Genomic DNA, 259,510 nt, shown 5'->3' with positions numbered 1-259,510 from the left:
AAGACTACCAGAAGAGGAATCAGCAGACCGGTTTTAGTACTAGCTCTGTTACAAAAAATCTATGCAGTTTTGGACAAGTCACTGCATTTCTCTGAGTCTGTTTCCTCACCTGTAAAATGGGGACATTGAATCAGGTGACCTCTAAGGGCCCTTATAGTTCTAACATTCTATGTTGTCATTTGGTTGTTTCAGTCACGTCCGACTCTTCGTGACCCCATTTGGGATTTTCTTGGCAAAGACACTGAAGTGGTTTGCCATTTCCTTCTCCAGATCATTTTGCAGATGAGGAACCAGAGGCAAACAGGGTTAAATGACTTGCCCAGGGTCACACAGCTAGTAAGTGTTAAGTGTTTGGTCTGAAGTCCTCCTGACTTCAGAGCCGGTGCTCTATCCACTGCACCACCTAGCTGCCCTGAAAAACTATTTCTTATGCTATTCACTTTTTTGACCCACTCAGGTCCATTTCTCCTGGGTGTGCTTGTTTCTGTTCTGTGTTGTTTGTCCTCAGTTTCAGGTGCAGAGGTGATTACTACCAGACCCAAGAGTCTGAGCCATGGCTCCTTTGGAGCTAGAATTACAGGCAGGGTGGTGCAGCCAGAGAGCTGAGCATATTACAGATGCTTAATAAGTACCTGTTGAATTCAGGTCAATTCACTAAACATGTATTAAGTACCCACCATGCCCAGGCACTGCTGCTAAGAGCTGTGAGTACAAAAAGAGACAAAAGACAGTCCCTGCCCTCAAGGAGCTTACAGTCTAAAGGGGGAGGCAACATGCAAACAAATGTAGACAAAGCAAGCTATGTGCAGGGTAAATAGGAAATAAAGGAGGGAAAGAACTGGAATTAAGAGGGAAACATTAGGAAGGCTTGAATGAGTGAATTCCCCAAGGACTGTGTGAGGTGATGGGGATTCAAAACTTGAAACTGTCCTCTTGCTCATCATTCCTCCATGGCCTCCCTAGGCTTCCTTCATCTCCCAGCTAAAACCCTACCTTTTACATGAGGCTTTTCTCCATTCCCCATAATGGGAGTGTCTTCCCTCCGAGATTATTGCCAATTTGTCTTGTTTTGTACATAGTGTTCACGTGTTGTTGTCCCCATTAGATCGTGAGACTGTTCCTATTTTTCTTTGTATAGCTAGTACTTAGCACAATGCCTGGCATTCAGTAGGTACTTAATAAATTCTCAGTGACTTAAAACAGGGAACTCCTAATGCTTCCTTAAAATATCCATTTAAACTATTCATTAAACTGCCTCTGCCTAAACACAAAACAAATATTGCTCAGAGATGGACCCATGGAGTTCTTTCCTTGGGACCCATTATTGAAATACTGTCTGTTCTGTCCCTTGGCTGCCCCCTCATGGACATACACAGAAGCAGGGGAGTGTCCTAAAGCAGACCAGGACAAGCCAGCTGCAGGCAAAAAAAGTGAAGTAATGATAACCGTAACTCATGCTTATTGAGAACTTTAAAGTCAACAAAATACTTTCCCCAGGACAACCAGTGAGGAAGGGAATATAAGCAATTTCCATCTCTCTCCTCAATCTCATACATGAATAAACTGAGGCTTAAAAAATGTTATGTGTAACCTGGGCTGGGCTGGGCATGTCTGGTTTGGACAACGTGGAAGATTGTGTACCTTACCACGTGGGTGAGAGTGGCCTCCTTGATTGGCTGTCTGAATATTTGAAACCGGCCAGACCAAGGCCATTGCTTTTTTTTTTTCACATGCTTTTCTTTGGCCACTCTTTCTCTTGCATGTGTCTTCTTCTTCTTCTTCTTCTTCTTCTTCTTCTTCTTCTTCTTCTTCTTCTTCTTCTTCTTCTTCTTCTTCTTCTTCTTCTTCTTCTTCTTCTTCTTCTTCTTCTTCTTCTTCTTCTTCCTCTTCATTATGTCCCGAAGTCACCATGAAATGTCCAGAGATCACCATGAACTGCCCTTAAGAAACTTACAATCTAATGGGGGGAGATACCCACATCCCACACCTTTGCAAAAGTCGGAGAGTCACCAAAATTACATATTGCACATGTTTTCATGCTTTTTCAATCATTATTTAGCTATGTTGATTTTTCCCTCTTTTTTTTTAATTTGAAAAAATAGTATTTGTTGTATGCTTCAAATGACTCTTTCGGAGGGGGAGAGGAAGAAATGCTGGGAGAAACTATGGTGATGTTAAAAGAAAACCAGACTACATCAATAAAAACTTATTTAAAAAAAAAGAAATTAAAGCTATCAATTAGCTTAAGGAAAATGCCCCAAATTTACTAATATAAAAGAAATGCAAATTAAAACAACCCTGAGGTTCTGCCTCATACCTGTCAGACTGATAAAGATGACAGAAGAGGAAAATTATTATTGTCAGAAGGGATGTGGGAAGACAAATACACTAGTTTATTGTTGATAAATCTATGAAACGATTCAACGGTTTTGAAAAAAATTTGAAGTTATATCCAAAAAAAGTCATTAAACTGCATATGCACCTTTAACCATTACTAAGCATAAACTCCAAAGAGATCAGAAAGAAAGGGAAAAGACTTATATGTTCAAAAATATTTGTAACAGCTATTCCTCATAATTGGAGCACATAAGAAGAAGAGAATGCCATCATAGAGTGGGGGAGAAGACATCAAGTGATATCTGCTGAACCAGACAAAGGAAAGTTGAGCACACATACACTCAGAGAATTTAGTGTAGAAATACATCAAGTTCAACAGGAAAGCAAGTGGAGATAGGAAGAGGGCAATTAAGAGTGAGGATGATACTTGTCAAAAGCAAAAGACACTTCCTGATCCTGAATGGGAAATTGAAAGGAAAAAGAGAAAAGCTATGGAAGTTAAGTGAGGTGTCTATCACTAGAGGAATGATTGACCAAACTGTGATTTATGAATATAATGAAATATCATTTTACTCTAAGAAATGATGAAAGAGATGATTTCAGAGAATTCTGGGAAGAAGTATGAACTAATGCAAAATGAAGAGAGCAGAACCAAGGGAACAATTTGCACAATGACACAACATAGCAAATTAAAGCTATTTTGAAAGACTTAAGAACTCTGATCAAAGCAATGACCAACCATATCTTCAGAGCACTTATGATGAAGCATGTTTCCTACCTCCTGACAGACTCAAAGTATGGAAAGAGATACATTTTTGGTTAGGATCTTTATATGGATTTGTTTTGCTTGGTTAAAAGTGTGCTTTGTTTAGCTTTTGATTGCAAGTGAAATGGTAGTGGTAGAGAGGAGGGAGAAAAAGAAAGAGAAGAGGGAAGAGGAGGAGGAGGAGGAGGAGGAGGAGGAGGAGGAGAAGAGAAGAAGAAGAAGAGAAGAAGAAGAAGAAGAAGAAGAAGAAGAAGAAGAAGAAGAAGAAGAAGAAGAAGAGAAGAAGAAGAAGAAATGATTAAGAATAATTTCTAGTTATGTCTCTATGTTCTTTGGAGGGTTTACAGTCTGCTAACCTTCCCAATGCACTAAGCCATCTCCTGACCTACTGAAACTATTAATGTATTTTTTAAAAAGAGCACCAAGGATGAATTATAAAGTGGACACTTTTGACTAAAGAAAATTAAAAGATTTTGCCCAAGCAATATCAATGTAGTAAAAATTCACAGGGAAATGGTTAGTTGGGGGGAAATTTGCAACAACTTTCTCTGATGACGTTCTCATATCAAAGATATGTAAGGAACTAATTAAAATTCATAAGAACAAGAACCATTTCCTGATACATAGATGGTAAAAGGATATGAACAAATTTTCACAGGAAGAAATCCAAACTAATAACCATATAAAAATGTACCAAGTCATTAATAATTGGAGAAACTAAAGCAACTCTCAGATTGTTTCTATAATCATCTCTATTCCTTTACACACATCAGATTGGCAGAAATGATCAAGAAAAGAATGACAATTGTAGGGCTACGAGGAAACAGGCACATTGTTGGTAGAGCTGTGGACTGCTGCAGTGATTCTGGAAAGCAATTTGGAACCACAAAGCAAAAGTCATAAAACTCTTTGACCCAGTGACACCACTATCAGGTCTACTATACTCCCAAGGACATCAAAGAAAAAGGAAAGACACCTATATAGTGGGTCTTTTCGGAGTAGCAACGAACTGGAAACTAAGGTGATACCCATTGATTGGGAAATGGCTGAACAAATTATAATATATGAACAGAATGGAATGGAATCTTATTGTACTATAAGAAATAATGAAAGGGATGGAAAAATATGGGAAGACTTGTATGAACTGATGCAAGTGAAGTGAGAAGAATCAGGAGAACAATCTGTATAGTAACAACATTGTAAAGACAAACAACTTTGAAATACTTGAGAATACTGATCAATGCAATGACCAAACACAATTCCAGAGTACTGATGACAAAGAATGCTATTCACCTCCAAACAAATAGATGATGGACTATTTACTGTAGATGAGAATGATGATGCAGAATGAGAAACGTATTTTTGGACATGACCGTTTGAGGAATTTGTTTTGCTTGACCATGCAATTTTGTTATAAGGGTTTTCTTTCTTTTTTTCCCAGTACGGAGGGGTGGAGGAAGGAGATAGAGATGATAGGTATAGGATTACAGGACAGAGACAGAGACAGAGAAACAGAAAGAGAGAAAGACCAGAATGAATCACAAACAGGACAGCTTTGAAAGTTACATGTTGAAAGTATATACCTAGATGAATTATACTTTAAAATAAACTATAAAGAAACTAAACTTTAAAATAAAAGCAAGATCTACAAAATAGAAATTCATAGTTTCATGTTCAATCCTCTCCAGGTGCATAGTATATATGAAAATATTCATTTTATTTGATATTTCTTAAGTTCGAGGCTCACTGAGGAGACCAAATAGAGGTTACCATAATATTCCAGGTAAGAGGTGATGTGGGATTGCACTAGGAGGGGGCTGTATACGTGGAGATAAGGGGACAGATGTGAAGGAATCCATAAGACTTATTGGCTGATCGGACGTTGGAAGATGAGTACAAAGCTGCAAACCTGGGTGACGAGAGAATGGTGGTCCTTTGAACAGAAATTGAGGAAATTGGGAAGGAAGCTGTGTTGGAGGGAAAGATAATGAGTTTTCTTAAAATATGAGGCAAATTTTTAAATTTTAAATTTAAACACATGAGGCAAATTTTTAAATTTTAAATGTAAAAACATGAGGCAAATTTTTAAATTTTAAAATATGAGGAAAATTTTTAAATTTTAAATTTATATTTTAAAAAATATGAAGCAAAATTTTAAATTTTAAATTTTTCAATAATGTGTCTGATGCATAAAGTGGGTCACACCTGTCCTGAGAGCCCCCCTCCCCTCCCACAACTCCTCCAGACTCCTTAATCCCTTACTTCAACTAGCATGTTCTTATGTTTTCTATCCTTGAAGCCGAGGTTGTGTAATGTTTGAGAAACATCCATGCTTCCTACTTCCTCGTAGGGGACTAGAGCATGGCATGGTGGGCTTGATTTTTTCTTGTTAGAGGCTATTGAATTCCGAGGTTTTTACACCTGAATTGTAGTAGCCAGTAGATGGCGATGTCGCCTGGGATTTCAAAATTCAAGGGAATTTTGAAAGTTCAAGTGAACCGGGATTTCAAAAACTCATGGTAGGACCATAGATCCATCTAGAGTTAGGAGTCGCCTTTTTTTCCCTTTTTAAATAGTTTTTCTTTTTCCAATTACATATAAAGACAATTTTAACATTCATTTTTTTTATATAAAATTTTGAGTTCCAAATTTTCTCCCTCCCTCCACTTCCCATTCCCTAAAATAGTAAGCAATTTGATATAGGTTATATATATGCAATTATGTAAAACATACTTCCATATGAGTCATGTTGTAAGAGAAGAAACAGACCAAAAGGGAAAAAAACATGGAAAAGAAAACCAAAAATAGTATTCTTTATTCTTCATTCAGATCCCATCAATTCTTTCTCTGAACATAGATGGTATTTTCCATCATGAGTTCTTTGGAGTTGTCTTGGATCATTGTATTGCTGAGAAGAGCTAAGTCTATCATAGTTGATCATTGCACAATATTGCTATTACTGTGTACAATGTTCTCCTGGTTTTTCTTACTTCACTTTGTATCATTGCACATAAGTCTTTACAGGTTTTTCTGAAGTCTTCCCGCTCATCATTTCTTATAACACAATAATATTCCACTACATTCATATGGTACAACTTGTTTAGCCATTCCCAATTGATAGGCATTCCCTAGGAGGGTCCTTATAAGTTAATCTAGTCCAACCCTAGTATTCACTTTATAGTTGCTGAAATTAGGGCTCAGAGATGACCAGCCCATAGTCACACAGGTAATAAAAAAAGTGCTAGAACCAGGATTTGAACTGAATTTCTTCCCCAGCATTATCTTAAAAGATAGGAATTGAACCCTTAATATAATTGATTTTAGGGAACTTCCAGATGAGCAAACTTCCTCCACCAATACAGGTTGCTATCTTCTTTGCAACTTTTAATCTTAGTTGCCTAGAGCAGGGGTGTCAAATATTCATTCCACTCCTAAGTACTGCTGGAACCAGATTAAAATGTAATTGGGAAATATTTAGCTAATTAAATAAATAGAACAATAGTACAATGGAATATTGCACGTGTTTTTTGGACTTTTTTCAATGTGTCGCTCAATTGGACAGTTCTTTTTTTTCCTCTCTAAGAAAATACTGTTTGTCACATGGGATGGTTCTTTGCGAAGGGAGGGGGAGGGGGGAATGATATGTGGGATACTATGGTGATGTAAGGAATAGAAAATGTCAATAAAAATTTATTTTAAAAATATATAACTTTGATATATGGTTTTCTAAATCAATATGAGGCCCACAGGGATCCTTATGTATGCTTTACTGGCCCTGATTCTATTTGACCTTGACTCTACTGGCCTAGACTAGAGCACTGAAAAGTTGTGACTTGCCCAGTATCATACAACCAAGTATGCTTCTGAGGTAGGACTTGAACCCAGATCTTGCTAGCTCAGAGGACAGCCTTTATCCACTACACCATGGTGACTCTCCTCTTAAACAAACTTAGTTAGTTCTTCATCATTTTAAACACAATAAGCCTGGACCTGTTTCCTTTTATTTCTTTTCCCTTAATCTCTGAGTTCTGTCGCTTTGACATTTTTTTTCCGATCATTTTAACTGTGTAATTATAGCACACAGACGGTCTCATTGATTAGCCTTGTATAATACATGTCCTTGGGCAATGAGTGAATGACAATGTCATATTGGGATTTTATCTTAACAACAGTTCAGCTTTTTCTTTTGCAAAATGCTTTGCTTTGAGGGTGATTTAAAAAAGAACAATAACAAAATAAACTGAGCCCATTAAAAATCCAACATATGTACCTACTGAATTTTTTATTGTCAAATCTATTTAAGTTGAAAACTTCTTCAGGAAAGATAAGAAAATACATGCTTTTAGAGGGAACTTTCTATCCCTCATGGGCATTTATGAGTGTACCAGTTAATAATAAGGTCTGGCTAAATTTGTCATATCCATGACCAAAATGTTGATTATATTTTTGTATTTGATTATATAAATCTAAGTTATAGTTTAACAATAATTAAGAACCACAGTGCAAAAAGCAATACCAACAGTCAGTCCTGGGATTATTAACTATGGTATTATATACATTCTGTTACCTCAGAGCTGGCCATCCAAGAAAGCATAGAAATGCTTTTTGGTGTCATATATAAGTGAGTGAAAACAAAAACATTACTTGGACTTCTTTGTATATGTATGTATGTGTATGTGTAAATATGTGTGTGCATATACAAAGATATATACATACATACATGCACACACATATAATATATGTATATATATACATACCTACATGCACACATATATAATATGTGTGTGTGTATATGTATATATATGTGTGTGTGTATATATGTGTGTGTGTGTGTGTGTGTATATATATATATATATATATATATATATGTATGTATGTATGTATACATATATATATAGTGTATGGGGTGTTCAGGGAGAACTAGCACCTCTGGTGTGAGGGTTGCCAAGACTTTTTCAAGGCTGCTCAACCATGTTTGGGTCCACCGGGCACTCAACTCTCACCTGGGGCTCCAAGAAGCTCTGTAGCATGCAAGCAGCCTCACTCTGCTAAAACCATCTTGGCAGACAGGCTAAACCAGGTTGAGGGTAACCAATGGGACCCAAAACCATCAGTGATTTAGGGTGGTGTCTACCCCCAAGCATGTGAAGGCATCCCCCTGCAGAAGGGGCAGATGAGAACAATTTGTTCCAACAGCCACGAAGGCAGCTGAAGCAGGTGTTGGAGGGCACTTAGAACTTGATCAGACTTTGGGACACCAAGGTTGTCCACTGCATCCTAGGCCGTCATCAGTTGTCTTGACTTTTGTCTTTCCACTGGACTTAGATGACTCTAGAAGAGAGAGTGAAGCTGAAGACTTTGTTCAACTCTGCCTCACTTAGATACAATTCATTCATGAGTCAAGACATCATCCATGATGTTGTATACTAACCCTAAGCCAATGTTTCTGAGAACATAAGAAAGTTATGGAGACTAGAGTCACAAATCTCCTAGCTGATTGTGATTGCTAAGGTACTACCCTTGGCAAAATTATGAAGCAAGCAAAGTTTTATTTAACAGCCCTTTTACTCAGGGATTCCGCTATTGGAATTAAACCCCAGGGAAGTCATTGATAAGAAGAAAACCCCCACATACACCAAAATATTTATTCCAGCACTTTTTGTGATAGCAAAGAATTGGAAACAAATAGATGCCGATTGATTAGGAAACAGCTAAACAAATTCTTGGTACATGAGTGTAATGGAATATTACTATGATGTAAGAAACTGAATATATTGAATACAGAGAGGCACAGAAAGATTTACATGAACTGATACTTAATGAAGTGAGCATAGCCAAGAAATCAATATACATGGTGACTACAACAATTCAAATGGAAAAAAAAACACAAAAAAATAATCAAAAGTAATGTTGCAAAGATGGCGAAATAGAGATATGAACTCTCCCAACATTCCCTACAAATAACCTTAAAATAACACCTCAAATCAAATTCTGGAGCAGCAGAGCCAACAAAAGGTTAGAGTGAGACAATTTTCCAGCCCAAGACAACTTAGGAGGTTGGAAGGAAAGGTCTGTCACACAGGGATGGAGATGGAGTCTGGAGCGCAGTACAGGCCTTGCAGTGGCAACACTAGCTGCAGACCTTGGAGGTAGCCACAACAATGGTGGCAGCAGCTTTGGGAGCTCTCAGCCCATAAAAAGTGAAGGAGTCAGACGATTCGTGAGAAAGAGATGGCAGGGAACCCTTTACCGGCACTGGGTGCAGGATCCTGTTGCATTGCCCACATGGGTCACAGTTCCAGGGCAAAGAGAAGCATGAACACTTGCAACTTGCAGGGGAACAAGGCCCCTGGTCACAGTTCCTGGGTGGAGAAGAGTGCTTATGGTCACTCACAAGGGAGTAGGCTTCCACACCCTTTAAGATGTTGTTTTCTCTTCAACCCAGCTAAGAATAATGTTCCAACATTACCAGTCCCCTACCCCCACCTGCTTCCTCTGTATTAGTTCTTCCTTTCACATCCCATTTTTATAACATAATTGCTCCTTTTTATCTTTTCCTACCCAGTTTTGTTTTTTAGAGTCACCCCCATCATACACAACTCAGCCCCAACCTTTCTTTCAAACTATCTCAGTAATGATGACAATTTTAAGAATAATAATAATATTAAGTATACAATTTGACCTTAATGAATGCCTTATAATTAGTCTTTAATGTTTTCTTTAGATTTCTTTTGGATATTTTACACGAAATTTTCCACTGAGTTTTGGTCTTATTGTTACAAATATTTGAAAGTCTTTCACTTCATCAAATGTCTCTTTTTCTTTTTTTTCATTCGGGATCATACTGAACCTTGCTGGGTATGCAACCCCAGCTCTTTTGCTCTTTGAAATATAATGTTCCAAGACCTGTGGTCATTTAGAGTAAGCTGGTAAGGCTTGTGAAATCCTGACTATATTTCCACAGTATTTGAAGGGTTTTTTTTGTTGTTGTTGCTTGCAATATTTTCTCCTTAACCTGGGGATTTTGGAACTTGGCTATGACATTCCTGTAAGTTTTCCTTCTGGGTGGTGAATGGGAGGGTTTTTTTCTATTTCTACTTTACCCTCTTGTTCTAGAACTTCAGGGCAATTTTCCTTAATAATTTCTTGTAATATTGTATCCAGAGTCTTTTTTTGATGATAACTTTCAGGTAGTCCGACAATTCTTATACTGTCTCTCCTCAATCAGTTTCTCCAGATCAGTTGTTTTTCTAATGAGATGTTTCAGATTCCTTTCTATTTTTTTCTAGTTTTATTATTATTTATTAGAATTGACCAAATGGAAAAAGAGGTACAAAAGCTTACTGAAGAAAATAATTCTTTAAATAGTAGAAGTGGACAAGTAGAAGCTAATGATTCCATGAGACATCAAGAAATAATAAACGCAAGTTTCTCTGATAAAGGCCTCATTTCTCAATATGTAGAGAACTGAGTCAAATTTATAAGCATATGAGTTATTCCCCAATTGGTAAATAATGAAAGGATATGAACATGCAGTTTTCAGGGGAAGAAATCTAAGATGCCAATTGCTATATTTAAGAATGACTAAGAATAGAGCGCTAAAAATGCTCTAAATCACTGTTGGTTAGAGAAATGCAAAAGAAGAGAGGGAGAGAATTTGGAATTCAAAATTTTTAAAAAGGAACATTAAAAATTTTTACATGTAATTAAGAAATACTTAATGAAATTAATAAAAATGTATTGGGAGAAATTAATGTTGCAAAAATTACAAAGAACAAGCATGGCCCCAAAGGGGAGAATTAAGACAATCCTACTCCTACTCTTTTGCAAAGGGGAGAGGTCCACAAGTATGGCACACTACATATATTTTCAGACTTATTCATTGTTTTAATTGGTCTAGTTGATTTTTTTGTCTTCTTCCTTTTTTTATTTATCTTTTCTACCTAAAATGTTATTTTTATATGGGATGGCTCTCTGGGAAAGGAAAGATGGAGAAATGTTGGGAGAGATTCTGGTGATGTAAAGAAAACAAAAGATATCTGTAAAAAAAATTATTTTAAGGGGCTGTATTTCTTTCTACTTATATTTGTATTCCCAATACTTAGCACAATGACTGGTACACAGTAAACACTTATTAAATGCTTTTTGAGTCTGGTCTGTTCCTTGCTGTCAATCAATCAGTTGACGTAAAATAGCTCTTATAAAAGGGAATTTACTGAGAAGACAGCAAGAACAGTAATTACAAAACAATCTCCCCAAACTGATTTCCCTTTATGTGTCAAACAGAAGGTCCTTTGGAAGAGTAGGCTTAAACTTTAAAACTAGTGAGGCCTACATGTAGAGAACATGTGGGGCTAATGGGTACCTTGTGACTTCTGACCTTGGGAGTCCTTTTCTTCCTTCAAGGTGTCTCCAACAAGTTCACTTTAGGGAGTGGCAAAGACAATAGACACTCCCTTGGTCAGCCAGGCTAATTCATTCCAGGACACGATGCCTCACTGGATAGGTACAGTCCTCTGCTGGGCTGAGTTAAGCAGGTTGATTAGTTGCTGCATTGGTCTTCCAGTGAACCTGACTGCTGCTGCTACCAGCTCTAGGTTGTCTGTGAGACCTTGGTGGCTTTGATGGATCTCCTAGTCCCACTAGTCACCTCAGTGTTTCCATAGAAGGTACTCATTTACCTGTGATCAAGAAAAAATAAACACAAAAGAAACAAAGTCCCTATGTGTTTGTGGACACGTGGCAGCTGGCAGCTCACAGCAATCACCCTCACTTAAAAGTACCAGGTGTGAGACTGTCCACTCAGACTTTTTTTTATAAATGTAATTCTGGCTCCGTTTTACCTCTGTGCCATCAAGATCTGAGTCCTTCTGACTCCTCAGTCAGTCAGTCAGTCAATAAACATTTATTAAGTTTCTACTATGTGCCAAACACAATGTGCTAAGTACTGGACATATAAGGGCAAAATATAATGCTTGATTTCAAGAAGCTCACAGGGAAGATAATATGAAGCCAACTATGTATACAAACAAGATACATGATATACGTATATATGTGTGTGTATACACACACACACACACACACACACACATACACACACACATACACACACACAAAATAATCTGGAGATAGTCAGCAAAGGCAAGGCACTAGCATTAAGGAAGAAAAGGAAAGACTTCTTGTAGAGGTGAGATTTTAGCTGAGACTTCAAGAAGTCAAGAGGTAGAGATGAGGAAGGAGAATATTTCAGGCAGAAGGGGCAGCCAGTGAAAATTCCCAGAGTCTGCAAATGGAATGTCTAGTTTGAGGAACCATAAAGAGGCCAATGTCACTGGATTACAAAGGACATTAGGAGAGGGGATGGAGAGGGAAGAGTGAGGTGTAAGAAGACCCTTCATCATTCCCCAACACCAACCCCTCAGTTATTCATCACTGCAAGAAGGCTCGGCAAGTCTCTATGTGTGGAGACTGAAACCAAGCAAGAAATATTACACATACTATGAGGTGGAAGGAAGGGCTCCTTCTGATCGTACTCAGAAGCAAACCTAGCCCAAGTTTCCATGGACTTGCCAGAAAAGTCATTTCAACGCATTGTAAAGGGGATGGACAAAGGATGGTAGTGGTGGTGATGGTTCTGCATTGCTTTTAGGGCCAATGCCCCAACATAGATTTTTTGAAAGTCCTTTTGTCACTAGCATTCATCCACAACCTGAGCCTTCCTAAGCTTCAGCATGCCAGATCCTATTCTTGTAGGACCATGCCACTATTTTGATTTCTTTCTCTGTTACCAGCTCTTGGCTCCATCTTCTATACATTTTTTAAAAATCAAAGTTTGTCAATCAAGTCCCTGTGTATCCATGGCAGTTTCTTTAGGCAACACTCACTTTATTCCTCAACAGAATCACTTTCTTTCTTATCTGATTCATTCTTTATGTCATCATTCAAGGCAGCTTGGTGGTATGGTAGATAGAATGAGGAACTTGGGTAAAGAAGTTGCTGTTCAATCATTTCAGTTGTGTCTGGCTCTTCGTGATCCCATCTGGGATTTTCTTGGCAAAGATACTGGAATAGTTTGCCATTTCCTTCTCTAGCTCATTTTACAGATGAGGAAACTGAGGCAAACAGGATTAAGTGATTTGCCCCGGGTCACACAGCTAGGAATTGTCTGAGGCCAGATTTGAATTTAGGAAGATGAGTCCTCCTGACTCCAGGCCCAGTACTCTACTGTACCACCTAGCTGCCCCTGGAGTAAAAAGAAGACTTGAATTCAAATCCTGCTTTGTATGCCATCTATATGACTCTGGGCAAGTCACTTAATCTCTCTTAGTCTGTTTCTTCATCTGTAAAATGGAGATGATACTATCTACTGCACAGGGTTGTGGTGAGGATCAAATGAGATAATATTTATAAAGCCCTTTCATACTTTAAAGTATGAGTGTTAACTATTACTAATATTTTTGTTGCTATTCATAAGATCTTCCCAACTCTCCTGTGCCAGCTTCCCTTGAATAATTTAGGCTATGAGATACTAAATAATCTGTCTCTGAACTCTTTTTTTTCTTTCCAAACTCCATTCTTGATTCTCTGAATTTTCTCTACAATGCTATAGTAGCCTCCTGACCCTCAAAGTTCCTTGCCCTGGGGCCTTCTTACACTGGAAGTGTGTGGTCTCCACCCCTTTGGCCCTTTCCTTTGGTTAATGAATTCCTCTCAGAACCTCCATTTTAAGTAAAGTGCTCAGGCCAGCCAAATCTTCATCCCAGCTCTTCAGATTTTCACTACTTCTCCTCTAGTCCTAACCCCCATCCTCAGTTTTCAGCTTTCTTTTATGTGTTTTCTTCCCCCATTAGAATGTAAGCTCTTTGAGGGCAGGAACTATATTTCTTTCCACTTACATTTGTATTCCCACTACTTAGCACAGTGCCTGGCACATAATTATACTTGCTGGATGCTTACTCATTTTAAATCTCTCCCCAAAATCTAAATTGTGTACACTACGCTTGACTTCCCTCTCCTTGGTCATGAACTCAGTCTGAAATGGAGGAGTCACTTCCTCTCAAGGTTCCCACAACCAGTTCCTCTTTTTCAGTCAGAATCTGGTCCAGAATGGCTGTTCCTCTCATTGTTTCCTTCACATAGAAGTCACTTGATTTTTATTGAATTGAATTGAATGAAATTGTGATTAGGGAAAGTAAAGAAACTATCCCCTGCTTTCATCTAAGAGAAAGTTCCAGTAAAGGTTTCTACGGTTAACATTCACCATCACTACAATAGCATGCTTCTGGGCCAGGTTGTTGAATTATTTCCCAAATTCCTGAATACTTACTTTCTTCCAGCCAGGTAGTCTTTGCCTATAACAACATCATTTCTATTTCTCCCTCCCTTGATCCTTGCTCATATACTTTCCTTAATGGTCCCCAAGCCCCATTCCACTGACCCTATTCCCAAATTTCCCTACAACTTTATCTTCTTGATATACAAAAAGAAAAGAGAAAAAAAACACAATGTTATTCTACTGCCTATATTATCTCTTTGATGCCTTTTGAATAAGGCATTCTATTTTTTCCCACATTTATTTATTTTATTTTTTATTTATGGGACAAAACAAGCATTTCCATAACATAGTATAACAAAAAGATGCTTGCATTGAAACTGCAAATCTATTATGTACAACTTGCTACTCCTTTTACATTTATAATAAAGTTATCATATAAATTTCTTTTTTTCTTCCCCCACCCGGCCCTAGAGATGGCTAGCATTAGATACACACACACACACACACACACACACACACACATATGAAAAAGTATTCTATACAAACTTCTATTTATCAGTTCTTTCTCCATATGCAGATGATATATTAAACTTCCTATACCCTTTGACCCAGAAATGCCACTACTAGGTCTGTTTCCAAAGATGATTAGGGAAAAAGGAAAAGAACCTATTATATGTTCTCTAATGTTCATAGGACATGTCATTTCAGAGCCATATTCCAGGTACAAGATTCATTCTACCAATTCCCAGTTGTATCTTTGAGGTTGGAAGTAAGTCCTTTTATTAAGATCACTGATTTACCTTATTTATTACTCTTACTTTGGGCATTTAGAATTACAGGATCATAGATTTATATCTGGAAGGTGCCTTACAAGTCATATAGTCCAATTCTTTCATTTTACAGATAAACAAACTGAGACCTTAGAAAGGTTAAGTGACTCGCCCATGTTCTCACTGGTAATAAGACTGCTCATTTTACACTCAGTCTTTCTGAGAATTTCTCAAAGATTCACCCTACTCTTTTGTATTCATCTGTGATTATGTATTCCTCCTTCCAGAAATATTTTTGGGAGAGGGGGAGCGAGCTTTGCCCCAGGGTACCAACATCCAACAAGAGGAAGCATTTTCCAAGTGGCAACCACTGTGGTCCCCCTACTGGTGCAAGCTAATGCACAGAGCAATTACCCTCTGGACTGCCATCTCTAAGATTTGAACCCAGCTTCTTCACTCCATAGCCAGAAGTCTTTCCACTATGCCATGCTGCCTGCCTGACATTTGAATATTGACATCTGAGACAATGACTTTTATAGTTGATTCACTTCCTGGATATTATCTTCTGTGGATTTTTAGTACTCCCTAGTCATAATCTTCTTAGGTTGTACCTCTACTCTAATGTCAATCAGTGCCCCTGTGGTTCTCATTGATCATTCCTGTGACTTACTAAACCAAGACACATCTCTGTGGCCACCACACCCCTTATGTGTTGTCTCCTCTATTAGGATATAAGCTTTTTGAGGGCAAGAACTTTATTACCTTAGTATTTGTATTTCCAACATTTTGTGTGGTGCTTAGAACATAGTAAGTATTTAATAAATGCTTTTAAATTCACGCATGCATTCATTCATTTGTTCATAACCAGTAGTTGTTACTATCTACTAAAATTTGGAGATTTAAAAGAAAGCCAAAAGAGAAGGAAGCGGTAATCACTCTTCTGTGATTTCTCCCCACCTCCTTTAGGAATCTAGGTAGGATGAGTCATTCCCCAGTTGATAAATGGTGAAAGGATATGAGCAGTTTTTTGATGAAGAAATCAAATACCACATGTAAAATGCATATAAAATGCTCGAAATCATTATTGATTAGAGAAATGCAAATTAAAATGACTTTGAGATATCTCACACCTATGAGATTGGCTAAAAGTATAGAAGGGAAAAATAACAAATATTGGAGGGGATGTGGAAAAATTGGGACATTAATACCCTATTGGCAGAACTGTTAACTGATCCAATGATTTTGGAGAGCAATATGGAATTATACCCAAAGAGTTATAAAACTATATACCCTTTGACCTAGCAATACCCCAAGGGGATCAGGGAAAAAGGAAAAGGACCTATATGTTCTAAAATATTTATAGAAGCTCAATTTGTCACACCAAAAAACTGGAAATTGAGGGGATGCTCATCAATTGGAGAATGGCTAAACAAGTTGTAGTATATGACTGTGATGGAATGCTACTGTGCTATAAGAAATGATGAGCTGGCTGATTTTAGACAAACATGGAAAGCCTTGAATAAAATAATGAAAAGTGAAGTGAGTATAACTGAGATAATGTTGTATATGGTAACAGCAATATTGTTCAAGGAATAATTGTGAAAACCAAGTTATTCTGAGTACTCTAAATACTCAAATCAACTATAAAAAACCTATAAAGGAAAATGTTATCGACTTCCAGAGAAAGAACTGGTAAATAGAAGTATACATAGTATGGTGTTACATATATTTATAAATCTGTGTCAAATGGTGGTCTTCTCTAGTGTAGGGTGGGAAGAGAGGGAAGGAAACAGTTCAGAACTTAAAATGTAACAAAAAATAAATTAAATTGTAAAAAAAAAAAGAATCTAGACAGGACAATTATTTTCAGACCACACCTCCAAATCCTGTCCTCAATACACCTTGGAAAACAGACCTTCCTGGTGCTTGAGATACCCGAACCAGTGACTCCATTAACCTAAAGATACAACTGTCCTGAGACACATGGTTTGTCTACCTCTGCTATTCAGGAACTTATAAAAATTATTAATAGAATCAACTAATTCATTGCTTCCTCTTCACCCATCCATCCATCACCAACCTCAATCTTGTGGTCTTAATCATAGTTTACATTATGACCTACAGAACTTCAAATACCATTAAGTATTCTTTCTTGTCTTTGAGGCACTAGGTTTATACACTCATCTGTCTTGACAAACATGTTGGGTCATTTCCTGGGAAATAGACCCAAATAAATTAATTCAAAGAAGAAAATCTAGCCTAGGAGTTCTGAATCAACTCTAAAAGCCTTTAGTATTTTAATGTCTGGTTCAACTATCTGAGAGATCTGGTCATTTAATCACTGAGCAGCCTAACACTAAATATTCTACCCACAGCCCAATCCCCAGTAACCTGACCCACTTTTATTATTGTTGCCATTGAATGTGGATACCCCATTCCTAGCACCAAATCTCAATTTTCCTTCTCTACTCTGCCACACACTTTCAAAAGGCCAAGAATGCTTTTAGAATGTATTCACAAGAAAAGAGTAATTATGGAAATGGTGTTATGGGATTATGGATACTCAAAGGTACGTAAAAAGAAATCTATCCACTTTGAGCTGGACAGCTCTCCAGTTTACTAAATCTACCCAGTTATCTAGCCTTTCTCACAGTTATAGAGGGATCAGGTCCTATGCCATGTGATACATGTTAGGATGGAAATGATGAAGAGAATGGTCTAATGATATAGAGACAATGTTTGAGTGATTAATTAGGTTGCCATTGGTTATAGTGAAATTAACATTATTCATTTTAAAAGTTGACATAGTTTATATATGAGTGCATAAATTGTATCATTAGTGTTTCAAGCTACAGGAAATTGCAGATTCTATAGGAAAAAAAAAAAACAAAGAACAGCCAAGTGCTGATGTGATGAAGACCACTGCGGACTCATTTGGTCAAAAAGGGTCGTGAATCAAGGTAACAATACCCATTTGATTATTCTGAGGTGGTGTACAGGTGCTTATGAGATTTTAACTGTAATGAGTTAATTGTAAGTAGCTATTATGAGATATCTTGATGCTGAATTAAAGACAAGGGCTTCCTAGGATTGAGTGTATCATGGTAGAAATGCTTTAGAAGTTATGCAAAGTCTTTTTTTTAAATTAAATTAATTTTTTTTTTAGGCAGTTGGGGTTAAGTGACTCGCCCAGGGTCACACAGCTAGTAAGTGTCGAGTGTTTGGTCTGAGGCTGGATTTGAACTCAGGTCCTCCTGACTTCAGGGCCAGTGCTCTATTCACTGCACCACCTAGCTGTCCCTGTGCAAAGACTTCTGAGGTCTTGGGAGGGGAGAGGAACTGATTCAGTTCAATGTAAAGCCTACATAACATATTGCTCTTATAGAGTGCTATTCCTCATAGGCAATAAACCATTGTGATAACCAATTAGAAATTGAAGTCTCTAGGGATATTTGTGTGTGTGTGTGTGTTGTGTGTGTGTGTGTGTGTGTGTGTGTTGGGAGATGGAGAGATCAGCCAACAGTGATGAGGATGGCTGTCTAACTGTATAACTTTTGGGTAAGAAGGTCTCAAGACAAAGTACATTTGCCATTCTCCCAGTCTCCTTACATTAAATCCTCTTGGTTTTAAGGTTTCTTCTGCCTTGGATTGGCTATACTCAACTTCCTAAACTGATCTTATTGTCCATTTGTACAATTTGCACCAAGCTGTCAGTCAACCATAAGTCACTACCCCATGTGGCTGAGCTCCAGTCTGGATCCACAGAATGCTACATGAGCATTAACTAATTTCTTTCTCCTTTAGCTAAGGGGGGAGTATGGGATGAAGGAACAATTATTACATAGTTTCACAAACTACCAAGTATTAAATAGACACATGTTCCCATCATCTAAACCAAAATAATTGGTCCCAAATGTTTACAAAGATACACCCCATTGACTATGTATTTTTGTGAAATATTTATTTTTTATTGTTGATTTTTCCAATTAAAAAGCATTTTTCCTACCATACCCCTATATCCCAATGAAAAAAAGAAAGAAAAACAAAACTCTTGTAATAAATATGCATAGTCAAGCAAAAAAAATCCACAATAGCCATGTCCAAAAATGTTTCATTCAGCATCTTATGATCATTGCCTCTCTGTCAGGAGGTGGGGAACACACCCTGGTCCTGGGAATCATGACTGGTTCCTGTACTCATCAGAGTTCTTAAGTCTATCAAAGCTGTTTGTATTTATAACGTTGTTTTATACGCTCCATTCATTGTGCTGACAGAAACTGGAAAGGGGGAGATAATTAAATTCTTAACAAACATTTATTAAGCACCTACTACATCCAAGGCACAGTGCTGAGTGTTAAGGATAAAATCATCTCTGTCCTTAAAGAGCTTGTTTTCTTCTACTGGGGAAAAATAGGACATAATATGTATACAGTATAGGTAAATATGACAAGTGAGGAATCTTAGGGCAAAGTAGAGAGGCAGAGAAATTGCTCAAGAAATATTTGAAAGGAGAGAGAACATCCTCATCTAGGAAAATCAGGGAAGACTATATAGAGAATGTGGCAAAGAGCATTGGGAAACTAGTTCAATCTGGCTGGAATGCAAAATGCATGAAAAGGTACACTATGAAACAACTGGAAATGTAGGCTGAGGCCAGATTGCGGAAGGCCTTAAACACCAGTCTACTAAATTTGCATTTTATCTTAAAGAAATTGAGCAGCTACTCAAGGTTTCTGAGCAGGAGAATAACACAATTCAGGGCATACTGAGTTTGAAGTGATGACAGAACATCGCAGTAGAGATGTTGGGTACTTAAACACTCAAATGGACACAGGCCTACCTCGGAGATCTGGCGGGTTCAGTTCCAGACCACTGCAATAAAGCAAATATCACAAAAAAAGCAAGTCACGAATTTTTTGGTTTCGCCGTGAACATAAAAGTTATGTTGACACTACACTATACTGTAGTCTATTAAGTGTGCAAAAGTATTGTGCCTAAAAATGCAATATAATACCTTAATTAAAATATACTTTATTGCCAAAAAAATGCTATCACTCGAACTGTCAGCAAGTCATAATCTTTGTGCTGGTGGAGGGTCTTGCATCTATGTTGATGGTTCTTGACTGATCTGAGTGGTGGCTGCTGAAGATTGGGGTGACTATGGCAATTTCTTAAAATAAGACAACCATGAAGTTTGCCCCATTGATTGAGTCTTCCTTTCACTTGAACACTTAGAGGCCATTGTGGGATTATTAATTGGCTTAATTTCAATATTGTTATATCTCAGGGAATAGGGAGGCCCAAGAAAGGGAAGAGAGATGGAGGAATGGCAGGTCAGTGGAGCAGTCGGAACATATACAACTTTTATCACATAAATTCACTTTCTTATCTGGGAGTGGTTCATGGTGCCCCAAAGCAATTACAATAGTAACATCAAAAATCACTGATCACCAATCATTATAAAAATATAATAATAATGAAAAAGTTTGGAACACTGGCAGAGTTACCAAATGTGACACAGAGATACAATACAAGCACATGCTGTTGGAAAAATGTCATCAAAGACTTGCTCAACACAGGATTGTCACAAACCTTCAATTTGTAAAAAAACAGTTATCTACAAAGTACAATAAAGCAAAGCACAACAAAATGAAGTATGTCTGTATGTAATATTATTGATGTAGGCATTCCCTTTGCAGCAGGGACCATTTCTCCCTCTCCACTCTCCCCATAGAACATCTTCAGTCATCATTCCCAAAATCTGGGGGGTGGGGGGAGCTTTCAGTTATGTATGATAAATTACTGAGAGGTTTGCATTGGGAGATGATGGATCGTTCCCTGACCTCTAGCTGCTGAACTGGAGGAGTCAATAACTCAGGGGATGTCCAGATAGGATCAAGCTGTCTCTTTGCCTCTCCTTTTCTGGCTGAGAGCCTGTGGGGTATTTTGAGAGTTGGTCAGGGAAGGAGCAATTGCCCCTATTACCCATTGGCCTTTGTGTGGCCATGAGCATATGTCTTGCCTAGACAAGCTTTGTCCTGTGAACCTGGTTTCCTTTGCCCCTTTTGTGTTTGTTCTTTCCTTATCTTAGGTGAACAAATAGCCCATGGTAGAAGTGTCCAAGATTAGAAGTGACCTTATGAGTTCAGTATGTCTGGAGGCTTCAGGTCTCATCAGATTAGAGCTTGCTGGTAGCAGGGGAAGCATCTGCTTTAAAGAGGTTGGCCACTGACAGGAAGACTGGCCTAAATATAGCCATTTAACCAACAAAATTGTACAGGCAGTGCTAGTCCAGGGTAAAATGTGAAATGTTTATCAATTCTTAAAATTGTTTTATGTTCTGTAATTGGAGAAAAGATGAAATCCTCTTAAAAATAAAATAAAAAGAGAAGATGCCCCAATTCTTCCCCTTTTCTGGGTTGGACAGAGAAGTAGAGATTTGGCTGAGCTCTCCTTATTTTCTCTCACTTCTTATTTTCAGTATCTCTGCTAGAAAGTCAAAGTGGAAGTTTATCCCACTGGGCCAAGGACAGATAACACAGTGCAATTTTCTGCCAAAAAATAATCATGTGATTTATATTTCTAGTATTATCATTAAGGATTCTATTTTAATTACATAGGAGCCATATTTAATAAACTGGCATGCTCATTACTGAGCTATAATCCATCTAATGTGTATGTGTATGTACATACACTTATATACATATGTGTATATATGTGTGTATGTGTATTCATTATCCCTACTAAATAAATCTATCTCTAGAACCAAAAAAATTTGTTTTATGTTCTAGTGACATTTAAAGCCTTCCAGAAGATGCTAACAGTTGCCATAAGTTAAGTTACTGAATTCTGTTCTAATCATTTTCTTAATGCATGCATGTGAATCCTTTATACTTAGCATTGTTTGTTTATGGGGATAAATTACCTATCCCATACCCTGATTTATATTTTGTATTAAATATCACTTCTAGTTCTCCATTCTTGAACTGCTAGACTTGTGAACCATAATCTACTTTACTAAGATTAGAAGCGTCCTTGGGATCCCCAGGGTGGGAAATTTAATGACACAGTGTGTGTAGGAAAAGAGATTCCCCCTGTCACCAGAATCCAGCCTCCCTAGACTGAGCTCATTCCAGATCACATGGCTGAGTGTAGAGCAGGGATGGGCAAGTGTCCAGCTCCTGCAAGCCCAGCCTAAAAGTCTCTTAATGATAGAACTCCGACAATCAAAATTAAATCCTATCCATTCCTGACAATCTGGTGTCACTATTGTCCTCATCCTCTCATAAATTCACCATAGAACATGCATCTAACATGGGAGTCAAAGGATCTCTCCTTTGGACATCACAAGGATACCAGTAGAGCACATAGGCAGTCCATGGAAGCTGGAAATACAGGATTGGGGGAAAGGCCAGGGCTGGAGATGTAGATTTGGAAATCAGAGAATCAGAGTTGGAAGGGTCTTGACAGAATGCTTAGACCAACTACTTCATTTCAAAGAGGAGAAGACCAAGACCTCCAGAAATTAAATGTCTTGCCCAAAGTTACATAGCTACCCAAGGTAGCAGAGTTAGTGCTAGAACCTACTGTGATCTATTAATGGCCAGTCCTGTGATCTTTCCATTGCAATATATTGCCTCTCAGACCCCAGCAGAGGAGACATAACTGAAGCCAAGAGACTTTGCTAGCTTTCTGATGGAGGAGGAAGAGAGAGAAAAAGGAAAGAGGGAGAAAGTCAGGACAGAAATTTAAATGCAACTACAGTTAAGATCATGACACTATAAATTTAGAGCTTGGAAGAACTTTAGAATGTCATCTAAGGTGACAGGTAGGTGGCATAGTGGACAGAGAGCTGGACTTGGAGTCAGAAAGATCACAGTATGCCCCCTTCTCTCCTCTAACACTGCTACTATTCTGGTGCAGACCCTCATCACTCATACTTAGACTACTGTGATAGCCGGCTGGTGGGTCTGCCTGCCTCAGGTCTCTCCCTATTCCAGTCCAACCTCTCCTAAGCTTCCAAAGCAATCTTCCTATAGCACAAATCTGACCATATCCTTCCCTCTACTCAGAAAACTCCGATGGCTCCCTATTCCCTCCATGATCAAATATAAAATTATCGAGCTTTCAAATCCTTTCATAATCTCGCCTCCTCCTATCTTTCAAGTCTTCTTATGCCTTACACACTACCACATACTCCTTGATCCAGTGATACTTCCTTCCGTAAGACACTTCATCTCCAGATTCTGGGCATATTCATTGGCTGTATCCCATTTCTGGAATGCTTTTCCTCCTCATCTTCCCCTCCTGGCTTCCCAGGATTCCTTTAGGTCCTCAGTAAAATCTCATCTTCTACAGGAAAACTTCCCCAATCCCTGTTGATTCTCAAGCCTTCCCTCTGCTGATTATTTCCAATTTATCTTGTATATTTCTTGTTTGTACAGTTGTCTCCCCATTTGACTATAAATTCCTTGAGAGCAAGATTGTCTTTTGCCTTTCCTTGTATCTCCAGCACAGCAGGTACTTAATAAACCTCTCTGAAGCCTCAGTTTATCATCTGAAAAATGGGCATAAAAATTTCATCTATTTCACAGAGTTGTCATAAGACTCAAGTGAACCTAAGTGAGTATTTGCAAACTGCATAAATGCCAGCTATCTATTCCATCCTCCTTATTTGACAGATGAACAAATTCAGGCCCAGAGAAAGAAAATGACTTGCCCATGGTCACTAAGCCATGAGGCAGACCCAGTATTTTCTGACTCCAAATATGATATTCTTTCCACCACACTACGCAGTAGCATGAGGAGGAAGAGAAACCAGAAAAGAAGAAACCTGGGAGGGCGGAAGTAGAACAGTAGAGGATCTTGGAAATCATAGAACTAGAATGTTTTGATAAAGTGGAAATGGTTAATATTTCTGGATGCTATATGAGTCGAGAAGAACAAAGAAAACTAGCTGGCTTATCCAGGTGTCTCTACAAAACTTAGATTTGAAAAACACAAGTAGAAAATATGGAAGCAGACAGAGATATGATGAGAGGTCCCGAGCCTGGGGCAAAACCAACGAGGGGTGGAGTGCCTCACCTCTTAGAGAGCTCAAGTTGGGTTTAGGGGAGAAGGTGGACAAAACTAGAAAACACAGAAGAATCAGGAGAAAGGATGGAAGTCAAAACCCAGGAAACACACACTTTTCGCTGGATAGATTTTTGACAATTCTCTCCTGTTTACAACGTCCAAGAATCATAGCATGCAACATTGTGTAAATTTCAACTATGATAGACTTATCTCTTCTTAGAAATACAATGATCCAAGACAATTCCAAAAGACTAGTGATGGAAAATGCTATCCACATCCAGAGAAAGAACCATGGAATCTGAATGTAGACCAAAGTATACTATTTTCACTTTTTTTCTTTCTCATGGTTTTTCCCTTTTGTTCTGATTCTTGTTTCACAACGTGACTAATGCAGAAATATGTTTAATATGATTGTACATGTATAACCTATATCAGATTGCTTGCTGTCTTGGGGAGGCAGGAAAGGAGCAGGGAGGGAGAAAAATTTGGAATTCAAAATCTTATAAAAATGAATATTGGAAACTATCTTTACACATAATTGAGAAAAAAATACTATTAAGTGCAAAAAAAAAAAAGAATCATAGCATGTTAGACCTGGAAAGGATCTCCAAGATCATCTAGTCCAATTACTAACTTTAGAAATGAGAGAAGTGAGGTCTAGAGAAAGTAACCAGCCTAAGGTCACACGTGGAGAAGTGATACAACTGGGACTTGAATTCAGGTCTTTAGCTGGAGGCAGCTAGGTGATGCAGTGGAGAGAGCGCTAGACCTGGAATCAGGAATACCTGAGTTCAAATCCAGCTTCAGACAGTTAATAGCTGTGTAACCCTGGGTAAATTACTTAACCTCTCTGTTTGCCTCAGTTTCCTCATCTGTAAAATGGGGAGTATGAGTGTAACCCCCGTCCCAAAGCCCATTGGTATGAGAAACTCTCCTTTTTGGTGGAAATGAATGCCCTGACCTGTGTGAGGGGTGGGGTTGAGCTGGTGAGAGGAGAGAGAACTCCAACCTTCTCCAGTCCCTTTCAGGACTCTCCAAGCAATAGTCTCCTTTGAGCCCTACTCCAGGACTCTTCAGGGTCAGTGCCCCTTTGGGCCTGGTCAAGCTTCAAGTTTTCTTTGAGTGTCAGGTCACTTCAGGTGCTCCTGGTTTCCAGCTTCAGGAGAGAAGATGGAGAGGCCAACCACATTCCAGGGTGCTGAAGGGAAAGCCCCTGGGGAGACATGAAAGGAATAGGCAGTCTCTATCATGTCCCTGTCCCCAGCTTACTATTTTAGACACTTCAGGGAGCCTCCCCTGGAGTGGCAGCTAAGACTCTTGGCTGAACTGAATTCCTTCACTCTGTGTTTTCTGGTATATATTCTCCTCCTTATACCTTCTTTGATTTCTGTTTTGCTATGATTTTGACAAATGGGTTTCTTTGCTATTTCTGTGTGCGTTCATTGTAGAACTAGTATTAGGTAGGGGAAGGGTCAAGCCTTGGATATAGAGCTTGCCCCTCCACCCCCAAAAGACAAAGAGATCAAAAGTTAGAGAGAACTCAATTGTATCCCCTAGATGAACAATATTTAATGGAACAAATAGATATACTTCTAACCTGGTACCACCTTTTTTTTTTGTTTGTTTGTTTTTGGTGAGGCAATCGGGGTTAAGTGATTTCCCCAGGGTCACACAGCTAGTAAGTGTCAAGCGTCTGAGGTCAGGTTTGAACTCAGGTCCTACTGACTTCAGGGCTAGTGCTTTGTCCACAACACCACCTAGCTGCCCCTCCCCCCCCCTTTTTTTGTAAATAGTATTTCATTTTTTTTCTCCAGTTACATGTCAAGAACTTTTTTATCATTCATTTTTACAAATTTTGGGTTCCAAATTTTTCTCTCTCCCTCTATCTCCTCCCCTCTTCTGAAAATGGTAGGCAGCTTGATGTAGTTTATACGTGTGCTATCATGTAAAATATATTTCTATATTCATCACAGTTGTGGAAGAAGAAACAGATCAAAAGGCGGAAAAACCATGAGAAAGAATAAAATAAGTGAAAAAAATATGCTTCCCTCTGCATTCAGATTCCATCAGTTTTTTACCTGGCTGTGGAGAGCATTTTCCTTCATGAGTCCTTGGTACTTGTCTTGGATCATTGTGTTGCTGAAAAGAGCTGAGTCATTCCTAGTTGATCATCACACAGTGCTGCTGATACTGTGTGCGATGTTTTCTTGATTCTGCTCATTTCACTTTGGCATAGATTTGTGCAAGTCTTTCCAGGTTTTTCTGAAATCTTTCTGTTCATCATTTTTTACTGCACAATAGTATTCCATTATATTCACATACCACCACTTGTTCAGCCATTCCCCAATTGATGGGCATCCCCTCAGTTTCCAATTCTTGGCCACCACAAAAAGAGCTGCTATAAATATTTTTGCACATATAGGTCCTTTTCCCTTTTTTATGATCTCCTTGGGATACAGACCTAGTAGTAGTATAGCTGGATTAAAGAATATGTACAGTTTGGTTGCCCTTTGGGCATAGTGCCAAATTGCTCTCCAGAATGATTGGATTAGTTCACAACTCCACCAATAATGCATTGGCGTCCTAATTTTCTCACATCCTTTCCAATATTTATCATTTTCCTTTTCCGTCATATTAGCCTATCTGATAGGTATGAGGCAGCATCTCAGAGTTATTTTAATATGCATTTCTCTAATCAAAAATGACTTAGAGCACTTCTTCATATACCTATAGATAGCTTTGATTTCTTCATCAGAAAACTGCCTGTTCATATCCTTAATTGGGAAATGGTTCGTATTCTTATAAATCTGATTTCAGTTCTCTATACATTTAAGAAATAAAGCCTTTATCAGAGTCCCTTGCTATAAAGATTGTTTCTCAGCTTTCTGCTTTCCTTCTAATCTGGTTTGCATTAATTTCGTTTATGCAAAAGCTTTTTAATTTAATAAAATCAAAACTATTTATTTTACATTTTGTAATGCTCTCTATCTCTCATTTGGTCATGAATTCTTCCTCTTCCCATAGATCTGACAGGTAAACTATTCCTTGCTCTTCTAATTTGTTTATAGTGTCACCCTTTATGTCTAAATCATGCACCCATTTTGACCTTATGTTGGTACCCGATTTGAGATGTTGGTCTCTATGTAGTTTGTGTCCTATTGTTTTCCAGTTTTCCAAGCTTTTTTTTGTCAAATAGTGAGTTTTCATCCCAAAAGCTGTGGTCTTTGGGTTTATCAAACACTAGGTTATCTACTCTGCTAACTGCTTCCATTTTATGGGAGAGTTCATTCCACTTACATTCACAGTTATGATTACTACCTACGTATTTCTCTCCATCCTATCCTTCCTCCTGTCTGTCCTCTCTCTCTTTTCACTCTTTCCCTCCTCACCAATGTTTTGCTTGTCTACTACCTCCGCAGATCTGCTCTCCCTTCTTTCAATCCTCCCCCTCCTTTTTACTTGATCTCCTCCCCTCCTACTTCCCTATTGGGTAAGATCGATTTCTAAATTCAACTAATTATCTATATTATTCCCTCTTTCAGCCAATACTGATGAGAGTAAGGTTCAAGCAATGCTAATCGTCCACCCTCCCATCTTCCCCTCCACTGTAATAGGTTTTTTGCACCTCTTCATGTGAAATAATTTACTCCATTCTACCTCCCTCCTTTCTGCATTCATTGTACTTTTCTCTCTCATCCCTTAATTTTTTATGACATTCCCTCAAATTCACCTTATACCCTTATCATCTGTCTGTGTATATTCCTACTAGCTGTACTATTAGTGGTACAATTTATAAGAATTACAAGTATCATCTTCCCATAAACAGTTTAGCTCTATGGAATCCCTTATGTTTTCTTTTCCCTTTTTACCTGTTTATGCTTCTCTTGGGTCTTGATATTGGAGTTCAAATTTTAGGTTTAGTTCAGATCTCCTCCTTTTGAAAGTTTGAAATCCTTCTACTTTATTGAATTATCATTTTCTCCTTTGATGTATTATGCTTAATTTTGCCAGATAGGTGATTCTTGGTTGTAGTTCTAGCTCCTTGCCCTCCGGGATATCATGTTCTATGACCGCTGAACCTTTAATGTTGTATCTGCTCGGTCCTGTGTAATCCTGACTGTGGCTTCCCAATATTTGTATTATTTCTTTCTGGCCACTTGTAGTATCTTTTCCCTTGACCTGATAGTTCAGAAATTTGGCTCCATTTTTATTTTGGGATCTCTTTCCTGAGGTGATGGGTGGATTCTTTCAATGCCTCTTTTGCCCTCTGGTTCCAGAATATCAGGGCAGTTTTCCATGATAATTTCTTGAAAGATGCTATCCAGCTCTTTTTTTTTTTTGATTATGGCTTCCAGGTAGTCCAATGACTCTGATATTGTCTCTCCTAGATACATTTTCCAGGTCAGTTGTTTTTCCCATGAGGAATTTCCCATTTTCTTCCATTTTTTTTCATTCTTTTGAATTTGTTTGATTGATTCATGATGTCTTACAGAGTCATTAGCTTCTACTTGCCCAATTCTAACTTTTAAGGTATTGCTTTCCTCAATTAGCTTTTGTACCTTTTTTTTCCCCATTTGACCAATTGTACTCTTAAAGGAGTTGTTTTCTTCAGTGGATTTTTGTATTCTACTTTTTAAGCAGTTTTCCAAGCTGCTGGGTTTTTTTCATAATTCTCTTAGATCACTCTCATTTCTTTTTCCTATTTTTCTTTTATCTCTCTTATATGATTTTTATGCTCCTTTTTGAGCTCTTCCATGAGATCTTTCTGGGCTTGAGACCACTTCCCATTTTTCTTTGGGATTTTACCCATAGGTTTTGACATTGTGGTCCTCTTCTGAGTTTGTGTCTTGGTCTTCCCTGTCACCATAATAACTTTCTATGGTCAGATTCTTTTCATTGTTGTTTTTTGCTTATCCCTTTTTTTGTTTTTTCCTTTTTCCTTTGGGCTCTGCTCCCAGGGTGGAAGGGGGCACTGTCTCAGGCTTCTCGTGCCAGGGGCTGCAGGTCCCAGCTGTTTACCTGGTGCTGCACTGATGTTGCCCTGAGGCCCACCAGGGACCCTTGTGCCTGGTGGTGTGCTGAGGGGATGGGATGGGAGGGGTGACTGGAGCTACCAGATGCTGTAGGGGTCTGGCAGCTTACCTAGTGCTGAGCTGGGATCCTATGGTGGTATCTGGCATGTACTGAGGTCCAGTGGGGGTGTTTCTGTGTTTCCCTGGGCCTACACTGAAGCACATGGTGGTTCTTGGAGCTGCAGTCTGCCAGTTCCCCTGGCTATGCTAAGGCACGTGGGGGGTCCTGGTGTTGGCATTTGCCTGCTCCATCACACTGGGGCTCGAGATCTCCCGCTGGTTTGCTCAGATAGAGTTTGCTGTTGGCTTATTGGGACACTACCTGTTCTGGACTGTGTTCCCCTTTTACCCAAGAGAGACGGATCTTTCTTTCAAATCTTCCAAGTTTCTTGGGTTAAAAAATTGTTTCACTCCATCTTTTTGCTGGTTATACTGTTCTAGGATTTGTTTTGCGGCACCTTTTTGTGGTTGTTTAGAGGTGAATATGGTAGAGTTACAGCGATTTACTGCTTATTCATCCATCCTGGCTCTCTGCCTGGTACTCCCTCTTTCTGAGGAGAGCAGAGTAGAGGCCTCCAGCCTCAACTTCCTGCTTCCCCCTCCTTTCAGGAATGAAGGTCTCTCTTACAGAAGGGTAGGGGAAGAAGAGGCTAGATATATCTATTCTGCTTCCCTTTTAGCAACACATGAACCCTCTCTACTCATAAGACTCTATTTTGCTCCATAACAGTAACACCTACCTAGGATTATTTGGAGTATAATATTTATGCCTGATGTATAAGTAGGTATGGTTAACTGGGTGGCAGAGCGGATAGAGTGGCCATCTGGAATCAGGAAGACTCATCTCCTGAGTTCAAATCTGGCCTCAGACACTTACTAGTTATGTGACCCTTGGCAAGTTACTTAACCCCATTTGCCTCAGTTCCTCATCTGTAAAATGAGCTGGAGAAGGAAATGGCAAACCACTCCTGTGTCTCTGCCAAGAAAACCCCAAATGGAGTCATCAAGAGTCTGATACCACTGAAATGACTAAACAACAAAATATAAGTAGGTGCTTAATAAATGCTCATTTCCTTCTTTCCTTCCAATTTCAAGTCCACTTGATAACTTTGTATGATACCCGACCTCCTTTAATTACCCTAATATGCCTATATTTGATTCCTACAGGGAACCACTCACTGCAACCCAGCATAAATATCATATTCATTTGTGGGTGTCACATATTAAAACACATTAGCACAGTGCTTAATACAGTGTCTGGCACATAGTAAGCATCTAATAAATGTTTATTGACTGACATTGAAAAAATGGAGTGTATTTAGAATAGGGAAACAAAGAGAATGAATGACCAAGCAGGACCAGTCTCCTCCTTCCCTTTCCCTGCTCCACAGTCCATTCCTAGTATTTCAGTCAATGCCCTCTTCCCATTTTCTCCTCCTGGCTGGACACTAACTTCCCCCATCCCCAACTCAGTAGGAATAAGCCCAGAATTCCCTTCCATTCTGGTGCTTAGGTGTACTCATCCTCTTTCCTAGTGGTGCTGGGCCATTCTTGTGGAGCAGACACTCCAAAGCACTCTAAGAACACTGGGGCCTTTTCTGTCTACCCATCAGTGGAACTCTCCTGCATGTGTTGCCTCCTCCAATTAGAGTTTAATCTCCCCAAGAACAGGTCCGTCTTCATTTTCTATTTGCATCCCCAGCACTTAGCATAATGCTTGGCATCCAGTAAGTCCTTAATAAAGGCTTTGTCATTCATTCATTTCAAGAGACCAGGACAGTTTTTCTGAGCCTTTTTTTGTATGATGGACTCCTTTGGAAGTGAAGCCTATGATAAAGCTTATAAACCCTTCATAAAATATTTTTAAATAAATAAAATATAATACATAAGATCACCAAGAAAACCATTTATGGTAAACTATAGTTGTCACATATTTCAAAACAAAACAAAACAAAAACTGGGTTCCCAGACCTTAGATTAAGGATGCCTGGTCTATAGGAATGTTTCAAAGTAAGCATGAGTGGTTATATATTTCTGGGGTTTTCCTGGTTTTGGGTATCTGCCTTCTACTAGGTATTTCTGTCTCCTGTCATATATGATTTGAGTGGCTTCTTTTTTTTTTTGGCTAGGCAATGGAGTTAAGTAACTTGCCTAGGGTCACACAGCTAGTAAGTGTCAAGTGTCTGAGGCCAGATTTGAACTCAGGTGCTCCTGACTCCAGGGCTGGTAGTCTACTACACAACCTAGCTGCCCCTGACTGTCTTCTTTTGACTTCTGGTCTCATTTGCTCCACCTATATTCTTTTGGACAGCTAAGTGGAACAGTGAATGAAGTGCCAGACTTGGACTGAGGGACTCTCATCTTCCTGAATCCAAATATAACTTCAGACACTTACTAGCTGTGTGACCCTGGGCAAGTCACTGAACCCTTTTTGCCTTAATTTCCTCATCTGTAAAATTAGCTGGAGAAGGAAATGGCAAACCACTCCAGTATCTTTTGCCAGGAAAACCCCAAATGGGGTCACAAAGAGTAGGACATGACTGAACAACAACAACCAGTATTTTAGACCCTGGCAGAGACAGAAAGAAGAATTTGATGTAGTCCCAAACCTCAAAGAATTTAACAGTAGAATACTGCATTTAAAAATATTTTATGAAGGGTTTAAAATCTACTGCTTTTCTATGCCTTTTCTGGTCACTAGTTGTCCACAGTAGCAGCCTCCAGCTCAAGCTTAACGCTTCTTTAAAGTTTATGGTACTATTCTCTTTGTGATTTGATTTCAAAAAATGTATGTAGGAGGTGAAGTGGATAAAACACTCAACCTGGAGTCAAAAACACTTGAGGTCAATCCTGCCTCTGCCACTTCCTAGAAGTTTGATCCTGGGCAAGTCACTTATATTTTCTTATCTGTAAAATGGGGATAAAGATAGTACCTATCTTCCATGTATAAGTGTTATTGATTATTAAGCACCTATTACTTCTGCAACCAAAGCATTGGGGATGCAAAGATGAAGAATGATACAGCCACTACTGTGAAGGAGCTGGATTTACTTAGATACTCTAATAGACCAGGAATCTCATTGGTGTGGAAATTCCCGTTTCTTGTACAGACTGAGAAGCTTCTGTACCTTCCTATTCTGAGCAAATTTCTGTCCTTGCCCTTATGTTAATCTTCCCCAGATAGTCCACTAGCACTCTGTTTAGTAGCCCTCTCCTCATCTTTCACAGAAAACCATTCCATATAACAAATACTATTTTTAAAGGAAATAAAATGAAAAGAAATTAAAAAATAAGAAAACTGGTTGGTAAATATGTGCAGTGCATCGCACTCATGGACTTCCGACCTCTGCAGAACAAATGGGGTGAGGATGGCTTTCCATCTCTCTTCTTTGTTGTTCTGTCCTTTCAGTTGTGTCTGATTCTTCATGGCCCCATTTAGGATTTTCTTGGCAAAGATACTGGAGTGGTTTGCCATTTCTTTCTCCAGCTCATTTTACAGATGCGGAAACTGAGGTAAACAGGGTTAAGTGACTTGCCCAGGGTCATACAGTTAGTAGTTGTCTGAGTGTCAATTTGAACTTAGAAAGATGAGTCTTCCTAACTTCAGGCCTGGCACTCTATCCACTGCGCCACCTAGCGGCCCCTTGGAGCCATGCTAGTTCTTTGTAATTTTGCACTTTCCTTTTACGTTGTTTGTAGTCATTATTTATACAGTTTTCTTGCCTCTGTTTTTTCACTCTGCATCAGTTCATGTAAATCTAAACTTGTCAGTATTCACCATATGTATTATTTCTTACAGCTCGGTAATATTCCATTACATTTATGTTCCACAATTTGTTTAGCCACCCCCAATCAATGGGCATTTACTTTGTTACTGATTTTTTTGTATCAGAAAAAGTGCTGTTATATTTTGGTGTATATGGGGACTTTCTTTTTATCCTGTTCTTTGGGATAAAAACCTAGTACTGGAATCTCTGGGTAGAAGAATATCACCATTTTAATTACTTTATTTCCATAATTTCAAATTTCTTTCCAATCATAGCTCCAGCAACAAAGGCACCACTAATTCCATGTATTTTCACTCTCTATTTTCCATTCCTGGAGTCCTCTCTCCCTCCTTACACTGGCCTCCATGTATTCTTGATTCTCCTAATAGTTCCTTCCCTTTCATATTTTGTATATATTATATATATACATATATTTTCTATGTTACCTGTGCACATGCTATCTCCTTTTCCACCTCTATCTCAAAATGTAAGCTCTCTGAAGACAGGGACTGTTTTATCTTTGCTGTCATATTCACATTACAGTGTATGGCAGATAAGGTGCTTATTAAATTATTTATTGAATGAATGAATGTGAAGAGAAGTAACTTGAAGTAAGGTTGGAAAGGTAGGCTGGAGTACTATCATGGAGGACCTCAGATGACAAGCTGAGAAATGGATGTCTTATAGGCAATAGAGATATTTTTGAGATTGAGAGTGACTGGGTCATTTTTTAATTATCTTTGTAACCCCAGTGCCTTGCAGAGAGGAAGAAGGTTATTTTTGTATCTAGATGTGGGGAGGATTGGAGGTGAGAGAGATGAGAAAAAGGGAGACTAGTTAGGAGGGCCTGAATAATAACAACAATAAGGGCCTGAACCTGGGAAGGGGCATCAGGAGGGTAGGGACACAGGGCAGACACAAGAAAGAGAGTTGCAGAGGTAGGATTGAAAGTTATTTGACAAGTGATGATCTGAGGACTGTGGGATAAAGAAGAGTCAGTTAAGGATCCCTTAGTTGCAGAAAAAACTTGAAATCTGTACTCAAAATCTTCCAGAATCAGCCACCCAAAACCTTTCCTAACCAATGGCTCAGAATAAGTACTTAATAAAGGCTTTTTTCATTCATTCCTTTGTAATGGGGGATTAGCCAATGAGTGTCCACCCCTAAGAACTTACTTTGCTTGGTCTGATGACTCTTTCCAGAAATGCATGATAGAGAGGCTTTTTCCTTCCCCCATTCAGAGCACATGCAGCTATCCTAACTATTTCCAGTCAGCTTAATGTGCAGGCACCAAAGCCCTTTTAATTGACTGCTGAGCCAGAACTGAGTGTAAAAGGCTTTAACAGAGGAAATTTCTCTCTTTTCTAACGGCCACGGAGAGAACCTTCTGGTAGGGAGAGAGGGAATACCAGCTGCTGCTGCCTTATCTCCCTACCCAGGGCCTCCATGTGGCCATAAATGCATGGTCACCTCTGTTTCTTCTGTTGCTGTCTCTGTGTTTATTCTGCCTTGATCTTAAGTGAATGAGTATTAGAGATGGAACCAACTGGTTATGACCTTGCAAACTTCAAAATGTCTGAAGAGCCACCAAAGGCCCAACAATTAGAGCTTATGGTAGAACGTGCTGGTAAGCTAAGTCCAATAAGGGCCAACCCTTAACCAACTTGCTTGACTTGATGCCCAGCAATGAAACAAGTTGGCAGCCTACCTTATAGCCTTTAAGCAAGGGAGGGACTCATCCAGCTGCTCTGCCACACCCAGAAGGGAACTTGGTAGGTAGAATGTTGGTAGTCAGTCAGTATTTTAAATCTGAATCCATTCTCCCCACGGACTGAAGTGATAAAGAAAACTTCCTCGTTCTTACAGGAGCTGCTCTTATAGGACCTTCTCAGTAAATATCTCTTTGTAAAATTTAATTGATTAATTTTGAGGACAGAAGAAATTGATCAAATATATATTGGGGAAGATAACTAGTCAAATGATATCATTTGTCACCAGCACCTCTGCTTGGTTTAGACTCCATCATCATCATTCTCATGTCCCCTTTTTAGATTCCTTTTTTGTATTGTCTCCCTGAATTAGATTGTAGGACAGCTAGGTGGTAAAGCAGGCCTGGAGTCAGGAAGACTCATCTTCCTGAGTCCAAATCTGGCCTCAGACACTTAATAGCTTGGCAAGCCACTTTACCCTGTTTGCCTCAGTTTCCTCCTCTGTAAAATGAGCTGGAGAAGGAAATGGCAAACCACTTGAGGATCTTTGCCGAGAAAACCCCGAATGAAGTCATGAAGAGTCTGACACAATTGAAAATAAGATTGTAAGTTGCTTGAAGGCAGAAACTTTCTTTTTCTCATTTGTATCCCCAGTTTGCCTGGCACATAGCAGGTACTTAACAAATGTTTATCATATCATATATTGGGGCACCACACTAGACATGGGCTTGTGAGTGATGATACAAGAGAATTCCCAAATCTCTTGAATAATACCTGGAACACTGAGGCAGGAGAAGAAGTATCTTTGCTCTGGGGAGTGCCCTGTTATTTAAGCTGGGGTTTGTTTGGCGGATTGAGTTCAGAGCCTGTATGCTACACGTTAAATAATCATTCATTCAGTTCAGGAAGCCAAGAATTTAGAAAGACTAGAGCAGAGCTAAAAGGGATATGTCAGGGAAGTCTCAAGAAAAGTATGAAGAAGTCGATAGCTAACTGTCAGATATGGCAGGTTTGAGGATGAAGGCTGAGTAAAGGCCATAGCATTTAGTACTAGGTCATTAGTAACTATGAAAGCAATTTCAGTTAAGCAATGAGTCAGAAGCCAAGTTGTAAAGGGTCGTAGAGTCAGTGAGTTGAGAGGGAGTATAGAAAGTGAATGCAGACTTCCCTTTCTGAAAGTCTGAGTAAAATTCAATGACCACAAGCTTACTATGTGCAAGGAAGGCACTGTGCTAGGTGTTGGGGATTCAGAGGAAAAAATCTTTGCTCTCTCTCAAGAATCATATATTCCTATTGGTGTGAAGTATGGCATATATTCAGTTGTGTCCGATTCTTCATGCCCCCACTTGGGGTTTTCTTTGGCAAAGAAGGAGAGGATGGAGGTAAAGAGACAAATGAAGTCGAGGCACTCGTCATGCAGTGTTGAAGAACAGATGGCAAAATGAAAAAGTGGGACAATTATGGTCTTGGACTGACACCGCAAAGTAAGGAAACTGATTTCACAAGCCATTGAGAAAAAGTGTTCTTATTACTTAACCGTCATGCCTGAGGTCTCCTGGAGTACTGCAAAAGAGTCCCTCACTTGCTTTGAGCTCAGCGCTGAGATTTACTAACTAGTTGATGTCTCAATCTTACTTAGAACCTCATTGTCCTCTTCTGGAAAATGGGTCAGATAATACAGCCTTTTGTTGGCTTCAAGAATCAGGACTGAATTGTGCTCAGATGCTACAGTGGAATCACTATACCTGTCACTTAGCTGACCTTAAACAAATGCTTGTAGATTGATTGACCTAGTGATCTTATGAGTCCATGAAATTTACCCCAAGTTGTTACATGTGTTCAGGTGCAGAAACTCGATCTAACTGTAAACTATTGTGAATATCACTGCAGAGAAGCTCTTTGATCTGTAAGCATTGCCAAACCTTTGGTAAAAAGCAAAATAATCTGACTTCGTAAATGAGCTATACCCCTCCCTTATTGTAGCAATAAGGTTTTTGTGCAAACTAAGTTTGAATTCAACTCTGGGATTCCGAATATTCTCCTCGTTTGTTTAAAAGACATTCTATAATAAAAAAAAAAAGAAACTGCATACTGTATAATTATAATGACCAAACTTGGCCCTGGAGAAGAGTTAAGAAAACAAACCTTTCTTCTTTCATTGCAAAAGTAGGGGGCTGGGGGGCATGGGTGTGGTAATAGTGCGTGTACTCTCGGGTTGGTTTTGCACATTGCTCTCACCCCCACCTTCTTTCTCTTTAAATCTTTGTTACTTGGGATAGCTTGCTGAATGGGAGGGGGGAAAGGACATCTTCAGAAATTGATGTGATGTAAAAGCAAAAGGCGTCGGTTTTTAAATGTGTGTGAGTATGTAGGAGGTGGATCTCATTTGTGAGTGAGTTCCCGACCCGTGCTGCAGGACTAAGTCTGGCGGGTTGGGTTGCAGAGTTCGCCCCGCCCCATACTTAGCTGGCGGAGTGTCAGCTCAGGCGGGGCCAGAGGAGGGAAAAGTAGAGGAGGAGGGAGAGCGGAGGAGAAAGGGAGGGGAGGAAATCGGCCGAGGCTAGTTGGCTAGGGAGGCTGGCCGGCTGGCCGGCAGGGAGGGAGGAAGGAGAGGGAAGGGGAGGAGAGAATAGAAAAGAAGCCGAAGTAAAAAAGGGAAGAGTGTGCTGGCGCGCGAGGGAGCTGCAGTATAGAGCTGGTCCTGCAGCTTACAGAAGTTGGGTCCCGGGGTGCAGAGCCAGCCCACCCACCTCTACTCCCCGCGAGGTCCTTGCTCAGGGCCAGGCCAGGCCCGTCCGAGAAGACTGAGCCGTAATAGCCTGCGGCACTATAACTTAGCTCGGCTTGCCCCGCGGGTGCTGAGGGGTGGGCGGCGGCGGCTGAGACTGAGTGAGCGGTGCTGTAGCTCGTGCCCTCCATGCAACAGGGCAACCTTAGGAAGGGATGGTAGCAGCTGAGCCCAGGCCATTGCAATCACAGCAACAGCGGCGGCAGCACCCTTCCCCCTCCTCTGCCTTGGTCGGGGCTGCGAGTTTGCGGGGTCCCGTGCGGCGGGAATGAAGCTTCGTTTCCCTGGACTGGTCCTCCGCACTTCGGCTCTGGCAGCCCAGTCCCAACCCCCCAGTCCCAAGAGCAGGCGCAGCTCGGCTCTCCAGCTCCGGTGTTGAGAGCGCGTCTGGGTCTCAGTGTGGTCAGCGTCCCCCCACTGGAGCCGTCTCTAACCTAGCCCAACCGGGCCCCGGGAGCCGGGCACCCCGGGTCGTCCCCGACGCGCCCCTCACCATGTCCCGAAGACTGTGGCCTTTTTCCGCCTGCCTTCTGGTGTTTTGCACCGTCCTGCCCCAGAGTCCAGGTAAGCCCCAGCTGCAACCCAGGAGCTGCAAGCATAAACTTTGCAGGGCAAAGCTCGGGCCCTGGGACTCTGGGAGCCAGGTTAAGGAATAAGTGGGGTGGCAGAAAGAGGCTCTGGGACTAAGGGCATCTTGCTGTTGCCTTTAGGTGGGAGGGTGGGGGCGAGAAACTGGTTGCATTGCTTGCCACTTCTGTAGGGCGCAGAACTTGGTGGTTCTAGTCCAGCTGCGCAGTCCCAGCCAGAGTGCATGTTGTCCTGGCTTTCCTCTCCTCCTCTGGAAGAGCCTTCTCTTCCTGCGTAAACAGCGACTTCATCTGTTGACTGAGCCCGTGGTGTGTGCTCGGAGGTGCCCACAGAGGCGGAGGAGAGAGAGTGCGCGAGAGGGAGCTGGGCTTCTCCGTACCCTCGGGCACAAAAGAAGTCTCTGTGGATGGATGTGGGCAGAGCTTTTGGGGAGTGTGCGAGCCATGCGGACGATGTCCTTGGCCAGGGGAAAGCTTATTGCCAGAAGTCTGAGTTTTCCTTGTGCACCGGAGGGCGGAGCCTGTAAACTCAGGCAGGAGTTTGTCTCCCTTAGCAATATCCAAGAATCTTTGAATGTCAGATCTGGAAGGGACCTGGAGGTAGTTCGGCCCAACCCTCTTCAAGTAGAAGCTTAGAGCTTCTACTGTCAGGGAATAGGAACCAGGTCCCAGGCCATGCCCCCTATGCCCTGCTACCCAACCTTATATTCACATCAAGAAGAGAGAAGCCCCGGGTTTAAAGTAGCCACCCACCAGCTGTCTGCATACACTACTTATCTGTAATATCCCTATCGTGGGGACTACCCTCAGGGAATCCAGGGAAGCACCCATTTAGTCTGACTTTGGAAGGCATGTGTGTGTGTGTGTGTGTGTGTGTGTGTGTGTGTGTGTGTGTGTGTGTGGTGTTGTTGTTGTTTTTGGTGATTTCACTGTGATTTGTTTGGTGCCAGGAACTCCGGAAGACTGCTACCAAAGCAGATATACAGCTAACTGTTCTGAACCTTACAATCTTAGAAAGTTCTGCCTGAGGGCGCTGAGAATTTAAGTGACTTGTTCTGGGTCAGAGAAGAGGTTTGAACCAAGACTCTGCTGTTTCTCTTTCCACTACCCCCAAATGCTCCCATGAGAGTTTTAGGGCTCCGACTTTATGACCTTCTAGCTTGGGAAAGGGTTTGTACTTTTCATAAGCGAGGCCCCAGAATAAAGACTTTTTAGCGTTATTAAACTGATGGGCAAATCACCTTTTGCAATGAGGTGTTTCCCGCCGGCCCGCCCCCCTCCGCCATAATGAGATGGGAAAAGAGAGAATAATAAGTATCCACACACACGCAGAAACACACACCACTTCCCCAGGGATTTGGTGGAGTTAATTCACTGCGCATTGTTAGCAAGTTGTCACTTGTCCACCTCTTCATTCTTAGAAGCCTGGAGGGATGATTATCTCCTCCCCCACTCTCTTTTACTCCTGAACTTCACTTAAAAGAAGTACGCATTTTTTTGGGGGGGGAGGAGAGGGAATGGGGCGGGGAGAGAGAGAGAGAGAGAGTAGAGGAGGAGGAGGAGAGTGGAAGGTGGAGGAAGAGGGGGAGAAGGAAGAGGAGGAGGAGGAGAGAGAGAGAAGAAGGGAGGGAAGGGGAGCCACAGTTTTTAATACAGTAACAAGTTTGCTTATATTGAAGTAAATGTCCCAGAACTAGAACTAAATAACCTCTAATGTGCCCTCTGAGGTCTAACACAGCAGTTGTCTTTTGTTTTTTTGTTTTTGTTTATTTGCTTTTTTTAAATTGAATTTTCTCTTTCCCCGGGGGAAAAAACCCCCCATTGATTAGCCCTTCCTCTCACTTAATGCAGAGCTTAGTTAGGAAAAACAGGTAGAAAGTTCAGTATGTATGGGCTCCAATTACCTTTTTGTGGTTTTCCTCATTGCTGAGCTCCCCAGTTTTCTCTGTCATCTTTTGCCATCTCCTTCAAAAGTACTTAGCCAGCTTCTAGAAGGAGCAAAGTATGTGATAACAGGAAGTTTGTCATTCCCCAGAGCAGTCATCTTTCTCTTAGTGGATTGGAGCTTCCAGAAATTTAGAGCTGAAAAGGACTTTGAAAGATATCATTCATTTAATCCATTCACCAAATATTGAGTGACTACTCTGTATAATCTGTTGTAATAACTGTGAAGGGAGATGTGGGGTGTAAAGATAATAATATATGGGCGATTATAGAGCTAAATAGTTTAAGTGACTTGGTCCAAGGTAACTGAATTAGTGACTGCAGGAGAAACTAAAACCCAGATCTCAGTGTCCTGAGAGAAACTCTGGGTTATAATATCAATTCTCTCTAGCAGGCTGCACAGAGTACCATATGGAGTGTGCACCTTAGGTGGAGAAAAGTGATTCCTAGAGCCCAGAGATTTTAATTATAGTAAAAATTGGAATATGATATATTTTACCTTAGGAAAGTGTACTGTGATTTGAGATTTCCTAGGAGGGATTGAGGTTTGGCCATAGTTATACAGGTTACAGATTTTGAAATGTGAGGGAACTTTGAAGTCAATCCTCTCATCTTCCAAATGAGGAACTGAGATGAAAATAAGATAAGTGATTTACCCAAGGTCACAGAGGTGGTGACTGGCAGGGGGAAGAAGGGGGGGGACCCAGGCTTCCTGACACTTGATCTGACAGTTTTCTATTACTTGGGAGGGCTCCAATTTTATTTCTCCCCATTTCTCAATAATGTAAAAAAGCGGTTTTTTTTTCTGTGTCCTTCTCTACCAGTATCTCAGCCCCTCCCCCTTTGTAAAGCAGCACTAGTGCTTTCAAGGCCTTAATTGTTCTTGAAAGGGAAAATCTAATTATAGGGTAGGGAGAAGCAGTATTATAGGACCGTGCCCATTTTTCAATTTATAATATACTTTCCCCACCACAACCTTATATGGCAGATAATACAGGGATTATTAATCCCATTTTACAGATGAAGAAAACTGGGGCCTAGGGAGGACTTATGACTTGTGTAATATCAGGAACCCAGGTCTTCTGGCTCCAAAGCTTAGAGAAAGTCATGCTGCTGAAACCTTCATTCCATTCCCCCCTTTCCAGCCTTGGTTCTTAATGTCCAACTCAGGACCGTGGTATTTTACTTCAGTTGAAGATCAGGAACAAATTCTTAAAACTTTTTAAAGAACTTCACCTCCAGGAGCCACCTTAACATTTTGAGGACCTGACTTATCTAAGCCATTTCACAAAATGAAATTTCTTGGGAACAGAATGGGGGATGGTGAAATCCTCTTGTTGAGACATTTTTGGTTAGACTTAGAATCAAAAGACCTGGGTTCAAATCCCTCTGACCAGAGGTGTGCTTGCTGGCAAGATTAGACTTGGAGTCAGGAAGACCTGAGTTCAAATTCAGCCTTAGACACTTCCTAGCTGTATGACCTTAGCTGTGTCGCTTCATCCTGTTTGCCTCAGTTTCCTCACCTGTAAAATGAGCTGGAAAAAGAAATGTCACACTACAATACCTTTGCCAAGAAAACCCCCAATGGGGTCATGAAGAGTTGATATGATTCAACAACAATGTAAGAAATATACAGTGTAAATGGAAAGCAATCTCAGAGGAAAAGCACAAATAATGGGGTGTGGGGAAGGGGAGAAGATGGAGAAAGGTCTCCAAGGGAAGGTGAGACTTGGTAGAGGCAGACCTGACCACAAAGTCAAGAACAACTGGATTCAAGACCCACCTCTGACACATACGGGCTGTGTGACCCTGGGCAAGTCACTTAACCTCTCAATGTCCCAGGCAGCTCCTTGAAATCCTAAATTTAGTAGATGCTGATTTTTCATTGCTGGAAGGAGTTTCTTTACTGGGAGTTCATTAAGCTAATGAAGATCACCCTTCTGAGCCCCCCAAAATGGTTCCATAATAAGAAAATTAATTTCAAGTACTTTGAAAATTTTAAGTGCTCTATGACTTTCAATTATTTCATTTTAAAAAACAAAACTAATATGCCCATTTCCTTAATGAATACTCTAAGAATTAGATTTCACAGAGTCCAGGGAAAGCACATCCATTCCTCCAGGATACTGGACTCTCTTTTTTTTTTTTTGGGCTAGGCAATGGGGTTAAGTGACTTGCCCAGGGTCACACAGCCAGTAAGTGTTATGTGTCTGAGGCCGGATTTGAACTCGGGTCCTCCTGAATTACTGGACTCTTTTTGAGAGCTCCCTTCCCCCCCTCCACGTTTTCCATACACAGGGCATTGGTGGTGAGTCTGTATTCTCTCTTCAGCCAGCCTAGTGCTAGGATTAGACATGACTGACTTCTGTTTGCTCCTTGGGTTTACATTTTAACTCAGTTGTCCCTGAACCAAAGATTTCTATGAAGGATTTTGTGGCAGAAGAGGGAAGGGGCTAATTAATTCTGATTAGTATTCCTCTCTGGCTTGTCCTCCATGCTGATTTAGCTATTGAGGCAACTGGGAATAAAATATCTCCTGAACTTGGCAATGGGCCCTTTGTACTTGTTTGCCACAGGAGCTAATTTTTCTTCTTCAGACTGGTCATGGAAATATTCTCCTGAGGGCTCAAATATATTAATAACTCGGGACAGTCACACAGTTCACAGACAATACAAGCCCTTCAGAATGGGACTGTGTGTATTGGGGTAATAGGGGGGTAGATATTTGCAAAGATATTTATCTGTGGGCCGCGATTCAGTACTTTGGGAACTGGTGTCTTCGGATAGTTTGTTCCCTTCTCCCCCCACGCCTCCCCGGAATTGGATTAATGGCTTTTATAAATATAAAGGAGCCGTTTATTTATTGGCACTGTTTGTTTCAGTCCCCTCCTCCACTTTGGTCAAGACCCTGGGTTGTTGGGTTTTTTTTTAAATTTCCCCCAATATGCAACATGGGGGAAAGGTTTGATGTTATGCAGGCTGTGGGTATGCAGGGATGAAGGAGACATTGGTACATGTGATTAGGAAGCTGGGGATGCTGGTCCTACCTGTACCCATCACTCCTTACTCACTTGACCATCATCATAGCTATCTTATGGGTAATAAAGGGTGAGTTCAACTCAGCACTGATAGCAGGATTAGGAGATGTTACTGTTCAGTAGTCTGAAGTAGAGACTTTTGTGACTGTCCTCAAACTTACCTAGAGATGATGGATGCTGAATCTTTAAGGGAAGTGGGGTGGGGGTGGGCAGAGGAAATAAACTTGAGAGAAATAAAAAACACCTAGCTGTCCTCTGATTTCCTTCCAGGAGTTGGTGTAGAGAATGTTTTCTGTGACCATGTGCTCCAGTGTTTCTTATCGATCAAACGTTTGTTAAGAACCTACTTTGAGACAGGCATTGGAGATTTAAAAAAAAAAAGAAATTCAATTCATAATTCAATTCAATAAACAATTATTAAGTTCCTACTATGTGGCAGGCACTATGCTAAGCACTGAGGCTACAAAAAGAGTCAAAAGATTGTCCCTACCCTCAAAGAGCTTACAGTCTAATGGGGGTGACAGTGCACAAAGAAATGTATACAATGCAAGTTGTCTACAGGATAAATAGGAAATAATTAACAGTCCCTGTTCTCAAGGAGCTTGTAATCTAATGTAAAATGAGCTGGAGAAGGAAAAGGCAAAGCATTTGGGTATCTTTGCCAAGAAAACCCCAAATGGGGTCATGGAGAGTTGGACATGACAGAAATAACAAATTTGTCTCTAATCCCCATGAAGACAGGAATAAATCTGCCCCAGTGACGAGGACAGTGCTTTGTGCAATCTTTCAACAATATGTTTTGTTATTCATAGAATCTGAGATTGAGAGCTAAAAGAGACCACAGAGGTCAATCTAGTCCAGCTCCTTTATTTTACAGATTGTGAAGTGACCTATCCAGGGTCACACTGCTAGTGTATGGCTAGAATTCAAACCCAGGTCTTCCTGAATCCGAGTCCAACACTCTTGTCTTTACCCAAACTATTCCCTATACCAAACTACATCTCTTGATGATGAAGAAAGATTTTTTTTTAAAGTTGTTGAAATGAGGCACTGAATGTTTACTGAATGTTAAAGATCTACTTTGCTTGCAAGGATCTAAGACAGCTCCAAAACACTCATGATGGAAAATGCTATCCACATCCGGAGTCTGATTGCAGATGGAAGCAGACTATTTGCTCTCCTTTTCTTTGGTTGTTTTGTTTTGTTTCTTCTTTCTCGTGGTTCCTCCCGTTAGTTCCAATTCGTCTTTAGATAATGACTAACGTGAAAATATGTTTAACATGAATGTATAAGTAGAGACTATATCAGATTGGCCGCCGTCTTAGGGAGCGGGGAGGTGAGGGTGGGGAGAAAATTCAAAACTCAAAATCTTATGGAAGTGAATGTAGAAAAGTAAAAATAAATAAATTACTAATTTTTTTTTTAAAAAAAATCTACTTTGCTCCTTTGCAAAAGGAAAGCGATAGCACAGTTATAGTCACGATCACCACTCTCTTTCTGAACAAAAGTTTAGGACAGCCAAGGTGCTGAATCCAAGTCGCTATCTCCTGCTCCTCCTCATCCAATTTGCCGGATGGATGCCCCTGTCTTGGGAGATTTTAGATCCCGCATGTATTTTGAATACTCACTCCCTGATTGGTGCAAAGGAAATGTAAGACTCAGTGCTTACGGGAGAAATCATGGTGACCCCTCCTCCCACCTTCCTGTGGCTTAGTCAAGAGAGAGATACAGCCAAGGAAGCCATCGTGAATGCAGGAGACCTCTGGGGCTTGTGGAAGCATTAGTTTATAAAAATCCGCATAAACATGTTACATGTCACTATTAAGGCAGAATGACAAGCTCTAGTGATGTGTATAAAATTCTCCTGAGAATAAATTCCATTATTCCCAAGGGAAACGTGGATCGTCAAAGGAGACAGTAATGACATGGATCCAAAAAAGTAGAAAACTGCTCTGTTCATAGCTCTCTACAAATCTTTTCCTGGAGTAAAAAGCATTTTTTATGAAATGTAAAATTTATATGTCTAACATGTTGTAACTTCTCTTTTGGGTTTTAAGCTCTCTTAAGGCTGGAGCCACATTTATAATTCCAAGAATTTTCCCACAGTTGTTAATAAACTTAATAAAGTCAAGACCTGAATTCAAATCTGACTCAGATACTAGCTGTGTGACACTGGGCAAATCACTTACCCTTGTTTGCCTCAGTTTCCTCATTTGTAAAATAAACTGCAGAAGGAAATGGCAAACCGCTTTGGTATCTTTGCCAAGAAAACTCCAAATGGAGTCATGAAAAGTCAGGCACTGAAACAATTAAACAATAATGACAAAAAGTTAATAAAAGCTACTGCGTAGGATAGATGTTCACTAAAGGGAGCTACCTGTCTTATTCTTTGTATCTTCTCTGATGTTTATTACAAATTTGTCCCTTGCTTGGCTCTGACTCTCCTCTAATTGGAGAGACAGTATGTAAATATTTAAGTATATATAAGATATATGTAGATATAGATATAGATATATATATATAGATATATATATATCTATATATATATATATGTGGAGTATAAGGAAGGCAATCTGAAAATGCTTTGTATTTGTATCCTCAGCCCTTAGAACAGTGCTTGGCACATTGTAAGCACTAATATATGCTTTTTTATCCATTCATTCATTCATCCAACCATCCCTTCATCTATCCGTCCATCCATCTGCCCATCTATCCGAAGTCCAATCTATGACACATCCTGGCTTTAATTTCTTAATCTGTTAATGAACCAGGCAACTGTTTTAAGACTATAATTTGCAGGTCTGGATTGGTAGAAGAACTTTCTCCATAATGAGCTCTCTCCACCAACAGAATCACAGGTCTGCATCCCCATCATACCCCCACCCTCATGTGGTTAATGCTAAATTATTTGCAGATGCTGTAGGCATTAAGTGAAAAGTGAATTGGGGCTGGAGCAGTCAGGAAAGTCTTCAGAATGATGAGATCCCCTAAAAGGTTGGTAGGATTTAGATAGTCAGAGAGAAGAGGAAATAGCATTCTAGGTGGGGGGGCAGGGACCAAGCTTATAAGTTTATAGATACAGAGCCAGAAGGAATATTGGGAGATCATCTAATCCAGCTCTGAATTAACAGATGAGGAAACTGAGGCCCAGAAAGTTTAAGTGACTTACCCAATGTCATACTTCAAGTAAATAGCAGTGCCAAGATTTGAACCCACTTTCTCTAATTCCAAATCATTGTGAAGGCCAAGAAGCAGGAGTACTAAGTAAGGCTTGTTCCCGGGACTGGAGGATGAGCAGACTGGTCTGCCTAGACAGCAAAGAGCACATCGATAATATTGAGAAAAATAACTCACATGTAAGTAGAGCTTAAAAATCCCTGTGAGTATTATTATTCCCATTTTGTGGATAAGGAAACAAATGTTAAATGACTGTCTCATAATCAAAAAATAAAGTAAAAATAATAAGCCATATTATGGTATTTTATGTATATTAAAGAAAAAAAGAATTCAGAAAGTAGGTACTACATTACTTCCTTTCAGACCCTCTCTAATCTCATACAAATCGACCTACTATTCTGCAGTCTTTCATTCTTAGGGACTCTGTCCTCAGTTAAGGGCAGCAAAGTGGCGCTGTGGATATAGTGCTGGGCCTGGGAAGACCTCAGGGAAGACCCAAGTTCAAAATCTAGCCTTCGATGCTAGGTGTGTGACCCTGGACAGGTCATTTAACTCTGTTTGCCTTAGTTTCTTCATCTGTAAAATGAGTTGGAGAAAGAAATGGCAAACCACTCCAGTAATTTTGCCAAAAGGGGATCATAAAGAATCAGACATATCTGAAAAGACTGAACGATTTTTTAAAAAATTCCCTCTCAGTTAGCTGGAGAATTGATAGAATGTCCTTTTCCGATTTCCCTTCCCCTCTTCTTCCCTAGCCTTATGGTGAATTCTATTAAGTCTTACCTTTTCTTTATTTTAGGATCTTTGAGACCAAAGGCCCCGAGTTCACAGGGGTCTCCCATCTCCATCACAGAAACCACAAGCCTCTGGCTTGGCTCAAGACTCCCTGCCCTCTAAGCAGCCCTTGATCCCAGATTATCCCCCTCTTTATACCACATTTTTTTCCTCCTCAGCTTATGCCTAATAGCTTTGTATGTGTGTGTGTATACATATATACAACCACATGAGTATATCTCTATGTACATGTATATCTATCTATACACATATATATGTGGGAGGAAGCCCTTTGCATAAAGTACTTTACATTTTTATTTATTTCAACATAATTGATTTCCTTTGTAATCCTAAGAATTTTATTTTGTGCATTTAAAAATATTCTGAAAGGGGTCCATAGGTTTCACCCGACTACAAAGGGGTCCATGACACAAAAGAGGGTAAGAAACCCTGAGTTAAGGTCTGCAGTTTGGTTCACTGAGGACACAACCTGGTGGTGCAGTGGATAGTGTACTGGGCTTAGAATCAGGAAGACTCACGTTCATGAGTTCAGATCAGGCCTCAAACACTTAACTAGCTGTGTGACCCTGGGCAAGTCCCTTAACCTATTTCATCAGTTGGAAATATAGTGCTGTAAAAGGGCTTTTAGACAAACAATCTAATGAAAGCCGTAGGGATCTTAGGTCTAGAGCTGAAAGGAATCTCAGAAGCCACATACCCCAGCTCCTCATTTTTCATTTGAGGAAATTGAGGCCCATTCAGGTTAAGTGACTTGCTCAAGGTCACCCAGGCTGCCTGCCTCAGAAGATTTGAACTCAAGTCCTCTGACATCAGCACAAGCTAGCTCTTTTTCAATTTCACTGCTAATGGGGGGCAAAAGCAGGCTGGATTGGGGTTGAGACTGTTGCAATAATTGAGTTGTGAGGTGATCAGGATTTAACACCAGGAAAGGAATGATGGAGGTCAGAAACCTTTCAAAGGAAAATTCAGGGATTTGTAATTTGGCTTCAGTTGTGTCCGACTCTTCATGACCCCATTTGGAGTTCTCTTGGCGAAGATACTGGAGTGGTTTGCCATTTCCTTCTCTAGCTCATTTTACAGATGAGGAAACTGAGGCAAACAGGGTTAAGAGACTTGCCCAGGGTCACACAGTTAGGAAGTGTCTGAGGCCAAATGTGAACTCCTGACTGCCCCATACTCTATCCACTGTGCCACCTAGCTGCTAGATAGGTGAGTTACTGAAGAGAGAGAAATCCAACAAGGCATAGCTAATACACATACTCATCATAGATTTAAAGCTGGAAGAGGCCTTAGAAGTCACCTAATCCAGTATTCTTCAATTTGTAGGTGAGGAAACACAGGCCAAGAGAGGCAGAATGATTTGCCTGAGGTAGTAAGTACCAGAGCTGAGATGCAAATCCATCAGGTCCTCTGCACCGAGTATTTGGGGCTGATCATAGTATAAGGATAGCACCTTTTTTTTTCCTTAAAGATTATGGCTTGCAGTAAAGATGAGAGCCTTAGAGCACTGAAAAGAAGTGTTTAAGTTGAGTTAGAGATAGGAAGTCACGGTGTAATAGAAAAGTAAATGTGGTAATAGTCTGTTTTTACTACTTCCTATTTTGGTAACGCAGGATGACATTCGGGGGATCCACCTTTTATACCTTGTTTCCTTTCTTTGAATACATACATATAGGGCTTTGGGGTGACTTACCCAGCCATCCAAATGCCCCATTCTCTGAATATCAGTGTGTTTAGAGAGCAGAGAGTCCTCAAATGAGCAAAATGGCCTGGCAGAATTTCTAGAATGGAAACAGATTGGATGTATTGATGAGATTTGGGAGCAGTTTGGCGTGATCGTATATATTCTCAAATCTTCCGAGTCCATTTCAGCTCTAAGATTCTGTAATGCTAAATACAAGCATATACCCTCTACTTAATTTCGGGTCAGAATCTATAATTCTCCTCTTTCAGGAAGCCCTAACAGCAACATAGTCTTTGGAATACATTTCTGGATAGTTTAAAAAAACTGACTACTTTAGTATAGTAGGTGAGAATTTATTATAATTATAATTAGGGATAAGGACTAGAGTTTTGATTTAATTGATTTAGGAAACTCCTAAGTGAACTCCCTGTACCAATTCAGTTCACCGATGTCTCATCTTTCTTAGACAATTGTCTAGAACATGGAGAAGTTAAGTGACTGCCCAATGTTACCTGACCATTATATGTAGGGACAGTTAGGTGACTCAGTGGATAAAGTGCTGGGCCTGGAGTCAGGAAGTTGTTATTCAGTCATTTTTCAGTCATGTCTGATTCTGTGATTCTTGGCAGAGATACTGAAGTGGTTTGCCATTTCCTTCTCATTTTATAGATGAGGGAACTGAGGCAAATAGGGTTAAGTGACTTGTCCAGGGTCACACAGCTAATAAGTGTCTGAGGCCAAAGTTGAACTCAGGAAGATGATTATTCCTGACTCCGGGCCTGGTGTTCTATTCACTGCACCGCCTAGTTGCCTGAGTTCAAATTACAGCCCCAGACACTAGCTGTGTGACCTTGAGCAAATCATTTACCTCTGTTTGCCTGAGTTTCCTCATCTCCAAGATGAGATGGAGAAGGAAGTGACAACCCACTCCAGTATCTCTGACAAGAAAACCCCAAATGGGGTCACGAAGAATCAGACATGACCAGAACGACTGAAAAAAATTCGGGATATATGCAGAATAGATAGAAGCTAATCTGAATTGGAAAGCACAGTAGACCAAGAAAGGCCTCCTGCAGAAGCTTAGCTTTGAGCTGAATCTTGAAGGAAGAGAGAGAAACTAAGAGGCGAAGAAATGGTGAAGATGACAAAGTAAGAGGAGGCATGGGAGACAAACCCCTGTACAAAGCTGTGGAGGTGGGAGATGGGGTGTCTATCGTGAGGAACTGCAAGTAGGTCAGAGTGCCTAGATTGTAGAGTTCATGGAGGGAGTGAAGTATAGAAGACTAAAGGTTTTAAAAACTAATCAGAGGATTTTATATGGGATCCTGAAGGTGGCCGCTGGAACTCATTGAACTGGGGAAGGGCAGGGAGATGACATGGTCAGACCTACAGTTTTAGAAAACTCACTAACTCTTTGGGAGATCCCTTACTGAGTTCCCTTTGGCCTGATTCCCAGAACGGTTTATGTTCTCTATAGATGTAAAAATACATTTCTGTAAATGTATTATTGTAACAATGATGATACTGAATAGAGATTTCCCTCTCAGCTGTCCCAGGGATCTCTTGCATCTGTATAGATTTCTATTCCTAGCCTAGGTAGAGCTAGCCTGAATCACTGGCTACCTCAGTGTAGGTCCATTTAGCTCTTCGGCCTCTGCTAAAATCAAAATGCTATTTTTATCACCATTTAATTGTCCTCGTTTTGCACCTCTCCCTTCCATGTCGTGCCTGGATTCTTCTTTAATTTGTTCTATTAGAAGCATCTCTTTATTTTCTCATAAACAGCTCCAAGTCACTTCATACCCGGGGACTTCAGGTTTCCTGATCAATAAAGTGAGAGGATTGGTTGGACTTGGTGAGCAAAGAGATCCTTCCCAGCTCCCAATCCTTGATCCTTGTGATACACACACACACACACACACAATTTTCTACTCATAAATATTAACTAAAATATGTATTTATTAAAGAAATATTTATACAATGTTTATTTATCAAATACAAATATAGAAAAATTTTATAATTATTTATAAAATAAGCATTTTAGAATCAAATTAAAAGGCAAATGTTTGTCTTAAGCCAAATCCTCAACTCTAAAATTCACTTTATAAAATGTTTGTTTGTAAGTAATCTTCAGTGTTGAGTTGTTTTTCAGTCATGTCTGACTCTTTATGACCCCATTTAGGGTTTTCTTGGCAAGGGTACTGGAGTGGTTTGCTATTTCCTTCTCCAGCTTATTTTACAAATGAGGAAATTGAGGCAAACTGGGTTAAGTGACTTGCCCAGGGTCACACAGCTAGGAAGTCTCTGAGGTCAGATTTGAACTCAAGAAGATGAGTCTTCCAGGCCCAGCACTCTATCTACTGCACCACCTGGATCTTTCATCTTAGGACTTGCTAAGGCCCGCTTGGGACCACTCCCTTGAGAAAGCATCAGATATCTCCCCAGTGGTTCATGAGGTAACCCATAGTTTTTGCACTTTTTTGAGAGGAAGAGAAAGAGCAGGTGCTTGGAAACCCTGGTGTGTCCTGGCATCATATAAGTTTGTGCCGTCTGGTTGGCAGAGTTAGTCCAGCCATGTTCAAAATACATTATTAAAATGATGTCTTTAACAGAACTGGTGAGAGAAGTCGTTGGTAACGTTACCCTCATTACAAAGGTTTTGAAATTGGTCTATGAGAGCATTAAGCAACATGCCTGTGGTCACAAATAAATTGGTAAAACAGATGGGAAAGGAATGAAAGATGCCAGATTTTTTCTAAGTGGTATCATAAGCCACTTGTCTATCTTAACTCCAAATAGTCAAACCTTTCCGAATCTTTTCAGTACTATACATGTCATTTAGTAATGGACTTCTATAGACTATTCTGTGGTGTACTGGTTAGAGACTCATCTTCCTGCGTTAAAATCTGTCCTAAGACACTTACTAGCTGTGACCCTGGGCAAGTCACTTAACCCTGTTTGCCTCAGTTTCCTCATCTGTAAAATGAGCTGGAAAAGGAAATGGTAAACCACTCTAGTATCTTTGCCAAGAAAACCCCAAATGGGGTCATGAAGAATGGACACAACTGAAATGACTGAACAACAATAACAGAATATCTAGGTCAGAAAGGGTCCTTCACCCAAGGGTCCTGGCAGGCTGGCACAGAAATCAAACTAGTGGGGATCATAATGATGCTAGATTTCTGAAGCATGGGATGGTGGAAGGAGTACTGAGTTTTGGAGTCAGGGGACCTGAGTTTGAATTCTGGCTTTGTCACATACTACCTCTGTGATCTCCAGCCAAGTCACTTGACCCTTTTGGGCTTTTTCATTTATAAAGAAGTTGGACTAGGTCAAGGGTTCTTAATCGTGTGTGTGTGTGTGTGTGTGATGGATCCTTCTGGTAATTTGGTGAAGCCTATGGACCATTTCTCAGGATAATGTTTTTAACTGCACAAAATAAAATGCAAAGGAAATTAATCATATTGAAAGACAGTCATCCAAGTATTTTTAAAAATAAGTTCATAGATCCAAAGTTAAGAACCTTAGGACTGTCTAAAGTCCGTTCCAACTAATAAGTCTGTGATCCTGTATCCTATGATTAATGCAGGGACTTGAATGAAGTTGTCATTTGTCCTTTGTTTTCTAAGAGGACCATTGACAGTATGAGGAGAGTGTCTTGATTTTTGTGTGAATTGGATTTAAGTGAGGCAGAACTGCATAGCCATCAAGCTCACTCTGTCTTCCAGAGTCACTGAATTCAGTGGCAGGACAAAAGTCAGCAATAGATGACGTTTGCATCTTCGATGTCTGAACAAGCTCTCGGTGCTCCACAGCACCTGCTTCAGTCACCTTCATGGCTTTTGTAACAAATTGTTTTCATCCGCCCATTCCACTGCACAGATAGATGAAGTGGATGAAGAAGTGGGCAGGCCCTGAATGATCTGCTAAACAATATAATTTGGAACTACTTACAGACAGTGAATCATGATTTGGGAGGTTGCCTTTCCAGAAAGTCTGGTTTGACTATCAGGGGTGGGGAACCTGTGGCCTTGAGGCCACATGTGGCCCTCTAGGTCCTTAAGGGTGGCCCTTTGACTGAATCTGCACTTGAGGACCTAGCGGGCCACGTGTGGCTCCCCACCCCATGCAATGAATTCTTTCCAATCTTGTTGACAGTGGTTAACAAACATTTATTCAGCACCTACTACCAGCTTTTTCACCTGTGTTAGCTCATTTGATCCTTGCAACAAGCCTGTGAGGTTGCTGTATGGGGTAATATGAGGGATACTACAGATGACATGCTTTTTAATCTTGTCTCTACTCTGTCACCCTAAACAAATAATTAATTTCATGTCTTTAGAACTCTTATGCATCTGAAATAGTGAAGAGTTTAGGGTTTGGACTAGACCTTGAAGATCTTTCTAGTTAGGAAACTGTTTTATCTCTCTTTAACTGATAAAGAGACTTCATCTATTAAATAATTTCAAAAGAATAATAGAATTCAGTAGAATAAAGAGTTTCAAAGAGGTGAAGAGATACACTGTAGATCATATGACTAATAAACTAGCCTAGTCAGGACTTTTGATTCCTAGTTAAAATCTCAGATGAGATAACATTTGTAAAGTGCAGTGTCATACCTAGCATGTAGTAGACTTTATATAAATACTTATTCCTTTCCATTCTTTTTCTCTAGCCAAGTACTTAAAAATTCCTACTCCATTATCCTGCTTATACATCCTCTCAAATCAGTAATAAAGGCTTGCCTGCTGGTTGCAGTGTTAATGACCAAAATGCTCAGTATGGGTGGGATGCAGCCTCATGACATTGCCCGATATTGCCTCATCTCCAGTGTTAGCCTTCCTGGGGGGTCAGGACCCTTTCTGGCCTAGATATTCTAAAGAAGTGCACTAATGACTAACATTTTTGTAGTACTTAAAGGTTTTCAAAACTTTTTATATACGTTACCTCATTTGGGCCTCACAACTGTAAGGCCAGGCTATTAGAGGCATTGTTATTTCTTATAGATGAGGAGACTGAAGCTCAAAGCTTTAAGTGGCTTGTCCATGGTCTCATAGCTCATAATTGTCAGATGCAGGCAGGGTTTGAGCCAGGTTTTCTTTCTTTCTTTTTTTCCTTCCACTTAATAGTATTTTACTTTTTCCAATTACATGCAAATATAGTTTTCAACATTCACTTTTACAAGATTTTCAGTTCCCATTTTTTTCCTCCTTCCCTCCCCTCCTACCTCTCCAAGACAACATGCAATCTGGTATAGACTGTACTTGTACAATCATATTAAACATATTTCCACATTAGTCATTTTGTGAAAGAAAAATCAGAACAAAAGGGAAAAACCACGAGAAAGAAAAGACAACAGCAAAAAAGAGCAAATAGTATGCTTTGATCTGCATTCAGACTCCATAGTTCTTTCTCTGGATGTGGACAGCATTTTCCATCATGAGTCCTTTGGAAAAGTCTGTCAAAGTTAGTCATTGCACAATGTTGCTGTTACTGTGTATAGTGTTTTCCTGTGAACTAGGTTTTCTTGAGCGTGGCTCAGCACTCTCTCCAGTACAGAGAACTAAACTACTATTCCCTGAGAAAAGCAATGTAAGATGGCTTTTGAGATAATATTTGAAAAATGAAAGTAGGAAGAAACTGCTGATTTCAGAGCTGCTATTTTTGCTAATTTTTAAAGTGGATCGATTTGGGAATAGCTGGACAAATTTTGTTATATGAATGTGATGGGATAGTATTAATTCTAGTGCCTCCCCTGTGTTGATTATTTCCAACTTATCCTGTATAAAGCTTATTTGTACATAGTTATTTGCATATTGTTATTCCTACTAGATTATGGGCTCCTGGAGAGCACAGGCTGTCTTTTGCCTTTCTTTGTAATCCCAGTACTTAGCACAGTGCCTGGCACTTAATAAATGTTACCTGACTGACAGCTGTAAGAAATGAGGAAATAGATGACTTCAAAGACACATGGAAAACTTGTCTCAACTCATTTGTAGTGAATCGAGTAGATCTAAAAGAATTTCTAGTATAACGACAATATTATGAGAATGAACAATTTTAATGACTTTATAAACTGATGAAGAATGAAATGAGCAGAACCAGGAGAATAATTTATACAATAACAGCAACACTGTGTAGAACAAATAGCTTTGAAAGCTGTAAGAACTCTGATCAACACAGTGAGCATCCGTGATTCCAGAGAACCAGTGAAGGATCTTGAGGGCGAAGGTTAAGATATGTTTTTTTTGAACATGACCAATGAGGGAATTTGTTTTTCCTTGGCTATGCATATTTGGTACAATAAATTTCTTTTTTTTTCTTTTCCTATTGGGATGGAGGTAAGAGGAAAAGAAAATTGATTCTATATTAAAAAAAACTAACAAAAAAGAAACATGCACACAAATTTCAGTGTGGTAAAAAAGAAGTCATAGTTAATTTAAAAGACCAAATTTTCTCAGATTGTTTTCTTGACATGCTGTAGAATTTGGTCAGAAATGAGAGTGGCATTTTTCTTTTTCTTTCTCTTCACTGATTCTGTGTTTCAAAGGCTTGCCAGAGTGATGCAGTGAATAGAGAGCACAGGGCCTGGAGTTAGGAAGGCTCCTTTTTGTGAATTCAAATCTGGCCTTGGGCATTTAGTAGCTGTGTAACCCTGGGCAAGTCACTTAGCCCAATTTTCCTCAGTTGCCTCATCAAATGAACTGGAGAAGGAAATAGTAAAACATTCTGGTATCTTTGCCAAGAAAATCCCAAATGAGGTCAGAGAGTCAGATGTAACAGAAATGACTAAATAACAAAATATAAATATTTATATTAGGAGTGAGCGTGTGTGACGTGGAGATCTGTGGTGATAAGAATGGAATAATGATCTGATGAATGTTTTTGAAATTGTTGTTGAATGGCAAGGATGAAAAATATACAACTTTGAGTGTTTTCTACTGAACAAATGGTCCCTCAATGGCATATAGCTTCCAACTCAAAAGCTTCATCATTAAAGTGATAGCTTGGAAATCATTGACTATGTCTTTTTTTTTTTTTGTCTTTGAAGGTCTCAACATCTGTACAAGTGGGAGTGCTACCTCCTGTGAAGAGTGTCTGCTTATCAACCCAGAATGTGCTTGGTGTTCCAAGGAGGTAGGAGTGGGAAGACGGCTGCTGTTAATTAACAGAGTTAAAATTTATGTAGTGTTGTAGGGCTTACAAAATACTGTACATATATAACATTTAATCCTTACCACAACCCTGGGAAGTAAGTGCTATTGTTATTCTCATTTTACAGATGAGAAAACTGAGGCAGACAGAGGTGAAGTTAGTTGTTTAAGGTAACACAACTAGTAAGTGTCCAAGGTTGGATTTGTACTCATGAGTCCAGGCTCAATGCTTTATCCACCATTTCACCTGGTTACTTCTCCTAAAGGTACTTGGTTACAGACTACCAGCTCCTCTTTTCCTTTACTCCTACCCCGCCCACAACACACTGCAGATTTTTGTGCAAATCTGCAAGCTGATCACTCTCAAGTTAGAGACAAAGGAAGTGCTGCTGTTTTATGAAACCTTTTAAGCATCATTTCTAGTTGCTGTTTAGTTGTATTTTCTTTTCTTTTTTTTTTTGCTTTTAGGAATGTGCTTTAATTTCACTTCTGTTTAAGAACTTAAGGCCAGAACCCTTTGCTGAACCCCATAGACAGAGACTAGCAACTTTGAACTTGTGGGATTACCTCCTTGGCACGTAACATTCTAGGATCTACATGTGGAATGCTGGGGAATGTTAGTAACAGTTACATTGGCTTTTTATCAGAGCACAAATGTTATAAATTGACTCTTACTATATTTGGGTTTAAAGCAGCTGCTGTTTCTCAAAGTTCTGAAAGTTGTTCATTAGCATATTTACATAATAGTGGTCTTAAAATTGTCAGAACCCAGCAATCTAATCAGGAAAAGCATAATACCCAAACTTAACATCTCTATCAAATTTACTCTCTCTATCTATGACTTGGAGTCAGGAAGACCTAGGTTTGAATCCTGCCTTAAAAATTTGTGTATTTGTGTGATTCTGGTAAATCAGTTAATCTATCTGGGCCTGACTCTTCTCATTTGTAATATGAAGGGATTCTTTGCACAGACAAAATTAATGCAGATAGAATACAAGAGACTTGATAGAATAGGAAAAATCTTTTCATCAATATCACTGATAATATCATGTATTATAAAACATACCTAGCTATTATATTGTACATATGCAAATATGTGTGTATGTATACATATGTATGTATGCATATGTATACATATATACACACATATACACAAATATATAGATCCAAGAGACATATCAAAGAATATGAACAATTTCCAAAGGAATGGCAAAATGTCAATGTTCTTTTGAAAACATTCTCCAAATTGCTAATAATAAGAGGAGCAGAAATTAAAAAATATATATATATATATATAGTCTTACACCCTGCAGTTTTGCAAAGATGACAAAAAAAAAAAAAGAGAAAAAGAAAACAGTTATGTTGAAGGAGTTGGAGAGATTTTCTCATATACTATTGGTAAAATTGTGAGTAACTAATTGTTCTGGATAAGTTTAGAATTATTTAGAATTTAGAACTAGGCCAAATTCTTCCTACTTTTTGACTCATTCACACTAAGATACTAAGATACTTTTGACCTCAGAGAGATCAAAGACACAGAGTTTCAGTATATATTCAGTATATATGTACATTATTTACAGTAGACCTTTTCTGTTGTAAAGGACTAAAAAAAAGTCAGATACTCATCCTTTGTGGCATGACTGAATAAACTGTGGAAAGTAGGTTAAGTAGGTAACATAGTTATGGTCCTGGGGTAGGAAGATATGAGTTTTATTCCAACTTCTGTTACTTATTAGCGGTGTGATTCTAGGCCAAGTCACTTAACTACCCTGTGCCTCAGTTTCTTCCAGCTGCAAAATGTAGGTAATAGTAGCATCAACCTTAGAGGGTTGTTGTGTAATATTTGAAAAGTGCTTTGCAAACAAAGCATTATATAAATGCTAGCTATTGACGTTATTATATAAATAAAGCAGAATATTATTGTGCTGTAAGAAATGAAGAGTATGTATTGTACTGTAAGAAATGATGAGCAGGATGCTCTCAGAAAAATCTGCAAGGACTTTCATGGGTTGATGCAAAGTAAAATGTACTGTGTACAAAGTAACAGCAATATTGTAAGATGATCAGCTGTGAATGACTTAGCTATTCTCAGCAATAGAACGATCCAAGACAGTTCTGAAGGACTTATGAAGAAAAATGCTATCCATCCCCAGAGAAAGAATTGATAGTGTCTGAATACAGACTGAAGCATACTCTTTTTTCATCTTTCTTTATTTTTCTTGAGTTTTTTTTGTCTGTTTTCTTTCATGAACGATATGTTTTCTATGACTACACGTGTACAACCTGTATTGAATTGCTTGCCTTCTCAATGGGGTGGGGGGTTTGAGGAGGGAGAAGAGGGGAGAATTTGGAACTCAAAGTTTAAAAAAAATGAATATTAATAATTGTCTTTACATGTAACTGGGGGAAATAAAATACTAAATAGAAATGAAGAGTCTGAGGAATTCAGGGAATCATGGGGTAATCTCTATGAATTGATACAGAGTGAAACAAACAGAAACAGAAGAGAAATAGGTACAATGACTGCAACTATGTAACTAAAAATATTCCTGAAAGGAAGCCAAACTGAATAAGCAAAAAACCAGTAATGTTCCCTTACAACAGATAATGAAGTATCCTGTCCCATTTCTCCACAGAGAAATGATGGACTATGAGATCAGGAAGTTGCATAGATTGTCAGAAGAGTCAATTGTATCACTTGTTTTTTCTTTTTCTTTTTCTTTGTTACTGGGGAGGTTTCAATTTTGGTGGTGGTGGAGGTGGAGTGTATACCTAGTAATAATGTAACAACAATGAATCATTAGAACCTATTTTAAAAATAAAAATAATAAAATTGCCCAAAAGGGGTTAGACTCTGGCCCGTAGGGTCCCTTCAACTTGAAAGTTAAGATTTTATGAGGGTATGTGACATGAACTTCCTTAATGTTCTTTCTGTATTCCTCAGAACGTCTCAGCATCATCATCCCTTGTTTCTTCTACTAGTTATTTCATATGCATTTATTAAATGCCTTACTATATGCCAAGAACTGTGCTAGGATGGGAATACAAAAAAAAAAAGGCAAAAGCCAGTCCCTGATCATAAAGAACTCATAATCCAAGGGGAGAGATAACATGATAACCACTACATATAAATTATGTAAACAGGACAAATTGGAGATAATCAACAGAGAGACGACCCTAACATTAAGGGGCATCAGAGAAGGCTCCTTGTAGAAGGAGGGACCCTAGCTGGGATTTAAAGGTGGCCAAGGAAACCAGAAGATGGAGATGAAGAAGAAGAAAATTCAGCCAGTAAGAATGCCCAGAGTCTGGAGATGGAGTATTTAGGCCAGTGTTGCTGGATCACAGAGAATCTAGGGATGCATAAGATGTAAAACACTAGAAAGGTAGGAGAGGGTCTGGTTGTGAAGGAGTTTGGATGCCAAATAGAAGATTTTGTATTTGATCCTGGCAGTGTTGATCCTGGAGTTTGTTGAGTAGTAGAATGAGGGTAGGAGGGTAGGCAGTCACATGGTCAGAGCTGATCACAGAACTATCTGCATTCCTTACTGAGACTAATCCTTCTACTTTTACCTCTAATCCAATTCCCTCCTTTCTCCTCCTGGACTTTGCTCCAGTAATCATTCTGTCTCTCTCCTGTTTTTTCATTCTCTCCCTTACCACTGATTACTTCTCATCATCCTCTAAACATTCTCAATTCCCCCTAATCTTTTTTATCAGAGTACAAACCATGACCCTTACATCCTAATTAGCTACTCTGCCATATTTTTCCTTCTCTTTACTGCTAAGCTTCTTCAGAAAGTTATCTGTACCCAATGCCTCTATTTCTTCAATGTCCTATCTGTCTCTGTAACTCTTTGAAATTTAACTTCTGTTCCCACTACTCTACTGTGGAATCTCAAAGGTCACCAATGGCTCTCTAATCACTAAACTCTGTGTCCTTTTTTCATTTCTCCTTGACCTCAGCTTTAGACCTTTTTCTTGTCCTGTGGCTTTAGAGGCACCATATTTTCCAGATTCTTCTCCTATTTGTCCAACCTTTCTTATTATGTCTCTTCCACTGGCATTTTTTTTCTGACCCCTTCATGTAGGTGTTTTCCAAGACTATATCCTTGGCCGCCTTCTCCTTCTGTGCTTTGTAAATCTGCTTAATTCTTATGGCTTCAACTACCATTTTTATGCAGATAACTCCAATATCTATTGTTCTATCCTATTCTTTCTTATGAGCTTTATGCTAGCATCTCTATCTAAATGTCCTGTAGGTACCTCATACCCAACAGTTCTAAGCCAAATTTATCTTTCATATAAACCTGATCTTCCTGACTTCACTGTTTTTATGGATGGCATCACCATTCATGTACTCAGGAAAGTAGATGTTGCAACTTGGGGGATATCTTTTATGCTTCCCTCTTCCTCAACTTTCATACTCATTCAGTTGCTATTTCCTGTCTATTCCGTCTCTTGCAAATTTCTCACATATTTCTCCTCTTTTGTATACCCACTACTACCATCCTAGTACAAAAGTCCTCATTACTTGGGGTCATCTTTAGTTCTTCCTTCCTCCTCACCTTTCATACTCAATCAGTTGTGAATTGCTGTCAATTCTACCTCATTATTTCTCACATCTGTCCCCTCTTTCCTGTACCCATTGCTATCACTCAAGTACAGGTCCTTATTAGCACTTATAATAGCTTCCTTCCTGCTTCTACTCTCTTCTTCCAATCTATCCTTCTTACTACTGGCAAACTATTCTTTCTTATGTGAACATGTCTGCTCCTGCTATTATGTACATGTCAAAAATTTTCAGTGGCCCCTTATTGTATACCAAAGAAAATTCAAATTATTCTGGCATTTAAAGCTCTTCCTAATCTGGTGCCATCTGACCTTTCTAGCCTTCTCATATTAGTCTCTTTTATGCATTCTATGCTTCAGTTGCATCTGAAATTTTCTCTGTTCTCTAAACAAGCCCCGTCTTTGCTCTGTTTCTGTGCCTGGAGAAATGCCCCTCTCTCTCTCTCTCTCTCTCTCTCTCTCTCTCTCTCTCTCTCCTCTCTCTCTCTCTTCTCTCTCTCTCTCTCTCTCTCTCCTCCCCCTCTCCCTCTCTCCCCTCCCCCTCTCCCCTTTTTCCCCTCTCCCCCCACCCCACCCCTGTTGAATGCCTGTCCAACCTTTAAAGCAGAGATCCAGTCTTTTCTCTTCCAGGAACACTTCTCTGAACTCTACAATTCTTAATCACCGTCCACAGGCCTTTTTCTAGCATTTTGTTTTGTAACTCTTTCATGCACTTATTTTTTGGCTAGATATCAGAGATATCAGTATGAGTGTCTTGGTCCATTTCTAAATTGTAATGTCCATCATTAGGGTCTTTTCTAAACTTTGTGTTTCTTCAGCATCTAGTCGAGTACTCTGTTTTCTGTAAGTGTTTAATAAATGTTTGCTGAAGGAATGAATGCCAGTCAGTTTCAGCCACAGAATTTATGAAGGTGTGCTTTAGTAGCTGCACTTAAAGCCTACTGTCTAGGGAAATGAAGGAGAAGAAAAATAGACATCTAACATGTCTATTCAGTTTTTTTTTTAAAAAAGGGAACTGTATAAAAAGCAAGCATTAGCTAGAGAAGAATGGAAAGGAATGATTTAAAAAGTAACTCCCACAAATCCTTAAAATGACTTAACTTTTTTGAAGCCCATGAAAATTTGTGCAAAGGATCAAAAGGACCAGCCACTCCCACAGCTTCACAGACAGCCCTGGGAAGTTAGGAGGCCCACTTTTATTTTCCCAATTTTTTTTTTCCAGATGAGGGAGCTGAGGTTCCTGGAAGACTTACCCCAAAGACACACAGCTAGTGAGTCATAGGGACCCAGAGAAGAGTGAAAAAAGCGTCTAAGAAGGCCTAGTTAAAAGGAACTATGACTTAATTTGAACCCTTTTTATTTATTTTTGAGTGAGGCAGTTGGGGTTAAGTGACTTGCCCAGAGTCACACAGCTAGTAAGTATTATGTGTCTGAGACCAGATTTGAACACAGGTCTTCCTGACTCTAGGGCTGGTGCTGTATCCACTGAGCCAGCTAGCTGTGGGTAACCCTTTTTTTCTTAAAGATGCCTCTAGGAAGTTTAAATTTCCACCTTGTTATCCAGAATTTTCTGGAAAACACTTTCCCTTTTGAAACACTTTCCCTTTGGAAAGTAGAATCAGGTCCTTGGAGTCACTGTGTTTAAGAATGCTTCAGGAAAAGAAAAGTAGAAAGTGTGAGCTATAATGAACTATACATCACCGGGTGCCCCCAGGGCTTTAGGTACTTGGAGTTCAATTTTAATGAAGCGAAAGAGATTAAATCCAATGTGTTTTGCTTAATAACCAGCAAGAAGATGAAAGGGCTACTTTATGTGTTTTAACAGTCTGGGAGTGGAATATAGTGGAGTAAACATATTCAAGGAGCACAGTTCTCCATAGGGTATTGGGGTCTACCCTTTCAGTGGGCAGCCTGAATTTTGCTAAACCAGATTGCGGTGGAAGTGACAGCACTTAGTTTGTATGTATTTTTAGTAAGAAAAGAATGGAAAGGGGAAAGGGGAAGGTAATTAGCATTTATATGGCTTCTAATAGGTGTTAGGCACTATACTAGGTACTTTACAAACATCTCGCAACAACCCTTCCAGGTAGGTGCTATTATTTTACAGTTGAGGAAACTGAGGCAAGTAGAAGTCAAGTGACTTGCCCAGAGTCACATAGCTAGTAAGTTTCTGAGACTGGATCTGAACTGAGGTCTTCTTGACTCCAGGCCTAGTGCTCTATATATTACATCACCTAGCTGCCTCAAGATAAGAGAATTTTGGAGCCTGGAACTAACTGCCCTGCTTTCCGCTTTTACTTTATTTCCTCCAAAATATAGTTAATGTCATTGTCCTCTTCGAGAACAAAGGATGAAGAGCAACAATCCTGCTCCATTTGAAATTTGTCTTTTCAGCTTTTCATCCTGTGGTTTCTTTCCTACCATCTTTTGTAATGAGACAATGACTTGTTAAATTTGTCAGTTATCCTTGGATTATCAATATTCAGCATGTGTTGAATAAAATCCAATGAATATTTAAATTTTTTTTTTATTTTTTACTAGGCAATGGGGTTAAGTGACTCGCCTAGGGTCACACAACTAGCGAGAGTTATGTGTCAGAGGTCAGATTTGAACTCTGGTCCTCCTGACTTCAGGGCTAGTGGTCTATGCACGGCGCCACCTAGCTGCCCCAGTGCCTATTATTTTTACAGAGGCAGCTAGGTGTCAAAGTGGACAGAGCACTGAGCCTGGAGTCAGCAAGACTCATCTTCCTGAGTTCAAATCCAGCCTCAGATACTTAATTAAGTGACCCTGGGCAAGTCACTTATCCCTGTTTGCTTAAGTTCCTCATCTATAAAATGACCTGGAGAAGGAAATGGCAAACCACTCCACTATCTCTCCCAAGAAAACCCCAAATGGGATCTCGAAGAGTTGGGCATGACTGAAATGAATGAATGAACGACAACATCATAACCTCTATAGAGGCAGAATGGCATAGTGTATAGAGAGCAGACCTTGGAGGCAGGAAGACTTAGGTTTAAGATATGCCTCTGACAGCTATTGACAAGTCACCTAATCTGTCAGTGTCCTAGGCAACTCTCTAAGAGGATACATTTCTGAAGAGCTGTTAATTTACATTGATGGAGGGAGTTTTCGCACCGAGAGTTCACTACACTGCTGAAACTACAGATCCAGACACCTCCCCATCCCCTCCCCCACCCCTACCAAATATGCAATGTCCGCTAAAGTTTTCTTCTAACTTCAGTGAAGATGCCTGTAGACCTTTTGGTTCTGGCAGAACTGAATCTTGAAATCCCGAGGCTTTGAGGACGATATTCATTGAATCACAGAATCAAAGAATTTTAGAGTAGGAAGAGACCTCTGTGGCCATTGAGTCCAATCCATCAATGATGACAAGCATCCCCATTATGATATAATTGACAAGTAGTCAGCCAGCCTCTGTCTGAAGATCTCCAAAGAGGTAGTTTCTGAATCTCAGTTTCCTCATCTGTAAAATGGGGATAAGAATACCTGCCCTATAGTTTATGTGAAAATCAGATGAGATCATGTATTTCTAAGGGCTTTGGAAACTGTAAAATCCTTTATTAGCATCTGGTATTGTGGTTTCTGGGTTGTAACACAGAAGAATCTAAGCAGTAGTATCAAATTCTGATAGGCACAGGGGCTACTAAACATTGATAAGGCCCTGTGGGCCATACTGACTTAAGAAACCACATATTAACATTATTTGTGCTCCATTGTAGTTTTGTTTATTTTGTTAGCTGTTCCCCGCATTTGGGGCCAGGTGTTTGACACATCTGCTGTAAAGAATTCAGTGTGGATTGGGAATTGGAGTGTACATTGGACTTGGGTTCTAACCCCACATCGGATACTTTCTAGCTGTGTGACCCTGTGCAAGTCAACTTACTTAACTTCTTTAGGTCTCAGTTTCCTCATCTGTAAAATGTGGAGATTCGACTCAATGACCTCTAAAGTCATTTCCAGCACCAAATATATACACCTGTTGTCCTATCTTCAGTACAAATAGTACATACCTAAGCTCTTTTGTTATAGAGAGCCAGAACCTGAAAAAGACTGGTTTATGTTACATCAATATATTAGCTGTAGTCACATCAACAAAGCATCACCTCTGTGACCTGCACAAAAGTAGTTTCTTCACCCAAAACTCTGGAGTAGTGAGTTGTATTTGTGATAAGCTAATTTTTCTTATTGTCCTCTTTATGTGTATTCATATACAGAAATACATTGTTAGTTATGTGGGAAAAGGCAGTTGTTGAATGGTGCTGTTTATAGGACAGTTCCTTGCTTGGCTATAACTTTCTAGAAAGGAATGAAATGCCTGACCCTGGCTGAGGATTTTTTTGGGGTGCTGGGCGGGATGGAGAGGGGCTAGAGTGGGAGATTACAAATATTCAAAATACTTGTCTTTGTAAATCAAGGGACAAATTGATCAAATTAATTTCTTGCCATGGCTTATTAGAGAGTATAAATTGAAATACCCATCTGAATCTGATTGTCTTGATCTTTGTATTTTCTAATACCTACCCAGTGTGCATAAATATGTTCAGAATGGTTCCTGATTCAGTTCAGTTAAACAGTTAGCTCAGCCAAAAACCATTAGCCCCTTAGACCTAGATTTAGATCTAGGAAGGCCCTTAGAGGTGATCTTGTCCAACTCCTCTGTTTTTACAGATGAGAAAACTGAGGCTCAGAAGGGTTAAGTGGCTTACCCAGAATAATGATACTAATAAGTGTCAGTGGCCAAGTCTTTCTAGGCATCATCTTGTACTCTACCATTACTCCAAGCTGTCTCTCATAAAAGCTTCTAGACTTGGAAGGGGTGGTAGAGATCATCTAATTGAAAATTTTTATTTTACAGGTGAAGAAACCAAGGCCCCAGAGAGGTTTAGCAAATTTCCCACAATCTCATAGCTAGCGTGTGACAGAGATAGGAGTAGAAGAACCCAGGTCTCTCTTCTCCCTAACTAACCCTCAGCTTTTTCCACCTGAACATGTTATTAACCCTGAATACCAGTTAAGCCAAGTCATATGATTGAAGTTTGTTGGGTGTAATAATGAGGGAAAGGCAGAGGGAGTTGCTAGTTTAATTTTTAACATTTGGGGGACTCTTAATGGGCCACATTAGCCCACTTCTTAATTTATTTAGCCCACATCACAAATAGAAAGAGCAAGATGTACATCTATTGAAATATCCAATGAGATACATTTGTAAAGTACTTAGCACGGTGCCTGACACATAGTGGGTGCTTAATAAATGCTTGTTCCCTTCCCTTGTTCCCCTTGTTTATAGGTTTGAAAAAGAAGCATAACTTCTAAGTTCTTCAGTAAAAACCTAATAAAGTCTGAAAGGTGAAAGCTTAGTTTTTTCAGAGTGGACTCCCTTTCCTCCAATAACCTCTTTTTTTCCTAGGACAGGAAATAAAGGATTTTAAAAATTGAAAACTAGGAAAAGAGATGGTTTTTACTGATTCTTTCAAAATTTAGCTAGGATAGGGAAGTAAAATGTTTTTTGTAACATTCTGTAAATTTGCCACTGAGACAAATTTAAAGGATTAAAAATAGTCCTAGTAAATTAATTTGATGATTGCTTTTAAGGGTTTTTGCTCTTTCTATCTTCCTTTCTTTTTATCCTTCTTCCTTTCTGTCCTTTTATTTTCCCTCCCTCCTCCCTCCCCCTTTCTCTTTCTTTCTCAATTTCTCCTTCCTTCCTTCCTCCTTCCTTCCTTCCTTCCTTCCTTCCTTCCTTCCTTTCCTTCCTTCCTTCCTTCCTTCCTTCCTTCCTTCCTTCCTTCCTTCCTTCCTCTCTCTTTCTCTCCCATAAAGCAGAATGGCTCTGTGTGACCTTGGACAAAGCACTTTGTCTTCCCAAGCCTCAGTTTCCTCAGCTCTAAAATGAAAGTTTTGTATTAGATGGTCTCTGAGATTATTTCCAGCTTGGAATCAGTGAGAGTTTTCTTAATATTAGGTTATACTTGATGATTTTCCAGCTCCCATAAGTCAATAGCCTTTGGCAAAACAGTTCCTCACGACTAGTTTGAACTATTTCGACTTCAGAGCTTAGCAGTGGTTCTAGGGATCACAGATTTCCAGTTGTTCAACTTCTGGTAATTTCCATTTTCAGAGAGGCTGAAGGGAGGAGAAATAAAGACTCTGTAATAATTATCGTATTAGACGGGGCAAGGAGAGTTGTGCTGGTAAATGTTCAAAAATTGACTCTTCAGAAAAAATGCATGCAGGACAAACTTAAATTTCATTTGTATTAGTAATATTTTTCCCATCACTTTTGTTAGTTTAGACAATCAACAAAATAGTGTGAAAGCTTGGATTTATAGTGCTTGCCGATTTTGAAGGTGTAAATGCTCACTCTGAAAGTTTAACCATCTTGAAGGTAGGAACTACCTCCAGTAGCTTCTGGGTGGGGGCTCCATCTTGAGTTGAGTTAACGCTAGAATCCTGGAAAAAAGGTTCTGAGCCTTTCATGTGATCCATCATTGCACTGGAAGACTTAGATTGGGTTAGAAACTTCTTTGTGGGAGTTAATATGTGAACAGCTTAGGTCCTCTAGGATCCACAGTCATTTTTAAAACCTGGGTAGCAATGGAATGTGAACAGTGCCATCCTCTTTGTCTTCAAGTTGGGTTGTTGTTGAGTCATTTTTCAGTTGTGTCTGACTCTTTGTGGCCCCATTTGGGGTTTTCTTGGTAAAGATACTGGAGTGGTTTGCCATTTCCTTCTTCAGCTAATTTTGCAGATGAGAAAACTGAGGCAAACAGGATTAAGTGGCCTGCTCAGGGTCACACAGCTAGGAAGTATCTGAGGCCAAATTTGAACTCAAGTCTTACTGACTCCAGGTCTGGTACTTTATCCACAGTGCCACCCAGCTGCCCCCCTCTTCCTCCCCATAAGTTTTTAACCTGTAAGCGCTGCAGGCAGGTCTTTTGGACTCAAAAGTTGCAGAGAAGGAGATGACCTGTCTTGATTTAGAGGAAATTCTGAGGTCTCTGAGATCTCCCTAAAACAGCATGATCATAAGTCTAGACCCTATCCTTCATATGTATTATCTTAAAAAAAAAAGCTTGTTTTCTTGATATCTTCTGTTTTTGGACATGTTTGCATAGCACCTTCCATGTGAACATATTTTTATCTGCCCCCTCTTTTTTTTGGTGAGGCAGTTGGGGTTAAGTGACTTGCCCAGGGTCACACGGCTAGTAAGTGTCTGGTCTAGAGGCCAGATTTGAACTCAGGTCCTTCTGATCCCAGGACCGGTGCTCTATCCACCATGCCACCTAGCTGCCCCTTAACTCTCTTTTTCAAATGAGGAAAACCAGACTTAGAGAAGTTAGTAATATCGCTCTGGCTAGGTGGTCAGTAAATGTTGGAGCTGGTCTTCTATTCCTAGGCTTCTGCTTCCTAAGTCCCTGCACACCAGTGCCCCAGGAATTGTGCTGAGGTGGCGTCTCCATGCAGGCTGACTTGCGTGCTAAGTGACGAGAGAGGATGAGTAACTATTATGGGGAGTTTTCTGTTCTTGGATCCCATCTGGCTACACCTGTGTAGCATCTCCCACCCTGCCCTGGGGCTCTTTCTAAGCCTTTAAACAAAGCTGCCTGCCGGGAGAGTCTCTTAGCTTTGTAGTGATCGCCTGAACTGGGTGTTGTCTCTTAGGACAAATTGAAAAACTATTAGACGTCTTCTTGGTGGGTCAGTTTTCCCTGAGGGACAAGGGGGTAAAAAGCTGATCCCACAGGTGCAGCTATATTCTTTTCTCCTCTTTTGTGCCTAGACAGAAGACAAGTGATTGACAGGACAGATCTTAACCACTCATGCAGAAAAATAAAATAATTTATCGAAAGAATATTTTGTTGGATCAGGTACAGAGTGTGTAAAAAGAAAGGGAGAGGATCCTAATTATTTTGGACTTGTGAAAACTGATCTTGTTGTCTCTAGGCTATTTGAGCAGCTAGGTGGTACAGTAGATAGAGAGCCCAACCTAGAGTCAGGAAGACCTGAGTTCAAATCCTACTTCAAGCCCTTATTAGCTGTGTGAGCTTGGGCAAGTCATTTAACTCTGCCTTGGTTTCCTTACCCATGAGATGAGCTAGAGACAAAAAATGACAAACCACTCCAGTACCATTGCCAAGAAAACCCCAGATGGGGTCATGGAGAGTTGGACATGCCTGAAAATGACTAAACAACAATAAGACCCACAATTAGGCTATTTTCCCTTCAGTCCATCCTATGCACAGTCACCGGGTTAATCTTCCTGAATCATCACTTCCATTATCTTTTGTTCATGATAGAAATGCATAATGGTTTTAATTTTAAACATGATTTTTTTTTATAACATGGAAGGCAATGATGTGGTGCAAAAAGTTTTAGCTGGAACACTTGGGTTCTGGTTCCAGTTTTGCCACTAATCAGCTTTGTGATTTAGGGCAAATCACCCACCTCTTGGGCCTCAGTTTATTTATGTATTGTGATCGTGGTACAGTGAAAAGAACACTGCTTGTGGAATGCTAGGCCTGGGATTCAAATGCCAGCTCTGCCGTGTAGAACTTGTGTGATCTTTGCCAAGTTGCTGAACCTATCTGGGCCTCAGTTTCTATATTAAAAAAAAAGGAGGGGGTCGATCCCTCCCAGCTCTAAATCCATGATCCTAAGGGATCAGTCTACATAATCTTCAGGACTCCTTTCAGCTCTAACAGTCTATTTCTGTACTTAAAATATAAAGGTTGAAGTCTGAGCTTCTCATCTTGTCATTTAAGGCCCTTTGTACTCTCTCTCCACCTGTACTATCCCTCCCCACTCCTCCCACCCCCATACTCTTCCCCTGTGAGACTACACCTGGAGTTTTTTGTTCACTTCTAGACACTAGTCATTCGATCAGTTGTTGTTTGCCCTTCATTCTTGAAGAAGACTATGACATCAGGAAAATAATGCCATGACTTGCAGGTGAATTGGATTTAAGTGAGGGAGGGCTGTGCAAGATCACCAGCCTCACTTTTCTCCTCCGGAGCCATCTGGTCCAGTGGCCAGATATAGATCAAGATGACTAGAGACGGCGCAGTAGGGGACCGTGACCATCAGTTAATAAGAAGGGTGACCAAAAAGCATTTATTAAGCACCTACTGTGTGCCAGGCATGGGGATGCAAAAAGGCAAAAAACAGTCCCTGCTCTCAAGCAGCTTACAGTCTGATAAGCTGCATGACAACATGAGAGCAATTGCATACAAACAAAACCTATGCAAGGTTAAGCAGAGATAATCCAGAGAGGGAAGGCACTAGCTTTAAGGGGGAGCAGGAAAGGCTTCTCACAGAAGGTGGGATTTTAGGTGGGACTTGAGGAAAGCAAGAAAATCCAGGAGATGCTGATGAGGAGGGAGAGATTCCAGGCAGGTGCAACAGCTAGTGAGAGAAAAGACCTGGAGTTGGGAGATGGGACTTCAAGGAGGTCAAAGTCATTGGATCACTGAGTATAAGGAAAGGGGGGAGTTGGAAGAAACTGGAAAGATAGGAAGGGGCCAGGTTCTGAAGGGCTTGCACATTTAAAAAAGACATTGATAAACTGGAAAAGAGCCCAGAGAAGGGATGAGCAGAATGGTTACGGGCCTGGCATCCATATTCTGGGAGGATCAATTGACAGGAAAGAGAATGTTTTGCTTGGAGAAGAGAGGGCCAGAGAACAGCAGTGCTGTGATTCTGTCCACTTGCCAGGTGCTCCCAGGATTTTTGGCCTTTCTGCTCCAGCCAGAATCACATAGATCTGTGGGCTCCGTCATGGATGGTAATTTGACTGTGGATTTAAGTGAGGCAGAGCTGTACAAAGTCATCAGCCCCACTCTCTCTTCCTGAGTCATAAAGTCCAGTGGGAGGGCAAAAGTCAAGACAACTGGCCATGGCCCGGGATGCAGGGATGCAGGGGATGACCTTGGCATCCTCCATGTCTGACCAAACTCTCAGCACCTGCTTCAGCCACCTTCCTGGTCATCAGAACAAATTGTTCTCATCCCCTGTGCCTACGAATGCTGACCACTACCACCCAGCAGAACTTTTAAAAAGGGGCTGAAAACAAATATTACCTGCCTGGGATCAGAATCCATTTGGTATTTCTGCTTGATACACACGTTAGAATGCCTGACCTTTCAGGTACTGGATCCTTGCCTTGTCCTCTGGGACTTTTCCTTTATTTCTAAAACTGTTTTGGTAGGTGGGCTAAAGCAGGTTGAGGACCTCAAATCCATCTGTGAGTTAGGGGGATGTCTACCTCAAGCGTGTGAAGACTTCCCCTCAGAGACTTTTGCCCTCCCACTGGACTTTGATGACTCAGGAAGAGAGAGTGGGGCTGATGACTTTGTACAGCTCTGCCTCACTTAAATCCAAATCACTCACAAGTTAAGACATCAATTGTGATATCATTGGTCTTCTTTGAAAATGAAGGGCGAACAAGGTCAATATTACTTCTCTAGCTTTGACTCCCTATGCAGACTCATTGCTTCCTCAAACTCCTGATAATTGCCTGGTTTTTGAAATCTTGCCTGAGTATCTGGGCTCACAGTCCTGGCCCCGTCTACAAATCATTGTCCTATTGTTGACCATTCATGTCACAGTACAACACTAACAAAGTGCAGCTACCATATTAGTTACAGGGAGAGTGCTGAACTTGGGTCACAAGACCTGAGTTCAAATCCTAGACCTTGGTCAAGTCAATTACTCTGGGCCTCAGTTTCCCCATAGGTAAAATAGGGATTAGACTAGGTGACCTCTAAGGTGCCTTCAGACTATGTGATCCTTCAAGGTACACTGAAAGGCCTGCTTGATTTCTTGAAGTCTTCTTGAATTCCCAAGCTCTTCTCATTCCTTGGTATCTCTTGGAATCCAGAGCATCCTTTAAGAGTCAGCTTGTGTCAGTTCTGTTTGCATCCTCCCCCCAAGTTTGTGTATACTGTGTATTTACTTATCTTTATACATGCTGCCCACTTGAACACAGGGACTGTTGTCTTTTTTCATGTTGTTTTTATATCCCCAACATCTAGCACAGTGCTTGGTACACAGTAGGTGCCTAATAAATGCTATTAAATTGAATTGACTTGAACTCTAGCCAACATAGAGCTGTCTGAATCCTGATCATTTGTAACACTATTTAAAATCTTTATAAATTCCCAGATTGGCTATATATAATATATATAATTAATATATAATTATATACCATAGTATGTGCTATATTATGATTATATATAATATGGCTATTTGTGTGTGTGTATGTGTGTGTGTGTGTGTGTGTATATATGTGTGTGTATATACATATATATATATATATGTATATCTCCTTCTCCTGTCTCTCCTCTTTCTCTCTCTCCCTCTCCCCCTCCCTCCCTCTTTCCCTCACCTTTCTCTGTCTGTCTGTCTGTCTGTGTCTCTGCCTCTTGTCTTTCTCCTCCGTGTCCATCAGCTTGTCTGCCTGGAAGTGGGCAACATGCTTGCTCCATCGTTGGTCTTCTGGAATAGTGGTTGGTCACTGCCTCGATCAGAATTTTTACATTTTTCAAAATTGTTTGCCTTTATAGTATTGTTGTGGGGGCAGCTAGGTGGCACAGTGGAAACAGTGCTAGGCCTGGAGTCAGGAAGACTCATCTTCCTAAGTTCAAATCGGACCTCAGACACTTCCTAGCTGTGTGGCCCTGGGCAAGTCACTTAGCCCTGTTTGCCTTATCTGTAAAATGAGCTGGAGAAGGAAATGGCAAACTACTCCAGTATCTCTGTGAAGAATACCCCAAATGGGGTCACAAAGAGTTGGACGTGACTGAAACAACTGAACCACAACAATCACGTTGTTGTGTCACACTTGCTGTTACGTGTATTTTGTGTGGAATAAAAAGTTGTGTACCCTTTGGCATACACTATAGTCAGTTCATCACTTTGCCTCATATAGTTAAAGCTCACTTGTCTAGAATGGAAATGAAATGACCTTTGTCTTGTCAGTCATGGAAATTGCCCACTCTTATTGCAGTATGCTGTAAGTTGTGGTATTATGAAGCAGCAAGGTAGGATCCTAGCAAGGGACCATGTCCTTGAGTGGGGGAGTAGGAAGAGCTTATCGTCTTAAGGCATGGTAAAGGTACCTTAAAAAAACAAACAAGCAAACTCTTATCTAGTTTATTTTATGCTCTGGTGAAAAAATCCATACTGCCTTCCCTGATAAAAATTACTGTAAGGCCTTAGCCCTCCTTCTTGCCAGCACCAACATGTGCCTGTGCAGCACCCCTGACTTGCCTCATTCCATTCTTACATTCCTTTCACTGTTTTCTTGATTCTTATGCCTTGCAAGTCTGTGCTTTGGTTGATTTTTTCTTTGCATAGAAAAGGAGTCATAAATCATGCTCGAAACTGTTCTTTTGCCACACCAGAATAGTTTCCCACCCAGCTGTACTCCCTCATGTGGACTTTTCCATCATGCCAAAATCTCTTCATCCTATAGGATCACTTCAGTCCTGGGAGGCATCTCATCGGTACCCCCTGTCTCCAGGCCCCCTCCTTCTGACTGGTGAGTGGAGAGTTCCTCTCAGAGCCTCCATTTAAGGAAGGGCTCAGGCCAACCATCTCTTCATTTCCCACCCAGCATCGCTCCTCTGGGCTTTCCCATCATTCTCTCAAAGGTACCTTCCCCACTGCCTCACCCTCCTCATCCCTTTTTAGCTTCTTTTTGAATCTTGTCTATTGTAAGCTGTATATCATGTCTATATTTCTCTCCATATTCATATTCCCTGCACGTAGCATAGTGCCTGGCACATAGTAGGCACTTAATAAATATTAATTAAAAACACAAAAAGACCTATGTGAACTGATGCAAAGCAATGCTGAAGTGATGATCCAAAGTAAAAGACTTAGCTACTCTGATCAATACAATGATTCAAGACAATTCCAAAGGACTCATAATGAAAAAATGCTGTCCACCTCTAAAGAGAGAACTGATGAACTCTGAGTGCAAATTGAAGTGTAATTTTCTTACTTTCTTTATTTTTCTTGCTTTTTTTTGAAATATGGCTAATATGGAAAGACATTTTGCACGATTTCACATGTATGGTTGGTATCATATTGCTTGGCTTCTCAGTGGCTGGGGGAGGGAATTTGGAACTTAAAATTTAAAAAGAAAAGAATGTTAAATAATATTAATATATAATAATAAATAATAGATTAAAATGTTAAGATTTATTTATTGATTGAACCAAAGTTAAAATGACATCATCTCAATTTTTCCTTAAATTTCGGTCATAAACTGTGTGGCCTTTCCAAGATGAAGGGCATCTATAACCATCTGCTTATGTTGAAGAAGCCTGTTTGTCATGACCTTCTTGGTTGTGATGGTCATCTTATCATTGCTCATGGTGGCCTCTATCTTCTCAAGCAGCAGAAGAGGAAAAGAGAACCTTAATTCATTTCTTCCCCATTAAAATGTGTGCTCCTTGAGAGTATGGATGACTTCATTTTTGTGTTTTTATTCCAGGGCCTAACACAGTGCCTGGCACATAGTAGGTCAAACGTTTGTTAATGGATTGCTGAGAGGACACCTGTGATCCAGGATTTACTAATCAGTAAAGGACCACATGTGGGAACTTTTTGGGTGGTACAGCAGGTGTGGGCTTTGGTTCTGAGGGTTAGCTGGTGAACCACACAAGAAAGTCATGCTCCAGAGCATTAATATGTCCCAGGCCAGGGAGGATGGAGGGTGCTTATAATGAGCACAGAACTGGACCAGGAGTGTGACTACCCTAATGCATCAGAAGGGGGTGAATGATAAAGTACAGGCGTACCTCATTTTATTGCACTTTGGGGATACTGTTTTTTTTACAGATTGAAGGTTTGTGGCAACCCTGCATCAGGCAAGTTGTATTGAAGCCATTTTCCCAACAGCTTGTGCTCACGTGTGTCTCTATGTCTTTCTGTCACATTTTGGTAATTCTTGTAATATTTCAAACTTTTTCATTATTATATCTGTTATGGTGATCTGTGATCAGTAATAAACCTCGATGTTACTATTATAATTATTTTGGGGTGCCATGAATTGTGCCCATGTAAGACAGTGAACCTAATTGATATATGTGTGTGTTCTGACTGCTCCAGTTGATCACCCATTCCCCAGTCTTTCTTCTTCTCCTCAGGCTTCCCTGTTCCATGTGACACAACAATACTGAAATTAGGCCAGGAAATAACCCTACAATGGCCTCTTAAGTGTTTAAGTGAAAGGAAGAGTCAATCTGTGCAGCAAACTTCATGGTTGTCTTATTTTAAGAAATTGCCATAGCCATCCCAACCTTCAGCAGCCACCACCCTGATCAGTCAGAAGCCATTGACATGGATGTAAGACCCTCCACCAGCGCAAAGATTATGACTCGCTGAAGGCTCAGATGATAGATGATGGTTAGCATTTTTTTAGCGGCAAAGTATTTACATTTTTTTTTTAGACATAATACTATTGCATAGTTAATAGACTACAGCATAGTGTAAACATACCTTTTATATGCACCGGGAAACAAAAAAATGCATGTTACTCCCATTGTGATAATTGCTTTATTGCAGTGGTCTGGAACCAAACCCACAGTATCTCCAAGATACGTCTGCATCGTGACCTTTGCAACTTGACATTATTTTGTGTTTTTTCTTACTTCCTTAGCAACGTTTTTAACCTCAACCTTGTCTGGGTCAAATTAAAGGAAGGAATATCTGGCCCAGAGGATTAGGGGAAATTCACATTCCGAGGAGGTTGAGGTGAGATGGACCAATGTTGATCTGAAATAGGCTGATGAGAGAGAAAGAAGAAACTTTTTGGGGAAGAGATTTATTTGGGCAATTTAGTTGTGGAAATTGTTCCTAGCCTCCCAGGTAATTTTTTAAAAGGAACTCTTAGGGAATTAGTCATGTTCCACCTCCTATCTCTGTATGTTTACACTGGCTCTCTATCCCTATGTTGGATATTCCTTTATTGTCTGAGTCTTGGAATCCCTGATTTCCTTCAAGACTCAGTTCAAGCACTGCCTTTTACAGGAACCTCCCCCCCCCCGGTGCCATGCCCTTCCTTCCAAAACTACCATGTTTCATTTTGAAGATATTCTGTACATACTTACATATGTGCATATCATTTCCCCTATTAGAATGGAAGCTCCTTGAGGACAGGACTATTTAATTTTTATCTCTGTACCCTCAGTAATTAGCACAGTGTCCAGCATATAGTAGGAGTATAATAAATGCTTGTTGAATGACTGATATATTTAGAGCTGGAAAGGAGTTCAGCTCATCTTGTCTGACAGATTTTCCTCTCCCTCTGCTCCCCCCACCCAGGAAGATCATGAAATCTGCCATTTATGAACTAGTGAGCTCCAATTTCAGACAAAATAATGGAAGTTATTGTTAAGGGGATGGCTTGTGTGCATTTAGAAAGGGAGGCACAGTGATTACTAAGAGGCAGTATGGTGTAACGAATCAATTTATTAAGTAATTTATTAAGTTTTTCATTTATTAGGTGGGCTTTTATTCAGTGCTTACTGTGTGCCAAACATTTGTGCTAAGTGCTAGGGATAGCAATACAAAACAAAAAACCAAGACAGCCCCTTGCCCTCAAGCAACTCATTTTTAATGAGGAGATAAATTTTGTTGTTCATTTTCATCATGCCAAACTCTTTGTGACCCCATATGACATTTTCTTGGCAAAGATATTGGAGTGGTTTGCCATTTCTTTCTCCTGTTCATTTTACAGATGAGGATCTGAGGTCCACAGGGTTAAGTGACTTGCCCACAGTCATACAGCTAGTAAGTGTCTGAGGCCAGATTTGAACTCGGGAAGAGGAGTCTTCCTGACTCCAGGCCAGGCACCCTATCCAGTTTGCCACCCAGATGCCCCAGCGATGGCCAGGGAGGTTCAACTTGGTCTTAAAAGTTGACTTTCCCTATCCAGGAACTACTTTATAGTTGATTTGATTATGATTATGGTTCTGAACTAGAGGGAGCAGGGTAGAAAGGGTAACATGGCTGTGAGGAGAAGGCTTGAGTGTCTGGAATGAAGTGAAGCTTGGCTGGGGCTCTTTTTTGAAATACTAGTCTAGGAGATGCAGTCACTAGTTTTGAGGGAACAGGGAAGAGGCCAGGGTAGAAGTTTATTCAGGAGGAAAAGTGATTGGTAAAGAGGGTCAGAGTCCAGAATGGGAGTGTCAGGCCATGGGGAGGGACTAACCCTTTTCATTTTTCACAGGGTTATAAGATTAGGGGAATGCTGTAAATATAGGATACCTATATTTCAGCAAAGCATTTCACAGTCATTCATACTGTCAGTGTAGAAAAGATCGAGACATTTGGGCTGAAGAACAGCATAGGATTACTATATTAATAGCTGGTTTACTTATCTCAAATAGTAATTTGTTTCTTAAAAATGCTTAATAGTATTTTATTTTTTTCCAATTGTATGTAAAGACAATTTTCAACATTCATTCTTTGAAAGATTTTGAGTTTCAAATTTTTCTCCCTCCCTCCCTTTCCTTCCCCCTTCCCAAGACAGCAAACAATCTGATATAGGTTATACAGCTGCCATCATGTAACGCATTTCCACATTAGTCCTGTTGTGAAAGAAGAAATAGAACAAAAGGAAAAAAACCATACACACCAAAAAATACACAAATAAAATGAAAATAGTAAGCTTCAATATGAATTCAGACTCCCTCATTTCTTTTTCTGGATGTGGATAGCATTTTCCATCATGAGTCTTTTGCCATTGTCTTGGATCATTATATTGCTGAGAAGAGCTAGGTCAGTCATAGTTGATCATCACACAGTGTTAGAGTTATCGTGTGCAATGTTCTCCTGGCTCTGTTCCCTTCACGTTGCATCAGTGTATGTTAGTCTTTCCAGGTTTTTCTGAAGTCCACCTGTTTATCATTTCTTATAGCACAGCAGCATTCCTTTACATTCATATACCACAACTTGTTCAGCCATTCTCAAATAGTAGTTTGTAATGGCACCGTGTCAACTTGGCAAAAGGTCAGGCAGTCAACAAACGTTTACTGAATGTCTGCTATGTACTAAGCACTACGCTAAGTGTTGGGGATACAAATAAGAAAGACAGTCTTTTATGGCTGCTTGCAATCTAAACAGTAGAAAAAGCTGGTGTGTGTGTGTGTGTGTGTGTGTGTGTGTGTGTGTGTGTGTGTGAGTGTGAGAGAGACTGCTTGCAAGATGATGAGGTTTTTTATGAGTTTCGTAGGGGCATGATATAGAAGTCTTTCTTTAATGAAATGTTCCAGGGATCCATCCTTGGCCCAAGGTAGAGGAAGGCAGATGTGAAATGCCTATTACCTTTGTAGATGACATACAGTTAGAAGGAATAGTTAGCATGGGAGGTAACAGAATCAGGACCCAAAAGGATTTTAGATTAAATCTAATAAGATGAAACTTGATAGGGATGAATGTGAAGTGCTTCACTTGCTTCAAAAAACCTACTTCCTCAAGTGCAGGAGAGGGTAGGTATGGCTGGATAACTATTGTTGTGATAAAAAGATACGGAGCCTTTAGTGGACTACAACTTCCATGTAAGCTGACAGAATGACAATAAGCATAATGTGATTTTAGACTGGATTAAGAGAAGGTCAATGTCTAGAATGTAAGAGGCTGTAATAACAGTGGTAGGATGGCAAATGTTTAACAAACGTCTCTCTGAAGCATGACACACTTTTAAGTTTAAATTAACATTTTCTCCAACACCTTATTAAGTCTAGACAATCAGCAAAACAATAGATCAAGCTGTTATTCATAGTGTTTGTCAGTTTCCAAGGTGTCAATGCAATGTAAATGAAATTTAATAATCAGCTTGGGAGCCAGCTGGCCCCAGCACACCCCTATAGAGTTCCTCTGAACTCTATCCTGGTCAGGCCACATCTGGTCTATTGTATTATGTTCAGTTCTGAGCACCTCAGTTCAGGAAGGGTATTGGAATATGTCCAGAATAGTATTACCAGGATGACAAGGGAATTAAATACCAAGGATTACTTTTAGGAAAGTTTAGAGGCAATTAGGTAGAACTTTGGTTAGAATTCTGGGTCTGGTGTCAGGAAGACTCAAATTCAAATGTGGCCTCAGATACTTACTAACTGTGTGACCCTGGGCAAGTCACCTAATTTTTGTCAGTCTCATTTTCTTCATTTGTAAAAATGGGAATACTAATAGCACCCAAGTCCCAGGGCTGTTGGGGCAGCTAACTGGTGAAGTAGATAGAGTGCCAGGGTCTGACACAGGGTCAGGAAGACTCATCTCCTTGAGTTCAAATCTGGCCTCAGACACTTCCTAGCTGTGTGACCCTGGGCAAGTCACTTAACCCTATTTGCCTCAGTTTCCTCATCTGTAAAATGAGCTGGAGAAGGAAATGGCAAACCACGCCAGTATCTTTGCCAAGAAAACCCCACCCAAATGGGGTCACAAAGAATTGGACATGACTGAAAAATGACCAAACAACAACCCAGGGTTGTTGAAAGAAGAAAAGAGAGAATATTTGTGAAGTGTTTCCTGAACTTTAAAGTGCCACATAAATGCTAATTATCATTATCTCACCTTGGGCAGAGGGAGGTGGGTCATGATAACTGCCTTCAAGTATTTGAAGAGCCCTACTCTGAAAGAGGTTTGGTCTGCCTGGTGCCCCTGAAAGAAGAATTAGGAGCAAGGGAGAGAAGTTTCAGTGAGGCAGAGTTAAGCTTGTTGTAAGGAAAAATGTCAGACCCGGGGTTGGGAACCTGTGGCCTCGAGGCCATGTAACCACTGGAACTCTCTGAGAAGTGGAATCAACTGCTTCGGGAGGGTGTGGGCTCTCCATGACCAGTGGATTCCAAGTTGAAGATGGACTGCAGTAGAATGATTGCTATCAAACTCAAGTAGAAATGGATCCCTGCTGGCTGCGTATTGACTTAGAAAACCACACATAATATTATCTCTGTCATATTGTATTTTTATTTATTTTGTAAAATATTTCCCAATTCTGTTTTAATCTGATTCTGCTGTGCAGGATTTCGTGGGCCAAGTCTCTTGCTCTGCCTGGTTTCAAGTCCATGGAACAAGGCCTCCACTCTCTGGCTACCCCCTGGCCTCCCCCTACTCCTTTTGTTACTTCCTTTTGTGTGCGTCTCCCTCCATTGTATTGGAAGGTCCTTGAGGGGAAGGACTATTTCTTTATTAATCACTTAGCACAATGCTTTGCATGTAATAGTCACTTAATAAATATTTTTTGGACTGGATAGTTAATATCTCTGCTGTAGAGGGTTCCTGTTCAGTTTGGACCAGATGACTTTGGAAGTCCCTGAGAGTGTCTGATTCCACGGTTATATCTCAAGGCACAAAATCAAATACTCCTTTTGACAGCAGCCTCCTTATAGAGAAGGCTAGTTTAGCAGAAATGCTCGGAGGGCTTCTGCTGACCTCACATCAGAATTGCTCATCCTAGGAAAATCTGTTTAATTCTTCTTAGGGATAATCCGTTCTGTTTCTCCTGAATACACAGTTTGATTATCCAGCAAGTATGTGTGTTATATGTGTAGTGCAATGGCTAGGACCCTGACCCTGGATTCAGAAAGACCTGAGTTCAAATCAGACCTCAGACACTAGCTGTGTGACCTTGGACCAGTCACTTAACTGCTGCCTGCCTCAGTTTCCTCATTTGTAAAAATGGGGCTAATAATAGTACCTACCTTGCAGAGTTGTTGTGCAGATCAAATTAGATACTTTTAAAATGCTTTGAAAGCCTCAAAGTGCTACATGAACACTGGTATTACCACTATTTGGAACCCAACATCTTCATTAGGTAGGGAGTGCAAGTATCATTATTCATATTTTACAAAAGAGGAAACCAAAGCCTAGAGTGGTTAAATGACTTACCCAGGATCACATAGCTAGCAAGTACCAAGGTCTAGGAAAAGAAAAGGTGACATGTGTAAGAGTGGTCTGATTTCTTACCCTTATCTTTCCTTCCTTCTTAGGATTTTGGCAACCTGCGGTCAGTCACCTCCCGGTGTGATCTGAGGGCGAATCTCCTCCAAAATGGTTGCGAAGGGGAAATTGAGAGCCCAGACAGCAGCATCATTGTCCTGAGGAACCTTCCTTTGAGCACCAAGGGCTCCAGTCCTTCTCAGGCAGATGTCATTCAGATGACGCCCCAGAAGATTGCCATGAATCTTCGGCCTGGTGAGTTGCCCTGGACCAGAAGGACATGAAGGAATTAGTTGATTGGTGGTGTGGGCGGGGAGTCGGGAAGGGAGAGATTTTTCCTAATTTTCCTGTGGGAGGATATTGGTGTTCTCACTTCCAAGTTAATGAATTGGCTTTCATTTAAAGGGAAAATGATACTTCTACAGAAAACAAAGATTGTAATTACTCGAGTCAGCACATTCCATTCTGAGTTAGCAGCATTCTGAAGGGGACACATTCTCGTGCCCAGGGACTGGCATTTCAACACTTGAGTCTGGAGATACATGTTTTATTTGCCACTCCCCTCAGTGGAATGCCTGCTCTTTGAAATCAGGGACAGTTTTTCTTGTCTTTCCAGCCCTTTCGCATAGCAGGCTCTTGATTCATCTGTGTTGGATTGTGTTGGGTAGGATCCTCTTATCCTAATTTGATCAAGTCCTGTGGAACCTAGCGTAATATTCTAATAGTAATTGCTCATGCTTACATAAAACATTTCCAGTTTGCAAGATGTTTTTGAGGTAAGTGGTCCAAATGCTATTCCTCCCATTTTACAGTCAAGTCAGCAATCACTTAACAAGTGCCTACTGTGTGCCAGATATTGTGCTAAACAATGGGGAGACAAAGTGACAACAGTCTCTACCCTCAAGGAACTCACAGTCTATTTGGGGAGACAGTAGGCAAACAACCAGATATATACTGGATATATTGGAAATAATCAACAGAAGGCAGATACTAGCATTATGGGGGATCAGGAAAGGCACCCCGATGGTCCGGTGGATAGAGCACTGGGCCTGAAGTCAGGAAGGTCTGAGTTCAAATCTGGCCTCAGACACTTACTAGCTGTGTGACCTCTGGTAAGTCACTTAACCTCTGCTTCTCTTTAGTTACTGTATAATGGGGAAAATAATTGCACCTACCTCAGAAGTTATGTTGTGAGGGTAAAATGAGATTATATTTGTAAAGCGCTTAGCCTAGTGCCTAGAACATAGTAGGTGCTATGTAAATGTTTATTTATTTCCTTCCCTTCCCTAAAGGGTAGAGCTTTATCTGAGCCTTGAGGGAAGCCGGGAGGTCAGATGAGGAAACCGAGGCTCAGAGAGTTTAAATGACTTACCTAGGTCACAGAGGTGGCAAATATCAGTGTTTGGGCAGATCTTGAGAGGAGCAGGTAACATATGATGGAGTGGCATGTGGTGTGAGAGACTGAGCATTACTGTTCTAGAAGTTTATATTGAGATCAAGGGAGATATTCTTGCCTGAAAATCCTAGGATTTTGTGCTCAATCTCTACCCCCGCCCCTTGCCGCGTCCCATTGTCTAGGACATCACTTTTAAAACTGCCTCAGTTTCCTTATCCACAGAGATGAAAAAGTTGGACTCAGTTGCCTCAAAGGTCCCATGAAGTTCTGCATTCCCCGATGAGGCTATTACAAACTGCAACTTCCTTCTGAAGCCTCTATACGATCCCCCTTCCCCTTCTTCTCCCATACCCTTTCCCACCTCTCATCCATATTTCCTATCAGCAAAGAAACTCATCTGTTTTATTAATAACAGAGGCCATCTATTTTGAGCTCTCTCTTCTCTCCTCACTTATATCTCAGAACCCCTTGACATCACCCGCCATTCTTTCCTCTTTTGCTATCTTGTCTCTGATGGAGACAGAGAGTGGACCCTGCTTCCTATGGCTCAGCCCTTTACTCGGGCCCTTGATCCCATATCATCCCATTTACTTTGTCTTTTGCCTCTGTCAGTTATGCCCTTGCTCTCTGTTCTTCATTCTTCTTGTTTACTCCTCTCTCTGAAGGCAGCTTGTGTGTCCAGGTCTCACCCATCATGAAAAACCTATACATGACCTTGTTATTACTTCAAAAGAACATCTCTTTGCCCTTTTGTAGCCTGTAGGAGGTCTGGGTTCACTACGTGAATCCCCTCCCTCCCTTCCAATATGTTAAGCTCATTCTTTTCCTAAAAGCTGAGGAAGGTGTTTCCAAGTCTCTATTGGGCTTAGCTGTCTGTATAGCTTCTGGTGACCTCTGAACATGGCTTTCTGGTCACTTAAGGACAGAAAAAAGGCCTTCCTATGTGGAGTCTCCACCCTTCAAAATTAATAGATGTCTCAAGGCCTTCTGAGTCACCCCGCCCCTCCCTGCACACTATCCACCTGAGCTGAGTGCTGTATCTTTGAGTATCCTTTTGAAGATATAGTAGTTTTGATAGCAGTTGAATGACCTATGAGTGTCTCATTTTGTTCCAGTATTGGACCTGAACTAGGGGACTAGCATGTGTCAGGCCCAGCCTACCATGCAGCTAAAAAAGTCATCCCCCCAGAAACTGATTGTCTCCATTTCTTCTCCCACATTCTCCAATCCCTTGAAGCCTCATTCAAATGAAACTGCTTTCTACAGCATTGCCATGATCTCTTACTTGCTAAATCCAATGGCCTATTTTTAGACTTGATCCTTTTGATCTTTGCAGGTTTGACATCATTGACCAATTTCTTCTCCTGAATTCTCTTTCCTGCCTGGATTGCCTGACTCCTCTTGGCTGCTTCTCCTGCCTGTCTGACAGCTCCTTGTCCACTATGCTTCTTCTTCATCCATGCCCTGTCCCCTAAGAGTGGATTCCTTCCAGCACTCTGACCTGGGTTTTTTTTTTTCTCTGTCTATACCCTGTCCTCTTAGTGATCTGAGTGTTCAGAAAGGGCAGCTAGGTGATGGAGTAGATTGAGCACTGAAGTCAAGAAGACCTGAGTTCAAATTGGGCCTCAGACTCTTACTAGTTGTATGACCCTGGGCAAGTCACTTAACCCTGTTTATCTGTTTCCTCATCTGTAAAATGAACTAGAGAAGGAAATGGAAAGCTACTCCAGTATCTCTGCCAAGAAAACCCCAAATGGGGTCACAGAGAGTCAGACATGATTAAAACAGCTGAAACATGTTCAGATGACTTCCACATACATATATATGTGTGTGTATATATGTATACACACACACACACACATATTTGACTCTACTCTCACACATGCTCTGTTGGCTTGCATCACCATCTACCTATTGGCCATCTCTGACTGGATGTCTTGCAAGTGTCTCTTAGCCTCACGTCTAAAATAGATCCCACTCTCCTTCTTAAAGCCACTTTTCCTCCAGATGCCCCTATTTCTGTTGAGGGTATCACTGTCCTTCTAGTCACCCAGGTTCACAACCTCAGAACCTTAGTGCCTGTTAGTGCCCAGCATTTTCAGCCTCAGTTCAACCTTCTCCCTCAATCCCCATATCTGAACAGTTAAAAATTTTGATTCCATCCCAACATTTCTCACATATGTCCACTCCTTTTCATCCACATGACCCTTACTCTGTCTCTCATGTACTATCATAATAATGCCTTGCAATTGGACTTCACCTTCTGGTCTTTACCCTCTCCCATCCATTCTCCACATGATTGCCAGGATAGTCTTCCTAAACTCTGGTCTCACCATGTCACTCCCATGCTCAAGAAGCTTTAGTGGTTCCCTATTACCTCAAGGATAAAAATGTGAACTCCCCAGGTTGGAATTTAAAGTCCTTTACAATATGGCTATAGCCTACCTTTCCAGGCTTATCACATTTTACTTGACTTCCTGTATTCTTCCTATATTGCATCCAAAGTGGATTACTTACTGTTCCCCAAACTTGCTGCTTCGTCTCCTGCCTCTGTGGCGTGGCATAGGTTGTCCCATATACCTGAAACGTTCTTCTTCCTAGAATCCCTTACTTTCTTTAAGGAAGGCACTCAGGTGCCAACTCCTATGGGAGTCTTTCCTTGTCCTCTTACTTATTAGCATGTCCTCCTTTCACATCAAGTTATCACACATATGGCGAGGGTTGAGAGTGAAAGCTGAGTGACAGGTGGATGCCAAAGGTGAATGAGCACCTGTAGCATGTGCAGAGGCCACACCCCATTAACCATCTTGGCAGATGGGTTAACCAGGTTGAGGGTAACCAAGGGGCCTCAAACCCATTGGTGAGTTAGGGAGATGTTTACCTCAAGTATGTAAAGACTTCCCCTGGCAGAATGGGTGAATGAGAATACTTTGTTCCAAGGGCCATGAAGGCATGAAGCAGGCACTGTGGAGCACCTAGAACTTGTTTAGACATCAGAGATGCCAAGGTCATCCACTGCATCCTGGGCCATCTCCACTTGTTTTAACTTTTGCCTTGCCATTGGACTTCAGTGACTCAGGAAGAGAGAGTGAGGCTGATGACTCTGTACCACACTGCCTCACTTAAATCCAACTTATGTGCAAGTCAGTATCATTGGTCCTTTTTGAAAACAGAGGACAAACAATAATCCCAAATATACTTTACTTTTTTGGGTTATTTCTCCCAGCAGAATGTAAGCTCCATGAGGGCAAGGCCTGTGTTTCATTTTATCTTTATGTCTCAGTGCCTTGGACATAGTAAGAACTCAGTAAATGCTTGTCGATTGATTGTTGGATTGGGTAGGAAAGTATTCTGTTATTTCCCTTTACCAGTGTGGGAAACTGAGGCACTTGAAGGTTAATTGACTTGCACATTCACTCAGCTAGGAAATACCAGGGCTGGTTCCCAAACTTGGGTTTTTGAAATCTAAGCCCTGTCTTCTTTCTATTTTATATGGACTCTCTTTGGAATAATATTAATAATAGTGATAATAATAATAATAATGACTGACATTTTCTAGTGCTTACTATGTGCCAGGCACTGTGCTAAATGCTTTAAATAAGAGTACAACTAATAATTGGCATTTGCATAGTACCCTCAGGTTTGCAAAGCACATATTATCTCATTTCCACTCTGATCATATATCCCAGTGAGGTAAGTATTTCAGATATTGTTATTTCTATTTTACAGATGAGGAAATTAAAGCTTAGAGAAGTTGAGTTGCCCAGGGTCCCATAGCCAGTGTGAAAAGCTGGATTTGAGTTTAGGTCTTCCTAGTTCTGTTTCCGGAGGCTGAACTGCCCGTGCTATATGAATGTAATGGAAGATTAATTACTGTGACATAATGAAGCAAGAGACAATTTCAGACAATCCTGGACAGTATGAAGTGACACAGTAAAATGAGAACAATGAGAATAATTTATACAAAGGACAGTCACATTGTTACACATAAAGAAAAACAACTCTGAATAACTAGTTACCCTCAGTGAAGGAGGAAGGGAGGTATTTTAGAGTATGTTATGCAGGTAGGAAGCTCAATGGGTAGAACCTGGGATTTGGAGTGAGAAGCACCTGAGAATGAATCTTATTTCACACTTACTAGTGGCCAGTATTAGCCGTGTGAGCATGGCAAGTTTCTTAGTTTCTCTCATGATAAAATGGAAGTAACAATAACATATAGCAGCTACCTCACAGGCTTACTGAGGCTCAAATATATGTAAAGTGCTTTCTAAATCTTAAATCATGATATAAATATTAGTTATAACCATTATTAATAATAAATACTAGAACTAAATGGTACTCAAGGAAGCTGGAAAACGCTGGCTTTTGGGAAAAAAGGGAACGCAGTCACGACTAAGGCATCTGCTTGTTGGAGGAATGATGACTTCTATGAATGAATAAATAGTAAATAATATGATACAATAAAATTTATTAAGTGCCTACTATGTACTGGGGAGATAAGAAAAAGAAAGTGTCTGACCTCAAGCTGCTTATAATCTAATGGGGAATACAGTACACAAAAGGAAGCTGAAGGGTGTAGGGGAAAGGCCAGGGGCATGATAAAAATGAAGATGGACTTTAAACCAAGCAGAGCAGCTGGTGGCAAATGAAGGGATGGCTGGCATTTTGACCCTCTGGTTCTCCAATCAGAGGGGCAGAAGCATCTGAGGGTACTGATGACGATGACAGGTGTGAGCAGCAAGGCTGAAGCAAATCTCCATGATGATGAGTTTTCTGGTGATGAGTTTTTCCCAGACCTGGCATGGTGAGAATGATGATGAAGTTGAACCCAAGCAGAACAAACAGCTGCCGGCCAATGAAAGATTTTTAACATGGAACGTGAACATTTTAATATACAAAGAATAGAAAAAAGATTGCATGTGATACTCTGAATCTCTAGTGTGTACAGTTTTAAAAAATGTATATTAAGTTTAATATAAAAATAACAACATATCCTTCTTGTCATTGTCCGCTGATGAACTTCCTTCTCTATTCTGTGTTTTTTAAAAAAATATTTTCTTGATGCTTTTATCTTCATTTTCTTGCTTTTTTGTTTGTTTGTTTTTAAAGTGAGCTCATTTAGACAGTAGCACTCGTCAGAGCAATTTCTGCCCTTGATGAAGGGACTTGTCTCCGTAAGGATTCTGTCTAATGTTCACAGATGTACTGGATTAATTTTCAGTTCTTTTTTTTAAGAAGTGTTTCTTTTGGTTTCCTCAAGGTTTACCAAAAGTACTTACTGAAGAAACTGAACAGCTGCCAGTCAGAAAATCTGGGAACCAGACAACTAACCAACTGCATTGTCAGCAGCCTTTGAGAAAGGCTTTAAAAAAAAATGAAAAAACAAACATAAAGTTGAGGTTGTCTCAGAGTGAACCATAGAAGGAAACAGAAGCTTTTTCCTCAAACTTTAAGCAGGAAGAAGACAGAAAGTTTCGGAAGGCCTTGAGAAATTACATAATTTTAAATTAAATTTACATTAAAAAACTTTTAAAATCCAGAGGTAGTTCTAGAAGACAATTTAGAAAGTAATTTTAAAATCAGAACATTAGTTTTGAGGTCTCTGTTTTCTAATGGGTAGAAGAGAGTGGAAGGGCTGAGGTCCTGAAGAGCAGAGACAGTTAAGTCAGGAGAAAGAATGGAGTGGTGCAATCCAAGATCCAAGCTGTTAACAGACAGCTGAGCTGAAGTCTGTTGATCAGCTGGTAGGGCATGAAGTCAGGAAATGAATCTGAGATCAGAATGTCCTGAGGGTAGGGAGGAGGTAGACCAGGGTAGGAGAATACCCCATGGAGATGGTAATCACAAACTCCAGGGATTAGCAATACATCTCAAGTTAGGGGATCATCGTCAGGCCATAGCATCTCTGTATGGTGACCCAATGCTGGCCACACCCCCTTTCCCACCCGGGCTGTAGCTGTGCACCCATGAGCCCTTAGTGACAAAAATGTAAATGTCAGGCCATCTCTTACATAATGAAGTTCATAGAATTTGACTCTGCAAGAGAGCTTAGAGATCATCTTTTGTTTTATGATAGAAGGCAACTGAAGTTGAAATATGGGCAGGTAGGTGGTACACACACAGATCCACAGAGTGCTGGGCCTAGAGTCAGGAAAACTCATCTTCCTGAATTCAGATCCGGCCTCAGACACTTCCTATCTGTGTGACCCTGGGCAAGTCTTTTAACTCTGTTTGCCTCAGTTTCCTCATCTGTAAAATGAGCTGGAGAAGGAAATGGCGAACACTCCAGTATCTTTGCCAAGAAAATCCCAGAAGGGGGTCACAAAGAGTCAGACAGGACTGAAAAAACAACTAAACAACAAGGCTGAAAAGGGTTAAGTGATTTACTCAGAGTCACACAGATGGTAGGAAGTTGTAGGATTGGAGGTTTAGAGCTAGAAAACACCTTTGAGGTCTTCAATCCAATGTCCTTATTTTCTAGATGAGATTGAGTTGGAACTGAAAGGGGGCCTCTGGTTAGTGAGTGTGAAGTGGGATTCATTCTCAGGTGTTCCTCACTCCATATCCAGGTTCTATCCATTGAGCCTACTAGCTGCATAACTTACTTTAAAATACCTCCCTTCCTCCTTCATTGAGGGTAGAGCCATAACTAGTTATTCGGAGTTGTATTTCTTTTCATGTAATAATATAACGGGTCTTTGTTTTATAAATTGTTCTCCTGATTGTCCTCACTTTATTTACTGTGTCAATTCATACTATCCAGAATTGTCTGAAATTGTTTCTTGCCTCATTCTGTCACAGTAATAGTCCGTTATGTTCATATGGCACAGGTAATTCAGCCTATGGTCTGTTCTTTCTTCTAGAAGAGGACCATAACGTCAAGAAGATGATGCCATGACTTGCAAGTGACTTGGATTTAAGTGAGGGAGGGCTATGCAGACTCACCAGCCTCACTCTTTTCTCCAGAGCCATCTGGGTTCAGTGGCAAGATATAGATCAGGACAGCTGGAGATGGCCCAGGATGCAGTGACCTTGCCTTTTTAAGCTAAGGTCTTCAACAGGTCTCAGTTTGTCTGAGGCAACACCCATTCAGTGATTAAAGCTGTTTAATAAGTAAGCATTTTGAATGGACTGTTGGTGGGACCAGTGCTTTCTAGGGCCCGAGTTTATAAGTTTGAGCTCACTCAGTTCCCTGAGATTAAGGTGGGATAAAGAGGAGTGTGCCCCAAGCTATGGGAGAGAAGTGTTTGTACATTTTTTTTTGTTATGCCTTCAAAGTAAACAGCCCTTTATAAAAGCTAATTTATGTTAAGGGATTAAATGGAACCTGGTGGCTAACAGTGGGAGAACATAGCTGGTGGGAACTTTAGCCAGTGGCATTAGAGAAGAAACAACTTTCCCAGACTCTTCAGAATACCCCTTGAACCCTGAGGAGCAGAGGCCTGGTGCTGGGATAGTGAGCCAGAACATACCCAGTAGGAGGGTTTTAGAGATGAGGTGTCTTGTAATACCTACAAGTTGTTGTGAGGGAAACATTTTATAAACCATAAAGTTTCTATATAAATGTGAGTTGTTATTAGTAAGGGAAAATAGGAAGGCATATCCATGACCATTTTGAGGCAGATATTGTCTGAGTCGGAGAAAAACTATGACTTTCCATAATCTGCCTCAGAGACAAATTTTTTTGACAATTTAAAAAAAAATTATGAACTTACAACACCCCTAAAATTGCATTTCATATGTACAGCAGAACACACAAAAAAGAAACCTATATGAATCCATGAATCTCTATTTCGTACCACTTGCTTTAAAAAAAAAAGCACATGATAAATTCTCCATGTTATTTTCAAAACTGCCCTGCTTCTCTGTGCTTCCTTCTGAATGTCTTTTTTTCCTTCTGTTCATTTAAAAAAAGGTTTCAATGGCCTGATTTTTTTTCCTTTACGCAATCAGAGTTAAGTGACTTGACTTAACCAGGGTCACACAGCTAGTAAGTGTCTAAGGCCACATTTGAACTCAGGTCCTTCTGACTCCAGGACTGGTGCTCTAATGGCCTTCTTTTTTATGGTATCACTATTGCTAATTCCCCTTTCCACAACCTCCCCCTGTTAAATACTGAAAGAGAGGGAAAAGAAAAACCCTTGTGAAAAATAAGCATAAACAAGCAAAACTAATCCAAACAGTGGCCGTGTCAAAAAGTGTATGTCTACACCTTGTAACCATCACCCTCCCCACTCTGTAAGGAGGTCGATAACATTCTTCCTGAGTAGAAATGCTCAATTCTTGGGGCAGCTAGGTGGTGAAGTGGATAGAGCATTGGCCCTGAAGTGAGGAGGACCTGAGTCCAAATCTGGATTGGCACCAAACACTTGACACTTACTAGCTGTGTGACCCTGGGCAAGTCACTTAACCCCAATTGCCTTAAAAAAAATGTTCAACTGTAAAAGAAAAGTGGTTGGTCATTATATTCATTGGAGTTCTTAATTCTTTCAAAGTTATTTTTCTTTACAGTGTCACCATCCTCTTATGTAAATTGTTCTCTTGATTCTGCTCATTTTATTTTGTGTTGGTTCATACTACCCATGATTGTCTGAAATAATTTCTTTCATCATTTCTTAGAGTGCTGTAATATTTCCTATACCACATCCACATACCACAGTTTGTTCATTCATTAGGAACAGAATTCTGAATGGACCATTTATCTGACCCAGTCCAGCGATTCTTTTGTTCTGTGTTGGCAATAAAATCCTGAATATCATCAGCTTTCTTTATAGTGGGCCACACTAGATTCCACTAGACTGAAATCTAAACTTGGTTGAGTTGGGAGCCTAGCCCATCTCAGAATTTCTAGGTTCCTTCCTGTAACTCAGCCCAAGATCTACCTTTTGCATGGGGCAGTTCCTAGTTCTCTCCTTTCTTCTCTCCTCCCCCCTCTCCCCAGCTATTAGTGATTTTCCATCCAGGGTTACCTTGCGTTTGCCTTCTAGGTGCCCCATAGATGCCTATTTGTGTACATGTTGCCTCCATAGAATATAAGCTTCTGGAGGGCTGAGACCTTTGTATCCCCTGCTCTTAGCACAGAGCCATGTACTTAGTAAGTCCTTACTAAAGGCTTGGTTGATTGATTAGAATTCAGTAAACCTGAGATCTAGTCCCAGCTGTCCCACTCACTTGCTTGGTAAATCATTGCTAGACCTCAGATTTTTCTTCCGTAAATTGAAAAGGTTGGACCCGATGATCTCTAAGGTCCCTCCCACTAAAGATTTCTATGAGTCTGACTTCAGAATTCATAGCATGCTTAGCTGGATGGCATTTTGGAGATCATCTAGTTCCCAAACTTCACTTCAGAGGTGAGGAACCTGGGGATGAGGGAAGTGAAGTGATTTATCCAAGATCAAACAGCTGTTAAGCAGGAGAGTCAGAATCTAGCTTGGGACCTCTGAGTCCAGATTCAATGCCTCTTCTACTGTACCACACTATTCCTCCCACCCCCAGCTAGGTTAACTAGGACTTGATGATAGTTTTAGTTTTTTTTTTAAAGCAAAAAAAGGATTTTATTGCTGTCTTTTGTTACTTACATTATCATGGTTTTCCCCAGCATCTCTTCATCTCCCCTTCCCAGAAGGCATCCCATTTAATATTGCTTTCTTTTTTTCTGAAGCAGTCAGGATTAAGTGACTTGCCTAGGGTCACACAGTGTCTGAAGCTGGATTTGAACTCAGGTCCTCCTGACTCCTGGGCCAGTGCTCTTTCCACTGTATCACTTAGCCCCTTAATAGTGATTTTTAAAGGTGAAAAAGAGGGGAAAAAATCAACACAACCAATCAATACATTGAAAAAAATCCAGAAACATGAAATGTGCAACATTGATGGTTTTTATAAGGATCCCATTGATAACCAGAAATTCCATTTAATCTGTCTGCCTCAGTTTCCTTAACTGTAAAATGGGGATAATAATAGCATCCACCTCGCAGGGTTGTTGGGATGATAAAAATGTAATAATGTTCGTAAAGCTCTTAGCATGGTGCACAGCTCATGGTAGGCACTTAATAAATGCTTGTTTCTCCCCTACCTCCCATATATCCACAGTTCTGTTGTAATTAGGGATAACTCCCACATCTCCCCACTGATGTTTCTTAGTTCTGATCCCAGACAATTAAGTCTAGGGGTAAAAGACTGTTTGAATTTATCTTTAGATGAAAAGTGTTTTATCTGCAGAGGTATTTCCTTGTGATCTTTTGGGAAAAGCTGCCTTTCCTCAGTACCAGGAGTTCTCCAAGCAAAGATTCTCCAGTCATAGGGTCATATCCCTTTTTGTTTGATTACTGTCATTGATAGTTTTCCTCTTTAATTTTAAAATTGTTTTATTGATATTTTGTCTTTACATCACTTTCATTTCCCAATATCTCTCCCCGATCCAGCCACCCAGAGAACCACAAACCTCAAAGAGCAACAAAAAAGAAAAAAAAGTAGTTCACTAAAACTAACTAGCTTATGTCCAATAACAACAGCAGCTAGTCTTTATATATAGTGGCCACTGCGGGCCAGAAACTGTGCTAAGTGCTTTACAATTATTATCTCATTTGATCCTCACAACAACCCTGGGAAGTAAGAGCTGTTATTATCCCCATTTTACTGATAAAAGAAAACTGTGGCAAGCAGAGGTTAAGAAACTTGCCTAAAGTCATACAGAAAGTTTCTAAGAGGGGATTTGAACTCAGGTCTTTCTGATGTCAAGCTCTCTCCACTGTGCCACCTAGTTGCCAACAGTATATTTGCTCCCTATCTCTGTAAAAGAGGGACGTAAATGTTTAACAGCTAACTCTCAGAATAAAACACAAAAAATTTAATTTGCATTATTAACATTTTCTGTACCACCTCCTTTCATCTACACAATCAATAAACTAATAAACCAAGCCTGATTTGTAGTTTGAGATTTCCCGGATATAAATGTTCACGTTGAAAATTTAGCAATCAACCCTTGGTTTGAGTGGGCTTTGGTACACCCCCAGAGCAAGGTACATTCTCATACCTCTTCTTTAGGGCCAATCTTGGTCATTGTAATTACACAGCATTTGGTTGCAATGTTTTTGTGTTTTCCATTTACGTTGTTGTAGTTCTTTATGTGTATTATTTTCTTGTCTGTATTTGCTTCACTCTGCATCTCTTTATACAAGTTTTCCCATGCATCTCTTGTGTCTCTAGTACACTTAATATGTACTTATCAGTTGATAAGCTGGCTCGATATAGTCTTCATATTTGTTGTTTCTTATGGTGCATTAATATTTCATTACATTCATGTATCACAATTTGTTTAGCCATTCTCTGATCAGTGGGGTATCTACTTTGTTTCCAGTTCTTTGTTATTAAAAAAAAAAGTACAGTTATAAATATTTCAATGTGTGTTTTCCTCTTTAAGGGGAGAGCCAGGGAAAAGGGGGACTTTAAGAAATATATTTCTTAAAACAATATTGCTGTTACTGCATAATTGTATGCAGCTCTCTTGGTTCTGCTCATTTTGTGCAAATCTTTCCATGCCTTTCTAAGATCACTGAGTTCATCATTTCTTATAGCACAGTAGTATTCCATCACAACCATACACCACAACTTGTTGAACCGTTCCCTAGTTGATGGATATCCAAAGAGAGCTGCTGTAAACATCGTATTCACATTCAAAGTTTATAATGACTATTTGTGAATTTCCTTCCATCTTATTTTTACTCACTATTTTCTTTCTCAACCTCTTTTTAGCCGATCCCTGTTAGCTTATCTTCTCTCCCCACTTTCCCATTCCCCATCCTACCTACCCCTCCAAGAGTCCCCCTAACTTCTCCCCTCCATGCTCAATACATATTAATATACCTATATTTGAGTATGATGGGAAAATAAACCATTTTAGACTTGGAGTGGTAAGAATTCTGTGCAGAAGTTCAGATGTAGGGGGTGTTGAAACAGGGAAAAACCTGAAAGTGCCCCAAAGTTGTCCTTACCAGAAGGCTAAGATCTTAATGGGTGCAGCTGCTAAGTGAGCTTACTTCATCTTGGTTTTCTGATCTTCCCCTGCTCCGGAGGCTGGGATTACCTTAAAAGGCTATAGGGGAGGGGTGCAGGCTGAGCATTGGCAGCAAATTGCCGAAGGTTATAGCGACACAGGAGCTAAGAAGGTAGGAGGAAGGATGAGGACAAGTCTGGACAAAATGTGAGGTGAGCAAATGAAGAAATAGATGACAGAAGAGCGGCAGGTCACAGAACAAACCCTGAAAACAAAGACAGGAAGTACTCGCTGAGGGCTTAGCAGGCACTCAGCAAATACCTGTTGATGGATTGAACATACTAAGTTGTTGTAAGGGGGCTGGGATGCTGAGAAAAGAAGGTCATAATAAGGATGATACCTAACAAGGAGTACAAAGATATATATATGTCTTAGGAGCCTAGCTTTTTGGACCCCTGTTGACTGGAGTTTACATAAGATGAAGAGCACTGCTGGGGAATCTCCCTGGTAGAAATAACTCCAGAACGGTTGTTTTAAATTTTTAAAAAATCTGTTAAGGTTGGAGAGAGCTACATCTGATGAGGCATAAATACACCACTGACTTAACAAGTTTCCCTCCTACACAAAATAATTTCTCACTAAAACTCTTCCTAATTCAAGGTTTGCTAACAGCAAATCTCACTTTTTCCATAGTTCTCTGAAGAGTGTGGGGCTTCTTCTTTGAGGCAGTAATTATAGTGCCTTCTGGAGAGCTGGTACAAGCCACAGCAGAGCACTGTATTTTGTAGAGGATCTAGGTTCAAATTCTAGCTCTTTACTTGTATAGCTCTTCATCGTCATTCTCTTCTTCTTCCTCTATCTTATCCCCCTCTCCAACTCTACTGACTCCTTGCTGGGTGTCTGCTAACACGCTCAGATCACCCTCTTTCTTCGATAGACCTTACCACCCCCTCAAGCTATTGCCCCATAACTCAGCCAGAGTCCTAGAAAACAAGGGAATTGTACTAAATTTCTGGAAAAACTATGTGGCCCTGTGGATAGAGTGTTGGGCCTTGAGTCAGGAAGACCCTGCGCAAGTTACTTAACCCTATTTGCCTCAGTTTCCACATCTGTAAAATGAGTTGGAGAAGGAAATGTCAAACCACTCCAGTATCTTTGCCAGAAAATGGAACCACAAAGAGTTGCACCCAACTGAAAACAACTGAATAGCAACTGAATTTCCTACAATGTCTATACTCTATGCCTTCACTTCCTTTCCTTTCCTCTCCTCTCCTCTCACTTTTCCTCAGTTTGGCTTTCAACCTCATTACTCAATTAAAACTGTTCTCTCCAAAGTTACCACTGATCTCTTGATTGCCAAATCTGTCGATTTTTCCAATCTTCAATCTTTTTGACCTCTCTAAAGTATTTAATACAGTGGACCCCTTCTCCTCTGGGTTTTTATGACACTTTTTCTTTGTTCTTCTACAAGTCCAACTGCTTCTGTCTGTTGCTTCTGCATTCTACCTGTCTTACTGCTTCATCATTGTTGGATATACTGTGCTTAAGCAGGTATATTTATCTCCCATATTAGAATGTAAGCTCCTTGAGGCAAGAGTTGTTTCAATTTTGTCTTTATGTCTTTAGCATGTAGCACCATACTTGGCACACAGTAGAGTTCTTGACTGATTGGCCAGTGTTCCATAAAAGATTTAGAAAGGTTCCTTCCAGCGATCCTACATTTCTGTCAGAAATTTGAGGTCAATTTATGGGTTACCGTATGATAGCACATGGATGTATGTGTCAAGTTGTTGTACATACCCATCTTACTCTCAGAGAAACTGAAGAGTGGGAAAATTAAACTCTTTGTGAACTGGGCTGAAATTGGAAGCTATGCTTCCAGAATCCAAATCTAGTTTTCAGTTTTTGGGTCAGAATAACTTGTGACCAAGACTAAGACTGAAGTAGAATTTTGATAGAAAACAAAATTTTTTGATGAGTCTAAAAGCAGTGTTGAAAAGTTAGTTCATATATAAATGGTTAGCTACTAAGTGATTTGCATAGTGAGGAAGCTGGGAGAACTCAAAAAACTTTCCTTACTTCCCCAAAATTATTTCTAAACTGTGAAGAACAGAATGTATCCCAGGCATATTCTTTACTTACACAGTAATTTCTTTACAGAAGAAATATAGAGGGACCTTTCCAATCATTGTGTGTCATTTCTTAGATTATGGCATGAGATGGTCATGTTGATGTTTTATATACATTTAGATTTGCATATTTAAGATGTCATGAGTATGGTTAACTCGCCCATCAAAACTTGACCTTCCAATGAAGGTATGCTGACATTTTGTGACAGGGTAGTTATTGTGATTGTGTCATCTGATCTATAGGCATTATGGGTAATGGAGAAAGATGGTTGTGCTTTCCTGTTCATTCTGTTTTTTAACCAAAAAGATAAATTTTTCTAAAAATAGATGAAATTTTAAAAAAATTCTCAAATTAGACTTATAGAGTATACTTAAAGAGTAAACTTTTAAAGAAACAAAATTTAAGACATAATTTGCTACCTTTTTCAATGTTACTTAGCTATTTCAGAACTAATTCTGGTATTATCTCTAAACCTAGCTAGCAAGTTTCCTTCTAAATAAACCTGGTCTTTGTCTTAAGAGTCAGATTTCTTCAAGGCTAGCCTGTACCTCTTGAACTTTAGACCAACTTTGTGCAAAAGTCCTCTCACCTTATTACAACTGCCAGTTGCTTTCTCTGCCTTACTTTCGAATAATCTATTCATCTGCTGAGGCTGTTGTTCAGTCATTTTTCAGTCATATGCAACTCTTCATGACGATTTTTGGAATTTTCTTGGCAGAGATACTGAAGTGGTTTGCCATTTCCTTCTCCTCCTCATTTTACAGATGAGGAAACTGAGATAAACAGGGTGAGGTGACTTGCCCAGGGTCACACAGCTAGTATCTGAGACCAGATTTGAACTCATAGACTTGAGTCTCCTGATTCCACGCTCAGTGTTCTATCCACTATGCTGCCTTGCTGCCCCTAATTAAAGAGACAGCTAAAGTTTATTCTTCTGGTCTCTTTATCTGCTATTTATTTCTCCTGTTCAGTGATACCACATGTGTTTTCTCTCTACCCAGTGGAAGCAGGGAGAAATTATACTCACATAATTATGTCTTTATGTCAAAATCAGGAGAATTAAAAGACTATTTCCATTCCCCCATCCCAAGCTGTACGAAACTATTTTCTATTATTTTAAAGAAGAAAAAATCTTTCCTAATCTGACGTAAATCTAAAGCTAGATAGATGCTGGCATAGATGTGAACTGAAATTTCAGTACAATGGCCCTTCTCTGTAGCTGCTGAGTGTGGGTTGAAACTTTGGTTGCCCTTAAAGATGGGTAACTTTCACAAGCTGCTTTTTATGCCAGCTGCTTTAGTAAAAATTCCCCAGAGCTAATCATGAAAAAAATTGTAATACTCCTAAAATCAAACATTTTCAGTATTATTTAAGAGACAAGCAATTCACTACTCTTTTTCTGATCTAAGAAATACCATTTGGGGGTAGGCCGTTTTTGTGTTATGAAATCTTCTTGCTTTTCTGGGAAAGCATCTTATTTTTAAGTGATAGGTTTAAGAGGCAAGGCTGGCAGCGTTCTGCGTCTAACTTCAGTGTCGTGTTTAGAACACGAATCTCTGGTGTCTATCTTCAGGAAATAAATTACTGTATCTACTTCCTTTGATTAGAACTGAGATTAAAAATGAATGGCTAAATTATTGTTCTTAGACTTCCTGACCTTAACCTGGGAACCAGATATAAGTTGATTTAGCAGTCTTGCCCTGGTTGACAGTATTCTTCACCAGATCTGGTGGGTAGAGAAGTAAATGCTGGGGCAAGTATTTATAATGTTGTTATTGTTGTTGAATTGTTTCAGTCATATCTGACTCTGTGACCCCATTTTGAGTTTTCTTGGCAAAGGTACTACAGTGGTTTGCCATTTCCTTCTCCAGTTCATTTTACAGATGAGGAAACTGAGGCAAACAGGTGAAGTGATTTGTCCAGGGTCTCATAGTAAGAGTCTGAGACCAGATTTGAACTTGGGTCTTCTTGAACTGCAAGGCTGGTGCCTATCCATTGCACCACCTAGCTGCCCTATTTATAATAATATTAATAGCTATTAACATTTATAGAGGGCTGTAACGTTTGCAAAGTACTTTATAGAAATATTTTCTCACTTTATTCTCACAATAACCCTGTGACATAGGGTTTTTACCCATTTTACACATAAGGAAATTGAGGGTAAGAGAAATTCAGTGACTTGCTCAGGTTCCTTCAACTAGTAAGTGTAGCTTGGTCTTCCAGACTCTCCTTGGCACAGGTTCATTACCTAGGTGGAAATAGAAGAGAATGCCTCTCCCCAGATGTGATGTTGCACTATATATAGGCTGGGAATGGTATTATGACTTCCTGTGGGGAATCATGTGTAGACTTTAAGACTCATGATCTTATCAGCAATAAAAACACTGACATTTTTCTATTCTAGTCAGAATCTTGGTGCTTTAAAAAAAATAGCTTTGAGTTTACTGAGTGAAAACATGATAGATTAGAAAGAGATAAAATGTAGGTTTTAGAGGCAGGAAGAATTGCATTAAAATACCACCCCTGGGACCCAATAGATGGGTATGACCTTGGGCAAATTATTTAATTTCTAAGCCTTAATTTTCTCATTTGTAAAAAGGGAATAATAATAGCATATAAGTTGCACTTTATTTACAAAGTGTTTTATACATGTCATCTAATAACACTGGGAGGTAGGTACTTTTATTATACCTGTTTTACAGATGAGGAAACTGAGGCTCATGGAGGTGGCGACTTGCTTAGAGTCACAGAGGTAGTGAATAAATGTTTATTGGCTGACTGACTAAATGATTGGGGCAGAATTTGAACCCACGTTTTCCTGCCTTTTAGTCCAGTGCTGCAATACAGATCTCAAGTGGGATAACATATATAAAATGATACATGTGTCAGCTTTTATTATTTAGAGTCAGAGGACCCGAGTTTGAATTCAGTTCTCCTCCTTACAACTTGTATGACCTTGGACAAATCATTTCCCATCTCTTGAGGCAGTAGTACCTCTGGTGGGAGGGCTGCTGAGCTTTTTTTCAGGGCTGTTCATTTACCTTTAGTGTCTACCTTTCACCCTCACTCGTGGCTCCAAGAAGCTGTAGCATGGGGAGTGTCCGTACCCTGTAGTGTAAACCATATTGGGCCAGATGAGCCAAACCAGACTGAGGGTGACCAGTAGGCCTCAAACCCATGTGTGAGTTAGGGCAGTGTCTACCCCAACCATGTGAAGATTTCCCTTGGCAGAACGGGCAAATAAAAATAATTTGTTTTAATGACCATGCAGGCAGCTGAAGCAGGTGCTGTGGAACTCTTGACCTTGCCCCTCCTCTTAGGACTCAGTTTTCTAGTCTGTAAAAATGAAATGATTGGACTAAATGATCTTTAAGGTACTTTCTGCCTTCAAACCACATGCTGTTATCATTATTATTATTTTACAATACATATGAAGGCAGCTGTACATGAGTCTTCGTAGAACTACAACCTTTTATCCTACCAAAGGAACAGAGGGTCCTAGCACTTCTCCATGAAACATTAGGGAGCTGCTTGGTAGCCAGAGAGAGTCAAACTCCTTGTCTGTTCTGGAAGGAAAGAGAGGAAAGCTGTCGTTGCCCACTGGAGGGGAAAGGAACACTGCTACATGCGGTGTTGAGCCTTCTATGGTCATTTTGTCCTTGGACATTTAAGGCAAACCTCGTTTAAAATCTGGATGGAGGAGCCTTTTGCTATCAGCATGAGTAGAAAACTGCGTAGTTCTCAATCCTAAATGATTGCTTTCTAGAGCCATAAAAAGATTTTGTGTTAATTTTCCGGGCCATAGGTTGTCCTGATTTGGAACTCTGAGGCAAAGGTCATAAAATGAAATGCAGCCAGTTTCTCTCTGTTTTCTTTTTTTCTCTTTGGCTCATTTCCTTTCTGTTTGGCCTTTGGCCAGCAGGTGCCAAAGCCAGCTATGTTTTCCTTTTTGGAATCCAAAGGACAGTCTCAGGGGCCAGCTGGGTGGTACAGTGGATAGAGCACTGGCCCTGAAGTCAGGAGGACCTGAGTTCAAATTCGGCCTCAGACCAAACATTTGACACTTACTAGCTGTGTCACTTAACCCCAATTGCCTAAAAGCAAAACAAAACAAAAAAACCCAAAGGACAGTCTCAGAATCAGGGTTATTGGGTAGACTTGTTAAGAGGGTTAAAGTCATGTGTTGGCTTCTGATTGTAAGCTTCTTTGGAATGAGAACTGCTACTTTTTATCTTTGTCCACCAGGTTCCTAGAGAAGTGCCTAGGAGCGCTTGGGTGTTTACTGACTATTAATCAAATTAAATATACCTCATTTGTTCTGATTATCCAGTCCCACCTAGAGCTGGAGTCTACGGGTATGGAATGGAAAAGCATTTGTTTGGAAATAACTTGTGAATTGGGAGATTGGGATTGCCTATATTCTCATCTGGTTATTCCTGGGATGTCTGCCCTCCTCACCGTATGCAAATTACACTGTTACCCTTATGCTGTGGAGAAAATTTGGAGCTCTGTAGGGGCTTGAGGTCTAAGGACCAATGTGATGCTGGGTCAGAATTAATCAACTAACATCAGTTACTTGACTGGATGTTAGGGAGAAGTTATAGATTGTTAGCGCTTGAAGGGACCCCGACTTCATCAAGTCCAATGTCCTCATTTTACAGATAGGAAAGTTGAGATCTAGAGGTCACATTAAGTAGGTAGTCCAACACTACAGCTAAGTGGAACAGTAGATAGAGGGCTGGGCCTGGAGTCAGGAAGGCTCATCTTCATGAGTTCAAATCTCGCTTCAGACACTTACTAGCTATGTGACCCTGGGCGAGTCACTTAATCCTATCTGCCTCAGTTTCCTCATCCATAAACTGAGCTGGAGAAGGAAATGGCAAACCACCCAGTGTCTTTGCCAAGAAAACCCCACATGGGGTCACGAAGAATCAGGCATGACTGAACAACAACAACCAGACACCAAACTAGAATTCATGTTTTCTGGAACTCTTGGCACTTTGCCTCCTCTGTCTAGAAGTGCTTCCTATTAGTTTCTCAACACCTTTATTCTATTTTTTGCCATCTAGTGGCATTTTTCACAGATACTTTGACTTGACACATATACTCACTGAGGAAAATCTAGGGTAAATCAAGTTTGATGGAAATGATTTTTTTCTTCTGGTTATCATCTCCCTTTGAGGCTCTACATTTTTTTTTTGGCACAGGTGTCAAGACACCCTTCCGAGTCCAGGTGCGGCAGGTGGAGGATTACCCTGTGGACCTGTATTATTTGATGGACCTCTCTCTGTCCATGAAGGATGACTTGGACACGATCCGGAATCTGGGCACCAAGCTGGCTGAGGAGATGAGGAAACTCACCAGCAACTTCCGTTTGGGTTTTGGATCCTTTGTGGACAAGAACATCTCCCCCTTTTCCTATACTGCACCAAGATACCAAACCAACCCATGCATTGGGTAAGTAACCAGATTTTCTTGGGGTGGGCTTGTGAAGCCTGGGGGTGGGGGTGGGAATGGATGGTGAGGAATGAGGCAGCAGGACTCTTTCACCTTCAGTGAAGATGTGGAAGAAAAGATAGGAAGGAAATGTGTGACCTGGCTGTCAAGGCCGTGGCTGCTGATTTGATTAACAATGGCTGAGTTCCATCTTGCCATGGTACATGAAGAAGTGGGTTATTCCAAGCCTGGGTGAAGATCTCCCAGTTTTTTCTGAGGAGCAGTGGCCAGAGGTTTAGAGGGATCCTCTGTGGATCTTGGTTCTCTTCCTTCCCATGCCATAACCCCTCCTCAGAGCGATGTTTCCACTGCTGGAAAGGATTTAAGGGTTTGGAAGATGTCCCCCGGATGCTATTACCTTTAGTTGGCAGTGCCTCAGTTGAGTAATGTTGGGGTGGGGAAAGTGAAGTGACGGATGGCTTAGATTTTCCTAAACTTAACTCTGTTGCTCCTCCTGACACCATCTTTCTGTGGACCCAATTAAAGTTTTTAGGTGGGATCATAGGATCATGGATCTAGGCCTGGGAGGAACCTTAGAATCCTCTAGTCTAACCCTTTCATTTTATAGATGAGGAAACTGAGTCCCAGAGAGGTTGTGACTTGCCCAAGGTCTCACAGTAAGTAGCAGAGCTGATATTTGAAGTCAAAGCCATTATCCTAAATTTAGCAAAAAGTTCCCTATGCCCTCTGCTGTACCACATTGCCTCCTGTAGAAAACAGCTTTGAAGTCTAAGCTAAATAAAAGAATTCTTCACATTGCTATGTCCTATTAAAAGCAAAATTTTAGCCTGTGGCTTATTGTTTTGTCTGCGTGGGCCCAGGCTCCATTGTAGCAATAGCTCCTGTGGTTGGTTGCTTGGTGGGCAGAAGGCTGAGTATGCAAGCCTGACCAGTCACACTAATGGAGAACCTGTTACATGGGGCAGTAATCCATAGCTCTGCATGTGGTTCTCTGCTTTCACCCTTTGGGAAAGCTTCCCATAAATGTGAGATGCTTGTGCCATGGAAGTAGATGTAGGCTGTCTGAAATTGGCAGAGCATGAAGAGCCAGCCCAGAGCATGAACTGTTTAAACTGTTCAAGTGATTACGTGTCATTGAGTTAAAGCCTGTTTCTCTTAGCTGCATGCCCATCCATTTTTATAGATACCAGGAGGTGGGCAGTCTACCGCCGGTGTGAGATACTTGATCCCTGGCTCTCTGAGCATAAAAGAAGCCAGCAGGGAATGGGATTGTTTTCAAGGGGACATACGAGAGATAACATGGGATTCTTGCTGTTCAAAAGTGGCCGTACTCAAGCTGAGAGGCCTAGGATCTTAAAAATAATAACAGCATTTGTATAGGACTTTAAGGTTTACAACAATAATACTAATAACTAGCGTTTATATGTGTGTTTTTTCATTTGGTCCTCACAACAACCTTGTGAAGTAGGTACTGTTATTATCCCCATTTTACAGATGAGGAAACTGAAGCACAGATATATTTTTTCTTTCCAAAATGACTTGCTCAGAGTCACATAGCTAGTAAAGTGACTGAGGTAGGATTCTGAACCTGGCTCTTCCTGACTCCAAATCTAGCATTCAGTCGACTAAGTCCAAGGTGTCAAACTGGCCGCCAGCAGACACTCCTGCTGTCGTTGTTCAGTCATTTCAGTCTGACTCTCTGTGACCCCATTTGAGGTTTTCTTGGCAAAGATACTGGAGTGGTTTGCCATTTCCTTCTCCAGCTCATTTTACAGATGAGGAAACTGAGACAAACAGGGTTAAGTGACTTGCCCAGGGTCACACATCTAGTAAGTGTCTGAGGCCAGATTTGAACTCAAGAAGATGAGTCTTCCTGATTCAGGCCCAGCCCACCAGCTGCCCAGACACTCCTGTGTATGTACAATTAACAAAATAAATAAAAATACAATAGAACATAGATTGTGTTAATATGTTATTTTCTTTTTTTGGCTAGGCAAAAAGGTTAAGTGACTTGCCCAGAGTCACACAGCTAGTGAGTGTTATGTGTCTGAGGCCAGATTTGAACTCAGGTTCTCCTGACTCCAGGGCCAGTGCTCTATCCACTACACCACCTGGCTGCCCCTAATATGTTGTTTTCTAAGTCAGTGTGCAGCCCTCATGGATCCTTATTTACAGTTTAGTGGCTCTTGTTTCCATTTGAGCTTGACATGACTGCATGATACCATTCTTTTTTTTGGTAGAGGATTGGATTGTTTTAACAGATTGAGCACAATAAAATGCCCCATTGAAATTTGCAAGTACCTGAGCAAATAGGTTTGTTGAAGTTTCCTGTTATTGAGCTAGTTATACTCGGCTCTCATCCTTGGACATGCTTCCTCCAATAGTACAGATTGTCCTCTCTCCATGCCTTTTTACCCTTATCCATGTCGTACATAAATCTAACCCAACGAATTCGAAAGATTCTTCTCGATCTCGTGATATCATGTGATTACTGGTAGAGCACACATGCTGTCCATGGGTTATCCTTTGCTCTCACTCCATGACTGATCTACCTCCTTTTCCTGTCCAACACCCCTCTGATGCTGCTTTCCTTTAGCAGTTCTTCATTGCTGCAGTCTGCTGTCTCCTGTCGCTCACCTCTCCACTGTCCTTTGGATCACCCACAACTTGAGTTGTTTAGAGTCTGTGGTATTTCATGAATCATAGTCCTGAGAATATAAATGTGAAATAGATGGGCGTCTCCTTCCAAGAGAGGCACTGGGTCATTAAAAAGCACCCTGCAATTTTCTGAAGTGAATCCAATCCACTCTCCTTCTCTTCATTTCCGGGCCTGGCTCATTGTCCCTCTAGAATGTTTGTCCAAATTATATGCACTAATGGATTAGCTCTGTAGGTTTTACATCCAACTGGTTATCAGTTTGGATAAAAAACATTCTTCATCCACTTGGCTTTTCCTGTGTGGAGAATCTCTTAGAATCCCTCGTTTCCTCCAAGATTCTGTACAAGTGCTATCTTCATGAAGCCTTTTTTGGTTTCTCCCACCTTAGGTTGCTAATGTCTCTTCCTACCCAAATTTATATTGTATTTATATTGTATCTGTTTTTTGTATTTTACTTATATTTACATTGTCTCTTCTGACAGAATGGAAGCTCTTTCATTTTTGTCTTTGCTTCCCCAGAGGCATAGTGCCTCACACAGAGCAACCCTTAATAATTGCTTTTTCATTGACTTATTGGATAGAGCAAATTCTTTTGAGTAGCTTTATTTATTGTTATCTAGACCTACATTTTTATCCATGTAGGAAAGTCCTAGCTAGGAAACTCCCTCAAATCAACACAGCCTTTACTTTGTCGGTGTGTATCTTGTTTAAGAGACTACAGTGTTCTGGGTCTTGCTGCGGTCAGCACAATGTCTTCTGCAAAAAGGAGCCTCTGAAGAGTCTCACTGTCTATAAGAGGAATTTTGACTCTGTTGGACATTATCTATGACAGTAGTAAATATCTCTGGAGAATATGCAGTAGTTATCAGTAATCAGAGGGAGGTAGAACAAAGTTACCCCTGCTGTTTGATCTTTCAAGGAATCTCATATGATTTTGACACACACACGGGAGATTCCTTTTTGGAAGATTTGCTGTAGTTATCCCCCTCTTTTTTTGTGACTTTCTTCTTAGAGATCAAAAGTGTTGTTTTATAACATGATCGAATCATAATCCAAATATTACATGTTTCATCATTATGAGGTCTAGCAGTTTGAATGGTTGGTGAGGGTTAAATAGTGACTAGGAGATTTGTCAGATGTGACCATGTCCATTACCTAATTTTTTACAAGTGAAAGGTTGCATGAAGGAAATAAAATTCCCAGTAATTTCCCCCTAGTTGAAGGAAGGAATGTTTTGTGCAGTGACTGGTCTCTTGAATGATGTGATAGTCAAAGTCATTTTAAAATACAGTGAAACATCAGAGTGAGACTTTAGTATTAATAGATGTTATTATATGCACACCTGCAGAGGCAGTGTAGTGGTGTAGGTAAGAGAGAGCTAATCTTGGAGTCAAGAAGATGGGTTCAAGTATCACCTTTGACATATACTGGGTTGTAGAATCCTTAACAAGTCACTTAAACCCTCAGAGTCTAGGGTAATTAAGACTTGAAGACAATATTTGGCAGAGTAGGTGTGGATATGCATTGGTTGAGGGTATTTCCTTAAACAAAGGAAATCTAGGCATTCCCTAAATCTGTGAAATGCAGGTCCGGACCCCCAAAAAGCGTATCCATGAGAGTAATAATAATGTATTTATTAGAGAGCTTTGGACTTTACAAAGTAGTTAGCACATTGTAGCACTTGAAGACTATTGATGTGAAAAAGAAGTCTTTTTTTTTTTTGGCAGTGAGCAGCTTGGGATCATTGAAAACACTTTGCAATTTCTTATATGTTCAGCTTAGTTGCTTCCTCTTATTTAATTTTGGATCTAGCTCATGGTCCATAGACAGATTGTCCATACCCAAGATATTTATACAATGACCTTCTCATTGAACTATTCATCCAGTTTCATGTAATCTGGGTAATATATAATTTTCATTCACTTTATTTTTCTAATGAATATAGAATTATTCCAACTGAATGTAGATTTCATTTGTAGTTCTTGACAAAATTACTACAGTGTCATGAATAAGTAGAAACAGTTGGAGATTCTGACAAATGATAAGGAATCCTATTGAACTCCATACAGGACTTGCTTCATGTTCATAGTATATTTCTCCCTGTTTTATGCCTTGTTTGACTTACATCATTGAACAAAGTTACCTCTGAAGGCATATCTGACTTAGAGAACTTTATTTTTTTCATTTAATAGTATTCTATTTTTTCCAGTTGTAATATGTAAAGATAGTTTTCAACATTTACTTTTATAAGATTTTAAGTTCCAAATTTTTTCCTCCCTCCTTCCCTCCTGTCTCTTTCCTCCCTTCCCCTTTCCCCTTCCCAAGATGGCAAGCAATCTGATATATGCTGTAGAACTTTATATAATATTAATTTATATGTGAAAGATACCTTGTTTGGGGAGAACCTTTAAGGCTACCTTTTCTTTTTCTACCCAGTCAAATTTGTTTTTGAAAAAAAAAATGAGCAAATAAAAGTCAGTAGAGATTCATGTTCTCTTAAAACCCTATTAGAGAAATTAATCTCTTTGATGACATCAGTGTTTCTTTCCTGACTCCTTCAACTCCTTATTGTTTTCAGTATGTTTAGTGACTAATTGCCTGTCTCCTCCTTTTTTCATCAAGGATACCTTCAATGTATGCATAGACCGTTCTCATAAAGATTTTTATACATTTGAAAAAAATAGGCATATTGCTTAGTAGAGGTTGCCTTCTTGGTAATCTTTATTTATCTATTTATTCATCCATCCATCCATTTATTTATTAATTCATTTGTTCATTTATTGTGGGAAGGGGTTTGAGGGAAGTACCATATGTGATCATGTCCCCTACTCTGAAATATTGCCCTCTTTTAGATCTTAAAAGTTGGTATGAATTTCTTTTTTTGTTTGTTTCATTTACATTTTTCTGTTTTAAGAAATGAATCTGTTGTAATTTTGGTCCTCTCTGAGAAACCTTAGCATCTATTCAGAGAGTACCTGACGTAATGTGAATAAAGTGTTAGACTTGAGGCCAGCAAACCTGTGCCTGAGCCTTAATCCTGACCTTACTTAGCTGCAGGATAAACTTTGACAGGTTCCTTTAACTTTGAGCTTCACTTGCCTCCTCTGTGTAAAGCAGATGATACTACTTGCTAGGCAAGTGACGGAACCTCTCAGAACCTTAGGCTACTTAACCATGAAATAAGGATAACAACGCTTGTGCTATCAAACTCAAGGAGTTTTTGTGAAGAAAGTATTTTGTAAGCTAATGTAGTGAGCTACACTGGAAATTCTTGTTTTTTAACCTGCATATGAATTGCACTGTGTACTCTACAGAGCCCATGAGATGGGCATTAAACACAGTTATGTCCATGTCCCCATTGGTAAGCCACAGAATGGTGCTTTGTTCATCTGGTTACAGTAAACTATCTGCAGTGAATCTGGACATTGTTGAAATCTAGGTATATTGAACATTTGACAGAATCTCTTGTGTTCTGCTTCTGGACAGAATGCTTTGAGATGGGTTAGATTAGATCAGTGGTTCATGGACCCCTGAGACCCTACTAAGGGGACTGCAAGGTCAAAACTACTTTCTTTTTTAAAAGAATATCTTATTTTTTCCCTAATTACATATAATAGTAATTTTGACATTTGTTGTTGTTGTTTTTAAAGTTTTGAGTTCTAAATTCTGTCCTTCTCTCCCTGAGATGATAAGCAATGTGCCATAGGCTATATATGTGTGTGTGTGTGTGTGTGTAATACTGTAAAACTTTGCATATTAGTCATTTTGTAGGAGAAAATTTGAACTAAAAAAGAAAGTGAAAATGGTATGCTTTGATCTATATGCTATCAATGCTTTCTCTGGAGGGGGATAGCATTTTTCATCATATGGCCTTTGGAATTGTCTTGAGTCATTGTATTGCTGACAATAACTAAGTCATTCACAGTTGATCATTTCTACAGTATTGCCGTTACTGTGTACAATGTTCTACTGGTTCTACTCAGTTCAATTTGCATCAGTTCATGTGAGTCTTTGCAGGTTTATCTGCAAGTGTCCTGCCCATCCTTTCTTATAGCGCAGTAATATTTCATTACAATCGTTCAGCCATTCCTCAATTGATGGGCATCCTCCCAATTTCCAATTCTTTGCTACCACAGGAAGAGCTGCTATAAATATCTTAGAACATATAGGTCATTTTCTTTTTTCTTTGATCTCTTTGGGATACAGAGCTAGTAGTGGCATTGCTGGTCAAAAGGCATGCACAGTTTTATAGCCCATTGGGCATAGTTCCAAATTGCACTCCAGAATGGTTGGATCAGTTCACAATTCCACCAAAAGTGCCTTAGTGTCTCAATTTTTCCATATCCCTTCCAACATTTGTTGTTTTGCTTTTCTGTCATGTTAGCCAATCCATGAGGTAGTACCACAGAGTTGTTTTAATTTGCATTTCTGTAGTCAATAGTAATTTAGAGCATGTTTTCACATGACTAAAGATAACTTTACTTTCTTTGTCTGAAAACAGCCTGTTCATATCTTTTGACCATTTATCAGTTAGGGAATTGACTCATATTTTAATAAATTTGACTTAGTTCTCTGTATATTTGAGAAATCAGAGATACTTGTGGTGAAAATTTTTTCTCAGTTATGTTTTCCTTCTGATTTTAGTTGCATTGGTTTTGTTTGTGCAAAGCCTTTTAAATTTAATATAATCAAAATTATCCATTTTACATTTTGTAAGCTTTCTATATTAAGAATATTAATAACTATAATACACATAAACAAAAGTACTTCAGGGTCCTCTGCAATTTTTAAGAATGTTGGGTCCTAAGATTACTTTATGTTGAAAACTGAGTTTTTGGGTCTCTGAGAACCTTATCTGGACTCGGTGAAAACTAGGTGGTCTAGTTAGGTGAATTCAGATATGATTAAATGCCTGGACCCAAGGAGTTATCATTAAGTGATTGATGTCAAATGGAAGGGAGCATTTTAGTGCAATGCTCCAGGGATCTGTCGTTGCCCCTGTGCTGTTCAGAATTTTTTTAAATCAATGACTTAAGATTCTGAAAGCCAAGGGGCAGGCTGGTTAGTGTGTAGACTCAGGATGGCCAATACATTGCATGACAGAGTCAAAATCCAAGAAAACAGATCGGCTAAAAACAGTGGGGAAAATCAAATAAGGTGAATCTTAATAGGGCTAAATGTAATTTCTAAATTGAGAAAAAATCAGCTTCAGAAGTGCACCATAGGGAGGTGCTGGCTAGATTTCCATTCCTAACGGGCAGCCACAATGCTTAACGGTGTCCTATGCTACATTAACAGGGGTGATAATGTCCATGGGCAGTGAGGTGTACTGGATAGAGCTGACTTTGGAGCCAGGAAGACCTGGGTTCAAGTCTTACCTCTAGGACATACCAACTATGAGTTCCTAAGGAAGTCATTGAAACTCTCAGGGCTTTATTTAACCCAGTGGTATTAAGCTCAAATGAAAATGGGGCCACTAATCCCAACATAAGGATCTCTTGACTTAGTTTTAGAATGTTATATTTTCTGTGTTTTATTGCATTTTTGGTTATTTAATAAATATTTCCCAATTACATTTTAATCTGTTTAGGCTGCACCCCAAGTGCATGTTTGACACGTCTGCCTTGTTATTTGTCCTTCATTTTTGAAGAGGATCGATGATGTCACAGGGTGATAGACTTAAGCAACTCTTTATGACTCTGAGTAGCAGAGAAGGTGGTGAGCTGCACTGGTGGTAAAAAGGAGTTTCCTGACCAGAGAATATGAATGAAAAGTTCTTCACTACTCTGATCCCGTCTGAAGTTCTGGGCACTACATTTTAGGAAAGCTATAGAATTAGTGTATCTAGAAGAAAGTGACAGAAATGCTGAGAGGACTGGCAAACCTTCTATGGGAGGGTTGCTTGAAGGAATAAGGGGCATTTAGCCTGGAGAAGAGAAGACATGGTGGCAGAGAGGAGCCATGGTGACTGTCTTTCAAGTATCTAGAGGGGTAGCATGTGGAAGAAACATTTGGCTTGTGTATGTCACTAGAGGGAAGAATTAGGAGTAACTGGTTGTTGGAAGCTACAGAGAGGCAGATTAAGACTCAAAATAAGCAAACATTAGGTCTGTCCACAAGAGGAATGGGCTACTTGGGGGACAGTGACTTCCCTTGAATTGGAGGTCTTCAGGCAGAGACTGGGTGACCACTTGCTGGAGATGTTTTGGAAGAGATTCTTGGCAAAGTGTGGTTTGGACTAGATCAGCAGTTCTCAACCTTGGGTACACATACCCTCAGGGGGTATCAGAAACTTATTAAGAGGGTACATGGAATATTTGGGAAATAACTCTTGCCCTATTGCAATTAATCTCTTTTTTATGCAAACATGCACAGGAAAGTCTATAATATATTTACTTTTATATTGAATAGGGGTGTAGGAAGGTTTATTGAAAGCCAAAGAATATGGGGTCCATAGAAGGTTGGGAACTCTCCTGGGTGACATGGCCTCTGAAGTCCCTCCTGATGCTTAGATTCTGAACAAACTATGATGGAACGTTTTTTTCTCTAAGTTTTTTTTAAAAAATCACATAACACTAATTCTGCATACTGAGAAAACATTTCTTGCTTCCTGCATGAGGGGAAAATCAGACATGTCATCAACTGTAGCTGAGTGCCTCAAAACATCCTAACTAACCCGCATAGAAAAAAACCCAGTTAAGGTACTGGATTGACCAGTAGTGCAAAATACAAGTATATTGTCATAAATAATAATTATAATCGTACAATATAAGCAACATTCAAGAGCTTGGAAGAATCAATAAAGAGAACTCAAGATCACTTTTGAATTGTCTCTGCTGGATTGATAACACTTGTTTCCATTTGTCAGCTCTCTTTAGGTCGTGGGCATCAGCCATTTTTCCTCCTGCTGCTGTCAGCTGTGTACAGGCAGTGTGGCAGAGTAGAACACCTCCTACCTACCTAGAGTCCAAAGACCTGGGTTTGATCCATGTCTCTGTCACTTATTAGCTGTGTGACTTTGAGCATATCAATTAATTTGGGCCTTGATTTCCTCATCTAAAGTGAAGTGGTTGACCTAGATAATCTCTAAGGTCATCCCTTCTAGCTCTAAATCCTGTGATCCTTGGATTTCTGTTGTTGTTCCATCATTTCTGACTCTCCACAACCCCATTTGGGGCTTTCTTGGCAAAGATACTGGAGTGGTTTGCCATTTCTGTGCTGTCTTAAAAAAAAAGGAAATCTATGATAGTGAAACATTTGTACACTCACTGAGATAGATTCTCACTTATAAATGTATTCACATTTTGCATAAATATAAAGATAGGTGAAGATGGGGTAGGGGTGAGGGAGAGTGGAAAGAATGGGAAGAATGGGAGGACCAGGGGAGTCTTGGTAGAGGTGATCTATACCTGCAGACTTTCTAATCCTCCTCTGGACTACTTGATTCCAGACAGGATGAGGACTGAGAGAGCCACAACTTATATTTTGAAATTATGGCAGTATAACACAATGACAAGAGGCTATGCTTTTTCTCAACTGAGAGGTCCTGTGATCAGGATTAATACTAGACCTTTGAAATGTTACAGCTTACTTTTTACTTTTAACCAAACACAAAAGGTGACTCATTGATTAGAGTGCTGGGCCTGGAATCATAAACACCTGAGTTAAAAAATCTGGCCTCAGATACTTACTAGGTTTGTGACACTAGGCAAGTCACTTAACCTCTCTTTGTCTTATTCCACTGAAGAAGGAAATGGCAAACCACTCCAGTATCTTTGCCAAGAACACCCCATGGACAGTGGTCCATGGGGTCATGAAAAGTTAGACACAACTGAATGACTGAACAACAACAAACACAATTTCATAGTAAATGGAGTTTTTTAGCAAGGCTAACAACCACGGTGGATAATTGTTCCTTTAACCTCCCCAGATTACTCTCTTCTCTCTCTCCACCTCAAATCAAAAAACAGAGCCCATACAAATGGGAAAAGGACCCACATGTACAAAAATATTTACAGCAGCTCTTTTTGTGGTGGCAAAGAATTGGAAAGTGAGAGGATGCGCATCAATTGGCGAATGGATGGCTGAACAAGCTGTAGTATAGGAATGTAATGGAACACTATTGCACTGTAGGAAATGGTGAGCAGGCAGACTTTAGAAAAACCTGGAAAGACTTGTATGAAATGACACTGAGTGAAATGAGCAGAACCAGGAGAACATCTCCAAAGGTCTCATGATGGAAAATGTTATCCATGTCCAAAGAAAGAGCTATGGAGTTTGAATGTAGATTGAAGCATACTATTTGCTATTTTTTTTTCTGTTTTGTTTTCTCTTTCTTGTGATTCCTCCTATTGGTTCTAATTCTTCCTTACAACATCACCAGTGTGAAAATATGTTTACTAGGAATGCATATGTACAGTCTATATCAGATTGCACACCAGCTTGGGAAAGGAGGGGGAGAAAAATTTTGAACTCAAAAGCTTATGGAAATGATTGTTGATAAATCAAAATAAATTAATTTAAAAAACCAGCCCATCCTTATATGGCCCAAGTGATGTATTTTTTTCAACTCTACAGTAATTCATGAGGATCAACTACTAAAAGCCTGCAATTTGCACTAATCTGATCCTGGATCCTTAAAATACTAAAATATCTTACAGGGGATTGGGCCTAGCCCTGTGATTTCATTGGTACAGGAAACTCCCATCCAAAGAAACTCTGTTAATGCAAATTGTCAGCTTCTCTACAACTTCAAATCTTAGAGATTTACGTAGAATATTGAAGTTAAGTTACTTTTGCAGGAGATGCACAGCTAATATGTGTCAGAAGTGGGATCATCCTGGCTCCCAGGCCTCTTGCTAGCCACTGTGCAGAACTGCCTCTCACATTGCCTTCAAACACAATGTAGCACAAGGAAGGACAGTGGAGTATTTATCCTCAGATACATGGAGCCAGCAAGATATTCCCTGCCCAAATCTTTTAGTGCTTACTTGTTATAGTGTATACGGAGTATTTGCTTTTTGTTAACAATTTTCTTAAAAAAAAGTAAAACCGCCTTTCACCCTTTGTGGGCTTTAATTTTTTTTTAAATCCATACTATTTTTTCCCCTGTACTGTAGCAATAGGCTTCCATTTTAATGATATGATGTAGTTATTTTTCTGCCTTTTCAAGCTTATTTAAACAGAATTTAAACAGAGTTTGATGGGGATAATTGTGACACTGATAGGAAGAAAAGTGTCTGTAGTTCCTAAAGGAGAAGTGATTGCCAACCCCTCTTGGAAACCTGAAAAGTGCATCCTGTAGGTTGTGCCTGCCCAGGCCTGCACTAGTGTCCAGGTTGGATTCCTCCGAATTTTGATTAAGCCTTCATCTCTTCCTTAAGGGTGAAGGTATCTCTTAGCATCCTGTACCAAACGTCTTGCCCTGTTTTACATACACCCTGGCTTTGTTCTTGATGGTTTTTCATCTTTAATTACTGATCATTGCATTATGTACTAGGGTGTTAGCTCCTTGGGGACAGAAACCAGGTGTCTTAGCTTATCTTTGTAACTCAAGCACCTAGCACAGTAGGCACCTGATAAGCATTTGATGAAAAAGGTGAATTCAAATCAATTCATCTGGGAGACAGACTTGTCTTTCAGTGAGCATTTATTAAACATAGACTAGATGCCAGATCATGCTCAGTTCAAGTAATTATTAAGCACCCACTTTGTGCATGGCCAATATATTGTGTGCTAAGAATATATAGACAAAAAAGGAAAAGCAAGCCTGGCTGTGTTGTAGCTCTCAGTGAGGTCAGATAACTGTGTGGTTGTGGAATGTGTTCTGGCATCTCATTGTGGGGGATTATTCAAGAGAGATTTACATTTCTTAGCAGCAAGGGTGAGAGGCAGCTTGACGTGATGGAAATAGTGCCAGACATGGCATCAGGGTAGACCTGGGTTCAAATCCTGCCTCTGACACTTGTGATTTTTTTTTTAAATTTAGGAGAAGCACCCTTTCTGAGCCTTAGGTTTTTTTTCTGTGTGTGTCTACAAAATGGGGCTAACAAATACCCGTTGTACTTCCACAGGGTACAAATGAGATAATGTTGATAAAGTAAATGTCTGATGTCGTTCTTACATGGCGCATTTCCTCTTATAGCCTTCTTTAGAATGTTCCTACTTCTTCCTCACTTCTCTCTCTAATAATATCCTTACCCTTCTCTCTGTCTGAAGCTTATACCTCTTCAAAGACTAGTTCAAATCTGAACTCCTCCATAAAGCTTTCCCCATTCAGTGTGTTTCGCAGGAGCAGCCAGGTGGTGGGTGGGCATAGTGGATAGAGCATTGAGTCTGGAGTCAGGAAGACCTGAATTCAAATCCTGTCTGAGATACCTACTAGCTGTGTGACCCTGGGCAATTCATTTAACTTCTGACTCAGTTTCTTCATCTGCAAAATGGGGCAAATACTAGCACCTACCTCTCAGAATTGTTGCGTGAAGATCAGTGAGATATTTGCAAAATGCTTGGCACATGGGTGCTTAGTAAATGTTTGTTCACTTCTTTCTTTGATGCTCCCATAACCTTTCTCATATGTTCCACCCATATGGTCCATAGTGTCATGGGTATCTATCCTACCTTAGCTCAACTCCATGAGGACAGGGACCATGTCTTTATACCTCCAACGGGACCTAACAAGGTGCCACACGCATGTAATCATAACTGTTGAATGTCTCAGTGTTTTTGTACCCTCCCTTCTCGGTGAGAATGCACTGAGCATGTTTCTGCTTACAATATGGTAATGTGGGTGAAAAAGTGGCTCTGAGACTATTATTTCTCCCCAGTTACAAGTTGTTTCCACACTGCGTCCCGTCCTTTGGCTTCCGTCATCTGCTGTCTTTAACGGATAAAGTCGATAGCTTCAATGAAGAAGTTAAAAAACAGAGGGTGTCCAGAAACAGAGATGCTCCTGAAGGGGGCTTTGATGCAATACTCCAGGCAGCTGTATGCAAGGTAAGTTTTTTTCAGTGTGTGTGAGTAAAATTAAGCCCTGTGTGTGTGTGTGTGTATGTGTGTATGTCTGCACTTCTGTGGGGTTTTACTTTGTACATGCAGTGTTTCCACACAAATTCCGCAGGACTCCAGCCCATGGCTCTCTTCCACTGTTTACATCAGAGGGTGTGCCTTAGCAAGAACCTTGAGTAGGTCTACGGCAGCGCACATCTGTGGGGTGATAGATTTGTGTCTCTGTCTCTGGGTGGGGCCATGAGATACTTTTTGGCCAGGAAAGTACTACTCTGTTCATGTGCGCGAACGGCTTGTTTATTGTCATTCAAAGGGAAAGAATTGACTTCATTTATGCTGTGATGTTCTGGGAGCTTTCTGGGATGATTTTTGGGATACCACATTGTGACTGTAGCCTCCATGGAAATCTCCTGGAAGAGAAGGAAACAAATTTCATGTTTCCTTGTTCTTTTAACATGCTTGTCTCCTATTACTCTATAACATGAGGAGCTCATGGGGAGAGGAGGAAAATCCTAGGTGGGAAGTGACTGATAGTGTATTTTGAGAAATTGTAATGTTATAAATGGTATTTGAGGATCATGGCTTGTTGACTGCCCCAGGAAGACTGGGTAAGAAGAATTAATAAGGCAGTATTCTCCAATCTTTGTGAGTATGGAGATCCCTTTTTAACTTAAAAATATTTCTCAGACTCATGCAGGATAATAGTTATACTATGTACATTGACTGAGAAAATACATAATGACTAAAGCTTTGAAATGAATTTGTATCTTATTAATCAATAGCATCTATGCACATTTGAAATATAGTTATATGATTATGTATGACATTCAGTCTACCAAAAAAAGTCTATCTAGTTAGGAATTTACTCCTCTCTCCCTATAACTCTTTTTTTTTTCTCCTTCCCCTCTGGGTCTGTGGCCCATGAATTAGAATACTACTGATCTAAGAAATAACTATACTTGTAGAGAGTAAGTGGTGGAGACCAGATTTGGACAGGGAGGCTGAATGTTTATTGCTCTTTCTTGTTTACTAAATTTTAAACAAAATCACCTACTCTCAATTTATGGAGGTCTTGCCCTCGGGCAGCTTGCTGAGTAAGGCTGTACTAGCAGATTTTTCATGCCTTTTGCAAAGATGCCCTCTTTCTTTCCCTTATGGGTCCCTGACAAGGTGATACGACATCCATTGAATTTTTTAAATTAAAAAAACAACGTAAAATATTGCAAAGGACCTTGTGTACATTGGGGGAGGAGGATCATGGTGCTGGTAGAAGCAATCTTCAGAGACATTTTCCTGGTTTTTGGTTTTCTTTTTGGTCCCAAGGAGATCCTATTGTCCCAGCTTTATTTGGTACCAGTCTTTGCAGCCAGATGATGGATTCCTGTCTTTGTGGGGAATACCATAACACTGTAGATTCTGCCCCCCACACCCAACACACAGTCCTGGTTAGGAGGCCTGCAGTGCTTCGGTTAGGAATGGTAAAGGTGGTCTCTTCCACACTGTGACCCAAGCCTGACTTCACAGAACTCTTGAGGTTTTATGAACTTAATCAAACTGGGAACTAAGGGATATAAAGGGGGCACATACAAGAGGAAACTAACTTTACAGGTTTTGGAAAACAATGCAGGAAACAGTTTTAAGCACCCGTTGTGTGCAGAGCACTGTGCTAGGCACTAGGGGAGATGTAGACTTTAAAATATAGCCTTCAAACTCATGGAGCTCACAGTCTAGGCAGGGAATTTGTTCTATGCACAAGTAACTATAATGCATGGTAAGTTCATTAAGAGAGGCATAAGCAAACTGCTATGTGACATCTAGGACAGGTTGGGAGAGTATTGTTAGGTGTTCTAAGGACAGTTTTCTGAAGGGGATGCCATCTGTGTTGGATTTTAAAAGTTGGCTCATTCTTAGAAAGAGATCTTAATATTTTTGACTGGTAATCCGATGTTGGCTTACTTAGCCTTTGAAATATCTGTATATTTTAGAGTTTTGTTTTCAAGAATGCTCTTTCCTCAGTGCAGTTCCAGGCCCTGGTAGGGAACATGTAGTTCAGGAAGGACATGAGATTTCAATGGATTCTTTGTTCATTGTTGAAGGTTAGACCAACAATGGCTTGTTCTCTTAATTAAAATGATTAATTCCTGGCACTAGAAACATCTTTTTGGTTCAGTCTATTCAAAGGCCTTCAGGAGTGCACCTGATCAGTCCTAGGTAGGTGAGCATATGTCTTGTCTTCAAAGGTCACAAGAGAAAGAGATGTTACAAGTTCCATGATGAGCAGTTATGGCTTAGTGACGTGGTGACATCACTGATTGGGAAGGTGTTGTATTTTCATATGTCCGTCTCAAATCTGTTGAAATTAAATTTTGCTCTCCTTCGTGGATGTTGTAGAATTGGATAGTTTGTTATGCCATATCCTCTCTCCTGTGGACAAGGATCAATGAATATGGAACAGACTGGTTTTGTTTGTTAGTTTTGGTGCATAACTTCCCCTCTCCCCCTTTTAAAATTCTTTGTCATAAGGTATTGCTTATGGGATAGGGAAGAGTGGAGGGAAGGTTTTGGAAATGAAAGTGATGTAAAAAGAAAAGCTATCCATTTTTTAAAAGCTAGCAGTTACTCAGAATGGGGCAGTCAGTAGTCAAGGAATTTCTCTAGTTTTTCAGCTTTCCTTTCAAATACGATAATGCGTGTAAAGCACTTTGCAAACATTATATAAATGCTAGCTGTTGTTATTGCCATTATTATTGCTGTCACTTTGTTTTTGAGAGCCTGTGAGTAAATGGTTTTCTTTCCTATACTTTGGTCCACTGTCCGTTTTATTCCTAGCTACTTGTTTCAGAAGCTGCTGATAGCTTGTTGAACAGAATTTTTCAGTCTTCTGATTTGCCCAGAATAAAAGACCCTCCATTTCTCATTCATTTAGCTAAACTGAATGCTCCCAGGTGATAAAGGCCTGCCAGCCCCCACCCCCTGTGGGAGCCTGGCAAGGGCTTCAGTGTCTGTAGGCAGGCAGTCTTCCCCTTTACAATGCACAATGTTTCATTAGGACCATATGCCCTTGAGATGGAAATGATAACTATTCCTATCTCATGCTGCTACAGCAAGCTCTTTGTTTGGGTTCTATGCTGATGCTGGTTTAACCAGGAGACATTTTTAGCTACTTGGCATTTAAGGGTGAGGAATGTTCATGTCTGGGGACTTACATCCCATCTATATAGCCCTGCATTGATGGAGACTTCATTTATAAAGAAGAAAACCACCTGTTTTTATGGGATTTCCTTAAAGGTCAGTTTTAATTTTGCTTTGAGTTGAATTATTCTTTCTCTCCCTCCCCCCATCTCCCAGAGCAGCCACTTTGCTGGGTTAGGCATTATAGTAAGTGTCCAAAGCTGGGAATCCCTCTCTAGCCAGTGCAGGAATTTATCCTCATGGAATTGGACTATGTTGGGTTGGGAATAGCTGGTATGTATCAAATTTAGACCTCGTACCTAGTCTTCCTGGCTTCAAGACTGGCTCTCTAAGCAAGACTGCCTCGCTGTTTCTGAGTCAGGCACTGCAAATAGAGCCAGGCTCAGCGTTGAATAGGAGCAGGAAATTGGGCTGCATTGCCTTTGGGGAACTGGGCCATCTGTTCAGCGATCTCCAACTGCAAGGCGCTACAAAAGCTAATCCCTTTTATATCAGTCGCTACTCCTCCAGTGATGCAGAATGGCTGTAAGTCTCTCAGCGGAATCCAAATTATGCCAGAGGGCAACGGGAAGACCCAAGATGGACATAAGCAGGCTGCAAGTCGTTGCCACTGGCGACTCGTGTGTTTTAACCTCTATTATCAAGGCCAAGTATGACTAGGTAATAGAAATGCTTGTTTTATCCCATCAATTAAAAATTAAATAAAGAAAAATTAAAAAAAACATGACTTATGTAATGAGAATAAGAGTTTTCTCAGAGCTCAAGTACTTTGTTAGTACTGCTGAAATATTAGTCGGATCACAGATTTAGAATAGGAAGGGACCTTGGGAGCCATTTAATCCAGTTCATTTCACAGACAAGGAAGCTGTGGCCCGGAGAGTTTAGGTAGCCTGCCCAGAGTTGTACAGGCAGTAAGTGACACAGGTGGTGTTTGAATGCAGTTGTTGTTCAGTTGTTTCAATCTGTCCGACTCTTTGTGACCCCTTGTGGGGTTTTCTTGGCAAAGATACTGGAGTGGTTTGCTATTTTCTTCTCCACATCATTTTACAGATTAGGAAACTGAGGCAAACAGGGGCAAGTGACTTGCCCTGGGTCACACAACCAGTAAGTGTCTGAGGCCAGATTTGAACTCAGGAAGATGAGTCTTCTTAACTGCAGGCCCAGCACTCTGTGCACTATGGCGTCACCTAGCTGCCGTAAAATAACACTGTGGCTGTTAGCTCTGTTCAACAGTCATCCTTAGTCAATCGAGAGCATTTATTAAGCACCTACTATGTGCTAGGCACTAGAGATAGGCAAAAAATGAACTAGTCCCTCAACCATGTAGGGCCTTGCTTTTGTGTTCCGCGTTTGGATGGTTTCATTTGTTCTTTCAGTCACAGCTCTAGAGCTGGAAGGGGTGATTTGGTTCAACCCCTTCACTTTGCAGATGAGGGCATTAAGGCCCAGTGAGGTCAAGTAACTTCTCCGAGGTCATACAGGTCATAAGAATCAGAGGTCAGATTTGAACCCAGATGATGGTATTCATGTTAACAATAACAGTGATAATAGTTACCACTTACATAGCACCTGTTATGTGCCAGGCCCTGTGCTAACTGCTTTACAATTATCTCATTGGATCCTCATGACAATGCTTGGAGGTGGGTGCTATTATTATTCCCCTTTTATTGTTGTTGTTCAGTTGTTTCAGTTGTGTCTGACTCTTTGTGACCTTTGGGGTGTTCTTGCAAAGATACTAGAGTGATTTGTCATTTCCTTCTCCAGTGGAGTAAGGCAAACAGGGTTAAATGACTTGCCCAGGGTCACATAGCTAAGTTTCTGAATGCTCTATCTACTGAATGCCCCAATTTACAGATGAGGAAACTGAGGCAAAGAGCAGTGACCACTCTGTATGGTACTCTGCTTCCTCAATCAACAAATATCGAGCACTTAATACTGCGTACAAGTCAGTCAGTCAAGCGTTTCTTAAGTGCCTGCTATGGGGATACAAAGAATGGCGAAAGACAGTCCCAGCCCTCAAGGAACTCACACAATCTAGTGGGGAAAGATGACACCTAGAAAGAAGTTGAAGGGGTAGGGAATGATAAAGTCTAGAGAAATGGGAAATGAAAATATGGCTGGTCTGGGCATCCTCTGTAAATGGAGGATCTGAAAGGAGCCTTCCAAGTTCTACTCTCTCCAATCAGAAAGAAAGAGGCTCTGCAAGGCAGGCGTTACTAAAGAAATGTGAATTCCAGGGTTAATGTGACCCTTCTGGAAGATGAGGTTGTTGGGGGCATGATGAAGCCCAGAGGAGTTCAGTCAGGTGGGAAATAACGGAGCACTGTGTTAGTCACAGATAACAGAGCTTGGATGAGACAGCCAGGTGGCACAGAGTGCAGAACTTGGAGTCAGGGCAACTCTTAGTTCAAATCAGTCTTGCCTGAGATACTCACTAGCTGTGTGGTCCTGGGCAAGTCACTTAATGGTTCACAGCCTCAGTTTCTTCATCTGTAAAATGGGAATAATAATAGCACCAACTCATGGGGTTGTTGTGAGGATAAAATGAGATAATATTTGTAAAGCATCTCACAAACCTTAAAGTGCTATATAAATCTCTCTATTACTACCATTGTTATATTATTATTAATATTGTTATTAAGACTTCCCCTCAGGGAGCTTATGGTTTATGGTTTATAAACTTGTATCAATAGTGCCTAGCTCAATGCCTGGCCCACAGTAGCTGCTTAATAAATACTCATTGATTGATTATGAGAGGCTAAACTATAAGGGGAGGCAAAGTGTTATGTGAGGTCAGGGGAAAGTCATTACTGATAATGAGGATCAGGAAGTCTTTTTGGAGAATGTAACACTTGAGTTATGCCCCTCCTCTCTTCTGACACTGCCACCCCTCTGGTGCAGGTCCTCATCACCTCACGCCTAGATTATTGCAGTAGCTTGCAGGTGAGTCTTCCTGCCTCAAGCCTCTTCCCACTCCAGTCCTTTCTCTATTCAGCCACTAAAGCCATTTTTCCTAAAACGTGGGTCTGATTGCATCACCCCACTCTTCGGTAAACTCCAGTGATTCCCTATTGTTTCCTGGTGAAAATGCAAAATCTTCTGTTTGGCATTCAAAGCCCTTAATAACCTATCCCACTCTTACCTTTCCTGTCTTCTTACACCTTACTCCCTGATACCTACTTTTCCAGCCAGTGATACTGGCCTCTTGGCTGTTTCCAAAAACAACACACTCCATCTCTTGGCTCCAGGCATTTTCTCGTGCCAGAAATGCCCTTTCTCTGCTTTGACTACTGACCTCCCTGGCTTCCTTTAAAACTCAACTAAAATCTCACCTTCCATAGGAAGCCTTCCTCAAACCCCTCAATTCCAATGCCTTCCCTCTGTTAATTATTTTCTATTTATCCTATATATGGCTTGCTTTGGACATATTTATTCGTATGTTTCTCCCCCGTTAGACTATTAGCTACTTGAGAGCACAGAGTGTCTTTTGCATCTTTTTGTATCCCAACACTTAATGCAGTAGGTGGCACGTAGTAGGCACTTAATACAAGTTTATTGTTTGACTGAGTTGGTTTTTAAAGTATGATTAGAAATTCAGTAAGGGATGGAGGGAGAAGCAGGGCATTCCACAAACATCAGCAACAGCGTCTGCAAGTATGCTGAGGCAGGAAAGCTCGGTAGATCCGCTTAGAAACAAAAAGAAGTCCAGTTTGTCTTAAGTATAAGTTAAGACTGGAAAGGTTGGATGGATCCAGTCTTCAGAAGACCTCAAATGCCAGGCAAAAGAATCTGAACTTTATACAATATGCATTTAGAGAGCCCTTGAAAAATTTTTGAGCAGGGGAATAAAGTAACCAGACCTCCTATGCATAAGGGGAGACAAGGGAATGGAGCATGGATTATAAGGAAGAGAGAATAAGGAGTGAAAACCCTGTTAGGAGGCCACTGTAGTTATCTGTAGGCAGATGATAACAAGGCTTATTCCGGGGTGGTGGGATAAATGCCAGAAACATTGCAGAGGTGACTGGTTGCAAATGAGCAGTGAAAGAATCAGATAACTGTATAATGTGTAGTATCTGTCCCTTTTGACTCAGTATTAGGATAAGATGAACATAATAATGAGTTAGCTTGTCCATTGTGATTATTAAAGGAGATGCTGGGAGGTGGTGGTGGTTGTTTTAACATTAGCCTAAATACAAGGTGTCCCAAAAGTCTTAGTACAATTTTAATGCTTACAATTTTTGGGACACCTGGTATTTATCAGTTAAGTAGGGTAATTTTTTTTTCTCTATTCAACACTGGGAGCAACCTCCTTAAAAAACAACAACACCTTTCGTTTGGTCAAATAAAGGGAGAAAAGAAAGGTGAGGTAGGTTTTCATCAGTTTTATCCTTCCTCTTGGCTTTATATTGATTTAATAGAGTAAATAAAGCCTTATTGATTCCAACCCTGATAATTGAAAAAATTTTCAAACTCAGCAGGGCTGATATCATGCAGTCTAATGGAAAGAAGCGAAAAGGAGTCCAGTTTGGCTTAAGCATAGGTAAGATTGGAAAGGTAGAATGGAGCTAGTATACAGAACATGAGCTGTAGAAGTAAATAGTAGACCACTCCAGCGTCTTTGCTGAGAAAACCCCAAATGGAGTCATGAAGAGTCAGGGTACAGCTGAAACAACTCCACAACAGTGGAAAGAACACAGGACTAAGAATCAAAAATCCTGGGTGCTAGCCCTAGCTCTGGCACCAATTATTTGTGTGGCTTTGAGCAAATTCCTTAACATTGTTGGGCCTCACTTCCATTATCTGTTAAAGCCAAGGAGGTGTATTAAATTGGGAAGGCAGTTTCCATCTTGAAATTTTATAATTCTAAGTCAATCTTTAGAGTATTTTACTATGGCTTGGGGGTGGGAAATATTTTTGTCAAGTAAATTAATAGAAAATTGATTAATAGATGTTAAGGTGATGCTTAACATACTTAAAAGAACAAACTTTTAAAATGTTCTGGCAACAAAATCTTCATATTAATAACTCCCCCTTCTGGGACCTTGGCTCAGGATTGGTGAGCATTCTTTGTCTGGTCTTGCTCAGGATTCAGACCCACCAGGCCATTTGCTGGTCATGTACTGCCCCTCTCTTTCCCCCTCTCTCCCCTTCCTTTTTTAACTCTTGGCTCTGAGAATAGTATCAAATAAAAACCACTATTTCTGGAAAGGACATGCCAGTCAATTACCTGATGGTTCCAATCCCACCTGTAAAGATTTCCCTGTCCGAAATACTCCTCCCTGACTATGACTTCCTTATATGTGTTACCTATACCTGTTAGAATGTAATCTCCTTGAGGGCAGGTACTGTCTCGCTAGCTTATATGAGTATCCCTAGCATTTAGCATTGTGCCTGGCACACAAGTTCATAATAAATGCTTTTTCATTCATTCATTGGAAATTATTCTTGCATGATTATTAAGTAGAATAAGGTAATCCTATATCTTGTAATATTTGTCTTTGTATCTCCCTTCATTGCCCAGGAATCCCCTCCATCCTGCAGCTCTGTAACTTGGAGCCTTAAGAAGTTTTCTGGGGGCACAGAGAGGTTAAGTGATTTGCCAGTGGTTAACACAGCTAGTTTGTGTCTGAGGCCAGACTTGAACCCAGGTCTTCCTTTCTCCAAGGCTGGGTCTATCTCTTCATACTGTCTCTCCTTACATACGTATTTGCTTTAATGTTTCTGTTGGATAAAGAAATCAAACAGCATTTATGAAGCACCAAGTGAGTATTAGTTTATAGCTACAAAGACAAAAATCGAAGACAGTGGTTGCCCTCAAGGAATTTATAGTCTATTAATGAATACTTTTCAGTTAAATGAATATTGGTTACTTATTATGTGCAGGTACTCTATTGGGTTAGTAAAGAAATGATAAAGCACAGTACCCCTCCCCCCCATCCTCCTCCTGAACAACTGGTTAAAATTAGTGTTTATTCTGGAGAATAGGAAAGAATCATTTATTTAAATATTTTATAAAATTCGGACTGTTTGGGGCAGCTAGGTGGCGCAGTGGATAGAGCTCTGGCCCTGGAGTCAGGAATACCTGAGTTCAAATGTGACCTCAGACACTTGACACTTAACTAGCTGTGTGACGCTGGGCAAGTCACTTAATCCCCATTGCCTCACCAAAAAAAAAAATTGAGCTGTTTGCCCTTTTCAAGGGTAACCTGCATTAGTGAGATTTTTCACTCTGCTAAATAAATGTATGGTGTTCTGTGTTGTGGTAGAAGACAGTGTTTTGGGGTTCACATCACCATGATTTATTTTCCCCAAGAAAATACATGTTTCGTTTGTTCTATTATTAAGAGTCTAGCCACCAAAACCATTCCTTAAGAAGCTTAGGTGCAGAGTGCAGATGGAAGTGAAAACATCCAGAGGCTGATGAGGACATGTTTATTGTTATAAGCAGACTTGGATGTGCTTCTGTGTCAGGGAAGTGGAAACTAATCACAGAAGGAATTCCAGGGATTCTTAGAGCCTTCTGATTGTTCTCCCTTGAGTGGCTTGGGAATAGTACATGTTCAGACATCTGGAGTGGGATCCTTGGCACACTCCCCTGCCTCATCTCTTCCCTACCAGCCCATCTTCTTTTCATGCCTTGAATGAATGACTGGTGTAGGATTTTGCATCTGTCTGGCCTCCAAAGAGCCCTTTTTGTTTGTTTGGTTTTTTAAAAATCAGTTCAACAGCTATTTATTGAGTGTCTGTGAAAGATTTACTTAAAAATTTTTATGGAATTTCCTAAGCCCTTCCAAAATACAAGGAAACTTTTTCAATCTCATCCCTTTTCCTCCAAGACAAAATGAGACCTTGCTCAGCATTTACCCATGAGGCTCTGAATGTTGGGTATTTTCTGGTGCCAGGAATAAACAGAGGAGGAGACGACTTACAACACAGGCAAAGTCTCTATCCAAGAAATTGATTTTGGTCACATGTGACACTCAGTGGCTACTTACAGGAGGGTTGAAAAATTCTATCCCCAGTACAGCAGAATGGCCATTTTTCTGTCTGCATTCCCTGGAGTAGAGTGGAGAGAGGTATAGGCTGACTATGGCTTCCCTTGAATATCCCAGGGTGGATAGTAGATAGATCCTGAGGCCAGTGCAATGGTGAGCAGCCCAGATTAACTGTTGGATAACTGGAGTCATGGACCATTTGAGGAAGAAGGGATCTTTGAGTTCATCTAAGCCAAACCTTTCATTTTATACATGAGGAGTCTGGGGCTGAAAGAGAGAACATCTGATCACAGATCTTGAGCTGGAAGGGGCTTTTGAGGTTACTTGTCCAACCCTCTCATTTTATAGATGTGGAAATTAAGGCCTAACGGAGTCTAAGTATTTTGCCCAAGGTCACTTAGTAACTAAGTAATAGAGCTGGGATTTGAACCTACATCCTCTGACTTCAAATCCAGCACATTTTTGATGTGCTGCACCTTTGCTGAAGTCATTTGTCCAAGGTCATACTAGCTTGAAGAAACGAAAACCAAAAAACTCTGGCAATAACAAATCAAGATAGTTTAGGGACTGTGTGACTTATGACTTTTTACAGTGACACCTGGTGGTTTGCAGGTATTGTTGCACAAGGACCCTCTGAATTAGGTAATAATGAGGGTTTTTTTAAAAAAATTTATTTTCTATTCAGTTATGTAATTTTAAAAAGTCATTGATTTTGTTATTTTACATTTCCCGGAGTTTCTGAAGCAGATCTTCCTCAAGTTAAAATCTTTATAATTAATCTGAAGTTAGGGGTCTTAGTTTCACTGACATTTCTGGAGAAGCACAGGTATCATGGGGAAAGAGTGGGGCCAGGATTTGGGAGATCCCAGTAATCGTCCCCTTTGTGGCACTGCCTGTCTCTGTGACCTTAGACAAGTCAGTCTCTCTGGGCACCAGTTTTCCTTATCCATATAGAGAGAGCTAGACCAGGTTTCCCTGTACTATAAAGTTTGATTCCATGAAGTAAAGTTTCTTGGTTCTAGTACCAGCTCGTATTCCATCTCATTTTCCCCATGTGAACTTTTCTAAGTACACTGATGATCCTACGGTTCTCCATCCAGCTTCATCTCCACACAGCTATTCACTTCTACCTATGCCATTTAAGACAAAGAGATAGCTTTGTTCTTCTTAAAGACTTAAAAATGTGAATGGATATCCCAGACCTTCTCTCTTTTTTTTTTTTGATGAGTAAATCAGGATTAAGTGACTTGCCCAGGCTATGAGTTTCAAGTGTCTGAGGCTGGATTTGAGCTCAGGTCTTCCTGACTCCAAGGCTGGAGCTCTGTCTACCTAGCTGCCCCCGTGCCGCCCCACCCTTCTCTTGATTTCTGCTATGGGAACTCTCATCCAGGAGTCACAGAATCAAGTCAAATCAACTAGCATTTTAATATATTTATTTAATATTTTAATTTTTCTCCCAATTATATGTAAAAACAATTTTTAACATTTGTTTTTTATAGTTTTGAGTTCCAAATTCTCTCCCTCTCGTCAAGAAGGCAAGCAGTTTGATATAGATTATACATGTGCAAACAGCAAGCATTTTAAATACCTACTGTGTTCCAGGAGGCTCTGCGCTAAGAGCTGGGGATACAAAGAAGGTAAAAGACAGTCCCCGTGCCCCAGGAGCTCACTATCTAATATAGGAGACAACATGCAAACAGTTATGTGCAAACAAGACAGACAGGATAAATTGGAATAATCTCAGAGGAAGGCACTGGCATTAAGACAGATTGGGAAAAACTCCTTGCAGAATTAAACTTGGAAAGGACCTTCGAGGCCATCCGGTTGAACCTGAGCTCAGACAGGATCATGCTACAGTTCTCACATCTCGGCCTTTGACTGAAGATCCCAAGTGATGAGGGGGACTCGCTGCTTCCTAAGGCACCCTTTCCACTTTCTTCAGATACCTTCTATTAGGTCATTTTTTTTTCTCATAGCAAGTTTAAATCTGCATCTTTACAACTTCTCCCCATTGTTCCTCCATTTGCTCTTTGGGGCCAAGCAGAATTAGTCTGATCTCTTTTCTACATGGGAATCCTTCAGATATCAAAGACAGCTTCATGGTCCCTCCCCTCTGCCCTCTTCCTCTTTGGTCTTTTCTTCTCCAGACTAAACACTGCTGTCTTCAGCTGATCCTCATATGACATGCTGTCAAGGTCCTTCATCATCCTGATTGCCATCGTCAGAGTCGTCTCTAGCTGTCCTTGACTTTTGTATGGTACTTGGCACTATTAAGCACCCTTTTTTTAAAAAGGTTGATGCTCTTGTTTTTGTGATATTATAGACATTTTTAAAAATTGAACTTCCTCCTGTTTCTACTTGCCCATGATGAGAATTGAGATCAAAGGATCATAGATCCATAGTTGGAAGGGAGCTCTGACATCATCTGGTCCAACCCTTTCATTTTATGGATGGGGAAACTGAGAGTCAGAGATCCATTGTCTTAACAAGGTAGTAGTAAGCAGCTGAGTTGGGATTTGAACTCAATTGACTACAAATCCAGTGTCCTTCCTATTGACCATAATAAGTCTGGTCAGTCCAAGTTCTACTTTTATTTTTCTAAAAAGTGATATGTTTTAATAAAAGCACAATATTAAACATGAATGTAACCCACTTAAGTTACCTAGAATTATTTATGGGTAAATCAATTTTAGTACATAAAATGACTTTTTAATCATTCCCTCCAAATACCTACCAGGATTCTTTGTCCATTCATTCTTCCCTCATGTAGGGTTTTAATTGGTGTGCATTCCGTTGTTCTAGTTCTTTTTAATTTGTGTTGTTTTATCAAGGTCTTTCCATATTTCTTTGTATTATTCATCCTTGTCTTTCTTAATGACATTATAGTACTATATTCTGTTCCTTTAATGAATTGATTTATTTGACTATTTCATTTTTGTTGAATATTTATGTAAATGTGCAGGTTTTTGTGATTGTGTATAATGATACAATGAAAATATTTGAACAGAAAACATTTTTGTTGCCCTTGATAACACTTAGAAGGCATATAGGAATATGACCTCAAATAGTAATATACTGAAATTATTGAGTCAAAGGCTGTAGTTATTTTTGTAACTTTTACTCCATACTGCCATTTTGTATTTTAATCATCAATAAAGCATGTTTGTTTCTCCACAACTGATACTGAGTTTCCTTCCTTTTAGTTATTTTTGACAATTGGTTGGATGTCAGGTGATACCTCAGAGTTGCTTCAGTTTTCCATTTTTTGATTGTTAGTGAAATTAAGCATTTTTTCAAGTGACTGTTAACCTGTTTCCTTTTCTGAAAATTGTCTTTATTTGCTTTGACCTCTTATGTATTGTGGACTGAATTAGCATTGTGTCTTTTTAATGGTTCCATATATTTATCAAGTTTATCATCTCTCATTTGATATAAATCTCAGGTTTTTAATCTGTCATACACAAATATGTATTTCCCTAAGTATCATTTTCCCACTAATATTTCCCTAGTCTACTTTCTTTTTTGTTTTAATTAAATTTCTTTTTTTTTTTGTGGCACAGAAACTTGTTTTATGTGGTCAAGCACATATATCTTGTTTTCACAATAATGCTTTGTTACCTTGAAAAACATTCATCTTCCTTCCTCATTTGAGACAAATAGATTATTCCATTTTTTGCCATATTTTAAAGGTCTTTTTATGTTATCATATAGTTGCAAAACACTGAGGCATACAGTAGGGGCCTAAATCCCGTTTCCATGAAACTGCTAACTTATTTCCCAGATATATTAGTTAAACAGTGAACTTTTCCCCTTTTTGTTTTCTGTAGGTTTATCAAATGCTCATATTTTATGTACTTATGGTTATATTCCTAGAGTACCTATTATGTGCTATTGATCTGTTTCCCTAATTTTCCCCAGTGTATTTTTTTCTTTATTCTTTCCTCTGAAGGAGAGCTTATCCATTTTGATAGTTTCAGTTGTCACCTCTATCCAGATGATTCCCAGATCTGTGTCTCTGGTTCTTAACCTTTTTATTCATCTTCAAGTTTCTTTCTTTATCCATTACCATCCAGCCATTATATGGTGGCCCTGTTTGTTGCCTCAGATTTGGCAAGTCCAGAACAGAACCCATCTTTTTATCTTTTTCCATCCTCAATAGCTGCCTTTCCTAAATTTAGAGGACTAATTTCCCTGCATCTTATGCTTTGTACTCTCTTTTTCTTTCTCTTTTTTCTCCTCTTTTTTTTAGCACCTTGTGATGTGAAGCTCAATAAATATTTCTTTGTAATTTGTGTAAATCTGGAATTTCATACTTTGTTTTTTTAAACAAGGAATATTTGTGTGTAGTGTTTCTTAAAAACTTAGACTAAAACCAGCTTTGAACCTTGACATGTAGTAGGAGATGTAGAGGCTACTGGGGGCTCCTGTCCATGGACAGTTTCTTTGCTCACTTGACTGCAGAATGTCATGCATTGCTTGTGCTGGATTTTGCAGGCCTAGGTGAAATGGTTTGCCTTCATTCAGTTCCTGTGTCCTGCGTGCCTCCGGTGATATTGAAATTGGTCTTGGAAATACTGTGGTCATCTGACTAGATGGGGGAGATAGGAGTCAAGGACAGTTCCAAAGCTTTGAACTTGGAAGGCTGATGGCACCACTGAGAGGATTTGCAAGTCTCTAAGGGGAGTGAGTTGGGGTTATGTAGGGAAACGATGAATCTGGGATAGTAGATAAAGGGTTAGACTTGGAATATGAAAGTCCTAGGGTAAGATCCTGCCTCTAGCGCTGGCTCTGGGCAAGTCCCTCAGGCAACTTCCTAAACTCATCTACTACTAAGTAATAAACTATATAGGTTGGTGAAGGTAGTTCTCATAACTGAAGATTTCTTAATAACTGAGTAAATCAAAATTCTTCCTATTTTCACATAGATAGTGCTAAGTAATGTGAGGAGAGAACTCAGGTCTGCAGATGCATATTGGGGGTGGGGCATCTGAGTAAAATAATAGAATCATAAATTTGGAACTGGAAGGTACATTGAAGAACTGGCCCAACTTTTTTCATTTTGCAGTTGAGGAAACTGAGGTCCAGAGAGGTGAACTCATTGCCAGGGTTCATGTCAGTAAGGAGCAGAGCATGAATCTGAACCTGCCTTCTGTTTCCAAATAGAATGATCATCCCATTACACCATGATGTCTCCTCATAATAGAAATCATTGGAGTATGTAAGTTCTCTAAGGGAGAGAGAAATTAGAATGAGAAGCAGGGAACTGTAGACTGAACCTTAAGTTTGCCTTTGTCTTAATGAAAGAAGGCTCGGAATACTTACAATTCAATATAAGGAGACACTTAAAATATGGAGGGCAGTCAGGGAACATGGTACAACCATGTCTAGTCCACTGGGATCAGAATAGAATTGAGTACACCTTGCTGGGGTCCCAGGGGAATGGAGCACCTTCCCGAACTGGTCAAGTCTGATGGGTTTTAGTAGCATTCTTATCTGGGACTAGCAGGACCAGGTCTTGGCTAAAGGGATGGAAGATGCTGAACTTAGGGACTGCTAGTGGATTCCTACTAGTGAGAAGGGAAGACTCCTGGGGGACTGAAGGCTAGTTTAGATTCAGATTCCCGTCTGGTGGAAAGGGTTTTGGGGCCCTTCCTGCTGGTTTTACTCTGACAGTGACTTGGATTTCTGAGCATCCCTGGGACTTGTTCATTTTTTGGGTTGGGAAGGCTGTTGCTACTGGCGTTATTGCAGCCTTGACTTAGGGGACAGGAGGAGGAAGACTCATGAGTAGGCTACGTCTAGGCCGAGGTCTCTGACTCACCCCATCCCTGGGAGCTGGAGAGGTAATTAAGTGTTTTGAGTTAAAAGACCTTTCCTTCCAGCTCTTGTTTAGCTACAGGCTACAAACAGTGCCAATGTCAACATGATGCTGAAAGCGACCATTTCCTGAATTTAAGACTTGGTAGGAAGAGTCTGCTCCCAAAGAATGACTGATTAGAGATGTGGTGGCTACACCACACCAGACAACAGAAATGAAATACTGTCAGCCAGGCACCTGGGACGGCTGAATCACTGTGTCAGCCGGCACATAGTCTGAAACCAAACCAAACACAACCACAAAATCCAAGGTTACAAGCCTCGATTCTTTGTTGTTATTCTGATTAATTAAAACCTTCCCCCTAATTATCTTTCATTTTCTTCCCTAAGTTTAAATCTCAATTTTATTTGAAAAATGTGGACAAACTTTCCATTTCACCATTTGATTATTCAAATGCAGTGGTACCATTTTACAGCACCTTTTTGTTCATTTGTTTCCGACCTTTCATGACCTCATGTGGAATTTTCTTGGCAAAGATACTAAAAGTGGTTTTCCATTTCCAGCTCATTTTACAGATGAGGAAACTGAGGCAAACAGGGTTACATGATTAGCCCAGGGTCAAGCATCTCTTAAGTATCTGAGGCCAGATTTGAATTCAGGTCCTCTTGACTCCAGGGCTAGCACTCTGTCCCCTGAACCACCTTGCTGTCCATTTAGAGATCCCTTAGGAGACATAAAATAGTAAAATCTCAGAATAGCCGTCCAGGCCAACTCCTGCCTGAACAGGAATACCCTCAATTAGTCTCTTATTATTCCCCTACTAAACCACATGTTCTGAGGTCAAGGTCCATGTCCCATCCCAACTTTGTATCTTTTCCAGTTCTCCCTATAGAACCCTGCAAACAGGAGATAACAAATGTTTGCTGAAAATGAAGTCCCACAATGAAATAGATTTTATTTCTTAACCTTTTTTTTTTTTTTGCTCTTTGGCAGTCTGATGAAGCTGATGACTTAAGTTTTGGGTTTTTTTTTTTCTGTTTTTGCTTTTTGGTGAGGCAATCGGGGTTAAGTGACTTGCCCAGGGTCACACAGCTAGTAAGCGTCAAGTGTCTGAGGCCAGATTTGAACTCAGGTCCTCCTGACTCCAAGGCTGGAGCTCTCCCCACTCTGCTACCTAGCTGCCCCTGGACTTAAGTTTTAAGGTTTAAGTTTTCTTATCTGTAAAATGAAAGATTAAGTTGATATTTAAGGTTCCAGTTCTAGATTCTATAAGCCCATGGTCCTGTAAGTGATTTGTCCAAGACAAATATCTGGTTCTTAGGGAGGCCAGGCCTGAGACCCAAGTTTCCTAACTCTTTGTGCCTGTGTCCTTAGGAAGGAAAGAAGCATTTGTTGAGCACCTGTTATCCACTAGGCATGGGCAGCTAGGTGGTTCCATAGTGCGTAGAGTGCTGGACTGGAGTCAGGAAGACTCATCTTTCCAAGTTCAAATCCAGCCTTAGACACTTAATAGTTGTGTGACCCTGGGAAAGTCACTTAACTTTGTTTACCTCAGTTTTCTCATCTGTAAAAATGAATTGGAGAGGAAAATAGCAAACAACTCCAGTATCTTTGCCAAGAAAATGGGGTCACAAAGGGACTGAAAAACAACAAAAATGTGTTGGGGATTGTGCTAAGCATTTACAGATATTATCTCCTTTAGTCCTTGCAACAGCCACCTTGAGAGGTGGGTGCTACTATCATCCCCATTTTGCAATTGAGGAAACTGAGGCAGACAGAGGTTAAATGACTTGCCAGTTGTCCAGGGTCACACAGCTAGTATCTGAAGTTGGATTTGAACTCACATCTTCCTGACTCCAGGCCTGGAGCTCTATCTACTGCGCCAACTCACTGCCCATATCTCCTCCTTATCACTATCCCAATGCTTCTTTCCTCAGATATGGGATCTAAACCCTATAGGCTTCAGTGTCCATAGTCATGATGCAGTCCAAGCTGTCAGAAGGGAAGGCTGATTCTAATTGAAATACACGAACGAGCCATCACTTGTAAAATTCTTAGCCCTTGCTCTCAGCTAATTTTGTGCTGAAAAACTCATCCGCAGCTGCCTATACTGTTGCCATTACAGAACTAGAACCTATGTTTCAGCCTAAGAAAATGGAGGCTAATGATGGAGAGAGGGTATGGGAGATTCTGCTGAGGTGCCCACTGTCTGCCTAATCACCTGCCCCCAAGCAGTCTACCCTAGTGTATCCTTTGGGTTTTCCTTTGTCTTGTTTTCCTTTCTCCTTTGGGTTCTTCACTCATGCTTTTCTCTAAATCCTCCCATATTCAGCTTTGGTCTAATGTTAGTGTAGGCCTCTCCTGTCTTACCTTTTATTTTTCTTTTCCTAGCTGGGGGAAAAAGATTGAGGAAACAATAAGCTTCTTCTATGCTTTTGTATATAATTATCCATTGTTTTGTTTCATGTCTGGCTCATCCATTATCCAAAGTAAATAAGAGTTGACAGTATGTGTTCCCCTTGATCACTCAAGCATCCTTAGTGATGGAGAGCATTGGTTCATGTTTTCAGCCCATGAAGCTCCTGAAATCCTTCTTTCATTCAAGTAAGCAAAAGGCTTTGTCTGAATTCCATCAATTAAGATATTCACATGTAGCTTGGCAATTTCTCTCTCTCTGTTTTTTTCTATTCTTTATCACAAAGGACTGGGAGTGGGAAGAGGAATACATTGGAAAATGTGGCTGATGCAAAAATTTTATGTAGCTATAAATATTTTAAACAATAAAATACATCAGTAAATCTTTTTCAAAGTAAAATATATCCATATACATTTATCTTTCAAAATAAAAGATCAATAAACATTTGTTTTCTAAAAATGAAGACATTTTAGAAAATACATATTTATTGATTTCTTTTATTTTTGCTTCATTTGCATTTTCCAACGGTATCCTTCCCTCTACTCCCAGAAAACCATCCCTTATAAGAAAGTATTAAAAAAATGTGAGGGTGGGGGGAACAGTTCAGTAAAATTCAGTAAAAAACACATAAGAAGATTCTGTAGTCTTCCATACTCTAGAGAAGAGAGAGGGAGATGTCTTCTCATAGCAGATTTTAGGGGAGCCAAGCTTACATAGTAGTTACAATTTCACAGGATCCAGTTTTGATTGTCTTGGGTTGTTGTTCTTTCCATTTATATTGTTCAGGTCACTGTGTGTGGTGTTTTTCTCGGTTCTACTTACTTCATCTTGTACCAGTTCATGGAAATCTTCCCATGTTTCTCTGTCATTCATCATGTTCTTTGTTTCATTACATTTATGCACCAAAACTTTTTAAGCCATTTCTCAATCATCTGAGTATCTCCTCTGTTTCAAGTTCACTGATGCTCCAAAACTATTTTGTGCATTTGGGAGATTTCTTTCTTATCATTGATCTCTGGGGTATATGCCTAAGTGTAAACTCAGAGTCAAAGAGTATGGACTGTGACACAGTCACTTTCTTCATGTAATTCCAAACTGTTTTTCAGAACGGTTGAATTATTTTACAGATTCACATGAATACCCTTGGCAGTTTTTAAATCCCACATAGCTTTTTTCCAGGAGTATAACTGAAGGAGCCTAGGGTTTGGAGTTAGAGGACTGTCTTGTGTTCATGTCGTTGTTGAGTCATTTCAGTCGTGTCCAACTCTTCATGACCCACCTTGGCATTTTCTTGGCAAAGATACTGGAGTGTTTTGTCATTTCCTTCTCTAACTCATTTTACAGATGAGGAAATTGAGGCAAATAGGGTTAAGTGACTTGCCGAGGGTCACACAGCTAGTAAGTATTTGAGGTTGGATTTGAACTCAAGTCTTCCTGACTCCAGGCCTGGCACTCTATCCATTGTGCCACCTACCTGCTTTTGTGTTCGTATCTCAGTTCTATCACGTACCGACTATAGACAAATTGCTTTCTTTTTCTAAGTTTCAGTTTCCTCATCTTTTAAGTGAGGACAGTAGACTATGAGATCTGTGGTGTAAGGAGGCAGCTCTGGTGCTACAGATATAGCACTGGAGTGTAGGAGTCAAAGGATCTAGGTGGCCCCAGCGTTTATTACCAGTGTGACCTTGAGCAGACTACTTAAGTTCTCAGGGACTCATTTTTATTATCTGTAAAATGAGGAAGTTGTAGTAGATAATCATCCAAGGTCCTTTCTGCTCCACGTTTAGGGTCTGATAGCCTAAATCTCCTTCAATTTCTAGTGAATGCATGTAGACAGCTCCCAGCTTCATGACACAAAAGGATGACAAAATTTGTTGGCTCTTTAGTCATTCAGCACAAAACACAGCAAAATTAAAAAACCATCATGGACTGATTTGGCTGCTCCTGCTTTTTTTTATGACAAGGTTTCTCAAACTCTAGTGTCAGGGCTATGAAGACTCCCTAGAGTGTGTGCAGTGGTGCATACTCATGGCACTGCCGTAAGTTTGATATACTGGTCTATACCCTGAATTCCCAGCATGCTTTTGGAGCAGAGGTTCTCTACTTTTCGGCAGTATAGCGAAGCCTGTGGACTCTCTCTGAACTTTTAAAAATGCATAAAATAAAATGCATAGGAATCAAATTATATTTAAATACAGTTATTCAAATACATTTTTAAAAGTTCTTAGAGCCTTTGCTTTAGAGAGAAATTAAGCCAAAAAGGTCACCGAAGGAAGTCAAACTTAGTATAATTGAAAAACCAACAATGGCCCCAGAGAACGGATAATGAAACACGCCATTCTTATTACAGCAGAGGCAGGGTATGATGGTGGTAGAATGTTGCATATATTTTTGTTGTTGTTGAAGAATCATTTCGATTGTCTGACTCTTTGTGACCCCCATTTGGGGTTTACTTGGCAGAGATACTGGAGCGTTTTGCCATTTTGTTCTCCAGCACATTTTAGAGATGAGGAAACTGAAGCAAAGAGGGTTAAGTGACTTGCCCAGGGTCACATAGATAGATAGTGCCCAACGTCAAATTTGAACTCAGGTCTTCCTCACTCCAGGCTAGGCACTCCATCCAACATGCCATCTAGCTGCCCAGTTTGTTGTGTATAATCTCAGATAATAGAAATCTAGCCCTAAAGCTCAAAGGAAATTTTATCAGGCATGTAGGACCACTCTTTCATTTAATAGAGGAGGAAATTGAAGGCCAGGGAAGTTCAGTGATTTGCCCAAGGCTGTAGAATTTTCTGGAAGGGCTTTCAACAGCCACCAGTGTTTGTAATAGAAAGATGGGAGGCTCCAGCTGGATAACAAACCTTGAATACTGTGAGCAAACATGATAATTGCAAAAGGAGGTTTCTCCTTTGTATGGTACTGCAGTAACTTTCCTGGCACTCTAGAGCAGGGGTTCCAATCTGTTTTGATCCCAGTACTTCTTGGCATTCAGCATGTTTTTCTTTACCCCCTCTTTAATATGAAAGGAAAGTCATTCTAGAGTTTATCATGCATATATGTCCCTAAGAAATGAAATAAGATGAAGAGACTGGTTTTTCATAAAGAAAATTTCATTTGGTGCCTGATAGCATTTTTAAGTATCATAAAGTTGTTCATTGTCCAATCTACATTTTTTTTTTAAATAATGCTGCCATTTCTGGAATATTTCAGTTGGATAACATAGTCATTTACCAAATAACGCAGTAGTTGACAAGTTTTGATAGGGACAAATACCCCAGATTGGAGACTCCTAATCTTGAGAATAGAATTCCAAATAATGAGGCAATAAAAGAGAAAATAAGCTTAATTTGTTTGCTGAAATACTTCAATTCCATTAGTATTTATTGGTACCTATAAAACAGACTTGCTCAGGGCATTGGGCAGCACATATGTCCAGAGACTTGAGAAGGCAAAGCTCTTTGGGGTCATGTCCTCACATTCCCCTGGGTCCACTTAGAGTGTCATAGGGAAGACTAAGGTAGCTCAGTTCAATGACCGTAATTGGCCTGGTAATCAGTTCAATCACAAGAATTAACAACAACCAATGAAATCATGTTGAATGAATATAATAAGCAATTTATAGGAGTGCATTTCAGGGATTGAAGTCAGGGTCACGAATACTTTTAGCTGTTTGAAAAATGTGTGAAATTACCCAGAGAAAGCTCACTGGCCAACCTGGAGAAAGGCTACCCTGGAGACTTATCCATGTTCATGCTACCTCCCCCCCGCCTGTGATGTTTTTCTGCCAACACGTCTTTGGAATGCTTCCCAATGCTTTTATAAATGGACTACAGGTTGACGTGCCAAGTCATTCACCTTTGATTCATTCTGGAGGCCTTGAAGAACAGTCAGGGACTTTGGCTAATGACCCAGAAATGGGCTTGAGAAGGACCCAGGTAGGCTCAGGAATTTTCATTTGTCTTTTCTTCCTACAGGAGAAGATTGGTTGGCGAAAGGAAGCTTTGCACTTGCTGGTGTTCACAACAGATGACGTGCCACACATTGCCCTGGATGGCAAACTGGGAGGCCTGGTGCAGCCACATGATGGGCAGTGCCATCTGAATGAGGCCAATGAATATACCGCATCCAAGCAGATGGTAAGGGGGCCACAGTAGTTGCTCTTAGAGGTTTCTTCTTGACCAAGTGTCTTGTCCTCTTTTTTCATGGCTGAACCAAGATAGGAATAGTCTAAGTGTCCATTGGACTCGCCTCTAGGCCTCAACTTAGCCTTCCATTCCAAACTCTCCAGATTCTTGGACTTCCATATACCTTCATCCTTTATTTCCATTTGTTAAAATATTCCTTGATTAGAGTCCTATGGACAGAAGGGAATCTTGCACGATCTAGTTAAGTTCCCTGCCAAGCAGTTACATATTTTAAAAAGAGGGACATTAAGCCCAGATAAGAAATCTGTGTGGGAAAGTTAAAGGGAGACAGATTTCAGTTCCTTATATGAGAAAAGAAAACAATTTCCCTTGCTACTTTGAGAGTTTCTGCTTTGGGCCCACCAACTCTCATAGACTATAGGTAGAGTGAGGTCGCCCTTTTGAAGAGTTTCCTGGGTATTCTCCTTCCTGCTGATAAACTCTGGCTGGTGACTATGAAATTCACCCTATAGGAAAGGTGTCCTCCATAGTAAGGATTAAACTGCTAAGTGGACACCAGAGTCCAGTTCTGGGAGCTCTGGAGAGTCTCCGATCTTTCTGGCTCTTGTTCCTAGGACTACCCATCGCTTGCTCTTCTTGGAGAGAAATTGGCAGAGAACAACATCCACCTGATATTTGCTGTGACAAAGAACCATTACATGCTCTACAAGGTAAAGGAGTTGAGGGCATGGGCTCCATGACATTGGGAGGTAATTCTGATTTGAAAGGGAGAGAGAGAGAGATTAAAATTGTGAAAATGGGGAGGGTGTAGATTAGTTAGCAGCATTGATTGAGTATTTGGTGTGGGAAGTCCTGTTTTATAGACCAGGGAAGATTGAGAGGAAGACGGAACCTTGTCCTTACCTTGGGACACATGCTCTAACAGGAAATCATGATAAGAAGACTACAGTCTACCCCAGAGGAGCAATCTGAGGTTCTGAGAGGAAGTACTTTGGTGGAGGTCCTATAGCTAGTAACTTAAAGTAATACAGAGGTGTGAGCTGTTATTCTGGAGTGATTGAAGTAACTTTAGGAAGCCAGTGGGGGGGGAGGGGGAATGTAAAGTAGGAATTTCGGAAGGAGCTTTCCATGGTGAGGAAGAATGTCTCTGTATTTAGCTCTGTGTGAGGTAATCTAGAGAAAGATAATTTTTTTTTTTGTCCAGTGTCTTTTCTTATGACACACTGAACCTCTGAGGTAAGATTGCCCTCCGGCAACACCTGCTCTTTCTTCTCCTCCTCCCTCCAACCCTTCTTTTTCATTCATACTTCTCTTTCCAGGTGGAAGGTAGAAACCTGTTATTACTTAGACAGCATGTGCTCATTTAAACAAACAAAAATCAAGTCAGCTCTGCTGCCTTAACATTCTTTAACCTGAAAGGTTATGAACTTCTCCAGGGAACATGTGCTCACAGGCAAACCAGAGAACTGAAGCATGTTGCATCTCCTTCCTCCTCTTAACCCTTTAATGTCTGTACCACTTCCTTTTACCTGGGGGCCTAGAAGCCAAAAAAAAAATGCATTTTGCTTAAGTGTATTTTTCTGCTTTAAAAAATTTTTTAATGGATTTATTTTGATTTATCACCAATCATTTCTGTAAGCTTTTGAGTTTTAATTTTTTCTCTTCCTCCCTCTCCAAGATGGCACGCAATCTGATATAGCCTATGTATATATTCCTATTAAATATATTTTCACATTAGTCATGTTGTAAGGAAGAATTAGAACCAATAGGAGGAACTACAAGAAAAAGGAGACAAAACAAAATGGAAGAAAAAAAAAGCAAATAGTATGCTTCAATCTTCATTCAAACTCCATAGTTCTTTCTTTGGATGTGGATAGCATTTTCCACCATGAGACTTTTGGAGATGTCTTAGAACATTGCATTGCTGAGAAGGGCTAAGTCTATCAAAGTTAGTCATGGTGCGACATGGCTTTTTCTACTGCTTTTAATAGTCTGTAGTCAAAACTGAAATAATGTGATTATCTTTGGTAAAAATACCACTCAACCTTTCCGTGAGGTCCTCACCTCCTGCCACTTCCCCCTTTTGCTCTAGGAAGTTCCTAAAAGATGAAAAAAATGGCACAAGTATTCTTTTTTTCTTATCACTCTACTTGATCTCCTATAGGGTTTTTTTTTTGCATATGTGGGAGAAGATTTTTTTACTCTACATATCTAGACTGTCCCAAACCACCATCATGTTCTTTTTATCCTAGCCTGCCAAAAATAAGATCCCAAAATGGTAGTGTGGCTTAGTGACTAGAGTCCTCACCTCTGAGTCAGGAAGGTCTGGATTCAAGTCCCACCTCTGACAATTAAAAGCTATATATATAGGCAAGTCATACAATCTCTTGGTGTCCTTGAGAAATTCTCTAGGATTTGAAGGTACCAACCTGCATTGGTGAAGCTTTCTTTCCTGGGCTTCCCTATATCAATGAAATCATGGGTATAGTTTAACCAAACAAAGCATGGTATTCATGCAAATAGTTTTCCTTTCCTTTTTTTTTTAATTTTATTTTAGTGAGGCAATTGGGGTTAAGTGACTTGCCTAGAGTTACACAGCTAGGAAGTATTATGTGTCTCAGGCGGATTTGAACTCAAGTCCTCCTGATTCCAGGGCCGGTGCTCTATCCCCTGCGCCACCTAGCTGCCCCAATAGTTTTCCTTTCCTGCCCACTCCTTCACAACTTTCATTAATATGACTGGTTTAATTTCCTCTCCTTTCTGATCAATAGTTCTTTAACTCTGAATAGCATCTTTGCCAAGCAGGGTCTAGGCAGTTTATTCCTTCAGCACTGTTCTTCCCAAAGGTCTTATTTTTCCTTCTGAACATCTTGAAAAAAAGAATTTAGAAAATACTATTCAAGGTGGTTTTTCCAAAAACTCTTTCTTTTAACTACTTCTACATTAGTCAAGGAAATGAGGAGAAAGCAGTATGTAGCCTGCTGAATTTTGAGTGTTTCTTTACTTTGATGCTACCTTAGACATTGGTACATAAATCAATAAGACGAAGAAGGCTTGTCTTTCAGACCTAATCCAGCATTTCATCCAGATTTTTACTCAGTGGTAACCAGAGATCTTTTGGAGAGTAGAATATACTGATTTGTTTGAATTGTCCTGTAAAAGAGAAGCATTGACATTTAAGGCTCTTGGAAATGTTTCCATTTGGATTTTGAATAAAGAGTCAGAGGAATATGTCTGATAACCCTTAACCATGTTTAGACGTAGCAGGTGGAATTGCAGGAAGATGTTGGCAGGGAAAATTGGTGGTCACTAAGGAAGTGGTTTCGAAGAGTTCTGTGTCTTGAATCATCCCAGACCTCACTCAGATCATCCCAGAAATAATGTTGTCCTCCAGGAGATGCCACCATCTCCCTTCAGTAAATCTAGTGCCCCTCCCCTTCAGTAACTCTGCTCCCCAGGCCTAGTTTTTATTGTTAGAAAGTGCTTGTTGTCTAATGGCACTGGGAATGGGCAGAGACGAGTATTGTTGAAATTTCTTCAATTCATTGTATTTCAGTGATTTTTTTTTTGTGCATAAGGAACAAAAGTGGAAGGAAAAACCACTGTATTTTTTTTCCTTTTCAAAGAATTTTACAGCATTAATACCTGGAACTACTGTGGAGATTCTACATGCTGACTCCAGAAATATCATCCAGCTGATTGTTAATGCGTACAATGTAAGTCCTTTATTCTCCTCCTTCCTCCTTCTTCTTTTCTCTTTTAAAATTTTTATGCTGAATTTAATGAATACCAAAATGGAGAGATTTTTCAGATATAAAGTATAACAGGAATAAAGGAGCTACATGTGAAACCAGGAATCTCAGTTATTATATGCAGCTTGTTTTGAACAAAATAAATTCAACATGTTACTTTCAAAGTCATTCTGCTGGTCTATTTTTCCCTCTAAATTCCTTCTGTTCTTTTCTGTGCATTTAAAATGCTTCAGTGACCCTTTCCCCTGCTCCCAGTGACACTGTTGCTAGCTTTTCTCCATTCCCCCCCCACAATGAAAAAAGAAAAACCCACTCCTTGTAACAAGAGAAATGGAGATATAATTAAGTAACAGATTTTTCCAGATGTTTCTCCTCTCCCATTCTACTATTTCGTCCTCCTGTGTAGTGGAAAGAATAGTGGACTGGACACTTAACTAGGTGACCATAGGCAAGTCACAGCCTTGCTGGACCTCATCTGTAAAATGGGATAATAATACTTCCATTACCAATCTAAGAGTTCAGTGAATAGTGGAAGTCTGGAGCTTGAAGGGACGTTAGGTAGAATCCATCTAGTTCTCATTTTACAGAGAAGAAAACTGAAGCCCAGGGAAGTTAATCAACTTGGCCACAGCCACAAAGATAGTAAGTGTCAAAGACAGGATTTGAAGCTAGGCCCTCTGACTTTAGAACTGCTCTTTCCACAGTTGTTGTGAACATTTTGTAAATCTAATAATGAAATAAATGAGTTGTTGTATTCTCATCCTTTGTGAAGAAGTCTGTTTTGGAGTGCCGCAACTGTCAGTGGATAAAGTTCTGAGCCTGGAGTCAGGAAGGCCTGAGATCAAATCCAGCTTCCAACATATCTTAACTGTGTGACCCTAGGCAAGTCTCTCAACCTCTGTCTGACTCAGTTTCATCAACTGTGAAGTGAAGATAATGACAGCCCCTACTTCCCAGGGTTACCATGAAGACCAAGTGAGAGGATATTTGTAAACACAGTGCCTGGCACATAGTAGGTGCCTAATAAATGCTTGTTTCCTTCTTGAACTTTTAGGGACAGTCTTTTCTCCTGTTCTTTCTGGAATCTTGATTAGGATGCCTGTTGTAGCTGGGAGTGTCCTTGGGGCACTGGGTTGATTACGATGGCTCAGACAGGACATGTTGACTGAGGAGTGTTGCCTAACCAAGCCTGTCCTTGGGGATGATGCTGCCATTGATCTCTGAGAAGAGAAGAGAGATTGCTGTGGTGACTTCACAGTAGTGAGGAGAGAAAAGAATCCATTTGGCAAGACGTGTCTCTCCTGACCTTTCTCTTAGCCTGAGCATGCATGACAGCTGTTGCTTCCAGATATGCCTCACTGACCCAGAGTCAAGGAGGCTGAAACAGGGAGAAAAAAAACAACAATACTGCAGATTCATGATAGTAATCTAGAGAAACTCCCCAGGAATCGTTCTGTCCTGGCAGGGCTTGGGGAAGGAGGTCCACACTCACCACTGTGTTATAGCTAAATCCTTTTATTTATTTCTCCTTTACAAATAGTTCATTATGAACCTAATTATAGTTCATATATATGATATAATATATATAGTTCGTATATATAATTATAGTTCAACAAAATTGAACTTCTGTGTGAAATGTTAAAAATGATCTCAACATAGAAATAACTATCACCACTTATCAATAGCTTCCTCTCCATATTTCTTTCTAATCTTTCTATAATTAAATCCTCTTAGATGGGGCTTGAGGAAGGCCTTTTAAATTCTAGTTTTGCCGCATATGTTCTATGGCAGTCCTTGGCTTAAGTCTAATCTTTGTATAAGATCATAGAATTTCAGGGAAATTTAGTGTTTATCTAGTTTAATTCCCTCAGTTTGCAGATGAGGAAACTGAGGCACAGAGGGAAGTGGCTTGCCTAAGGTCAACAGGTAATAAGAAAGAGCTAGGATTCAAATTCAGGGCTTTTATTTCCATAATCAGTGTGCTTTTGTCAAACTACTCTAGGAAACAAATACTCTCTCACTTTCTATTTCATTCACTCCTGTGAATGATTGACTTAGCAAAGTAATTGTCTTGCCTGCCTTTTCAATGAGGGGGGAGGGGAGAAAAGAGGGAGAGAATATGGAACTCAAATTTTAAAAAAAGAATGTTAAAATTGTTTTTACATGTAATTGGGAAAAAGAAATTATTTATTTTAATTTTTAAAAAATTAGTTGCCCTTTTTTAAAGGAATTAACAAGTTGCTGGTCCCAAGAAGTACTTGTCCCCACCTCAGGTGACATGATTTGGCAATAAATTTGGGGCTCCTAGTCCTCTCCCCATACTCCTTTGAGTGCCTGCTCGGCTCCATTGTTCAGGATGGAGCAGGAAGGAAGGGAACAATCTGTTTCTGGAACCCTGAGTTGCTATTCAAACTGCGTTTTCCCATAGAAACAATACCTTACATGCCATCTAGGTGCAGCTCAGGCTCATTGTTGGATGAGTAGACTTCTTTGTGGCTAGCCTGGGAACCAAACCACCACATGGATATTACTACAGAATTAAAATGGGTTGTTGGTGCTGGCTGTCCTTCATTCTCAAAGAAGACTGAAATGGCATCGTTATGTCAGAGTCAAGGTATGGCGTGTCCAGTTGTGGCTGATCAGACAAATATGGGCTCAGAAGGCTCTACCACAGGTTGGGCACAAATAATCCATATGAACATTTGGAGTGGAGATGTCTCTAGATTTGCCCATCATGCCAAAAAGGATGTTAGTGTTTTTTTTAACAGTCCCTCTAGCCAGCGTCCTCCAATGCAGGTTTGGCCCCATATGGTTATAGAGTTCGTCTGTCCTCCCTCCCCCACCTTTTATGTCAGAGGAAACTTCAGTGACTGTATACTAGAACACTGCAACCCATTATGTTGGGCCTGGGATGTTTGGGAAATCAATTTCTATAAAACAGATCATCTTGTAGAGTTGTAGTGAGGAGCTGTGTCAGCAAAATTCTTAAGCCTGTGTTAAGTGAGAAAATTTCCAGCTGTGTCCTTGGGTAGAGGCTCTGGGCATTTCATTTCCTGGTGGAGCTCTAACACTGTTTCTCCCGCAGTTCATAGGGTCAGTAATACAAGGATGAAAGGACCTTCAATGTCATCTAGGCCAGTCCCCTCATTTTATAGTTCAGGAGTTTTGACTTGCCTAAAGTCATTTGGGTAGTGTCAAAACTGGGATTCGAACCCAAGTTCTCTGACTCTAAACCCAGTACTATTTCCATTAGATTGTGAGCTCCTTGAGGGCAGAGATGGGTTTTGTCTTTCTTTGTATACCCAGTGCCTGGCACATAGTAGGAGCTTAATAAATGCTTGTTGACTGACTGACTCCATCCTTATTTGACTTCTTATTTGCTGAGAAAGAGGACCAAAGCAATAAAAGTCCAGGAAAAAAAGGTCCACAGAGGAGTAAACCAAGAAGTGATAAGATGTCCTTTGCATCATCACCAGAACTTGAATAGTAATAGGATGGGTCAGACTAGTGACGACTGGCATTGTGTCCTGATGGCGCCACAGGTTTGCATGAAGGCCGGCGTTCTGAACAGGGGAGGAAGGTCAAGGGTCTTTGTATTATGTGGAAATTCTACTTCTTACTCTTCAGTAGGCTATAAAGATCCTTGTGAAGTTCCCTCCTAAAGAATTCCAAGGGTATTATTGGCCTAAACCCAAAGGAGATGGTTTGTTGTTGTTAGATCATGTCCAGCTCTTCATGACCCCATTTGGGGTTTTCTTGGCAAAGATACTGGAGAGGTTAGCCATCTCCTTCTCCAGCTCATTTTACAGATGAGAAACTGAGGAAAATAGGGTTAAGTGACCTGCCCAAGGTCACACAGCCAGTAAATGTCTATGGATTTGAACTCAGGAAGATGAGTCTTCCTGACTCCAAGGCTCAGAGCTCTATCCATTGCACCACCTGCCCAAGGAGATGATTAAGAGGGAAAAAAAAAGAGGAAACAACTCATACAAAAATATTCATAGCAGCTCTTTTTATAGTGGAAAAGAACTGGAAGCTGAGGGAGTGCTTATCATTTAGGCAATGGCTGAGCGAAGTAGGAATGGAAGACCATTGTACCCCAAGTAAGGACAAAATGGATAGTTTCAGAAAAAAACCTGGGAAAGAACTGTATGAACTGATGAAGAATAGTAAAGTATGCAAAACCGGGAGAATAATTTATGCAGTAACAACACTGTACAAACAGAGGACTTTGAAAGACTTAAGAATGCTGGCCAGTACAATGACCAACCTCTTGACAGAGGTGATGAACTCAAGATGCAGACTGAGATATTTATTTTTGGACATGACTAATATAGGGATTTGTTTTACTTGACTAGGCATATTTGTTACGACTTTTCTTTTTCTTTTCAATGAGTGGGTGGGGAAATAAATACTTACTAATGGCAGAAAATAAGATACATTAAAAAAAAATTTTAGAGGGGGTGGATAGAGGAGATCTGTGCCCTGTTACCAGGTTTCTAATTCTCTGCAGAGATGCATGATTAATATAGTCATAAAAACTGGTTATTTGACATTCTTCTCCAGAGAATAGGCTAGATATACCCATAATTATAGTTAGCAAGGTTAGGAGGAAAATATAAGGCATTCTTTTGAAGCAGCAGTAGCTCTGATCTGACATGTTCAACATGTACACTCATGTGCAGGAAGCCAGTTCTTCATATGCAATAGTGATGTATCTCAGCTATCAGCAGCAGAGTCTGTGTTGTTAGCTTTTTCTGAAGGAGTGAGGAGGGATCAGGTCTGCACGCTCACCCAGATTGGATTTAGAGGTACAGTCTGGGGTTGTGGATGTAACCAGACTAAATGGAGTTCAAACGGAAATCCTTGGCTTCATTCACACTAAGACTTAGCTGACTCAGCCAGCCACAGGCATATTTAGTGATATTATACTTCCATTTCTGAGGGCACGACTTATCTTTGTTTTTCAGGATTTGGGGTTTTCTTTTACTCTTAATTTTCTAGTGATGCTTTTGTATGTTATAGCATATTCATTTATGAATATATCCCACTTCTTTCCTTGCTCAGCAAGCTATCTTTTGTGACAAAGATTTAAAATGGATTTTTAAAAAACCCCGATGTGGTAGCAAAACAAACACACTGACTCTGACAGTATACACGATATTTCACACACATAGTCCCCCAACCATGCACTGAAGGGAAGAAGGTGTATTTTTTTCTTCTCTAGAGCCAAGCTTGGAAGATTGACCTTTGTAAAGTCTTTATCATATGAACCTTTGAACTTCCTATTATAGCCCTAGGCTTTAGCTAGGAAGTGGTTTTCTATACTGCAAAACAGATAGAGATATTTCTAATTAGCTCCTCTTATCATCCTTCTTTCTTCCCTCATGTCTTCTGTCTGTCGGTCTCTTTCCTTCCCTCCTTCTGTCTATCTCCTCCATCTGTTTGTCTCCATCTCTTTCCTTCCATCTGTCTGTCTCCCTCTCTATCTATTTGTTTGCCTCTCTAAAGTAGTAAAAGCAGCAATCTATTTTGAGTTACAATAGTCTGATGCACAGATCTGAATTTCTCAAACCAAGTGGAATCTCTCCCTTAATGCCCTTCTCTTTAGGAAGAGAATTTGATACACAAGACTGAAATCCATGCCAAGAATGACCTGTCTTTCCTTGGGCTTTGTAATTTGTACCGGTCTTGTTTACTTTTGTATAATTTTATGTCATATTTAGCATATTGGTATCACAGTTTGGTGTCCCCTACTATACTTTAGCCAGGTACTGTCTTATCTTTCCCCTAGTAGCTAGGATAGAGCTCTATATTGAATTACATTGAAAATTAAAACAATAGACTGCAGTAAAAACAAAACAAACAAAAAACCCCTAGGAGAGCCATAGAATCTCTGAAAGTAGCTCCATTGATCTCATCTTCCAAACCAAAGATGCCGGCAGCAGCCATTAGTCATAGCAACCAGAAAAATGTTGCTTTCCCTGTGCTGAGAGATTTCTTTGCCTCTGCTGTGTGAAAATTGATTGGAGTATATGGCACAGTAGAAAATTCCTGGGTCTAAAATGGAAATCACTGTTTCTTCCCATTAAATCTATCCTTTTCCAAACTTCTCTATTTCTGTTGCCATCCTTCATTGTCCAAGATAGCGACCTCTGAATCATTCTAGATATTTTGCTCTCCTTCACTATTAATGTCCAATAAATTGCCAAGTCTTATTGATTTCAACACCGTGTATTTCCTTCTCACTACTCACCTGGCCACCAAACTAGTTGGGACCCTTATTATCAAACGATTGGACTATCCCCACCCATGGACTGTTACAATAGCCTCCTAATTGGCCCTTCTGCTTCTGCTCTTTCTCCTCTCAGCCCTTTCTCCATATGGTTGTCAAACTAATCTTTCCAAGGTATGGGTTTGACCATAGCACTTCCCTATTTACCTTCCCTGTTGCCCTTGCCCCCAGATAAATGAAACTCCTAAACATAAATGAACATAAATGAAACACCTAAACACTTCAAGCTTCTCATAAGACAGCTGTCTAGACTTCTTTTGTATTACTCCTGTATTTTGTGAAAGAGGCTGTACGTCACTCATTCACAATTTGAAGTTAGCTTGCATGATTTATCTATCAGTAGTGCTTTAGAGGACTGTAGAAATTCAGTGGCAGTTTTGGTGAATATAAATGCAGAAATGTGAAGCTGCAGAGTGCTTGGAGCGGTGTTCTTTGTGTATAAGGCTGTGATCTAGCCAAACTGGATTATACCTGTTACTCTAACTCAGCATTCTATCTCTATTTCCGTAAGCTGTCTCCCATACCTAGAACATACTCTCTCTTCACCTCTGCCTCTTAAAATTTTTAGCTTCCTTTATGGCCCAGGTCAAATGCCAAAGGTTTGAAAAACCTTTTCCCAACCTCCCACCCCACCCCCCCATCCCCAATTGCTAGTGCTCTGATGCTCCTCATATTATATTTATCTATTATGTGAATGTTATATTCTCCAAGAAGAATGTAAGCTCCTTGAGGCTAGGCACTGTCCTGTTTTGGGTTTTGTATTTGTATTCTCGTAGTCCAATACAGTGTCTTGCATGTAATTGGTATTTGATTAATGTTTGCCATTGAATCAAATCTCTTATTTTTACAGATGAGGAAATAGAGTCTGTGAGAGATTAAGTGACTTTCTCACGGTCACATATCTAGTAAATGTCTGAGGTACTCGAGTTTTACTGATACCAAACCCAGAACTCTATGCATTACACCATCTCACTGCCTTCCCTTTTGGAATTAGCAATGTGTTCTTCCAATGAAAAATGAAAATGAAAGACTATAGTATTAGATTTAATAGTACTATGGTTTGCTGTATTGTGGATTGAGCAGGCTTCCATAGGCCAGCTGGCATCCCAGCTACCACTTTATTTCTGTGGGAAGTTGAATTCCAAACAACTGACTTACAGATGAACTCATATATGCAATTCAGTCATAATTGGAGGATGGCTCACACATTATCTATTAACAGTGGCTTGGTGGACTGCAGGAATTCAGTGGCAGTTTTGATGAATGATATTATATGCAGAAATGTGAAGCTGCAAAGTGCTTGGAGTGAAGTCATGAGTGTGTGTGTTTGTGTATGTGTGTGTGTGTAAATGTTTGTGCTCAATGTGTATAGATTTGTAACCAGTAGCATCATCTTGTCCAATACCCTCATTTTAAAAATGAAGAAAATAAGATCCATAGTGGTTAAGCTCACACAGGTAACAAGTGAAAGCACTAGAATTAGAACCCAGGGCCTCTGGTTCCAAATGCTGTACTCTAACCCTTATGCAAGACTGCTTCAACAGACCTGTCTTTTTTTGCTCCTGATCTCCCTAAAAGGGAAATCCTGTTGCTGAATGTACCCTTGTACTTTTCCAGATGGTATAGCAGCATCATATGTGTGTGTGTGTGTGTGTTTGTATGTATGTGTATGTGTGTGTATGTATACCTGTGTGTCTGTATGTAGGTATGTATTCTAAACCTCAACTAGCTGCAGGAGTTTATGGTACTCAGAAGTGACAGTGTGGTGTAGTGTAGAGAGCACTGGCCTAGAGTCAGAGGACCTGAGATCAAATCTGGTTCTCCTGCTTAATAGCTGTCAGACCAAGGCTTAATCTCCTTCCCTCTGTGGCCTCACTTTCCCTCTCTGTAAAATGAGAGCATTGAGCTAGACAATTCCTTCTACCTCTAACATGTCTGTTATTCTACTCTTTCATTACTCTTTGGTTGTTCTCTTCCAACCCAGGATTAAATTGTAGTGCTCTGATCTGGACTGTTTATATCTGTGTGTTCCTTTAATGCAGTGCATTTTGTAGTGACTTACACATGCATGACTAAGTATGGGTGTAGTCTCTTACCTCTGCTCAGTCGCTGGAAAGTGATTTATTGGGATATTCTAAAAACATTTTTGTTGGAGTGAATGTAATGGAGAAAATGGTTGTGGCCTTTGGCTGGGTTTTGGGGAGAGGGAAAAGGATGTGTTTGGAGTTTGTTTTGGCAGACTCCAAGCCTCTCCTCTTTCGTGAAGGGCAGCATCTTTAATTCAGTACTTTGATTTACATATATAATTTTTCTTACAGTGTGACCAATCCTTTAAACTCAGAAAGTGCCAAGTAATGACCAAAGGATTGCAAAACTCTAGTGTGTTTACTAGTGGCAACAGTGAATGTCTTTTCTCTAGATCTAAGCTACAGGGCACATGAATGCACAGACAGACTTGCGTGAATACAGCTGTGTAAGGCATCGAGTGGAATTCAGAAAAGGAAGTCATTGTTTAATGAAACATCGCTGTGGATTTTTTCCTTAAGATTAGAGGATTAGATAAGTAGTTGAATATTCAGGGTAATGTTGAAGACCATGATATATTTTTGCCCAAGTGAATGTTTTTCTGTCCTTTTGTTATTACCATGAAGTCTGTTTCCACCCACTGTCATGGTTGGGGCTTTGGACAGCTACAGTTGTGTCCTAAACTGACCCACCACTTAGCAGCCTTTAAACCTATGACAGCTTGACCATCACTTCCTCCAAGCCCCGCGATGAATGAAACCTCTTATATGGGCATTTATTTTAGAGATTAGCCTGGTAGGAGTCGCTTGAATAGCACACTGGAGTTTGTTCTTGGAGCTAATAATGATGTGGAGGCTAAACAGTTTCAGAGTGACTGGAACTGGGAAGTTTGGGGGAAAAAAACAGCTGGTATGAATTGTATGTTCAGTTTCTGCCACAGGAATATCACTTCCAGTAAGAAACCCAGGAATCTCTAATGCAGATTAAGCTTTCTGGAAGTGAGTTGGGGCGATGGAGGGAGAACTTCTGCTCTCTGCTCTTTTGCCTCCCCCCATCAGGCTAGTGATGTAATTCAGAGCAATACCAAGGTCAAGAAGCTCTATTTTGATCCCCATAAATTTGACAGGCAGATAGAGAGCTGGCCTTGAAGTTAGAAAGACCTGGGTTTGAGTCTTGTCTCTGACACATGAGGGATTCTGGGGAAGTCACCTAACTTCTTGGTGCTCTGTGCAATTCTCTTAAGAGGACAAATTGCATAAAAGGTATTAATCTGCGTTGGGAGCTTGTCATGCCATTGAAAACATAGCTTTGGTTTCCACCAAAATTTGAACCTCAGAAAAGTTTTCTTGGGCCTTTGGGTTAGAGGGAGTCTGAATACCCCACCTTTTTCTCCACTCCAAGCTTCAAGTTGAATTTAATGGCAAAGATTCTGTTTCCGTTCAAAATTTAATGCATTTCTCTCATCAGGTTTTGCATAATTGGAATCTTGGGGGTGATCTAGGAGAATTGTATCTCATCTATCTCACATCCTAAGTCAGTAGCCAAGAGTAGACCCACTGCCCTAACCCAGTAAGATAAGTTTAAATTCTGGGTACAATTTGAAATTTTTACAAAGGGATGCCTTGTTAATTATGGCATTAAACTACTTTTATTGTAAAAATAATTGTTGCTGTAATAGTAACAGCTAGTATTTCTATAACACTTTCAGGTTTGGGGAGCTTTTAATATACATTGTCTCACTTGAGCTCTTTAGCATCCCTGCCCCTATAATAGAGGAGTTGCTTAGATAGAACTGACATTTTGCTCTATAAATCCTTACTGGGTGGGGACTTGATCTTCTACTTTTTTGGTATCCTAGCCCCACTCCCCTCACACACCCACACCACACCTACACTCACCCTTTCCCCTCCCCCAACAGAATACCTCATATAGTGCTATCCAATCATTAGGGAGCTCAATAAGCATTTATTACTATAATTTGACCATGGCTTTATCTCTTCAGCCATGTGACCTTATCCTAGACATTTTTAAAAAGAAATTTATTTGTTTATTTTTATTTTGAACTTAATAAATGCTAAATAAAGTGCTCATTTCCACATAAAGAGTAGAACAGAAAAAGAGGACTGTATGCAAAATTTCAGGTCTTTGTTGGTATAACTTGCATTCTTTTCTTTTCATTTTTTGGATAATATTTTATTTTTCTCAATTATATGTAAAAACAATTTTTTACATTTTTAAAAAGTTTTGAGTTCCAAACCCCTTCCCAATCCCTGAGAGAGGGTAAGCAATTTGATGTAGTTTATACACGTGCATTCAGTTTGCATTTCTTTTTAAGTATGTAATACATTTAGCCTGTAACTTTCAAAGCTGTCCTGCTTCTCAGTGCCTCTTCCTTCCCTTCCATAGTTTTTTTTTTAAAAAATGCTTCAGTAGTCCTTTTTCTTCTCTCTTCCGTACTACCTTGTGTTCCCTCAGCCTCCCACTTTCCCATTGAGTAAAAAAGAAAAAATAATAAATATTCATGATGAAGTGAAAAATTCCTACACTGTGTCCAAAAATGTTTGTCTTACTCTGTATCTTGATGCCATCACTTGTATTCAGAGGTGTTGTCTCCCAGACATCTTCCCAGAATGCATCTGTTACAGTGGTCGCTGACAGTAAATGGAAGAAGGTATAGGGGGCCGGGGGCACTGTAGAGAGCAGCAGCCTCTAGAATAGAAGTGTCCAGTTGATAGTATATTTTCTACAGTACTTGGAGAGAGACTGCTCGAGAAGCAGGTTCTATGAGAAAGAGAAAAGAATGAGAAGTGTAGAGAGTTCAATTCTAATTCTGGGTCTGCCACTAACTATATAACCTTATCTCTCTTGGTCTCCAGAAAATTTTTTGACCCTTTCTGGAAAATGAGGAAGTTGGACCCACTGAGCTCTGTCTGTGGTTCTACCCCCAGTTCTGATGTCCTGTGATGCTAAGAAGCATCTTCTTGGTTAGAGTTTGAGAACAGTCCTTTTGTCTTCAGGTTTCCTTGTACTATAGGATATACAAGTCACTTAACCCTTTTGCCTCAGTTTCCTCATCTGTACAATGAGCTGAAGAAGGAAATGACAAACCACTCTAGTATCTCTGCCCAAAAGAACCCCAAATAGGGTCACAAAGAGTCAGACTAGACTGAAAATAACTGCACAACCAATAAGGATGTGTATGCACCTGCTGGCCTCCCCATGACAGAGTGATGTTTGGAGCTGAGACTGCAATGTGTCTGAAAGGAAATGATGGAGAAAGGACTGTTAAAATGAGGATCAGCTACAAGTGGGGAAGTCCGTGGCTCCTGTTGTGAAGGTTTATGCTTCCTCCTTATGTCCTCTTCTAACCCATCGTCCTGTCATCCCCAGGACTCCAGCTTTCACGTGTCTGTTTTCCTGGATGACCTCTTTTTCCCCCAGTATACCTTCAATATCTCTTTCCCATTTACATCAGAGTCAGTCAACAAGCATGTTAAAGCACTTGTTAGGTGCCAGGCACTATGCTGAATTCTGGGGATACAACAAAAAGCAAAAAACAGTCCCTTGCCCCCAAGGAGCTTATATTCCAAGGGGTAGACTATGTATATGAATAGTTGCATACAAAATGAATAAAGCTTATCTTTAGAAGGGAAAGGTATCTTTAGAAGGGAAGACTCTAGCAGCTGAACAGACTGAGAAAGTTCACCTGAAGGTGGGACCTCAACTGATGTTGAAGAAAGCCAGGGATTCTAAGAGAATCTGTGTGTCTACCTCTGGCCATCTAGTGGTTACCTCCCAATGTCACATCATTGTAATACTCACTGACATGGTTGACATTTTAGAAACATATATTTTCTTTTTGTCTCAACCTTAAAAAAAAATCGGGGCAGCTAGGTGGCACGGTGGGTAGAGCACCAGCCCTGGAGTCAGGAGGACCTGAGTTCAAATGCGGCCTCAGACACATAACACTTACTAGCTGTGTGACCCTGGGCAAGTCACTTAACCCCATTGCCTAGCCAAAAAAAAAAAAAAGATCAATCTCTCTGGTTCCCCAGTTCACAACCCAAAGGAGCTCTGGTATCACAGAATTGTTTTGTTAACTCACCCTGCCCCATCCTCACCAAAATGCAATGTCTTTGAGACAAAAGGTCATTTTTGTTGATCAGTTGTGTCTGACTATTTGTGACCACATTTGGGGTTTTCATGGCAAAAGTACTGGAGTGGTTTGCCATTTCCTTCTCCAGCTCATTTTACAGATGAGGAATTGAGGCAAACAGGGTCACACAGCTAATAAGTGTCTGAGGCCAGATTTAAACTCAGAGAAGAGAGTCTTTCAGACTCTACGCATAGCATTCTGTCCACTATGCCACCCAGCTGTTCCAAAAGGTCATAAAATCATAGATCTTAAAACTTTAAACAATCCCAACAAAAACTTGAAATCACTTAATAGTAAGAGAAAAAAAAGAGAAGTGCAAATTAAAATAACTGTTTTTATTTTACACCATGCAAATTAACAAAGATGACAGAAAACAGCAAGGATCGAGTTGGGTGAGTGGGAAGACGGACCCACCAGTTCAGTGCTGGTGATGCTCTGTGTGGGTCCAGTCTTTGGTGATATTAGTTGGGAATGATGCATGCAAGAATTGTGCCTGAATTAGCCATGCCCTTTGCTCCAGTCATCCCACTACTGAAGTTACATCTCAAGGGAGTCAAAGACGGCAACAGAAATTCAATACGCATCAACATATTCATAGTGATAAACTTCATGGTATCAAAGAATGGAGATACAATTTAAGTTTGGATCCCTGGACTCTAGAATCAGGGTTTTTGCTACTGTATCATAGGATCTAGTGTGATTATTTCAAAATTGCATTTGGTACTACTTCAAGTGATAGTGGATTCATGTTTAAGGTTTTTTTTTTCTAATTATATTGAATGCACAAGTTTTATCCCTTTCTCAATTAAATTGTAAGCTACTGGAGAGCAGGGGCTATATCTCCATCATCTCTGTTGAGGCATATAGAACAAAATTTCACATTCATGATTGTGTGGAACTTACATCCCCATTGAAGCCGTTCCACCATCCTCCCTGGTACTTGAGAGAGAGCCGCCTAGACTATCTTCGTGTCTGCGGGCCTCTCAAGCCATGATCACTTTTTCATTCTAAGTGGGTGGATGCTTTCAGACCAGGTTGCTGAAGAGGAATTACAAATCTAAGTTGCTGATCTCTTTCCTTGGAATATGGGGTTTGGGGAAGGAAGAACAAGATGAATTTCAATTCAATGAAACATGTATTGGTCATATGCTATGTGCAAGGAACCCTCTTCTGCAAGGAGGGAGATACAAAGGTGATTGCTGTCCTTAAGGAGATTATCGCTTACTGAGGAAGAGTACAAGTACACAAGGGGCAGCTAGGGGGCACCGTAGTGCACACAGCGCCAGGCCTGGAGTCAGGAAGACTCATCTTCCTGAGTTCAGATCTGGCCTCAGATACTCACTAGCTGTGTGACCCTGGGCAAGTCACTTCACCCTGTTTGCCTCAGTTTCCTCATCTGTAAAATGAGCTGGAGAAGGAAATGGCAAACCACTCCATTATCTTTGCCAAGAAAACCCTAAATGGGGTCGAAGAGAGTCAAATACAACTGAAATGACAACCACAAGTATACAAGCTTAATGCGGAGCAGGAGGTATAAGTATCATACAAAGTAAAAGAGGGAGGAGTGTTAGGCTCATAGATCCTGAATTTGAAGTGATTTGAGAGGTCATCTAGTCCTAGCTCTGCTTTTTTTTTTTTCTGGATGAGGAAACAAAGGCATAGGGAGATTAAGTGACTTACTTAAGGCCATATGGCTGGTGGGCATCAGAAGTGGGCTATGACTCCAGAGTCAGGGTTCTTTCCTAAGCAGAATCCCTTCTGGCTGGGTGATGAGGGAAACCTTCATGGAGACGGTATCATCACAGCTGGGCTTGGAAGGATATAATTTTTGTTGTTCAGTCCTTTCTGACTCTCTGTGACCCCATTTGGGGTTTTCTTATCAAAGTATTGGAGTGATTTGCCATCATCTCCTTCTCCATCTCATTTTACAGATGAGGAAACTGAGGCCACCAGTTGCTCAGGGTCAGGGGTCAAATTTCTTTTTTTTTTTTGTTAGGCAGTGCGGTTAAATGATTTACGCAGGGTCACACAGCTAGTAAATGTTATGCGTCTGAGATTAAATTTGAACTCAGATCCTCCTGACTCCAAGGCCAGAGCCTTATTTACTGCTCCACCTAGCTGCCCCTAGGGGCCAAATTTGAATTCACGAAGATGTGTCTTCCAGACTTCAGGCCCAGCCCTCTATCCACTGCACCACGTAGCTGCTGAAGGTGGAATTTAGCCTCACCAAAATGCAAGGAAAAGGGGTGACAACAGAATAGGGAATGTGAAAGTGAGATGACTTCATTTGTCCCTTCTGCTAACCTGGTTGTGTTTCTTTTTCCTTCTTCCTTTTCAGAGCATCAGGTCCAAAGTGGAGCTGTCCGTCTGGGATAATCCTGAGGATCTTGGCCTCACCTTCACAGCCACCTGCCAAGATGGTTTGTCCTATCCAGGTCAGAGGAAATGCGGAGACCTAAAAATTGGTGACACAGTAAGTTCCCATTCCCTGGCCCATGAGAGCACTTGTAACCATAAGCTTCTGGTCTCTTTTCTAATTTGTACAAGTCCTTTTCTAAATTTGCATCCCATCCTCCAGTTTGGTATCTTCTGTGAATTTCCTGAACACAGTCTAAGGTGGGTAACCTGTGTCTGGTGGCCACATGTGGCCCTCTAGGTCCTCAAGTGCTGCCCTTTGACTGAATCCAAACTACAGGGACTCCATTCTATCACCCCAGTTGCTGGGGAAGATGTTAAAGAGCTCTAGACTCCAGACTGATACACTTTGTGCATGTTTAGGTTGGTATCCTTCAAGCTGACAGTATTCCTTTAATTTTTAACCTACACTCTAAGGGTATTATGCAATGTAAAGATTCCCAAGTACAAGGAAAAGGCAGGAGGAAGGGAAGACGTATTTATTGAGAGACTGTTCTGTGCCAGGCACTGTGCTAAGTATTTTACACGTATTATTTCATTTGATCTTCACAACAACCCTGGGAGATAGGTGCTATTATTATCCCCACTTTACAGTTGAGGAAACTGAGGCAAACAGAGGTTAAGCGACTTGCCCAGGATCTCACAGCTAGTGACCGTATGAGGTCAAATTTGAATTCAGGTCTTCCTTTGTTGTTCTTCAGTCATTCAGTCATGTCAGCCTCAATCATGTCTGCTTCTTGGCAGAGGGACTGGAGTGGTTTGCCATTTCTTTCTCCAGTGTGTCCCCATTTTACAGATCAGGAACTAAGGCAAATAGGGGTTAAATGACTTGCCCAGGGTCACACAACTAGAAAGGTGAGGCTGATTTGAACTCAAATCTTTCTGAGTTCAGGCCTGGTGCTCTGTCCACTGCACAGCCTACCTACACAGTCCTGAAACTATCATAAGCAGCAATAGGACCTTTCAAAAACTCTTAAGTTCAGAGATGAAGAGCTAGAAGGATCCTCGGAAACCATCTTTCAGTCCATCATTCATGGATAAGGAAATTTCAGTCCAGGAAGGTTTTGACTTGCCTATAGTCATGCAGGCTTTAAGCATCAGAGGTGAAATTTGAACCCAGGTCTTTGACTCTAGAAGCAGTGTTCCTTATTACATCACACTACATTTCCCTAGTTTCATGTAACCAGGAATACAAATAAGTGTCAGGAATGGTCTTAAGAATGCCAAAGGCAAGGGATTGGCTGACAATTACAAAAATTTTAAAGAGATCAGAAAGGGATTTGGGGGTATGTCTGAAATGAGATAAAGAAGAGGGAGGATGTTTTGGGGGTGGATGGTGGAAAGCAGGTAGTGCCCCACCCAGTGCCAAGGTGAGTGCCCTTAAATCAATCAGAGCTTAATAAATGTTAGTTGAATTTAATTGAAGGATATAATTACTCAGGAGGAAGTCATAGACAATGTCTCTTGATTTCAACAGCCTTTTGCAAAACCGTTTTCTTATGATGGATGTTTAATCCAGATGGATAAAATAGTGACTTGTAGATTCTCTGATGGCACTCACTGTTGGGTGAATTCCTAGCTGGTTGAGCAAGTGGATTTTTTAAAAAAAATGCATTCATATCAACTCAAAGGGAAAGGTACCTGTTAGAGTATGCCGGGAATCTCTCTGTCCCTGTCTCTGTTAACTGGTAACTTAGATGATTACATAGATCGCATGTGTATCATATTAGCAGAAGATGCAGTGTTGAGAGCAATAGTTATTAGAGTGGATGGAAGATCAAGTTCCAAAAAGATTCCTACAAGCTAGAACTATAGGCCATGTTTAGTAAGATAAAATGTGTTCAATATGAATATAAGGTCAGGAAGACTCATCTTCCCAAGCTCATATCTCACCTTAGACACTTACTAGCTGTGTGACCCTGGGCAAGTCATTTAATGCTGTTTGCCTCAGTTTCTTCATCTGTAAAAAAAATGAGCTGGAGAAGGAAATGGCAAACCCCTTCAGTATCTTTTCCAAGAAAACCCCAAATGAGGTCATGAAGAGTTGAACCCAACTGAAACAACTGAACAACAATAAATGAATTCAAAGTCCTGAACTTGGGTTAAAAAAAAATCAATTGTAGGGGCAGCTAGGTGGTGCAATGAATAGAGCTCTGGCCTTGGAGTCAGGAGGACCTGAGTTCAAATCCAGCTTCAGACACTTAACACTTACTCGCTGTGTGACCCTGGGCAAGTCACTTAACCCCAATTGCCTCACCAAAAAGCAAAAAAAATCAATTGTAGAAGTGCAGGGAGACCTGGCTTAGTGGCATCAGTTGGTATGGAAAAGATCTGGATTGCTTTGCTGACCACAAGCTCAAGAAAGCAATAATGCTGCTAAAAGGTGCTGACACAATCTGTGTTTTCACAGAATCTGTGTTTTCATCACTTTAGGTTGCTCTTTCACTGGTGTAAATCAGAGGCGTAAGACACATGGACCGCAGGCTGCATGCAGCCCACAATATTCCAAAGTACAATCAGATTAAGGGACTAACAAACCAGATTAAAATGGAATTGGGAAATATTTAACAGAATAAATAAAAATATAATAAAACATAGATAATATTAAAATGTGGGTTTCTAAGTCAATATGCAGCAGCCCTTCAGGATCCTTATGTACAGCATAATGGCCCCCATCCCTGAATGAGATTGACCCTCTCCTCATTTTGCTAGACATTCTTATCAAGTTAAGGGCAATCCAAAAAAGTTATCACCTTACAGTAAGGCAATGAACTTTCTAAACTTTGCTACTCTGTTCTTCAGATGAACCAACTAACAGGCATTTATTGTTGTCATTCAGTCATTTTCAGTTGTGTCTGACACTTTGTGACCCCATTTGGGGTTTTCTTGGCAAAGATACTGGAGTGATTTACCATTTCCTTCTCCAGCTCCTTTTACAGATGAGGAAACTGAGGCAAACAGGGTTAAGTGACTTGCCCAGGGTCACACAGCTAGTAAGTGTCTGAGGCCAAATTTGAGCTCAGGAAGATGAGTCTTCCTGACTCCAGGCCCAGCACTCTATCCACTTTGCCATCTAGTTGCCCCAAGTATTTATTAAGTGCCTACTGTGTGCCAGGTACCATGCTTAATGATGGTGATACAAAGACAAAAATGAAAGCCTTCTCTTAAGGAGCTTATGTTCTATTGGAGGATGCAATGTGTATAACTATATCTAAATGTATAATGTATACTATACAAAATATACATATACACACACATACATACACATATATACATACACAGTTTGGAAAAGAGCACTAGAAGTTAGAAGGATCAGGAAGGGATTCATGTGCTTGTGCTGAAGTCTGAAGGAAGTCAGGGCAGCTTAGAAGAGAGTGTGCTATATCAGATTGTGTGCCATCTTGGAGAGGGAGGGGGAGAAAAACTTAAAACTCAAAAGCTTATGGAAGTGATTTTTGACAAATCAAAATAAATTAATTAAAAAAAAGAAGAAGAGGGAGTGCGTTCTATTCACAGGAACAGGCAAGTTGGGAGATGGAGTGTTGTGTGGGTGGAATAGGAAGAAGACCAGTTTGTCTGGATGGTAGAGTGTAGGAAAGGGAGAAAGAGAGGTTACATGCTAGAGACGATTGTGTTTTTCCCATATGTAATGAGTTGCCACTTGAGTTTAATGAATAGGTCGGTGACGTGGTCCGACTTCTACTTAGGGGTAATTCCTGTGACAGCTGTGTGAAGAAGGATAGATTGAAGAAGGGAGACACCTGAGGAAGGGAGATAAGGTAGAAGGCTATATAATGTAGTGCAGCTTCGAGGCCACATGTGGCCCTCTAGGTCCTCAAGTGTGGCCCTTTGACTGAATCCAAACATCATAGAACAGATCTTGCAGGTGCCCCACCCCTGGTTTATACAATATTATACTATACTATACTATACTATACTATACTATACTATACTATACTATACTATACTGTACCGTACCGTACCGTACTATTCTATACTATATTATACCATACTATACTATACTATATAATATAGTGATAATATACTATATAATATAGGTGAAGGTGATGAGGGTGTGGTGAGAGGATATGTATGGTGGCTGTTCTGGAGGCAGAAATAATGGCACTTGGCCAGTGAAATCAAGTCAGAAACATTTTTTGCCAGGTACTATGCTAAAGTCTGGGTATACAAAGAAAGGCAAAAAATAATCACTGCTTCCAAGGATCTCACCATCTAATAGGAGAGACAACATTCAAACAAAATATATACAGGATAAAGGTGACATAGAATTAAGGACAACTGGCAAGTAGGACTTTAGCTGAGATGTAAAGGAAGCCAGGGAGAGGTCCATGTGGGGAGGGAAGATTGTTCCAGGCATAGAGGACAGTCAGGGAAAATGCATGAAGTCAGTCGATGGAATATCACATGCATGGAACAGCAAGGAGGCCAGTGTTACTGGATTGTAGAGGTGGAGGGGTGTAGGAAGGGGCCAGGTTATGGAGAGTTTTAAAAGCCAGAGGATTTCATATTTAATCCTGGAGGGGAGAGGACACTGCTGGAGTTTACTGAGTCAGTGGGGTGCCATGATCAGACTGATTGGATATGTGGGGTGAGAGGGAGGGGTTAAAAATAACACCAAGATTGTGAACCTTGAGAAATTTCAGAAGACAGATTAGTGTCTATATCTGGGCTTTTATTTGAAGCTTCTTAAGCTCAGTAGGACCTGCTAGCCTTTGGGCTTCCCAGGAAGAGCCTTTAAGAACTCAGAGTCACCTTCAGGTCACATTGCACAATTGTAGGAAGGCTTAAATAGAAGGAAATAGTCCTGGGCTGCATTTATTGAAGTATAGTGTCCATGCTGTATTTCAGGCCTACACAACCTGTGGGCCACAGGCCATCAGTGGTCCGTGGGCATGTAAAGGATTTCAGGTGGCACATGGAAAAATGTAGAGGATGTTTTCCCCTACATATTTCATGGGCCGCCCAAAATCCTTTGGTGGGCCTCTGGTTGTGCAGGCCTGCTGTATTCTATGTTGGTCGGACTAGGCAACAAGCATTTATTAAGTGCTTACTGTGTGCCAGATACTGTGCTGAGCACTGGAAATAGAAATACAGAGTGTCCCAAAAGTCCTGGTACAAGTGTAAGCTTTAATAGCTATTTAATATTAAAGCTATCGAATAGCTATTAATTATTAAAGCTACTTAATAGTTTAATAATAAATAGCTATTTAATATCAAAGTTATTGAATAGCTATTAAAGCTTACAACTGCACCAAGACTTTTGGGAAACCAAGTATGAGCCCAAAGACAGTTCCTGTCCTCTGAAGGGGGGAGGGGAGGGGGAGAGGAAGACAACAGTTAAGCTTTAATAGCTGAAGACAAAACGTAAATGAGAGCTGAAAAGTAGGGGGTGAGGGGGTCCATAGTTTTACAAGGCATTGAGAAAGTAAAGCCTTTAGGGAAGAATGCTATCTTGTATGAGAAGAAAGGAATGGCTTTAAAAATGGCATTTCTCCAGAAGAGATGAAAATATCAAGGTTTTTTTTGCAAAATATCCACACAAAAAAAGAGATGATTGCTCCACTTGGGGGAGGGTGGTTTTTATAAAATTTGAATCAAACTACTTAGAGAGTGAAACAGGTCAACATGAATGTGTATATAGAACCTGTATCAAATTGCATGCTGTCTTGGGGTGGGGGGAGGGAGAAATGGGGAGAAAATTTGGAACTCACAATCTTATGGAAGTGAGTGTTGAAAACTAAAAATAAATAAATAAATTTAAAAAAAAAGAATTACAAAAAGAAAAGTAATACAGGAAAGACTTTTTTTTTCTAAATGCTTCTGCTAGTTTTCTTGCTTTCTCATACAAGAGGGGAGAAAAGAAGTTCCCTTCGGAACTAGGGTAGGACATGATGCTGTCAAAACAGAGCTGAGGCCAGAGACAAGTATTTCCCTTGCTACACTGTTTGTTTCTTTTCAGCGTTCCAGATTTGTCTTCCTGCTGCTCACATGGCCCTTTGGCTCCATTGCAGCCATTTCAGGCTTTTTGTTTTCTGTAGATAAAGAGAAAGCTGGCACAGAGGGACTCCTACTCAGCCTCTCAGAGCTGGGCATTGTGCAGGTTGCCAAGGGCAGGGCTAAGCACTGAGAGACGGGCTCATTTCAGGGCTATTGAGGTGACATGAGAAATCCGTGACTTCCAAAAAAATCCCAGTCTTCTTCCTGATGAAAGGATGGAAATTTAGCTGAAGGGCTAGCTGGCTAACTCTGTGTCCAAACAAAAATTTTATGTCGTGTGGGTGTCCACTTTCTCCAGTGTCAGCCGCTCTTGGGTGATCCATTCTCCAAAAAGTCTACCTCCTCCAAGACCAGATATCTACTTTACATTTGGGGGTTTTCCTCCATGACATTTGTCCCATGGAAGTTTCAAGTCTTTAGTGGTGTAAAATATCCTTATCCCCCTGACTTGTTCCACATGTTTATCGATGACTTAGAGGCAGACATAGAAGACATCTATATTAAATCTGTGTATTATAACACTAAGTAGGGAAGGGATACCTAATGCTTTGGATCAAGATTCTGTCACAGCGATCTCAACAGACTGGAATGCTTGGGCTAACACTAAAAAGATGATTAATGATAGCCTACATTCATGAAGCCAAAACATAACATTTTCCTTACAACAGCTCTGTGAGGCCCAAGTATTAGTCCAAGTATTCTAATTCCCATTATGGTTCAGGAAATTGAGGCCCCAGATCATAGGGCTTATAAGTGGCAGAGTGAGGCTGGAGCCCCAGTTACCTGATACCACGTTTTATGCTCTTTTTTACTGTACCACATCACATAACAAATATCAGAGCTGCAACTAGGGTGGACCAACTGGAATGTTGTCTCAGGACATTGAAATTTAGGTTGCCCTGGTAATACTTGCAGTATTCAGCATGGAAACAAATGAGCAGAGTACTTAGTGGGAATAATTAGCTAAAACAGAAAGCTATTGGATAGTACCTGATTCTTCCAGTTGGTGGCCATTCACTCCAAGGTGAACATTTTCTAGCCTGTCTCTATCTCCCCATCCCACCCCACTGACCTCTCTAATAGCAGCCTTGAAGGAGGCCAGGATCTTCATTTTTTTTCCCACTAGTGTTTTGAATTACTTGCCCCATGTGCAAAAATTATTGGTTTACAGCTAAACAGGAATCGGGGTGGCTAGATGGTATAGTGGATATAGAAGGCCAAGCCTAGAGTCCGGAAGACCTGAGTTCAAATCTGGCTTCAGCCACTTACTAGCTGTGTGGCCCTGGGCAAGTTGCTTAACCCTGTTTGCCTCAGTTTCCTCATCTGTAAAATGAGCTGGAGAAGGAAATGATAAACTACTCTTTGCTAAGAAAAAAGTGGGTCACGAAGAGTTGGACATGACTGAAACAACTGAACAACGACAAAACAGGAATCAATAGAAAATCCTAGGTTTGGGCTCCAAAATATCATTTACACAAACATAGGATGTCAGGGAGCTGATATGGACAGTGGCTCATGGAGAATGACAGTAGGAGTTTGAATTGATCATAAGGAGAATATGAGACAGCAGTGACACAGCTCTTCCAAAAAAAGAAAAAGTAATACAATCTTAGCCTTCCTTAGCAGAAGCAGGTCTACCTCAAGAGAGGCAGTAATCCCACTGTCTTCTGCTCTTGTCAGATGGCATCTGGAATATGATCTGGATGCCATATTTTTTTTAAAAGGATATTGGAAAAACTAGAGAATATTCAGAAAATGACAGCAAATTTTCTGGAGAAAATTTAGGAAAGGTATGATTTCTGGCTTTAGATATTTGAAGGGATGTTATGAAATAGGGAGTAGTGTACCTAGGGAAGAGTATACCCGGAAGTTTTAGGTAAGTCATGTTTTTCTCAAAATAAGGAAAAACTTTCTAGCAATGGAAACCATCCAACAGTGGAATGATCTTTGGAAAGTAGTGAGCCCCTCATCACTGCAGATCTTCAGGGCCAGCTGGCTGTTGGTCAGGAATGCTACAGGAAGGACTCCTGAATCAGGTAGAAGATTAGACTAGATGGTGTTTGTGATCCTTTCCAACTTTAAGAATCTCAGATTCTGTGACTAATTTGGTTCAACTGTTCATTTCAACAAGTGCAGTGCCTTTTATGAGCCACTCCTTCAAACTGGGAAGGCAGCCCAGGCAAGAAAGCTAGACAGGAGGCAGGCTGAGATTAATAGAGTGGATTTATTCTAAATAAGACTTGTGAAGTCACCAGATTCCTCTGAGGTTCTCTCCTCCGGTAATTCCATTTGTAATCTTCTCTCATCTTTGGTTCTGACAATTGCCACAGGGTCCTTTGGCTTCAAGGGCCTAGGAGAATAAAGCTTGACACCTAGGAGGCACGTTTATTCTGTAGTGGGCTTTGGTATATAAATTTGCAGGTGGCTTCAGGTTGTGTTACTAATGTCCCACATGAAAGCACTAGCCATGTCCTTGTTGCAAGTTTTCCGTAGCTTCTCCCCTCCCTTGCTAAACAAGTCACCTTTTTCCTCTGCTGTGCTCCCCAGAACTCAGTCTAGTTGAGATCCGTGGACTTAGAGTCTGTAGAGCAGCTGAAATCATCTCCCATGTGTGTTCTCTTCCCCATTAGAATGTGAGCACAATGCATTGTACACAGCAAGTGCTTAATAAATGCTTAATTTGACTTGAGATTCTCAAAAGTGGAGACTGTCTTGCATTTCTGTATTTCCAGGACTTACCACAGTTCTTTGCACATAATAAATGCATAGTAAATGCTTTTACATCCATTCATTCAATGAATCGAGCTTTGGGCCAAGAAGACCTTTCAGAAATGAGATTGAGCCAAGAAGCCCTCTTGGGAAATCAAAAGCATATTGGTAAGGTTTAAATAACAAATCAGAGACATCAAATTGCTATTTTTGTGACTGGGTCTTGGAGAGGAAGTTTTCAAATTGATGGAATAGGGTCCCACAGAAACCCCAAAAGTAACAACAGTTCAAAGGCCTCAGACCTGATCCAAATAATTCCAGATGGAGAATTTTAAGTTAACCTCCGGCACCAAGAAATTGAGGCCTAGAAGTCTGGATATTTATCATCTCTGCCTAATAAAGGCTTTATGATTCTTCTATAGGCCCAAGACAGAAAGGACAACAAAGCATTGTTTAACCACTATGGGCTTATATTGTCAAAATCATTTCTGTGCAAATGATTATTGTTGTTCAGTCATGTCTAAGTCTTCATGACCTCATGGACCATACTGTCTCTGGGGTGTTCTTGGGAAGAGATACTGGAGTGGTTTGCCATTACCTTCTCCAGCTCATTTTACAGATAAAGAAACTGAGGCAAACAAGATTGAGTGTCTTGGCCAGAGTCACACAGCTACTAATTGTCTGAAGCCCAATTTGAACTCAGGTCTTCCTGACTGCAGGCCCAGTGCTCTATTCAATGAGCCATCTAGTTGCTCCATACAGATGAGTATCAGACCTATGTATCTGCTCCTAATCTCTCTCCCTTGAGCTCCAGTCCCACATCATGAATTGCCTATTAGACATTTCAAACTGTATATTCCTTAGGCACCTCAAACTTAACACACCCCAAACAGAACTCATTATTTTTCCCTCCAAACTCTCGCTTCTTCTATCTCGTCTCTTCTGTGTTCCTCAGCTTCTCTCTCTTACCACATGTATGCGATCATTTACCAGATTTTGTCATTTCCATTTCCATGACGTCCTTCATATATATATATATCTCTTCTAGTTTTTCATTCTCGCACCTTTTCACTCGCCTGGTTAAGGTCCTCACCACCTCTGGCCGGGACTGTTGGAACAGCCTTGCGACATCTTGTATTTTCCCACTCCAATCCACCACACAGTTCTCCAAATGATATTCCTATAGCTTAAGTTTGACCATACCCCCTAGGAGCTCCCTGCTACCTGAAGGATCAAATATGAACTCTTCTCTTTGGCATTTAAAGCACTTCACAACCTAGTCTCTCCCTCTGTTTTATGAGTCTCCTGAGATGTTATTCCCCTGTATATGGCCTGTGGGTCTTAAACGAGACTTTCCCGTCCTTATACCTTTGCACTGGCTGTTCCCCGTATCTGGAATGCTTTTCCTCTTCACCTATATCTCTTACAATCCCTGGCTTCCTTTAAGACTGACTCAAGCATCACCTCCCCCAGGACGCCTTTGCTGAATGTCTCCCCTTCCTAGTACTTTAGTCTCCAAGGCTGCTTTGTATCTACTTGATATAAATCTTTTTTTAACTTTCTTTTTTATAGTACTTTTTTCCAGTTACATGTAAAGACAGTTTTTAACATTCACTTAAAAATTTTTGACTTCCTAATTTTCTTCCTTCTTCCCTCACCTCCCCCCTCCCTAAGACAGTAAGCAATTTGATATAGGTTATATATGTGCACTTATGTAAAACATATTTCCATATTAGTCATGTTGCAAAAGAAGAAACAGACCAAAAAATTTTTATATATCTTTATATATACCTATATGTATACATGTTGTCTTCCCCATTCAAACGGGGAAGCTTCTTGAGAGCAGGAACTTTTTTTTTGTTTTTGCTTTCTCTTTGTATTTCTAGTGTTTAGCATAGTATTTAGCTAGTAATTAATAAAAGCACATTGTCAAAGAGCCATAAGTAGATATTGTTTGCCTCAGTTTCCTCATCTGTAAAATGAGCTGGAGAAGGAATGCTAAGCCTCCCTGGTAAATTTACCAAGAAAATTCCAAATGGGGTCATGGAGAATTGGACAAGACTGAAATGACTGAATAATGACAACACGTGCAGAGTACTAAGCTAGGTGCTGGGAATACAAAGACAAAAGAAAGTCCCTGCCGTCATGGAGTATACCTTCTATCTGGACTGTAGAGTGCAAGCCATACTCAGATAAATAAAAACAAGGTAATTTGAGTGGAGACAGAACACTAACAATTGGAGTAGACATCTGGAAAGTCTTCAAAGAAGAGGGGGTTTCTGAGTGGAGCCTAAGAAAGCTACATCCTGAGTTTGTAATTTTGAGAGCCTAATTGTATTGAACACTGGTTGTATGAAAAACATATTATTTGCAAGGATTTAAGACATCTCCAAAAGTCTCACGATGGAAAATGCTATCCACATCCAGAGAAAGAACTATGGAGTTGGAATGCAGATCGAAGCATACTATTTGCTCTTTTTTTTTTCTCTTCTGTTTTTTTTTTTGGTGGTTCCTCCTATTGGTTCTAATTCTTCTTTACAACTTGACTAATGTGAACATGTGTTTAATAGGAATGTATATGTAGAGCCTATATCAGATTGCATGGGGTCTTGGGGAAGGAGGGGGAAAAAGCTTATGGAAATGAATGTTGAAAACTAAAAATAAATTAGTAAAATTTAAAAAAACACATTGCTAAGTGCTGTGGGGTATACAAAGAGGAATAAGATCTGGTCCTTGTTCTCAAGAAGATAGAGGGAGAAGGGAGAGAGAAATTTCTGGTATTCAGTGTTAGCAACTGGGGGAATGAAAATAAGTCTTTGGTGTTTGTTTTCCTGTTGAGGTGAGGTGTGACTAGCTTCTGGGCACTGGGCTTACACTGCCATCTGGCAAACACAGATGGGGCCTGCCTTTGTCCAAGTCACCAGGACAGCCCATGAAAAGAGCCAGAGCTAGAATCCTGTTTATTACATACTGTGGAGGTGGGAAGAGCTCTCCATCTGTACAGCTTCTTGCTTCTGAGGCACTCCTCTGGAACCCTCTGAGAGTCTCCTCAGGTTGTGAGGGAGGGTGGTCCTGTTAGTACTCCTTCAGGAAGGGGAAACAGAGGCACTAAGAGACTTGGGGGCCTCATCTGTCAGAGATTTGAAATAAAAATCTTCTGGCTGTATTTATGACCTCTTGAAAGAATCTAGAGAAACTTGTCCATGACACGTGCTTTGCTTGAATGTGTTTTGCAGAACATGACTTTAAAATACTGGTAATATTATAGTAATAGCATGAACCCTGGGGTTTTGGGTCTTTGAGATCTCTGAAAATAGCTCTACTATTGCCATACTATAATTGGGTTGGAGGTGTTTCTGTTGAATATGAAGGGTACTCCACTCCATCGTTAATACATGCTTCTATAAAACTGTTTTTCTCTTTACCAAAACATTTGGTGTGTATTCCTGAAGAAATGAGTACGGTTTATTTTTATTTGGCAGCTTAGGAATTCTATTTTTGAGGCTTTAGATTTATGAAATACAATGAATATCAAAAGTATTGTTTAAAAATTTTTTAAAATCAAGGTTTCTGTTTTTTTTCTCAAAAAAGTATAATAAATCATAAGATATAGGACATTAGAGTGGGAAAAGACCTTATAGAATCTCCTTCCTCCTCCCATTGTGATTTTACACATGAGCAAACCGGCCCAGAGAAGTAAAGTCACTTGTCCAAGATAACACAGCTTGTTAGTAGAATGAGAGAAATTTTGCCTCAGGGCTTGGCTAATTGGGATTTCTCTCTGTCTCTCTCTTTTTTCATCTCTCTCTACCCTCACCCTGGGTTGTCTTTGTCTCTCAATCTGTGTCTTTTTGCTCACTTGTTTCTCTATGTACATCTTTTTCCGGGGTCTCCCCTCATTTTCCTTTCATCTTCTCCCTACTTCCCTTAACTGTTTTCCTATCCATTACCCATTTCTGGTTTTATAAGAAGGAGCTGACATGTGTACTTTTCATTATTTCTTGTATTTGTCATACAGATTGTGGTTTACTTTTCCCAATTAAAAAAAAAGCAGATGTAACATTTTCCATTTCTGTTTCTTAAAAATAAAACCTAAAATAAGTTTTTACTTAATGTGTCTCAATTTCTTTTTTTTTCCCCCTCATGAGTCTGAAGCCCTCTGTTGGGGGTGGGGGTGGGGAATGTTCCCTCTACCTGATCTAAAGGATTCCTTTGCAATCAAATTAATTCGAGGAGTAGAGTCTTACTAACCAGTCATTTAATCAACGAGCATTTCCTAAGCTCCCACTATATGTCAAGTCTTGTTATTTTCTAGTCCAGGGGTTCTTAACCATTTTTTAAAAATAGACCCCCTTTGGCAGGTTGATCTGTCATATGGACACCTGAATAATGTTTATGTTTTTAATTAGTAATACTAGGTTTCAGTAAGAAATTGTGAAAATAAAGATTATTCAAGTTTATGATCCTCTTGAAATCTGTCCGTAGACCCCAGATTAAGGCCTTCTTTTCTAGTCAAATAACAGAGATCATGAAGGTTTGCAGCAGAGATGAGGAACCTGCAGCCTCAAGGCCACATGTGGCCCCCCCAGGTCCTCAAGTGGGGCTCTTTGACCGAATCCAAACTTCGAAGTTTCAGTCAAAAGGTTTGGATTCAGTCAAAGGGCCACACTTGAGGACCTAGAGGGCCACATGTGGCCTCGAGGCCACAGGTTCCCCACTCGTGGTTTACAAAATAGAGGTGTAAGGCAGGATTTAAACTTGAATCAAGAGCAGACCAGCTGGTGGTCTTCTCTCAGAGTTCTTTACTTGTTGTTTTTTTTTTAAATAAAGAAAAACTGGTAACCTTTTAAAGGTCCCAGTGGCCAGTCACCAGTGGGCAGAAGGAAGACTGCTGTGAGTTAGAGTAAATGTCTGCAGCTGATCTGAACTTGGCGTGGAAAACAGGGTAGGAACTTCATCTTCCTTGGTCTAATTAAGGGGAATAAAGGCAGGAATCTGGGTCTCATTTCTCGCTTCCCACTGCCTGCCATCACTCAGCAGTCTCTTTGAAGTTTGAAGTTCATGCCATTCAATTATTTTTAATTGTTCTTATTTATTTAATTAAATATTTCTCAGTTAACGTAAAAAAATTAGTGAGTATTTTAAAAAAACTTTGAGTTTTAAATTCTGTCCTTTCCTCCTGGTCCTTTCTCCTCCCTGGGTAGGCAAGCAATTTGATCTCTATTATACATGTGAGGTCGTGCAAAACATTTCCATATTAGCCATGTTTGTGCCATTCAGTTAAAACATTCCCCCCCCCCCATTTTCATCACTTTCCCTTTCCTCAGTGACTTTTGCACTACATTTACAATTTTCCTCTCTCTCCTCCCCTCCATCAAGTTCCTTGGTGCCTTCAACATAATGTTGACAATCCTTTTTCATACTCTGGCTTCATAATTCCCAGACTTCCTTAATTCCTATGACCTTCATTTATGATAATTTTCAGTTATTCACCAACATAGTCAAATATCTCATCATCATTCTAAAGTTAAATGAACAGATTTCATAGGACCTTAGCAGTCATTGAGTCTTTACAGCAGAAGAAACTGAGGCCCAGGGAGTGTGGGTTACTCAGGTAGTAAGTGTCTAAGGTAGGATTCAAACTCAGGCCTTCTTGATTTCAAGTCCAGCACTCCATCTGCTATCTCTAAATCATCTAACTTGAGTTACTTGAGTGTACCTAAATTATGATAGGCATGGAGGAGGGGAGTCATTAGGAAATGACAATATTAAGAAAAGAACACCAATAAAACATATATTTGAAGTTAAATATCCAATGTATACTTCCTCTCTGCCTGCAGCATCATTGTTTTACTACTTCTCCCATTTCCTTGGTGCAGAGAATCTGCTCTTTTTCCCTCATTATGATTTCTAGTACATTGAACCCTTCCATTCTCCTGTCCATTACTCTTCTCTGGCTTTGTTTGACTTTTTGCCGAATATAGCTCCTAAGTTAGTCCTTACCTTGATTCCAACTAGAATGTAGCATGATCCCTGAGAACAAGCACTGAACTAAGAGTCACAAGATGTGAGTTCAAATACTGGCTCAGCCACTTATTCCCTGTGTGACCTAGGCAAAGTCACTTACCTGGGTCCCAATGTCCTCATCACGTGAGCTAGATGACCTCTGAAGGCACTTCAGTTTCAGTTCTGTGATCTTGGCCAATCCTGAATGCCGGACACCTTGCCAATGACTTCTTGCACTTCACAGTGATAATTATTGTTGAAGAAAATTACAAGATGATGCTTGATGAGTCTTCATCAGCCACTCCCTTACCATTAATTGATGATGCTTTTATTCATGTCTTATTGATTGCCTATTGAATTTTCCACACTAGCTATTCCATACCTTTCTCTACTCTCTTTTGACACCTCAGTTTAACTGTATTTTCATAATGAATACTTTGGTGTAGTGAGAGGAGCACTGGATTTTGACCCAGAAGACCTGGGTTCAAGTCCCAAATCTCTTGCTTATTAGTTGTGTGATTTTGATGAACTCACATAACCCCCTGAGACTCAGTTTCCTTATCTGTAAAATGAGAATAAGAATACACATACCTACTACACAGACGCATTGTGAAGAAAGTGACCTGCAAACTCTGCATCTCTACATAAATGTAAGCCATTATTATCATCATGGCCATCTGAAATAAAGTCTACCAAACCTCAGAATGTCTTTGTATTTTCTGCCTTTTCCTCTGATGTGAGGAGTGAACCTCTTTGCCTTCAAGGCTAACCCTTCATTTGTAGATTTATTCTGAAAACCATTTGAAAATTACAATAGGCTATTAAAAATTGGTATTCATTACGCATTCTAAAATATAATTAGCCTTATACATTCTAGACTTTGACAGAGGTCTTATTCCAAAGGGTCAGGTTTTATATGGCTGCAGGCTTGTTAGGCTGAAGATTTTATTGTACAAGTCAGCTTTGCCTTTTGATTTGGTATGTACACAATACACCATTGTCTTTGTTAATGTTTAACATGTGAAGGCAGTGAAATAAAAAACTAAAAAAAAATCTCAGACTCTGGACGATGGATGTTTTTTAAAAGAGGTGACTTTATTTGTACATAGAGGGAAAAAAAATGAAATTGTAAAAAAAAATACACTAAGAAAGAAGGGCAAATGTGCTTTTAAATTTTCTTTTCCTGAATTCTTTATTCCCTTCCCTGAGCCAGCTGCTGTAGGGTTTTAGAGATGGAAGGGCCCTTAAAGATTAGCTAAATTTTAGGACTTCTTAAGCTGATATCTAAGAATTTGCTTTTTAAATGCAACCCTTGGTTTAAAAGGCCAGTTGTATGGGATTTCCTCCTCATTGGTGAAGATTGATTACTTAGAATCCCCCGTCTGTGTTAGGGTTGGGCAGAGTTGGCAAGAGTAGGAGAGGGAGAGATCTGAGTTTCTTTTAGCTTCTAGCTTCATGAGAGGAGATGTGCAATGCCAACCACTCTTGCATTTGTTAAAGGGAGAGAGACTTGGAAAAAGCTGACATGAGTGTACCTGGTGGTTTCTATTATGTCCCTATGTTCAATTTGTTTTTCTAGAGATTTTCCCCTTGGGTGAGATTTGGGACTCTCTTTGTCTTTGTTAAGCTGATACATCTCACTTCCAATAGAAGAGCTCCTTCAATCTATATTGTCTACTATATGTTCTGGCATAGCTCTTATTTCTTACCTCAGTTTTTCCTGTGCTGCTCTTATTTGATTTTTAAAGCCATTCATTTGCTATCTTTTTTAATCTCTCTCTTTAGCTCTTTTAGTGATTCTTGTTAGGTTTGTGTCTGATATTCATTTTTCTTTTAGACTTTGTAGATGTTTTCAAGTTGTCTTCTGAATTTGTGTCAAGCTTCCCTATATCCATAGAATGTTTTTATGCCCAGATTATTTTGTTTTTGTTGTTGTTGTTGTTGGCGGCTCATTTTCCCAGCCTTTGGACTTTATGTTAGAATAGGGCTTTGCTCACTTCTGGTAGGGGGTTGGGATGAGCTTCTTTCTGTAGCTTGATCTGGGACCCTGTAGGTTTTCTATGCTTCCAGCTTGGTGTGATCCAAGGAGAGGTGTGGTCACTGCTCTCCCAGTCTGTGTATTGGTTCTTACACAGGTAGGGCCCCTACTCCCTTATGACCACGATCACTCCTTTTCACATTAGAACTGCAATCCAGTCTTGGGTAATAGGATTTGTAGCTGCCAAATGGCACCTGATCCTGTGACTTTTTATTAGTTTTTCTGCTCTGAATTTGATTTGGCATTCTTGCTGGTCATTTTGTAGAAGAGTTTTGGGGGAGGCTTGGCAATTGTGACCATTCTGCCATCTTGACTCCACCTTCTCTGGCATATATTCTCATATATATACTTTTTCTGAATTCTGTTTTGCTCTCTACATGGATACATGGATTTCTTTGCTATTTGTTATGTGTGTTAAATGGTAAAACTGGAATTTGGTGGGAAAAAAGCCATGACTTGTATATAAAGCTTGGAGCCCTCCTTTTTCCATTAATGAAGAGCTTGAACCTTAAAGTTACTTCCCTAAACTAGCAATATTTAAGGGAACTGATAGAATTCTAGCCCCTCTCCCTGAGGAAAGTAGAGTGGCCAGCCTCCGGCCCTAATCTCCTACTTCTCTTCCTGGCAGGCATTAAAGTTTGTCTTGGATAAGGGTGGGGGGAGAAGGACATTAGAGACACCTATTCATGTCTCCTTGTCAGCCGCATCAAGACAGACACATTACAGAAGTGTTTTTGTAACTGTATCTCAATAGAATTGATTTCCTATTGTAACCTCATTATTTTATTTTATGCATTTAAAAACATAGGCTCCCCAGACTGTTAATTCCTTCAGTGCTTTGCCCTCAGATCTAGTTTGCACCTCTATCATTGATGATGCTGTAGCACACCTAGCATGTATAATAGAACCAGCCTAAAACCCCTTCTGTTAAACATGAGTTGGGAGCTAATGAGATTTGTCAGCTGCCAATCTCTTCTGAAATGAGTAAATGCAATGCCGTACATCAAATCTCTGAAGCTACCGCCTCCTTTTCTGCTTTACCCTGGCCAATCGTGTGTTGGCTCAGCTTTCCCTCCAAATTAGTAATGAACTGTTCACACTCAAAGAAGCACTCTAATATGCTTGTAAGAGAGATAGGAAAATAAGCTGTTCTACTACACCACCCCTGCAATACACTCCACTCCCCCCCAGCAAAAAAAAAAAAAGGAAAAAAGGCTTCCCTAGACTGTTGAAGGAGTGAATGATGTAGAAAAGGTTAAGACTTCTTGGGCTAGTCCGAGGCCCTGATTTTATAGGTGAGGAAACTAAGACCTAGAAATGGCAAAATAACTTGCCAGGGTCACACAGTGTGCCAGTCAGGATCTTCTTCTTCCTCTCAGTCCAGTGTCCTCCACCCACCATCCCACACTGCCCCATCTCCTTGACTGAGATACTCTCAGGATAATCTTAAAAGCCCATTTTCAAGAGACTTAAAGTTCCCTGAGGACAAAAACTTTTTCATTTTGTCTATGCATCCTCACATTGTACCCTTGCATATAGTAGGTGATTAATAAATGCATGTTGAATTGAGGCCAACTGCTTCATGTAACCTTCACTGACTCCCAAACTCCTCTTCCCCTGGCACTTTGTTATTACCTCCCTTAGGGCAGTTTTATTCTACCTTCCAGCAAACTGTATGAGAGGCAACATAGAATAGATAGGTAGATAGATAGATAGATAGATAGATAAAACATTTATTCAGCACTTACTATGTGTAAGGCAAGTATAGTAGAAAGAACTTAGGCTTCAGTAAGTAATTAGGTAAACTGTTCATAAGACTGCTGCAAATCCCCAAGCTCCACTTATGTGCCAATGTTTATTATCTTTTAAAAAAGATATTAATGTATTAATTTTTTTCTGAGACATAAAGTGGCAAAGTGGAGAACTGGCCTCAAAGTCAGAAAGATCTGGGTTTAAATACTGCCTCCCACGCATACTGGCAGTGTGCCTGTGGACAGGTCGCTTTACCCATCCAGTGTCCTAGGCTAAATTATATAAATATTATTATATAAATAATTGTATATGTGTGTGCATAATTCTATAAATATATGTGCTGGTCTGCCTTGGAAGAGTGATTTTCCTATCTGCAATTCCCTATACCAATGAAATCACAGGATCAATTCGATCCTGCTTTTACTTTTAAAAATTTTCTTCATGTCTTTTGTTTTTATGCTCACCAAATAGACTCCCTCTTCCTTTCCTCCAACTGTGGAGTCTTCACTTATAGCAGTGTTATGAAAAAAACAAAAACTAAGAATTCAACAAAACCATCCTCCAGACAGTCTGCAGCTGACAGCGTATACAGTATTCTGTATCTGTAGTCCCCTCCCAGCCAAGGAGGGAGGTGCATCTTCTTCTCCCGTCATTGGGGCTCATTATAATTACTCAGCATTCTCTTTTGTTTTACTATTCTTCCTGTGTATCTTGTTAGAGTCATTGTGCATTTTCTTTCATCTTACCTGCCCAGGTATCATTTGAGGTGTCCGTGGAAGCCCGAAGTTGCCCTTCCAAAGACACCGTGCACTCGTTCACCCTGAGACCCGTTGGATTCCGGGACACCCTGGAGCTCGTGGTAACCTACAACTGCTTGTGCAGCTGCACCAATAGGACTGAGCAGGACAGCCCTCGGTGCAGCGGTAACGGGACCTACACCTGTGGCACCTGTGAGTGCTACCCGAGCCACCTGGGCTCCAGGTGCGAGTGTCAGGAGGGAGAGAACCGGGACCTCTACCAAAATCTGTGCCGGGAGACAGAGGGCAAGCCGCTGTGCAGCGGGCGGGGGGAATGCAGCTGCAACCAGTGTTCCTGCTACGAGAGTGAGTTTGGGAAGATCTACGGGCCCTTCTGCGAGTGTGACAACTTTTCCTGTGCCAGAAACAAGGGAGTCCTGTGTTCAGGTAGGTTTGTGACGGGGAATGACCTCTGCTTTGCTTGAGCCTTCGCAGGTGTGAATGCGGCTGCCTAAATACGTGTTGGACCAGCCTAGGTATTGTTGAATGCTTTAGCGAGCATGTGTACTACTCCTCCAACCATCCAACCTACCTACTTCCCTCCTGGGAAGGCAGCATGGTGTAGTGGAAAGAACACTGACCATAATCACTGGACCTGGTTCAGATCCTGCCTTGAACATTTGTTACCTACTTGACCTTAGGCAAAACAGTTGGGCCTCATTTTCCTCATCTGTAAAATGAGGGAATTGAACTAGATAGTGTCTGAAGTTCCTTCCAGCTCTAGATATATAATAATATGGGTTTCCTTGTCTCAAAGATGCAGGTAGTGGCAGGGCTGCTGGGAATTTCTACTGTGACTGCTTTCCTCAGGGAAGACAGAATTAAATATGGACATTTAGTTGGTGCCTATGGTATGTAGAACCTGGCTGTAGTCATCCAAGGGGATAAGTTAGAAAAAATAAAAAACAGACTCTTGAAATTAGGATGGAACTTGTCAGGGCTAATTTCAACTACCACCTAGCATAAGAATCTCGTCTATTGCATTCCTGAAAAAGGGTCTTTGAGCACCATCAATCACAAGGAGCTCATTATCATTATCTGTTGCTGGATGGCTCAGGTTGTTTGAAAGTGTACATACACACACACACACACACACACACACACACAGAGCAGAAGGAGGAGGGAAGGGACTTTATTGTAGACTTTTGATTAAGTCTGTTGTCATTGTTGTCGTTCAGTTGTGTCCAGCTCTTCATGACCCTGTAAAGAGTTTTCTTGGCAAAGATACTGGAGTGATTTGCCATTTCCTTCTGTAGTAGATTAAGGCAAACAGAGGTTTAGTGACTTGCCCAGGGTCACAAAGCTAATGAATGTCTGAAGCTGCATTTGAAATCTGGTTTTCCTGACTCCAGGCCCAGCCCTCTAGCCTCTGACCCAGCTGCCTCCTTTCAGGCCAAAGGAACAACAGAACAAATTTATTTCCCTTTTTATAAGATAGTCCTTCAAATATATAAAGACAAGTACATCTCTAAGGAGAGAGTCCTTAGTTTTATGAGGAATAAGAGGGGAAAAGATGTGATTTTGGCAAAGGTGGTGGTGGGGGTGGAACAGCTTTTTAAAAATTAAAGTTAAATTTTACTGCTATGCGTCACCTATATTTCCCAATGTTACCCTCCTTTCTCTATCTGCCATAGAGATATCCCTTAAAATAAACGAACGAAAAATAAAAAAGAGGGGAGAAAACACAGGATTGTAAATTTATAGCTAGATGGGACCTTGGGGGCCACTGAGCCCAACCCCAGTCATTTTACAGATGAGGACACTGAGGCACAGAGCTATGAAGTGACCTTCCCAGAGTTATACAAGCTAACTTATGTCTGATGTAGGATTTGAGCCCAGGTCTTTCTCACTGCACTTACAGTACCCTATCCACTGTTCCATGATGCCTGAAAACAGTTCAGCAATATTAACCAACGTATTAAAAAAAAAAGCCAGATGACATATGCGTGTGAGAGAACTTTGAGTATAGAATAGAAACTGAGAAATCTGATCATTAAGGAAGTAAGTCTGGGTCATAGTGTGTGCTGTGGTTTGGGAGAAACAGTAAAGAAACAGTCATTGCTCAGAATAAAGAGAAACTTCTCAGTACCCAGAATACCCAGTGTTTTACATCTTGGGATTTGCTTATGCAGCTCTTGGCCCAGATGTGTTGGGGCCTTTCCAATTTATGGCTTCTTGAGCCCGCTGATTGAGCAGACAAAGTCAGATAGAGGAGACACTCACTCAGAGAACATATTGGGTAATGAGTTTCTAGAGCTTTGTGGGTCAGTCAACAAACAGTTATGAAGGGCCTACTAAGTGCCCGGCGCTGTGCTCAGTTTTTGTTGCTGTTCAGTTGTGTCCGATTCTTCATGACCTCATTTGGGGTCTTCTTGGCAAGGATACTGGAGTGGTTGCCATTTTGTTCTGCAGCTCATTTTACAGATAAGGAAACTGAGGCAAAGAGGGTTAAGGGACTTGTCCAGGGTCACACAGCTAATAGGTATATGAGGCTGGATTTGAACTCAGGTCCTCCTGACTCTAGAGCGGGCACTTTATCTCCTGCACCACCTAGCTGTCCTTACAACAATCAGTTCAGAGCAATGTTGTTCTATAACTCAACCTATTTTTTTTTTTTTGGTGAGGCAGTTGGGGTTAAGTGACTTGCCCAGGGTCACACAGCTAGTAAGTATCAAATGTCTGAGGCCGGATTTGAACTCAGGTCCTCTTGACTTCAAGGCCGGAGCTCCTCTATAACTTAGTCTTAGACAGTTGCCTAGGATCCTGAGATCCTTGCCTAGTCTGTGTGTATTAGGTGTGGAATTTGAACCCAGACAGCTGCCTGCCCTCTATCTCCTTGCTGCTTCTCATGCCCTTGGCTGAAATGAGGATTTGGGCCCATTTGTGGTTTCAGTTAATCGTGCCATCCCTGCTTCCTGCAGGTATGGGTAAGAGAGTTTGGCCATGACTTCTTCTGGTCCCTGTATTAAACTGTGGTTGGGAGATATCAGTAATGGGGGTATGAGAGAACCATACTAACAGGGAGCAGAAAACACACTTCTTATTTAAAACTTCCTTGGGTTTGGGTACAGATGATGACTTTTTCTTTTTAAAAAATTATTTTATTTTCAGGTCGACAAGTCGCCCTCCCACAACCCCCACTGTCATTGAGAAAGCAAGAAAAACAAAATCCATTGCAAACATGTATAATCAAAGCAAAACAAATTCCCACATTGGCCACTTCACCCTGCATCAGTTCATGCCAATATTTCCAAGTTTCTCTGATACCATCACCTTCATCATTTCTTTCAGCACCATGATATTCTATCACATTCATCAGCCAGTCAGTAAACATTTATTAAGCACCTACTGTGTGCTAAGCAATCATACCATAATTTGTTCAGCCATTCCCCCAAGTGGTGAGCATTCCTTAAGATTCTAATTCTATACCACCACAAAAAGAACCGGCTGATTTCTTTCCCAACTAATGTAGTAAAAGTAAATGTCACTCTTCCATGACATTTTAGAAATAGAATAGGCTTTAGAGATTAATTAGTCTGACCCCTTTATGTTATAGATGAGACCATTTAGGCCCGGAGAAACCAAATGACTTACCAAGACCACACAGATTAACAACCCAGCCTCCTAAGTCCGAATCCTGAGCTCCTTCCATTCTGTCACAGATAATACATCATAGCATTACCAAGAGGGCCCAGGCCATTCTGCTTTCATAAAGCAGGCTTCGTTGTCTATACAATGTTGTGGGGAGATCCTCTTTTCGGAGGAGGCTGCATGCTGCAATGGAAAGCATGTTGGATTTGACATCAGAAGACCTGGGTTCAAATCCTGGCCCTGCCACTTACTATGTGGCCACGGGCAAGTTCTTTTTATCTGTCTGAGTCTCAGTTTCTTAAGTAAAAAAAGGGGGGCGGGGATAGGTGCTGCTGAACTCAGTGATCGGTAAGTCCGATCCAGCTGTAAGTCTCTGATCCTCTGGACTAATTCCAGAGTGTTTTCCATTCCTTTGGATTTTGTTCAGTTGTTTCCATTGTGTGTGATTCTTCATGACTCCTTTGGGGGTTTTCTTGGTGGAGATATTGGGGTGGTTTGCCATTTCTTCTCCAGCTCATTCTACAAATGAGGAAACTGAGGCAAACAGGGTTAAGTGACTTGCCCAGGGTCACACAGCTAATAGGTATCTGAGGACAGATTTGAACTCAGGAAGATGAATCTTCCTGACTCCAGGCCTGGCGCTCTATCTGTTCTAACAGCCAGCTGCCCTTTGGGTAGTTGTACTTAAATCCCTAGGAAGACTGGGAGCAGATATTAAGCATTAAAATGTTTCAGAAAAAGATACAGGAAAATATACTTGAGTTAGAATTAGAATTCTTTTCTTTCTTGTCGTAATGATAGTAACACTTGATATGTTTATAGTGACGTATTTTATGAAGTGTTTTAACACGGAGGTCGTGTAGTATGTTACCGAGAACCCTGGATTTGTAGTCAGGACTAGATTTCCATTCCTGGCTCTGCTTCTTACTAGTTGTACCGCTTGAGCAAGTCAGTGAGCCTCTCTGGGCCTCAGTTTCCTCATGTGTAAAATGTGGGGGATGGGATAGAAGAGAACTTCTAAGTTTCTTTTCTCCTCTAAATTCTGTGGAATGTGTCCTTATAACATTCATACAGAGGGAGTGGATAAATGCCAGGAAGAATCCTGGGGAATGTTTCCATCTGGGAAATCTAATTTCGTGCATGTTGTAAGATTTGTGCCCCTCAATTCCTAGAGTTCTCCCTGGGTCTCTGAGCCCAAGTCCAGAGGAAAGACACCTGACACACAAAGATAGATGTCTCAGTGGCACGTGGTAGGGAAAGCTTTTACTTGTCTTTTGGGGATTGAGAATATAGTAAGGGAAGCCACTGTGTATGGATGGGCTGCCTGCAAACCTCTCAAACCCTTGGTGCCTTTGAAGTTAGTGTTTTCTTTTTCAGAATTTCACCAGAGTGTCTCCCCCACCCCAAACACTGGGGCTGGTGCTCTAGTTTTTATCCAGCTCTTCCTTCCTCTATTCAGATGATCCTGTGGCATTGGGATACGGAAGCGTGTGAGGTTGGCCAGGACTCTGAGGCCCAGTGGTAGATGATACTCCAAGTCTGTACTCCTGCTTGTTTAGGTTTGCTGAAGTGCATGGACTTCTACTGAGTCATTAAAACAAAACACTTTGGTTCTCCTCTTCCTCCCCTCTCCCTTCCCCCCATCATGTGACAAGAGTCAGAATTTTTAAAAAAAGATTTGAAAAGAGCAGCAGCTGTTCAGAGCCCCCTGGGGAATCATAGGATCATAGATCTAGGGCCCCAGGAGACCTCAAAGGTCATGTGAGTCAGTCCTCCCATTTTAGAGGTGAGGAAACTGATGCCCAGGGACTTAAAGTGACTTGGTCAACGCTACACAGGAAGTAGTCTTCAGAGGTAGGATTTGAACCCAGGTTGTCTGACCTCAGAGTCAGACCACAGAGAGAAAGAAAAGTATTTTCTAGGGATGTGAATACCTGCTGAGGTTGTCTTGAGTATGAACATGGGCAAAGTCTTCTAATGTGGATGTGGAGAATATACTATACCCAGAAGTATGGGTGGGCTATCTTGGGGCTGAGCCAAGGTAAGACCTTACAGCCCATTGGCTGCCCCAACTTCAAGGCTACTGACACTGTGATAGCTGTGGTCTGATCTTGAAAAATGCATGCCAAATATGCCTGTTTCTCCATAAGGTCCTAAAGCCAAGGGATTCATTCTAGTGACTCTAGCTGGAACATGTTCATTGTAGCAAATATTACTAGCTGATATCTATCTATAGAGTGCATTACATTTTGCAAAGTGCTTTGCATGTGTTATATCATTGGAGCCAGACTGCAGGACTTCTTATCCTGATTTATAGATGAAGAAACAGGTTTAGAGGGGTTAAATGATGTGATTGGCTTATGCTAACACAGGTTTTTGAGGTATAATGTCTTCATTTTTAAATTTTAAAAAAATTCTCTCCCATATATGGGAGTGGGAGGTGGGCAGGGGAGAGAGAAACAGAGAGACAGAAAGAGATGGGGGAGAGAGAAAGAGAGAGAAACAGAAAGACAGAGGGAAGGGTAAGGAAGGGAAAAGACGGGTGAAGGCAGAGAAAAAGGCAGATGAGAGAGGGACAAGGGAGAGGGAAGGAAAAGAGAAACATTACAGTTGTGAAAAGTACCTGATCTGGTTCAAAGGTGTATTTTGAACCCAGGTCTTCCTGCTCTAAGACCGGTGCTATCCATGATGGAAGTGGCTACCCCCATCTATTGTCAATTCATGCTGAATCCCTGGGACTCCCCGAGAAGAGGAGCTTTTATCCAGGGAGCCTGAGTCTAAAATCACATTCGCATCTTTCCCATTAGCTTTTCTCTTTAATAAAAAAATAAAGGAGGGGCAGCATACTATTGGGCAAAGCCCATGTTTTTCTATTGGAATTTTAAGACTTAATTAAAAAAGTAATTACAAAATTACAGAGTAATTACAAAAATACTTTGTTGTCCATTCCCTCTTGTCCCTGTGTGGTTCTCATGACTGTGTGTGGGGAGCACGTAGCACCTTGTTGACACTCAGGTGTCAGCTGTTGGCCTCTAGAGGTATCAGGGAGCCTTTATTAAGTGTGGGGGGGTGCTGATGAATACCCAGAGTTGGAGGCCTCAGTTCCTTGGCGCCAGTGGTTAGCTTAGAACTCTCCGTCTGGAATTGTTTGTATCAGGTTTGAGGTCTTTGAGCTGTTGTTCTTTTTGGGGTTTTTGTGGGAGAGAAACTTGTTTCCCAAGAGCTTGTCTGGTCTTGAGCGTGCTGACTCAGTCACACAGACAGCTGACTTCAGCTTTTTCCAAAGGTTTCCCCCCCTCCCTCCACTCCTTTCCCTCACCCTGGGGCTATAGACTCCACCAAGAAGGGGGAATTCTGTTGACTTCTCTGCTTTGTTACAATCGTTCTGAGCTGATGCCTTTGCAAATCTTCACTCTTGTGGAGGAGGCAAGGAGGATACGTGAACTCCAGCCCAGAACGTCAGGGGCCAGAGCCAGACCTGGCATGACCTCATTAGCTTGTTGTCGCTGCTCAGGCATCCACAAGTTTGATTCGAACAGACCCAATTGTTAGTGAATGAGTGACCCAAGTATGGTAGCTCACATCTGTTCAGTCTTAGTTTTTCCATCTGCAACATGTCTATAACTCTCCTCAACTACATCTCTAATATAAAGGTTCAGTTTAGTCAATTTTCAGTCGTGTCTGACTCTTTGTGTGGGGTTTTCTTGGCAAAGATCCTGGAGTGATTTCTCATTTCATCTTCAGCTCATTTTACAGATGAGGAAACTGAGGCAAACAGTGTTAAATGACTTGCCCAGGGTCACATAGCTAGTAAGTGTCTGAGGCCAGACTTGAACTTATGAGTTTTCCTGACTTCTGGCCCAGTGCTCTATCCACTGTGCCTCCATAGTGGTCTTAGAAAAAAGAAAAGGTATTAAATGTTTGGAAATTGGTTATCTGGCCATGAAAATTAGGATGCTCCTTCTTCAGAGCCTGAAGTAAATCAGGCCCGGAATCTGAAAGACATTTAGTAACCTTTCCTTCCTTTCCATACCCATTTAAATGAGTTGTCTTGGAAAAATGTACGTACAGTTGGAAGCTGTCTGCACATCAGGGCAGACCCGTGTCTCTGTGGGAACTGGAGGGAACATTATTACAGAAAGATGCCTCTTACTGGAGACATCTAGAAGGGTGGCCACTCATAAGCATATGCCCGGCAGGGTCTTGGTACCTGGCACCCAACATCCATTCTCCAGGGTCCCAGAACTGGGAGGCCCTGCAAGTATAACTCAGATATACCGCTCTAGATTGGATCCAACCACAGTTAATGGAATGTTTTCCCTCCCCATCTCTGCCTCCTGGCTTCCCTGGCTTTCTTCAAGTTTCAACTAAAATCCCACTTTCTACAAGAAACCAAATCTCCTTTAGTGCTAATGCCTTCTTATTGCTGATTATCTGATTTACCTTGTATACATCTTGTTTATATACGATGTGGTTCAGTCCTTTCAGTTGTGTCCAACTTCTCATGACCCCATTTGGGGTTTTCTTGGCAAAGATTCTGGAGTGGTTTGCCATTTTCTTTTCCCAACTCATTTTAGAGATGAGGCAACTGGAGCAAACAGGGTTCAGTGACTTGCCCAGGGTCACACAGTTAGAGGCCAGATTTGAACTCAGGAAGATGAATCTTCCTGACTCCAGGCCCAGCCCTCTGAGCACTATGGTGCCACCTAGCTGCTATGTTTGTATATAGTTGTTTGCATATCATCTCCCCCATTAGACTGCGAGGTCCTTGGGTGATATGGGGAGTCAAGGCTCAGGAGGGCATTTATTCATACACTGAAGGCTGGTATGGAGTGGGAGGGATGGCAGGTCCATAATAATGTTTACTGTGGCATCTTCACAACATACTTGGGAGTGGTGTGTGTTAGGACACATTTCTCATGCTTTTTTGTGTGGTTGTTTGGTTATTTCAATTGTGTCTGGCTCTTTGTGACCCCCTTTTGGGGTTTTCTTAGCAAAGATACTGGAGTGGTATGCCATTTTCTTCTCTAGCTCACTTGGCAGATGAGGAAACTGATGCAAATAGGGTTAAGTGACTTGCCCAGGGTCACACAGCTAGTAAGTATTCTTGGCCGGATTTGAACTTACAGAGAAGAGTCTTCTTGACTCCAGTCTGGGCTCTCTGTCCACTGAGCCACTTAGCTACCCCACCACTTAAGCTTACAAAGGGCTAATTTATGGCTGACCTCAAAAATTACTTGTTACTACCAATAGTTTTTTTTCCTGTTATGTAGTCATTTTAAATGGATGGCATCTAAATAGAATGGCTGCTTATATGCAGCGTGTTTCCAAAGACTGCAGAGCTTTACCTTATCTGGTGATAGATAACCCACATTAGATGGCGGGATCACCAACCCAGACTGATAGAACTTACTGCTTCTTGTAAACATGGGTCTTATTAGCACTACAGTTTACTCAGTGGTATTAATTTTCCTCCTTTCCTAAATCTCTGATATATTAGTTTGGTCCTTCTTCCCATAGTACAAGTGTTTATTCTATACTTTTGAACTCCAACTTTAAACTTCCCTCATGTTCTCATGCCTTATTGTGACATGGTGAAGATGTTCACAAAAACTTTGATGGTAGGACTAGCCATGCTGGAAGTGGTTTATGGGCCCAGTGGCATACTATTTGTCTTTGGATGATCAGCCTGACTAATTGCAGTGAAGCATATCACCAGCACAGACCACTAAGAAATCACTTATTCAGTCATGGAACTTGGGATAGCCCCTCCATGGTACCATGGAAAAGTTGACAGATTTCCAGTTCATATAAGACTCAGGTTTGAATATCATCTCTGACAGCTGACTTTTTTTAATATGATGAGCCTTTAAATTTTTTTAAATTTACTATTTATTTGTAATATTCTTTTCTTTTTAAAGGTTGAGCTCCAAATTCCCTCCCTCCTTCCCACTCTTTCCCACACCCACTGAGAAGGAAAGCAATATGATAGCAATTATACATGTGAAATCATGCAAAACATTTCCATTTTAGCCAAATTTCCAAAAAAAAACAAACCCAAGAAAAAGAAAGTGAGAAAATTATACTTCAGTTTGCACTCAGAGTTCATCAGTTCTCTGTCTGGAGGTGGGTAGCAGTTTTTCCATCATGAGTCCTTTTCTGCCAGTTAATATTGATATGACTTGGACAAGTCACGTGATTTTTCTTGGCCTAAGTTTTTCAATCTCTAAAATAAGTGAGGATAGACTCAGTGACTTCTAAGGTATTCCAGCTCTAAATCTTTGATCAAGACTTAGGAAGATGATGGACAGCTAGGTGGCGCAGTGGATAGAGCTCTGGCCCTGGAGTCAGGAGGGCCTGAGTTCAAATCCAGCTTCAGACACATGACACTTCCTAGATGTGTGACCCTGGGCAAGTCACTTAACCCCAATTGCCTCACCAAAAAGAAAAAAAAAAGACTTGGGAAGATGGGTTGCAGGACCTAGGGATTGTTAGCCTAGAGGAGGGATAACTAAGTGAAGAAGACATGCTTGTTGTCTTGAAGTATCTGAAGGGCCGTCACATGGAAGAGGGAATGGGCTTATTGTGGATGGCTCCAGAACCTAGAATGAGAAGCAGTGGGGAAGGAGGAGGGGGAGAAGAGTATGGTGCAGTGGAAAAGTTATTGTGCTTTGGTATCACAGGAATTCCAGCTTCTGTAACCCACTACATGTGTGACCTTGAGCAAGTCATTTAGCATCTCTGGGGCTCAGTTTCCTCATTGGTAAAATTGGGAGTGGGGTGAGGCTAGATGGCCTGGAAGGTCCTTTCTGGACCTAGATCTGTTTGTAGAAAGGTAGACTGAGGTGTAATATGAGGAAAAACTTCCCAGTGTTTAGAGCTGTCCTGAAATGGAATGATGCCTCAGGAGGTAGAAGGTTTCTCCTCATTAGAGTTCCTGAGGCAAAGGCTAGATCAGGGCTGGAGAACCTGTGTCCTCGAGGCCACATGTGCCCAGGATTACACGGCTAGGAAGTCTCTGAGGCCAGATTTGAACTCAGAAAGATGAGTCTTCTTGACTTCAGGCCTGGAATTCTATTCGCTGCATTACCTAGCTGCCTAGCACATAGTAGGTGCTTAGTAAATACCCATTGAATAACAGTATTCTGTTGTGGGAAAAGCAACTTATATACAAACAAATAAATCCATGATATAAGGATAGGTACTGGGCCTGTGAGTTCATTAGTATATGGAATTTCCAGATGAAGTAACTCCCTTTAGTGATGCAGGGGGACATCTCTACAACAGATAGTCTTAGAGAGTCACCTAGAACACTAGGAGGTTAAATGACTTGCCTAGGGTCACACAATCGGTGTGTGTCAGAAGCTGGGCTTGAGTCCAGGTCTTCCTGGCCCTATTTACAATGCCATGCTGCCTTTGTATCACATATGCAGTACATGCAAAATAAATGCAAAGTCATTTCAGGAAAGGGGGGAAAGCATTGACACCTGGGGAAACAGATAGAGCAGATAGCCTAAAGTCGCCGTTTGTTGTCATTTTGGTCAAAGTTGATAAACTATTTCTATCTGTGTGAGGTTGGTTTGACTAAAACCATACTCTGTATTCTGCTCCGTCCCAAACAAACAGAAGACGGCCCACGCTGTCCTCATAGAGTTGACTCACAGCCTTTGCCAACATGAGCCCTGCCCTAGGCTTTGGGGGCACTCTTTCGGCTCAGCTACCCACCGCTGTTTTTCAGCCATCCATTTCCAGGCCACAGTTTTGGCTGCTGTGCTTCTAGCTCGGCCTTCAAAGGCGATATTCTAAACCAAACTCTTCAGTCCACAGAGATTGCTTCACCAGTCACTGAGCTGATGCCAGTTCTGGGGTGGAACATGGCAGCTCTTTTACTAAGTACAACAAAGCTGCTCAGTTTTTCCAGGTTGAAAATAGCAGCTCTCTCATCAGGCTGTGATGGAGGGCACGTCAGTGGAGATGCAGTAGAGTTTCCATCTCTGTGTGGTTTAGGCATTTTTCCAAAGAGGGCTAATGAGGCAGGTTGGGGCATTAGGTGCCAAACTGAGTCACAGGTGATGGGAGCCTCCCAAGTTCTTGCCTCTGCCAGTGCACCTGTGCTTACCCTGGCTACCCTTCCATCTTGTTCAGGGCCCTGGGATGGGAATGAAGTTTTCCTATCCAGGCATTGCTCCCCTCGCTTCTCTCCCCCCCCCCCCCATTTCTCTGTAAATAGAAAATACAGAAGCATTTATCCCCTGTCCCTCTTTGGCTCTTCCCATGGTTTTTGGCTGCTAGATGAGAGCCAGGGGCCAAGCCCTTTCCTTAACCTACTCCACTCCCTAGTGTGAAAGGCCCTTGAAACAGAAAAGAGTTGACATCTGGAGCCTGATCATTTGGAAATCAATTGGTAAGGCCAGTGGTGGGAAGACTCCTTGAAAAATGCTCCGCCGGCGTTTGACATCTTAACATCCGGAGTTTGTCCGGGTCTTTTAAAAGGTTCTTCTCTTTGTGTTCTGGCCTCGGCACTTAGGATTTAAAGCTGAGGTTGGGGAAAGCTTGGCTCAAAACCAAACCCTCCTTCATGCTTTACCCCATGCACTGATGCCGCTGCTGTCTTAGCTGACCTTTGCAAAACCTGACTTTATAGAGCTGCAAATGAGGTGGGAGACATGGCGGGGCAAGTGATTTTCCAGCACACTGCTGAAGAATTACCAACACATTTTTATTATGAACTAGAAAATTGGCAAACATTGGCATCTAAGAAAGAAAAAAGAATAGTGCATATGAAACTATAATTTGCAGCTTGTTTCTTTAGTATGTGTTAAATTTAACATGATAGTTGCAGTATTGCCCTGCTTACCAGTATCCCTTTTTAAAAAGTTCTGTCTTTTTAATTAACAGAAATTCCCTCCACTCCATGGGGAAAACAAAGAAAAGAAAAGAAATAGAAATAGAAATAGAAATAGAAATAGAAATAGAAATAGAAATTCCTTGTAACAAATACGTATGGCAGAGTAAATTTCCTTGTTAGCTGTGTTCAAAAAATCTATCTCATCTTGCATCCTGAGTCCAGCACCTGTCAGGAGGAATTGATGATGTGATTCCTCACTGGTCCTCTGGAATCAGGGAAGGTTATTGTGTTGATGGAGCATAATTCTCACAGCTTTCAGAGCTGTTTGTCTTTATGTTGTTATTACAGAAATTGTTTTTATGATTTTTCTCATGTCATTCGTCAGTAAGTTGTTTGTCTTAAATTGTTCTCCTGGGTCTGCTTATTTTATTCTGCATCAATTCATGCAAGTCTTGCCATTCCTTTTTGAACTTTCTCTTTCTCTCTTTTGTGTATTTATTAAATATTTTTTATTAAAGTAATCTCTCTCTCCCTCTCCTCTCTCCCCCTCCCCTATCTTCCCCTCTCTTTCTCTGTCTCTCTCTCCCTCTCTCTCACTATTACTATACTACCACTCTGCCAATTAAAGAAATTTAATTTTTTATTTAATTTTTTAATTTTCCAATAAACAAGACTTTGTTTTATCTCCTCACCTCTTTTCCTCAGTTGAAAAAGAAAGAAAAAATAAACTCTTGTAACAAATATGCAGAGTCATTCACCTCTCCCCACCCAATTCAGTAGTCCGGGCCCTAACATAATGTTTTTAGTGAGATTGGCCCAGCGATGAAGGAACAACTGATATGAAACTAAGAGAAGGGCTTCATGTTTTGGGCACTTCCTTTGGCTCCAAAGTAACAGAGACCAGTCATGCAGACCCTAGATAGGCATGCCCATGACCAGTGGCAAAATAGAGAAGCCAGATGATGCCAAGCTTTGCAGATAAACAATGACCACAGAGCCACAGTAGTAGTAAGACGTGGCTACACAGCCAGTATCAGAGGAGGGCTTATGAAGTTAGGTCTCCTCACAGCAAATACAGGAGCTTTCCACTAGATCATGCTTCCAGAACTGAACCTGTAGCCTTGTCATTACACCCTCATGCTGTATTTCCCCTTCTTTCAGTACTGGGTCCTACGTTCATTGTGTGTATGTACGTATAGTTGTATGTATGCACTTTGTGATATTGTAGCATGGTGTTGTGGCAAGAGCGGCAAACTGTGAGTCGGGAGGGCTGGGCATTGAACGTCTACTCTGATCCTTATCAGCCGTATGAATTTAGCTCTCTGTGCCTTGGTTTTCTCATTTATAAAATGGGGACAATAAACTTGCACTATCCTGTCATAGGGATATTGTGAGGGAAGCACTTTGGGAATCTTAGGGAATGCTAGAAACGTGGATTATTCTCATTTTGTTAGGTCCTTGTTTCCCAAAGAAGACTATCTACCCCTTGGGTGCAGGGATTTTGGGTTATATTTTTTGGTATTCCCCACAGTAGCAAATGGTACCCAGTTAATGATGCCAAGCTGAATAAGCCCTAAGAGAATGAAAATTTGTAGTGGGGCCAGAGTGGGACCAGAAATGGGTTGATCAAGACCTGATTTTTATATCTGGTTTTAAGAAATGGAGGGACATGGATAGTTGAGGAAGAAATGAAGAGGCAAATGGGGGCATTAACAGTCTGATGATGTGAGAGCTCTTCTTCCAATCAGCATTTTACTCTAGGGATATAATTGAGTGTGTATGGATTCAGAAAGACAACGTGGAGTTAAAAACAAAATTCCTTTGGGTGTCAGACCTGTCCTGTTTGCTTGCCTTCAGTTAAGTGGCCAAGGAACCTAGGTTACTTTCCCAAGCTATTGTAGTAGAACAAATGTGGACTTGAAGTCACAAAGTCTAGGATTCAAACCTCTTAGTTCCTCTGATCCTCAGGTCTGTCATCTTCAGAATGGGGACAATAGTACCAGTAGCACCTAACTTCACAGGATATAGTTGTGCTCCAATAAAATAAGGTATGTAAAGTGCTTTACAAACTTTAAAGTAGTGCCAATTGTCCTCAGAGAGCTGGGAAGCATCTTGTCTGCTTTTTAGGAGTCTCTTGTTTCTTCCTTTCTCTAATTTATACAAGGAGTAGAAGGAAAGTTAAAAGGGTAAGGCAAACACATTCCCAGAGGGACAAATGATACTTTTGCCCCAGGAAGACAGCAGGAAGCCAGATTAAGTGGTTGCCAAGCCTGGACTTATGACTTGTGAGGATGTGGAAAGGACAATTTGGGCAGTTCTAATCTACTTGCAAAGGAAGTACCAGGAATAGCATATCTTATTATAAGGTAGGCAACTGAGTGGGGTTTTCTCTTTGCGTTTGAAAGCAACAGATCCATTATGGATAATAGAAACTCGTGGATCTGATGAGTTACAAGGGAGCCAGCACACAATCTTGGTATACTTATTCCTTCATTCAGGAGTCTGTGTTATCAGATGGTTACTGTTCAGTTGTTTCAGTAATGTCCAACTCTTCATGACCCCATTTGGGGTTTTCTTGGCAAAGATAGTGGAGTAGTTTGTCATTTCCTTCTCCAGCTCATTTTACAGATGAGGAAACTGAAGCAAACAAGGTTAACTGACTTACTCACATAGCTAGTAAATGTCTGAGGCCAGATTTGAACTCAGGAAGAGGAGTCTTCCTGGCTCCAGGCTGTACCACCTAGCTGCCATATTGGATGGTCTGGAGAGGTTGTAACTGCTGAATGGCCATATCTGTGACACTCAGATGGAACCAAGGAAGTTGACTAGGACATTACTGCTGTGTATGCTTTAGTTATGGATACTTACTTTTCACTCTAGCAATACCCCAAGAACCTATGAGCTACAAAAATGTGAATATATTCTTTTGGTTAAGACTAGTGTAAGGAGGGGCAGCTAGATGGCGCAGTGGAATCCAGGGCGCATCAGCCCTTGATTCAGGATGACTTGAGTTTAAATATGGCCTCAGACACTTGACACTTACTAGCTGTGTGACCCTGGGCAAGTCACTTCACCCCATTGTCTCAAAAAAGAAAAGAAAAGAAAAGAAAAGACTAGTGTAAGGAGATCTGGTGTGGAAATTCCTACCTCTGAAGCACATCATCAGCAACTTGACTGTAACTTGGGGCGGGGTGCCTTTGGGGCACTGAGAAATTAAGTGACTTACCCAGAGTCATGCAGCTAGTATGAGTCAGAGGGAGGACTTGAACCTAGGCCTTCCTGAACCTGAGGCTGGCTCTCTATCCATTGTACCATGCTGCCTCTCAAATAACTTTAAGTAGCCCTAAATCATCTAGCTTTGAAAAAGCATTAGTGGGGGCAGTTAGGTGATACAGTGGATAGAGCACTATGCGTAGAATCAGGAGGAACTGAGTTCAAATCCGGCCTCAGACACTTACTAGCTGTGTGACGTCTGGGACAAGTCACTCAAACCTGAGTTGTACCCAGAACTATCCAAACATGGACAAAATATAATTTCTGATGACATAAAAATTACTCTCAAAGAGCCTTGTCACCCTGAGTACTTTTCCCCTCCTAATTTACTCACTTCCTAGCTTTGTTTTTTTTAATTTATCTTATTTATTTATTTATCTCATTTATTTATCTAGCTTTGTTTAAATTGTCTGCTTTGGTAAAGGCAGTCCATGCCATTTAGTATTCGGGGGAAGGAGAAAAAGGGAGGCAATAAAATGTGGAAACTTCCTGCTTCTTGAATTCCAAAATGGCCTAGGAAATAGCCTGGGAGCTGGAATCAGCTTATGGAAGAGTGTCGCACTACTATTTTCTCTTCCTGCTTTCAGCCCGTTGGTTTCTGTTCAAGGCCTGTTGGTCCCCCTACACCTCCTCCCTCATTAGCATCACCCCTTACATAGGCAGCCTCTCAGAGGCTTCCCTAGCATGCTCCCTAAAACCAAGAACTCTGCCTCTGATTACTATTCCAGGTCAGTTAGTTTTCATTCTCCTAGTGCTGACAATTCAGCTTCTCTAAGATCATTAACAATAACCAGAGGGTGCTCAACCAGGTATCAGTTTTACTTGCTCGTCTCACCCTTCCCCTACATCATGTACAGCAATGCCATTTGGATCCAGTCTTGCCTCATGACTGTTGCATAATATGATCAGCCAGGCATAATGAAAGAAAAGCACTAGTGGAACAATTTTTATTCAGCCATAGAAAAAGGATACCCAACTAAGCACTTGGCTCAGGTAGGTACATGAGCCTCCCCCTCCCCCCATCTCCACATAGAAATGCCTCTGATAAAACAGGGCAGGGTCTGATGACTCATACAGCCATGGGATACTTCCCAATGCACTTGTATCATACTGAGTAACATTGTTGATCTTTGTGTCTTATCCTTCTGCTGGGGTGGCAGCTGGGAGCCACAGTGGATAGACTGAAGGGCCTGGTGTCAAGTTGACCTGGATTCAAATTCAGCCTCAGATATTTACTAGCTGTGTAACCCTGGGCAGGTCATTTAATCTTTCTAACTCTGTTTTCCCTAATGGTAAAATAGGGGTAATAAAGCACGTACCTCCCAGTGTTGTTTCGAGGACCAAAAGAGAGGAATATTTGTAGAGCACTTAAGTGGCACAGTGCCTGGAATTATCAAACACTTAATAAATGCTTTGTTCCCTTTCTTTCCTTTCCCTTACTTGTCTATAAGCTTCTAGAGGGTAGGAATCCTACCTTACGTTAAATATATTTAACTTTCTCTATTATGTTTGACTCCTGCATTCCCATTTCAAAGTAGCTACTCTTTTTTTTTTCTTTTTGCAGTTGAGGTTAAGTAACTTGCCCAGGTTACACAGCCAGTAGGTGTCTGAGGCCAGATGGTTTTCGTGACTCCAGGGCTGATGCTCTATCCACTAGCTGCCCTATCTACACTCTGTTTTTTCTTTGACGTGGAAGCTCTAGATTTTGACTATGATGTTCTCCGGGAGATTTAATTTGGGGATTCTTGCATGAGCTGATTAGTGTATTCTTTCTAGTTATAATTTTTAACTTTGCCTCTTAGTTTTAGGAGTTCTGGGCAGATTTATGATATTTTGAACTAATATTCAAGCTTTCTTTCAGATAGTCCAATGATTCTTTTTTAAAATAAATTTTTATTAATAACTTTTGTTTTTTCATTGCTTAAATTTTTTATGCATTTCCCCCCTCACTAACCATCCTCACCCTGCCAAATTGAGCAAATATTCTTCTAAAAATGAAAGAAAATAAAGCCTTCAATATAAAGCTGCATAATCCAGCAAAATAAATCCCCACAATTAGACATATCTAAAAATGTACATCTTTTTCCTGAATTTTAAGTTCATCACCTCTCTGTCTGGGAGGTAAATAAACTTGTTTCATCTTCATTCTTTTGTAGTCCAATGATTCTTAGATTATCTCTTGACTTATTTTACAGAACAGTTGGTTTTGATACTATATACTCTATATTTTCTTTTTTTTAAACTTTTGGTTTTGTCTTAATATTTCTTATTGTCTCGTGGAGTCATTTTTTTCTGTATGACCTACTCTAAATTTCAGAGTGTTCAGTGCTTGGGTAAATTTTACCACCATCCATCTTAAGGTATTAATTCTCCCTGCCAATTTTTTTTCCTCTTTAACTATTCTATTTTATATCTTGTTTCATTTCTTCAAAATACTTTTCTAGTCCTTGTGGCTAGAGCATTCTTTTCTGAGGATCTACTTATATTTTTGGGGGATTTATTTTATTCTAGGTTTATCCCTTGGGCTTCTCTCACTCCAAGGTATTTCTTTATTGTGTCAGTATTCTTTTTAAAATTCTTATTTATTTATTACTCATATCTCTAGCCTCAGTTTCTCCACATGGGTCAAATTCTACTCTTGTATTCCTGGAATACTTCATCTTCCTCAAGATATGCCTGGCCTTATCTCCTGCCCTCATTCAGTCAACAAAACATTTGTTAAGTGCTTACTGTGTGCTGGTCACTGTGTTAAGAACAGGAGTTTCAAAAGAATGTACAAATAGCTCACATTCTAATGTTGTAGTTAAGGGCCAGACTGCCTGGATTGGGTTGGGTTGGCCTATGGCTGCCTGGGTATTGGTTGGGTATTACCAGCCCCCCACCTCCCACCCTCCGGGCCTAGTTCTGGATGCTGCACTGGTCCATCTGCTGCAGTAGGGGTGGATAAAGCTCTCACCGTGCTGAGCATTTAATGGCTTTTTAATTGGTTTCCCTGCTTCAGGTCTCTCCACTCTCCCACTCAGCTGCCAAAGTGATTTTTCTGAAGAGTAAGTCTGTTCCTATTTATCCAGTGTATAGCTTGCTTTGTATATATTTATTACATATTGTGTTATCCATTAGATTGTAAGCTCCTTGAGGGCAAAGACTGCTTTGTGCCTCTTTTTTATATCCTCAGCCCTTAGCATAGATTCTGGCACGCAGTAAGCACTCAGTAACTGTTAGTTGATCGGTCGATTACCTTTCCAGTCTTCTTACACTTGACCCTCCTCCACATATTCTGCAGTCCGTCAGCACCAGCTCACTTGCTGTTCCCCCATCTCCTCTTCATTGTTATTGTTTGTCCTTCATTCTGGAAGAGGACCATGACGTTAGGAAGGCGATGTCATGACTTGCAAGTGAATTGGATTTAGGTGAGATGGGGCTGTGCAAAGTCACCAGCCTCACCTCCTCCAGAGCCATGTGGGTCCAGTGGCAAGATATAGGCCGGGACAACTGGAGATGGCTCCACATGTAGTGGGAGACCTTGGCCTTTTTTAAGCGAAGGTCTTTCCCAGGTCTCAGTTTGCCTGAGGCAACTTCCATTCAGGCTAGGTACGAAATGAGGCAAAGAATAGCCTCTTTTACCTAGAGAAAAAAAAATCAACCTGGCAGGGAAGACACTCAGAGCTTTTGCCCCAAACAGAAACGATTGCTGTTTACACTCACTCTGAGCCATCCAAGCCCAAGCAATGACCAAGTGGGGCTTGGGCTGGGACCTATTGCTGGCCAATCAATGAGGTCCAGAGTGTTTGTGTTTAAGGCATGGTCCTTAAAAGGAAATCTAGCCCTTAAACCCCAAGATATCATTTGAGGTTTCAGCCATCAAAATTTATATTTCTTTGGACAGAGTACCCACAGGTGAGAGTATGATTCCCCATGCGGATAGAAGGAGAGGAGAGGAGGGAAGATCTCCTCTTCATACCTTTTTGCTAGCTGTCCCCTTTACTTGAAATGCTGTCCCTCACCTCTGACTCCAAGCTTCCCTGGCTTCCTTCAAGATTCAGCTCAATTCAGAGCACACAGGAGGACCTGAGTTCAAATCTGGCCTCAGACCAAACACTTGACACTGTGTGACCCTGGGCAAGTCGCTTAACCCCAATTGCCTAAAAATAAAGATGAATAAAAAACAAAACAAAACAAAACAAAACAAAAAAAAAGATTCAGCTCAAATCTCACCTTTTACAGGAGGCCTTTCCTGGCTTCCCAGCTGCCTAGCCTGTTTTCCCCCACCCCAGATTACCTTCCATCTACTCTGTATATACTTTGTATATGTCTAGTTATTTACATGTTGTCTGTCTCATTAAAATGTAAGCACCTCGAGGACAGGGATAGCTTTTGTCTTTCTTTGTATCCCTATGTATGGCTTGCAAGTTTTTTGTTGTTCAGTCATTTCAGTCCTGTCTGATTCTTTGTGATCCCATTTGTGTTTTCCTTGGCAAAGACACTAGAGTGGTTTGCCATTTCCTTCTCTAGCTCATTTTACAGGTAAGGAAATTGAGGCAAACAGGGTCAAGTGACTTGTCCAGGATCACACAACTAGTAAGTGTCTGAAGCTTGATTTGAACTCAAAAAGATGTCTTCCTGGTACTCTATCACTGTGCCACCTAACTGCCCATATTTTGTTTATATTTTGTGTTTAACTTTCTGTATATCATGCATGTGTTATTTCTCCCTAATGTAATGTGGATCCTTGTGAACAGGGAATGCTTTATTTTTTTCTCCTTTATATTCTGAGTGCCTAGCACAGTGCCAGGCACATAGTAGGCACTTGATAAATGCATTTTCAGTTAATGAATTCGGGAGTCCTTTAGGTACCAAGTTCTTCTCTGCATCCTCTTGAGAGAAGGTTAGGCCAGATGACCTCTAAGGACCTTCCAGCCCTAACATTCTGTTACTCTTCTTTTCAGTTTACAAACCATACACCAGTAACATAATTTATAGATATAGAATACAGAGTGAGTCTAGTTTTATCCAGATTGGAAAAAATGTCTGCCTTCTCTTGTATTTCTCCCCTGTTATGCCCCAGATCCATTCCTTCTCTCCTAGTCCTTGCCAGAAATATTGTGAATTAATTTCCAACCTGCCATTATTACCAGCTTTGGTAATTAAGAAAACCCACATTTATCTCTATCCTGAGAAGACCACAGCCATATCACTGTAAAGCCCCTGTCATCTCAGAAAGCATTCTTTTAAAAACATTTTTAATTTTTCTTTTTTTATATCACATTCTTTTCCAAATATATTCTTTTCCTAATTCTGACCTAGTGAGTCATCCCTTTTAACAAAGACTAAAAAATAAATAGCAAGAAAAAGCAGTTCAGCCAGACTAACCAACTTATTAACTTAGACTGACAGTGTATAAGGTGATCCAATATCCATAGTCCTCCACCTCTCCAAACAAGGGAGGGAGGGAGGTTTCCTTGTCTCTTCTGTGGGGACAAGTTGGGTCATTAGAATTACATTGCATTCAGTTTCAGAAAGTGCTCTGTATAAACATCCACCCACATATAACAAAACACTCTCTCCCCAACAAAAACAGTTTATATTCCCTACTTACCCTACACCCATCACCAATATAGTCCTTTGAAATATCAACTTTTATTGAGCATTTTATAGGTTTCCAATGGGCAAAGAATTCCTTACTAAGTGGCCAGTCTTTTGGCCACTCTATACTTAGTTAACGTGCTCCTTGGAAAATAGGCATCTCTTGCCATACTCAAAGACTTTCCAGTATGGGCGAGCCTTCTAGGGCTTACACTCATCTGTCATAGCCTTCTAGAACACATGGTTACCTCCATACCATGATTCATTACAGTAGGAATGTGAGGAGGAGTAGCTTTTATTTCATTCAAATACATGTTAAGCAAAGTGGCAAAGAAGTATTGGCATGTTGTCATGGAAAGAGTCCTGAAATTACTAATGAGAAGACCTGATTTTCAGTTCTACCACTGAGCTGTGAGTGAGGCTGGGAGCCCCACCTTAGTTCTCTATCTCTGTTTTTTTTGTTGTTGAGTCCTTTCGTTTGTGTCCGACTCACTGTGACCCCATTTGAGGTTTTCTTGGCAAAGATATTGGAGTAGTTTGCTATTTCCTTCTCCAGTTCATTTTACAGATGAGGAAACTGAAGCAAACAGGGTGAAGTGACGTGCCCAAGGTCATATAGCTAGTAAGTGTCTGAAGCTAGATTTGAACTCAGGTCCTCTTAACGCCAGGGCCAGTGCTCCACCCACTGGGGTAATAATATTTGTGCCATCTACCGCCTTCTACTTGTTGAGGAGAAAAATGTTTTCTAAATAATAAGGTGATAGTAAAGAGGTGAGTTGCTTTTATGTGCTGGCTCAGTCATTGCTACTAGTTATAGAAACTAACAGAGTCTTGTTTTACACAATCTCTCCTTTGCTACTGTTGGTGAATATAGTATGATTAGGAGATAGTGGGCCTCTCTCATTGGAAGTCTTTAAATGGAGGCTGGATGCCCATGGGTTAAATATATTCCTTTTCAGATATGGATTGGAGCAGATGACCACTGAGGTCCCTTTCAACTGTAAAATTAGGATTTTCTGTAACATGCTAATCATTTGCTTTTTAATATAAATATATGTATGTGTATGTATGTGTTTTCAGTAGCAATGTATGGCTGTAAAAGTTGGACTATAAGGAAAGCTGAGTGCCGCTTTTGAGTTGTGGTGTTGGAGAAGACTTTAGGAGATCAAATTAGTCAATATTTAAAGAAATTAATTCAGATTATTCATTGGAAGAACAAATACTGAAGCTGAAGCTTAAATTTTGGCCCCGTAATGAGAAGATGGGACTCCCTGGAAAAGCCCCTGATACTGGGAAAGATTGAAGGCAGGAGAAGGGGATGGCGGAAGAGGAAACAAACATGAGTTTGGACAGATTTTGGGAGACAGTGGAAGATAGAAGGGCCTGGTGTGCTGTGGTCCCTGGGGTCACAAAGAATTGGACACACCTGAACAGCAACAACTATGCATATGTGTTTTAAACCAGCTGTGCTTTCTCTGCCTGTTTTAATGGGGGATGATTGGCTATACTATATCAAGTGATATTCTTTCAAACTCATTAAAATTAGAGTTCTCGGGGTGGCTAGGTCACGCAGTGGATAGAGCACAAGACCTGAAGTCAGGAGGACCTGAGTTCAAATCCGGCCTCAGACCAAACACTTGACACTTACTAGCTGTGTGACCCTGGGCAAGTCACTTAACCCCAATTGCCTAAAAAAAATTTAAAAAAAAATAAAATAAAATTGGAGTTCTCATGGAACATGAGAGCTAAGAGGAAGTAGAATAAAAAAGTGATAAGAATTAGAGTTAGAAGAGCTGGATTCAAATCCTGCCTCTTATGCTTGCTACCATTTGTGACCGTGGGTGGGTCACTTACCCTTTTGGGGCCTCAGTTTCCTCATATGTCAGACAGCCTCTGAAGTCCTTCCATCTCTAGATTGATAATCTTATTGTCAGAGGAGGCATACTGTATTTTGCCCTGAGGCCTGAAGGAGGGAGTGGCTTTTGGCACCTGGAGGAGAGAAATGGGGAGAGAGAGAGCCTTCCAGAATAGCCTCCTCCAGAACTACAGCTTTATGTGTGACTTGGGTTGTAGCCACTGGGTTACAAGACTAGGCTGTATGCTGTGGGGCTCAAACATTGCACCAGCATCCTAGCAGTTAAATAAGAATTCCTTGCCTTCACAGGGTGTTCACCATGTGCTCCAGTGATGATTTGTAAATTGCCTTGATCACAGCACAACTGAAATATAATTTATTGTAAATCCTGAGTGGAAAAGGATGGCAAGTCTGGCAAGGATGGGGAGGGCGGTAGGGAGGCTTTAGCGATGTCTCTGAAGTCTGGCCATCTTTTAGGTCACCCTCCTTCAGGTCATGTGCCAGACAGCGTCCCCCCCACTGATTCTTTTCCCTGGTGCCAAGGCCACAGGGGAGCCCTACTCTGAGGCTCTGTTTGGGCTCACGCTCCCTTGGTGGCTGGCTGTGTAGCACATGCTGGTGTGTTCTTGCCAGAACAGAGCCTTGATTTTGGCTCGGAAGTGAGATTGGCCCCTCCCCAACCTACCTTCCGCTCCTCTAATCTCCTCCGGTGGTGGGCACGCACAGGGAATGACAGTGGATTTGTATTAAAATAGCTTTAATCAAATCTGCTGCTGAAAAAAATACGCACCAAGCAAAGATCCGTCTATCCATGTTTGAGTTATGTGCCTTTCGTGCTGATATTTGGTACCCTTCCTTTTCGTTTCGTCAGAGCTGCAGTTTCAGTGGTGTGGCAGTCCCTCCACGGACACCTGTTGTGGCCCTCCACCCCTCAGGAACTGATTTAATGAGCTGCTGCGGAAAAACTGACAAACTAAAAACCTCAATAGCTGGTGGCTAGCTTCTCGGGTGATGAGCCTGATGTACTAAAGGAGGCTGTTCCTTGGGTGACAGATCCAGGGCTGGATGGGAAGCTTTCTCAGCTTGCTGCTCACACACCTCATCAGTTCCCTCTGTCACTCAGATTGGAGGGCCTAAAGATAGCTCAGAAGTCCAGCCGGCTCTTCCTCTGCCCCCACCTGCACCCCATTCATCTGATTCTACCATGGTCATTTCCCCGCACTGGCTACTTTCCTTCACCACCCCATTCCCCACTTTACCTTAGCTCCTTTTCCTTCGTTAGAATGCAGGCTCCTTCAGGGTAAGGACTCTCACTTTTCTGTTTGTATCTCCAGCGCTTAGCACGGTGCCTGGCACATAGTAGGTGCTTAATAAATGTTTATTGTATTATATTGTAGGCTGTGCCAGAGCTTCCCTGCCCTTGGTATGCCCACAGGGTCATGGGTATCTATGCCATGATGAGGCAGTGAAGGACTCCAGCAGAGGTTGCCTCCATTAATGTATATTTTTGTCAGTGGTATTGAGCACTCTCAGCTGCGGTTAGAAATTTCCCCATGGGTGACCTGCCACCTCTTCCCCTACCCACCCTGTATACACATAAACAGTCTTATCCTCTTGTCTGTTGTGGAAAAACAGGTGGTCAGACAGACTCTTCTTGAACACTTCCAGTGACAGGGAGCTCACTATATCACGACATTAGCCTATTTTATTCCTAGTGAGCTTAACTTAAACAGCCCTTCTCCTAAAGGGCTATATGTCTTAAGTCAGTGATAGCCCTGGGCTTGGCAAATACCAAGTTACAAAATGCTGTATTTCACACTCCTGAGAAGATAATATCTGAGCCCTTTGGAAGAAGGCTCCTCCTCCCATGGGACAGCCATGATTGGACTCGATAGGTTTCTAGGCCTGGGCATTATATGTACTGTGTAAGTTTTTGTCCTCATTGCTCAGATATCTTTCTTTGGGCATGTTCAGGTCCTGTGGGGATTTTGGGGCCCAGAGCCAATGAATGAGCCAAGTGCCTCACTTGAGCTGAGACAGACCAAGGGAGTTGGCAAGGTTGTCCCTAGAATCATTGATCATACCAACCACAGTTGGATTGGACTGGGAGGGATGGAAGTTGGGTGTTGGAATTGGAAGGGACATTAGTGCTGACTAGGACCTCGTATATAGTAGACATTTAAAAATGTGTTTAGTGACTCACATTGCATTAGGTAGTGTAACTCCCTTATTTTATAGTTTGGGGAATTGAGAATTGGGGATTTTGAAATCCCTGTGGGGCTCAGCCATTTTGTGGGATAACTTAGATAAGTAACCTGTCCTATTTGTGCTTCCCATCCTGTCGAGGTCAAGTGCCCTGATGTGCCCTATGTGTTGGTTTTAGGTCACGGGGAATGCCACTGTGGGGAGTGCAAATGCCATGCCGGCTACATTGGGGACAACTGTAACTGCTCTACAGAGACCGAAACATGTCTGTCCAACGATGGCCAGATCTGCAGTGGCCGAGGGTATTGCTCGTGTGGGCGGTGCCAGTGCACAAAGCCTGGGGCCTTTGGAGAGATGTGTGAGAAGTGTCCAACCTGTCCAGACGCCTGCAGCACAAAGAGGTAATTCCCAGCACCCCACCCCACTCCTTTACTTCCTGTCTTGGCCACTGGGGCATCCCTGGCCCTAGCTTCACCTGCCTGAACCAGACATTCATGTCAGGCAACTTCTGGCACTATGCTATCCAGATGCTATTTTATTTCCTCAGGGGCTGAAAAATTTTTAATATCAGAATCATTGACTTTGAAAATTAGAAGTCGGTCAGATAATGAACATTTATAATGAATATTTATTAAGAATTTGCAAGGTACTTTGCTAAAAGCTGGAATTTTAAAAATGTCAACACCTGTTCCTGACCTCAAGGAGCTTACATTCTAATGCAAGAAACAACCTGTAAATAACTGAGTACATCCAAGGTCTATACAGGGTAGATCAGTTGATCATCAAGCATTTATCAAGCACCTACCATGTGTCAGGCACTTGAAGATACAGATACGAAGAATGAAAAAATTCCTGCTCATAGATGGAAGGTTATCTCAGAGGGGAAGGAACTAGAAGGAAGTATGCTTCCATACAGGAATTCTCTGACAAATGGCCACATACCCTCTGCTTAAACAATCCAGGTGACTTCTTAAAAGAATGCATTTCATTCCTAAATAACTCATATTGTGAGATGCCTCTTTAACTGAAACAAAACATAGGTAAGAAAGTAAATGGACTTGGGGAGAGGGATGGAAATCTCCCCAGTCTAACATATGAATAAATATTCCAAAGACAAATAAAAGTGACTTTTGAACTATCTCTTCTGTTGACATATTTCTGTTGAGGGCTAGCATTCTCTAGGCCTCGAGGCCCAGGGATATTTGCAAAGTCAGACATAGTTTCATATAGTCATAGAATGTTGGAATTATGGAGCTGGGGTCAAGAGAGGCTTCCGACAGTTATCATCTGTATGACTGTTGGCAGGTCACTCATTTCTGTGAGCCTTCACTTTCTCAGAATGAGAGTTGAACTAGAAGCCATCTGAAGTCCCTTTCAGCTGTCATTCTATGATCCTATGATTCTGAGCTCAGTGGGTTTGGAATCAGGAAGAACTGGGTTTCAATCCTACTTCAAGACACTTATTAACTGTGTGACTTTGGACAAGTCTCTTAATCACACTAAGCCTCAGCTTCCTCATTTGTAAAACAGGATAACAGTATCATGAGCTACCCACCTGGGTTGTTGTAAGAATCAAATGTTACATATATAAAGGACTTTGAAAATCTCAAAATGTTTTATAAATTGTCAGTCACTAAACTCTCACTCCATGTGTGTACTGGTACTTACTCAGCAACTTATGATCTAAGAGCAAGAATTCTTGACTTGGGGTCCACAGATCCTCCCTCCCTCCCCAAGGGGTTTGTGGGGACTTGGATAGGAAAAAGTTAGACCTTTATCTCAATAGAATTGTTTTCCTATATGTTTTATTTTATGTATTTAAAAATGAACCTGAGAAGGGGTCCATAGGCTTCCCCAAACTGGTCTAGGGGTCCAGGACACAGACCCCCTGTCTCAGAGCACTGCCTAAGGCACTGAGGGGTTCAGTGACCTGTCTGAGCTCATAAAGTCAACGTGATTAAGAACTAGGACTAGAGAGCCTGGTTAGGTCTTCCCAACTCCCAGGTCTGTTCCCTGTCTGCACTGTGCTGCCTTGTACATAGTGAGTGCTTAGTAAGTAATAACTGAATTGAATCATCTGTTCACATCTGTGTGTGTGTGTGTGTGTGTGCGCGCACACACGCGTCAGCACACATATGTGTGCCATGCCCACCCCCCTTATTTTACAGATAAGGGATCCGAAGTGCACAGAGCTGAGCTAACTGAGCCCTATAGCTTGCTTACACAATGCTAGGGTCATTACTAGAAAACATGATTGCCTGCTCCAAAGCTTAGTGTTCTTGCTGCCGGGGTCTGTGTTACCTACCCTGGCCTATCGCTCCCTTCATCCCTGGAGGAATGTAGGCGGGTGAAAAAGAATACAGGAGAAAAATCAAGCAGCCGTTTGCCGTCTGGAAAACACTGCTGACATTTTAACTTGAAATGTGCTCCAGAACAGCTGCATCAACAGTGTCTGTGCTTGAGGGAGGGCAAGGGTTGGAGGGAAGCAGAGACATGAATAATCAGAAACATCTGATGACACAAGAGCCATTTGGCTTTGGAGAGAGGGCATTATGTAATTTTCTTTTGGCAGTGGGTTTTCCTTCCTAATGATGCTTGGCTCAGGCTAATTTTAAAATGAATTCGTGTTCCCCAAGCTTGTACCAGTTGCCGCTGAAGGACATGTCTGTGGGCCAAGGGAAGTGGCTCTAACGTCTGCTCCGATGGCGGCAGGGAAGGGGCCACCTCGGATTAAGCAGTGGGCGTGGGGAATCCATACCAGAACAATGGGAAGTTATTGTAAGCAAGTTACAGTTCCTATTTCATATAGAATATATATATATATATATATATATATATATTTGTGTGTATATATATATATATGTATGTATATATACACATGTATGTATGTGTGTATATATATATATATTTGTATATATATATATATGTATGTATATATACACATGTATGTATGTGTGTGAGAGCTCTATCACTATACGTAGTGTGTGTGTATGTATGTATATATGTATGTATGTGTGTGTGTAAAGACAGCAAACCAAAAGTATGCTTCTGTTACATGTTATGGGGCAGTTATCTACAAGCAGTATCCAGAATGATGAAGATGGTCTATCTATCTGTCTGTCTATCTTTCTATGTGGATCTCTCTCTCTATATATATATCTATCACTATCTGTATGGGGAGATATATGGATAGATAGATAGACAGAAAGACAGACAGGTAGATAGATCAATAGATAGATAGATGATAGATAGATAGATAGATAGATAGATAGATAGATACACACATAGGTATATATTATACACAAGGAGCACTTTATTCTATTTTATCAGCTTTAAACATTAGAACTCCAGTTACTCTGGAGAAGGAGCCTGGCATAGTGGATAGAGACCTAGCAATGGAATTAGAAAGATCAGGGTTCAGACCCAACCTCTGACACACATTGGCTGTGTGACCCTGGACAAGTCACTGAAATTCTTAGTGAGTGTCCCTCATCAGTGAGTAAGTCAATACACCTTTATTAAGCCTTTACTGATGCTGGTCACTGTGTATACAAAGAAATGAAAAAACAGCCCCTGCCCTCAAGGAGACCATAATAATAATAATAATAATGATCATAGGGAAGACCAAATGTAAATTACTAGGTATATACTCTCTAAAACTATAAGTTTTAGATGCAGATCTGCATTGGTAGAGAGAATTTCATCATTGGGAGTTCCCTAGACCAATGAATAACACATCTAAACCAAAACAAAACAAATCAGAACCAGATATGTAAAATTTGATTCAGTAAATATAGCAAATAAAAAGTATGCATGTTGTATCCAGTTATGTATAGTGTCCAGGATGAGGAAGGTGATCTCTCTATCCATATCTCTATCTCTATCTCTATATCTATATCTGTATCTCTTGATAGATGTAAATATGAATAGGTAGGTGATGTAATGGATGGAGCACTGGGCCTGGTGTTGGGAAGATCTGAGTTCATATCTGGCCTCAAACACTTCCTACCTGTATGACACAGGGCAAGTCACTTACCCCCACGTGAGTCAGTTTCTCATCTGTAAAATAGGGACACACAAGAAGGACATGGCAAATTGCTCCAGTATCTTTGCCAAGAAAGCCCCATGGACAAAGTCCCTGGGGTCATGTAGAGTTGGACGCAACTCAAAGACTGAACACCAAATAGGTATCTGGAGCATAATGTTCACACTGGGTGCCAGATTTGAGAAATGACGCATCCAAAGGAGGGACCCAGGGTGGTAGAAAGACTAAATGGATACCATGCTGTATGAAAATTGGTTAAAGAAACTTGATGTTACTTTCACTTGATCAACTTTCACTTGAAGAGAGGACTTAGAGGGAATATGAACGTTTTCAAGTGTTTGAAGGCTTTCATGCAGAAGAGCTCCCTTGAAGGAAAAGGACAGAACAAGAGTCCAGGGTGTCTGTTGCCTGGAAGCATATTTTTCCTGACATAAGGGAAAATGTGTTCCCGATTAGAGCCATCCCAGCTCGGACTGCCTTGGTGGTGAGTTCCTTCCTTCCTCCTGGAGATAATTCCAAAAGAAGCTAGATGGTCTCTTGTCAGGGATCATCAGATTATAAATGTAAAGTGGGTAGAGACTTTAGAAGTTACCTCAACCAGCTTCCTTTTTTTTTCTTTTTTCTTTTTCAGTTAGCATTCCATTTTCCTTCCCATCTCTTCCATTTACTCCCCAAAGGGTGAAGGGAAAGAGAGAAGAAACAACCTCTTTCTAACAGATAGACATAGTCAAGCAAAACAGATTCCTTTACTGGCTGTATCCATAAATGTGTGTTTTGTTCTGTATATTTAGGCCATTACCCTCTGTTAGGAGCTGGGTAGCTTCCCTGGATCAGTGGGTGCATTGTTGTTGGTATTATTCAGTCGTTTCTGATTCTTCATGACCTTGTGGTCTGTACAGTCCATGGGATTTTCTTGGCAGAGATACTGGAGTGGTTTGCCATTTCCTTCTCCAGTGAGTTAGGCAGCAGAGATTAGGTGACTTGTCCAGGGTCACACAGCTAGTGAGTGTCTGAGGACACATTTGAATTCAGGTCTTCCTGACCCCAGGCTCAGTGTTCTATCCACTGAACCAGCTAGCTGCCTTTCAGTGAATATATACATTTTAGTCATTTTTTGTCAGCCCCTTAATTTTACTGATGAGGAAACAGAGGCAGTTAAGTTTCTCCCTCTGTGACCCTGTGTTCACAGAGTCACAGAGATGGTAAGTGGCAGAGCCAGGACATTATAGAGGAGAGTCTATGTTTATATACAGGTTGGTCTAAGTAAGCTCTGAGTGCCCTTCCAACTTCAATAGAGTCAGAAAGAGAATGAAGGAAAAATAGAAAGACATTGAGAGAGATGGGGCAGCAGGTCCAGCTAATATGTTTCCCAACACCTTGCAACAACATTTCCCCTCGGTCTGTGTTCTTAGCCTTGACTCCTGTCCTACCCACCCAATACAAAACAACCCAGCCGTCCAAGATTCTCCCTTATGCCCCTGAACTTCTCCTACATGTACCACTTCTGTTCTCTCCATCCTGTATCCCTGGTCCTCACTGTTGCTGTTGAGTCCTGACCCAAGCAGACTGAGTCCTCACAACTGTAACTTCTCTCCATGCATTAGAAATTACATTCTCTGGTGTTGTTGATTGTCCTGAATGCTCAAAGAGGGCCATGACATCAGGAAGTTCCCTAGAGAAAGTATGTGGTGTAGAGGTGCTTGGAGTCATATGACAAGGCCTGAATACTGGCTTTATCACTTACTTGAAGTGTGTCCTTAGACAAGTCATAATCCTTCTGAGCCTCAGTTTCCTTATCCATAAAGTGGGCACAGTAACATGTTCCCTTGACTCATTGGGATGGTTGTGAGGGAGGTGCTTTGTAGACTTGTGAGGGTTATATAAATGGGAATCGTCCTTACTCAGATTCTCCTGGGGCCTGTTTCTCACCTCTTTGGCAGAGTATACGAGGCCAGGTAAGCCACTGATACAAGACAGTTACCCTGAGATAAGAACTTCATCATTGAAGCATTTGTGAAGGCTGGTCATGTTCTAGATACCACTAGAAATACAACAGTGAGTAATACCAAGAAGTAAACAGTCTAGTAGAAGACAGCTAAACTACAGAGCAGTAGATAAATGGCGTAAGAGGAGGAAAAAGTGGTCGAGACATGAGAACTTCACTCATCCATTTGTCTCTCTGCCTTAAGTCTCTCACCACTCTAGTCCGCCTCTACTCACCTGCCAGAGATTTTCCGTAAATGCAGCTCTAACCACGTCACTCTTCTACTCATGCACTTCAGTTGTTTGGTGTTGTGCAGTCGTTTTCCTGTCATGTCTGGCTCTTTGTGACCCCATTTGGGGTTTTCTTGGCAGAGATACTGGAGTGCTTTGCCATTTCCTTCTCTAGATAATTTTACAGATGAGGAAACTGAAACGCACAGGGTTAAGTGACTTGCCCAGAGTCACACAGCTAGGAAGTGTCTGAGGCTGGATTTGAACTCAGGAAGATGAATCTTCCTGACTCCAGGCCTGGCGCTTTGTGTACTATCGTGCCCCTAGCGCCTCACATAATAAACTGCAGTGGCTCCGTATTTATTGCCTCCAGAATAAGATAAAACTTTTAAAGCCCTTTACAACTTGGCTCCTCTCTATCACATGATTTCCCACATTAGTCATATCCAAAAAATAGCGTCTAAATCTTCACTTGAGTCCATCATCTCTGTCAAGAGGTGGGTCACGTGTTTCATCCTGAGTGTTCTGGAATCATCCTTGGTCATTGCAACCGAACAGAGCTTCTAAGATGTTTGTTTTTGTGAGAATGTGGCTATTGAATGAAATTGTGCTCCTAGTTCTACTCACTTCCCTCCACATCAGTTCATGCAAATCTTTCCAGCTTTCTCTGAAACGATCTCCTTCATCATTTCTTATAGAATAGTATTCCATCACATCATATATCACAACTTACTCAGCCATTTCCCAATTGGTAGGCATCCTCTCAGTTTCCAGTTCTTTGCCACTACAAAAAGAACTGCTAGAAATATTTTTGTACATTCTTTTCCCCTTTCTTTGATATCTTTGGGGTGTAGACCCAGCAATGGAATTGTTAGGCCAACTCATTCTACTTTTGAACAGCTCTAATTGTTCAGAGATATTCTTTAGAAGAAAAGTGAGCCCAGAAGGGACCAGAAACTCACAAGAATGAGGAGGAATTGTTTAAGTAGAAACAATAGAGACCCTGGGAGGAAGTGACCATGCTATCTTAGATTTTTTTGATGGAAAGCCAGACATAGTCACTCATATCCCACATCTTTGGAAAGCAAATTTCAAAAAGTTAAGAGAAAGGGTAGGCAGGATTCCAAGTACAAAAATTCTACAGGGTCAGCCAGCCTAGGAGGGATAGGAATGAAATTCTAAGACACAAAGGGAAACAATTCCTTCTTGTTAGTGAGAATTAGGTCCAGAATAGCAGTTCTCTTCAATTCTTCCACCACTTTTTGAGGGATAAAATTATCAGTAAGGATGCCAAGAAACTATTAGCTACTCTGCTTTGGATAGAGAGAGAGAGAGAGAGAGAGCGTGCTGGCAGCTGTTGGAATAATTAAATCTCCTATCACTACAATATTATGCCTCTGTGCTGGGCTTGTCATCTATTTCCTGAACACCTCATCTACTTCCTCCTTCTCTTTAGGTGGTCTGTAGTATATTGTGAGGGGGCAGCTAGGTGGCGCAGTGAAGAGAGTACCAGGCTTGGAGTCAGGAAGACTCCTTTCTCTTCTTGAGTTCAGATCTGGCCTCAGACACTTACTAGCTGTGTGACTCTGGGCAAGTCACTTAACCCTGTTTGCCTCAGTTTCCTCATCTGTCAAATGGGCTGCAGAAGGAAATGGCAAACCATTCCTGTATCCTTGCCAAGAAAACCCCAAATGGAGTCACAAAGAGTCAGGCACAACTGAAGAACAACTCAACAACAAAAAGTATAATATGATAAAATAAGAGTGATCCCTAAGGTCACTCTTCATTCTTACCTCCCCTAGGACAGAATGATTGCTTGCCTTGGAAGAGCAAGAGTGGGATGCCTTGCTTATTTTAGACTGATGTGTCCAATTTAATTCATAGCTCACTGACAACTTTTCTTAGCCTTGCTGTATTTATTGATATTAACCCCTGGGCCTGTAGTAATCAAGGCAGTTAATCTTAGAGAGTTTGCCATGCTGGAATTAAGTTCTAGGTTAGCCTCCCCAAGCTACCTTACTGTATCCTTAAGGAAGACCTTGGTAGAAACCTCTGCACTAGGGCATAGAGAATAAGCATCACTCTCCATCCTCTGCGGGCTACTCGGCCCCCTCCCCAAATCTGTGGTTTGGTCTGGAGGTGCACATGGCACTTTTAAGATAATTACCGACACCATTTAGTCACTTCCCCAAATGGAAACCTGCCTTCTGCAGTCCACTTCTCTTTTACTTTAGGGGACTATGAAGAATCAGAATCAGAATTTTTGAGCTGAAAAAGATCCTTAGTTAGAGACTAACTAATCAGTCTAACCCCTTTTTACAAGTGAGACAACTGAGATTCTGAAAGGTGAAAAATGAACCTCTGTCACACAGCTGGCTAGTGGCAGAGCTAAAACTCCAATATGAGTCTTCCAGTTAAATGCTCTTTCATCATGCTATACTGATAACATGATAACCAGGAATAGATTCTTTCCATTGGGCAGGAAAGGTCACCAAAGAATGGATAACTCCTATTTTGGAAACATGTCCAGGGGTTTCCAAATGTCAAAGTGGGTCAGAATTGATGACAACTCAGTTAGAGCCTCCTATGGCTGGAGGAGAAACATCATACATTGGAGAACCCTCTGTGTTCAGGACTCTGACATACTGTGGGGAATACACACAGGGAGAAGACAGGAACCCTTACAATCTACATGGGCATTCAACAGTCTGTATACGATAGCTTTAAAAAAAAACACCTTTTATGGATGTCTTTTGTTTCCTGCCCCCAAAGAATCTCCCCCACTTTTTTGGGGGGGGGCAATTGGGGTTAAGTGACTTGCTTAACAATTAATAAGCATTTGAGGCAAGATTTGAACTCAGGTCCTCCTGACTCCAGGGCCAATGTTCTATCTACTGTGCCACCTAGCTGCCCTGAATGTTCCCTTGTAACAAAGCAATTAAGCAAAACTGAACAACCCTATCCAATAGTATGTGAAACATTACATGCCTGTAGATTTTTTTTTTTCTATACAAAGAGGAAAGTGTTTCATCATTTGTTTTTCCTGGACTAAAATTGGTCATTAAAATTAATCTGATTTCAGCTGCCTGTTACTGCTGTTTCCATTTACTTTAGTATAGTCACTGAATCTGATATTCTTTTACTCCTGCTTTCTTCTCTTTGCATCACTTCTTATGGTTTTTCCCTTATCGCTTCAGATTCCTCATAGATTGATGATTTCTTAGAGTGTAACAACATCCCATCCATGTGATACCAAACCATTCCACAACATTTTTCATAATTTGTTCATAAGTGCCAAGCAATGGGCACTTCTCTTATTGCCAGATCTATTTTTTGTTGCTGTCACAAAAAGTGATACCATGAATATCTTGTTACATGAGACCTTTCTTTTTTGTCTTTGACCTTCTTGGAGTACATGCCTAGTAGTGGGATCACTAAAATCAAAAGGTATAAATAGTTTAGTGACTTTTCTGTGTTATCGATTCACATATACAGATGCCATCTTCCTAGCTGTATCCTGTACTTACACTTTTTTTGTATCCTCTTCCTCCCCCAAGTCATTTGTATAGTGACATGCATATAAGTCTCTGTCTCTCTGCATATATATAAAATATATATATATATATGTATGTATATGTGTATATATGTACATATGTTTATATGTATATATATAAAATATATATGTATGTATATATGTATATATGTACATATGTTTAGACAGATAGATAGATAGATAGATAGATAGATAGATAGATAGATAAATTTTCTATCCTTTGGAGAAATGTATGATTTTGTCTCTATGGGTCCTCCATCCACCAACACAGATCACAACTCTTCTAAGCCTTTGCAGAAGTGGGAATGAAAAGCCATTGAAGGATTTTGTGCAGTATTACAGGTCATCATGGGGATAGGGAGTGTAATTAAGAAAATGGATCCAGCATACTGTATAGGATATATTGGAGAAGGGAGAGACTGGAAACAGGAACACCATTTAGAAAGCCATTGGTAGAGTATAAGTGGATGTTCTTCAAAGTAATGTCAAAGGCTATAGAATGAAATGATTGTAAGGAGGAGTTCCCCTCTCTTCAGAGGAGGCAGAAGGTGGGAAGATGAATCAGCATCCCACTCTCTCAGTGGCTTGTCTCCAACACCACCATTATCTGACCTTTTCTCCAATGCTTCCCCACAGAATTTCTTCCTCCTGCTGTTCAAGCTCTCAGATTTTTCTTTCTGAGACAGACATCTACCCCACAAGGAAGTCATAACCTAACAACTCCCCAGGCACACCCAACAGCATCTTTGCAGGAGCCACTGGGAAACTCTTCTCAAATTCTGGTCAGCATCCCCATTCTGTTTCTAAGGGATCACCTGGTGGCTTTGTACAAGGCCCTTGGAGGATGGAGTCTGTGCTCAGGGGCAGGGAGAGCCTCACACCCTGGTATAGAGCAAATTTCACAGGATGAGCGGGCATGAACGGGTTATGATCTGCATCTTAAATTCCATTATACTATCTCCTCCCCACCCAAACCTCCTTTACTGTTTCTGTCAGCAACACACTATCCTTCCAGTCCCTCAATTTCACAACCTCAGTGTCAGTTTTAATGCCTCATTAGCATTCATCCTGTATCTTTTCTCAGATCCTCTTTTTTTCTACCTCTACAACATGGAGAACACTAGTCTAGATGAGGAAATGAGGACTTGAATTATAATCAGAATGGAAAGGCAGGGACAAACATGAGAGAGATTTTGAATGAAGAAGCAAAAGAATCATGATTAGGGCAGATAAGGAAAGGATAAAGAGTTAGTTGCCTACGATTCAAACATAGGAGAACAGTAGCAACCAATATAGAAATGGAAAAGTCAGGATGAAGAGTTATTTTTTTTAGAAGTAGGGGGATAATTGGGAGTTCACTTTTAGTTGTGTTGAGTTGGAAATCCAGGTCCCTGGAGATAATCGACCAGGTATATAGATTTTTTTGAATCTTCTGCCCAACCAAAATTGAAAATGAGTGAAGTCTCCAAGTAACAAAGATTTTAGAGAAAAGAGCAGAGAGCCGAGGGCTGAAGAGGCTGTAAATGGAATTTAATTGATGAAGTCTAGAGTGTGGTCTTGATGTTAGTGGAAGATTTGGAATGAAGCTGGAAGTCTGCAGAGTCAAGGACATTGTGAAGCCTAGAGGTTGAGGAACCTAATGGGTCATTAACATAGTTATTGAAGTCAACAAGGATGATGGCAAAAGATGAGATGGAGAGGAAGACAGTAAGTGAGGTAGTGAAATCATCTAGGAAGGTAGAAGTAGGTACCTCTAGAGCAAGCTGTAAAGAAATTAAATTCTAAAAAAAAAAGAAAATTCTAATTTTTTTTTAATACGTTGATCCTTAACTGGTGATTTTTCTATTCCCTTTCTCCTGTTTCCTTCATAACTTGAGAAACTCTTGGTTCTTATCTCTTACATACTTGATTCAGAAGATGAATTCCCTGGGTCTTATTCATGACTTCCTAGTTCTCTTGGGTTTTTTTATTTGTTTGCTTTGTGTTTTTTTTTTTAAGAGTCCTTTTTCAGTTTATAGCTTCCTTCACAGGTGTAGACCATATGTGCTATTTCAGCTGTTCCCTTACTCATCTTCTTGAGTAAGAGCAGTCTGTGGGGGAAAAAAATGGCATCTCTTTTCTAGTTCTTCTCTCCTTTCTTTCCACTCTCATGGCATAAACCAAAAAAAAAAAGTAATGTTATTTAAGACTCTAGCACTAAACTGCTTTGTACGAAAGTACGTAGTAACCTATTTTTCCCCCCTAAAAGATCATGCCAATTTGTATACATAGCTAACGTATATTAAAACTCTTTTTGGTCTGACTTGGTCTATACCAGTCAAAATAGACTATTTTTTCCCTGGAGTGACTCAGTAAGGTGTCCAAAATGAGATGATTTTCAGCTATAATTTAAAGAAGGAGAAGGTCATGAATGAATATTGATTGCATTTTTAAGACAACTGCTTGTCTTTGGGAGTGTGTGCATTCATAAGTATCAAAGAAAGGAGCCCAGTGGGGCTGTTTTGAGCATCTAGTAGAGCAAGATTGATTTTTCTCTATTCTTCATCTGGCCTAGCTTTGCTTTGACTGAAGGGATCCCTAGAGGTCATCTAGGTCAACATCCTCATGGTATAGTTGTAGACCTCAACTTTTAAGTCCTGTATTTCTGGTAGAAAACCAAATTCCCTAACTCTCATTTCTAGCCCATGAAGTCAGTTACACAAGAATAATACTTTTTTGACCAATACTGGGATAGCTGCCTTTTTAATTACAGTCAAACTCTCTTAATTAGGTCTTACCTACTTTTCTCACATGATCTATTTAGAGAACACATTTTCCTCTTATGGTTGCCAAGATGTTTTCCCTGTTATGACATTTTTAGCGGCTGCTTATTTAATCTTGGGGAGAGCTGAATATTATTGCTAATTATAATAATAATAATTCCTTTGTGTATATAATATTTATATTATATATTATATTATTATATATACTAATACATAATTAGGCACTATTATGTTATATGTTATATATATTATATTATTATGCTATTATATAATAATAGTACCACATAGTGTTTTATACTTTCTTCAAGCATTTTCACCTTTATCACCTCAGTCAACAGGTATTTATTAAGCACTTACAATGTTCTAGACAATGTGCTAAGTGCTGCCATACAGAGAAATGAAAAAGCATTTATTAAGCATCTGTTATGTACCAGGCAGCTAGATGGCTCAGTGGATAGACCATTCGGTCTGGAGTCAGGAAGGCTTGAGTTCAAATGTGATGTCAGACACTTACTAGCTGTGTGACCCTGGGCAAATCACTTAACCTTTGTTTTCCTAATCCACTGAAGAAGGAAATATCAAAACCGCTGCAGTATCTTTGCCAAGAAAACCCTATACAGGGTCCCAAAGAGTTGGAAACAAGGGAACAGCAATAATATGCTAAGATCTGGGAATACAAAAGAAGCAAAAAACAGTCCCTGCCCTCAAGGAGCTTATAGTCTCAGGGGGGAGACAACATGTAAACAAATTTATACAAAATAATCTATATGCAGGATAAATTGGAAATAATTAAAGGAGGGCAGGCACTGGAATTAAGAGGGATTAGGAAGGCTTCCAATAGAAGGTGGAATTTTAGTTGGGACTTGAAGTCAGGGAGGTCAGTAGAAAGGCAAAAACACATCACTGCCCTGAAGGAGTGTACATTCCAATGAGAGAGATTACATACAAAACATTGTACATACAAGATACAGTGAAGGTGGAAAGTGCTATCGGGGGGAAGGCACTAGCAGCCAAAGGGACCAGGAAAGGCCTCCTGCTGAAGGCATGATCTGATCTGAGTCTTAAAGGAGGCCAGGGAAGCTGGGAGCCAGAGGTGAAAGGGAGGGCAGAGTGTCACAGAGCATCGGCGGAAGAGTAAAGAATAAGACTGCTGAGGTGGGAAGGGGTGAGGTTTAAAAACCGAAGGATTCATATTTGATCTTCAGAATAACGCAGCGAGTTTGTAGCGCTGAGACCAGGGTCATTTGAATGAGCAGTCTGTGAAGTTCAGTGGCTGCAGCAGTAGCGGAGAGCGAGCATCCCTCCACCTATGCCCATCACCTATGCGTCTTCCTGTCTGGCAGTGCCAACTCTTGAGCTCTGAGCCCTGTTGGCTGGGGTCTAACTCTTCCTCACACATCACCCACTGTATCACTAGTTGGCTTCACAGGTCAGATTGCAACCAAAGATGAAATTTAGTCCTGGTTTTACTATCCTAAATCACATCGCCTTGAGTACTGATTTCATTATAAAGGACAGCTATTGTTATTGCTTTTATCATCGTTAACAGTAATAATGATACTTTCATATTGTGCCTTGTGGTTACAAAGCACTTTACACGTACTGTCTCATTCGATTTTCAACGATCCTTTAGGTAGGTAGGGTAAGTATTAAGATCCCCATTTTACAGATAAGGAAACTGAGACTATGGGGTAGATTTGCAGAAAGCCACACAACTTGGAAATGGCAGAGTCAGGACTCAGATGTGTTCTGATGTCAAGTGTACACTTGGCATCTACACTTCTGATTTGCTGCAAGTGGACCTCCAGGGGGGCAGTAAATGCCCTTTTTCCAATAAAAATCTGAATTTTTACAAACAAATACATAGATCAGTATATATGTAAGGTTTACAAAGCACTTTAATGTCTGTTATCTCATCAGATCTTCACAACAATGTTATGGAGTAGCATTATTATATTATTATCCCTATTTCATAGATGAGGATACTGAGGCTCAGAGAGATTACATGACTTGACCATGGCCAGCCACATAGCTGGTATGCTGGGGATGTGTAGAAATCTGGAGCCAAGTTCAGGTTCTGATTGTGTAGTGTTAAAAGACCCCTTTCCCAGAAACAGTCTGGAGTCATGGCAGTGGAGCCCCTGTCTTGAAGTGAAGACAGTCTTGCTAATTAGGAATTAGTAGTGGTGGGGGGTGTGTGTGATAATGATGATAGATTTTTTCTCCTATTGCTTATGGGACAACTCCAAAGTTTTATTTTCCATTTTCTATGGTTAAAAAAAATGTTTATCAAATAAAACCCAGGGTACAAGTGAGATGACAGGGGACATTCATAACCTACAGAAAGAAGCAAGCTATTTTTTTTTGCATTTATAAAGGCATAATATAATAAAATTAATTAATCAAGAAATTATTCAGTCAACAAATATTAAGCATATACTAGGCACTGTTCCAGACCCTGAGATTATGAGTACAAAGAATGCCACAGTTCCTCTCAAGGACCTTATATTTGAATAGGGACATACCAAGAACATATTTAAATATATATGGCATAAGTTTTTTAAAATTAATAAATAAAAATAAATGCAAATTAGTTAAATGCAAAGTAGTTTAGGAAGGAAGACACTAGTATTTGGGGAGATCAGGAAACACTTCATGCAGAAGGTGGTATTTGAACTGAGGCTTGAAGGAACAGTGGTATTCTCTGAAGCAAAGGTATGGAGTGTGTTCCATGCATGGGAGACAGTGAGGGCAAAGGCACAGAGGCAGGAGATATGGAGTATCTTGTGTGAGGAACAGAGAAAAGGTCAATTTGTCCAGTGAAGTCTGGATTCAGTCAAAGGGCTGCACTCAAGCACCTGGAGGGCCACCTGTGGCTTCGAGGCTGCAGGTTCCCACACCTGGGCTAGATTGAAGAATGTGGGAAGGGGAGTATTTAGGGTTGGGGGAGCAATATCCAGTGAGCCTGGAAAGATAAAGGTTTAAAACTAAACAAAATTTTATCTTAGAGGCATGGGGGGGTGTGGCAATGGAGTTCATTGTGGAATGGTCATATTTGTGCTTACAGAACATCATTTTGGCAGCAGTATAAAAGATGGATTGGAATGAGAAGGGACTCAGGTAGGGATACCAATTAAGAGGCTGTTACAATAATCTGGGCCAGGAACGATGGTGGCCTGAATGGACTAAGGTGGTAGTTGTGTGAATAAAGAGAAGGGGTCAAATGCAATAGCTGTTCTACAGATAGAAATGGCAAGGTTTGGCAACTAATTGGATATGTGGGGTGACAGAGAGTGAGTAATCTAGGGTAATGCCAAGGTTGCAGTCTTGGGAGACTAGTGGTGCCTTCGACAAAAATAGGGAAATTTGGAAAAAAAGGCTTTTGGGAAAAGATTATTCATAATGGATTGTGGTTTTTGCACATGTTGAGTTTAAAGTATATCCAGAATATTCCAATTTGAAATGTTCAATAGGCAATTGGTGACATGGTGACATGAATCTAAAGATTCAGGTAAGACTCAGTCTACATAAATCTTTGAGTCAGCTGCATAGAGATAATAATGAGGCTCATGAGAGCTGATGACGTAACTAAGTCTGAGACCTTTGTGATCTTGGCTGAATCACTCAACCTCCGTGGACCTTAGTTTCCTCATCTTTTAAATGAGGTGGTTGGACTATATGGTGTCTATAACCCATCCCAGCTCAATTCTAGAAGTCTAGAGAATCAGAGAATTTAGAGAGAAAAAAGAAGAGGACCCAGGTCAAAGTCTTAGGGACCACCCACAGTTTGAGGGCATTATAGGAGAAGACTGATGGAGAATAATGTCACAAAGAATCAGAGAGAAGCCAATATCCAGTAGATAAGGGCAATTAATGATGTCAAATTCGAAAAAGAGGTAAATGGATGGGATAAGGATAGGGACGTGATTTAATTGGTATGGGGAACCCTTAGGTGAACCAGCTCTTTCTATCAATGCAGCCAGAGCATGGACTCTGCAGTTGAGATCTAAGAGGATTGCCAAGAGCATTAAGAGGTTAAGTGACTTGCCAGGCCAGGCTGAGAATGGTTCTTCAGACCATAAAAGAATTAGAAGGTCCATGGAAGAATGGATCTTTGGGTTCTGATCTTGCTATTAAATAATTTGGTGACTCTGAAAGTCATTAAAACTTTCCAGGCATCAGTTTCTTCATTTGTAAACCAAGGTATTTAGACTAAATGATCCCCTTTAACTCTAATGATATATGAATCCATAAAGCCAATTTGACAGGATACAATTGATGTGCTAATTACAAATGTTTTATTTATTTACTAAACCAATCCTAGCAGAATCTCTACTAGGAAATTATTTGTTAATTTTTTTTTATTTTGCTGTGTTTTTGCTTGTACTTCAGAGCAATGAAAAGTGCATTTCTTTTAAAATACTTTATAATTCAGGCTTTTATGAGTTCAGAACGCAAAGTACTTTGAGTCAGCATTTAGTCTGCTTTGGAAGGACAGATGCTAATTCTATGTGTGGGTACAGTAGTTGGTGACATAAATGGTTGATTTGAAGGGAAATACAAATCCCTATGTGGCTAAAAATGTTTTCCCGATGAAGGTGCCTGACATGACTCTTAACATCCAAGTTTAAGAGATTGTCTCTAGAAGGTGTATTTGTGTGACCTACAGGGGAGAGCCCATTAACAGCTATGAAAATATGCTTATACATTACATTAGTTGGCTGGTGAGGGAAGGGTTGGTATGAACAGGATATTGTGGGGGTGGTGCCTAGAGGCTTGAACACAAGGTGCCATGCTGGAAGGGGGTCACAGGGTGGGAGGTGCTGGGTAGCCAAGAGGCAGCCGGAGAACAAAGGGCACTTGTTGGAAAGAGGGATAAGGCAGTAGAAATTAGAATGAGGGAGCATATTGTGTGGAGCCTCAGTGCAACTGTCTTCCCCAAGGGAATAATAATGAATAGCAATAATAATAATAGCTTCTAGTTGTAGAGTACTTTAAGGTTTCCAAAGTGCTTTACAAACATGCCCTCATTCAATCCTCACACCAAGCCTGAAAGTAGGTGCTATTATTAGCCTCATTTTATAGAGATGAGGAAACTGAGGCAGATAGAGGTTAAGTAACCTGCCTAACTAATAAGTGTCTGAGGCATGATTTGAACTCATATTTTCCTGACCTCAAGTCCCAAACTCTATCCATAGTACTGTCCACAGTACCACCTAGCCGCCTCCTATTCCCTTTTCTCATAGAGAAAACTCGTCAGGATTCATGATGCCACAGCATTGGTGGTTTAAGCTTTTAGTAGTTCTGTTTTGAAAGAGCCTTGATGTCAGAGTCAGAGGCCCTGGATTCAAATCCTGACTCTGGCACTTACTATCTCTGGGAGCTTGGGGAATCACTAAACCTCCCTAGGCCTCAACTTCCTTTACTGTAAAATGAGGGGGTTAGCTTCGCCTAGATGGCCCCTGAGGTTTCTTCCAGCCCTGAATCCATGATCCTAAAATCAGAAAGTTAACTAGGCACGCAGATAAAGTTCACACAGATGCTCTTCTCTGTGCCTACCCCTAGCACACCAGCATAAAAGAAAAGATGTTTCTACACTTCATACCCTGCTCCCCCAAGAGGTAACTGAAGGGGAGAAGAGGCCCATGTGAGCAGTCCCAGGGAGAAACTTTGGAAGTTTTACATCAGCATTAGAATTGGTACTTGTATAGCATGGCTGCATGGTATCTCATGTCTTTCCTCCCTTCTTTTCTTTTTCTCTTCAAAGAGATTGTGTGGAGTGTATGTTATTTAACTCAGGGAGACTGGCTGACAACCAGACATGCCAAAAGCATTGCAGGGATGAAGTCATCACCCGGGTGGACTCAATCAGTAAGTAGAGCCAAAGGATGGCAGAAGATAGACACTGTGCCAGACGCTCTGGGTTTTTGGGTTGTTTTTTGGTGGGAGATGGTGATGGTGGTGTTGGTGGTGTGCACATTGCTTATAAGTTCACTGCTTTTGTGAACTTCCATTATGGGATCTCAACTGAGATGTTTGGGAGTACATCCATAGGGAAAGGGGGAATTCTTAACTTTGAATGAAGAAGGGGAGTCTCCAGAAGGACCTGGAATGAAGTCCCTAAGACTTCCTTTGCCTGTCAGGAGACCTGGATTTTTGTCTCAGTTCTGCCACTAATTCACTTTGTAACCTTGGGTAAGTCACATTCCCTCTGGGCCCATTTCCTCATCTATAAAAAAAGGACTAGGTGATCAGTAGGGTCCTTTCTGCCTCTTTATTCCACCTCATTATTCTATTGTTCTAGATTCTTATAGATTTTTATGGCTAAAGGTCTACAAGCATACAAGTGCCATCTTGTCTCTGACACTTAACCTCTATGACCTTGGGCAAGTTCTTGGGCCTCAGTTTCTTCCCCTGTAAAATGGAGGGTGTTGGACGAGATAGCCTCTGAAGTGCCAGCTAGCTCTAGCTCCACACTACTATGATCTCACATGTAGGGATTAAGCATTTACGTGTGGATAGAATAGATATCAAGGCTAGCCTTTTCCATTTTATGAGGTAAATCTTAGTCCAGTTACTAGACATCTGCCTCTTCCTAGTCCCCTTCTCCCTAGTTAGCAAGAAATAGTTACTTAATTTCAACTTCTGTTTCTGTCCCCTAGTATAGCTATGTTTTCCCTAAGCTATTTACTCTGTGGTTAGATTCCACAGCATCCCAGAATAGTTAGCTCACTGTCAGGACTGCAAGGGTAACCTTGCCTGCTCCTTCTCTAGAAATTTCATACTCCCTCATTTTTTATTCACTGTTCTCCATTTCTCCCTGAATACCTGGGCTCTCCTGGGCCCTTGTACCCTCATTAGAGCTTAGGCCTCGATTCAGAAAGACCTTAGTTCAAATTCAACTTTAAACACTTACTAGCTGTGTAACCTGGGATAAGTCACTTAACCACTGTTTGCCTCAGTTTCCTCAGCTGTAAAATGGGGATGACAGTAGCACCTACCTCCCAGGGTTGTTGTGAGAATCAAATGAGATAATATTTGTAAAAGCTCTTAGCACAGGACCAGTACCTGTGTTAATAATACAGTACCTGTATTAAGTACCTGTCTGGTAGGTACTTAATAAATGCTAGCTATCATCATCCTCATTATCCATTAGACAGTTTCCTTCTCCCCATATTATCATGCTACTCTAGGGGAAATAGGCAAAGGTCTTTCTGTACACAGATTTTTGTTGTTCAGTTGTTTCAGTTGTGTCCAACTCTTCGTGACACCATTTGGGGTTTTCTTGGCAAAGATACTGGAGTGGTTTGCCATTTCCTTCTCCAGTCCATTTGACAGATGAGGAAACTGAGGCAAACAGGGTTAAGTGACTTGCTCAGGGTCACAGATAGTGTCATACAAAAAGCTATTTTATTCTCCATAATGGAAAAGAGATAGGAGATTTTAACCCAATTTCCCTCTGTCCCTCAAGCTCTAAGAAAAGATCTTGCTAAGGACCAAAACCTATACTGAAATACCCAGTCCAGGTAGGGTTAGAATAACTTGTGTATGACAGTTTTAGTCTAATTCAGATGTTTTAGAAATGAAATGTTTGTATGCTGGTTCAAACTAATTCACTAAGCATTTCTTCACACTCTAAATGTAAACAGAAAAAGATGATCGCAGTTAGGGTTCTGATATTTATTTTCAAGATTTAACAGTGTGGGTAAGAGGATGTATTTCTGTCATGAATGGTGGCACATGCCCATAATCCTTACTCCTGGGGAGGCTGAGGTGGTGGATTCCTTGGGTTGAGGAGTGCTGAGCAACAGGGGAGCTAAAGTCAATCGGGTGTCCTTACTGAGCCCTGTACAAATATGGTGAGCCTCCAGAAGTGAAGGCCCACCAGGCTGCCTAAGGAGGTGTGAGCCAGCCTACACTGGGGAAAATGGAGCAAGGTAGAGCTTCTGTGCTGATTAGCACTGAGTTCAACCCATGAGTGGTCTTTTATGTAGCCTATGAGATTGCGTGAGATTGGGAGACTAAGGCTCCAAATATTTGCAGTTTGATGGGTGGCCCATTGAGTTAATTGATCTGTGTGTGTGTGTCTGTCTGTCTGTCTTGCACAGGCATGGCAGATGGGCAGTTAATTGAATAAAGAATTGAATAATGGATGAAATATTTCTTAAGAAAATTAAATCAAGAATTGAGAACATAGAACTTTAATAACTAAACTATTTTGTTACTTCAAGAAGCATTAGTGATTTCTTCAGTGTATGTAGGTGAGACTTCCCTCCACTGATGGTTACACTACAGACCTTAGTAGATGGCAAGTGATGAGTCAATAAAATCAATAAGTGTTTATGGAGCCTTCACTATGGGTCAGACACTGGACTAGGTCCCAGTGATAAAAATATTTAACCCAGTTAATTAGGCTGATCTTTGAAGGATACACTCAGTCCACAGCTTTTCCCTGACATAGCTTTCAAAAGCCCAGCATTATCTCACACATCAAAATTGGGGTATAGCATCCTAAGTGGGACTTAAAGTGCTAGACTTGAGAGTCAGGAAGCATTGAATTCAAATCCTCCTTTAGACACTGTAAGCCTTGTATGTCACTTAATGTCTTTCAGACTCAATTTCCTCATCTGAAAACAGGGACAATAATAGAACCCACTTTACAGAGCTGTTAAGATCAAATGAGAACATACGTGAAAAGTGCTTAACAAAAGTGCTGTGTAATTGTTAGCTATTATTTTTATTATAAATAACTAAATACAGGATATTCCCAAAGTCTTAAAACAATTTTAAGCTGTCAAAGCTCATTAAAATCTTTTCTTGTATTAAGCCATTAAAACTTACAAAATGTCTTCTTGATTTAAGCTCTTACAGCACTGATTTTTTTTGGTACCTTGTATATTCTGTGTACCATGAGGTTGCCCTAGCCATGCACATTGGAAATACAAAGTGGATGGAAACTATGAATTGCTCCTATCATGCAGTTTGATGGGTAGCCCACTGAGTTAGTATCTCAGAATGTAACCTGGATAGGGCATGACAGACAGTAAATGTAATCCGGAGTTGAGGATATGAGAAGTCCAGATTGCATTTGAGAAACTGCCTGGCTCTTTCAATCATCCAAAGCTGCTCACTGCTGCCAGAGCCGCTATTTTTAAATTCTCTTTGACGGTATGCGGCTGCAAATCTCAGACTCCCATGACCTCATGAAGTTGTAGATGATGCAGAGGACAATAGAAAGGGACATGGAAGATGGGAATAGGCTATATACAGTCTGTTACCAGGAATGACCTGCGTGTGTGTGTGAGGAGTCTAAAAGACATCAGTAAAGGCACATGTGACTGGAAGAGGAGGTGGAAGGGAGGGCCAGCCATACGTGAGGAACCATTTTCTTTTGGAAAAAAAAATGATGGCATTGGACAGGCTAGTCTCCAAACTCTGGGAATCTTCCCATGACTCATTAACTATTTCTCTTAGACTATGTCTGAAGTTTATGGTGATTTACCCTGCCTTTCTCCTGAGTCTTTGACAGATGTCAGTTGCTTCCCTAAGAAGACACTTGCCCAATTTACTGTAGCCTTCTTCTTCTTCTTAAGTCCCTTAGTTTTTCATTCTCATGGTGCAGATGTACATAGCTTCAATCACAAAAGGTTGGGTACTGGGAGAAACTTTTTTAAGCAAAATGATTTTTTTTTTTTAAATATGAGCTGAAATGGTCCAGGCCTTCTACTTTGACAGCCAGCTAATCTATCTGGCCTGGAGTGCAAGCTTCTCTAAACAATAAGGCAAGAACTGAGAAGCATTGCATATTAGCAGTATTCCTTTCAACAATTTTTTTTTTGTAATTTTGCCTTTTTTTTTTCAGTCTATTTAAAGTCCTGTCCTCTAACTTCCTATCTGGTACCTTCATTTTCACCTCTCACTTCCCCTGGTTCCTTCCCCTCCTGAAAATAAACGTTCCAATGATTTCCTAGTTCAGCCGTGAAATGTAGTAGTGAGGTTCTGATAACATACCCTTAGGTCAGCAGTTAAGTAAGAGGGAGGAGGGGAGGAGGGAGAGCTTTCCAAACATAGACCAGACTAATCTTTTTATCCTCACTCCCTGAAAATCGTGCTGCTAAGGAGAAAGGAAGGTCGTGCATCTCTCAGCTTAGCCACTCAGCTGGAATGACCTAAATAGTAGCCACTGAAGCATTCAGCGGCCAACATCCTGACATCTGTCTTTTGAGGTTAGCAGCTGGGGTCAGTGTGTGTCCCTGCTTCATTGATACTAATGGAAAAAAAAACAACCAACATTTTCATGCCTCCATGTTCCCAAGAGCAGATCTTATCCAGCAGTCAGTTGTGTAGAGCTGACTATGCCTTAGTTCAGTCATCCTTGGAGCTTATAGGGATTCTAAAGGTCGCCTTTTCTGACCCTTTCATTTTACAGATGAGAAACTTGGTCTGTCTAGGGCCACATACTAGTTAAACCAGAACTAGTACTAGAACTCAGGCTTCTTAGCTTCCATTCTAGCTTGTCTCCTAGTAACCAAACTCCTTATACTTAAGGTTGCCCTCTTGCAAGAGACCCATTCCTTCAGGTCAGAAATGGATAAAGTACATTCACAGACATTTTCCTCAATACCATATTTACTGAGAATTCCAGAGCACTTTCCTCTTCCTTTGTGGTTTCCATCTGCGATCTTCTCCCGTCCCCCTCGAGTGTTAATTGTTTCTTCTATATCAATATCACTAACAAATTTCTCAGATGCTTGAAGGTTACCTAATTTGTTCCATGTGTCCCCACAGGAAGCCCCTGACATGAGAAGAAATTCATAGTCCCCAGAGGGATGAGAAATCCAGAGCCTTGGCCAAAACTTTGGATGATAGAGACCAAAAATAATCTTTTCAGGATCCAGCCTCCCTCTCCCCCTCTTCCTCTTCCTCCTCCTCCTCCTCCTTCTTTTCCTCCCCATCTCTCCTCCTCCTCCCAGTCCCCCAGCTGTCTGTCTCCATCTCCAGGATAGGGAGTGCAAATGCTACAGTGTTCAGGTTAGCCAGATCCCTCTCTGCTGCTCTGCCAGGCCGAGCCTTGCAGGTTGTCAGTACCAGCATGGCTCAGAAATACTCCCTCTCCTTCTCTAACTTTTTGGCTTTCTTCCAGCAAAAGATGACCCGGAAGCTGTCCTGTGTTTCTACAAAACTGCCAAGGACTGTGTCATGATGTTCACTTACTCTGAGCTACCCAGTGGCAAGTCCAAGCTCATGGTCCTCAAGGAGCCAGGTGGGTGTCTCTTCAGACTGGGTGAGTTCACCGGTCTCATCCTCCAACACAGAAGGGCCACAGGTGTCCCACCAAGCCTCTGGCTGCTTACAGGCAGTCTCAGAATCAGAATCTAATGCACCAAAGGGTTCAAATCAAGAGACATGAAACAGTAAACAGTTGGGATCCCGCCTAACAAGTACACTTTAATCCAGTCTGTACAAGCTCTTCTTCCTTCCTACCTTTTCTCTTTTTGTTCCATGCACCCTGAGTTCCTGAAATATGAGGAAAAAAAGAACCTGAAGAAAATGAAGAGTGAGGCTACTGCCCACCCCCCCAACCAAAGCAGGAAAGGGGGTCCAGGTTGTCAATGAACATCACTTATTGAGTGTCCCTTGGATATTGGGAGTTCACTTCTGAATGGAGATTCCAAGGAAGGGGATATGGACTCTTAATTTTTGAAAAGAAATTTGATTGATGCCCTTTGGGTTGGAGGTGGGTGGTGGTAGTTGTTGTTTGAGAAGCTACATGATATAGTAAATACAGAACTGTCCTTAGAGCCAAGAAGGACTGGGGTCAATTCCTACCTGCCACACATCCTGGCTAAGTGTTCCTCGACAAATCACCTGACCTCTCAGTGCCCTGAGCAGCTGTCTAAGAGAAGCTGCTGATGCCTATATTAGGTTTTCTCATCTGGGAGTTCCCTATACTAATGAAATCACAGATGCCTGTTTACCCACTTTCCCCGCTTTATTCCCCTTCTCACTGCCAGAGATTTATAAAATAGGAGAAAGAAAAAGAAAGAAGTTCAGCCAAACTAACACATTCAAAGTCTTGATTACATACACACACGCACACATATGTACACACATATACATATGTATCTATATATACAGGTACGTATATACATACATACATATGTTCTTTCTGTCTTCCTTCCTTTCTTTCTTTCTCTCTCTTCCTTCCTTCCTTCCTTCCTTCCTTCCTTCCTTCCTTCCTTCCTTCCTTCCTTCCTTCCTTCCTTCCTTCTTTCTTTCTTTCTTTCTTTCTTTCTTTCTTTCTTTCTTTCTTTCTTTCTTTCTTTCTTTCTTTCTTTCTTTCTTTCTTTCTTTCTTTCATCCATCTCCATAGCCTTCCACCTCTGCCGAGAAGTACAGGAGGTGTCTGGAGATATAGTCTTTTTACTTAAGAAGTTCCCAGTCTGACGAAAGTAACAATATAAAAAAAATCGACATCTCCTATAGCAAAAACATATAGCAAAAAAGTTACTTATTGAATACGTTTAGATTTCTGGTTGTGTTTAGCAAGGCTAGATCATGGAGTGATTGGGGCAGTCTGAGCTGGTGGGGGCATCATCTTTTCTGACCGTATTGTGCCTTCCATCCTAGGCTGGATTCCAAGATGTAGTGCATTTGGATAAGTAGTCTTGCACAAAACCTTCCACAGTGTTGGTTACTCTCTGGGCTCCTGTGTGGAAGTTTTAGTGCAAATCACAATATTTGTGCCTTTCTTAGGGCTAGTGAAACAACAGGCTGTTGTCTGAGGAGTTCTGATGTTCAGCACTGTCCCTCTTGAAAGCTACGTCCTTGTGGACTTCGTCCAATGGCAAGAGGACTTGGGCCTTTGGGTCAACAGGTTGCAGAGAGAGCATTGCAAAATGGTTGCAGTTGATCTGTGACATTGAAACTTCTGCTAATCTAGGTTAAGGCATACAGTACACTCCTTTTTGCAGAAGGCAGCCATGATCCCCAGTCCTTCATGGGTGTCGATGGCAGAGAAGTACCAACTGTACTTTCCAGGGTTTCCCTTCTATGCCTTTGAAAGTTGAGCAGGTTTACAATTCCAAGGACAGCTTTGAAAACTAGAAGTTGATTTTATTACATACTTTGAAGAAAAGCAAATTGTTCATTAGGAGACCTGTAGTTCTATGCACAGTCTTTTTTTCTCCCTCTATATTTATGCAAATGCCCCTTCTAGTTGGTGTTTGATAAGTTCAGAATTAAAAAGAAAATTAATTTTTTTTGCATTGTGTAGACCTACAAAAAGATGGGCATTTATTTAATGATAATTGTGTATAACCAATGTTTCTTGCTCTAATGGAGTCATAAATCAAAATATTTCATACCATCGACATCCTTCATGCAAAATTTTACTTGCATACTGAGTCTGTATTAAAATCAACAGTCTTAATTGCCGTATTTCCTCAACTTCTACCAGGAAAGTTATTTTTACTGAATTGAAATACAGTTAAAACTTTACATACAAATAAATTATAGCTCTTTTAAACTTTTGGATGATCTGATTTTTTTTCTATCTATACACAGAATACCAAATGTTAATGAAACATAAAATAGTAAACTTTGGGTATTCTAGTATTGACAGTGATCCTGTGAGATATACACTGTGTTTAAATACCAGAGTTTAATGCAAGAGAGGAGACCAACTTCTGAATAACTGTTGTCTGCTTAGTTACATCATCTATTTGCTGTAATTATTTTTTTAAGCTATACATATATATTTCCATTAAACGTATTTTTAAGTTAGTGATGTTGTAGGTAAGAAAAGAAAATTAATTTTAAAATGAATTAAAGAGCAAATCAATAATTCCAGAAGACTGATGATGAAACATACTACCCATCTTGGAACAGGGAGGTGATGGAGTTGAGATGCAGAGTAAGAAATGAATGTGTGGGAATTTGCAGGAATTTGTTTTGCTTGACTGCATGTTAGTTATAAGGGTTTTGTTTTTCTTTTTTCTATTTGGATAGGTGGGAGGAAGAGAAAACACTTATTGATTTTTTTGTTGTTGTTTTGGCTAGGCAATGGGGTTAAGTGACTTGCTCAGGGTCACACAGCTACTAAATGTTATGTGTCTGAGGCCAGATTTGAACTCAGGTCCTCCTGAATCCAAGGCCAGTGCTCTATCTACCACGCCACCTTGCTGCCCCATGCTTATTGATTTTGAAAAAGTAAAATGAAAGTTTAAAAATTTTAGTTATTAAAAGGCTAGCCAGCAAGTTCCCAAGACCATCACAGTAAAAGCTTGCAAATGATGGCTGCCTCCTTGACCCAAGAGATGGTAAAAGTGGCTGCATAGACCCTCCAGTCGATATAGTCTGTCCTTCAAACATTTTTAGTTCAAAGAGACAGGGACCCATTGTGTTTAGGTTTGGGCAGATTTGAGCCAGATCGAGATGGAGAATGAAAACAAGTGAGACAAAATTGTAATCCACCAAAACTTTGATTTCTGGTCTCAGCTTTACCAAATACTTTCTATGTGACCTTGGGAAAGTCCATTTAATTTGTGGTAATGTGTGTTTCTTTGTTGTATGTGAGGCTATTAGGAGCAGAAGGTACTGTCCCAGCTGGACTAGACACCGCAGTTTTCACTCTGTCATTCACTGGCTCCCAAAGCCCCAGGTCGATGGCATGATCAGGGCATCCCTGAATCAATCCCCTTCTTTCCGAGGGCGCCTGTCCCACCTCTTCTCTTGGTGGGGCGCAGTGAGGGTGCGACTGAAGCCCCAGGAGAGAAACCTCTCCCCTGCCTTCCCGTTAACCCCAGCCCTCATTCTGTTCTTCTTCAGAGTGTGGTTCTGCACCCAGTGCTATGACAATCCTGTTGGCTGTGGTGGGCAGTATTCTTCTGGTTGGCATCGCCCTCCTTGCCATTTGGAAGCTGCTCGTCACCATCCATGACCGAAGAGAATTTGCTAAGTTCCAGAGTGAACGTTCCAGAGCGCGATACGAAATGGTAAGTTAAAGGTTGGGGGCGGGGCAGACATGGGGAACTCAGGGCACTTCTCCCCAAATTTCACCCACCCCATCCAGAGACATCTGAATCCACGTTGTAAGACACAGATCAGGATTCACACATCTATGAAGTACATGCCTGGGGTGGAGGTGGGGGGGCCCCCCAAGGCGGAAAACAATCAGAAGGTGGTGACCACATAGAGGGCAGGGTCGCCACAAAAGAAAAGGAAAGCTGACCCTAAGCTGACGTTATGGAGCATCTAATCAAGACACAGAAAACATTGACTGAGGACCCACTGTGGTGGGCAGCTAGATGGTAGTGGGATGGAGCCCTGGATTTGACATTAGATACACTTGAGCTTCAGTCTTACCTTAGGTATCTACTTAGCTGTGTAACCCTGTGCAAGTCCCATAACTCAGTTTCCTTATCTGGAAAATGGGGATAATAATATCTCACAGGCTTGTTGTGAGGATCAGATGAAATTTATACACACACACACACACACACATACACCATATGTATATGTAATTATGTATGTTGGTATATACACATACGTATATGGTGCTTTGCAAGCTTTCAAGCACTATATATGTTAGCTATTGTTGTTATTATGTGTATGATGCTGGCTCAGGCACTGACAGAGCATGGCAGGAATGGGAAATACTATGGGTTTTGCTCAAGGAATTTGCCCTATTTAGTTGTTCTTCAGTTGTTTCAGTCTTATCTGACTCTTTGTGACTCCATTTGGGGTTTTCTTGGCAGAGACACTGGAGTGGTTGGCCATTCCCTTCTGCAGCCCATTTTACAGATGAGGAAACTGAGGCAAACAGGGTGAAGTGACACAACTAATAAATGTCTGAGGCTGGATTTGAACTCATGGAGATGAGTCTCCTTGATTCTAAGCTGTGCTCTATCCACTTCACCACATAGCTGCCCCTGCCCTTAGTAGAAGACACACAATAGGCGTTCATACATGAGATGGCCTGACTGCACATTCATAAGTATGAAGGATAAAAGGTACAAAAGCCCCCTACCCCCACCCCAGGCATGTGCTTCATAGATGTGTGAGTCCTGATCTGGGTCTTACAGCATGGATTTGGGTGTCTCTGGTTGGGGTGGGTGAAATTTGGGGAGAAACAAGTGGAGCAGAGGCATACATGTATAATTTGGGGGAGAGTGGAGGATACTTAGAAATGTCAGGTCTAGGAAAGCCAGCCGATCCCCTGTAATTGATCCAAAAAAACTGTAGGGGACAGTGGAGGGGATGGGGTTTCAGGAACTGTTTAAATGATGGGAGTGAGTTGGGTAGCAATGGAGCAAGATCATCAAATTGCAGGTAAAGCACTGATTATCCACCTAGATTTTTATCCAGATGTAGCATGCAGCAATAAGTGAGGCAGCTTTGGCATGTAAAGTGATGGGAGAGCCGGGTTCAAATCCAACCTCACCCACTTAATAGCTGTGTGACCTTTGCAAGTAACTTAACGCCTGTCAGACTCAGTTTCCTTTTCTTTAAAGGGGGGGGGTGTCATGATGGCACTTAATGCTTTGCAAACCTTAAAGTGCTATGTAAATGTTAGCTATTGTTACTTTTGATATCTAACTGAGTTCTGATGGTTTTATGTGTGTTCACCATCTCTGAGAGAGACAGCATGCCTTGGAGCCAGGAAGACCCGAGTTCAGGTCTCTCACCTCAGACAGATCTGTGTGACCCTGGGGAAGTCATTTAAGTTCTCAGTGTCCCAGGCATCTTTCTAAGGCTCTAAGTTTCAAAACAGGTGCTAACCTTCATTGATAGAGGGAGTTTCTTCAATAGGGACTTCTCAAAAGCAGTGAAATCATAGATCTCATCCCTATCCTAGTCTTTAAAAACCATCTCCCTCCTCCAACTCTTGGAAGGTAGGGATCATATCCAGTGCTGATCATATAGTAAGGGTTAATTAAATAATTGTTGACTGGATTGTTATAATAAATAGCCCTCCTCAGTATGAGTTTATTAGAGGTTTATATTTGGATGAATTTCCTTAATGCTTGTCCTTTTCACATTTATTTGTTTAGGCTTCCAACCCTCTGTATAGAAAGCCAATATCTACCCACACTGTGGATTTCACCTTTAACAAGCTCAACAAATCCTACAATGGTACCGTGGACTGATGTCATTCATCTGAAGAGGGATTGGGGGGACTTTTCTTTTTTTTTTTTTTTTGGAAAAAATTTCCAAGACTGGAATGCTGTAGACAAATGCTTGACTGTATTACTGCTCCCTAAGTAGGAAATGGTGAACAATCCTTTAAAACAGGCTTGGACAAGAAGCCTTTTTTTCTGGGTGGGAAGGGGCACCTGATTACGCCATCCTTTGCACAGGCTGGAGCCAGGCCAGACTTGCCACCTACCTACCTGGGCCCTGAAGAGGTATGTGTAGGGGGGAGGAAGGGAAGGGATGGAGGGTGCTGGAGGGCCTTGGCACCTCCTTGCTTTTTCCAGTTTGCTAAGTGACCTGAACTTCAGAACAAATCATCTGACTTGAAGGAAGTCTACCCTGATATCTTCCAGGGCAGAAGGGAAGGTCGTTTGGAACCAGTTGTGTGACTGTAATCAACAATGGAGTTAAGAAGTCTGGATGTCTTAGAGTTGGTCGTTTTTATATTATAAAAAAAAAATTCCTGAGCATTTATGGTTTTGCCCTGATGACTCCTCCCTCCCTGTTGGCTGTGCAGCCATCCTGTTGGTAAAAATGCTTTGATTCTTGGCTTCTGTAAGGGAGTAGAAATCGAATATTCAAATCCTCCTCTCCCCCCTCCATGTTTGGTACTTCAGTGATGAAAAGGAGGGGAATGTCTCCAGGGATTAAAGACTAAAGCCAAAAAGAAATTGGATTTGTGTGCCACTTTCTGAGCTGGGATTGAAAGTGTGGAGAGGTGGTAATGAGGACTAATGCCTTGCCGGGGCCTCTGCCGAGTCCGGCGTGACCTGTCCTGATGTGCCAGTCTGGGTCCTGGCCTCCATGCTCTTCTCTGCCGTGGGTGGGATTGGAACAGATGTTGCAAGCAAAATAGAAATTCAGTGGCTGCCAGTGGCATCTGCCTTTTGCCCATTCCTCACTCCTTTCCCAGGACTAAGTGCACCTACTTTCTTAAACATTTTTTTTGCTGAATGCATTATTTTCTCTCTTCTTCTCTCTCATCTCCACTCACCCTGGCGTCACCAAGACCTTCCATATTGATGTCCCCTTAAAAGCACAGAATGCCAGAGCTAGAAAGGACCTAAGAGATCATCTATATGTTGCCTCCACCCCTAACCCCATTGGCATATAAGGTTCTTGAAGGCAGAAATTGTTTCCTGTTTTGTCTTTGTGTCTCCAGCACCAAGTGTCGTGTGCCAAGGGTGGGGAACTTTTGGCCTTAAGGCCACATGTGGCCCTCTAGGTCCTTAGGTGCGGCCCTTTGACCGAATTCAAATCCGAAAAGGATTTGTTCTGTGAAATTTGGATTCAGTCAAAGGGCCTTACTTGAGGACCTAGAGGGCCACAGGTGGCCTCGAGGCCAAAGGTTCCCCACCTCTGATGTAGACACTTAACATTTAAATGCCAGTTGATTGATTGATCTAATGTATGCAAGGAGTTGGGAAAGGGAAGGGAGAATGATTCTAGGAACTTGGATGGGAAAAAAATGCATCTTTATTTTCAGTACCTACAACTGAAATTTATCATTTCCTTCCATCATAATATTGAGGAGGGGTCCATAGGCTTCACCAAACTCCCAGAGGGAGAGGAATCCATGACATAAAGGTAAAGAACTCCTCTCTGATTGAGTCCAACCTTCTCACGGTCTGTACTATTTTAAAAATCTTTGTAACCACAGTGTCCATTGAGTGTAATAGGCAATAATAAGTATGCCTTTGTTGTTGAAGAAATTGAGACCCAGAAGAGAGGTGACATGTCCAAGGTGACAACTAATTAGTGGCAAAACCCAGGCCTCTTAACTCTCCTGCTTCTGCCACACTTTGTGGATGCCCTCTTTTTAAAGATGCTATGTACTCTGAGCCTTTTCCCCAGAATGTCTTCAAATGTAAAATTTCATATCCTCAGATGTATTATATGTTCTCACCTTTGGACCAAATTCCTCAGTTCAACTTGAAAACAGTGAAATCTGACACTTAGTGCAATGGTGTCAAACTTGGAGAGAAACTGGTGGCTACTAATCTGTAGGTAAGGGGGCTGCATATTGCCTTAGTAATGCTGTCTGTGTTCTCTGGTGCTCTTCATTTATGTTGTTAAATGTTTCCCAATTACATTTTAATCTGTTTGGGCCCGTACTTGAGTGTTTGACACCTCTGTCCTAGTGAAATTGTAACAATGTCTGCCACTCTCTCTCACTAAGTAAACATCTGGTCTGACATTTCCTGTATCCTGCCCACACCGGAAGTTAATTGGTGATTAGAAGTTTGACTCCTTAGCCAAATGCTGGGAAGTCAAAGCAATCTAGAGAACTGGCATTTCCACTATATAGAGGTAAGTAGAGCCCTGGCAATAGCTAGTGGGGAGAGAGCTGAGGCCCTTCTGATTAGGTCATAATCATGTTTTGGTTTGAGAAAGACTGTTTTTTGTGTTCAGTTGGTTCAGTCATTTCCGATTCTTTGTGACCCCGTTTGGGGTTTTCTTGGCAAAGATGGTGGAGTGATTTGCCACTTCCCTCTCTAGCTCATTTTACAGATGAGGAACTGAGGCAAACAGGGTTAAGTGACTTGCTCAGGGTCACACAGCTAGTGTCTGAGGCTGGATTTGAATTCAGGAAGATGAGTCTTCCCTACTTCATGCCTGGAGCTCTATCCACGGCACTACCTAATTACCCCAGAGAAAAGACTTTATCTTGCTATTTAGTTATGGGTTCATTATGGGGATAAATTAAACATTTCAGAATCTTATTTTATAGAGTCTTAAAATGTTAGCTCAGAGATATTAACTAAATTGAATCCCCTGCCCCCCCCAAATTTTAAAGATGAGTCAGCTGAGACCCAGAGAAGGGATGTGCCATGGAATATTAGCTCAGAGAGATCAACAAATAAAATCCCCCCTGGCCCCTCCCAGAGGAGGATTGTGGTGCAGCTACATGGTGTAATGGATAAAGTGCTGGGCCTGGAGTCAGGAAGACCAGAATTCAAATCCAGCCTCTGACATTTCCTAACTGTGTGACCCTGAACGAGTCATTTAACTTCTACCTGTTATAATAATAGCAGTCTATCTTTCAGGATTGTTAGATGATGTTTTTAATAATTATAATAAAGATATATGTAATAATCATAATAAAGTTACTATATGATAAAGATAATATTTACAAATCTTAAAGCAGTAAATAAGTGCTAGTTGTTATTAGGAAGGAACCAGGACTGAAACCCAGCCTAGTGCATTTTCCATCCCACAACACCATCATGTCCAGAAAGCTTTAAAAAAGATGCACATTTTTCACAGACAACTGATGTTTCACTCTTGTTCTTTCATAATTCCCCTCCAGCTGTTGAAAATTAAAGCCAGTCACTGCTGAGAAGTAAAGATGGTGGTGAAAGGAGCCCTGGACCCAGAGCTTCGAGCCCTGGCATGGGTTAGACCTGGCTTTGACATTGATTATAACCGTGGGACCATGGGCATGTCACTTTGTTTGTCTCTGGGCTTCTTCTTCCACATCTATAAAATGAGGGGGTTGTACTCAAGGGCTACCAGTGTCCCTCCCCTTCCCAGGTCTGACATTCCATCATGCTCTGACTGGCCACTTTTGTTTATAATAAGTTACAGATGTACAGTAGTTTTAAGCTGTGCCAATACAATCAGTGTCATGCTGCCCTCTGCTGGACATTCCTATACATGGCCTTTGGATCCTTCAGGTTCTGGATCCTAAAAGTAATAGGTGTGTGCCTTTTTTTTTTTTAAAAGAACAAACATTGGACACGCACAAATTCCAAAGATTAACAAATTTAAGCCAGAACTGGACCTCTGGAGCTCTGTTTGTCTTCCAGGGCTGTTGGGCATTCATATCTTCAAAATCAATTGAATTCAACAAATATCTATTGCTAGAAAGGCATCATGGTGTCAAATGCAAATAAAAATGTATCCCTGCAAGCTGTATATTGAGTTAGAAAACCACAAATTAATATTATCTATGTTGTATTTTCATTTGTTTTATTAGTACTTCCTAATTACATTTTAATCTGGCTCCATACCTACTGGGGAGTTTGATTCTTTTAAGTAGTGGATAGGGTACTAGACTTGGAGTTAAGAAGGTTCATATCCTGCCATAAATACTAGCTATATGACATCACTTAACCTCTATATACCTCAGTTTTCTCATCTGTAAAAATGGGAGGAGGGACTCTGAAATGTCCTTTTCAGTTCTAAACCCACAATTCTATGAATATAATGTTAAGGCTCTGTATGCAGTCCAACAGTCCCTTGAACACAGCTGTTTTAGGCAACAATGAGCATCTCATCCAGCACTTTCTTGCAAAGCTCACATCTCTTTCAGGGGCCTATTTCCAAAACCAAGGTGATGGAGGTTTAAAAAAACAAGCACATTATAGAGTTGGGAGACTGAACAAGTGTTTTACTACCAAGTCCCTCCCTGGGTCTCAGTTCACTTCCCTTGTCAAATGAAGCAGGGTGAGCCAAGTGTGATGGCCCATGCCAGTGATCCCTGCTACCAGGGAAGTAGCGAAAGAAGCTGGTGGATCACTTGAATTTGGGAATTCTGAGCTGCCTTGGGGCTAAAGGTAACTCACCAAGTCCATCACCAGCAATGTGAGACCCCTGTTGCAAGGGGCTATTAGGATGCCTGTGCCTGAGGAGGTAGGGAGTATAGCCCAGGTGGGAAACAGAAGCTGGGCCAAGTTTCTGCATCCATTAGTAAAGGGATGGGGTTGAAAAAGTGGCTATTACACTTGCAGCTTGGGTGAAATGAGGGGAGAGAAAGACAGACAGAGAGAGATAGAGAAGAAGAAGAAGAAGAAAAAGGAGGAAGAGGGGGAGAGAGAGAGGAGAAAAGGAAGAGGAGAAAGGGAAGGAGAGAGACAGAGGAGAGAGGGAAGGAGAAAAAAGGATGGATAGAGAGGAGGAAGAGGAGAAAGGAGAGGAGAGGAGAGAGGAAAGAAGGAGAGAGAGAAAAAAGGGATGGGGAGAGAAAGAGAGAAAAGACAGGAGGAGGGAGAGAGAGAGAGGGAGAGAACTTCAAGGTCTTTTCTAGTTCTAACTGTTCCGTGGATGAGATAAGGAGACTCAGTTTCAAAGAAGGGGGAGAGAGGGCAAGAAAGGGAAGAGAAGGGAAAAGCCTTATGATTTTTTCTATTTCTAAGTGTTCCATACAGTTGCTTTTCCTATGGCCCTGTGCAGGAGGGGATACAAAAGTCTCTTTTCCCCTGCTTCCAGGAGGAAGTGACTGCAGTATCCTCTATTCCCAAGTCTCTGTTGAGGGAATTCACAGATGACCAAAATAAAATGCTGTCACCATGCATGGCCTTCGTGTTGTGATCTTTCTTGTCCACACATGCTGTCAGCCACTTCCTGACAAACTGAGCATTTTCTTGGAGATATAATCCCCTAGGACAGGTGAACCAGTCTGGGAGTTTGACTTTGGGAGATGGGAGGGATGGGTTATCTTTGTAGTGTTTTGTGTTGATTTTAATAAAGATTGCTAAATGGCACTTATTATTTTAAATGAGAATGGTAAGTTCACATTTAGTTTGGTTTGTGCTCAGCGTTGGACTAAGAATTCCGATGCACCAAAACTTATGGCCCCTTCTCTTGACTGAACTTACCTGTACAAACAGCAAAATGAGCCATTTCTACTTTCTAGAAGTTAGCAGATGTGTCTCTTGGAAGACAAAGAAATAGGGAATTCACGTGTACTCCACTGTTTCTCTGCTAGTCCTGGCATTTGTGTGTGTGTGACAGAGAATCTTTGTCATCATCCTTGCCCTCCACGATATCCCCCCCTTGTCTCTGCCCCATAGCCACTCCTGTAGTTCCAGTCTTCATCACCTCTTCTTTGGGCCCTTACAGTAGCCTCTAATTTGGTCTCCCTTCTTTAAGCCTCTCCCCACACCAATCTGTTCTCCACACAGCTACCAGATTGATGCTTCTAAAGCTTCACTATGTGACTCCTCTGCTCCAGGAGCTTCAGCTACTAAGATAGAATACAACCTTCTCAGTATGGCATTTAAAGCTTCCTACAATATGAGTCCAATTGATCTTTCCAGACTGCTTTTATATCTTGTGTACCCCTTCATGTGTTCCTGTCAGACTTGCCCACTTTTTTGTTCCTTGTACATGACAGCCAATTTCCAGCCCTTCATGCATTTGCCCAAACTGTCGTTGATGCCTAGAATGCTCTTCCCTTCTCACATCCAGCATTTGAAAGAACCCTTATTTCCTTTCAAGGCTCAACTAAAATGCCAATTCCTGATTCCCCACCCCTCCTCCCTCTCCCCTTCACCGTTAATGAAATGATTTTGCATATATTTAGTCTTGACTGGTTTATGTATATGCTCATACCCTCTAGTAGAATGTAAGCTCCTTGGGGGCAAGGACTGTTTAAATTTCTTTGTATCAATAGCACTCAGCTTAGTCTAAAGCCACATAGTTAATTTAGCATCTAAGACCATAGGTGCTTTTTAGTAAAACTTTGTTGAATTAAATTGAGACCTGTCCAGAACCCCTGTCTAATCAGTCACCTTTCTCCCTGGTCTGACCCAGGGTCCAGAACTGGGGTTCTGGGGCTTGGCTTCAGAACAGAGGTATAGGAGGGAACCATTGTTCTGGTTACCACATTCCCAGACCTTAAAGGGAATTTTTTTAACCTGGTAGGGGATAAAGCCAGACTAACCTAATGGCTAATCTTGGAGAACTCTCGGCAAGTGCCTGGTGACTCTAGTGGATGATCCAGTTATGTACTGGTGTCTGTGGTGCTAAAGTGGGTGACATTTGCCTTTCCCATGGTACAGTGGAAAGTGTGCTGGGTTTTTGGAGTCAGAGGACCTAAATTCAATTCCTGATTCGCCTGCTACTAGACTGGTGAGCTTGAGCAGATCCTTTAACTTCTCTGCATAAATTTCCAAATCTGTAAAGTGAGAGGGTTGGACTCAGTTGCTCTAATCTAAGTCCAGCTCTAATCTAAGATTCCAGGGGAAGTGCTTTTAGCATCAAATTCCAGCTATAGGAATAAGGCTCCCAACATGGAATTTCCAGCAGCTTGCAAAGTTTTTGGATACCATTATCTATGTAACTAAACCTGTCCTGCCACCTTTTGTCTTGAGACCATTGCCAAATATGGCTCCTGGTTTTTAGTGGGCAAAACAGCCTAATAGCTAGAATTTATTCTATCCCATGGGGAGAATTAAATTATTTTCTTTACCCAAGAACACAGAGAAAGTTCCTAGTGATCAATTACTATTAAAGAATGGATGGAGCCTCATTTTTATGCAGAACTGAATGGAAACACCAGTTTTGCATCATGAAGTGTGTGTGTGTGTAACATTCCACTAATTAAAACATCCCAACTTCTAGATTTAACCTCTATATTTTTTTATATTCAAATTGATCTTCTATCCTAAATCTATGAGGAAATATCTTATTAAAAATAGCTCATGCTATAAATAATGGGTCAGCAGTTTGGTACTCCATCTTACTAAATAGTACTGCCCAGAGGTCAATGATTTGATCCCTCAGCCCTCTGCTGTAGGGCATGAGTCCTCTGAAGTAGTGTCCTCATCCACAGGTCCACGCTTGCAGACTGGGTCACCTTGGCTCAGAACCCTGCTGAGCATTACAGCTACCCACATTTGGCAGGACCTCTTCTGACTCAGGGATTCCTCTAACCCTTAATGATCTTTAGTCTTTGGCTTAAAGTGTCTAATCTGGTTTGTACTTAGCCAACTTGAATCTCTAGGTGCAGAGATCTGCTACTTCCCCTTCTATGCCAACATACTAAGGATTTATTCCTAAGGCAAAGACTGTACAATTAAAAGCATTATGTTGCTTGTACCTTCTTCCCCATCACTGGTGTTTGGGTCCATGAATATTTTATGTGACAAGGCATTATGGGAGTAGCAAGACCAACCTAGAAGGGTGCATGTGTTTATTGAAGATCTCAGAAAACATGCACACAGTGTGGGAATGTGTGGAGGCATCCTGTGAGAGGTAAAAAAGAGGTAAGATCATTCACTTTAACCCAGGAGTCAGTTTTAGAGACTCATTACAGAGTGAAGAAGTGTCCTACTAGGAGATGCTGGGACCAAAACATGGGGTCCTGGAGGTCTCCCAGCTCATTCTGCAAGAGCATTAAATTTAACTGTAAACCATAGCCTGGGAGGTCTGAATCTAACTGAGCATTTAACTGAAAAGTGATTGCTGTTTGATTAAGTAGCAGAGGCAGCTTTAATGACATGGAGGCAGCTAGGAAACCAAGCCAGCTGTGATTGACTGGTACCCAGTGATAGCTGAGGAGGTAAGTGCCTGCTCTCTCCCCAGCCAATTCAAGTCTGGAATCTGAGGTCGAGGCAACTGTTTTAAGAAGAGAGGTTTGAATGATTTTTTTAAATTGCCTGAATTGGATTATTATTTTATAAGAAAGGCTTAAATACTTTATTATTTGATTTCTGATTTTCCTAGTGTGTTGACCTCATTGGATCATATGCTCACTCCTGATATAGCCACTGTTTTATCTAGCTGGTGTCCAGGGCTAAATCAGCCTACTGTTTTGGCCTAGTATTGGATTGGGGCAGTAATCGTGTGTCATTTGGAGCCATCTTGAGAAAGCTGAACTAAGGGGCAGCTAGATGGTGCAGTGGATAGAGCTCTGGCCTTGGAGTCATGAGGAGCTGAGTTCAAATTCGGCCTCAGTCACTTGACACTTGCTAGCTGTGTGACCTTGGGCAAGTCACTTAACCCTGATTGCCTCACCAAAAAGAAAAAAAAAAGCAGCTGAACTAGGCCCTAAAGGGAAGCATAGCTAACTTGTATTTGAAGCCTTGTTAGGACAGAATAGGGAAGACATTCTTCCCCAGACTCACTCCTACTTCTCATCTCTGGTCACAGGCGTATAGGATTTTGAGGGAGAAAGCACCATATAAATTATGCAATCCAACTTGCTCACATTATAAATGATAAATTAGGCCTCAGAGAAGTGACTTTCCAAAAGCCACACTGGTCAGAAACAAGGTCTTGTGATTCTCCTTACTGTAATCTATACTTTGCCAGTTCCCATCTCTAGTCTGTGTTAGTTAGGAAGCCCTAGTCTACTTGTCTCTCTGCTTTCTGGCTCCTGACTTACCATTCTTATTCACCTCATCCTCTCCTATTACTCCCCCTATTGGCCCTACTAGCACTTAATGTTCTTCCATGCCCACAGTAGGGTTTTAGCGACAAGAAACTGACAGGGGTGTACAGGCATTTCTGTAGAGCACTTGATTAATCCCATTCTGAATAACCTGTAAGTGTAAGGACCACCAAAGAACTATGAAGACATCTCTCCCCATTCCTTTACAGGAGTGAGGGAGGAGGGAGTGGAATACGACATAGTCAGATTTTATTTTTTGTTTTCTTCAGTTTTGCTTTTTTCCCTCTCTGCTTCCATTTAAAAGGATGGCTCTTTGGGAGGGGGGAGTGATACAAGAAATTTAAGTAATGTAAATCCAAAAGATATTAAAAAAATTTTTTTTGAAAAGAGTTTAACAGACCATCCGCCTACCCTTACAAGACCCAAATTCCACAAGTTCTTGTAAGGGTAGGAATGGTCTGCCAGGTCCTTTTTCTGTATTGTCCTCATTGTCCACATTTCAAACAAGCTTATTTTGCCATTAAGTTGCAGATTTGCCCAAGTGGTTCATTTATCCATGTTGTCCCCCATTCCCAACTACAGGCAAGAGTGCTGAACGTGCCTATTCTTGGTCTTAGGGTAAATCCCAACGTGGGGAACTGTGCCAGTGACAATGTGAGAGTACACGATGGTGACAGGTCTCTTACTAGAACAACCTGATTCCATACAATTACACTTTCTCAAAGCTATTCTGTGATGAAATGCATTTTAATCTTGATTGGAAACATGAGTCACATGAGCACTGCCCAGCTAGCTTAGGCCAGGTGGTCAGGGAATGGTACAACGGGGAGCAGTGGGGATCAGGGAAAACTTGTCTACATAGCCCTGAAGGAGGGCAGCAAGGACTTCATTTCTTCCGAGCAGCAGCAAAGGAGCCATAACACCTCTAAGGACACTTTTCATAGCAAATAACACTAGAAACAAAGGACCAACTGTGCTTCACGAACTGCAGAGGTTAGGAACTTCCCATCCAAACCAGATGCAATGATAATACATTTCAATAGGGTTTACTAGTGAATTGGGCCGGGCTCACATCAATCCCTCAGATATGACTTTGGAACAAAATGAGACACTCATAGGCCATTCAACAGTTAGCAAAAAGATTTATTTAGCCATGGCAGGGGGCATTCAATAAAGATGGAAGCCGAGAGCCCCTCTAGTTGGTTAGGCCGAACAAAGTTCTCGTGGCAATCCACCAGCCAAGCACCAGAGTTCCCAGGCTCCTTGTGGATGCTTTGTGCCCAGGTGATAAGGCAGTGACATCAAGTTCCCTGAGTCAACCATAGCCTGAAGAATGTCTCTATACCTTTTAAGGAAAAACTAGCTTTCCTGCTTGGAGGAAGGACTGAGCATTGCTCTTACCACAGCCAGCAAATTATTTTTATGGATTATAGAATATTGACTTTCCTCCTGATAAAGCCATATTTAAAAGGAAATGAATGCTTCATTAAAAGTGATTATAAAATGGGAGGGAAAAAGTGTCTCCCATCCCAGGGTCAAGAAAGAAAATCATGATGTCGTACTTTAATCCACTGCTACTAACAAGCAAAAAAAAAAACGTGACTCTTCAAAGTCCCTAAATGGTTTACATTTTCTGACCCAAGGATACCACTACTGGGCATATAATCCAAGGCCAAAGATAGAGGAAGGGGTCTCACAGACAGAAGACTGATAAGAATGAATGCAGAGTACATACAGCAAAAAGCACAATTTATATAATGATAATAATAGGAAGTAAAATAACAATGAAAGGCATTAAAACTCTGCTCAAAAAAATGACCACTCCTGACTCCAGAAGACTGAAAGATACCTCTTTTTCCTTAGTAGTGAGTGGTAGCTTGACATGTGAAATGGTTAAGTGCAGCCTGTTTTGCTCAACTGTAATTCTTTATGACAAGGGAGGTGAATGAGAAGTGTCCTTGAAGTTAAAAAAAAAAAGCATCAACAAAACATTAATGTCTTTTACAGGGGAATAAAGGGGAACCTCTTCTATAAAAATACACATATTCATGTGTAAAAGGGTTATAATGATAATCTAAGCCTTATGACTTGGCTCTTTTATTTATATTTAGGGAGATTAGGGAGATATATTAGGCTCTTATATTTACGTAGATAACTTCTCTTAATAAAAGGAAGGTGAAACAGATTCTGTGGCTGCCCTAGAACATGTCAGTCACAACAAAAACATGTTTTAGAAAGCATTTATTACTGTGGAGCATCCCAGAGTCATTAAACACTTAACTGCCTGGCAGCTTTCCTAGTCTTTGCAACTTTAATTTTGTGGTTTGGTCAAATGTGAGATCAAAGAATTTGAGTAGAAATGTTTTAAGAAATAAAAATGTGTTTTGAGAGACTCAAACACCAAGTCTAGTCAAGTAGGCTTCCCAGGCAACTTTTCTGTACATTTCAGCTGCTTCTAGATGATTGGAGGCAGTTAATATGCCACGGCCCACAATGATGACATCAGAACCTCGTTTGCCAATAGCTTCTTGTGGGCTGTTATACTGCTGGCCAAGATTATCCCCTGTGGGGGGAAAAAATAAGGATACTATTCATTCATCTTCTTATGACAAGAGCTAAAATGACCATTTGTGTGACAATATCTTTCACGTTAACGATTTCACAAAGACACCTATAGAAGCTTTAACTAAAATGCTAAAACCTAGTCTTAACCTTTTTGAATCCCATTCTTTTATACTATGCTGTACTATATACTTTGCCTGACTAAAAACAAAACAAAACCTCTTGGAAAAGGATGGTGGTGGAGAGAGAGAGAAATATATAGGTATTCACAGAAATTGACCCCATACTACACACTTTCCAGGTTTTATATAAGCCAGATTTGGGGATAAAGTGTACCTTATAGTTGGACTAATACAAACAACAAAGAACAAACCTCGTATATGCTATTACATATTACTTAACATTGTTAATAAGCAAGAATTAAGGGGCTTAGAGTCATCTAACATAAGCCCTTTGATTTTACAAATGAGGAAGAAGCTTAAAAAAAAAAGGGTAGAGACTTGCCTCAAGGAGAGAAGTCACAATGGTATTCACTACCTTTTCAAATAAATACACATGAATACATGCAAACACACAAAATGAGAATTTGTCAGTGTAGCCAGACCCTGGTTCACAATGACAGAATGAACTGTGCCCAATGGCACTGTGGGCATGTCAACAAAAGCTGATTCCACCACTTGGTCTGATCAGATGAAGCATCACGGCTAAAGAAATTTGCAGAGAAGTCTTTTAAAATGTCAATCACTTCGAGGCTTAAAAAAAAAAAAGCCATCAAATGCTAAGTATGTCCTTACCTAGGCAGGACACTCAACTAATCCTTCTGAGGTTCATTTTGCAATCGATGGGGGTGGGGCTGGCACACTAGTTACACTTTCTGTTTTACAATGAATTTGTATAAACTTATTCATGAATTTATTTAGATTTCCTATACAATATTCCTATATTTAGATTACCTATACAATCTCTCAGGGTAAAATTCCTTATCACTTGTTTACGGTGTAGTTATTAAGTAGTGCTATCATATTATTTTATCTGAAACCTCCTTTACACTTCTTGGAATTCACCCCTCCCCCAATAATTCTAATATTTGATGAAGAACACTCTCATTTACTCAACTCTGGTTTTGTGGGCTGTTGTGAATAAGCCCATTTGTACCCTTGAAATGTAAAAAAGACCTCCACTGGAAGATCCTCTGACTATGGCACAAACAGGCTGCAAGATATATCCCCCATGGAAGAAATATTCACACCCATGAGTATTAGAACCATCTAAAAAGTCTAAATATCTGACCTCCCAGACTGAAGAATACTCATCTTTTTTAAAAACGTGTGCTTCTACCCTCATTAAAATTTCCTTTCTGGACCTTTTTTTCTAGGCTGAAGCACTTGCGCTGTATAATTTTCTGAATCAAACAAACCTTAAAGTGTTTGTTCACATTTGTGCTTATGTATATAAAATGAGAATCCTTCACTCTCCATGTGTACTGAGTCCCACTGGTAGATATCCTGAGTGTTCATTTTAAATGGCTAGAGTGACCTGAGTATCCCAAACTGAAAGCACATTTGTCAATACCAATACCACTACCACCATTTCCCCCACTCTACTTCCTATCCCTTCCCTTCAACATATACAATCCTCAAACCCTTGAGGGAAAGGCAGGGATGTTAGGAGAAGCTTCTGAGCTAAGCCTTCCCATTATAAATTTCACAAGCATTTACTAATCTAAAATATTTCATTTCAAACTAGTTTAATACAGACCTAATAAACCAATCTCAAATTACCATGTGAATTATTGGATAAAAATGATAGTTCATTGGGCTAACAAGTGTAATAGAGACAACATGATCTATGACTGTATTTACCTCCAGCTTGTATTTGGATACCTGGAGTCAAGTGAACGAATTCTGGTTTCTGGCTCACTCTTGAACCAGAAATAAAACCGATTACAAACTCTGAATGTTCCTCAGCCATTTTCACCTGGTGGAATATAAAAGACAAAACATGTTTAACTATATAGGACATTTACTTACAGAACAATATACTTTCTGGCCTCAAACCTCATTACTTTAGAGATTTCATTTCGTACTGCAATTATGTAAATTATGGATGTGAAACACTTCATCTTAGGTCTGGGTCTACAGCAGGCCTGTACAACATAGGACCCTTGTGCTGCTTGTGGCCCACCAAAGGATTTTGGGCAGTCAGGCAAAAAACGTAGGATTGCCATTGCATACCCTCCTGTCTGTCACATGACCTCTGGCAAACAACCATCGTCAGTCTCTAGTCTAACCTGTCTACAGCCAGAAGAAGTTTAGCCTGTTTTAATTTTGGCCCCTACCTATTGCCAGGTTGTGCAGGTCTGGTTTACAGCCTTCTTTCACTTCAGTCCTAACTATGACTCTGTGAAACATGGCCTCAAAACCCTAAGAACTCTAACACCTGGCAGCAGTCACTTAAAATCTGGATTTTTTATTTTTATGTGTGTGTGTGTATGTGTGTGTGTGTGTGTGTGTGTGTGTGTTTATTTATTTATTTATTTTTATTGGTGTGACAGTGCATGCAAAGATTTATGATATAACTGAAGGATAGCCAACTAGAAAACCCAGAGCTACATGTAAACTAAGTTTCACATCTGACCCCTAAAAAAATTAAGTATTAATATGAATTTGCTAATTCTATGACTGAAAGTAATATTGTATTTTTTGAAAGATCTAAAATACTACAAGGTAGGAAAACTCTAAAAACAAAAAATGCTTTCCCAGAACTAACAGTGAAATCTGTACTGATTCTAATGAATCACATGGGAGAGAAACTCTGGACACATATTTGAAGGACTCTCCAAAGACTGGAACATTTACACTTGAAGGATGGATTAGGTATTTAAATAGAAATTTGATAACAATGTCAAACTATTCAATACACTGAATAAATTTAGTATTAAGATTTTGAAAAAAAAAATCACATCAATGGTAAAGTTTGGTTCTTTTTGACAGGTGGCCAGAATGGTAGCATTGACAACTGTTGGCTAACTTGATTCTCAGAGAAACTAGGCAAACTGTACATACATATTAAAGGACGTGTACAATAGTGTATTCTGTGCTTGGAGACAGGAAAGACTATGTTTGAATCATTCTCCATTTACTAACCATGTAACCAGAAGCAAGTAATTTAACCCCTATGAACCTTAATTTTCTCATCTGTGATGCAAGGACAATGACAGCACCTATCTCAGAGTTACTGTGAGGCTCAAATAAGATAATGTATTTAAAGTTCTTTAAAAACCTTTTAAAGTCCAACATAAATGTAAAAATAGTTATTACAGGTTCAGTAAATTCTGCCGCAGGCTTGGATTCTTAAAGTCTAGCCACTGGTCAGATTCTTATAATTAGGCGATAGCTTACTAATGTTCAGACTCCTTAAGAGTCCTACCAATATGACGGGTGTTCTAATAAACCTTGTCTTTGGCTAAAAGAAGGCTCGAGTCGAATTCCTTTGGGCAGGACCCGCGTTTTGTGATTTTGGAGTCCCAGGACCCTTGAGCCCCTAAACCACATTATTTTGGTGGCATGTATGGGGAAACTGCCTAACCCCAAGTTCTTCTCCAGCCAAGACTGGAAGGTATGTAAGACTCCTCTCCCTCCTTTCTTGCCCTGCAGTTAGGGTCACTCTCCAAGCATAAAGGCTTGGAGGTGCTTTTCTGGCAGACAGTTATGAGGCTGTTTCTCACTTGGCCTGATGCTCTCAGGTTCTCGGTCCACTGGGTCAGTTCAAGACCATGGACCTGGGTACACCTTCCGCAGCATAGAGAACAAGGACAGATGCCCTATCTGGAAGTGTATGCTCAATTCTGTTAACTCCCTTGGCACTAGGGAATTGGGGAAAACTGCAGTTGCTTTTTGGTTCCCTGAGGCTTACTTACTCCCTTCTCTGCACCTCTGAATCCTCCTTCATGAGGTTACAGGGAAATACCTTGGCAGATTCTGGAGGTTTTGTGATTGATCATTAAGGAGTTTTGAAACACCCGTAAAACCTGGTCACTCCCTTCCCTTGAGTCAAGAAGGTATCTGTTAACCCCTCTCATAGGAGAAAAGAGTTTCACCCTTTGCCCTTCACCTTTGATTTTGCCCTCCCCAACCTGGGAAAGGAAGGAGGGGGGGAAGGGAAGCAGCTACAGCATAGGCCCCCCCTGGCAATGGCCTTGGGCTCTAGGGCAACCTTTGCCTGGAAGCATCACCCAGGTTCAGCACATCTTACTCAAGGTAATGAAGCTAGCCTCCAAACTAGGGGAAGCACACTCTTTTAAATTTGTAGTTTTAACTGTTAATGATGAGATGCTGATTCTCTGTGTAAAGTAATTTGGAAATAAATTTAACAAAACTTGAGTCACCTGATTGGTAATGGGTTTGTTTCAAGTGTCAAATTGGTGAACTTGTTGTATAGTTATGTCATGCAATTTTTCATAATTTGGTTACTGCTAAAATAATTTGGCTATTGTTGGTTATTGTTTTAATGTGTAAACTTGCCAAAAAGCCTGTTTGGGTTTTGTCTTTCTAAGAATTTGCAATTATATAGAAATCACCAACAACTGGCTTTTTACACCAGGACAAATTTAAATTTGAGATGTAAATCCTGGAAAAGTTTTTTTCCTAAGCTGTGATTAGTGAAACTTGCTGTTTGAGGTAAAAGCTCCTAGGATTTTATTGTTGTCTGATGGGTCATAATCCACTGATAATCAATAATCCACCAGCTGAGCGAAATGCCACAAGCTACTCAGAGAATGTGATACTGGTGGGAAGTCAGCATTGAGAAAAGCTGAGAGGACAATTTTAGCCTCAGTCTAAGATGGGATCCTCCTGGCTCAATTCCCCCATTATGTTCCTGTGAAAAGGAATGTTATCCATCTGGGTATTCCTAAGTCTGGTTATGAGGTGGATTTGATAATTGCATGGTTGGAACACGGAGCTTTCCAAACAGAGCTAAGGATATTTTATTCTGTCATTTGGGTCCTGCAGTCTTTTCTGTCAGATTTGTGTCTTCCAGACTACAGGCCATTCGCCTACAGTTGGTAGCAAACAGCAGGTACTAACAAATGTCTATTGTTCCCTGGATGCAGCTTGCGCTCAGTTCCAGTCAACCTCCTCTTTGGGACCCCCTTGAGGCAGGACAGCTCTACACCCCTTGCCAGCAGGAAGCAGTTTCAGAAGATGAGACCTTTGCCCAACCAAAAGAATTTGGGTCCCATTTGTTTGAGGGGAGAATGATGAGGATGGGATCTAGATCCCAAAAAGGAAAAACCCTGGACTTTCCCACATGGCTAAATCTCTGGTGTTCTCTTGAGGCTATAATTCCATACCTCCCTATTGCCCCAGGCCACTTCTCACCCTTAATCCTATCTAGGCTCCTTTCTTCCTTGGCCACCCCTGGAGTTCTATTACCTCACAGACTACTTGGCCACTCCTAGATCCTCCCATAGTCTTTCTGTATATAAGGTCCATCCTGTCTCTATTAAGATGCTCAGATTCTTATAATCTAGCCAATAGTTTACTAATATTCAGACTCCTTAAGAGTCTGTCCAATATGTTCTAATAAATCTTGTTTTTGGCTGAAAGGAATAAAAAAAAATTCTGCCCCAATTTCTAGGGCTTCAGGGATACTTCTGAAGAATTGTTTAGCATATAAATAGGACAAGACAAAAAGAGAAGTGATCATCAGGAGTCTCTAGTGACAACAGCAATAACTTCTATTTATATAGTATTTTAAAATTTGCAAAATCCTTTACACCCATCTCATTTGAGCCTCACAGAATCTCCGTGAAGTATTTTACTTCAGATATCATCTCTATTTTACAGATGAGGAAAGAGATTTAGTGGTTAAGTGACTTCCAATGTGGTCCCAGAACTCCAAGAGGTAGAGGCAGCCTCTACACCCAGACTTTCCTGACTCCAAGTCCAGGACTTTCTTTCCACTATGTCATGCTGTCTCCTGATTTTACCCATTATGCAATCCTGGGCAAGTCATCCAAAACTGGATGTAATAAGTAATTACACGAGTCCATAAAGAACCTAAAAAGTGTTCCTAAGATTTGGTCTGTGTGCAGATGTTAGGGCAAACCTTGTTTTGTTTCCTCTCTCCCACCCATCCCCAGTAGTCTGAAAAGCTCTCACTTACAGCTGCTTTTGTGTAGTCACCCGTGGCCAAAGTTCCAGAGGAGCTCATTTCTGCAATCAGGAGGCAGCCTCGGTGCATTGGCATCCCCACTTCACTCAGGCCTTTCACAACTCCTGAGCCTGGCACCACATGGGCATTTACTATATCTGCCCAGGAAGCTATTTTGAAAACACCACCTAAAAGAAAGTGATAGGATTACTCTCAACTGAAACTTGTTCAAGCAAGAGACAACTACAGAAATGTGAAATTTTGTAATAACACTTCAGTATCTACATACTCCTGAGAGCTTTCAGCTGTTGTAAATTTAATTGCACCCAGGTCTCCACATTAAAGGTGTCACTGAAAAGCTAAGACTTCCACCAGGGTAACTGGCTTAAAGACCATAAAAAGTGAGGCTCAGTTTTGCAACTGTTTTTCATTAATATGGACTGAACTTTGATCTTCCTTATATGCTGAACCTTACAATGTCAACAATGTTATTTTTTTTTCTGCAGTAGAAATAAGTTGAAAATAAATGCAGACATGTAAGACCCTCAAGTAAAATCATAAACGTAGCTTAAGGCATGCAAAAGGGGGTTTTAGGAGATTGGAAGAACTGTTTCCAATAAATGCTACACCAGCTTTTGAAGCTGATGAAGAGAATCCAACGAGGTTTAGGATGTAGTATTGTTTGTCATTACTTTTAAAGCCTTCAGACACCAATCATCTAAAATGTCACTGAAAAGAATAAATTGTTATTTTTTTTGTATGTCAAAACTTTACCACTACCTCTTAAGCTTGACAACTATCTTAAAAGATTTGGTCCTTCCAAGCCTCGGCTCTTATCTCAATGAGAGCTTCCACACAATTCCCAAAGCTTCATATTCTCTCCAATTGTCTTCCCACTTCCTACCTCACACTCCCCAAAGTTAGGAAAATGCTCTAGTCATTAAATGTTTTTTAAAAGATTGAAAACATATTTAGAAAGCAGAGTCATAAATCTGTGGAGGGGGTCAGGTGGGTTCTATTTTAAAGATGAGCAGTGTATGGGGACACCACTTTCTCAACTGAAAACAAGCAGGACATTTCTGTTAATACTAATATTAGCTAAGTGTTTTACAAATATTACCTCATTTGATCCTTGCAAAACCAGGTGTTATTATTGTCCCCATTTTATAACAGAAGAAACTGAGGCAGATAGGTTAAGTGACTTGCCCAGGGTCACATTAGTCAGCTAGTTAGCATCTAAAGACATATTTGACCTCTACTGTTCCTGACTCTCCCGAAGCCCGAGGCCCACTGGGTAACGCGCTATCCACTGGACCACCTACCTGCCTCTAACCAAACAGAACTGCTTAAGTCACATTTTTAAAAAGTCAACTTTTAAAAAGGGAGAGGGGATAGAAGGGAGGGAAAAAGTAGTGAGGGTAAAGGGGAAGAAAAGGGAGGGAGCTAATAGAAGGGTGGGACTGAGGGAGTTGGTGGTCAAAAGCAAAATATTAGTGAGGAGGGAAAATGAGAAAGAAAAGAAAAGCATAAATGGGGGAAAAAGGATGGCGAGAAAGACACAGATAGTAATCATAACTGTGAATGTGATATGTGAATGTAATGGAATACTATTGTGCTATAAAAAATGATAAACACGCTGACTTCAGAAAAACCTGGAAAGACTTTTATGGTTTCATGCTGAGTGAAGTGAGCAGAACCAGGAGAATGTTGCACACAGTAACAGCCATGTTGTGCAATGACTAATATTTATAGACTTTAACCCTTCTCAGCAATACAAGGATCTAAGACATCTCCAAAAGCCTCGTGATAGAAAATACTATCCACATCCAAGGAAAGAATTGTAGAGTTTGAATGCAGATCGAAGCATGCTATTTGCTATTTTTTTTCTTCTGTTGTGTTTTGTTTCCTCTTTCTGGTGGTTCCTCCTATTAGTTCTAATTCTTACTTACTACATCACTAATGTGAAAATATGCTTAAATAGGAATGTATATCTATCTATCTATCTATCTATCTATCTATCTATCTAGAGAGAGCCTATATCAGATTGTGCGCCATCTTGGGGAGGGAGGGTAGGGGGAGAAAAATTTAAAGCTCAAAAGCTTATGAAAGTGATTGTTGATATATCAAAATAAATTAATAATAATAATAATGAAAAGGTCAACTTTTAACTTGGCATTTTATGGTAAACACAACAATTCCAGAGACACGGAAAACTACTTCAGTATAAAAACTGCTCTCCTGAAAAATCCAAAAAAGAATACCACAAGTGTGTCTCTTTTGGAATTCAATTCTCACCCAGGAGGAAAAGCCAGAAATTCCATTCAAAACAATTACAGGTATAAATTATTATAGGTATAACTTGAGGTATAAAATATTTGGTAGACATCTATTAAGACACACCTGGGAACTATATAAAGCCAATGACACACTCTTTGCAGAAATGTCGACAGACCAAAATAACTGGAGAAATATTAACTGCTCAAGGGTTGGCTGAGGCAATATAATAAAAATGACAACACTACCTAAATTAATCAACTTATTCAGTACTACACCAATCAAACTACCCAAAAGATTACTTTATAAAGCTGGAAAAAATAATAACAAAATTTATTGGGAAGAACAAGAGACCAAGAATCTTAAGAGTAATAATGAAAAAAGTGTGAAGGCAGTCAGAAGGGGAGGGTGAGGTCCAAAAGCAGTTTGACAGAAATCATATCTAGATCGATACCTCGCACCATACAACCAAGAAAAACTCTGGATACACGATTTAGACATAAAAGGTGGCAATCATAAGCAAATTAGAGAAGAAATTACCTTGCAGATGTCTGGATGCAGAAAGAATTTAAAACCAAACAAGAGACACAGGATCACACAAGATAAAATGGATGCTTTTGATTAAATAAAATTCAAGTTTTTACACAAATGTAATGCAGTTAAAATTAAAGAAGGAAACAGCTAACTGGGAAAAAAAAATCTTTGCATCAAGTTTCCCTGACAAAGGTCTCATATCCAATATATAAGGAAATTATTCAAATTTATAAGACGAACCTATTTCCCAATAGATAAATGGTCAAAGAATTTGAATAGGCAGTTTTCAAAAATAAAAAAAAGGAATCCAAGCTATCAAAGCACCACATTAAAAAAAAGCTCTAGCTCACTAATAACTCATGAAACATAAAGTATCTAACCATTCTGGAAGGCAATTTGGAACATGGCTTAAAAAAAAGTTCCTAAATTGAGAATGCTTTTTTAACCTAACTATACCACAAGTAAGCATGTATGCAGGTATGTATGTGTGTGTACCAAAAAAATCATAAAAAGAGAAAAAAGATCCACATGCATCTTCCAGTAGCCAAAAACTATAAGCTAAGAGGATGTCTGGAACTGGGGAAGAACTAAACAATTTTGTAGCAAATGAATGAAAAAATGGAATAATTTCAGGGGAAACTTGAAAGATATTTATGGACTGATAAGAGTGAAGTGAAAAGAACTAGGAGAACAAGTTATACAAAGACCACAACATTGTAAAGAAAAACAACTTGGAAAAACCTTAAAACTCTGATCAATCTAATGATTAATCCCGAGCATGCCACTCCCCTCCTGCCAGAGAGGTGATGGACTTAAAATGCTGAAAGAGACACAGTTTTGGACATGGCCAATGTTTTCTTTTTAAAAAAATTGTTCACTAGGGGAAAGGGAGCAGCAGGAAAGAGAATAAATGTTTATAAATTTTTTAAAAGGAATAAAATTCTTACCTTCATATTGTTTTTTCACTGTGTTTCCTATATCAGCAAATTTTCGGTCTTCAAATATTAAGAACTCATGGACTTCTGCTAGAGCTTTCAACTCCTCCATGACCTCCAGACTGAAGTCATTCAGAATATCTACATGGGTCTTGAGCATACAGATTCGGGGACCAAGAGTAGCTGCCAGCTGCAACAGCTCTTTGGCCTCAGTAACGTCAGCAGAAAGACACAAGTTGGTCTGCTTCTTTTCCATAAGCCTGAGAAGTTTTGATGCAACAGGATGGGTCCCAGGGAGCTGGGCACGCATGCCAAAGCTAAGTTCTTTGGGAGTTTTCTTTGCAGTTACAGTACCATTCTGCTCACCAACTACAAAGACGTTGTCTTGAATAAACTTCTTCACTTTCCCAACCATCTCAGCATCAATCTTTTTTTGCTGTTCAAGAATCTCCAGGATCTTTGACAAGGTACACACAGAATGTAAGCGAATACCCCGCTCCTGCAACTTGGCTTTGCCTCCCTGCTCTCTGTCAAGCAGCACGATGGCATCTGTGACTTTCAAACCTTCCCTCTGAAGGACCTCAACAGTTTCCCAAACGCTAGAACCACTGGTCACCACATCCTCAATCACCAAACAGGTTTCTCCTGGATTAACAGCTCCTTCTACGAGACGTTTAGTACCTAGAAAAGAAAAAAAGACTCTCTTGGCTTTGATTAAAAATACAGACTATGGCTTGCCAGCTCCAAAAAAGCTCTACCTTGTTTTGTTCATAATAAATACACCTTAGTGAAGGCTATTTCTGAACTATTTTATTTTCATTTAATAGGAAATGGTGACTTAACACTTTTGTTGAATTTCTCTGCCTCCCTCCTTTCCCCCCATTTCATTGTTAAGAGTGGAATGTCAGCAGGATGCATTCTTTTCTTTCTCCATTCTTCCCATCTTCATGAATTAGCTTTAACTACCCAGCAAGATCATCCCAAACACTCTGCTTTGGAGCACGTGTCTACAGGTTCTTTTCAGCTCATTTGACATCTATTACTATAGATACTTAATTATAAAGATGTGATTCAAGTGATACAATCCAGGAAATTATGGGTAAATGTTAAATAACAAGTCCTTGTCTCATTATCAGGAGTAATTGTCTTATCATTAGAGATGTAACAATACTAATATTTATGTAGCTCTCATCTCTTGTTAAAAACTTAAGGTATACAGTGACAATAATATCATCCTCAGTTTGCAGAATAATAAAAACCTGAGGCTCGGAGAGATTCATTTACTGGTGACACTAGATGGAATGGACACTCTTAGGTCAGTACTTGATAGGCTGACCATAATTCCAGATTCCTAAACACTGAGGCTTATGGGTCTGAAAAGAGAATTCTTTATAATTCCATGTGGAGCTTATGTTGCTTTCCAAGATTATTTGCTAATAGCTAAACAAAAAAGAACCGTAGACCATACTGCTATATTGATCCTCATCAGGTGATGACAGAAGACATTTTCCATTCTTAAATCCCAGAACAAATTTAGCTAGAATGAAGGAAAGCCTAGTGAAAACTTGATGGGTTGATAGGTTTTGTACGAGACACTTTCCTTCTTTCTTCAAGCCATTCAAAGCATTTATTTTCTTCTGCTAATTCACTACAATGTCATCACAAAATCTTATAGAATAGTAATATAATTTGCAGCAATGCATTCAAAATAAATTGCAATGTAAGAAAATGATTTGTATGTCCCATGGAGTAATGTAACTTGGCCCAAAACAAAGAACATCAGTGTAATTCATTCTGACAAACACTTATTAAGCACCTATTAGGTGCTAAGTATAGTACTCCCAACTGAGAAAACAATTAGTATGAATTAACCCAAGCTTGAAATGTTATGTTCCTGCATAAAATAATAATTGTAATGCACTCAGCGTAGTGCCTGGCTATTGTGATGATGCTAATTTTTACCATAATCTTTTGCCTCCTTCCTTCGAATGAGCATCGGAATTTGGTTGGTTGAGCAGATGACTGTTGCCAAAGGCAAAGCTGTATAGGGCACGCCACACACGCTGTCAAAACTGATCCCTGCATTTTTAGCAGTTTCAAACAAGATATCTGCAACCTGGAAGAAAACACACACTAGATAATCATGATTACATCATTATGATATGTTCAAGTCTATGTCATCACATCTATACCTTTCATGATTTTACAGATCTCAAGCTCATCTCTTTTAGCTTTTGTCTCTGTAGACTGAAGAATCTCAATTTCTATAGGGTTTATAACGGCCTTTGTTCAGCTAAGACAGGAATAAAATAATTTGAGAGCTGGAATAGACCTGAGACTTCATTTAGTCCAATGCATTCATTCTATTTATATTAAATGACTTGCCCAAGGTCACACAGCTACTAAGTAGTAGAATGAAAAACAGAATTCTTAATTCCTGATACAGGGGACTTGCCTGTGCAAAGACATGCTGCATGGAAGGAGTGGCACCAAAGCCAGTGTGACTGGTTCACTGAATGTAATGTGAGAAATGTAGTTAATAACTAATTATTGTATTGGGAACAAGGTTTTTCCCCTTTTCTACTTCCTCATCCAGAAACCAACCAGTGTGGGAAATCTCTCTTAAAGATTTACCCAGGCTAAGATCTAAGCAAACAGTAAAAGAAATTCTAAGTCTGGGCTAATGGGTATATTCGTGCTCATAGTGTTTGCTCAGACAGGTCTGGGGAAAATGTTGATTCTCCCTTTCTTTCAAGACAGGTGATATGGAAATTGATGTCTCTTTGATCAAGATTTGGTGACCTAAGTCATTTACCCCAAGTTAGCCCACCTCCCATTTTGTTATTCAATAAAAGTTGTTTGGCACCCCTGGGAATACCTACTCTTCAAAACGCATATAAACTGTGAGCCTATCAACATAAAGGGTCTTTGGTCTAAGACAGACAATCAAATAACCATTCTTTTTAATTAATAATGTGCTGGCCTTATTAATAAATTACCCAGAAACCATGTCTCTCAAAATTATTCTAACCACCACAGTGTGAAGGTATGGTAATATATAAGAAGCCTGGAAAGGTAATTCACAAAGGGGGCACACAATAAAGATTTGATTTTTACTCTGTTTGGCTTCCTTTCTTAACGATGATGTTTGGATTTTTTTGTTTTTGGCAAGGAAGTACGATGGGCTAAATACAATCTTTGGGGAAGTCTTCAGTAACCCCTGGAACCCTAAGTCCTAACAATGAAAAACATCATCCTATAGCAGAGAGTGAATTGTTTCTACATGAGAGAGTTCCATATCCACCATTTCTAACCTATCTGATAATTTTTCTACCTCATCTTGCAGCCTCATGAGTTCTTATTTTTAGAGAGGATAAAGTATATTAAATGTTTTATAAATGATACATTACTAAACCTGCAATAATTATTCTTCACCCTTGATACTTTCATTGACTAGAAGTGTTTATTGTCATATGCAAATTTCAACTCTGGATTATAGTCCAGTAATTCCCCCCTATACTTTATAAAGATGTTAAATAAGACCAGTCTTAAGACATATGAAAACCTTGGGTTGGATGCGGGGGGGGGGGCGCGGAAGAGGAGGAAATGGAAGATTTTTCTTTATCCACTCTCTCAAGGACTTCTGCTAAACCTACCCCAAACTTTTATAATAAGAAGTTTAAGATCAAGGTAAGTTTCCAGTTGGAAGGGCACTTTAGGAGTCATCTAGTCCAACTCCTTCATTGTTCAAATAAGGAAACAATCTTGGAGAGGTTAAATAACTTGCCAAAGGACAAACAGCAAAATATACTGCTTACAACTGAACCATTAATGCAACCTGGGTCACCTGATCCTAATCCTGATTCTAAAAATTAGCAAAGTATCACTTCATCAATCTGACCTGCTGGAATGAATTTCCACACAAGAAATGCTCCACACCAATAAAATCATGCATCCTGACTCCACCAAAGCCAAAGTTAGAGTTCTGAATCAAAGGGCAGTTTGAAGAATGTAGAAAGGACTACTGTTCTGCCATACCTGTTTGTAGAACTAAACCTGCATGTACAAACCTCTAAATTGTAAAATTAAAGAATACAATTATACTGCACTGTCTTCTGCACATGAGAACAACCAAGTTCAAAGACACTCAATTAAGAGCTCCTTTTCTAATTGTAATGATAAATTCACTTGAATATATCCAGTTTCCTTGCTTGTCACCTTTATGACTTAAAAATATGCATTTTCAACATAGCTTGCCTAAGAAAAAATAAAAGGTATAGATTTCCCGCCCCCCAAATGAAGCTAGGCAAGAATGTGAGCTTTGCCCCCGTAATAGCAGGCACAAACTCATAGTTAATTAACTACAGAGCAAATAACTAGAACCCAGGCCTCTTGATTCCCAATTCAGAACTCCCCTCTCTACACAATGCCCAGGAAAGGGCACTGCTGCTTAGGACAATGCAATTTCTACCCTCTTGAACCCTAAATATTTATTAATAACAGAGTGATTAGGGGCAGCTAGGTGGCTCAGTGGATAGAGCACTGGTCCTGAAGTCAGGAGGACCTGAGTTCAAATCCAGCCTCTCATCAAACACTGGTACTTACTAGCTGTGTGACCCTGTGCAAGTCACTTAACCCCAATTGCCTAAAAAGGGAAAAAACCAAAACCAAAACCAATAATAGAGTGATTAATAACAGGCAGCTACATTAGGCTAGAGCAGCTGGACCTGGAGTCAGGAAGACCTGGGCTCAGTCCTTTAACCAGCTTCCTAACTCTGGGCAAGTCATAACAAAATGGGGATTCTAATAGTACCTACCTTCCAGGTTGTGAGGATCAAACCAGATAGTAACAAGAACAATAGCTACCACTTATATAGAGTTGATTATGTGCCAGGCATTCTGGTAAGCGCTTTACAGTTATTATCTTATTTGATCCTCACAACAACCCCGAGAGATAAGTGCTATTATTATTTTATATATTATAATATTTGTAAATGCACTGTACACCTAATGTTAGCTATTATTATTATTATTATTATTGCCAAGTTGACATATAAATGTTTACATATCCCTAAGGGAAGCATAGAAGCAGCCAGATGGCTCAGTGGATAAAGCTGGGCCTGGAGTCAGACACACCTGAGTTCAAATCAGCCCTCATACATTTGATAACTGTGTGACCTTGGGCAAGACACTTAACTTCTCTTTACCTTAATCCACTGGGGAAGGAAATGGAAAGACACTCCAGGATCTTTGCCAGGAAAACCCAACGGACAGTATGGTCCACGGGGTCACGACAGGTAGGACACGACTGGACAACGAGGGCAGCATGAGGTATCACAGGCCACCACTACAGCGATCCCCAACAGCACGTGGCAAGCGCGTCACGAGAGGCAGCTTAGGACCCAGGGACAAGTGGGTTCAAGTCCGGCGTCCGTGACCCCGACAACTCATCTAACCTCACAGAACAAGAATCCTCCCTACTCAGTCGATTGCGAAACGGACACCGATCTACACAGGAAGAAGGGATTTTCCTCCCGGGGAACTTTTGAAATCCGAGATAGGAGAGGAAAAATAAAAGTGCAAAACCACGTGCCTGGGGAGGTGGCGGGGGGGGAGGGGAAGAGGTCAAAGGGTGCCCTGTGGGCACCGAGCGACACCCGCCAGGCCCGGCCTTCCGCTTCCCACCTCTTTGAGGAGCCGCGGTCTGGAGATGATGCCACGCAGGTCCACGTAGACTGGGGACGAGAGCCCGCTCTTGAGCACGAAGTTTCCGAATCTGAACGCCTGCGCTTCATACAGCGCCATCACCAAGGGCGTCAGCAACTGCACCGACGATACCGCCATGACCCCAAAGCCTCGCTTTCAGCCGCCAGACTGCGCGAGCGCAGCGAGTTCCGAAACGTCTGCCGCTGAGGCCCGGCCCCGCCCCGCCCCGCCCCGCCCCGCCCCCCGCCCCGCAGCCGCCTTGGTGCGCAGGCGCGGCTGGCCAGGAGGGCGTGTCCTGAGAGAGTCCCGGGAGCTCGCGCTTTCCTGTTGGCGCGCTTTGCGAGCGCTCGGGCTGGCTGGCAGCGGGCGCTTTGGAGCTTCATTTTCACTTTCCGTTCATCTTTGCCTTTGCGCAAGACACGGGCCTTTAGGCCTGGAATTCTCTCCTTCCTGTTTAAAACCCTTCAGTACTTAAAAGTATCTGCTCTAGGGAGAAAATAAATCATTTCCAGGTTAAAAAAAAAGCATCTCCAGAAAACAAACAAAACCAAAATATCTCCTCCAGCAAAAAAAAAAGTATCTCCTCCAAGGGGGAGAGAGGGTCTTTTTTTGGGGGGGAGGGGAGCTCCTCCAAAAAAAAAGGTGTCTTCCAGAAAGCTGTCTTTCTGTATTTCTCCAACTATTAGTGACTCTTCCCCAAAATTCCTTTGCATTTCTTTCTATAGGAACGGAGATAAAAGTGACTTGTACAATATTACACCTAAGAGGTCAGGTGGGATTTCAACCAGTCCTGTACTTCCTGCCTTCTTCCCACTTCAAAAGAATATAAGCCCCTTGAAGGCAAGGACTGTTTCATTTTTTTCTTTATATGCAGCACCTGTGCCAGGCAAATAGTTGGTGCTTAATAAATGCTTATAGCTAGCTAATAAGCTTTATTTAGTATTTCATTTTTTCCCCAGTTCCATGTAAAAACGATTTTTAACATTCGTTTTTAAAACTCTGAGTTCCAAATTCTCTCCCTCCTTCCCCATCCCACCTTATTGAGAAACAAGCAGTTAGAGCACCGGCTTTGAAATTGAGATATTTAGATCTGAGGTTTTTTTCTGGCCTAGAATGCTTATCCACTGAGACTAAAAGTAGTGACTTGCTTGGGCTCTTCCCCCAAACCCCTCCAAATACCTGTAAAAAATGTCTCTAAACAAATCCCAGAGCAGCAGAACCCACAAAAAGACAGAGTGAAACAAATTTCCGGTCCAAGACAACATGGATGGTTGATCAGACTACTGCCCTCCCTGCTTTTAAAGTCCCATCTAAAATCCCACTTTCTATAGGAAACATTTCCCAACCCCTCTTAACTCCAGTGTTTTGTCTCCATCAGTTACTTCCTATTTACCCTGTACATAGCTGGTGTTTTTGTTTGCATATTATCTCCCTCAGACTGAGAGC

General features: G+C 40.7%; 2 protein-coding genes across 2 annotated transcripts; one reads left to right on the top strand and one right to left on the bottom strand.

Moving 5' to 3' along the window:
- Positions 1-37,327: 37,327 nt before the first annotated feature.
- On the top strand, positions 37,328-236,075 carry ITGB5 (integrin subunit beta 5). The gene is made up of 15 exons (XM_020985996.2): positions 37,328-38,123; positions 55,836-55,921; positions 80,532-80,736; positions 101,207-101,456; positions 114,942-115,110; positions 137,521-137,682; positions 138,306-138,401; positions 141,318-141,407; positions 156,258-156,392; positions 175,612-176,041; positions 201,188-201,410; positions 219,351-219,454; positions 224,727-224,846; positions 228,413-228,579; positions 230,638-236,075. The coding sequence occupies exons 1-15, from the start codon at positions 38,054-38,056 to the stop codon at positions 230,731-230,733; spliced, it is 2,403 nt and encodes an 800-aa protein (XP_020841655.1). The 5' UTR covers positions 37,328-38,053; the 3' UTR covers positions 230,734-236,075.
- A 4,944-nt stretch (positions 236,076-241,019) lies between these two features.
- Positions 241,020-258,276, bottom strand: UMPS (uridine monophosphate synthetase). The gene is made up of 6 exons (XM_020985995.2): positions 258,044-258,276; positions 254,321-254,474; positions 252,371-253,039; positions 248,628-248,803; positions 244,322-244,436; positions 241,020-242,460 (listed from the first exon to the last, which is right to left on the bottom strand). The coding sequence occupies exons 1-6, from the start codon at positions 258,200-258,202 to the stop codon at positions 242,291-242,293; spliced, it is 1,443 nt and encodes a 480-aa protein (XP_020841654.1). The 5' UTR covers positions 258,203-258,276; the 3' UTR covers positions 241,020-242,290.
- Positions 258,277-259,510: the final 1,234 nt, after the last annotated feature.

Source organism: Phascolarctos cinereus, unplaced genomic scaffold (assembly GCF_003287225.1).
Source record: "Phascolarctos cinereus isolate Bilbo 61053 unplaced genomic scaffold, phaCin_HiC Scaffold_726;HRSCAF=1367, whole genome shotgun sequence".
NCBI lineage: Eukaryota > Metazoa > Chordata > Mammalia > Diprotodontia > Phascolarctidae > Phascolarctos > Phascolarctos cinereus.
Note: the sequence above shows the minus strand (reverse complement) of the source record. Positions and strands in the feature narration are given on the sequence as shown.

Excerpts from the sequence above, each read along its gene's own strand:
- ITGB5 (XM_020985996.2), top strand. The coding sequence starts at position 38,054 with ATGTCCCGAAGACTGTGGCCTTTTTCCGCCTGCCTTCTGGTGTTTTGC. Across the intron at positions 101,457-114,941 it reads CAAACCAACCCATGCATTGG|TTACAAGTTGTTTCCACACT; the intron begins GTAAGTAACCAG and ends ATTTCTCCCCAG. Across the intron at positions 141,408-156,257 it reads TGATTGTTAATGCGTACAAT|AGCATCAGGTCCAAAGTGGA; the intron begins GTAAGTCCTTTA and ends CTTCCTTTTCAG.
- UMPS (XM_020985995.2), bottom strand. The coding sequence starts at position 258,202 with ATGGCGGTATCGTCGGTGCAGTTGCTGACGCCCTTGGTGATGGCGCTG. Across the intron at positions 254,475-258,043 it reads GACCGCGGCTCCTCAAAGAG|GTTGCAGATATCTTGTTTGA; the intron begins GTGGGAAGCGGA and ends GTTTTCTTCCAG. Across the intron at positions 248,804-252,370 it reads AGTGAAAAAACAATATGAAG|GTGGTGTTTTCAAAATAGCT; the intron begins GTAAGAATTTTA and ends ACTTTCTTTTAG.